General features: G+C 40.7%; 14 protein-coding genes, 2 long non-coding RNA genes and 1 pseudogene across 35 annotated transcripts; 9 read left to right on the forward strand and 8 right to left on the reverse strand.

The window, feature by feature from the left end:
* Positions 1 to 4,107: 4,107 nt before the first annotated feature.
* Positions 4,108 to 7,856, forward strand: LOC146508086 (N-formyl peptide receptor 2-like; annotated as a pseudogene). The gene is made up of 2 exons (XR_014876913.1): positions 4,108 to 5,990; positions 6,958 to 7,856. The product of XR_014876913.1 is annotated as an N-formyl peptide receptor 2-like (transcript).
* Positions 7,857 to 11,933: 4,077 nt separating this feature from the next.
* LOC146508087 (chemerin-like receptor 1) lies at positions 11,934 to 19,064 on the forward strand. Its single transcript, XM_085177876.1, has 2 exons — positions 11,934 to 12,648; positions 16,680 to 19,064. The coding sequence occupies exons 1-2, from the start codon at positions 12,639 to 12,641 to the stop codon at positions 17,759 to 17,761; spliced, it is 1,092 nt and encodes a 363-aa protein (XP_085034002.1). The 5' UTR covers positions 11,934 to 12,638; the 3' UTR covers positions 17,762 to 19,064.
* A 9,177-nt stretch (positions 19,065 to 28,241) lies between these two features.
* Positions 28,242 to 32,446, forward strand: LOC146508088 (uncharacterized). Of its 3 annotated transcripts, XR_014876915.1 has the most exons (7): positions 28,242 to 28,496; positions 29,024 to 29,067; positions 29,208 to 29,237; positions 29,428 to 29,538; positions 31,490 to 31,519; positions 31,876 to 31,944; positions 32,152 to 32,446. It is a non-coding gene; the product is annotated as an uncharacterized LOC146508088 (long non-coding RNA). The 3 variants fall into 3 exon arrangements; XR_014876916.1 differs by lacking the exon at positions 29,208 to 29,237 and having other exon boundaries at positions 28,245 to 28,496; XR_014876914.1 differs by having other exon boundaries at positions 28,385 to 28,496; positions 29,024 to 29,538.
* Positions 32,447 to 35,303: 2,857 nt separating this feature from the next.
* Positions 35,304 to 38,360, forward strand: LOC146508089 (chemerin-like receptor 1). The gene is made up of 2 exons (XM_085176138.1): positions 35,304 to 35,474; positions 35,575 to 38,360. The coding sequence occupies exons 1-2, from the start codon at positions 35,465 to 35,467 to the stop codon at positions 36,645 to 36,647; spliced, it is 1,083 nt and encodes a 360-aa protein (XP_085032264.1). The 5' UTR covers positions 35,304 to 35,464; the 3' UTR covers positions 36,648 to 38,360.
* Positions 38,361 to 56,106: 17,746 nt separating this feature from the next.
* On the forward strand, positions 56,107 to 58,823 carry LOC146508090 (C3a anaphylatoxin chemotactic receptor-like). The gene is made up of 2 exons (XM_085178238.1): positions 56,107 to 56,293; positions 56,386 to 58,823. The coding sequence occupies exons 1-2, from the start codon at positions 56,284 to 56,286 to the stop codon at positions 57,462 to 57,464; spliced, it is 1,089 nt and encodes a 362-aa protein (XP_085034364.1). The 5' UTR covers positions 56,107 to 56,283; the 3' UTR covers positions 57,465 to 58,823.
* Positions 58,824 to 62,441: 3,618 nt separating this feature from the next.
* On the reverse strand, positions 62,442 to 66,901 carry lin37 (lin-37 DREAM MuvB core complex component). Of its 2 annotated transcripts, none has more exons than XM_085178244.1 (9): positions 66,762 to 66,901; positions 66,475 to 66,550; positions 66,337 to 66,387; positions 66,163 to 66,192; positions 65,803 to 65,888; positions 65,513 to 65,673; positions 64,367 to 64,498; positions 64,166 to 64,236; positions 62,442 to 62,769 (listed from the first exon to the last, which is right to left on the reverse strand). In XM_085178244.1, exons 1-9 carry the CDS (start codon positions 66,793 to 66,795, stop codon positions 62,682 to 62,684), a joined length of 729 nt encoding a protein of 242 aa, XP_085034370.1. In that variant the 5' UTR covers positions 66,796 to 66,901; the 3' UTR covers positions 62,442 to 62,681. The 2 variants fall into 2 exon arrangements, with proteins under 2 accessions (XP_085034370.1, XP_085034369.1); XM_085178243.1 differs by having other exon boundaries at positions 66,337 to 66,390.
* A 348-nt stretch (positions 66,902 to 67,249) lies between these two features.
* Positions 67,250 to 75,693, forward strand: proser3 (proline and serine rich 3). Of its 2 annotated transcripts, XM_085178233.1 has the most exons (14): positions 67,250 to 67,369; positions 67,697 to 67,713; positions 67,790 to 67,898; positions 67,991 to 68,262; positions 68,433 to 68,581; positions 68,677 to 68,780; positions 69,288 to 69,373; positions 69,443 to 69,576; positions 69,674 to 69,903; positions 69,980 to 70,482; positions 70,581 to 70,725; positions 71,133 to 71,304; positions 71,562 to 71,643; positions 71,826 to 75,693. In XM_085178233.1, exons 1-14 carry the CDS (start codon positions 67,250 to 67,252, stop codon positions 71,875 to 71,877), a joined length of 2,175 nt encoding a protein of 724 aa, XP_085034359.1. In that variant the 3' UTR covers positions 71,878 to 75,693. The 2 variants fall into 2 exon arrangements, with proteins under 2 accessions (XP_085034359.1, XP_085034358.1); XM_085178232.1 differs by lacking the exon at positions 67,250 to 67,369 and having other exon boundaries at positions 67,377 to 67,713.
* Positions 71,895 to 75,110, reverse strand: hspb6 (heat shock protein family B (small) member 6). Of its 2 annotated transcripts, none has more exons than XM_085178246.1 (4): positions 73,714 to 75,110; positions 73,462 to 73,619; positions 72,583 to 72,705; positions 71,895 to 72,501 (listed from the first exon to the last, which is right to left on the reverse strand). In XM_085178246.1, exons 2-4 carry the CDS (start codon positions 73,615 to 73,617, stop codon positions 72,346 to 72,348), a joined length of 435 nt encoding a protein of 144 aa, XP_085034372.1. In that variant the 5' UTR covers positions 73,618 to 73,619; positions 73,714 to 75,110; the 3' UTR covers positions 71,895 to 72,345. The 2 variants fall into 2 exon arrangements, with proteins under 2 accessions (XP_085034372.1, XP_085034371.1); XM_085178245.1 differs by having other exon boundaries at positions 71,895 to 72,504.
* Positions 75,243 to 77,401, reverse strand: psenen (presenilin enhancer, gamma-secretase subunit). Of its 2 annotated transcripts, none has more exons than XM_085178247.1 (4): positions 77,268 to 77,401; positions 76,820 to 76,897; positions 76,515 to 76,619; positions 75,243 to 75,825 (listed from the first exon to the last, which is right to left on the reverse strand). In XM_085178247.1, the coding sequence occupies exons 2-4, from the start codon at positions 76,878 to 76,880 to the stop codon at positions 75,686 to 75,688; spliced, it is 306 nt and encodes a 101-aa protein (XP_085034373.1). In that variant the 5' UTR covers positions 76,881 to 76,897; positions 77,268 to 77,401; the 3' UTR covers positions 75,243 to 75,685. The 2 variants fall into 2 exon arrangements, with proteins under 2 accessions (XP_085034373.1, XP_085034374.1); XM_085178248.1 differs by having other exon boundaries at positions 76,820 to 76,943; positions 77,268 to 77,382.
* Positions 77,402 to 78,945: 1,544 nt separating this feature from the next.
* Positions 78,946 to 108,755, forward strand: kmt2bb (lysine (K)-specific methyltransferase 2Bb). Of its 2 annotated transcripts, none has more exons than XM_085178215.1 (36): positions 78,946 to 79,328; positions 80,711 to 80,789; positions 80,951 to 84,523; positions 84,627 to 84,808; positions 84,987 to 85,106; positions 85,296 to 85,482; positions 85,819 to 86,050; positions 86,146 to 86,213; positions 86,290 to 86,535; positions 86,696 to 86,802; positions 87,089 to 87,232; positions 87,768 to 87,881; positions 88,057 to 88,203; positions 88,281 to 88,373; positions 88,451 to 88,568; positions 88,656 to 88,769; positions 88,973 to 89,157; positions 90,144 to 90,245; positions 94,176 to 94,286; positions 94,406 to 94,482; positions 95,867 to 96,081; positions 96,168 to 96,271; positions 96,400 to 96,537; positions 96,682 to 96,840; positions 96,967 to 97,084; positions 97,191 to 97,269; positions 97,376 to 97,536; positions 97,644 to 97,802; positions 97,899 to 100,932; positions 101,726 to 101,826; positions 101,993 to 102,127; positions 102,231 to 102,483; positions 102,949 to 103,056; positions 103,287 to 103,370; positions 105,727 to 105,856; positions 105,975 to 108,755. In XM_085178215.1, the coding sequence occupies exons 1-36, from the start codon at positions 78,999 to 79,001 to the stop codon at positions 106,248 to 106,250; spliced, it is 11,583 nt and encodes a 3,860-aa protein (XP_085034341.1). In that variant the 5' UTR covers positions 78,946 to 78,998; the 3' UTR covers positions 106,251 to 108,755. The 2 variants fall into 2 exon arrangements, with proteins under 2 accessions (XP_085034341.1, XP_085034342.1); XM_085178216.1 differs by having other exon boundaries at positions 78,946 to 79,304.
* On the reverse strand, positions 106,497 to 111,567 carry igflr1 (IGF-like family receptor 1). 3 transcript variants are annotated; one of them, XM_085178240.1, is made up of 8 exons: positions 111,300 to 111,555; positions 110,956 to 111,160; positions 110,701 to 110,728; positions 110,587 to 110,622; positions 110,153 to 110,228; positions 109,981 to 110,061; positions 109,643 to 109,735; positions 106,497 to 109,467 (listed from the first exon to the last, which is right to left on the reverse strand). In XM_085178240.1, the coding sequence occupies exons 1-8, from the start codon at positions 111,400 to 111,402 to the stop codon at positions 109,142 to 109,144; spliced, it is 948 nt and encodes a 315-aa protein (XP_085034366.1). In that variant the 5' UTR covers positions 111,403 to 111,555; the 3' UTR covers positions 106,497 to 109,141. The 3 variants fall into 3 exon arrangements, with proteins under 3 accessions (XP_085034366.1, XP_085034365.1, XP_085034368.1); XM_085178239.1 differs by having other exon boundaries at positions 110,587 to 110,728; positions 111,300 to 111,567; XM_085178242.1 differs by lacking the exon at positions 110,587 to 110,622 and having other exon boundaries at positions 111,300 to 111,563.
* A 344-nt stretch (positions 111,568 to 111,911) lies between these two features.
* On the forward strand, positions 111,912 to 120,407 carry kcnj20 (potassium inwardly rectifying channel subfamily J member 20). Of its 3 annotated transcripts, none has more exons than XM_085178237.1 (3): positions 111,912 to 112,010; positions 115,799 to 117,023; positions 119,297 to 120,407. In XM_085178237.1, exons 1-3 carry the CDS (start codon positions 112,008 to 112,010, stop codon positions 119,659 to 119,661), a joined length of 1,593 nt encoding a protein of 530 aa, XP_085034363.1. In that variant the 5' UTR covers positions 111,912 to 112,007; the 3' UTR covers positions 119,662 to 120,407. The 3 variants fall into 3 exon arrangements, with proteins under 3 accessions (XP_085034363.1, XP_085034361.1, XP_085034360.1); XM_085178235.1 differs by lacking the exon at positions 111,912 to 112,010 and adding an exon at positions 114,112 to 114,965; XM_085178234.1 differs by lacking the exon at positions 111,912 to 112,010 and adding an exon at positions 114,115 to 114,992.
* Positions 120,408 to 120,540: 133 nt separating this feature from the next.
* LOC146508098 (uncharacterized) lies at positions 120,541 to 125,729 on the reverse strand. The gene is made up of 2 exons (XR_014876957.1): positions 124,252 to 125,729; positions 120,541 to 124,044 (listed from the first exon to the last, which is right to left on the reverse strand). It is a non-coding gene; the product is annotated as an uncharacterized LOC146508098 (long non-coding RNA).
* Positions 125,730 to 127,196: 1,467 nt separating this feature from the next.
* Positions 127,197 to 138,813, reverse strand: zbtb32 (zinc finger and BTB domain containing 32). 2 transcript variants are annotated; one of them, XM_085178065.1, is made up of 5 exons: positions 137,252 to 138,812; positions 133,623 to 134,674; positions 132,487 to 132,590; positions 130,723 to 130,887; positions 127,198 to 128,605 (listed from the first exon to the last, which is right to left on the reverse strand). In XM_085178065.1, exons 2-5 carry the CDS (start codon positions 134,642 to 134,644, stop codon positions 128,376 to 128,378), a joined length of 1,521 nt encoding a protein of 506 aa, XP_085034191.1. In that variant the 5' UTR covers positions 134,645 to 134,674; positions 137,252 to 138,812; the 3' UTR covers positions 127,198 to 128,375. The 2 variants fall into 2 exon arrangements, with proteins under 2 accessions (XP_085034192.1, XP_085034191.1); XM_085178066.1 differs by having other exon boundaries at positions 127,197 to 128,605; positions 133,623 to 138,813.
* A 5,895-nt stretch (positions 138,814 to 144,708) lies between these two features.
* On the reverse strand, positions 144,709 to 178,551 carry aplp1 (amyloid beta (A4) precursor-like protein 1). 3 transcript variants are annotated; one of them, XM_085178230.1, is made up of 17 exons: positions 178,265 to 178,551; positions 157,023 to 157,202; positions 155,822 to 155,951; positions 154,199 to 154,311; positions 153,540 to 153,733; positions 153,138 to 153,448; positions 151,646 to 151,773; positions 150,818 to 150,892; positions 150,571 to 150,729; positions 150,274 to 150,402; positions 149,600 to 149,699; positions 149,315 to 149,482; positions 149,198 to 149,218; positions 149,030 to 149,082; positions 148,851 to 148,913; positions 148,620 to 148,763; positions 144,709 to 147,615 (listed from the first exon to the last, which is right to left on the reverse strand). In XM_085178230.1, the coding sequence occupies exons 1-17, from the start codon at positions 178,328 to 178,330 to the stop codon at positions 147,514 to 147,516; spliced, it is 2,136 nt and encodes a 711-aa protein (XP_085034356.1). In that variant the 5' UTR covers positions 178,331 to 178,551; the 3' UTR covers positions 144,709 to 147,513. The 3 variants fall into 3 exon arrangements, with proteins under 3 accessions (XP_085034356.1, XP_085034354.1, XP_085034355.1); XM_085178228.1 differs by having other exon boundaries at positions 149,024 to 149,082; XM_085178229.1 differs by having other exon boundaries at positions 144,709 to 147,612; positions 149,024 to 149,082; positions 178,265 to 178,550.
* Positions 178,552 to 181,645: 3,094 nt separating this feature from the next.
* On the forward strand, positions 181,646 to 202,738 carry st14 (ST14 transmembrane serine protease matriptase). Of its 4 annotated transcripts, none has more exons than XM_085178223.1 (19): positions 181,646 to 181,962; positions 189,191 to 189,335; positions 189,964 to 190,124; positions 191,761 to 191,831; positions 192,205 to 192,374; positions 193,085 to 193,120; positions 193,565 to 193,793; positions 195,298 to 195,437; positions 195,551 to 195,651; positions 196,027 to 196,136; positions 197,616 to 197,746; positions 198,183 to 198,287; positions 198,430 to 198,537; positions 198,913 to 199,026; positions 199,517 to 199,636; positions 200,090 to 200,270; positions 200,932 to 201,200; positions 201,597 to 201,733; positions 201,849 to 202,738. In XM_085178223.1, the coding sequence occupies exons 1-19, from the start codon at positions 181,936 to 181,938 to the stop codon at positions 202,008 to 202,010; spliced, it is 2,517 nt and encodes an 838-aa protein (XP_085034349.1). In that variant the 5' UTR covers positions 181,646 to 181,935; the 3' UTR covers positions 202,011 to 202,738. The 4 variants fall into 4 exon arrangements, with proteins under 4 accessions (XP_085034349.1, XP_085034350.1, XP_085034348.1 ...); XM_085178224.1 differs by having other exon boundaries at positions 189,970 to 190,124; positions 201,594 to 201,733; XM_085178222.1 differs by having other exon boundaries at positions 181,648 to 181,962; positions 201,594 to 201,733.
* Positions 202,318 to 237,663, reverse strand: kirrel2 (kirre like nephrin family adhesion molecule 2). 2 transcript variants are annotated; one of them, XM_085178226.1, is made up of 15 exons: positions 236,955 to 237,663; positions 215,864 to 216,019; positions 215,086 to 215,235; positions 212,990 to 213,147; positions 211,366 to 211,516; positions 211,130 to 211,235; positions 210,737 to 210,885; positions 210,479 to 210,606; positions 209,149 to 209,275; positions 208,625 to 208,725; positions 207,716 to 207,914; positions 206,772 to 206,891; positions 206,470 to 206,579; positions 206,227 to 206,316; positions 202,318 to 206,110 (listed from the first exon to the last, which is right to left on the reverse strand). In XM_085178226.1, the coding sequence occupies exons 1-15, from the start codon at positions 236,992 to 236,994 to the stop codon at positions 205,619 to 205,621; spliced, it is 2,277 nt and encodes a 758-aa protein (XP_085034352.1). In that variant the 5' UTR covers positions 236,995 to 237,663; the 3' UTR covers positions 202,318 to 205,618. The 2 variants fall into 2 exon arrangements, with proteins under 2 accessions (XP_085034352.1, XP_085034353.1); XM_085178227.1 differs by having other exon boundaries at positions 206,784 to 206,891; positions 236,955 to 237,659.
* Positions 237,664 to 286,603: the final 48,940 nt, after the last annotated feature.

A 286,603-nucleotide genomic window follows, 5' to 3' on the forward strand; every position in this document is an offset into this window, starting at 1 on the left:
CTACTCTTTGGGAAACATTTAGCTTTCAAGCTCTAATCCTTGGCATTTTGTCATCGATAAATATATGGGAACAAATAATGCTTATGAAAAAAAGGTGCCAAAATTTATGAATTACAATTACAATAGTTTATTTGCTTTGCTTATGTGTAGACACCGAACTGGTCTGTCCATTAAGTTAGTTGCAGTTTTTTTTTTCTTTATTGATTCATAGATCAGTGTTAAATGTGTTACAAAAAACATTACTCTGAAAATGGTTAGAGACTGAATGAGTGAAAAAGCAGCTCATATCTAAAGAAAACTATTGCTCGAGACCCATTCAAAAATTACAGTAACGAATTCTGACACCTTGGAAACAAAATATAAAGAAATGTATAAAGAAAACATGCTAAATAGTCTGTTTTGTTACATTGACTATTCAGTATGTAAACAAAAAGATGCAACACTTACAGTTCAAGGAGTAGTGTGCTGAAGTTAGTATGAAAATGTCATTTATTTTCTTCTTTCTTTTTAAAAAAAATTGAATTATGACTTTAAGGTCTGAGATTGGAAAAGATGTACATCCTTGAGATTTAGCAACATTTAAAAGCCTTCATTTCAGTTACTCTGTATTCATTTTTTTAAATATGCAAATAACCTTTTTTGAGATTTTTTTTTAAATACGTCATTGGGGTGTGGAGTGCTGTCTTATTTTCTTTCTTTCTTTCATAACATACCATTTCCTGAGAGAACATGATTCATGAGATTCATGAGAATCATTGTGAACATGAGTCAGCTCAATAGTCCTACAAAGAATTAATGGTGCCTCTCCAGACAGTAATGCACCACCATACCATCAGAGATGCAGGCTTTTCAACTGAGTGCTGATAGCAAGCTGGATGGTCTCTCCCCTCTTTAACCCAGAGGATGCAAATGTTTGCATGTTTTCCAAACACAACTTCAAATTTCAATTCATCTGACCACAGAACAGTTTTCGACTGTGTCTCAGTTCATTTTAAATGAGCTTTGACCCAAAGAAGATGGAGCATTTCTAGATCATGTTAATATATGGCTTCTTGAGAGATGTGTGGAGATATTGGACTTTTGAAGAAACTTGCCCTATGGAATCAGGACCTTCAATAATGTTGAACTTCTGTTTGGATTGTTGTTTCACCTTCATACTGTAAATAAAGTCACTGAACCTTATCTGAGTGGTTCCTTGAAAACATTTGCAAATGACAGCATTCTGTCACATTTTTTCTCACATTTTGCACAACATTCCAACCTTTCAAGAATTGGGTTTGTAATTGCCCAAGAATGTAACACTGCCCATTATGATAGCTGAATATATGGTTTATATCCCTCATTCTAGCATTCCAGTTATATGCAGCTCTGTCTCCTCTGTAGCACCTCAGGGATAGTGGGTCTCCTTCTATTTATTACTAATGTATTCCGTGCCATCAGTTAGTCCTTTGTGTAGAAACATTATGTATAAGTACACATGCACTTGTTAGATATGTCATACATTTCTTTTGTATTTATGCATAGGAATTTGTATACTATGTAATATGATTCTGTAGTCAGTAACTTGCATTAAATTGCAGTAAATTGAATCTCCTCAAACTTAAGGTTCTATGCCCGCAGCTCATCACTGGGTTGTTTAGAAGACTTCGATTTAGATGAAATGCCATACACGGCCATATAAAGAATTCACAAACCCACCACTAAGTAATGATGCATTGCTTATGGTATACACAGTTAAATACATGACAACCAAGCAATATCAACAGTTTAACAAAACATTTTTTGTGTTCCCTAAAAAAACCAAAATAAAGTCATTTGTCTCATTTTAGGGTGGCCCACTCGCCTGTGGGATCAATGGTATTTGATACCCTGTTGATATTGTTTCCTGGGGCACCTCTAACTACCGTTGCAGTATATTGCTGTGGGTCCTTCCTTTACAATGGGATTGACAGATTACTATTTACAACAAATGTTGTAAACAATGGTCTAGTTAAAAACTGCAAAACACAGATTGAGTCAGTGCTTTTTGTGCTTTTCTTTGCTGCCTTTGTGGAAAAATCAAACAAAAAATTCAATTTACGGGCACAGTTGGCAAAAGGAAAATGTAGATAAGCAAAAACAATGGATATAAACAGTGAAATATACAACACAACCACAATAATAATAATAATAATAATAATAATAATAATAATAATAATAATAATAATAATAATTCTTTGAAAGTGCCTTTCAAGACTGCCAAGGACACTTAACAATATAATAAAATACATAACAGAACAATGGCAACAAAGAAAAATAAGAAAACAAAAGCACAAGATAAAATAAACAAACAATAGGTTAACAGTGAATATGCAGATTTGAATAGATGGGTTTTGAGTAGGGATTTAAACTGGGTGAGAGAATCAATGTTTCTTATATCTGGGGGTAGAGAGTTCCACAAGTTGGGAGCAGAGCAGCAGAAAGCTCTGCTTCCCATGGTGGTGAGGCGGAAAGAAGGCACAGCAAGCTGGATAGAAGAAGAGGATTGAAGTGAGCGGGCAGAAGAGATAGTGCTTAACAGGTCAGAAAGGTAGGAGGAGCGAGTTTGTACACTATCCAGAATTTCACACGGAGCCAGTGAAGTTCCTGGAGAACAGCGGTGATGTGCTGGCAGGAGGGGGTTCTGGTAATAATGCGGTCAGCAGAGTTTTGAACCAGCTTACTTAATAATTGGTAGCTTAAAAACATGTTTTTAAGTTGTTTACTCGTAAAAATTATGTTCCTCCATTACTTTTTCCACATTATTTAAAATGATTTTTAAGTGTTATATAATTAATTACAGCACTTACAAAAACATTTTTAGGTTAATCATTTAAAATATTAAGTTGCTGATTTTCTTCATTATTATCATCATTTTAGCTTTCGCTTATTTTTCTTACTGTAATAGATTTTAAGAAATGAATTCATTCAACATTTCTTTTAGAAGAAAACTTTTTTATTTTTTAACTGTAGGCAAATGTGTTTAAGGCAAGGCAAGTTTATTTGTATAGCACAATTCAACAACAAGGTGATTCAAAGTGCTTTACAGAGACATTAAAAACAAAAACAAATAAAAAGCATGATTTAAAATTGATTAAAACAAGCAAACTAACTAACTAACTACTTAACAAACAAACAAACAAACAAACAAAACAGTATATAAAATCAAAACAGATAAAATCAGAACAGTACATAAAATCAGTAGTTAAAATGTAAGTTTTTAAATTTAAGCTTAAGTGTGGATTTGGTGCTTTATTTAAATGCAGCTGAGAACAGGTGAGTCTTCAACCTGGATTTAAATAAACTGAGTGTTTCAGCTGATCTGAGGCTTTCTGTGAGTTTGTTCCAGATATAAGGAGCATAAAAGCTGAATGCAGCTTCTCCGTGTCTGGTTCTGATTCTGGGAACTGATAAAAGACCGGATCCAGATGACCTGAGAGATATGGAGGGTTCATACTGGGTCAGGAGGTCACTGATGTATTTTGGTCCTAAACCATTCAGAGCTTTATAGACCAGCATCAGAACTTTAAAGTCTATCCTCTGACGGACAGGCAGCCAGTGTAAAGACCTCAGAGCTGGACTGATGTGGTCCACTTTTTTGGTCTTAGTGAGGACTCGAGCAGCAGAGTTCTGAATGAGCTGTAGTTGTCTGACTGATTTTTTAGGTAGACCTGTAAAGATGGTGTTACAGTAGTCAAGCCTACTAAAGATGAATGCATGGACTAGTTTTTCCAGGTCCTGTTGAGACATCAGATCTTTTATCCTTGAAATATTCTTGAGGTGATGGTAAACTGATTTTGTTATTGTCTTAATGTGTTTTTCTAAGTTTAGGTCTGCGTCCATCACTACACCCAAATTGGTTAAAAAATCCACTTCCCTCTAAATAACTTTTTTATTTTATTTTGAGGTGACAGCCAATTTACACTGTTATACAAGCTGCACACTGACTACTTTACATTGTATCAAAGTGTCATATCTTCAATGTTGTTCCATGAAAAGATATATGTAAAATATTTACAAAAATGTGAGAGGTGTACTCACTTTTGTGAGATACTGTGTATATGTAACTGTCTAACCTAATCAAATCCTGTTTTTTATATGCATATTCTATATTATGTTGAATACTTTCCTTCTTGTTTTAGGTAACATCAGTTGCACAACAGATCAATCATCTGAACAGGATGCAGCTTCCACACACATACAAACAGCCTCCATTGTCATCTAATGTGTGATATTTATAGATGGAACTCTGGGCAATGGCCTGGTTATTTACGTGACAGGCTTCAAAATACAGAAAACAGTCGACTCGATATGGTTTCTCAACCTGGCCACAGCTGACTTCCTCTTCACAGCCTTCCTGATTTTTTCGATCATTTCTCTCTCTTAGAGTCAGCAATGGCCTTTTGGAGAATTCATGTGCAAGCTCAACACTTTTGTGAGTGTAGTCAACATGTTTGTCAGTATCTTCTTTCTGACAGCCTGGATGTCTGGATTGTTATTTGTCCATCTGGGTGGTGGTGTGGGCACACAACAAGAGGACAGTCTGCAAAGCTCAGCTAATGTCGTGGGCTTTGTGATCCCATTCCTGGTAATATTTGTCTCTTAAGTGGCCATAGGCATCCGTGCAATGCACATGTCAAGAACAAGTGTGGAAATATTAAGCAAGATAGATGTTGTTGCTCAAAGGTTAAAAGAGCCAGGCATTGAGGATATGAAATTATGTGTAGGCTAGTGGAAATGGATTTTATTATGACATATATACCTGTATACACAAGATATGTAATCATAATTACTCACATAAATTCTGTGCAATCATATATACTATGCACACTTACAATGAAGTGTCTTATATAGTGGAGCCAGCGTGCTTTAAAAGGTTGCATCACACGTGTTTTGGAGTCAATTGTGTTTATTTTTTACAGCTGAGTAACAAAAGCATCAGAGAAATCGAGAGAGGATCTTGACACAAGGAAACGGAATCATTTTCTCCATCATTTTTACATTCTTCATCTGCTGGTTGCCCTTCCATGTTTGCAATTTTATAGAATTGAAGGCTATGACTCACCCAGATCTTCATGGCATTGTTAAAATTGATGGTCCTCTAACTGTGAGTCACACTATGTAAATCATACTATGCACAAACCACAAAAGTATCTGTTAAAAATTAAAATTAAAAGCAAACAGGAAAAAATCATTCTTAAAAAAACATTGAGCACATTAATACATTAACATTAATTGTAGACCAATAAATGAGGAAATGCAGGAACCCTCAGCTGGGTCTAGGTATCTGCCTACACACATTTTGGGTACATGTCTTTCTCACCTCGGGACTGGTTGTTTCTACAATAAAATGAAATTATTTTGTTGCAGAAGTTGAAATGGTTATCCACTATTATTAGTAGTAGTAGTATCTGGGAGATGCTTTTCTGCCAGATAGATATGTTATATTATAGAGGGTGTCATGGCTATTGGATGGATTCACGCGCAGAGTTCTTTGCAAACAACAGTGCTATATATATGTACAGTGAGTTGAGTCCAGGGCTCAAGGGAGAGGGGGTAATCCACACACACTCACTCCTCTTCAGCCGCACTCGCTCCAAAACTCCACTCATGCTGCCACACACAGAAAGGGTCCATAATCTGCTCCAGGAGGGGGGTATGTACACACAGAATTCAACAATCAGTTCCATAGGCAAATATACACAGGGAGATCTTTAGATGAAGCCGAGAGCACGACCTCAGGAGATTCAATATTCCAGCAGTGAGCTGCTCTGTGCCACTGCCTTAAATAGCAGCTGGGGAGCTCAGCCAGATCAGCAGCAGGTGGTGACAATCACAGGTGCGTGGGCCAAGAGCAAGAACCTGTAACAAGCTCCGGCCAGGCAGAGAGAAGGAGAAAACCAACAAAACCTGTAGCCAGTGTGAACCAGCCAGAGAGACAGAGGGACCATGCCAGAGGGTACTAACACATGGTATGAAAGATTTCCCCTATCTATCCTTTAGCAAAGGGGCTTTAGTGTCTGTCTGTATCGCCAGTAAGAGGTGAGGGTGATGGTCAGGGTTATGCACATTGGATAACAATTTGTTCTCTTTGTGGTATTTTTATGAACTTTAAACAATGAACAATGAACAGAGTGTTATTCTGTTCCAAAAATGGTATTTTCCTCTTTTTGATACACAAAATGTATCAGAATCATCCTGGGAACTTTAACCGTTTATGTTAAAACAGAACATAAACAGTTCCCTCAGCTCCATGATATCTTCTTCACTCACACCATCAGATATTTGAGGCTGCTCAACTCCCCTCAAGCATTCTTCTCTGTCCATTTCAATAACTTTTTTTATGGTAATCACTGTAACAGGAAGTTGGTGGGGTCAAACTTTTAATTCAGACTGGAGCCTGTCCTTAAATTGCACACTGCAGTATGGAACTTCTCCCAAAGTCCATCATGGAAAAGAAGTACCGTATTTTTCGGACCATAAGGTGCACCGGATTATAAGGTGCACTGTTGATGAACGGGTTTTAAATGTTTCAATTTTTCAGAAATCTCTCAGTCAGAACATCATGTTTATATCATGTTTAGGTGGAAACTAGCAAGCTAACTTCCTAGTAACTTCTAACTCTGTTGAATTTAATCCATTCTGTTTTTGCCTGGATGTTAAACTTCATTGTTACACCTGGTAAAGCAGCAATGCTTATCATTTTATTAAAGATGAAAGAATTTTGACAGTTTTTAACTCTCAGTAATGCCGCAGCGTTCGTTTGACTTTGGGACCTGAAACAAAGTTTGGAGCCTCGGCTGGGCTCCTCACTACAATTTAAATTCTATTTCCTGGTTATTGGTTATTCTTGGTTTTGTTCGCTTGACGTTATTTTTTGTTCTGGTCTCTAATTTAAGTCACTGTCTTCTCTGTGTTTCATGTGTTACATACTTTCAGTCAATCTCTCAGCCATTAGCACGGCCTGCACCTCTGCACCTGTTTGTCATCAGTTCAGTCCAGCCTGCAGTTATCAGCTCAGGTCCACTGTCTATTTAGCCACCATCTCCACCCACTCATTCTAAGAAGGGAGATAGCCCTACTAAGACTTTTGTTGTTTCTCATGAGCTGGCCTATTTGGAGACTGTTACGCTCTTCAGGGCCTCCCCAGATGCTGAGTTTCGTCTCTCAGCTAAATCTGGACCCCTGGAGACGAAGAAGCCAGCGCAACCTGTTTTTCCTGGGAGCTCATCCGGGTTGTCTCAGCGATTGGTCCCTGCTGAGAGCTCAGGAGTTAACTCTGCTACCTCCATCCTCTGCTGGAAGCTCTAGTGAGCTCATTCGGCCAGCTAAGGACTGCATCCTGCTGTTGCTGACCAGAGCCACTGCCCTGTGCAGCAGATGGCAGCAGACGGCCTCCGGACCTTTTTCGCTGCTGCCGCTGCCTTCCCCGCGGTCGGCCTCCAGAACTGTTTCGTCTCTGTTGCTGGCCTCCAAGTCGGCCACCTGAACTGCTAAGACTTCTGTGCTGTCCTTAGTTCCTCTGTTCAGAGTTTTTGTTTTGTTTTTGTAAGTTTTATTTATGAGGAGATTTTTCCAGCAATAAAGCTGCGTTTTGAGTTAAACCTCTCGGTTTTGAGTCCTGCTCTTAGGTCCACCTTTCCGGCCTGCCTACCACACAGCCTATCATGACAAAAACCTGGTCACCTGTTTTCTGTTGGATGTAATCAGAGGACCTGCTGTTTGGGGGTAGCATTATCTTGTTTTCATATTTGGTCCAACGTCTCCTGACAGAAATAAGACCAACTCCCCTTCCGCAATTTTCAGTAGCATCTTTTCGACCTCACCCTTCATCGGACTGCAGAGGACACTAAACAAATGTTTTGTTTTGGAAGAGGTAAAGTTACTAAACATTACTGAAATCTTACCAAATCAAAGTTAAGGTTCTCAAACTGAAGCTCCAATTTGAGTTTTACCAGCATAATTATAATATCTAATAACTAATAATAAAATGTGGAAACTGTAAATCCTGCCATTTTGAAAATCTAATATGTGTGCTCTGCCCAGCCCCCACAAATGTGGCATCTAGTGATGGGTCAGTCGCAAACCAAACGACTCTTAGAGCCGGCTCTTTGAAGTGAACGATGGGAGCTGGCTCCTCATTGGGAGCAGTGTTTTTGTTTTTTGTTTTTCTTTCTCTCACCCTCTCTCTCACACCTTTTTTTTGCTTCACGCCGGACGTGATTGGTCAATATGTGTTTGTGCCTTGTGTTTTTGCTGATCACAGGAGGAAGGGGCGGTAGTTACTCGCAGTAGCACACGAACAGAGCAGGAGGGAGTGAGAGAAAGAGAGCCCGGGCAACAATAAGAGACAACATCGACACATTAGAAAGGTATAATAAAGAAAATTAATGACACCAAGAAAGAAGCAAAATCTGGAACCATTTCAATTTTATTGACAATACAAAGGCAGAGTGTCTGCAGAGAGTCTGCAAGAAAAGAGTATCATGCAGAGCCGGCTCTACAAACAACCTGCACAGGCACCTGAGAACTGTCCAACTGTCAGTGCAATGGGAAGATAAAACACAGTCAGTTGAGCGTGATATTATTGAACGTGCCAGTGTGTCTACTGCAAATGTTGTTGGTGCTGCTGCTGCTTCTTCTGCTGCAGTATCTACATAATCATGCAGTATACCACTACAACCACCTAAACCAACCCAGAGCTCTATGAGACAGTTTTTGCAAAGTTGAATTGTAAATAGTTGTTTTTTGTATTTTATATATGTCGCAGGATGAATGTTATTTCTCGGTTCAACCCATTTTCGGCCTGGCGCATTAGGGAATGCTAGTATAAATAGTGGCCATTTGAGCATTCCTGGATTGCTTACCTGTGATCTCCTTTTGGGTCACCTGATTTCCCTTGGTGTTGCATAGATCATTTGCGTTTTATACTCCCGAAGCCTCCATCGCGGCTGGTAGGTGTTTGCTCATTGTAGTGCGTACATTACCTTACTTGGTGGTAAACAGGTATTGTTTTTACGTCGTAGCTGTAGAAGCCTCCTATGAGCCACTCCATTCATGATTCATGACGCTGTTTACTCAGAAGTGTGGGCCTTCCTTAACTGAAGTGCTGCTGCTTTGCTTTTACCGTCTGTTCCTGTTACGAGGTTTCTTTTCCTGCTGCTGCCAGCCTTTAAACTGGACGTTGGCATGGACAACGGCCATGTGCATGCTACGCGAGTCGGCTGGCGTACATATTGATTGACTGGAAGATTAACTTGTAGTCGGGCAGACGGCAAGTTGGAGCAATACGGCGATTCCGTCTGCTCCATATTTTAAAGTTTTATTTAGGTTGTATGTTTGTTTTGTTTTTCTTCGTTGTTTTGATTTGTAGTTTGGGTTTTTGTTACGCCACTGGTGGGAGGCCCTTTTTCTAGCTGCGGATCACCAGTGTGTTCCTATGGTTGGGCTATCCCCAGAGTGTGAATATTAGTTTTGTTGTAATATATTAAAATTTTCTTTGTTTCTTTTATTCAGATGCGGAGTGCTGACGTGGAGGAGACTAGGGTGCCTTGGTGGTGGGGTCCTTTGAGTGTACACACCTGCCTTTCTTAGTTTGTTAGTGTGAGTGTGTGATTGTGTGCTGCACTTGTGTCTTGGTGAGTTTTTTTTTTTTTTTTTTTTTTTGAAGTTTGTGCATGGCATCCCTGCCCCTCCACTGGTAAGCCTTGGCTCTGAATACCTTTGAAGCATATTTGTACATTGATATTTATGATTGTGCTTTTATATGCTGTTTTAAATAATTAATAAATTGTCAACTGTTATATCATTGAACCTCGTCTCTGTACTGAGTATAACAACCCTAAGTGTGTGTGTGTGTGTGTGTGTGTGTGTGTGTTTATTTATTTATTTTTACATTTTATGTGGAGTGAATAAATAAAAGCATTGTGGCGGAGGTGTGGTCTCGGTTCTGCTGCAGAGGAGGGATAACGCAGTGAGCTCGGAGGGAAGACACAGAAGCGTGGTGGGAACAGGTGTGTCTGGACAGGCTGATTGATGATGAGTCTGTGTATTCTGTGCTAGTGTTGGCTGGGCAGAAGTGAGGTGGCAATGAACCAGGACTGTCTGTATCCAAAACCGCAGTTTGTGTTGCCATAAATAAAAGGGCTGCTGCCCAAACATAACGCCTGTGTGTGTGTGTGTGTGTGTGTGTGTGTGTGTGTGTGCGTGTGTGTGTGTGTGTTCCGGGGTCCTGTGTCACAAGCATATTTATATATTAAACATATATAAATAAAAAATCATTCATTTTGTGCATAATTTTATATTGTTGTTGATAATATATTAATTAAAGCAACAAAACAACCTGAAGAGCTGCTTGGGAGCCGAAAGAGCCGGTTCTTTTTAGTGAGCCAAGCTTAAAGTGGCGGTTTTCTAAAAAGAGCTGGAATTCCCATCACTAGTGGCATCAATAGATTTTAATTGATAGCTCAGGATGTCCTCTTACAGGATATTACAGTAGGACTTATATGAATTACAAGACTGGTGCTTTATGTAAAGGTCTCACACTCATGTCCCTGGCAAAAATTAATTCCTGCGTCTTTGAAGAATATGGGAACCCAGGGACTCATATTTGTCCACCACAACAATCCACCTCAACATCCTGTCCCTGAACAGACACAGGTCACGTAGCCATCCTTTCCCTTAAGAAGTCAATCACCATCTAAGGTGTTATTCAGTTTCAGTAGCAGTTATTGCACTGATGGTCTGATGTGTTGCTGTTTTTACTGACATTTCCTGTAGCTTCATGTTGCTGAGTCCTTTTAAAAGCACAGAAATCACAGAAGCTGATCCTCACAAGGCAGTTGTAAGCTCACTGCAGCATAGATGATCCAGTCCCAGAATTAGGCTGTATGCAAATTGCACAGAAGTCTCTCCAGTGCATTCGTCACATGTGATATGGGGGCAACTGGATTATAGTCATTCAGTTCTGATGGTGTTGGATTATTCAGTACAGAAACAAGACAGCATGTTTTCCATATTTTCTCCTGAATTTCTGTTTTTGTATTTTGGTTCTGTATTCCTTATTTAGTCTTCTGGTTATAAAATTATATTTATATTCCCAGGCTTAGGACGATGCTATGTTCTGTGCCTGTAGTTTCCTGATTGCTTTTTCTGTGGGGTTTATTTATCCCCTTTTGTATTCCCTTTCTATGCCTCCTGTCTTGCCTTGGTGCCATCCCTTCTGTGTGTCTGTCAAGCTCTGGTGTCTTTGTCCTTATAAAAGCCGCTGCAACACATGCAGGAAGGATTCGTTTAGAGCACAGCTAATGAATATTTTAACAAAGAAACCAAAACACCTTTACATGTTTCTCATCCCAGCATCAATGAGTAATTCCATATAGCATTGATATTTTACTGGATTGTAGGGCTGTGCGATATGACCAAAATCTCATATCCCGATATAAGAATTCTATCGTCCCGATAACAATATAAATCACAAAAATGTAACATTTTCTGTAAATTCTGTGAATCTCGACTTGCGGGAAGTGTTTCCAGCTGTGCGTCATGTAGCTGGAGTCGAGTGTTTTAACCGATGTATGAAATGATACATTTTTAGACATAAGTTGTAACAGCCGCCGTTTTTTTTGTGAGTATTTATTACACAGCATGCTGCTGGGAAAAGCCTGTTCTAACGATTGAGTCTAAAGTTTATTTTTTAGCACCTGGCAGCTCTTTTTTACTTCTCATCCGTAAATAACCTGCTCTGTCACGTGATTCAGTTTATTTTGAAAAGTCTCAACAGGATCTTGAGCTTTATTGTGAAAGGTTTATGTGGAACATAAACAAGCGGACACGCGATGGTGTTACCGTCCTTGTTGCTAACCACAATGCATAAAAATATAATATATTTATAATAATATAATAATATAAGTGTGGTTATATTAAATATAAGAGAAAGAGAGACTTTAAGAAATTAATATAGCCACTACAGTGACCATCAAAACGGTGAAAAAATATTGCCGTAAACAGTGTATTTTGCGACACCACGAAACAAACGATAGCGTAAAACGAAACGATAGACGTTTTTATATCGTCATCGTTATATGAACAACCCTACTGGATTGTACTACTTGTACTGACAATTAATAATAGTCTCTGCAAAACAGCTACTGCACTGCTGTTGGGTTAATCTGTGAAACATATACTCAGACAGCTAGTGAGTGTTTGATAGGTCAGAGAGTTGTAAAAGTGTATGAGGAAGTTTAAAATTTAGCACAGTGTAGCAGAAAAAAATACACTTAACCACAAGCAATGACTCTTATACAATGAAATATGCAAAATACAAATACAACACACTGCAATAAATACTAATCTAGTAAGACGTGTAACCTTTTAAAAGTAATCAAAAAATATTCATTTAGGTTCACCAAATGTCATGCACTCCTCTGTTGCTTCATCAGTGTATATTGAGGCATTTCTGTTATTTTGTCTTTTCATTTCTCTGTGTGAGTATTGCCTCATCTGCAGCAACTCAGAGGGAGGAGTAATCGAAGATAGAGAGTTTTCAGTTTTCAGAGAGCAAGTATAAGCAGCAACAGATAGAAATCAACTTAGAATAAAGTCTGTCAGCTAAAAGAAACATGAGTGGGGGTAAGATGATTTACTTTAAATGTATTAGCATTGAATGCTGATATGAATTCCTGCTAAAGTGATTTAGATGAGCATGCATGCCTGTTATCATTTCTGATTACAACATAAATTAAGTTAAATAAATTCAAAATTTCAGCTTGCATAAAGTACTTGACATAATCTAGTAGCATATTGGAAGTAAGGGTTGCAAAGTTGATGTGACACGTGTATGTATATATATATATATATATGCACGCACACACACACACACACACTCACTACCGATCAAAAGTTGTAGAACACCAGTTATTTATTGCGGTTCAGTTCAGATCAAGCTTGAAGTGGTACATAGCTAAATGGTTGACGGCCACAGGTTATAAAAAAAGTAAGGTTACCTAAAACTGAGAAGTAATGTATATTTTAAAATTATACAAAAAGACCTGTTTCAGCAAACACAAAATGAGTTAACAATTTAAAGCTGTTCTGCAGCAATGGAGGTTGTCATGCCTTGAAAGCTGGTACTACTAATTCCTACAGGTGTTCCAACTTTTTTTGGAGTACTTACAACCCCCTCTGTCTGCATAAAAGCAGTGTTGAAACACACTGTGGTACCATAACAAAAATTGTGGAAAAAAAGGCAATTAGCAACGGAAGAGTGACTGACCCTTGTAACACTTAAAAATGTAGGTCTTTCCTACAAAGAAATTGCAAAGAAAGTCAAGGTGTCAGTGAGTCCAGTTTCCTTCACCATCATCACTCAGAAACTGGGGAAACTCTGACAGGAAGAGGTTTGGCACACCCAAAACTACAACTGAATCAGAGGAAACGTTTCTTTGAGTTAACAGCTTGCATGATAGGCGTGATAGACAGCTCACACGGCAACAGCTTTAAGCACAGCTTAATATTAGTCTCAGTTTTAACTTTAAGGAGAATACTTCCAGCTGCAGATTTGACAGGATGAGTTGCAGCAAGAAAGCCATTGCTAAGATGTCAGAATAAGACAAAGAGGCTTGGCCATGAAACACTACCACTGGACTACTGAATACTGGAAGAAGGTATTATGGACTGATGAATCAAAATTCCAAATCTTTATTCATCACGCAGGATCTTTGTACGCCGTCGAGAAGGCGAAGTGGTGGTTCCACAGTGTGTGGAATTAATGTCAAACATGGAGGAGGAAGTGTGATGGTCTGGGGTTGTTTTGCTGGATTGAGGGTCAGTGACTTGTACAGAGTGAGAGGCAAAAATGGCTACCACAACATTCTCCATCACCATGCAATACCCTCTGATATGTGCCTAGTTGGTCAGGGGTTCATCCTACAGCAAGATAATGACTCAAAACATAAGTCCAAATTATACCAGAACTACCTCAGGAAAAAAGAACAGGATGGTAACCTTGGAAACATGGAGTCGCCAGCACAGTCTCCAGACCATCGAGCCGGTTTGGGATGAACTGGACAGAACAGTGAAAGCAAACTAACCTACAAGTGCCACATGTTTATGGGAAATTCTTTAACAGATATGGGAAGAATTTTCTGAAGAATATTTGATTTCTATTGTAGAAAGAATGCCACGGGTGTGTTCAGCTGTTATATTTTCCAAAGGTGGCTGCTTTGATGAGTCAAAGGTTTAGAAAACATTTTGGTCTATAAATTGATTCCATTATCTGTTTGTTTTTTAACTCCAGTTGCTTATTTGTACTATGCTTTCATTTCAGAATGCAATGAGAAATTAAACTGCATAATTTTTAATAAAAAACTGAAAAAATTAGAGTGTTCTAAAACTTTTGAAGGTATCTATATATCTATATATATGGATATATATATGGATATATATATATATATATATATATATATATATTAGGGGTGCAACGATACTCGTATCGATATTGAACCGTTCGATACAGTGCTTTCGGTTCAGTACGCATATGTATCGAACAATACAAAATTTTAAATTTGTTTGATCAACTTTTCTTCTGACGATGCTGTCTGTGTTGAGCGCTCAGTGGATCTGCGTTCGACTACTCCGCCTAGGCTGCACTGTCAAGCGCAGATCCACTGAGCGCAGTGCAAGCTAGCAAGACAGGAGCTAAGCTCGTTGCAACATGGCAAATTGAACCTCCCCCACCCTCATTCAGATCTGGCCTTTGGAACTATCTTGGTCTTCATGTGAAGTATGACCCTGAAGGTAAGCGCATCATGGACAAAAGTAAAACAGTATGTCGGATGTGCCAAGCAATGCTCAATTACATGGGTGGGAACTAGTGTGTTAGTGCAGTTAGCTCGTTAAAGTGTTGGCCGTCCAGCCCCATGCACGGGGCGATCTGCGGTAGCTCGTTAACGGAGATTTGCCGTGTTGTGGCGTTAACCTCATTTCAGATTAATGCTGACAGCACTAGTGGGAACAAAATGAATATGACTGCACATTTACACCGACATCATCCTAGTGCAAAGACAAGTGGAAGCAGACAAAAACAAGCACGCATGCTACAAACTTTACCCCAGTCATGTAGACAGCCGTTAGCACTAGGGATGGGTATCGTTTAGGTTTTATCTGATACCGGTGCCAAACCGGTACTTTTGAAACGGTGCCGGTGCTTAAACGGTGCTCGAACCGGTGCTTAAAGAATGGAGAACACAAAATTGGTCCAAAAACCTCTCATGTTCAGCTGTTTTTTTAGTAAAAAGATAACAATGTTAGCCTTTTCTGCAGCTATAGGGCATATATGGTATCACTCTTGGCTGGAAGCAGTGCTTTAACAATGGAAAAAACAAAAACTTTATCCAAAAACCTCTCATGTTTAACTGTTTCCCACTTTTTATTTGGTCATTTTTGCCTTTTTGGCCAGGGTGAAGGGAGTATCTGCCATCAAACAAGAAGACAGCCGCATGTAGCTATGATGGTGTTTGCTAGTTCACCTTACATACATTAATGTAATAACGTGGTTAGCCTACTCAACGTAAATTATACACGAACAACATTAAGCTACTCACGCAGAGAAGAACGGCTGCTGCTGCCATCATCATCCGTCATCATTTCTGCTACACTGGTAGGGCTAGGGGCCAGGACTCTACTCTTCGGGTTTTTCGGGGATGTTGCTAACTCCGGGTCCGATAACAGGCAACCCACCTGCATTAGATGCGCTCGGTGTGAGGTCTCGCAGCAAGCTATCAAATACGGCGCATTTTTCGGCTTTTAAAAAAAACGCTATGCGTCGCCAGGTGTTTCATCGGATTTCAGGTGTTACCTCCTTTCCACAGTATCACCTTAAAGCACTTGTTGCAGGCTGCTGAGTTTGCATCTTTTGCTGTGAAGTACAGCAAGACTTTTGACCGCTTCGCCTTGGGCATTTTTAATCTGTAGCTCTGCTCTAAAAGAACGTACGTACCTGGACCCGCCTACTATCCCCGGAAACGTAAAATGATTGGCTAGAATTCAAAGTGTATCACATCTCAGGAAAAAAAAGCACCGAAATAAAGCACTGAAATGTGCGCTGCTTTTCGGTCTGGTTACTACCGTTTATGTCAGAACCGGTGCCATCATGGCACCGGATACCGGTACCCATCCCTAGTTAGCACATGATTCTCCTTATGGGGACCTGATATGTTTAATATGCTGCTGAGAATATAGCCCAGAAGAAGCGTATAGTATAGCTTTTATTTTGGAAAGAGGCATTTCTCTGTAATAAACTCTCTTTTCCAAAGATGAGTGATTTCTCAATCAGATAGAATTATTATTTTATCCCCTTGTTGTTTCAGCAACATTAAATTTAAAAACTGTACGTTTGAGTTAAAATAGATATTTATAATTTTAATAAATGACAAATTAAAAAGGCATGAACATGTTTTTGTATCGAAAAAATATCGAACCGTGACACCAAAGTATCGAACTGAACCGAACCGTGAATTTTGTGTATCGTTGCACCCCTAATATATATATATAATGCACGTAATCAAATATTATTTTTTGTTCTTTTGCCCTTTTTTTCTGTGTATGCTGTATAATGTGTTAAATAATAATCTTTCTTAAAATACTTTCCTTCTTGTTTTCAGGTAACATCAGTTCCACAACAGATCAATCATCTGAACAAGATGCAGCTTCCACACACATACAAACAGCCTCCATTGTCATCTACTGTTTGATAATTATAGTTGGAACTCTGGGCAATGCTCTGGTTATCTACGTGACGGGCTTCAAAATGAAGAAAACAGTTGACTCAGTTTGGTTTCTCAACCTGGCCATAGCTGACTTCCTCTTCACAGCCTTCCTGATTTTCTCGATCATTTCTCTCTCTCAGAGTCACCAATGGCCTTTTGGACAATTCATGTGCAAGCTCAACACTTTTGTGAGTGTAGTCAACATGTTTGCCAGTGTCTTCATTTTAACAGCCATGAGTCTGGATCGTTGTTTGTCCATCTGGGTGGTGGTGTGGGCACACAACAAGCGCACAGTCTGCAAAGCTCGGCTCATATGTGTTGGCATCTGGGTGATTGCTGCGGTCTGCAGCACTCCTTATGCCACTTTTCGCACTGTTGTGGAATACAATGGGGCACATTACTGTGGTTATATGACACATGAACAGAAATGGAGTCTCCACATTTTTCGCTTTCTTATGGGCTTTGTGATCCCATTCCTGGTCATATTTGTGTCTTATGTGGCCATAGGCATACGTGCAATGCGCATGTCAAGAACAAGGAGACGGAGATCTCGCCGAATCATTTTCTCCATCATTTTTGCATTCTTCATCTGTTGGTTGCCCTTCCATATTTGCAATTTTATAGAATTAAAGCATATGACTAACCCTAAAACCTTGGCTATTGTTAAGATCATGGGTCCTCTGACTGTGAGTCTGGCTTTTCTGAACAGCTGCTTGAACCCCATCCTCTATGTTTTCATGTGTGAAGAATTCATAAAAAAGCTTCGGCAGTCCATATGTTTTGTACTTGAAAGTGCTCTGGCAGAGGACCATTTATCGTTTATGTCCACTCGCTCTGTGTCATCAACCTTTTCAAGGATTTCCCGAAAGTCAGATGCTGCTGCAACTTTGGAGAAGATCGACCCAGCTGCTTTTGAATCCTGCACAGAAAGCAAAGTAGTCATCACTGAGGAGACACCTGATTCAAACCCTGAATAAAAACTTACCGTTGGCAATGTAAATTTGAATTAATTTTTTAATGTAAAATTTAATCTCAGGATGATTCAGATTGTAAATTTGTGCAAAAAAATCTCAAATGTTTTGTTTTGTTTTTGTGACCCCTACTGTTTTCTTTAGATTTTTCTAACTATTTCAGGGGAAATCTCACTATGCTCCATGCAGTAGTAAGAAAACTAAACTAGCCATTATAATAGAAAACCTATGAAGCTTTGAATTGTGGTATTTAATTTGTTAAAAATTAATTATGTAATCCATACAGTCATATTAACATTTTTCATTTAAGAACAGCTTTATATTTGTGTATATGAGTTTCTAATGCTCTAGATTATTTCATGTTTTTTTAATATCAGCATCCACTGAACTGGGTATTAATTATGCACATAATTAACCAGAATAATTGTCTTGTTTCTTTAAAAATTCGTAATAAACCATACCTTACAGATTTTATATTGTTATCAATCTCAAAACCCACAGTAGCCATTTGTTGTCTTATCTCTGTGTTCTGTAGCAATTTAAAATTAAATGGTCCAAAGTCGTCTTCATCACAGTGTAGCAGAGGTGGGACCAAGTCATTGTTTTGCAAGTCTCAAGCAAGTCTCAACTCTTTATCCTCAAGTCACAAGTCAAGTCTCAAGTAATGTCAGGCAAGTCAGAGCCGAGTCTCAAGTCACTGGTGTAAAAGTCAGAGTAAAGTCACAAGTCTGAAACTTTGAATTTCAAGTCCTTTCAAGTCTTAAAAAAAAAAAAAAAAGAATGTTGCAGTTATATGTTAAATGTAAATATTAGACCATGTCATTTTTAAATCTGTGTTTTTCTCAACACACGACGAAATAGTGAACTGTACTGAAAATATACACAAATTGTGAAATTGCACCTCTATAAAATGCAGCTCAATTAAACTTAGCTCCAAGAATAATTTTCACCGACAGTTCTGAGATAAGCTGCATGTTATTCTTGGATGCGCTTGTAGGACCGGCTTTAAAATCGCATGACAAAAATATCATACACATTAAAAAAAACTGTATCACCAACGTAGCCTGGACAACATTTGCTAGTTAGATGAAGTCAGCTATCTCATCGTAGCAAAAGAGAAGGACCGCCTACTGTTCTTTATGCAACTTCAACTGTCGGAGAAAGTTGAAGTTGTTCCATCTCTGTCTGTGATTCTCTTCTTGTATGTTTTGCATTTTGCATTTCGGTTTTTTGTTGACTACTTCATAGTTTATGTACCTGAAAAAAAATAACTCCTTGCAGCATTTTTCAGGTTTTTTTTTTTCCTTTTCTTTTTTTAAAAAATCTGGTTCATTTGATTGGCTGTGCTACAGCTCACGCACACATACGTACGGAGTGTGAATGATGCACACTTTCTATATAATATGCGTGTTAAATTTTATATTTGGGGTGAAATATCAAGTCTTTTCAAGTAAACCGGTTCAAGTCCAATTCAAGTCCCAGGTCATTGGTGTAAAAGTCCAAGTCAAGTCACAGAACATTTTTTCAAGTAAATGGACTGGTTCTTATATAGCGCTTTTCTACTCTTTCTGAGCACTCAAAGCGCTGTACACAACTTGTACATTAACCCATTCACACCCATTCGCACAAGCACATCTTTCTAAGTGCTTTCTAAGTAACATTCACACTCCGATGGATGCATCGGAGAGCAATTTGGGGTTAGTATCTTGCCCAAGGATATTTGGCATGCAGACTGGGGAAGCCAGGGATCGAACCACCAACCTTCCGATCAGTAGATGACCTGCTCTACCACCTGAGCTACAGCCACCCGTAGTTAAGTCTAAAGTCATAAAATTAATGACTAGAGTCTGACTCGAGTCCAAGTCATGTGACTCGAGTCCACACCTCTGCAGTGTAGCATGGGGCATTTCTTTGTTGTAACATAAAAGCACCACTGATCCACTGCTCTGACAGGAAGTTGCCCAACAGAGATAAGTTTTCTGATATAACTTTGTCATAGATATTTTTAACAATTTGAGAATGTTCTTCTTCAGTTGCATATTTATACTGTGTTAAACCTCCATTATTATTGTCATTAATTATACTATAAATTTGTTTTGGACATTGATTCTGATTCTAATTTCTGTTAAGATATTTCCATTGCTCAAGGATGTCTCCAAAAAGGAGTTTGTAGTATATAGCTTTCCCTTTCAATTAGCCCCACAGGGCCTTGTTCTTGTTTGTTTTCCTGCTCACACAAGCACTACACACGTTTTTGATAAAAGAGATTTTCAATTCAAAGTTCAGGCACACCGTTCACCTTTTCATTACCTCACGATTTGTTCCCCATATCAGTTTAACGCATAATTTATTGAGAACCATGATGACTTTCTGTGGGAGTGGAAACACAGTGGCGAGAAATAGCAATCCTGATACATTGTGGGTTTTGACAGTGTCCACTTTCTGTCACAGCAGGCAGGAGTGAAGAACCCAAATGCAGACTTATACACGGAAGCGAAACTTAAACTCAAAAAGCAGCTTTATTGCTGGCACTAATAAACACAGAACTGAACTAAACAATACTACGAACAGAACACACAGGCATATATGACAGGACGGCGCAACACTGAGCAGACTAGACTAGACACCATATACAGAGGGTAACAGGGGAAAGAGGGAGCAGCTGGGAGACATGGCTGGGGTTAATTACACATGACGAAAGCTAAACTGAATATGATGCACATAGACTGAAGACTACCAAAGAAAAACAGGAAGCACACAGAGATGCAGACAGACCTAACAGAGGAGGAATCACAAAAGCAAACCAAGACTAGAAATGCAGAATCAAAACCCAAGACACTAACAATGACACATCATAACAAAATCGAGGATAAATAATAATACAAAACCGAAAACATTGGGTCACCGACCCAGGATCGTGACACTTTCCACTAATCCAAATTCCCAGGACTTTCATTTCATCTTTAACCTCCATCCATATTATGGGTATCTTTACTGAGTAAGATGCTCTAACCTGGACATAACCTAGCTAAATAACATAGGGTGCTATTCTCATTACAAATACAGTGGGGCAAAAAAGTATTTAGTCAGCCACCGATTGTGAAAGTTCCCCCACTTAAAATGATGACAGAGGTCAGTAATTTGCACCAGAGGTACACTTCAACTGTGAGAGACAAAATGTGAAAAAAAAATCCATGAATTCACATGGTAGGATTTGTAAAGAATTTATTCGTAAATCAGGGTGGAAAATGGCTGTTTAAAACGTTCCCCCTGTTCTGTCGGAGGTCCTCTGATTCCTCTCTATTCATCCTCATCCTCTGAACTGTACTCTTGCTTATGTTCCTGTTGTTTTTCTGTTTTTGCTTTCTCAGTTCTGCATGTCAGTTGAATTTTTCCACTGGCAAGAAGTCACACGACTGCAGGAGGTTCCTGTGGACAACCCTGATATCCCCCTTGACATTTTCTGGCTTGATTTCATATACTGGGCTATCCTTATGTTTCCTTTGTGTCACCCAAAACACCTAGCCCTCCCAGAATGATCTCAATTTCCCTGGTCCTCTATCTTCTCACTGAAATTTCAGACCAGTAATCTGCACTATGGGTATAGCTCCGTACCAAGCGTTTTGCTGCCATAGAAAATTTTCCCTGATCAACTCTCCTTATAGGCTGTTGCTGAGGCCAATTTGTAACCATTCTTCATGCAAGCCTTCCACTTCTCAGTATAGTCTTGATGGGAAGGGCTTTGGGCTTTAGCTGTGAGACCAAAAACCATGTGAATGGGGAGTCTGGTGTTTCGCCAAAACAAGAGGAAGTAAGCAGTAACTTGTAAGCACCAACAGTAAGCAACCTGGCCTCGCTGCGCATACAGTTATAAGCATGGACCGCCTTTACCACGGCTGCTTTCCAATCTGCTTTTGCTCCCACTGCAAGGTTGCAAAGCATGGCCAGCAGTATTCTACTAAATCTTTCTACCTGGCCATTTCCCCAGGGGTGGTATAGTGTGGTTCTGGATCCCTTAACTCAACTGTATTCTTCCAGCTTGGCAAAGAGTTTGTTTACAAACTCTCTTTCCTGGTCCTGATGGAGCCGTATTGGAAAACCAAACTTCAAGATGAAATCTCCAAATATTTTTTCAACAGCTGTTTTGGCACTTTTATTTCTGCAGGGGTTAGTCTGAGCAAATCACGTAAAGTGGTCCATTGCCACGAGGATATATTCATACCCTCCCTTACATTTCTCTAGATGCAATAAACAAATGGAGACCATCTCAAACACTGTACGTTGTAGTGATGTTGATCAGGGGAGTTCTGGTTGGCTTGTTGGGCCACTTGTTTTTTAAACAGCTACACACCTATGTTGTGTAGTGTTCCACGTCCTTCTGCATGTGAGGCCAATAAAAGCTCAAACACACTTGTGTTATGTAACATTAGGACAACAAAACACACCAGCAAGCCCATCTGTGAATGGTTAAAAAAAAGAAAATGAAGGTTTTCAAGTGGCCTCGTCAAAGTCTGGACTTAGATATGATCGAGATATTTTGGCTCAGTCAGTCATGCTCAGAAATACTTATAGTTCTTGGTGTCAAGGATTTCACAGCCAGTTATTACTTTTTTACACAGGACTGGGTTGGTTTATTTGGTTTATTTCCCCCTTAAAAATTAAAATCATAAAAAATTATTTCCTCACATTGTCTTTATGTAATATTAAAATTTGTTTAACGAGCTGAAATATGTGTGGCAAATGTGCAAATGTTAAGACATCAAAAATACTTTTTAACAGCACTGAAGATGATCAATCACAGATCCTATCTAAGGTGTGGGTGGGCAGTCATTCATTGCTGGAACGTTGATTTACATAGTTAGTGAAACCCTGGCTCTTAAAGTCAGTTGTCTTCTCAGGTGTCCTCCGAGTAATCTCCCAGTAATCTTAGTCTTCCGTGTGTGCAGGTTGCGGCTCCCCTCGTTGTCGCATCCTGGAGTGTAAGAGAGCGTGTAGGAGAGGAAGGTGCTGGGGAATAGAATTGTGATGTCATTGTTACACTTCTAGGAGATGCAGTAGGGATCAATGTTTGTCAATGTTGTCAGTTTATTGGAGATTATGTATCGGAATTTCAGAAGCAGGACCACGCCTCCAAACACGCTCCTTCCGGCTGTCATCTATATAGGTTCCCCCAGTTCTGCAAGCTGGTCATTCTCGTTTACGTGCCCCACCCTCCCTCCCTCCTTGTTCTCTATTCTTTAACTTCTTCGCTTCTATTTAGTACATGGGGATCTGCCAGGCCCGGGAGCCATCGCCAGTCCCCTTCGAGGCCTTCCCCAAACTGCAGCTCAATTCATGTCGAAGCCATTCACCTTTACCTACTAAAACGCTGTCAAACCTAAAATGAGGACGTGGGCCCAGCTAGTGAATTGTAGTTTCATAGTTAAGTGAAACATTTATTCTTTCAGGTTTAAAGTTGATAGTGAATTTGATGTTGTAAAGTACATTTCAAGTGTGCTGCAGAGGTTCACATGACGTTATGGACTTTGGTCACAAGGTGGCAGAATTCAGAAAGGTGATGGTTGATGGAAAGATTTTGATACATTACATTGCCAAAAGTATTCTCTGTAAACCCCTAACTCGAGTGACATCGCATTCTTCAAACTATAAGGTTTAATATGAAGCAGGTCCACCCTACAAATCTTCAGGGAAAGCTATCCACAAGGTTTATGTGTTTATGGGAAGTTTTGGCCATTCTTCCAGAAGCACATTTATTAGGATGAGAAATCCTGGCTCACACCAAACTTTACACTTGCTGCAATGCAATCAGACAAGTAGCATTTACCTGGGAACCACCAAACCAAGATTTGTCAGTGGAATTTCCAAATGGAGAGGTGTGATTGGTCACTCTGATGTCACTCTTATCCAGTGTTGGGTAAGTTACTTTAAAATAGTAACTTAGTTACATTACTAGTTACTTCTATCAAAAGTAACTCAGTTACTTCAAGTTACTCGTTACTTTCAAAGTAACTAGTTACTAGGGAAAGTAACTTTGGTTTTGCTCAGAATTCTCTTGTTAATGTGTTGCTTCCACAACTTTGCCAGTCTTCTAACTTGCTTACTTGCCACAAGTGCACTCTGCCACCTACCAATAGAAAGGAAAAGATAATGTGCATATTTCCACGAGAGAAATCCCACGCCTGGACCGTCATTGACTGCTGCCATGATTCTAGCCTACGTCACAGCGTCATGTGCGCCTTTTACATCCAACACAAAAACTGCAGTCGTGGTGCTTTCGATTGTACTCAGAACTCGGAAATTCTGCCTTCTGAATAGGAAGATGTAGGTAACACCAGACTGCAGATGAGCTGCATACAGGGCTGGACTGGGACAAAAAAATCGGCCTGGGCATTTTGACTAGAGACTGGCCCACCATTATAGGAAAGATCATAAAGCCTTTGAATGAAAACAAACGCTGTTGTGACAGTGATGTACACTGTTTTGATGGTATATATGCATCAATCTATCAATCCTTTGTTGTAAGATTCAGATAATTCTTTTTTAAAAGCTAGACATTTTAAATGAGAATAAGAAAGAAAAGTATTTCTTTGTGCCCCCCTCTCCCTGTTAATGCCCAACCTGGCCCCCCTGGCAAAACTTTGCTAGATCCGCACCTGCACAGTTACCAGCTGTCAGCTACCTAAAAAAGGATCCTGGGGTTATCTGTCTCTCAGAAACAGTTCATAACTTCCCTTCAACTCATTTATGTCACCTAAAAGGTAAACCTGTTTCTCCATCACCTGTTCAGCTCTGATGATTCAGTAAGGACATCTCCTGGTTTTCTTCATCTCCTCCTCATGTTTCCCTCTCACCAGATAACCAAACCGATATCATGACCAGCAGCTTTTTTGCAGCTGTGGCTCCAGCAAACATCAGCTGATACTAGAAATTAATATTAAATAAATTCTAACAACAGCTGATCAAGCTTAAACGTGCTGCTGTTGTTTAGCGCGACATTCGCTAGTTTCCTGTTTCTGGCGCAAAGTGGGCGATAAACAAGCAAGAGAGCCGATCAGCTGATCATTGATCAGTTTTCATGATTGAAGTAGAAACGGGAGAGGGAGGGGGAGAATGAAAGAAGAAGAGGCAGCTGTGCAGCAAAAACACAGAATAACTCCAGTTTTGTGTCTTTTTCATTGTAGCTGAAGTCCGGGACAAACTGTGTTCCTTTTCACCTCAATAAGAAACGCGTAATATTTTCTCTGAATACCAGACGGGACGGTTGGCAACTCTAATAACTTATGGACAAAATAAAGTTCAACATCATTAACTTCATAGCACCCACCCAGCTGTATAGAAACTCCGCCATGCTAGCTAGTACGCAGTACGGAAAAAGTCAGAATAACGAAAATAAACTCCACCTAAACTTGGTTTATATCTGACCCAGATAGACTGCAGGTCATAACTTCTTACCTGAAGTTCACACTTGGACCGGTGTTGTGCCAAAAAGTGATTGTCTGCCAAAAACTGATTTCCAATGTTTCTGTGTATTTTTTCTGTGTAATATCTTTACGTATGTACACTTCGGTGAATAGGGTTTACAGAGGGGTTATATAGAGAATTAAAAAATTATCCGTTTTTCAAGTATCTTTACAACTCTGTGTTATTGTACTTACATTATAACCAATCCGGTCCTTTATCCCCACTTAAAATATTTTTACAGAACTATTGTAATATTTGCTGCCATTTCTGCTGTCCTCTTGGCCAGCTCACTCTTACAAAAGACATTTTAATGTTAATGAGATTTTTTTTAACTGCATAAATAAAGGTTATATAAAAGTCGTTCACTTGACTTTGAAATTATCTGTCAGTGATACAGTAAACAAGATACAACAACTGCTATGTACACTTTAGTTTTTGACAATATATACAATATAGTACTTAAAGGAACACACTCCACTTTTTTTGGAAATAGGCTCATTCTCCATCTCCCTCAGAGTTAAAAATGCAGCATCTTCTTTCTAGATCCATACGTTAATAGGGCTCTGGTGCGTGATCTTACCGGATGGGGCGTAGCCAGGATTTTTGGTTGAGGCGCCATATTAGCAGGCCAAACAAATGCTTGCTGTGTGGTCGGTTGTAATGTTAGATTGCACTACTGGCAAAAGAATAAGCTTGAAAACGGGCTCTCTTTTCATTGTTTCCTCACCTGGAAGCATCATGAGGGAGCTTATGTGTTGGATGTTACCAAAAGAAGGCGTCTAGCCTGGATAGCAGCTGTGAGACGAGCTGATATTCAGTTCTCTACCAGCCACAGATATCTGTTGGTGTGCTCCAGTATTTTCATTCTGGTAAGTTCTAAATAAGTTCATATTACTCTTTTTATTTTCAATGCGCTCTGAGGTCATAGCAAATTAGAACAAACATGCAGAACTACCTTTATTTATAGAGTTGCTAATTATTTGGCATTATTGCAGCAAACCAGCCGATGAAATGAATGAAACAAATCCTGACTGGGTTCCAACACTACACATGGGGCACTACGAAATCTTTGTTTCAAACTACATGCTACATACCACCATGCCAATCAGATTACTTCTTCCATGTGAGGGTGAAAAGGTGACCCTCCTGGATAAGATGGCAAAGGTTTGCTGCGTTTTGGTGAACATGTGCCCCAGTGTGTTAGTAAAACCAGGGAAAATACTCTTGTTAAATACTGTTAAAAGTCTTGTGCTGTATATGTAGAGATACATTTTCAAAAGAGACAGTAAATTACAGAATGCTAGTAGTGGGTGATATTATATAAATGCTGTCATGATTTTGTCATTTGTAAACTATACATGACATTGATTCTACATTGTAACTGATGTGATGTTCTACAAAGTGCTTTTAATTAAAAATAGGCAAACATTTGTTTGTTTCTTTATTCAACTTTTGAACAGTGGTAATTAGTAAGTACATAACCAGTAAATGCAAATTATTTACATGCCCCCCTAAATTAAAACATTATGGGTTATTCAGAACAGAACTATGCTTGGAAAAATATTTTGATCCAACTCCTCCACAGTAGCAGGTGGAATTTTTCTGTTTTGAGGACGGCTTCTTTTCCCTGTCACTACAGATGGTCTGTTTATGTTTTGATTGAGAGCATTTTTTTGGGCAGCTGAAGAGGAGAACTCTATCTTATGGCCACCCTCTGACTGTATCTTGGTCATATTACCCAGCAAAACCCAGTATGCAGGTTCATCTGTAACAGTCCTTGTGCCACAGATCCTCACTGTTGCTTCTACTTTAAACAGAAGAGCAGGGACATGGCTGCAGGTCTCCACGACTCCGGCCATACAGCTGCAGTAGGCGGCTTCAACCTTCCCTGTGATGCTCACAATGACCCATGGCTTCAATGCTGGTTGATTCAGTCTTTGAGAGTGCAGGACCTGAAACACACACAGACAAAGTTCAAGACACAAACTTTAATAAGCCAAGGCCGACACAAATGTGTTGTATCTACGTTCAAATACATTAATCATAAATGTAACAAATAAAGTGTTTTTATCTATCTATCTATAGAAAGCTGCATGTTATATTTTAAATCTGCATGTTTCTTTTTAGAAACCTATCAGAAAAAAACTTAAGTATGTAATGCAAGGATGTAATCACTTTCAAGAGTGAGAAAGCATAAAGTTCGACTTTAAGTGTAATTAGGATTATTTATAATAAATATGAATTAATTAGTGCAATTTCTTTAACCATAGAGAATATTTAAATCCTTCAGGACAATGTCACATCAGTGCACTGAACTCACTATGTTATCCATCTAAAAGAGCCTCCACGTGTTCTCACTGTAATTTCCCCCTCATGAATGAATTTATGCTGCACTAATCTGAATGTTAGGAGGGAAATCAAACGCATTTTACTCGCAGTACTCAAGCTGACTTACCTTTGTTTGAATGACGGCGTACTCACAATTGTACCCAGATCCTTGGTGAATTGGATGTGAGCCTCCAGAGATTTATAATGGCGAAATTGGTGCGCCGTGTATGCGCTGACTTCACAGGCAAGGTACGAGAATATATCAGGCTACGTCAATAGCGGTTTGGTCTTCAAGGTTTCTACTCCACTGCCGGATTTCATACGGGTCCACATTTCCAATGCACAATATTTTTTTGCAAGTACCGTCTCTTTCCATCTGGACACAATCTGTCTCTATACCGTCCTTTTTCTTTTGAGCTAGTGTTCAGAATTGCTCCTTCCAACACAGAGAGTGTGTTTGTTTTGATTCGTGGCCTGCGCTCCCACAATGCATTGCAGCGTTACGTCAACTCCAAAGCCCATTGCGTGCAGGAGAGTATGCGCATGCGCATTGCCATGGTGAAGATAAAATGAAAAGTAATTAATAAAAAGTACATATTTAAATATTCCCACAAATGTGCAATGAACGTGCAAAAAATCTGTTTAGTAGTCGTTGCTGTTTCTTTCTTCTTTTTTCTTTCTTTTGAAAAATAACCGACGTCTCTGAGGCGCGAATTCCGACAGTGAGAGGAACGGCCGGATACAGGAGACGGGAAGAAACAAGCCGATTATGTTCGCGTTAATTAAGTGGTTGGAAGATATAAAATTCTCAATTCTGCCAACTGAACATATACGAGATTTTAATGAGGATGAATAATTAGCCGGCATGGAGGAAATGGACGTTTATTTCGTGGAGTGGCGACAAGGAGCCAAAAGGCGGGTGTCTACGAAGCCTCCATCATCAAGCTAGCAGGTGCCTTTTCTCAAATATAATATTACTTTATTCTCGCTATTTGGCGCGGAAGCGTAGAGCTGCCACCCAGACAAAAGAGAAATATAAGTATATCACGTTATAACGTGAAAAGTATATCGTGCTAACAATATACTATCATGTTTGTACAATATACTTTTCACGTTTGAACAATGTAATATCACGTTATTACAATATACATAATTTTCACGTTCGTAAAATATTGTGCGAACGTGATAATTATGTATATTATAATAACGTGATATTATATTATACAAACATGAAAAGCATAATGTTAGAACAATAAACTTTTCACGTTATAACGTGATATAGCTCTATTTTGCTTTTGCCTGGGTGGCAGCTCCACGCTTCCATAATTTGGTAATCAAAATATGTAACTTAATTAATTATATTGTGACGTACTTTTGCCTTTTCTTATTATTCTGCCTTCTCAGAAAGGGAAAAAAATTACAAATAAAACTTTTTACACTTGTTATATAGAATATTCACATTTAATTTGACTTTTACAGAAATCCCACCTCTCCTTCTGGCTACAGAGCACTTACTTACCAAGGTGAGAAACAAAGCACAGTTAAGCTTTATTAATATTCACTAATTACAATGTTCCACATTTCCTTGCTTTTTTTAGTCTTTTTAGGCTTTTTAGAGTTTTTATGGTTGTTTAGCAGTAATGTTTCTGCCTATTTATTTCAGCCCATGAAATCGAATGCAGATCTTCCTAATGTGAGATTTACATAAATCTAAGTAATTTTGTTTGTTGTTATCATTAATGTTGTTGCTGTTGTTGTTTTTGTGCAGTTTACAATCATATAAACCTAGCAAGCATCAGTCATCACAGTAACTAACCTAAACAGATTCTTGCTTTATTCACATATATTATATGTAATTATATATACTTGTACATTGTAACTAGGGTTGCAGCCACTTGGCCCCACCCCATTGTTGTGACAGCCCTGATTGTCCTACACTGCATCTGAGCAGGGAACAGTCTCAACCTCATGCTGCCCTCTCCCATCCTCCTAAAGTAAGTATTTGTTGTTGTAGTTTTTTATGCAGTGTCTGTGTCACAAATGCTAAGCATAATTATTGAAATAATAACTGTTTTCTAACAGATTTTCCCAAACACTAGCTATGTTTGTTGTCATTCAGACCAGTACTACTGTTTAGACATTGCTTAGTGGTCATACATGTTTGGCAAGCTTGTTATGATACCAAAACAGTAGGCCTGTCACAATAGTCGATATATCAACCAAACGCACAATATATGTACATGACCTCAATAATTGTTGATGATGCAATATATCTGCCATTATATTTACATAAAAAATTACAAAAATAAAATATAATAATAACAAAATAATAACAGTATTTTCTATTTGTTAAAAAATTTGCTGTTTATACAAGTTTTTAAGGTATCTAATATTTTGATACCTAATTTCCATGATCTAAATACTTTAAGAATTAGATGTTGGTTTGTCAATTGAAAGTGTGTAGATCTTGCATTATTATGGTGTTATATTATGATTAGGGCTGGGTATCGTCACTGATTTCTAGAATCGATTCAATTCCGATTCACAAGGTCCAGAATCGATTCGATCCACGATTCGATTTAATTCGATTCACTTCGATTTGAATCTGGGAAATTTTGACAGTCAGAAATATTATAATTCAGATTAGTACATTTACATATTTTTGTATCTATAAAAAGGAAGCTGACACACGCAAGACTTTATCAAAGGTGTGAGCGTCACAGCAGATGCCTTTGTGTTAAAGTAGCTGAAGATAAAACACAGAAAAACATGAAGGAGATTTTCCTGGCCTGGGATTTTATAAAAATATTCTGCAGTACATCAAAAACGAAAGAAAACCATTAATCATATGAACATTACCTCTGAAGTTACAGCGGTTTTATTAGAGACACGGCTAAGCATTTTGCATAATTTTAAAAAGTTTAAATTTGTTCAGTATTGAACGGCAGAAATTAGGTTTTCTTTTCGGAAGTATATAAAACGGAAAGAAAAAAAAAAAAGTCGGCCGATAGCGCTGTAAACAAAGGTAGACTTGTGCGTAACAAGCAAGCGAATAATGCAGAAAAACATACAGAGAGAGAGAGAGAGGGGGGAGAGAGAGAGCTGTGCATCATGGTAGAAGCAAAACAGTAAAAGTAAGAGTGAATACATGACGATGTTTATGTGAAGTGTAGTTTGGATCTTTTGCTGCTGGTTCGGTCAATATTGTTTGGAGAGACATCAAACTAACAGCTTTACAATCAGCGCATAAAGGGCGTGAACACAAAGCGCGGACCCGCCGACAGATCAGAATCAGCGGGCTGTCGGCTTTCAGCCCCGACTGTGAGAAATTCGACATCTGATTCTGATCCGCGGGCTGCGCTGTGTGTTTAAGTCTTTGTGCAGAATCCGTGTTCCTGCTCTCATTTACTGTTTTAGCTGTTTGGTGATTGTTGAAGTTTTGTGAGATTTCACCTGAGATTCTGGCATTTCGGGCAAAATAAATTTATATTAAAAAATCGATTCAGGATTTTAATGAATCGATTTTACGTAATCCAAGCCAGAATCGATTTTAATCGATACATCGATTATAAAAACCCACCCCTAATTATGATTATACATTCACTGGCATAAAATGGTCTTAAAATGACGATGACATAACTTGTCGCAATTCTTTATGGGGCAATATACAGACCAACAAAAGGTTGGTATCGTAACAGGCCTACAAAACAGATGGTTTCATGATTGATAAACTCAAAAAATAAATACATTTAATTTCTCTGAGATTCTCTGATATTCAGTTACAGTTCACAACACAGCTACCTGTACATGCAGTACTGTACTGTAAATTTAAATCTCTGCATTTAGCATCTGACTAGAAGAGTCACAGTTACTGCCTCGTTTTTGTTTTTTTGTTTTTCACAAATACCTGGACTATTACTAACACATTTACTGTTTTACTTTTAGCTTGTGGATACAAATACAGATGTCCTTAATGTAAGTTGTGCATTTTAATTACATCATGTTATTTTTATTATTATTTATTTATTTTGAATGCCTTTTTTGTTGGGCTTTTTTGACCATAACAAGACATTTTTGCAGGATATATATGGTGAATTTATATGCATAGATACAGTCGTAGTGCTTGACACATGCACAGAGCAGTAGATGGACCAGGAGGGAAATAATTACAATCATGATGTTGATTGCTGATGTCAGTATATATATTTTAGAGGAATGTTTTGTTTTTCACCCAAAATGAACTATATTGCTTCAGAAGAGATTTATTACCCTACCGGACTCTTATATATTGTTCTGTTTTTTGTTTGTTTGTTTGTTTTTGTTGTTTTTAGGTTCAGTGGTGCGTGTTCTTCTAATGGCCGCCTTCCCACTGGAGGTTTTGATCCACAGCAATTTAAAAGGTAAACAGCTTTGAAAGTCAGTTAAAATGGTTAGCTAATAGTATTCTAAAAAGCCTACTTCTCTGTCACCAGTTTCTTTACCAATATGTACCCATAAAAGTATCTCTCAATAGCATATCATTGTAGTTCAAATGTTTAGTTGTACAAATATCAGATTTTTGGAAATCTAAAACTAGTCAGATACTCAAATGTTCATGCTTTTTATAGGAGGACAGAGCAAAACGGACATCGGCGCAGAGTGAAGAACTGCCCTTGATAAGGAAAAAAAATGCCCGTGTTACGAAATCCGCTGGCTCTGATTACCTAAGCCTACAATGCCCACAATGCCTTCCGAATCATGTGACAACCCCTTGGCTTTTGTAATTGCTCTTCGCTTCACTTGAACGACATATTGTTGTTCTACTTAGCAATTAGCCTATAGCCTATCGTTCAGCATCACCTCACTCAACAGGCACGATGGGTGCTTCGACTTACGAAAGACCCTCAGGAACAAATTAATTTCGTAAGTCGGGGTTCCAATATATATATATGTGTGTGTGTGTGTTTCTTTTAGAATGTTTAAGTATGTAATGAGAATAAAATTGTAAAATTAATATTCCGGGTTAATGGTTAAATTTATATATTTTTGGATGATTTTAAATAAGTTTAAATTGTATTTTTAAATATATTTTTAAATATATTTCAAAATATAGAAAAATGGCCAAAAAAATATAAGCGTTAAAACACATTTCAAAATATATTATGAATATATTTTTAAATATATTTCAAAATATACAAAAAATGGCCAAAAAATATATGTGCTAAAATACATTTCAAAATATATAAATATATTTTGGCCAAATATATTTTAAAATATATTTTTAAATATATTTCAAAATATACAAAAAATGGCCAAAAAATATATGTGCTAAAATACATTTCAAAATATATAAATATATTTTGGCCAAATATATTTTTAAATATATTTCAAAATATACAAAAAATGGCCAAAAAATATATGTGCTAAAATACATTTCAAAATATATAAATATATTTTGGCCAAATATATTTTTAAATATATTTCAAAATATACAAAAAATGGCCAAAAAATATATGTGCTAAAATACATTTCAAAATATATAAATATATTTTAAAATGTATTTTAGCACATATATTTTTGTCAAATGCATCCCTAGGGATGCATTTGACATATGTTTCACATATTATAGCCCAACAAGTTACTTATAGCAGTTTAAATACAAGCAATCAGTTTTTGGCAAATACCGGAAATCAGTTTTTGGCAGACAATCACTTTTTGGCACAACACCGGCGGCTGCCTCGGGTCTCTTTTCCTTCTGCGTCCCCTTTCCCTCATCCACCTGCTGCCTCCACCACTTGCTAATGGTACAGAATCTGTGGAAGCTCCGCGATGCCGCCACACGAAGTAACGAGTAACGACCCTATCTAAATCCCAGTAACGACTAACGCGTTCCTGATTTTGGCATAATAACTAGTTACCGTGCTCGTTACTACAATAATAACGTAGTTATTGTAACGCGTTACTTAATAACGCGTTAGTCCCAACACTGCTCTTATCATGGTCCCTGTGCCTCGCTGGTCGACTCTCCATTAGGCAACATAGTTGTTTCTGTTTTTTACTCTCTCCCTCCTTCCTCTCCTCCTCTCGCTCTCTGTCTTTCACCGCAGCGATGCTCATTACGGGCTCCCGCTGCTGGCCCACACACCTGCTCTCATCACCACACCGGTCGCTGATCCCAGCTGATTGCTATTTAAGATGGCGGATCTGCGCTAGTCTTCGCTGAATCGTTGAGCTATCGGCGTCAGTCAAACCTGCGAATCAGCAAATCTGAACCAGTGTATCTGTGCGTGTTGTAACTATCCTGCTAACTGGACCTTTTGTGTGTTTAGATCTTTTCTGGAACCTGATTACGGACTACGAGAGGAGTGCAGTGGAGAAGGAGTTGGAGTTTTGTACAGAAAGTGTGGAGCACCTCTTCCCAACCCCTGTTTCCCCATGGACCCCTTTCCCCTGCACATTGTGGATATTCACTTGGTGTTGTGTTCACTGTAAATAAACGCACTATCTTTTGCCTAAGGAAAACCTGGCCTGTATCTGATTCCTTTTAAGAAACCTTATCACAAGTCTTCACTGCTTTAGAATCTAGTGCAAGCCTACTTTACTGCACTGCATCTAATGCTTTCCATTGTGCTTGGTGATCTAAGGCCTGGAAGCAGCTGCTCAGCCATGGAAATTCCATGAAGCTCTCTATGTGCTGTTTTTGAGCTCATCTGGAGCCCATGTGAAGTTTCAAGGTCTGCAGCAACTGATTCTGCAGAAAGTGACTTCTACACACCAATTGCCTCAGCATACACTGACCCCACTGTGATTTTCCTTTGTCGCTTAAACTTTATTATAATACCACAAACAGCTGACTCTGGAATGTTTAGTAATGAGGAAATTTCATGACTGAACTTGTTAGTAGTTTGTAGCATTCTAGTCTGGTACCACGCTGGAATTCCCTGAGCTCCTGAAAGCTACGCTTTCTTTCACAAATGTTTGCTGAAGCAGTCTGCATGGCTACCTGCTTGATTATATACACTGTTGCCATGAAAGAGATCGAAACACCTAAATTCAATGATTTGGATGGGTGAGTGAATACTTTTAGAGAAATAGCATTGATGCATCTTGTCTGTTTCACTTCCACCTTTCTATGAAGCTGTTTGCATTTATCTTGGGTGAAGCTTGAGATGCATAGAGAATAATGATGTCATAATGCTGTGTAAAGTTCTTGGTAAATGTGTATTTGCTTAGGTGAACACTTTTAAGGAGTCACCTGTCCATATTTAACAAGATGATCTATGTTGTGTATTTATTTATTTAATTATTGACCTGTTGGTGCTTTTGTCCTATACTTGCTTAGTGCCTATAGGCCACCATCCAAGGCAGGCAGATTCTTGGAGCCCAGTGCCAGACTTTGACATTTAACAATAGTTATCTTAGCTAGTACCTTAGTGTGTCTTGCTAGGCACACCAGACTCTGTTGTTACTGAGTCAGGTGCACCAAACTGGGGGTTAGAGTGGGAAAAGCAGTAGTTGACTGCACTGTCTTGACTTGTTAGTACACATGACTGTTTAAGTTGATCAGTCAGAGACTTCCCACGTTCACACCTCTAATTTCACACCTCTAATTTCACACCTCTAAAAGGTGTTTCCAGCAAAAGGAAAACATTAATAAAATATATGTAACTACAAATAATTTCTCAGTGAAATATGATAACACTCTTAGTGAAATAAATACTGCTCTTCTAAGACTTGTTCAACCTTTCAGTTTAATCATGGAAATATTAAATAATATCCAGCAAATGTATCACTCAGCCTTTCCTGCTGCATGAGCATATTCTGACGTGTTTCTGTTCTCTTTTGCATAAACTGAGAGGGAGGAGTAATGGCAGCAAATAAAAGCAGCAAAAGACAGAGATGAGTGTAGATTAAAGACAGACTCTCTCAGCTAAAAGGAACATGGGGTCTGGTGAGAAACTTTCGACATACATTAGCATTTCTTTTAAACTATGCCAGCTAAAAGATAATATGAGCTTTTGATAAACTGAATAAAGTGATTTTTGTTTTAGGTAACATCAGTTCGGCTGCAAATCCATCACATGGACTGGAATCAGCTTTGAGACACATACAAACAGCCTCTATTGTCATCTACTGTGTGATATTTATAGTTGGAACTCTGGGCAATGCTCTGGTTATCTATGTGACGGGCTTCAAAATGAAGAAAACAGTCGAGACAGTTTGGTTTCTCAACCTGGCCATAGCTGACTTCCTCTTCACAGCCTTCCTGATTTTCTCGATCATTTCTCTCTCTCAGAGTCACCAATGGCCTTTTGGACAATTCATGTGCAAGCTCAACACTTTTGTGATTGTAGTCAACATGTTTGCCAGCATCTTTACTCTGACAGCTATGAGTGCTGATCGTTGTTTGTCCATCTGGGTGGTGGTGTGGGCACACAACAAGCGCACAGTCTGCAAAGCTCGGCTCATATGTGTTGGTATCTGGGTGATTGCTGCGGTCTGCAGCACTCCTTATGCCACTTTTCGCACTGTTGTGGAATACAATGGGGCACATTACTGTGGTTATATGACACATGAACAGAAATGGAGTCTCCACATTTTTCGCTTTCTTATGGGCTTTGTGATCCCATTCCTGGTCATATTTGTGTCTTATGTGGCCATAGGCATACGTGCAATGCGCATGTCAAGAACAAGGAGACGGAGATCTCGCCGAATCATTTTCTCCATCATTTTTGCATTCTTCATCTGTTGGTTGCCCTTCCATATTTGCAATTTTATAGAATTAAAGCATATGACTAACCCTAAAACCTTGGCCATTGTTAAGATCATGGGTCCTCTGACTGTGAGTCTGGCTTTTCTGAACAGCTGCTTGAACCCCATCCTCTATGTTTTCATGTGTGACGAATTCATAAAAAAGCTTCGGCAGTCCATATGTTTTGTACTTGAGAGCGTCCTGGCAGAGGACCACATGTCGTTCTTGTCCACTCGCTCCATGTCAACCTTTTCAAATACTGCCCAAAAGTCAGAAGCTGCTGCAACTTCAAACAGGACTGACACGGCCGATTTGAAATCCTTCACAGAAAGCAAAGTGATCGTCACTGAGGAGACACCGAGCACTGAATAAGATTTCAACATCAGGCAATGTAAACTGAAGAAAAAAACTTTTTTAATTGTTCGTGTCAAATTGACTGACACAGTGCACTCATGCATAGATATTAAAAAGTGTGTGTTAAATTGTTACTTTGTTATAAATTGTTCTTACTGTTGCAGGGAGTATCTCGCTGTGCTCCAAAGTGTAAGAAAGAAATGTTACGACTTTTCTGATTAGTCAAAGTAACAGAAACCCTTTGTGGCTTTGCTTCAGCTTAAAGTTGTGATTATTGATTTACTGATTAAAACAACCAATGTTACATGAAATGTGTTTTTTAAGGGTTTTCAAGATTACATTTGGTAAGATTTCTATTTGTGTACATAACTTTTTCATCTTCGAGCTTGTTAAACCATGTTTATTAGTATCTGCATCTATTACACTGTCAGAGACTCAACATTTATTGGTCTCTATGTATTTTTAACCTGTGAATAAAAACATGCCGATTAAATGCTTTTGTCTGCCTTCATGACAAACCTGACATACACACTGCTTCACCGCTGATCTAACAGGATGTCACGGTGTTCTATATTTGACTTGGAACACACTATGTAAATAACTATGAAGTGCAGAAAATGAACCACAGATTCACTCAGCTAGTTCTAGGTATCTTGCTGCACGCATATACTGTTCAGGCCTTTCTCACTCTGGGACTCAATATCAGAGCAGTAGTAATTACACTATTCACTCTAAATGTTTTTACTAAAAAAGTTGCTAAAAGTTTGCCTTTCATGAGGATAGATATTGAACTGTAAAGGCCATAGTAAATATCAGTAATGTTTGGTTTTCACTAAGGATCTCCAGAGGTAAGCAAGGTTATTTGCCAAGTCAGCATCATCAAAACTTTCTATGATTTATATCCAGTAGATTCTGCAGAACTGTAAAATTATACAATATATTGATATATATTATACTGATATATTTATCACTTTGCCTACACTACACTGCACATAACATACATTTCTGAACTGGTCTTCATCATTTGTGTCCTTTCTTCTACTAGCTGCAATTCTAGCAGTATAAAAGGAAGTAAGAAGAAGGAGTGTAAAAACATTTTATACATGTTATAAATCACTCACATCAATCATACACACATTCCTGTGACAATGCAATGCACAGTTCTTCAGTGGTTTTAATGAGGTGTGGCTTTTGATGGATCTTTCAGTCCAGTCCTTGTGTAATTCAGCATTCCTCAGCTATTTTTCCCTGTTTCCCTACCTTAAAAGTGGCTTCTTGACAGCCACCTTTCCACAGAGACTGTTTCTGATGAGCCTTCATCATGAGCAATAGATGGATCAGCTGAAGGGCCAGATGCATGTCTAATGTTTTGTGTCAATTTTATGCTTGTTTTTTCTCCTAACTCTTAAGGACATGACTTTCAGATACTTTTTGTAGTACTGAAAAAGAGTACTATACTATTTGACTGCAAATAGTCTGTAGGCCTGCTACTTCTTCTTCTTTTCTACATTTGCCCGGTTCCTCATTTTTTAAGCACACAAAAATACAATTTTATGAATGTCAAACTGACAAACATCATTGACATTTTTTTCACAGAGCCAACAAAAGAAATAAAAACAAATTATGTTTTTGTGACAGTCTGCTAATAACAAATTGCAAACTGAAAGGAACAATTTAAAATGAGTAATTTAAAATGAGTCCGTTGCTAAGTTGTCTGTTATGTGTTGACACAACACTCATTCATTCCTTGAGCTACATGAATTTTTATATTTTTGTGATTCATATGTCAGTGTTAAATGGCTTTGAAAAATCCTCTGAAAATGATCAGCTACAAGGACTGAAATGAAAGTGTATGAAAAAGCAGCTGATGTCAAAAGAAAAACCTTCAGGAAGGCTGAAGAACTATTGCTCAAGATCCCTTGATCAACTGCAAAACATTACAAGAAAGTCAGATTCCTTGGAAGAAAAATACAAGAAGCACTTCAAGAACACACCCTTCCACCAACGCAGTTCACTCTCTGGGCAGCATTTACTTTTAAGGAAATAGTGCTGTAATTTTTAAATATTTGTTTTTGTTTTCTTTGTTCTTTTTAAACATAGCCTACTTTACAGAGTTTGTAGCGGAATAAAAGAAAAGAATAGAAGTTTGATCTTAACAAAAAAGTCCAGTAAAATGTGAGATTTAGTACCTTATCTCCATCTAAAACCAACAATTAGACTTTGTCCTCTGTCTGAGTCTGAGACCACTACACCAAGCACCAATTATCTAATCTTTACAAGTCCTGCTATGATCAAGGGGACATTCTGGGCTTTCTATTGGTACTATGGAGGCATGTGACACACGACACAGGAGCTCTAGTTTTACACTCCAACTTTATTCACCTCCAAACATGAACTGAGCATATTGTGCCCAAACACAGCAGAACCCTTCCTCCCAGCTTGGGTGTGAGTGGAACCCTCTAGTGGGTCGTCACACATGCCGGCGCCCCCCCCCCCCCCCCCCACCACCACCACCACCACCACCCCCACACCCCAACACCCAAACAACAGTCCACTAGTCCAGGACCCGGGGCTTAATTGTCCAGAATGGCTGAAACAGGAAGTCCAAGAACTGGCTGTGGGTTCACCAGGCCAGGAAAGACAGGCCAAACCCTCCACCGGCCACACAAGTGCCAGCGGGCACGGAGCGATCTAAGAAGGAGGGTCAGAGTCCAATGTTCCGGCAGCAGGTGGGCGGCCGCGGCGGGGGGCCCAGGCCGGCACCACAGGAGCATCCTGCAGAACGTATGCAGGCTGAACACTGAAACTACCTCCTGCCAGCCCCCAAAATCCAAAACAAAATAGTTGGGACCTGGTGCAATAACCCGAAACGGGCCGTCATAAAGCGGACGCAAGGGGGGTTGATGGGCGTCATGCCAAACAAAAACGAAAGGAGAAGATTCCAACAAAAACATGTGGTAGGCATTGGTGCACGAGACCAGGGACAGAAAGGGGGCTCCAGGGGGGCGGAGAGCCAGCACCGAGACATCAAAACACGGGTGGGGGCTCTCAGGCAAAAATTCCCCGGGGACGCAGAGGGGTTGTCCAAGGACCAGTTCAGCGGGAGAAACCCGAGGTCCTCCTTAACCGCGCTGCACAACCCCAACAAAACCCAAGGCAGACGGTCGACCCAGTTACCACTCGTTAAGGAAGCATGGAGTGCGACCTTGAGCGACCGGTGAAACCACTCGCACATCCCGTTAGCCTGCGGGTGGTATACCATGCCATGGACCTTGACCCCCGGGCCGTCAGCCATGGCGGACCAAAGTTCCAACATGAACTGAGGGCCTCTGTCCGAGGTAATGTCAGCGGGGGGACCAAAACAGGAAACCCACGTGGACACGAACGCCCTGGCCACCACCTCAGCTGTCGTGGAAGCCAGGGGAACTGCCTCCGGCCACCTGGTGGTGCGATCCACCACAGTCAAAAGGTGTGTGAAACCCTGCGACTATGGGAGCAGTCCGACCAAATCAGCGTGCACATGTTCGAAACGCCTACCAGGAATGCGGAAAGGTTTCAGGGGCGCCTGAGTGTGCCTGTGGACCTTCGAGCATTGGCACGGAATGCATGCAGCAGCTCAACTCTTTACTGCTTTCCGCAGGCCCGGCCAAACAAACTTGTCGCTGACCAGCTTGACCGAAGCCCGGACGCCCGGGTGAGAGAGAGCATGGATGGAGTTGAAAACATGACAGCGCCACGAAAGTGGAACAACGGGGCGCAGGCGACCTGTAGACACATCGCACAGCAAACACGGACCTCCATCCCACACTGGCATGTCTTCCAGCACGGGAACAGTCTGCGAGGACCGAAGGGCGAGGACGTCCCGGTCGGTGCTCTGCTCTGCAGCCATGGCGGCGTAATCGACACCGACATACACTGGCGAGATCAGCGCGCGGGACAGGCAATCAGCGACCTGGTTAAATTTATCAGCCACGTGCTGAGTGTCCATGGTAAACTCTGATATTGCCAAAAACTAGCGCTGCTGGCGCGCGCTCCAAGGATCAGAAACCTTGGACATGGCAAAAGTCAGAGGCTTATGGTCAACGTATGCGGTAAAATTGTGGCCCTCGAGGAAAAATCGAAAATGTCGCGTCGCGAGATGCAGAGCCAGCAACTCTCTGTCAAAAACACTGTACTTGCTACTGAAAAACGCAAGGGGCTGCCAGATGCCAGAGACGCGTTGTTCCAACACGGCGCCCACTGCTACATCCGAAGCATCGGTGGTCAATGCGATCTCCGCTGACAGGAATGGATGGGCCAGCAGAGCAGTGTCGGCCAATGCCGACTTTACCACGGAAAACACACGGAGGCAGTCAGGGGACCAGTCAATGGGGTACCTTTTAAAGCACCATAGAGCGGTTGTAACAGGTGAGCAGACCAGGGAAGGAAAAGATTATAAAAATTCACCATTCCCAGGAACTCCTGCAACGCTTTAACCGAGGCAAGATGCGGAAAAGCTGCGTCGGCCTGGACCCTGTCCGGCAACAGGACCACACCGTCAGCGGCAATACGGTGCCCCAGGAAATCCAGGACCAAACTGGCACTTTGATGGGTTGATGATCAGGCCGTGCTCTGCGAAACGCTGGAAAACCTGGCGCAGATGAGATTCATGCTTGCCCACCGAGCTGTTGGCCACCAATATGTCGTCCAGGTAGACGAAAAGTAGCCCACGCAAAACAGTCCATAAGTCGCTGAAAGGTCTGGGAGGCACTTTTCAACCCAAACAGCATGCACAGAAACTCAAAAAGACCAAAGGGGGTGATGGGGGAGGTATTTGGAACATCCTCAGCAAGCACCGGCACTTGGTGATATCCCCACACCAAATCGATTTTGGAAAAGATCGTGGTACCTGCGAGAAGGGCGGAAAAATCCTGGATGTGGGGAATCGGGTAACGGTCATTCTCTGTAATGTTATTTAAATGCCGAAAATGCCCACACGGTCGCCACCGCCCGTCTGGCTTTGGAACTATGTGAGGCCCAGGCGCTGTTCGAGCGCTGCACAATGCCCAGGCGCTCCATGGCTGCAAATTCCTCCCGAACGACGGACAGTTTCGCGGGGTCGAGGCAACGCGCATGGGCGAACACCGGGGGTCCAACCGTGGGGATATAATGCTCAACCCTGTTGTTTTGCTGCCGCACTGGAGAAATTAGGAGTTGACAGAGACGGAAACTCTAACAGCAAACGCTGAATCACATCTCCAGAGGCCACTAAATTAGCCTGGATGAGGGGGTCGGCGGCCTGGGAAAAACAGGGTAGTGAAAAGAACGACAGAGCATCAATCAAACACCTGTGGGCAACATCGACTAACAGCCCATGGGCACAAAGGAAATTGGCGCCTAAGATAGGCACAGAGCTGGTAGCAACAACAAAGTTCCACTGGAATTCCCTGCTGTGGAAACTAACAGTCACTAACCTTTCTCCATAAGTTGCAATAGGAGAACCGTTAGCCGCAATCAGCCGCGGGCTGTGGCCTGCCGTTAAATGGTCTGCGCCGGTGGGTGGGATGAGGCTCTTCTGGGAACCAGAGTCCACCAGAAAACAGCGCCCAGAGCGTGAGTCTTCAATGAAGAGCAGCCGTTCCATATCATCAGCGACTGCGGCCACCACAGCGCGGAAACCGTCGCACTGTCACAGTCTGACAGTGAGGGCCTGAATGCTCCGGTACCTCTTGTCAGAAGGCAGTAGGGTGAAGACTGTGTATGAACGGTGTGTGGGGTCCTCCACAATGCTGGTGGCATTACTGATGCAGGATGCTGTGATAGGTGTCTGTGATGGAGGGAAGAGAGACTCCAATGATCTTCTGAGCTGTTCTGACTATCCGTTGTTGGGTAATAGGAGTAAAGATTAACGGCACCCTTTCAGATAGATTGCCTAAGCCCTTCTCTTTTTGTTCTGTTCACTAGGCCTTTAGCACAAGAAGTCAGACAAAACAATGACCTTAAAGGAACTAGAATAGCACCACAAGAACATAAAACAAGATTATTCATTGATGATATCATCACATACATCCAAAATCTGGACTCAGCAGTTCCTAAATGTTTTACAGTCCTCGCTGAATTTGGTCAGAAGTCTGGCTGTATACTTAACATTACAACAACACAGGTACACGTCAATTACACTCCAAACAGATCACTTGAACATAAGTATAAACTACAGTGGGATATAGAAACTATAAAATATTTAGGAGTCATGATTGCAAAAGACTTGAACAACACTTGGCAAACTACTCCACTATTAACAGTAACTTAAATAGCGAGTTATCCAAGTAGTTGACAATAAATCTGGATTAGAGTTCAAGAATCATGCACCATATTAGGATAAAACCCAAGGGAGCCTAACAAGACACAGAAGGAGTGCATACAGGTTTGGTCAGAATTGCTTTATAATACACTGGGGACTGGCCTTCTCAGGTGTGCTGCATGGCTATTACAATGAATCTATTTTTCTCTCTACCAATCCGAATCCCAGACTCATAGTTCATGGGCTGGGGCAGGCAAATATCAAGATTCTTATGGGCAGGCAGGAGGCCAAGGGTCAAATTCAAATTACTGCAGTTAGAGAAGGAGGGGGGGAGAATTTTCTCTACCGAATTTAAAATAATATTTTTATCCTGCCCAAATGAGAAACACTGTGTGTTGGTGCTCTTCTGACAATGCTGCTAAATGGAAGGAGGTAGAGCTGACCCAGATCAGAGTCCCACCTCAAGCCAGATTGAGAGAGAAACAACTCAGAACCCAGGAAGAGGATAACATCACCGTAGCAGAAACACTAGCAGTATGCATAGAGATATTAAGGAGATGGAAATTGGAGGAAGACCGCCCTCTTCTGCTGTGGCCTTCAGGCACCAGCCTCTTCAGATCAGGATAAACTGACCAGACATTCACCAGGTGGACTGACAGACGCCTAACAGCAAGAAGCATTTTGACCAACAGAAATAATTTTGAGACATTTGAAAAAGTAAAAAGAAAAAAAAAGAATTTAAAATAGAAAATAAAGACGTATATTTTCAGTTAAGACACTTCACTGACACACAGGTAAAACCACAGTTATCAGCTGCCAGTAGTGTGGTAACTAGACAGATATCACCTAAAACTGTTCCTAAACTTTACTCTTTTCTACAAAAATGTAATGAGAACAATTCACACAGTATAAAATTCAAATGGGAAAGAAAAATGCAAAGGGAAATCCCAGAGAGTGGCATTAGATGTCCAAAACACAGTTCAAACAGTGGGGAAGAGGGTGTGTGGCCTCCCACTAGCTTAAGAAACTGGAGAGGATTTGGATGGAAAACTCTAATACGAAAATTTACTACACCTTATATTAAAAGAAAACAATTTAGAACACAACATCCTTGCTGGAAAGATTAATGTCAATCGTCTACATGTCTTGTCGCCATTTGTTAAAATACAATCATTCTGGTTAGAAGTTAATGGAATCATTGAAGTACTTCTGAAATACAAAGTTCCCACTAATCTACAAACACATACAGAATCTGCAGCACATGCATGCGAGAAGGATTATTATGCTTTACAGCCCAGCAAAGAGGTTCCTGACAATGAAACAAAAACACATGATTACATGTTTCCCATTTTTCCATTTATTAGTTCCTTCATGCAGAATCACAGCTGTGCCCCAAAACCTAGGCTGCATCCTTTGGAGGACATGGCCTTCACAGTCTACGTGCACCGGGTCCTTTGAAGACCAAGGAGGCTGGAACTGCGAGGCTGGAAAATGGGATGGTCTAGCCTTCAGATTTGCGTCACCAGCTGTATCAGTGGAGGTTAATAAACTGAGCTGTCTGCTCCTTGCTCGATAAAATATAACAGGACACTGGAGTAAAAGTTGCTGCATGAGCATATTCTGAGGTGTATCTGTTCTGTGTTGCATAAACGAAGACAGAGGAGTAATGACAAAATAATAATAATAATAATGTATACGTTATTGAGCCCCGTGGGGAAATTCCTCTCTGCATTTAACCCATTCACTCAGTGAAGCAAAATGACAAATAAAAACAGGAAAACACAGAGGCCAATGTAAGTTGAAGACAAACTCTCTCAGCTAAAAGGAACATGGGGCCTTTTGAGATACCTTAAAACATCAGGTTAAAGGTGATATTATTTCTTAAAAGACTAAATAAAGTCATTTTGTTTTTAGGTTAACATCACTTCACCTGCAAATCCATCACCTGGACTGGAAGCAGTTTTGAGACACATACAAACAGCCTCCATTGTCATCTGCTGTGTGATAGTAACAGACATAAGCAGTAACGTTACAGATTACAGTAACATGTAATCTGATTACTTTTTTCAAGTAATGAGTAAAGTAAGGGATTACTATTGCAAAAAAGGTAATTAGATTACTGTTACTTTCCCGTAACCACGCTGTGTTACTGTGTTACTAAAACCGTGACATCAAATTCACAACCAACTTTAAACCAAACATCATGAGAGAATCAATGTTTCACTTAACTGGGAAAGTACATTATAAAACAAAGTTGTGTTTTTGCCACATGGATTCATATGCATCTTCTTTAATACAGGATTGCAGTGGATTCCACTTCTGTGGACGTTTCCCAATTAACCAGTACAAGGTTGTCACTGCAGTGTGTCATAAGACACTTATAGTATGTTCTATAACAATACAAGAAATGTTCCATAAATCTTCTCTCGTTTGTTTTCTTCAGTCCATCATGCCTGTGAATTTATGTCCAAATTGTAAATTTGCATATAAATTGTTTAGTTTTGTTCACACCTCATCGTCGGTGTGATTTGTTTTAACCGTAACCCTATTTTATATGGTTTTATTTGTTTAAGATTAACAAACTATGAGCATTAACTTGGACATTACACTTCACTTTTTCTAATGTGCCATTAGACAACCCCTCACTACCTTCGACAGACTGTTCTGCCTCTATTCAGTCCTGATCCATGCATGTCAGGGTGTACTACCTGCAAAATGGGATTAACCAAATTATCACTTATAGCTAATCTACAAACACATGCAGAATATGCAGCACATTCATGAGTACTTCCATACAGAATCAGTATTTTACTGGATGTTACTATTTGTACGCACAGTTAATAGTGGCAGCCTCACAGAGTGCTGGGGTTTGGTGCTTTGATAAACTGAGTTTATATAATTAGCAAGTGCTGGGTTGTGGTTTTTCACGTCCATCTGATAAGTAAGCGAGTAGCAAAGTGTCTCTAAGGAGGTGTGAAGCCTGGGTACTTTCCAGCAGAAGAAAAATGTATTCAACAATAAATAATTGCTAAGGGAAATACATAACCTAAGTGGAACTACAATAAAGACTACTCCTCTAACACAGGAGATAATGGGACACATTACTGTGTATATTCACACATGAACAAAAATGGAGTCTCCACATTTTTCGCTTTCTTATGGGCTTTGTGATCCCATTCCTGGTCATATTTGTGTATTATGTGGCCATAGGCATACGTACAATGCGCATGTAAAAAACAAGAAAACAGGGATCTCACCGAATCATTTTCTCCATCATTTTTGCATTCTTCATCTGCTGGTTGCCCTTCCATTTTGCAGTTTTATAGAAATAAAACCCTTTATTGCTTTGCTTCAGCTTAAAGTTGTGATTATTGATTTACTGATTAAAACAACCAATGTTACATGAAATGTGTTCTTTAAGGGTTTTCAAGATTACATTTGGTAAGATTTCTATTTGTGTACATAACTTTTTCATCTTCGAGCTTGTTAAACCATGTTTATTAGTATCTGCATCTATTACACTGTCAGAGACTCAACATTTATTGATCTCTATGTATTTTTAACCTGTGAATAAAAACATGCCGATCAAATGCTTTTGCCTGTCTTCATGACAAACCTGACATACACACTGCTTCACCGCTGATCTAACAGGATGTCACAGTGTTCTATATTTGACTTGGAACACACTAAGTAAATTAGACTACACACAAACTACAAAACATCTCTTTTAAAAGCAAATAGGAAAATAGATAACGGAAAAATCTCCTCAGCACATTGAAATGCAGCAAATGAACCACAGAGTCCCTCAGCTAGTTCTAGCTATCTTGCTGCAAACATATACTGTGCATGCCTTTCTAACTCTGGGACTTGTTGTTGTTTCAGTATCAGCAGAGTACCTACTACACTATTCACCCTATAACTGAAAGCTAAAAAGATTTAAATATTTTTTGCTAAAAGCATTTGCCTTTCATGAGGATGATATTAAGGACAGACATAGACAGAAGGACTAACTGCCTCACATGTCTTGCTTTAGGAATCCGAGAACAGAAAGAAAGCATCTTCCTGCTGTCAGGGGATGATGTGGAGGAAGGACAGACATCAGAACATAATATTTTAGGCATTATAATATCTGGAAGGCAAATTATTCAGACAAATTTACACACAAAAACAGACACATACACACACACACACACACTCGTCTGGTTTTCGATCCTTGTGGGGATATCCCATTAAAATAATGCTTCCCCTAGCCGCTTACTCTAACCCTAACCATCAAAAATTAATGGCTAACCCTTACCCCAAACCTAACCAGAACCCAACTGTAACCCTGACACTAAAACCACATTTTGACTGTCAAAAATGCCTTCAACTTCATGAGGACATGGATTTTGGTCCCCACGAGGGCTCTTGGTCCCCACCAGTATAGTAAATTTCAGATTTTGGTCCCCATCAAGATAGTAAGAACCCGTACACACACACACACACACACACCAGCTTAGAGTTTGATTTCATGTCAGAGCTCAAGTCAAGGCTGCCCACAACAACCAAACAGGTAGTATTGATGGGAAAAGAGCCGGCTCTTTCCGCACCCAACCGGCTCTTCGGGTTGTTTTGTTGCTTTAATTAATTTATTATCAACAACAATATAAAATTATGCACAAAAGGAATTACTAATGTAAAAAAAATGTGGTTTTATTTATATATGTTTATATATAAATATATATGGTGGCCCCCAGAGACAAAGCACGTTCTAATGTGACATTGTTGTCCCCAGCTCTCATTCTTTGTCTTTCCCTCCCGCTCTCTTCCTGTGCTACTGCGAGTGTAACTACAGCCCCTCCTCCCTCTGCCCATCGCAAGCACAAGGCTCGCATGCAGAATGGAGCAGAAAAAAAGTGCGCGAGAGAGGGTGAGAGAAAGAAAAAACACGTCGTTCACGTCAAAGAGTCGGCTCTAACAGCCGTTTTGTTCGCAACCAACATATCACTAACGGGTAGTCCTCTGATTACATGCAACAGAAAACAGGTTACCCGGTTTTACAAAATAAAAAAAAAAATTTAAAAATCTGCATGACCCAGAGGGAGATGGTTATTTCTGAAGGTACCATTAAAACTGGTAACATTTTTCAATGAGAACTTTCCTAATCAGAATGTAACAAGGCTGCAAATCATTGATCTCTATGTCATTTTAGTAACTCTCCTGTCTTGACATGATCAGCCCTACAATTCAGAACCAATTCAGATCAGGGGCTGCTAGGCTTGATCTCTTTTCTTTTATGTTCTCAGCAAGCCCGCGCTACCTTCAACTTAATGCATTTTTGACACTTATATACACCACCAGTGTAATTTTTTTTAAAGACCATAAACATATATGTTTTTGTTTGCTTAAGCCATCTTAAGCCTTAAGTTAACCGTGAGCCTTAACTTGCACAAAATGGCAGATGTAACAATGTAACAATGATACAAATTACTAAGCTGGTTTTTATTATGGTCTTTGGGTCCAGTATTTTGAGTTTCGTCTGATTTCATAATTTCCTCGTTTGTTTCTTTATATTTATATTCCCAGATTTCGGTTTCCTATCCATCCTGTATTGTCCCTATGAATTCTTGTCTCCCTTATGTTCCCGTGTCTGGTCTGTTGCCATTTTTGTGTTGTATATAATATCCCCTTGTATCAAGTTAGTTGTAATTTCTCTGTGGTTATCCCTTTGTTTGATATCCTCATTGTTCACTCCATGTTTAGTGTTTATAAACTTAAAATAGTATTCCTAGTTTCAGTGATTCTGGGTTATGTACTAGTTTAAGTTGTTTGTATTCTGTGCCTTGTTTTAGTCATCGGGCTTTGCCTCTCTTCCCCAGGTGTTTCTTTTCCCCTCATTATCTTGTGACTATGTATTGTCTGAGTCTCCCTCAGGTGTATCTTGTCAGGTTTCATTTGTAGAATCTTTCGCCTTCTCAATGCAGTTGGGACCATCAGTTGTGAGAATAAAGAAAAGCAAGTAAATGAGAAGGTGTGTCTAAACTTTTGACTGGTAGTGTATAACATGTTTATTATTCCCAGCATCCATTTCACAGCCGAAGACTGAACATTTATTGATCTTTATGCATTTTTAAAGCTGTGAATAAAAACATGCCACATTTGTCCGTCTGCATTACACACCTGACTTACACCCTGTTGATCTAACAGAATATCACAACGCTATATACTATAGACTTGTTCCATTTGCACAATGGAACACACTATGTAAATCTGACTACATCACACATCACATCTCTTTGAAATTAAAAGCAAAAAGGAAAATAACTCCTTGAAAAATGTCCCTCACCACATTAACTCCTTAGCATTATTTGTAGGTTATTAAAGTATGGAGAGCAGGAAATGAACCACAGAGTCCCTCAGCTGGTTCTAGTTATCTTGCTTCTTGCTTCATATGCAGTAAGAAACATGGGTTTAAATAGCTCTAAATAACATTATCATCATATTTGCCTTCAGATCAATCTACTGATCTTAAGGTAGAGGTCAAGGATCAAATGTCATGTGATATATTGATAGATTTTCATTTCATCTCAGACAGTACTGTCACAAAGCTCCTTGCTTGTCAGTTATGTGCATGTAGCCTTTACATTACTGCCATCTTGTGGCTGACAGCTGTACTTTCAATCTGCAGCTCTATTTTTTTAAGGCCGTGCCACAATGGCTGGAGCTGGGTGAGCGGAGAGGACAGCAGCTTCTGGTAGTTTGTGCATGCACATTGTGGATAAACAGCTGACCCTTGATGGTAACTGACAAGCAAGCTGGCTCTGCTTTCACTGCTCTGAGACCAGCTGGAAATTGTGCTTCGTGTGGAAGCACAGTTAGCATTAATAAGTTAAAAAAAAAATGTAATTCATTTACCATTTAACAGATGAGTTTTCTCTAGCTAACCATGGTTGCCAACATCTCAGATGTAGAGAAGATGGAGCGTGAAAAAGCTTCTAAAACTTCTACTACATTAACAAGGAAAGGGGTGATGATGATGAAGAGGGGTCGACAGCTTGATGTCAATCACAATATAAAGTATTTTTTACTTTTGATATTTTATGCACATTTTTCCAGTAATACAGTTATTACTGCTTCTTGTTTTTTTTGTTTGTTTTTTTGTGGAGGGGGGGGGGTTTGAGGAATAGTTTGAAAAATGTATCCATCCCATTGTCAGTTTCAGCTAATACTAAATAATTTTTGGTAATATAGTTGATGTTTATTTAAGTATAGAAGTCATAATATTTTACAAGTATTCAGACAGAAATAAGTGCAGAATGGCGAAGAGGTCCATGTAGAGTGCAGGCAGGCAGCGTAAATGTTTTGTTTTTGCATATATAGACAATGTACACCACACTTGTAAGAGTCATAGTTTCTAAGTTATAGCACTTTTTTTGTCAGTTTTTAACCAATAAATCATTAAACTGACATTGAAGATCTTGGTGGCTGTAAGCCAATTTCAGTGGATTACATACTGACAGAATGATGGCATGCACGCAGCGCAGATTTGGCAGGTCCCGGTTCAGGTAGCCCAATTTAGTCTCACATTCAACGTGATGTTGCTAAAGACAAAAACTACAATAACTCCTGGACCTGGGATATAGAGTATGTTTGGGGAGTGTGATTGTGTGTACAGTGTCTGTTTCTGTCTGTCTCCACGTCGGGTGAGTGCTAAATGTTTGCTTATGTGTATATGGGGGTGGGAATGCACGTTTGTGCCTGCGTGCGCCTGTTTGTCTGTGTCTATATGTCAGGTCGGGTCTTAGACTCCACCTCTCTGGGAACATCTCCGGATCTCCGAGGGAGACCTATCTCCCTCACCACACTCTCTGCCGGTGGCTGATGCCCTCAGACGTCGGCGCATTGGTGGGTCTTGGTGTCTGGGGCTGGGAGCTCATGTATGTACTGGCTCACTCCTGGTGGCGACTTGGCGGGGTCTGGCGCCTGTGGCCTGGCTGGGCCCCTTCTGGGGGGTGGGGCACACTCAGGCCTCTGGCCTCTGGGCCTGGGGTTCAGTCCTCTCTGGCACAGCTGGCTGCCGGCAGAGCCCACGGACATGTCACTGCATCCCCCTCTGGCCTCTGCTCCGTGGCTGCTGGGTGACCCCTTGCCTGGGGCTTTCCTCAGCTCTTCCCAGGAGGGTGGCACAGTTGCCCCTTTGGTGGTCCTCCTTGGGTCCTCATACTCTGGGTCCTCTGGATGTCTGGGGTCTGGATCTCCTCCATACCTGCTTCATGCCCTGGGGGACGAGGCTATGGCTCCCCACACTCCCTAGCAGATCGTTACATGAAGAAACCTTTTGAATACAAGCGTGCTGATCCGCACAGGTGTGCACACAGGTGTGCACACAGGTGTACACAGACACAAACTACACCTTTCTTGGCAAAGCACATTGTGCGCTCTCTATCTTGCGTGCTGCACAATAACATTTAATATTTAGTATCTATTGTTAAAAACAGGGCATAATGACTGGATTTCTTGCAGTAGTGTCGAAACGGACACTAGTTTGTTTTACAATCACTTATATCATATTGATACACATGTGAGGACATGGCAGGCCTCTAGTACAAGTGTCAAATGCAGTGTATTAGCACCAGCAGCTCAAAAAAAAAAATCTTGATTAAATTATACACTTTTCAGGAAACTAGGATATCAGGAAACTATAGAATAGAATAGAATAGAATAAACCTTAATTATCCCATGAATGAGAAATTTGGGTGTTACACAGCTCTTATAGCAAGAGGAATATAGACATAAAGTGGTCCTATAAACATAAGCAACCGAAGTTCTTATGCCTAAATAAAAATGTACAGAGATATGTATAAAATTTATATTCATATTTACCAGTTACTTTACACAGCAATCTTACTTCATCACTATCTGCAGCTTTACCTAAAGCAAACACAAGCTCTTATACTTATAGCAAACATGAAGTTAAGATAGAGTGGTGTGCACATGTCAAAATCTTGGCAGAGTACCCACTCTCTTTTACAGTGCTGCCACCTTGTGAGCAAAGTCTAAAACTTCAGGTGAACTTCTACAGTACACTTGAAATGTACATTAAAACATCAAATTCAGTTCAGATCAAGTACATTTTCAGGGTAAACAACAATACAACACAAAGCTCTGTTTATCAGTAATGTCATTACCACAAATGATATACATTTATGTACCAGAGTACAGGACTGGTTTATGTGTGGTTTATCCTCAACTCCCATTCAGGCCATCTTTGATCCCTACTGCAACTCCCAGAAGTGTAACAGTGTCGTCATACTTCTAAAGCTGTCCTCCTCAGCACAGGTATACTGTGCTTCATCTGTTTGTCTACTCTTATCCAACAGCAGCATCCACTGAACCAAATGTGTGGTCACTGGCTGAAGCTGGACTGAACAAACCTGTGACTTTATTTCCAAAGTTAAATTTGCATAAATATTTGCACAGTTTTGCCTACACAAATGTAAAAACAACAACAACCCCAAAACCAAAAAAACCAACACTTCTACATAACCAGTATGTAAAACAAACTGATGCACCTCTGCTCAGTCCTGATCCATTATCAGTGTGTCCTACCTGCAACACTGGATTAACCACACTATTGCTTATAACGTGCAATGTGCAAACAAATACAAAATCTCCAACACATGCATGCAAGAAGGAATACTGTGCTTTATGGCACAGCTAAGGAGGAGCCTAACAAAAACGCGTGGTTACATATTTACTAGAGATGGCACGATACCACTTTTTTATGTCCGATACCGATATCATAAATTTGGATATCTGCCGATACCGATATGAATCCAATATAGTGTGTTTTTTAATCAATAAAACTGTTTTTTAATATCTTGCTGCTTTTTGTATAAGTTCATACTCAAGTTAAAAAACAACAACACTAAAGCTATTCTGTTATACCTGTATGTAAAAAAACAAAACAAAACACACTGCACCCAAAATATTTCATAGTTTAGCAACACTGATCAATCTAATAAACTTAAACCTACTCCATCCTCCCTACTCTGATATTTTAAAGAGTACTTAGCAGAAATATTAAGCAACCTAACTAATAGGGTTGCAAACTCCCAGCAAAAGAAAATAGGGAACCACCCTCTTCCTCATGATGCTTAATCAATGTAATCAACTTTAATTTGATGCAGGGTGAAAAAAAATCACAGAAAAAAATTATTTTTCAAGAATAATTAAATAGATTCAACATCTTTCTTCAACAGAATCGCAGAATTCACAGATGGTATTTTCCCAAAGGAAAAAGTACTACATACAGCTTACTAGGGTATATTAGACTTAACAGTTACTATATACAGTAATGGACTTCTATACATTTTACATCAGATTAAAACTTTGGGTGTAAGATTCAGATAATTATTAAATAATTAAAAGCAAGATATTTTAAATGAGAATAAGAAAGAAAAGTATGTCTTTGTGCCCCCTTTTCCCTGTTCATGCCCTATCGGCCCCCCTGGCTTAACTTTGCTAGATCCGCCCCTGCACAGTTACCAGCCGTCAGCTGTAGAAAAAGATCCTGGTCTAGAAAGTAATATTAAATAAATTCTAACAACAGCTTATCAAGCTTAATAGTGCTGCTGTTGTTCAGCCGCTGGTTTCCTCTTTCTGGTGCAAAGTGAGCCAAAAACAAAGAAGAGAGACGGACTCGCGACAGAAAAGCCGATCAGCTGATCATTAAGCAGTTTCACGATTGAAGTTGCAGCAGGAAGGTGAGGGAGAGAGAGAGAGGCAGTTGCTCTATATATCGGTTAAGCTTAACGTGGGAATGCTTTACAAACATTCAGAGATGAACTTACACACTTGCTTTACTTCTCTCTGAGATAACTTCCTCGGAGATGAAATGTTTGCTAGCAGGCTACAAATACACACAGCTGCTCTATCACGTGACCACACTGCTCCGACGTGCTACGGTTATGAGCCGAGTTACGCCGTGTCGCAAATTGTGTGAGGTGCTTTTTTGATATTTAATGGATCGGATTACATTTTTTATTTCTCTCCGATATCCGATCCAGTAATTTACGTCAGTATCGGACCGATACCGATACGTAATATCGGATCGGTCCATCTCTAATATTTACCATCTCTCAATGTATGTTATTTGTATGATAAACAGCACACTAAAACTAACAATCTATAAACAGCTGTCTTGGTTTGTTGTTTTTCATATCCAGTGTCTGTGAGGATTTTTGAAAGTGGGCAAAGTGTACCAGACTGTGCTGAAGCTTTGGGTTGCTGTAGTTTAAAGTTTGTCAGCCCTCAAGGACCTGTCAGTGGTCTGGTGCCCCAAGCATTTGCCTGCCTCGCCTGATGGTGAGCAGTGTGTCTGATGGCAGCCTCTAGCCCACACATCAAATATTGGCTATTAACATCAACAGCTCAAAGAGAAAAATAATCAAGACATGCATCATCTTGTAATAATATGGAATGGTAACTTTAAATTGTGTACATGAGCAAATTTCAGCAAATTACATACACATTTAGTAACTACTACAACAGCAACCATCCCCATTCTCCATGAATCTCTAGTTTGACACAAAGCAAACACAAACCCAACCTACAACAAAGGTAAAACTAAAACAATACCGGTCAACATCTTCGTGGAGTAATCACTGCCTTTTACAATTTTGCCACCTTCTGGTCAAAGTCCATAACTTCAGGTGAACCCTTACAGCACTCTGGAAATGTACCTCACAACAACCAATTCACTGCCAACCTTAACCTCTTAAGCCCCAAGCCTACCTGATCTCCTGCTTTTTGCCCCCGTATCAGGGGGCGTTGGGGCTTAAGAGGTTAAAGCAAACAAAATAAATATTTCACATTACTCAGAAATTAAACTATAAAATTATGTGTTTGCCATCTGGATGCATATGCATCTTCTTTATTGCAGGATGGCAGTGGATACAGACTGTCGTAAGTCAATTATAGTGTCCCATAACAATACACCTTCCTTGTTTTCTTCAGTCCACTGTGGGATCCTGGAAGAATATGATCACCCCTACAATGAAGAGTCAATTTAGATAAAGTATATTTTCAGGTTTAGCAACAACACCAGACCAATTAAAGCTTTCTTAAAATGCGAGCCCTTGACTGAATGTATACCCACCAGCTACCTGTCCACCTTCTTTATTGCAGAATGGGAGTATTTTATGTACGGTTTATTACCACATCTTTATTCAGGCCATGACTGTGTGTCACCTGTTTGCCTGCTGTCCTCTATCAGTATTTTCTCTGGAACCAAATATTTGATCAGTGGATGAGGCTAGACTAAACTGCAGGTACATTTACATGAACATTTGCACAGTTTTGTTTACACAAATGAAATGCTAAAAATAATCATAATAAAATAAATAAATGTAAAAAAAAAACATAATATGCCTTCAGACTCTTCCCACTGAATTCTTGGTCCTGAGATGGAATTTTCTGTTAATAAAGTCTGCAACGTGATCAGCTGTGGCCAAGCTTTTTGAAATACTGCATGCAGGAGAGCTGACACAAATCAAACATCACAGTTCTACAGTCATGAGACCTCTGTCTTTGGGACATTGCAGCTCATCTTTTATACCTTCACACACACACACACACACACACACACAACTTTCTTTCCCACCCGCATTGTTGCTGGGCAGAGAGCCACTCCCACTATCTTTCTCCAAGAAGCACCTGGCGCTGGCCTCCCTGGGAATTTTCATATAGTCAGCCGATAACATAGTTGAGCATGCTACACCATGTCATATTGACCTTCCAGTAAAGGCTATGCAAAACTCTACGGTGAATTTCAAACCACCTAAATCTGAATGTCAGAATAAACTAGAATTTTTTTTCATCACAGTCCCAGCAAGCCGATCCATGCTGATCCATCAGTGAGTCCTACCTGCAAAACTGGATAAACGAAACTATTGCTTATCACTAATATGCAAACACATGTAAAATCTGCAGCAAATGCATGCAGGAAGGATTACTGTACTTTAGACCACAGCTAATAGGGATCCTATAAAAGATGAAAACACATGATTACAAGTTTCCCACCTTCCACAAGCATTGACATTTCACCTGATGCTTCTATCTGTTTTGATATCTCGTGTTGAAATCCTCAAAGAGTTACTAAATGAAAATGTAACATAGACACAATGCACTGCAATAAATGCTACTCTTTTAAGGTTTGTCCAACCTTTTTAGTGTAATTAGAAAGGTGTAGGATAGAGGTGTGGTGGAGAAACATAAAGGTGTTTCTGTTCTCTGGTGCATAATCTGAGGGGGAGGAGTAACAAGAGCAAATAAAAGCAGCAAAAGATCGAGTTCAACATTGAATAAAGACAGACTCTCTCAGCTAAAAGGAACATGGGGAATGGTGAGATCGTTTAAACACATATTAGCATTTCTTTTAAATGTCATCAGGTGAAAGGTGATATGATTTCATGAACTTTTTTGTTTTGTTTTTAGGTAACATCACTTCAGCTGCAAATCAATCCTCTGGGCTGGAAGCAGCTTCCAGACACATACAAACAGCCTCTATTGTCATCTACTGTGTGATATTTTTAGTTGGAACTCTGGGCAATGGTTTGGTTATCTATGTGACGGGCTTCAAAATGCAGAAAACAGTTGAGACAGTTTGGTTTCTCAACCTGGCCATAGCTGACTTCCTCTTCACAGCCTTTCTGAGTTTCTCGATTATTTCTCTCTCTCAGAGTCAACGATGGCCTTTTGGACAATTCATGTGCAAGCTCAACACCTTTGTGAGTGTAGTCAACATGTTTGCCAGCATCTTTACTCTGACGGTGATGAGTTTGGATCGTTATTTGTCCATCTGGATGGTGGTGTGGGCACACAACAAGCGCACAGTCTGCAAAGCTCAGCTCATATGTGTTGGTATCTGGGTGATTGCTGCGGTCTGCAGCACTCCTTATGCCACTTTTCGCACTGTTTCAGAAAGCAATGGGAGTCATTACTGTCAATATAATTTGACAAGCAAGAAATCAACATGGAGTCTATATACTTTTCGCTTTCTTATGGGCTTTGTGATTCCATTCCTGGTAATACTTGTGACTTATGTAGCCATAGGCATCCGTGCAATGCGCATGCCGAGAACAAGGCGACAGAGATCTCGCAGAATCATTTTCTCCATCATTTTTGCATTCTTCATCTGCTGGTTACCGTTCCATGTTTTGAACTTTATAGAATTAAAGGCTATGAATAACCCAGACCTCTGGACCATTGTTAGAATCATGGGTCCTCTGACTGTGAGTCTGGCTTTTCTGAACAGCTGCCTGAACCCCATCCTCTATGTTTTCATGTGTGAAGAATTCATGAAGAAGCTTCAGCAGTCCATATGTTTTGTACTTGAGAGTGCTCTGGCAGAGGACCACGTGTCATTTATGTCCACTCACTCCATGTCATTAGCCTTGTTAAAGACTTTCCAAAAGTCAGACGCTGCTGCAACTTCAAACAGGACGGACACGGCCGATTTGAAATCCTTCACAGAAAGCAAAGTGATCACAGAGGAGACACCGAGCACTGAATAAGATTTCAACATCAGCCAATGTAAACTGAAATACATTATTTTTTTAAGCAAATCAAACATAGTGCACTCATGCACAGAACTGTGTTAATGTGTTAATACGTTACTTCATGTTAAAGCACAGATTTACTTTTAACTGCTCTTACTATTGCAGGGAGTGCTCTCACTGTACTCTCTTCAAGTGTAAGAAAGAAAAGTTACTACTTCTCTGATCAATCTTAGTACCAGAAAAACTATGTGGAAGTGCTGCAGCTTTGGGTTGTAATTATTAATTTATTGATTAAAAAACCAATGTAACTTTTATGTGAATTTTTTTTAGACTTTCAAGATTACATTTAATAAGTTTTCTATTTGTGTACATAACTTTTTCATGTTTGAGCTTATTAGGCCATGTTTATTAGTATCAGCATCCATTACCAGTGTTGGGAAGGTTACTTTTAAAAATTTATTAAACTATTGATTACAGAATACATGCCCCAGAATGTAATTTGTAACGTATTCTGTTAAGTTACTCAATGAGAGTATAACACATCCTGAATATTTTGGATTGCTTAATACATTATCATGCTTTTTACAACTACATGAATGTACTATTGCTGTGTGATTTATTAATATTACTGAAGGCTACTCATCATACCAATACCAACTAGATTTTTAAATAATATAATATAATATAATATGAGTAACATATTAATTTATATAATTAATTAATATAAAATGAGCAACAGTAGGGTGGGCGTAGAAAACTATTTCTGTATCAGATATGTTTTCTTTTTGTCTGCTTTCAGAACTGCACGTGATTATTTGCAGCTACCAGGTTGTTAAAGTTATCCATCAAGTCTAACAGTCTGCAGTCTATTATGAACTAACCTCAGCTAAAGCCAACTAATAATGTTAGCTCGGTGCCGAGTAGCCTTCAGTAATAGTAATAAATCACACAGCAATACTACATCAAAGATACTGAGGTGGCTCATAACCAGGTGGCTACCACAACTAAAACAAGGTAGTTGCAGTAGACTAATGTTAGTTTTGTTTTTGTTTTTTTAAAGAACTTGCTTCCAGATGTTTCTTTAAGTTGGAGTCTTTTGACCCTGAGAGCAGCTTGGTTGCTGGCAAACAGAGTTTGCATTGAACGGTCAGATTTCGCCCATCCCTTTCTTCTTTAAATGTGAAATTATGTCGTAATTTCCAAGTAGGGAATGTATTCCTGCCCGTGCACTGCTGGCTTTGTTGTGCTGGCTCCGGGTCCATTGTGCTATGGACTCCGGCAACATTAACAGGACGCTTACATTAGAGCATCTTATTGTGTGTTTGTTTGGGTTTCTAACAAAGCATGGAATTACCAAAATTAAAGAGGGGATAGGCTACAAATGAAACAAGAAAAGACCGCTGTGTAATCAATTTATTTCAACAAAGTAACTGTATTCTAATTATAATCTTTTTAAATGGTAACTGTAGCGGAATATAGTTACTCATATTTTTTTATTTAAATATGTAACACTGGTACATGTATTCTGTTACTTCCAAACACTTTCCATTAAACTGTAATAATAGATTTATTAACACTTATTGCACTTTTTTCACTTTTTTAACACTGTAAATAAAAAGGTACTCGTCAGTTTGATTACCACTCTAAGACTAAAAGATAAAAAACATTGAAATGTTTTAGCTAAAAAAGAGTTTTAAAGAGCATTTGCCTAACACGAGAATCAATACTGAACTGTAACACACAGAAGCAGGGTACACCGTTGGTATATGGCCAGTCTTTCACAGGGCTAACACAAACAGCCAACCATTTGCACTCACATTCACACCTATGGGCAATTTAGAGCCACCAATTAACATAACCCTACTAATTGCCTGTATTTTTACTTTGGGATGAACTTTTTTGGTCTGAGAACATAGATAGTTTTTTCCAATGTAAAAATATTCAAATTTGGAAGAATGGTGTACAACAGAGTTCTTTTGTCACTTAACCTGTTTTCAAATTAAATAAGTGTAAACTTTATTCATACTTTTGTATTTCCCTGTTTGTTTCTCACTTCCTGTTTTTATTTATAGTTATTAGTCTCCTGCATTCTGAATTTAGCTGTACTTCCCTCCTCTCTGTTTCCTTGATTGTCTACAGCTGTGACTTCTTACCCTTACTTTTCCACATCCCTAGGTGCACTCCAATTGTCCATTTTGTTTCGGAAGGTTCCTAACTGAGAGACATGACCCTAACTAAGAGACATGACCCAGAGGTATCTGTGTGGCGACTTCACTAAGAGCTGTTCCAAATACTCCAAATAGAAAGGAGCTTCATCGCTCTCTTGATTGCTTCCTTTAGCATGGCATACACTGGACCATCCTTTAAGAAAGGAGAAGAATGCGTACAATATAATCCACAAGATAAACTAAGCTTGACAAATGTGTGCAGTGATGTGTGTGTAATTTTTGAAGACTCACAAGCACATGATCCAGTCCACACACAAATATAAATAAATATATAATCCTTGTAGAACACCTGGTAGAACAGAACTTAGCATGGAAGAAGTAGTTGATAACGATGGAAAAAAAATTTAAAAGTGAAAAGGTATTAGTAAAAATGCAAACAAGAAAACAAAATTAAAAGTAGATGAAGAAAAATGTGTCCGATTATGCGAAGTTAGCTGTTCGGGATGCACCAACAACAGTAGTACTAGAAGCCCTCACTGTCTTTTCATCAATCTAATTGAAATTGGAAAATTTTAATCTATCAGAATCAGAGTACTTTATTGATCCCAGAGGAATCACTGGTCACAGTTGCTCCAAGTCAGTAAGAACAGTAACTAAAGTAAATTAAATAACATGCTAGTTACAAAATACAATCATGATGGGCTGCCTAGACCAAAAATGCCCCAGCCCTGAATAGACCAATGTGCACATTCTAACTACTGTATTTCACAATGCTGCCACCTTGTGACCAACGTCACAAGTGATCTCAAGAACCGACAATGCCCAGAGCCTTTAGCATTCCGAGAGGAATTTCAATCCAAACCTTGCACCTTGCCACTGGGGAGCTTCTCAGCAACCTCTGCCCTCTTCATAGAGGATATTTTGATTGTGAATTGGAGTTCCTCAAAGTTATCTTTCCACAGTCTTTGTCAGCAACTGTCCTTCCTGACCATACATGACCTGAATAAAGCCTTTTTTTCCCCTTGTGGTATTAACCCAACCGTTTGTCAGAATCTCCTTGAGGTGAGCTGAAAGTCCTCCTGACCTACTCACACAAGTTTTTGCTTGTGTTAATTCAGAAACCACAGCCCTTTTGGCCCTTCACTACCCATCTGCTGCTTCAGAAGATCCAAGGGTCAACCAGGCCTAGAAATCCTCCTTCTTTACCCTGACCAGTGTAAACCACTAGTACCTAGCAGTACATCTCATCCTTAGGTTGCCACCACAACAGGCACCAATAACTTTATAAATACAACCTCTGCTTGCTGGCTCTGCAATAGAGGTCTTAAACATGGAGTGAAAAACCCTATGGACTGGGGCATCTGCCAGACACTCCTAAATTTTCCCATTTAGGTTTTCCAGGTCTGCCCAGACAGCCTTCACCATCATGTAATCCAGTTCACCATTGCTAGTCACATTACCCAAGTATCCACAAGACAAAGCCTCGGATGACAGAATTATAAAGTCAATCATTGACCTTTGGCCTAAAGGGGCACTGACACCAAGCACACTTGCAACCTTGTGCTTGAACCTGGTTAACTGGTTAACCTGCTTAACACATAATAATAAAGCACCATACTGATTCAGAACAAACACGCTATTCTTCCCATTCACCCCTCTCAGGTGTCCCTGTAATTGTGCTTGTGAGTGCCAAAGTCTTGCAAAAGAACTGTAGCTGGCAAGATATTCTGAACTAAGATATTCTGAACTATAGATGTGATATTATTTGTCCTTAAAAGTAAAAATAAAAAATAATGAATTGGCAGGTGTAAATAGGCTATTTGCAGAAGATGTACAGTCATGTCTTTAAAAAACTGGTGGAAAACATCGAGCAAAGACCTGACACAGGACCTGAGAGATGTATTGGACCCTTCAGTTGATCCATCTACTGTTCACTGAAACTTCATCAGAAATGGTCTCAGTGTAAGGGTAGCTGTCAGAAGCCGTCCTTAAGGAAGGGAAGTAGGGATAAAAGGCAGAGGTATGCCAAATTAGACAAGAACTAGACTGAAAAGCAACAACAGTGACAACAGGTCTTACGAAGTAAAGAATCCAAATTTGAACATTTTTTGTTCAAATGGTCGTCAATATTCATGGAGGGGGCCTAGAGTCTCACAACAGTGTTTCTAGCCACTCAGCATAGAAAACACAGTGGAGGCCCCGCCATGGTTTGGTGCTGCATTACCACCAGTAGCCGTGACGATCTTGTCAAAACCGAAACATGAACGCAGAAATGTGCCATGAAAGTTTGATCCGCCTTGCAATATCACCTGGAAAGCAGGCAATTCCCATAGCTTTATTTTTTCAGCATGATTAAAGTAACAGTAAAAGTATACCTGGATAGAAAAAAAAAACTGTTGGCCTTGGAACTGGCCTCACCAGAACTCAGATCTCAGCAATATTGAAGCAATGTGGGATCATCTTGACAGAGAACAGATGAAAAAGACAGCTAACTTCCCAAGTGGAGCTTTGAATGTTCTTCAAAAAGCCTGGAGAACTACACCTGGAGACTACTTAAAGAAATGACAAGAAAGCTTGCCTAAGAGAGTCCAAAATATAAAGTTATGAAAAGTGGCTCAAGAATTTTGCACAGTTGTGTATTTTACTCTATACAAAATGACATGCAAATTTTAAGACATAAGCAGGTTTTGGTACTTCATCAATGACTATTAAAGTGTGACGTGAATACAAATGAAAGAATGAGTCATGATATATACCTCATTACCTGCAGGATGCTCGTTAACATATGCCAAGATTAAAGAAGTAAAACTAAAAGTGGAAGAGATTTATATTAAAGCACTTTAATACACATTTCATTAATCTTGAGATTTTACAAGTCATTGTGTCTGGAAAGTACTACTGATGAAACAGTTAGACGTATACACTAGATTTTTACAAATTAATAAAAAAAAAAAATGTACACGCTTTTCTATGAATCAGACTGTGTAGAAACAGGTGTATTCAAGCACTGACTGCTTCTTTCAAACAAAGTCCTCTCTGTACTGGAGAGCTACAGAGTAGCCAGTCAGTGATCATAGAGCTCCTTCATTTCCTTAAGGACCTTTATGCTCTCACTGTATCTTAATTGATTCTTGTTGGAGCACTCCTTCCATCTTTGGAAAAAAAGAAAAGAAAAAAGAAATATTTTAATTGTGCACCTTTTACCTTTTCATTGAAATAAACTGAAATTATATTATTTTCCTTCTTAAAAGATTCATAAAAACTTTCATACATGATGCTTGCTACATAACAAAATCTGATTTTAAACATTTCTAACTGAAAATTCATACACAGTTTTCATCCAGCAATAACAATATTAGAAGGAGGAGGAATGGTAGTTCAGAGGTGGGCTAAATGTTCAATTTTTATGAGCCAGCCTTTTGAAGTAATTTTCCCACAACTGCTCAACTGTGATCGCTCCTTTTGTCCAGCTGTTTCCAAATGAAACAGGCACATACTAAATTTTACTGTTTAGTCTCCCTTCTTAATTCAATAAAGTTATTAAACAGCAAGTCGCACTCATGGAGGATCAAAGTTTGCAAAGCTATATTTTGGGTCCCATGACAAAGATTACTTCATACCCACAAGACGACAGCTCGTCAATCACCAAAGACACTGAACAGAGTAAACACTGGCAGATGAACTTTAAGTCTGAGCATTATTGAAGGTCATATTTTTACATTTGAATATCCATGGCTCAGTTTATTGTAAAACCTGTGCCCTTGTTTTATCTTTTCTTTCTTTCTTTTGACTTTCTAGAGTCACTGAACACGCTGACTGGCTGGCTTTGCACAAGCTGTGAAATCAAACTGTGAAAGGTGCAATGACTAACTTCACAAATCCACCTGTTTGAGCCCAAATCTGATCAGATAACATATAGGTGTCTTTCAGGAATACTTAAAATTTATATTTAAATTTATATCCTTTATATTAAAAAAATGCATAGAATAACTACACCGTCTGTTATTGACAAATGTTGTTTTTGTGAGGCAGTTTTACTTCACAGGCACATTGGTTGTACCACAGTACCACACACAGCTCTGTGCTGAGCTCACACCTTGACATTACAAGGAAAAAATAGTTTTGTTTAAAAAAAATGCTATCTTTGTTTATGTTTAGACGATTAAATATTAATTTATTATTTTAAACATGTATTACATCATCTTATAATCTTATAATTTGGATTTCAACAGTTATTCAAAACAGCTCATTTATTCATTTCTTTGTTAGCTCTATTCAGCCTGTTGCTGTCCTCTTGTGGTAAATCACGCTGTAAAAACTTTTCATTATCCATTAAAAGATTTGACATTTGCTTTCACTCATTTGTACCTGGTCATTAGTGTTACACCCCTTTCTCCCTAAAGAGTTGGTGAAATTAATAACATCTGAATAAGTACGTCCAGAGGTGAAGCCTTGAACAAAGTTAGTTGTTTACAGTGTGTGACTAAATCATTTCAAACCAAGAACATATTATTTTTTGTCATAAATGACTTTTCAAGAAAAACATACTTTTGTCTTATTTTTTTCCAACGTTCCATGTGGTCACATATGAGAGAACCTGACACAGCAACATCTGTCAACTGTGAAAAGAGAGGTAGTTAAAATTTATGGGTTTGTCTTACTGAAGACCTTCATGTATGAACAGATCTGTAAAATTAAATAAATCACAATGCAATAATAACTTTGGTGAAAGGCATATTATACAAGAACCTTGGTAACAGTTGGTTTTTCAGTAGGTGGGATCCTGAGATTGATGGGTTCACCAGAGGAGTTGATTGGACAGGCGGTCGGAGGAGGAAGTCGGTAAACATTCTGACCTTTACCGTTGATTGTGTCTGTAACCTAGGGCAAAAAAAAAAAAGAATACTACTAAACGCTTATTTCCAATAACAATACTTATTAATGCCATAACATGCCATTTTGTTTTTGAGGAGGCATTGACTAAAACAAAAGTACGAGTACACAATCAGATTCAATCAGGTTTCAAATACATTTTATGCACCATTTCCTCTCACAAACAACCTCACTCAAAAATATTGTCACCGTAGGGATCATCCATTAAAAACAATTTCATTATGTCTTATTCAGATAACGTTGATTAAAACATGTGTAACAAGTCAGTTACATTTGCACTAAGGAAAACAAAAGGAGACAATAGTTTGGCACACAGCGTACTGCAGTTACTTTGAAAACAATTAATTTAATTACATTAGACCTTGTGAAATATTAATAATAATCAACTTATGAGACTGCAAAAGAGATAAGACCCTTTAATAGTAGATGTGGCATAACCTGTGCTAACCGCTAACTAGAGCAAAGGACCCCAAATTTGTGTTGCACTGGTTGCTGCGCCCTGATTGTGTGTCATCTTTTGTGGCCGCTCTACATATACTAGATGCGTCTGCTCCTTTTCATTTCAAAACATGTATGTCTCTGACTTCATATCGTCTGCAAGATGTTTAATTAAAATTTAAAAAAAATGTGTTGCTCATTCATAAAGAACAAAGCTTTGTAACTATCCTACTAGTGAAGAGCGTGTCGTTTCCTCAACACTGCTTTCCTCTTAGGCCCCCAGAGTCGTTGAAATGAATTACTTACTCAAAGGCTCTATAGATCCCTATATATGCACATAAACCTGTGCCAAAAAATTCACAGAACTCAGATACGCACAGAATGTTTCCCTTCATTATTTGGTTAAACTTAGAGCAGCTGTAGGCATCGTTTCTATTGGTCACGTGAAGGTAAGTCACAGCACGCATGCTTTGGTTGGCACAGTGTGTCCCTGTGTTTTTTTGTGCATTTGTTGGTTGTACATTTGAATAAAATCTCCAGCATCTTATCCATTTATGACCCCACCTCTTCCTCTACCATGCTCTGTGGGGAGCTGGGGGAAGCAGCTGGTTCTCGAACGGAAGGATTATTCCTCATCCATGCACGGCAGATAGGATACAGTGGGGTGGCGGTGTTGAACTGAGCCAGATCCACACTGCGGTCAAACAACTTAATAATGTAAGCATCTAGTAAAGGGAGAACAAGAGAAAAATTAATTAAAGGTAAGAAAATGGTCACAAGTGCAACAGACAAGATGGTTACACAGTAACCAAGGTACATCAAAGAAAAATTCCAATCATTTTTCATTCATTTACTTTGTTTATGCTGATTGCTTTCTGGAATGCTCTCATCCATCTCTTTTCGCTTCTTTCTCCGGTGCTGTGGAAATCGAGCCGACGGTCTGTAAAAAAAAATAAAAATTTTAAGTAATATATTTTTGGAGCTTAAAAGAGATTCAAACTAATTTCTCATAGAATTTATGTAAAATTATATTTTCATTTCCAGACAAACAGATAAAAAAAGTCTAAATATGCCCTGTTTTAAATGCCCTTGTATTTCTTTGTGAAGCACTTTGTGATCTTTGTTTTGGAAGGTGCTATATAAATAAAATTTTACTTACTAAATAGAAAAAAAGTTACTGACAAGTCAAGTTTAATTAAAACATAAATACTTGCCTTTTTCCAGCCGATGTTGGCGATAAATCCCTAGAGACAACAGGTGGAATATGCATAAATTGCAATTAAAAAATAAATGTTGAAATAAAATCATTGAATCAGCACACCCAATTGTAAAATATTATGTTAGTAGATCATTAAAAAATAAATAAAACCAAAATCACTGGTCCATACTTGTTCAAAGAGTCGGCTGACAATTTTCCTGGATCACCTTCATTTTGTTCCCTGCTGAAAACATCTTTATATTAGTTTTGTTATTAAGAATAAATCAATTCTGTAATAATTATATGCAAAACAAATAATTTTGCTAACCTTTCATTTTCACTCTTCTCTACCAGTCCCTTTAAGACAGCATCTAATTTGCTGCGTGCACCAGCCCCGTCTAAGTCTGCAAAAGTAATAATGAAATAATTAATGACAACAACAATACTCACTTTAGGTGACACTCGCCACCTGTTACTTAGCTTTTAAGAATCCTGTATAATCCGAACCACTCAAGCTTACAAGCGAATGTACTCCAAAACAATCACAAGAATTTATACCACACAAAATTTGGAAAATCTGAAACGTTTTCAGGAAATATTGAGAGCTGCTGGTACCTGGCCTTTCCGTCTTGATCTTGACATGTTGCATTTTGTCCGCCTTTCTATAAACACCCCGTGGGAACTGACGGACTTTTAAAACCACACTTTTGCTGTTTCGATTCTTTAGATTTACAATAAATTATGTTTGATTCCTTGCTAACGGCGCCGTTAGCCAAGCTAGCTGTGTAGTACCGTTTACAACCAGTTAGCTGCATTAGCCATAACCACTGGTTAACAGTTAAGCTATATAACGTTATTTACGTTTAGCTATTAAAACCATTAAGCAAATAACGGTTATCCCTATCGACTTCCATATAGTTAATAGAAAGATACAGCACAATAGTCGTTTATGATTTATACCAAGGTTTGTGGAGTGATGGCCAAACTACTGTTGCTAACTTAGCTTATTTTTGACAAACGCATAACCTTACTAGACTTTCCTCTTCCGCGCGCTGCCAATTTCCTATTAGCTGATTGGTGCATGTGCAAACAGGGCCGCCTATATGATTGGTCAAATGTTATATCAATCATTTTTAATTCGTTCCCTATTGGCTGTATGTCGTGTAGTAAATAACGTTCGGGATACACAACAAAAGCTCTCTTCCACTGTCATCGAGAATGTGGTGGGTTTGTAAAATAAACGCGAAGTTACTATGTTTTTAGTCAGAACGTTAAATTTGAATGATAAATAGATGTTCATAGAGCATAACGCAGAAGCGTAATTTATATTCTTAAAGGGAATTTCTGGCATTTGAAGTAACTTTGTGTGTAGACAAGTAAACTCGGAAGAGTTTAGTAATGGGGCCATCGTCTTTTTGTTAGCTAAGTAATCCACTCAGATTAACACGTCAGTCCAGATATGATTTGGGGTGCACGAGGTAAACCAAGCCCACGTTGAAACTGTGTGCGCTTTCTTGTGGTCGTTGATGTCTCATCGGTCACCTCCAAAGGTTGCTATGAATTCCAGGTGAGGATCTAATGACACATTTTGTAGCACCCTAAACAGAAGAAGTTATAGTTAGTAATATGTGTTCTTCTTACAGTGGACCTGTGCTCACAAAGCAGAATCCCTTCCCACCAGCACCGAAAGTGAGGACGGCACACTACCACCCATCCAGCAACCAACCCCTTTCAAAGAAAGAGAAAAAAACTGTATGTTTTATTTTAAAAAACACTTAATATACTGTAAGAAAAACAGATTCTCATTGTGATATATATATATATCCTTTTTGTTCTTCTTGCAGACACGAAGTCCTGTACGTTTAAACCAGCGATCCAGAACAAAGTTACATAATCTAAACCGAGAGAGCCAGCAGCTGTCTAAGAAGCATGACCGTTTTTCCTCCATTGATGGACAACCTGTTCTTAAAGAGTCCCAGGCCTCCACTGTCTTTGAATTCTGTCCTGATAGAAATACTGCCTCATCTGACATGGATGAACCCATACAATCTGGAAAAATGGGGAATTCCAGTGTTTCCCAAGTTCAAAGATGCCAGGAGGATTCTTTGCTGGCAAAGTATGTTTTAATGCCTTCTGTAATTTTCTTAAACAGAACTAAAAAATAGTTTCACAGTGACAACGGGACAATTTTTCATGATTAGATGACAATGTCATAGTGACCCAGATTATTTTTATTTCATTTTGCATGTGACTTCTTGTAACTAAATCTGACCTTTGCTTTGTCAGATATGTAGAGCGTTTTCGCCATGGTCGGCCACAGAGTCGAGAGGAGCGCCATCAGGTGGCTTCTGCAAGTGGAGAAGAGCAGGCACCTTTTTGGTGGATGTCACATTCATCTCTCAGCAGTTCAACACCAACTAAAACAGCAGACGAAGGTGCACTATATTTACGGTCATTGGTGTATTTTATTCCCCGTTACCAGCTGCTTAATTCTATCAAATCTTTCTGTGTACTGCATTTCTCTGAAAAGATGTTATCCAACTTCTGAAAGAGGACCAGGATGCTGCTCTTTATGATCCATCTGCACAGCGTGACCATAACAGATCCCCTTCTCCCTACAGAGGATCCAATAGTGTGAGTTGTATTTATAAGCTAAGAAGAAATAAGCCATAATTTATCAATTTTTGCAGCAAATCTGCTTCTGTTTCTTGAAAAAAAATAACACATCCATAAGATCGGGGGGAAAGGCACCACCAATTATTCAGTTTTTATTGTTTGTGTATGCCGTCACAGTGGATTATAGGGTTTACATTTACCCTTGATTTACACCACACATGTCCAAAGTGCCTGGGATTCTGATTGTCTGCAGAAGCAACACTTTATTCCAACTAAGTTTGCATATAAACATTTCCATTTCAGCACCACACTCCATTTGGAAGTCTATGTGTTTACTAAATGCCTGGGTAGTCGCCATTTATGCAACCAGATTTGACACGTTGTTCAGCCTGCTAAGAACAAATGCATCACCCATTTAATTAAAATCCTGCAAACATGTTTATTTATTTATGTATTTATTTGTGAGGATTTATTTACACTGTATTGCAAGTCTTTTTATGAAAAAACATGTTTTTTGTTTCCCAGCTTTTGTCCGACACATCCCAGGGTGAATTTGATGACAGGGAGATCCTGCACCTTCAAAAAAAGGCCAGCAGACTTCTTCTGAGGGGGTATGAAGAGTGTTGAGCAATATTAAAGCTAAATGGCTTCAGTTGTAGTAACTTTTTTTTTTCTAACAGTGAATGTTCTGTGAGTGATGGATCTGTCCCTGTCAGCTCAGAGGGGCTGGGATGCTCAGATTTCTCCTCTCCCATCAGTATAGATGAGCCAGTGAAGCAACCTTTGATTCCCAGTTTATTCAAAAATACTACTGGTAAGGGAAGAGTGTGGACTAGAATACCTTTTGTTATTTATAGACAGATTCTATTTTACGTGCTGCTGTGTTTTAAACTGTGTGTTAACATTTACAGCAAAGGCCAGCTCAGACTCAGCTCATGGTGTGTCCTTCCAAAAATCTGTCATGCCTTCTTTGGTGCCTCCTACCCGTCCAGAGGAAGACATATTGTTCCAGTGGCGTTTAAGGAGGAAAATGGAGCAAGCCAGAGAGAGGCCCCTGTCTGTGCAAGCCTCCAGTCCTCATGCATTTGGTTGGCAGTCCATGAGGTTAAGCTATTCCTCCATCAGTGAACAAGCTTACAAGGTTGGAATCAAACTGTTTGTTACATTATCCATATTCTTTGCACAAATTTACAGAATAACATTAATTTGCTCTTCAGGAACAGCAGGGTACCCAACCCCCTCAATTCTCACAAAGAGATACTCATTCACACATCACTGCTGCCCAGCCAGAAACCACTGAGGCCCAGAGGTTCTGTCCCCCAGCTCCAGGCCCTTCGCTATTCCCCACCATCAATGTTTCTGGTTCAGTCCCTCAGCCGCAGAGCATTGCCCATGTTCCTTCCCACATGCATTTTCTCTGTGACGTCTTGCCATGTCCCATCCAGTCATCTCATGCCAAAGTGCACCAGAGCATTTCACAAAGGTTAGACGAGTCACAAACCAAAGTTCTTCACAAAAAGACCCAAGTCCCTGAAAGCCTTGGAGAATTAACTCTTTGTGAACGCATGTCACTCACTCTACCTGCGCCATCTGAGAGAGAGTGGCCTAATCACCAAAAAATGTCTGAGAAGAACAAGAAAAAGAAAATGGGGATGAAGCAATCAGAGGTAAATGGGAAGGAGGAAGCAGCACTTGCTAGAAAGCAAAAGAAATCAGCAAGGTGAATTATTGAAACATGGGCACTGTTTAAAAGTCTTAGTGATAAAAATATGTGTTTGATACCGTTAACATTTTGTGGGATTTATTCTTCACAAACAGGAATTCATTACATCAAAAGCTTCCCAAAAAGGTCACATCATGTAAAGAGCAGCAGCAACCAGAGAGAAGACAGGAGCTTCCCAGTGAAAGCTGTGCTGGTGATCATGAACCACCACCATCTCCTATCCGCAATGCATTAGGACAGGTAAACATGCAAATGTGCAATTTTATTTCTTTATTTGAAGCCACAGAGGCTGTGTGCATATTTGGTCTTTTCCGTTTTTCTCTTCTCCCACATTTGTGACATCTCTGCAGTATATTTGATAAAGTGAAAGAAAGCTGTGTGTTTGTTCTCAGACTTTGGCAATTTATGATTGTTTACAAATCTTAATTAATCATTTGTAAAGGCCATTGACAGATCTGGTCTTTAGAAGACTGTATATGAAATATTTAAATAAAATACACACAAGTTTTTATTGAATATAATTACAGGTCTACCTTCACTATGCATGTCCGCACATCTTTTTTTAGATGCCACACTAGTCATAAGGTTCAATGTGATCAAGGTAATTAATATGCATTAACTGGGGTGTTTTCATTTGACCTTAACAGGTAGTTTCAGAGGTACTGTTTCCTACGGTGGATTCCTCTTCTCCAAAAAAGATTCCTGTTTCATCTGATTCTCCTTCCTGCACCGTCTCTGCACCTTCACCACCGCCAATTCCTCCAAGCAATGCGCTGAACTCTATGGAGGTCATTTCACAGCTGCTGCAAGAGGCCGAAGGTAAGCTTATGGTGGCAAAAGGCACCAGTCTTTAGCCCGTAAACAGCTGCGGTGATTACATAAATAGATGATTTTTCCCATATTTTAACCTTTTAGTTCAAAAACCCTACAACTGTTTTTTTTTTTTTTTGTTGGTGTATTTTTTGTGTCAAGGGAATTAACATAGAAAAAAAACTGTTATCTCAATCCTTTTTTAAGCATAAGCTTATAATAATGTAGTATCTGTCCTCTCACTCAGATTAAACCTTTTGTTTTAGATTCGGATGAAAAAGAGTTTGGAGATGATCCTTTGTTACAAGTTCTTCGCAAACAGAGAAAATGGGTGAAGGAGCAGATCAGGTAAAACTGAATTAGATTATCACCATTACTGTAATGATTAGAATCCTTTCCTGTTTATATTTCTAGCATTAATTTTTTCTTATAATCTATTGGAATCAATTGACAGTCATGTAAATAGAGTTGATTACCAGAAAAAGAATGATTTTTGTTGTTGTTGTTTTGTTTGTTTGTTTTTTTGTTAGTGAGGTGGACTCCATCTTAAATGAATTCGTGGAAGAGCAACAAGTTACTTGAAGAACATCAAGAGACAGTTTGTGTAGTCACATTTATTTATTTTTTTATTTTATAAAGAAATAAAGTTAATTTATATTTTTGAGGACATTTTTCTACAATAAAGGTTGGAGATGTGTCTCAGTGGATTATTATTCACAACACTGTGCATGTACAAAAGTTGCACACAAAAAGCAGGAGTTGGAAATGCTAACAGAGAATATTTACAAAGTAGAGTGGTTACTTGAAACATTATGTAACATTGAGTACTAGCAGAGCAGTATATACAAACCTTGGAGTGCAGGGAACATTAGAACCGTGCCAGGAACAGAGCAGATGTGTGTTTTGGCATATACCAAGTTCTGCTGGGAGTGCAGAAGCTTGAAGTTATTGCCGTTTTTGTCAGTGACCAGTGACCATAAAGGCTTCCGCTGATTTATTTTTGTGTATGGTAAGGATGGCAGAGGTTTTAGTGTCGCCTGTTAGTGCAATTTAAGTAAGAGGTGTGTAGCTCTGAGTGTGCAGCATAGGTGCAGATATGATAAGGATCCCATCTGGAGAGACCGCCGACTCCAAAGCCATGGTGTCCACTCCTTTTGGAATGCGGTAGCGACGGTTAAACTGCCGTGTTGTAAATCCAGGACCGTCCTTCTAACATAAAAGAGATGAAAAGTGAGACGTGTAACACAAAAATGGAGAAAAAATATCCATGTACCTCAGCATACCAACCTTTCTCTCTTCATGCTTTCCTTGCACTTCTACAAAGTCTCCTATGACTTTGACGATCAGGTCCTCTGGGTTGAAATGTTTCACATCAACTTGAACTGTAAATCCGCTGTCATCACAGGTCACCTAACAACAGGAGTCAACACTTCTGCATGATTAAACAAGACATAAAGTTCTTTACAGCAGCCTGCACTCAGTAGATATCCTTAACCATATTTCAGTGTGGGGAAACTGAAAACAGCTTTTCAATAAGATGTGGATCTGACTGAAAGCTCAGAAAAATGTAAAGGACTCCTTTTTTTTCTTTTACTTTAAGCCAGGGGTTGTCAAACATGTCCAGGGGCCAGAATTGGCCTGACAAAGACTCCAGTCTGATCCGCTGAACTTCTTTTGAAAATGTGGAGGGGATGCTTTTTTTGTGTACTTTTACCTGTCTTTTTGGTGGTTTAACAGCTTTTACTCCTGATAAATACCTCCCTCATGGCCATTATTTCTGCACTAAAGTATTAAAAATAAATAAATCTGTGAATAAGTGTTACTATTACAGGACAGTACGTAATAGGACTCTTTCTGTAATTTTACACATTAATTTTTTACAATTTAAGAGCCTTGATGACAGATGTCTTAAATTTACTACAGCAGGATTTCTTTATCAGATGTATTGTTTAAATTCTTTTTTTTTTCTTATACTAAGATAAATCAGGGATATCTTCCGGTTAAACCTCTTTACATTGACAGAAAGGGGAGTTTCAAAGGTTTTACAACACAGCCTGGCCTTAAGTGGGTATGTGGTTCACAGTGTAAAATTAGTTAAAATGAGAACCATGGACATTTTATACTAACATATGTTAGTATAGAATGTAAATAAATTAAGTGACCTACCTCTGCAGAGCTGGCATTGTCAGTCTCTGGAATGATTAATTTTGGGGACCAATTATATTGTCCATAAGTCCCGTAGAGCCGTGGAATAAGAGGTGGTAAAACCTTCTCCCAGGGGATACCACCAGCTGGCATAGTGGGTGGCAGGATGAAGTCCATTTCTAGTAGGCACAAAGTTTGAAAAATCAAGAGCTGACTAAACAGCAGTTAAGCCTACAGCACCTGAGGCTAGCACATAAAGCACTGAGCAGTTACCTTTGCTTAAATTCTCTGCGCAACGAGTGGAAAGAAGAGCTCTAGTTACAGCGCTTGTGTTCTCTGTGCTTCTCTCCTCTCTCGCCTCTTGGCTCCTGGATGAGACTGACTTGTTGCGTGCCGCGTGTTTTATAGTGGAGTTGCATAATAAGTTGGGAATTCATCCTTGGACACCTTGCTTCTGTTATGTTCTGGACTGCGTACCCTTGGGTGTTCTGGCATGGTCATAGATAAACGTGTAGGCCTATTATTTTGAGAGTGACACAGCTGTTGCAGGCTTATTGTTAATTAACGTTGTTATTGGCCATTATCAAAGTTACAGCATGCAGCCTTTTTACACGGTCAGTGGCACCAACGCGGATTATTCATGTGTAACTATCAAAGCTGTTAAGAGCTATATGCCTAAGGTTGGTTGTCAAGGAAGGTTTGTCCAAAAATAAATTCAAAAGACGACGTTAACCCTTGTTGGTTGACACCAGACGGACAGTGACAGCAGGGGCGTGCTAAACACATGCTAGAGCACGTGTACTGCCAGTAAACCACTGTCCTTCCCCATAGTTATGAGAGGTTTTTTAGACCTTTAGCAATGTAATGTAAACATCATAAAATACATTTAGATTGCATATTACTCGAGTTTTGGCTTATTTTTATTGAGTGCCAAAATTTTAGATTTCACTGTAAAATTTTCATTTTAACTTTTTTGCTCTACATAGTCAGTTCCCCGGTATATCTCTGACCTGTTGAAAGCTCGTTCTTCTTCCCAAACACTTAGGTCTTCAGGTCAGAGGTTGCTGTAGGTCACATGTACTAGTTTCAAAATTCGTGGTGATCGGGCTTTGCAGGCAGTGGCACAGAGGTTGTGGGATTCTCTTCCACCGTCTGTACAGACTCCACTGACTCTTTTAAAAAGCAGCTGAAGACATTTCTATACAGAAAATCTTTTAATGAACTTGTTGCTTTATGTTTTCATTTTGTTTTACATTATATTTTTTATTTCTGTTTTTTTAATGTGAAACAATTTTACCTGTGAAAAGTGCTGAATAAATACATTTTACCTACTTACTAGTTCTTTTCAACCACTTCAGTCCTAATACATCAGATTTCGTTTAGATGAGTCAGTTTTATAAATGGACTGCCTGCTTTACTTAGTGTACCCTCTGTGTTAATGCTTTTTGTTTTTAGTGCAGTTCAGTGAAGCCAACTGTTGTATATGGTTGCCACGTTTCCCCCTGTTAGCAGTGTCATTTAAGCTTGGACTGTGACTAAAATTGGCTCTCAATGTTATGACTCATAAAGGATGACAGGGAAGTGGAGACATTTGGAGGGATTAACTTATTGGATTTCACAACAGGCGCCAGTGGTCGTCTGGGCTTTGGGAGATTTGGCATATGTGACAATGAGAGGTATATACATTCTATAAGGAGACAAAACAGTTCACTGATCACATATGACAAAAAACAAAACACAACTATACAGGTTTGCGTATAACAATATTCTAACAACTTCCAAATTCAACTGAGTAAGATTGGAACTTGGCAGCATTGTGGACACTTTTTATTTATTCACACATAAGTAAAAATAGTGCACAATCATACCATACCACAATAAACAGTTCAAAGACAAAAAAACAAAAACATTAGTGAGTTGTTCATTATCTTATCATTACAAAATTTCCATGATCATAAACATTGCCTATTTCAAAAGATGAGTTACCCTTCTCTAAAGCCAAATAACTTACTCAAATGTCTTGGTGAGCACAGAAATGGTTTTGGGTCTTACATTGTTTATCTTGTGAAGATAGGTAACATTTATTCTTCCATTTAGTTGGATTTAGTTGACCAGAAACCAGGAAAACAACTGCCAAAAATCATTCACTGTTGTTCAGGGAGAAAATTCTTTTGGCCCATTACAGTGGATCATTAGTTTTACTGAAAAGACTAATCAGTTGAAATGAGGGGAAAAAAAAACAACCTCAAGGGATACCTAGGGGAATGGTAAAGGAGAGGTAATCTCCCACCTCCCCCCACTCTGCTCTGAAGTGCTGGTATATGGTGATCCACGTGGTGAGCACTGCTACCCATAACAGTAACCCTAGCGCCGAACGCTTCACATCTAGACGGACAGACAGAAAAACAAGCAATAAAATTAGTTACTGTCCAACAGTGGTCAAAACAACACAGTACAGTATCAAGTTGGCTGCTTAAAGCACTGCTTTAAAAACAAACAATACATACATGGTTATAGGGCAGTATTTATTTAAAAAAAAAAGTGGATAAAACCTTTCTCAAGTTCTTATAAGAAAATTAGAATTTAAGCCCAAATTATTCTATACAAGGCCACATTATCATAAGAACTATATTTGTATAAATATAGCAAAAGTACTTACTATATTATTAAAAACTAATTTATTTTTAAAATCCTTTTTTCCCCTTTTAGGTAAGAGATCATGTATATTGATGAATACAACTTCTGTAAAAAAAACAAACAAACAACCAGATCTAAAAAGTTACTTGGTCAACTATTTCTACAAAAACAAACTATTTCATTTTCTCAAGCATTATGAAAAGTGCAGTATTACCCAAAACTCTTTAAATAGGATGAAGACACACTTTGTAATGTGCAAGCATGTAAAATGAACATGGAATTCACACTGACAACCTTTGTCAATATCATATGTCATGACTGAATGTTTATTGAGGAAACAAATTGAATCCTACAAGAGTGACATCCAAAGAACAGCTACTGAGAAAAAACTACAAGACTGAATACTGAATACATTTTTAAAAGGTTCTGAAACTCACATGCTTTTATCTGTAGCTGTTCAGTGTAGGCTGGCTTTAAGAAGGCCTCCCGAAAAAACCAAACAACATTGACAAGCCACAGGAAGGGGAGAAACGCAAAGCCACCTGGAGAAATAAATAAAAATATTAAACAGAAATAATCATTTACTAACCACTGAAATATTTTTAGGCGCATTAGTTCAAAATTTTGCCTTAACTGAAAAAAAGACTCACAGCCTGTGGAACTAACCTAGAATAAACAAAACAGGAATAGGAGGTACAACTGTATAAAAAAGGAACATGAGGATAAATATTAATACTCTCACCTAGATAATATTTTCGGCAAAGGCTGAGCTTCTCCTCATTGGGCAGTCGCTCCAGGTTCATAGTGATATTGTACGTTCCTGCACACAGAAAGAAAACAAAACAGATTACAGTGCTGGACTAGCTCTGTCCAGCATCCAAAAAGAATGATTTTTTGACAAATAAAAGAACGCTTGTTATACAGACATTTAAAACACGCTCTTCCGCTGATTCTGAGACGATAATAAATCCGCTTTTTACTGCTTGACCGCTGAGCTAGTTCCTCAGATGACTGAAAAATTCACCTCAAGCTAAAGTTAGCAATCGTTAGCTTAGCAACGTAACATAAAGGCGTTACAAAATCGCTTGCTGTAAGTTTCCAGACTAACTCTCCAGATTGGGTAAATGTCGTTATATAGTGTTTCCAAAATTATGAATATCGTACATTAAGGTAATAATGTAATATCTTACCTTATCGTTTCACAACCAAAAGTTAAAGAAAAACAAAACAATCAACACTTCCTCCTCCTTCTTCTTCAGAAGCTAGCTTCTTCTTCTTCGAAGGCTAACGCCAAGACTGAGGTGTTTCAGCGCCACCTACTAGGCTGTTCATCAGATTGCAGATTCTGCAATCACAGAATTTGAGACTGCTCCCATCCCATAAAGAACCTGTAGACCGTAAAAAAACATTTTCTACGGTCACTGGTACCGATAGAAACACCTTCTATTATTATTATTATTATTATTATTATTATTATTATTATTATTATTATTATTATTATTATTTCTCTACATTTTATTTACTAGTCCCGTGCCCCTTAAAAAAATATCAACAACTTAGAGTACTGCAGTGCCACTATTAGTACCCCTTGCAGTAAACTGAGAAATGAACAGGCGCTCAATTCAAGAGTATCTGTTCCAGTGTATCCTTCTCTTGACATTTTCCAATTTGCCCTGCATTATGTTTTCTTTATTCTGAGCACTGTTGGTGCTTTTGCTCCCATTTTAAAAAGTGCCACCTCTACACCATCCTGTTTAAGTGACTAGTTTAGCCCCAGTGTCTGCCATTTCCGAAAATAACACTGACAATCATTTTCTTCAAAATATAAGTATAAAATTGAAATAGAAAAAGGGAGAAAGTATAAGATATTAAGAAGAGAAAATAGATACTCAAATACAAATTTATCATAGAAACAAAATTGGGCTGATGTCAAAATAAGTAAAAAATGATCAAATAATGCAATTCATTTTACAGCCTTCTTATCATTTGCAAGTTTTAACAACTTACTCAAGAGTTTAATTTCATTCAGCCCTCTGTTTGTGCATGGTTTGGATGTAAAATACCTACTTTTGGAAATAGTAATACAAAATAAAAAACAAAAAAATATAGCCCTGATAACGCAACTAACCAACCTTTAACCTTTTTTTTAAAAACTCTGATGTTACCTGAATATTTGCATAATATATATTATTATTATATTATATTCCTTAACCTGATCAACCAGGTCCTCTTATATATGGCATGATCTGCAACTCCGTTAATTAATTCCTAATTAACAATAAATAAACTAAGTGAATGAAGGTTTAAACACCTTCATCGTTAGCCTTTCATTATCGCAATAAGGATTCATACTGCCACCTAGTGTTTGACTATGTGTATAGTCAAGAATGCTGGTAGATGTAACGCATTTAATTATCAAAACATTCATTCAGTTATGCAGGCTTAACGCATTTCTCCTTCAATTAAATTTCATTTCAGTGCTACCTCTGTCAATACTGTTAAATGGAGCGATTAAAAAAGACGGCCACTGCTCTAATAAATGAGCACGAAACTCACAATATTGTGCTAAGTTGCCATCTCTGCTTTGAAGATGATCTTGAACGCTGTTAGGTTCCATTTAATTATCCCAATTGTCTTGAAACGCAAAATGACACAACATTTGACCATTTTTTGAGATTTAATTATTTTTTATGTTTTAATAGTATATACAGCTAAGCAACATTTAAATTTTAAACCACAGCCAGGAGTGTCACATAACAATTTGACGTACAACCGCACATGTACACGTCACTTTCCCCTCGCTTAGTGGGAAAATAAACTCAATTTCCCGTGCAGCACTGCGGCTCCCCCCTCCCATCTCGCGCCTTCCCTCTTGTCTCTCCTCGAGCTGCTAGCCGTCGGTGCGTGTTGTTGTTGAAGCAATGATGGCGGCAGCGGGATGCGGATCAGCAACCGCGGCTGCCGTAGGAGGCCAAGGTGGAACCGCTACGGCCAGAGGTCGTTTTCCCGGTCGGCCTTGGTCATCACGCAGTCGTTTGCGCTCTGAGAAGCGTTGGCAACTCGGGCGATCGGGCTTAGAAGCTGATGATGTGACTAACGGAGGGCCAAGGCCCGCAAACCTGGTTCTATCGTTAAACGAAGACCAGTCTCACTTGCGCTTGCTTGGAATACAGGAAAGCCACAAGATCCTTGGCCAGGCTGGATACAGCTCTAGTGGGAGTGAAGAGGTGAGGTCCCACACCCACCCAGGAGTTAGTATCTTTATTTCATCTTCTCACATTTTGTGTGATCGTTAATGCACCAGAAAGAGAGCAAGGCACAACAGTGTGACTGCTTAGTACCATGGAGAAATGTCAACATCCTCCAGGCTAGCGTTAACTTTAGCTTCAAGCTTGCTAAGCTAAAACTGTATGCTAAGTGTTAGCACAGTGGAGCTCTCCATTACATTTAATGAACAGTCGTAACACAAAATAAGCACTTCAGCCAAAGCAGCAAAGCTGTTCAAGTCACCGCAGCAGCACTGTTGCTTAATTTGCTCCCAGAATTTTTAAACATTTAAAGGGTCATAGCATGCATAACTGTAAGAGTTTTAATTGTTAAAAAACACATTATGCGGGAACGCGAGTTTGTAATCAGGAGTCTCAGTTATTTCATGTATGGCCCACTCGGGCCAGAGTAGCAGCTAGCTAGCTAATAGTGAACACAAAGAAGGGGAAGGATAGCGCCTCCGTACCCCGCACAGTGGCTAACTGCTAACATGCTGCATAGACTCGGGCAGAGTAGTCTGCTTAGCTAACGTTACTTTAAATAAGACCGCACATACGTCGGAGCTTATTTGTACCACATAGATAACTTTGACAAATTAGGTTGAATGCTTTATGGAGGGCTGGGTTTGCTAACCGCTAGCTAATGTCACCAAACACGTCAGGTTTAAATGGTGGTGCAGAAGTGTGCCAAAGTCAAATGCAACCTTGTTGGAATCGAAAGCGTTCAAACTCACCTCATAAAGTTTAAGTAAAATGCCAGCTAGTAAGAGTGGCGCTGTTTTATGAGTTAAGATCCCAGTTGTGGGTATGGGGATGTACAGTACTCAAAGAGAATAGTAATTATAGCAAGATTTACCAGCAGGTTTTTTTTCCGTAGCTGCTTATTTGACATTCATATCAAACCTGTTGACGTATCTTGTTGCATTAGGTAGTAAACGGTCTATATTATGTAATAACGTTATAGGAAGTTTTCCTACTCAGCCACATGTTTTTTTTCTTCTTTTTTTTGTTGCTGTTACTAATGCACAACGTATTTATGATATCTGTATAACAACCCATGATGAATGACGGTAGTTGGTTTCAACCTTTACTTAGAAAGAGCAAAACAGTCATGTGCTATTGATGAGTTTCATTTTAAAAAGTCAGACTTGTTTGCTATATTGTTAGAAAAGCCCTTGTTCAGATATGCTATGATCCACATATATTGATTTGTTAATGTGTTACGTGTTAAAAGCATGTGCATGCAAAGGATTTTTTTTTTCTGCACTGAGACCTACAACTTTAGTTATTGTTTATCCTGATGGTTTAACAGTTTCCAGCAAAGTGCAAAGTGGCTTCAAGTGTTAATTGCGGTTTTATTTTTCAAGGGGGATGATTTCAAAGGATTTGAAGCTGAGACAAAAGGTTCCAAGGGACCCATATTGTCTCAACAAAATTCTTCCAAAGGTAAAGAGCAAGCTGTTATTTAATCTCATGAAATATTTGGTGTTATTTGTAAATAACCCACATGTTAGGAAATGAATTAAGCACGAAATGCAATATAATATATGTTTTCTATATAGTTTTGTCAGACGATTTTGTGTTCATTTAATACCTTTGTTTTGCAGGTGATGCTGCCAACACAAAATCAAAACGTCAAAGTGAGAAGCTACCGCTTAAAACGCCAGCAGTGAAGGCAGCTGCACCACCTGACCCGATAAAAGATGTAAAGTCTTCGGAGCAAATGGACGACGTGTCCCTCGAAGCAAAACCAGCAAAAGATTGCAAGAAAGGTTCGAAAGGAAAAAGCACCCTGGGTCGACAGCCCGCCAAGAGCAGAGCTTCATCAGCAGCACCGAGGATTACTATAAAGTTGGTGGCCAAAAAGAAAATCAAAACTGTAAAGGAGCCTCAGAAAAAATCTGCAAAGAAGTTGAAGATGAAAGGAGATCAGGATGAGCCTAAAACCAAGGACATTGAGGGTGACCAGATTTTAAGTGCTCATGTCAAATTAAAAGCTGAACCACAAGAGGATGAGCATGGCACAGAAGATAAAGGAGGGGGGATGGTACCTGTGAGAAGGCGTGGGAGATCTGCTTTAAAAACAACAGAGCCTGTATGCCAGACTAGCGCCAAAGTTGTGGTTAGTGACCAAAAATCAAAGGAGAAAGAATCTGTTGATCAACCTGATTCTGTAAAAGAGAGCGGGACTGTAGAGCCAAAATCACATGCAAAGAAATTAAAGCATAAGGAAACTGCTGCTGGCCAGGGTCCTGAAGTTAATCAACTAGTGACTCGTAGGAGCAATAGAGTCACAAACCCACTCTCTAAAAAAGCCACGGTGAACGCACCTGCAGCAGAAAGTTTGAGTACAAGTGATGCTGTTTTAGCAGCGTCCAAGTCAGAAGCTTCGCGGACAGCAGAGGCCAAACCATTAGCGGGAAGTAACAGACGAAGGCAAAGCAGGAGGCTGAATAAAAATGATACAGTGCCAGAAAACCAAGGTCTGTCATTGTCAGAGACTGATAACTCAGCTGTGCAACCCAGTGACAGTTTGCCTTTGAAGAATGAGGACACGAGGGTCCCAAGCTTAAAGTTAATAAAGATCAGAAACCCTAAATACGATGCACAGTCTGCGGGGAAGAATACGTCTCGAAAGAAAAAACGAAGAAAATTTATCTGGACTTTGACGTTAGTAAAGGGAGGAAGTCAGACGCCACGCGCTGAAAACACTTTCACAGTAACACCTAATGCTGTAAGTGAGGTTGATCAGCCCACTCTTTGTGATACCAGTGTCAGTGAAAATTTAAAGGGAATTGATGATGAATCCAAACTTGATGACACAGTTCCACAGGAGAGCGAAAGCACTGAGAAAAATGAGAGTAATCAGAAGGATTCCCAAAACAACGCCGAGGAGCCGTTGGAGGAAAAGACCTCTTTACAAGTTGAAGTTGCAGTGGAACACACGGCTGAAGCATCTCCACAAGAAATCACTAAAACGGACTGTGGGAAAGTTGTCCCCCCTCTTCAAATTAAAAAGGTCTCCTCTCCTGGCAAACATAAAAGTTCAAAGCCTTCTTTTTTAATTCAGCAGGTCAGCCCTGTGGCTGAAAAGATGTTGGAAAGAGAGGAGAAAGAGGATGTTGTAATAGATCAGAATGAAACTAATGAGGATAAATCAGCATGTCTGGATGTTGATGTCACACCAACAAGGAGGCTAAGGAGGAGAACATCAAGCCTTGATTCGTCACCAACAAAGTCTGTCAGTCAGAAGCCGGTGAACACTCCAAAACGAAAGCTTAGAGCAAGTGTACAGGATGAAGATGCCCCGCAGGTTCATGTTGAAGATTCTTCTCAGGTTTCAACTGAAGATTCAAGTTCACAAGTTCTTCCCGAAAACCCTTGTCTCGATTTGACTGAGGAGCCATCGCAAACGACCTTTGTAAACTCCTCTGAAATTGTTGACAAGGATACCTCAAATATTGCTGAAGACCCCTCACAGTTGCCAGGTGAAGCTTTCCCGCCAAAGGTGGAGAATGAGGTAGAACCACAGATTAATGAGGCCGAACCACAGTTTAGTGAGGCCAAACCATTGCCTGTGCCTTCCAAGCCTAGAAGATGTAGGAATAACAAACTAGGTAAAAAGAAGTCTGTTCCTAGGAAGAAGGCTGTCGTTTCCACTGAAACTGCTGTCAACACAGAGCCTGTTACAGTTGACACTACTAACACAGAGCCTGTTCAAGAGGAAGACACTCAGCCTTTAGTAACAGAGGTAAGCCAGCTGGAAACAAAAGATTGCCCTCCGCCAGAGACCAAACAGGACCCTGTGTCTGTGGAGGAAGAGCAGATACAGCCATTAGTAAAGGAAGAAATGGACATTCAGTCAATTGAAAGTCAGCAATCTTTGTCACTGGAATGTCAAACGAGTGATCTAAATGCATCAATGGCATCTCAGAAAAAAGGAAAAAAGAAACGTAAAAACTTGATTGGTCAGCGCCAGAAACACAGACACAGGAGCAAAGATGGAAAATTTGCCCCACTCAAATTACCTGAAAGTGAACAAACTGAAGAGGGAGATGGTGAAATTTCTACCCCACTGGCAGCTAACGCACCATCCCCAAGCTCCAAACTTATTGGGGTACATAAAAAGTACAAAAAGAAGCAGTCAAGTCTTCAGTTTATTGGCTCTAAGAGACCAAAACCTAAAGTCATTTCCAAGCTGATAGATACAGGACTTGACAAAGATAGTTTGAAGCAGGAGGAAACAGACACATTAGTTGATGGGGGGCAGGCAGATGTTGCAGAGGCTCAGCGCAGTAAGTCAAAGTTCATAAAAAACATTAAGCACTTCATAATGCCTGTGGTAAGTGCCAGATCCTCTCGGGTGATCAAGACCCCGCAGAGGTTTATGGATGATGCAGGAATGTCTGTACTGCCTCGGAGAAACTCCCCAAAAAAGGGTTTACAACTGGGCTTGCAAATACGTCCAGGAAAGAGGCGAGATGACGGGGCAGACAGAGCAATATCTCCAATCCTGCCTATTGACGAGGAGGACATATTGAGTGAAGCTCAACTGGACGTCGATCTGTTTTCAGCTCAGGACCTCGATGAAAGTATTGATCTCGCCGATAGCCTGTTTTCTGAGAGAAAAAGTGTCAAAAATGATAAGAACAGGTCCCTTCTAAAGAACTCTAGTTTTAAATGGCATCCAGAAAAGTCAGGCAAGGAAGTGAATACACTGGACAAAACTCCAGAAAACAAAGGTGAGGATCTGTTTTCACTGACACCAGTTGATAAGCCTACAGAACTATCTATTGACCTCCTTGATGTTCAGAAAAAGAAAAGCTGCCCTAAGTTCACTAAGCAAACAACTCACCTCAAGATATATCAGAGGCTGAAGAAGCCACAACTTGGACTTAAAAGCAAAAACCCAACAGAGCCCGATGGTGCGAGCAAACCACTCCAGCCTCCTGTTGATTTAGCAGAAGGACTTGATGATGAAGCCATGAGCATTAGTCTTAGGCAACGGGATACAAGCTTAGAGAAAGACAAGTCCAAGCTTAAGATCGAAGACCTAGATACGCCTGGAGTAGTGAGAAAAGTTTCTGTCTGTGTTAGGACTACTAACCCAAAGTCACTCACATTGCAACATGGCCAAGTGGAAGATACAGCTGCAAAAGACACTGCCCAGCCTCACTCAGGTAACACCATACTAATGTTAAGCAACTTTTGATTCATCACTTACACAATCGTGCAAACAAGACTATACCATAGACCTGAAAATGGCTTGTATTGCTTCCACAGGAGAGTTGCAGTCAGTACAGAACTCAGGCAGATGTGGGGGCATTTCTCTTGGGTCTGTGGAGAAGGGAGTACCACAAAGAGCACGACTCACTGGTGCAAATAAAAGAATGTTCAATCTCCTCAGGAAAGCCAAGGTTCAGCTTATTAAAATTGACCAGCAGAAACAGCTTAAGTCGTCTGGGGTAAGGTCACCGTCACCACAAGCGTGTTTTCAATTCATTGTATACATTGACTGTTTGTTAGTAGCTTAACCTGGCTTAATAACATGTCATAGAGGAAGAACACATCATATAAAGACAGTTGTTTTGAGTGATACGTTATGGATCAGTGTTTTTTTTTCTTTTCAAATTAACCTTGCAGCTGTTATCTGGCCCGGCTGGAGCCAGGTCTCAAGATATGACCTCTAAAAGACAAAGGAGGAAGCAGAGGGTGCAGCTTCATTCTGACATTCCAGTCAAGACAGAACCGCCTCAAGTACAAGTAAGCGTGGAAATCAATAGGCTCGAGGGGAGCGAGCATTGATCTCACTAAAAATCTTGTTTCTGTCTGTGGTTGTACCAAGCGGATAAAAAAAACCCTTGTGTTGAGCTGAAATTGAACAATAATATAAACGGGGAAGCTCATCCTGTGTAAACTAAAGCCTCATGACATTTTTATTTCCTTCCTCAGCCGCAGGTCATCTCCCCACTGTGCCAGGAGTTCCGTAGAGCAGGAGGTCCACGTATCAAGCATGTGTGCCGTGCTGCATCCGTGGTCCTCGGGCAGCCACGTGCCATGGTACCAGATGATATTCCCAGACTTAGTGCCTTGCCACTGCATGAAAGATCTGGCATTTCCCCATCAGCGGTCACTAAAGGTAGATATGACCAATGACATTACACTGCTTGTCTGAACAGTTCCTATAAACAAATTTGTTTCCTAACTCAAACATAAGTAACGCTATCTAACTTCCAGCAATCAGTTGTACAACTGATTAGTTTTTATTTGATATTCACTGTAACCAGACTTTTCTTGATCATTTATATATTTAGTGTCTCATCATTGCATCTTTACTATTTTTATCTATACCGCTGCTGTTTGATGTGGCTGAGAATGCATTTGGGAAAGAGAACAAGAGCTGCTGTTCAGATAATCTCAAATCGTGCATGAAAGGCATTATTTTCCCATTCTTATTGCATTTTTGTTCTTGCAGATGTTGGTTCTCCATCTGAATCTGACAGTCCTGGGCTGTCAGATCCAAAGGTCACCAAGGTCAAGAAACCATCAAATTTTGTAAAGCGGAAAGGACTTGGACCGTTTGGGTACCGATCTAGAAGGTGTGGCGTATGCAAAGGCTGCAATCACGAAGATGATTGTGGCAAGTGCATTAACTGCCTGGACAAACCCAAGTTTGGTGGTCCCAATACCAAGCGGCAGTGTTGTGTGTAAGTTACATTTGGTAGTTTTTGTGGCGCGTAGGACAATGTGGTGAATTCTGATTTATTCTAAAAATTTGTATTTATTTTATTTTAATCACAAGGTATAAGAGATGTGACCAAATTGAGGAGAGGAAAGCACGCAGATTAAGTGGGAGAACGGCACCCAAAGGTAATTTTTCCCCTTCTGTGCACACTTCATGTTGCAGTAGTTCTTACATATCAGTGTCACCACTGTTTTCTTTTAGGTTCCTCTAAGCGAAGGCGATCCTCTCTCAGTGGGGGTCATTCAAGTAACGACGAAGGGAATGACTCACCGTCTGGTCTCCAGAGTGACGGCCACAGTCCATCATTGAGAAAGCAGCCGAAGCGTGTTGTTAAACCCCGTGTCTATTTTGACCTGGTGGATTACGACTCAGATCTAGATGATAAAACTCTTTCGAGCTCTGCCTCACCAGCAAGGAGAAGAGGTGTCGGACCCCGTTTCAGTCAAGGTAAATTAATACTCAGCAACTGCTTAACACAGTCTAGTTGCTTCTTTTGTTTTTTAAGAATAGCAAGTAGCTGTGTAGTCATTTAAGTTTGGATATTGTGTACTATTACGATTACAAAGCCTCTAATAAAGTAAATTGTTTTTTCCATGATGTTCTCAAGACTTTGTGTCGCTGGAAGGATTCTTGGGAGACATATCAGATGATGAGGTCAGGCATCGAAAGTCCAGTTCTCACCGTGTGCCGTCAGCTCGACGTAAACCTGAGAAGGTGGGTAATTCTGGATTTAATTGGTGCTTAAACTGTACTTAACTTGTATAATGGAAATTTGTGGCAATTGTATAGAAGTATATTTATGTTTGGCCAACAAGGACAAAAAATGTCCAGCTCTGGCACGCTGTGCTTAACATCACACTCGTTACTGTTACTGACCAAACAAACCAGACGTTTCTGCACAAACTGTCTCAGGATTTTCTTACATTCCCTTTCTTTTGCTAATTTAATGCAGTGAATTTTAACAATCAGCAATTTAATTAGCTATTATGCATGTCTGTAGGTTGCGGTGGTCTCTCAGGGTCTCCAGTCTCAGGGTCCTTTGGAGCAGACTCCTCCCAGTGTCCTGGCTGCATTGGCCCATGGATTTGAGCAGCGAACTGTTGAATCTTCTAAACCTACTCACAAAATCAGGGTTGATTTTAAGGTAGGGGTTTTTTGTTTGTTTTGTCTTTGTTTCATATATTCCTAAATTCCAGAGTTGTATTCCCTGTTGGAAAGTAATAACTAGAGTTATGTATTTGGAGACATACTTGGTTTCTTATTTGCCTTCCTCAAATATTATTTACTCCACAGAAGATGTACACACAGCTAACACCTGTAATAATTTAAAATGCATTTCATGTTTTCACGTTAGTATAATGTTTTGCGCAGCAGAGGTCAGTGTTAATCTAAATTCCCACATGTGAAGCGTTCCATACATCATTCATTAGAGTTTTGTTCCTTCTGATCTGTCGAATTATTTTTTTAATCTATGAATGAAAGTTTTACATGTGTGAAAATGCAAATTACAACTTGCATTAAATTTAATACACAAAGTTAATCCACAGTTCAATCAACAACATAGTGTAAATATCTATATGGGCATTGATTAATAGAAAGAGTAGGGTAATGGTAACTACTGTGAAAATCTTTAATTTTTTTTATTTATTTATCTTTTTAAATTTTTGTCTCATTTTCAGGAGGACTGTGCTTTGGAGAATGTCTGGAATATGGGTGGATTAAGTATACTGACCTCTGCGCCTCCCATGCCACCCTATGTCTGCTTCCTTTGTGCCAGTAAAGGGCAACACGAGGTAACTGATGATTTCTACTCAATTTTAATTTAAATATTCAGTCTCCTGCTTACCACCTTGTATTTTCAAAAAGTTTAGATAAACATTAAACACTACATGATTCAGATATCAAAGTGTCCTTTTTTGTTATTTACATGTTTGTTTGTTTTTTTTTCCTCTGACCCTCATTTTACAGATGCTGTATTGCCAAGTGTGCTGTGAACCTTTCCACAAGTTTTGCCTTGAGCCAGCGGAGCGCCCCTCAGAGGAGAACAAAGAAAACTGGTGCTGCAGACGCTGCAAGTTTTGCCATGTGTGCGGAAGGAAAAACAGGCTCTCAAAGGTTAAAACATTTTATTTGTCTTGTTTAGCTTTCTTATTGGTATGTACTTAATCTGTTTGCTTCCATGTCTTTCTCAGCCTTTATTAGAGTGTGAACGATGCCAGAACTGCTATCATGCCTCCTGTTTGGGACCAAACTACCCAAAACAAAACAAGAAGAGGAAAGCCTGGGTAGGTTACTCAAAAAAACACAATTGTAGGGATATTTACTACAACCTGCCGATTTCTCATAGTAATATTTTGTGCAGGTGTGTATGACATGCACTAGGTGCAAAAGTTGTGGCGTCACACCAGGAAAGAGTTGGGACACTGAGTGGAACCATGACAAAGGACTATGTCCAGATTGTTCAAAACTCTATGACCAGGGTGAGGCGACAGTTTAACCTTAACAATAATTTTATCATTTGGTGAATTTTCAGTTTCTTTAACTTGTCTGAATGTCTCTTTTTTTAGGTAACTACTGTCCAATCTGCTTCAAGTGTTATGAGGACAATGACTATGATAGTCAGATGATGCAGTGTGGCACCTGCAACCATTGGGTTCATGCCAAGTGTGAGGATCTAACAGGTGATTTTTATTATTGACTCTGTAAACATTGATGGTATACAGTTTTGAACTTCTTAATACTGGAACAGCATTATCAAACTTAAATGTTATCTGCTACTGGCAGCTGAGCATGAATATTTTTCTTAGATTGCATTTGTGAATTTTGATTATGAGTGGATTTCTTTGCCTCCATCCAAAATATCTCTCCTGTAAAATAATTTCAGATGAGCTGTATGAGATCCTGTCCAGCCTGCCAGAGAGTGTAGTGTATTCATGTCGACCATGTAGTGTGACCCAACCCAGTGCCTGGAGAGAGCTTCTCTACATTGAGCTCAGGGCTGGGGTGGAGAAGGTGCTAGCATGCTTGCTTTCGTCCACCCTCACCCAGCACCTTGTTACCTGCTCACAGGTAGGAGACTTTGCTTCTATTTTTATTAGTGATGCACTGATTGACTTGCCGGGGACTGGAATCGGATGATTTTCAGTGTTCTCAACACCAACCGGTGACCAGCCGTTCAGCCTGATATGAGCTGGTCCATTTCATGCATGCACAACATGCACAAGTACTCATGCACCCACTCACAGCCATATGTTAACATGTTGTGAGTGAAGTTTGCTAAAGTAACCTGCAAGGGAAAGCACTACGAAACCTTTTGCCGAAAACTTAATCAGATGCTTAACTCAAACTTATCCTGCTGAACATGGACATTTTTACAGAAGCTAACAAAAGAAAAGTGGTAAAGATAACCAAAACTTAAAGAAGCCTTGGCATGAGCAAAAGATCAAAGCAGTTACAGGAAAACATATGGAGACAAGTGAAAAAGAAAAAAGAATCAATGTCCTGTTATCTGTTGAAGTTCTACACATACTGGAAAATGATGCAAGTCCCTGACTCGTTTTTTTTGTTTTGTTTTTTTGTTATATGAATCTGCTGCACTTGCTTTTGTTTGCTAAAGGTAAGGTGAAATATGTCAGTTAAAGGTGGGTGCACAGAAACACGTTTTCATGTATGTGTTCTTCTTTACAGCAGTAGAGCACTTTATTTTCAGTTGTTAAAGTGAGAGAAGTTCCTGTAACTTACTGCATCTTGGGATAAATTGTGAAGTTTAATAAGTTTATTTTTTTATTATGAACATAAAATACATGATTCTTGTTTGCATATGCTGTCAATTGTAGTTCTTAGAAAAAAAAATCATAACCAGGAAAAATCGGTATAGGCTGGTCACACATTGCAGTTGGTTCATCTCTAATTTTTATGACTCAAATGTTGGTTTTTATGCTAGATATCATTTAATATAGCTAACAAAATGTTTCCGTTTACTGTATTATTATTATTTTATTTTAGTAAACTACTCAAATTGCATGATGTTTAATATTCTTCGACTTCTGTTGTAGTGTGAAAGATCGGTCGACCCTGACAGTGGCATAGAAGGAAAGCCAGCCTGTGACCTCCGAGCTGTAGGAAAGAAGTTTGACAAAGGCCTTTATACTACACTGGTGAGTACATGGCCCCTTATTTAATGTCACATAATCAGTTCAAGTAGATTAACTGGTATAAAACATTGTGCTTCCATTTAAACATTAGGTCTGTACCATCATAGTAAAAATGATGATCATGATCGTTCAGTTTTTATTGCAAATTGTAAACCGAACATTGCTTTCACATTTTCATATATGTACAAAAATATAAGTCAAAATAAAATCGGTCTTCCTTATTCTCCTTATGTTTTTCACTCCTTTCTTTATACCTGTATGATGTATGCAAATAAAACAGTGCAGGTTTTGCCACTTTTGATAAAGAATTGCTCGAGCTCGACCTGTGTTTGTCTAATATGTTGACCATTTTCATGAAGCCTTCGTTACTCCCCTCATCTGGTTTGAACATAACTTTTTCCAAATAGAATCCGATTGGCTGGTAATTTCAGTGCACCCCATTGAGCTACATGAACTGACTCCCTGTACAGGCTTATTTTTCTGGATGTGCGAGTTGATGCTACACGATTCACATTAGCAACCATTGCATTTTTTTAGCCTTCATGTATTCAAACAGCAGCTTGTGAGTTTGTGGTGTGGTTTCTTTACAGTGCAGCTGCACCGCACTCTGATTTCTTCATGGTTAACATAACTTGTGCTAAGTCTTTCCCTGCTGCTGTGCATAGTTCAGTATTTCGAGTCATTGTTATATCTGTCTTTGAGTGTAGTTTCACATGGTCAGACTAGCACAGGAAACTTCAAACTTGGTGGGGGAAACACCTGTGTTTGGCACATGGTCACGTGCTGATTTAAGAAACGCTTCATTTCTTAGGTGACGGTTTCCTCGTGGCTGTGTGCAGTGGGGCTAGAGGAGGGTCTGTGCTGACGGACGTGGGTTACTGACCTGGTAGCCTGGCTGCCCCTGGGTGGGTCCAGGATGGGCGTGGGGTTCTGGGGGTGCTCAGTCTCTGGGCTGGGCCCCTGGCTGGGCCTTGGGGGCTTGGATCCTGGTTGGTGTGTTGCCGGGGTTGTGGGTGTATGGGGGCCCAGCCCTGGCGCAGGGTGCCGCCAGTGCATCAAGCCACCTGGGGGGCTCTTCAACTGGTCAGGAAGGCTGTTACATCTTGCAGGAGGTCTCCTCTCTTCAGGAACTCACTCTGCAGGAGGGGGAGATACAGGAGAGGTGGAGGAAGATCTCAGCCTGGGTGCCTATTGTCTTGTGTAGTCTGGAAGATGAGTGGATGACGGGGTGGGTGCTGGTTTCTCTGTGGTGGGGTCGGGTGGGCTGTCCCGGGCTCTGTGGGGTCAGGCGGCGCTGCCGAACTGGGCCCCGGTCCGGATGGGCCTGGGCCCCCTTTCCCTGGCGGGTTGCAGAGTATGGGGGTGCCTACTGGGGTCAGCGGGGGAGCTGGCCCCAGGGAGGGGTCACTTGCCCCTCCCTTCCTTCCCTCCCCATCTCCAGCTGCCTCCCTCTTCCCGCTCCACCACAATCACCCACACATGCAGGGCCTTGGGGTAAAGATGTGTCACCAGGGTGCAGGGGAGGCATCCCCCCTCTGTCCCCTTCTGGCTGCCTGTGCCTCAATTTTATCCCACAACTTAGACATTCACATTACTCACACTCTCATAACACATACATATAGGACCTTGGGGGTGGGCACGCTACATGGAATCCAAAAGACCATCAGGGTGTACACCTCACCCCTGGCGTCGTTGCCCACCTCTCAATTTTAAATACACGTAGACATTGAGGGCTAGCAGGAGAGGCTATGCGCTTACCTGCTACTCTCTGGCAGGTAGCTCCCTGCCCTCCTGGGTTTTAAATGCACCTTAGAACACACATACATCAACACTACATATGAGCGGGCGGAGGGAGGTTTGGAGTCTTCTCACACCCCCGTTCTCTGCGGCCTGCTGGAGCGGGGGGGCTAGGAGGAGGAGTTGACCGTCCGATTGGGGGTCTGGAATGTGGGGCCTCCCTGCTGCTGCCGAGTCGGGGCAGTCTGCTTCTCTCCACCCCGGGGAAAAGGGTAACACTACCTGGGTCTGGGTGCAGTTTCCCCCTCCAGGGGCAAGGGTACCTAGACCTGGGGTATAGAGTACGCTTGGGGAGTGTGATTGTGTGTACAGTGTCTCTTTGTGTCTGTCTCCACGTTGGGTGAGTGTTGAGTAATTGCATATGAGAGCATGAGGGTGGGAATGGATGTATGTATCTGTGTGTGCCTGTATGTCTGTGTCTATATGTCAGGTTGGGTATCAGACGCCACCTCTCCGGGGACACCTCAGGCCCGCCAAGGTATGGAGGCCTATCTCCCCCACTACTTCCCCTGCCAGTGGCAGACGCTCTCAGACGTCGGTGCGTTGGTGGTTCTTTGTATCCGGGGGTGGGCGTCCAGGTACACACCGGCTCACTCCTTGGTGGCTGCTTGTCGGGGCCTGGAGCTTGGGGCTCGCTCGGGCCCCTTCGGGGGTGGGGTGCCCTGGGGCTCGGTCACTCTGGCACAGCTGGCTGCCGGGGGAGCTCACGGGCACGTCACCACAACCCCCCCTGGCTTCTGCTCCGCGGCTGCTGAGTGACCCCTCATCTGGGAATCTCCTCAGCTCTTTCTGGGACAGTGGCGCAGCTGCCCCTCTGTTGGTTTTCCCTGGTCTCTTGTGTTCTGGGGGCCTCTGGATGTCTGGAGTTTTGATCTCCTCCATACCTGATTCATGCCCTGGAGGACGGGGCTGTGGCTCCCCACACCGTCTAGCAGATCGTTACATGATTTAATACAAGCGCGCTCATGCTCACAGGTGTACACACGGGTGATCACACACAAAATACACCCTTTTTGGCTCCTACCTCAAAGCACGCTGTGCGCTGTCGATCCATATTCCCATAGATCATCGTGATGTTGTTTATTATGTTTCTTCTGCTTGTTTTCTTTTTTCTTTCTCAACAGGTGATCCAGGTGATTGATATATGTATTTTTTGTCTGCTTATTTTGTTGGTTTTTGTTTTTTGCCCTTTATCCCCATCCCTCTTCCCCGCTGTTTTTCTTTCCTTCTTTCTTTCTCCCCCTTTCTTTTCCCCAGTCAAATCTGTCCCGTATTTAGCAAGTAAAAATAAAATAAAATAAACAATAAAAGGTGAATCAAATAGACCATTACGGCAAGGCTGGGATGGCCCATTTGGTAAAGTAAATCCGTTGGCCATCTTTCTTCGCCTTTAGACAATAATTCTGATGGCAAAAGAGCCAAACGGGACAGGCAAAAAAAAAAAAAGAAACGCTTCATTTGCTTTTGCATTTTAATTAGCAAAACATGCATTTTAAATATTGCTCAATTTAATTGTGGAATGCCAAAATCGTCATCTAGATTCAAATTCAATTAACTGTACTGCCCTATTATGTGATATAGAATGGTACAGTGGTCCCTCACTATAACGCAGTTCACCTTTCGGTCTCGCTGTTTGGCAGATTTTTTTGGTGCAATTTTGCATGCTTTTTTTTTTTGTTTGTTTTTTACAGCGCATTGTGTTCTGCATTCTGATTGGCTGTAGACCATCAATATCGTGCCGTGTGTCATCCTGTAATGTCGATGAAACGTTTTGCACCATCAAAGGCAACCGCAGGTGCCTTTGGTTTTATTCTATAATACTGGACTTATTTTTCTACGAAGGATTGAACTTTGAGGGTGTTTAAACAAGAGAGATAAGTGTAAAATGTTCAAGCCTGTCAGTGTATAAAGTGTGTAGTCACGACGTTTAAAACCAAAAAACATCTATAATAATTGTAAAAAACAAAGTTTGTGGATTTCACATATCGGTTATGGTTATTTTTAGAACATAACTACCGCGATAAACGAGGGACCACTGTAGTTACGTTCTTTGTGTTGGAAATGCAGCTGCCCTATCAGCACAAGATTGAACATCTCAAGGACACCAAAATATTTTTTCTTCCTTTTTTTAAATAGAAAATGTTCCATGAGGATGTGGTCCAGGTGGTGCGAAAGAGGCTAGAGCAAGAGGAAGATCTTCCAGAGGAGCGGAGACCTACTGCCTTGGCACGATCCTACTACTTAAAGGTGCTATATGGCTGAAAACACATAAAGTCTCCTGAAGTTATGCAGAATTGGCTTTAAGCATGATTGTTTGTTTTCAGTTTTATAACATTTATAATTATTAAGTGATTTTTCTCTTTTAGCTGCTTGAGGAGGTATTTAATTGGTTCAACAGCCAAGACCCAAAGGTGTGGGACCCTTGTACCAAAGACTTGCCAGTGTGAGTATTACATTTTTAACATTTTATAAGTTTAAGAAATACTCCATTAAAGTTATGTACCTAGATAGTATTGAAGTACGCCGATTTCACTGATTATTTTAATGGTAGTGATCAGGCAGAGACTCTTACTTCCAAAATCAGACGTCTTTTTATTTGCGCTTTACAATAAAATACAGATGCATCTGGAGACCTAGCCTACTTCCGCTACGTCTAGCGAGTTCTGGCTCACAACTGGAAATCAACACAATCTTATGGGTTCGGTGTCCCGCCCATTGTACCGTCCCCTTCAGCTGTCCTGCCTCCGGTCTTCCCCACCTCAGCACTACAAACAAAATCCTAAATTTACACGTAGCTCTCTAATCTTCTCTACCTACAGTGAAAATAAAAACATGAGTCCATAATCACATTTCCCTCAAGCACCCCTTTTCACAATAGATACAACAGAAATGAGCACATCTGTGTAAAACATCACCTAACTATAAAATTAGCTAAAGTCATGTCTCCTTACAGTAAAATAAAAGATTTTAGATTTACTATATTAGAAGTACAGGCTTCATTGTAGATTAGATATTATTAATCAGTTTCCGGTAGCACTGCACCAACAGAAGTTGCAGAATATGAGCAGAAATATACCATATATACACATATATACATACAGAGACATATATAAATGCAGAGTATATAATAGGGATAAATAGGAATAGGAATACCAGGGAATTGCACATTTCAACCATTGTGAATAGGAATGTAAGAATATCCTACAACCACTGAGGGTTTTTTTTAAACCAAGACTGAAATCTTTGATTTATTTTTTAATCAATATGTCCACTTTTCTTTGATGGCATACTTAATCTTTATCAGGCTCTTCAATGCTAGTGTTGCACAGCAGAAAGACAATCTTTCTTTGGTCAGAAAATATGTCTCTTAGGTTCTCTTGGCTAGAGATGGTGCATTTTTCTTTCTTTCTTCATAAAATGATCCAAAGGTCTTCTATTAGATTCATGTCAAGTGATTGGATCATAGTCTTTCAGTTCTTTTACATGTATGTCCAACCCTGTGAAATGTCTGGTGTTCATTTAATAACTGTCTGGAAATCACAGGTCTGCTTAATTTTGTTTCAATGACAATAGGTTTTCTAACTTCATCGCCAGAGTATTTGCTTTAGTTTCTAATTTTGAGGCTTTATTATTAGTTTAAGCCTGCAGTTATTGAGATACAAGACATTATATAGAACTGTAAATATTTTAAGTGTTAAATATTTTTATCAAGTAGGTAAATTTATGTGGGTTTCGTCACTTCTGGTGTGTGCTGTATAATGAAAAGGGAAAGCACCATTCTGTTTTTGTGCTGCTTCAATTTTTGAACTTCTGAACTCTCTCTTCAGGGGGATGTTGTCCCAGGCTGTTCATCCTCCTACAACAGAGCATGTTTATGCTCAGTGGCAGGAGAGAGAGGATCTTTCATCTAGAACTCCACTGGGACTCCTGCAGGAAGACAATGGACAAAGCTTGGATATAAAGGAAGAAGAGGCTCTTTCTCCAATGTCTAGGGAATCATCAAGCCTGAACCATTTTAAAAGCAGCAGACTCAAATTCAAAGGTGACGTATTTAGTTTATGAGAAAATGTTCTTTTTTTCTCTGTTTTTTCTCTTCCACTAAATATTTACTTTTGTGTGTTTACTTAGGAAAAAGAGGTCGGCTTTCAAAAGCTGATCTAGACACTGGATGGTCTAAAGATGATGAGAGACAGTGCTCTTTGTGTCAAAAATATGGAGACCTCAAATCGAATGTAAATAATTCCCAAAACATTAAAATTGAGTGGTTCACAGAAGAATGCAAACCCAATTCACTTATTTTTGTAAATTCTCCATTCTCTTTGATTAATTTCATGTTGGATTGTGTTGTTTCCTTTCTCAGGAAGCAGGCAGGTTACTGTATTTGGGCCAGAATGAATGGGCTCATGTTAACTGCTGCCTGTGGTCTGCAGAAGTTTTTGAAGAGGACAATGGCTCTCTGCTGCATGTACACAGCGCTGTCACAAGGGGGCGTTTGATGGTTAGTTGTTATCACCCTGATAAACTGAAAATTGCTTAAAATCTGTAGAGTTGAACCAGATCAGTCTTTGTCTTTTTATTGTAATTACGTTAACCCAAACTTTATTCTTCACTCTTCACTGTCATTAACCCCAATCATCTTCAGCGATGTGAACGTTGCAATCAGTCGGGTGCCACTGTGGGCTGCTGTCTGACATCTTGTCAAAGCAACTACCACTTCATGTGCGCTCGCTCCCGTCAGTGTGTCTTCCAGGATGATAAAAAGGTCTACTGCTATAAACACCGACATCTCATCAGCGGCAGGGTAAATTCTCCTCTCCCACCTCGCCTCTTTCAGGATTTAAACAAGTTTGAAGTACATTTTAAAAAATAAAAAGAATATTTTTATGAATTTAAACCCTAGTTTTAGTTATGTACCTTTGTTTTACAGATGATAACTGGTCAGGAATTTGAAGTAAACCGCAGAGTGTATGTTGATTTTGAGGGGATCAGTCTCCGCAGAAAGTTCTTGACTGGGTTGGAGCCAGACCTTATCAACGTGATGATCGGTAAGCTGTTTTGTTTTAGTTGATTGCTTGTTTGGGCCCTTAAAGGCGTTCATTAGAATCGGCTTTTGTTAAACTCAGAATTGGTCTCCACATTGTTACGGCACAGGTTCCCTGCAGATTGAAAATCTAGGTGTGCTGACAGAACTTTCAGCGAACAAAGGAAAATTGTTTCCTGTTGGTTTTCAGTGAGTTGTATTTTCTGCTTTTAACATTAATTATACTTGATAACACTTGATTATATAAAGAAATTATATTTGCAACATTGAATGAATTTCCCTCTTCCATAATAAGGTGTTCTCGGTGGTATTGGAGTACGGTTAACCCATTGCGGCGGTGCAAATACACATGTACTGTCCGAGAGGTCCGGCCAATTGTCCCAGAGAAGCCAGTTGAGGAGATGCCGAACCAAGGAGATAATCACACCATTGCTCACAGCCCCCGTCCAATACCTGGTGTGTTGATTTGTTTGTTTGTTTTGAGGGTTTTCTTTACTTCTGAAAACTAGATTGCCTTAACAAGTGATTTGCTGTATTCATAAATCATTTCTATCACTCTTCAGTATCAAAAGCTCAAGACACTTATATATCAGAGTGCCACCCCACAATGGAGGAAACCTCGATTCCAGGTATCCACCCAAAGTCAGATCACGGTGCAAGGCCAAAGATTCCCCAACCCAGGAGACCAGCTGGAGGAATGTCAAGACCTCTGCCTTCCCCAGGTATGATAGAAATTGTAACCTGTTCTTATTTAGAAACATAATAAATAAGCCATCACAGAATGTAAATATAACTGATTATTTCTGTTTTCCTCTTAGGAGTAGCCCAGCCCCACCACATACTGACCATTAGTGATCTAGAAGAGACTCGAGGAGTTCGTCGCCACGGCCCACACTCACAGACAACAGGTCTGCGCAGTCACAGGTCCCCCCCTCCTCTGGGTCCTGTAACTGGACCAGTCACTCTCCGCACTGGAAAAAATTCCCTCCCTACTTCCCCCTTGTTCCCACTTGGTGCAACAGACAGCCTGATAAATTCTACGTCATCCCGCCCAGTTGGAAGTAGAGGTTCTTCCTCTGTACGATCCTCTGGGAATACAGCCCACTGTAACTCGTTACTCTTTCCCCAGTCTCCCTGGCAGGAAGGTGCTGGAAATTTTCCCTCTCAAAGTCTACCCTTCTCTTCACCTGTACAACATTTACCCAGAAGTCGACTGTCGTTTGATCTAAGCCAGTCGGACTCAGTCGAGGTGCCACACAACTTCTTAGCTTCACCAGAGCCAGAGGATGTCTCTCCAGCAAATGGTACATCACCTCAGGAGGACTTGGACCAACAGAAAGATGAAGAAGAGTTTCCCTACAGTTCATTCCACAAGGACCCCAACTTGAGTCTGGGCCAAGAGATGCGGACAGAACTTGAAATTGAAGAAACCCTCTTAAATGAGGGGGTGGCAATGAATTGTGGGGGGCAAATAGTGGTGGAAGGTGATGATCAAGAGGAATTTTGGGGAGCAGCCCAAGAAGTACAGAAGAAGAAGACCCTTGTTGCCAGTTTGCCACGGTCTGCAGCCTCAGCCAGGGATGACCTGGGCAACACATCCTCAGATGAAGATATGGAGCACTATTTTGACTTCTCTCGCACAATAGTCAGCTGCCCGGGATCAAAAGATCACTCAAAGTCTCCATCCTCGCCTTCCTCTCGACCTATGGCTCAACTGGATGGGGTAGATGACGGCACAGAGAGTGATGCAAGTATAGCAACCAGTGATGATGCTCAAAAAGTTAACAGTCAAACTCAGATACAAGCCAAAAAACTAAATGATAAAAATCTTCCTGACTTTGAAACCACTAGCAGCACACAACCTCCCAAAGTATCATCTGATGATAAGCGAACGGATTCTTCTCCAGTCACGATTTCAGAAGCCACGAAAGATCCCGCTGATGGTTCAACCCAAGATGCACCTAAATCTTTTGGTACCAGTCAAAGCTCCGAAACCCCTTTAGTAAACCAAGAGCCCATGCTTTCTTCTCCAGTTGATAACATTCTGCCTAACCTAACTACAAATGTGCCTGAAATCCCATATTCAGAGGGGTTATTGCCAGGTTCCAGTTCAGGGTTGTCCTCTGAAACACCTCTTCTTCTTGAGAGATGTGACACTAACCCACAGTTCACCGAAATGCTTCCTGTGCTGCAAGACACACCACTTGAGACCCCCGAACCTTGTAAAGCCCTGAACTCATCACCTGACTGCAGCAGGTTTATATCACCAGCTGAGGGGGCTAGTGTGTTGATGAACGACTTAACATCTACTGCAACAGAGGCCCCAGTAGCAGGTTCTGCTGATAACAGTCAATGCTCTCTGTTGGGTCTTCTTCAGCCTTCCCCTTTAATGTCAACAGATGTACCAAACCCCTCTCAAGGACTAGTAGACCCTCTCCAGATGTATTCTTTGTCTACTTTCAGTCAGCCTCCCTTAACAAGTATTACATTGCAACCAGTGACCGCTGTACAAGAGTCAACAACTTTACCGTCCCTGGAACCTGCTAAACTGACAACTCTTAGTCCCGTTGGAGATATGACACAGACACTACTAAATGTCGTTCCTCAGAATGATCCAAGCATATCAGCTACTGTTTCTCTACCGGTGTATGCCACACAAACACAGCCACTAGGCTCTACAGCTGTCAGCATTGTTTCCTCCTCTGCAGCAATATCGCCTCTGTCTGGACTGTCAACACACTGTTCAGCTGCTCCCACACAGGTACAAACCACCTCAGCTCAGATGATCCTAAATGGTTACAGTTCTTCTGTCCAGAAGGAAGCTACAGCTGGCCATACAATCTCCATCAATTTCGCTACACCCAGGCCAACTATCGAACCTCAGCAACCAGTGGTACCCCAGGCATTACCGGGTCATGCCATTCTTACTGTGAAGGAGGTGGGAGGTCCAAATGTCGACCCTACACCACATGTACTACTGGTGAACCGCCTTGGGCAGATCTTTGTGAAAAACCCTGAAAGCAACACTTTCCAGCTGCCTACTCCCAACTCCCCATCCTACAACTGTGTCACTCAGATTGCTAGCCTTTTGCAGAGCAACGCACTGTCAGCCACACTAGCTGCAGCTGGTAATATGACTGCACCACCATCTGTGGCCAATGTGACGACAGTACCTCCTCCACTAGTCACGCCTGCAGTTCAGAATCCATCTGCTGTCACACAGCTGCTCACACACAAAAACAATGACACAATGGTAATGTCCAATGTGAAGAAATCAAGAAAAACTTCAAAAACACCAAAAGACGAAACTGCTCCAGATTCAAGAAAACCAAAGAAGAAGAAGGATTCCAACGCGTCAAAGAAATCTAAGTCCTCCAAGGCCTCAGGGCAGCCTGCTCTGCCATCCGAGAATCCTCCCATGAGTCCTGCTGAAAGTGCCCAAGCAATTATTAATCAAGCAATGGCAAGTAACTACACCCCCAAGTGGAGTGGGCTTCGAACAATGAGCCCTTCCTCACTAGTTTTGCCACCCGGCCTGTTAATTGAACCAGATCCTCCAGTGTCACCCCGCTCTCCATCACCACAACCTAAACCAGTTCCCCCACCCCGCCCTCGCACCCATGTTCGCATGAAAAGAGTGTCTTCACTTTCAGACCGCATCGTCACAAAGAAATCTAAAGTTGACTTCCTGCAACCAGAGCCCGTCATCGAGGATGAGGAGCGTTGCAAACCAGCTTTTCCAAGCATCTCCAGCAGGGCCTCAGGAGTCCGAATCAAGACCCCCACAGTGAAAGGAGTACTGAACTTGGACGAGTTAAAAGAGGAGCATCTAAGTGATTCTGATAGCTCAGGGTAAGTTTTTACCTATCTGAAGTCATTTTTTTTAGCTGCCCTGCTGGTTATTGTGTCAGTGATCATTTAGGCTGACAAAAGAAAGAAAAATTCACGTAGTCAAGCAATTGGTGGCTATTGGCTATTGGTGGTATTTTGCTATGTTTCCATTACTCAACGAATTGATGTCTTTCGATTTTTAAATACAGTCCACTTCAAAGAAGTTGGAACGTTGTGTAAAATGTAAATAAAACATTTCAGTGACTTTAAATTATTTTAAATTAAATTATTTCAGTCCATTGCTTAACTGAAAAAAGTACAAAGGAGTCATGAAATGTTCATTGTTTTACACAGGCTCATTCTGAATTCTTTGCCATCAGCATGTTTGAAATATCTGGGACAGCAGTGAGTTTATCACTGTGCCGCGTCACCTGTTCTTTGAAGTAGCGTTTGGAAACTGAGACCACATTGCTGTAGTTTTGAAAGTGAAATGTTTTCACAATCTTGCTTGATACCGTATTTCAGCAGCCCAAAGACAAAACCTACAAATCCTGTATACATTATGCAGTATTTTATTCAGCTTTAAAGGGTGCCTTCGTAGATGTGCAATTTACCCACGCAGTTGGTACTAATGAGACCTTGTACTATCTCAAATTATGGCTTTCATGGAGTTTGTGGATAAAAGGTCCGATGATTGTTCTTCTCCTTCATAGGAAAACAATGATTTTGTGTCAGAGAGCTTGAGAAACAAATATTTACGTATATGAAGTCATTTTTTTTTTTTTAAATAATTGTTTCCACTTGCTTTTCCCAGATCAGAGCCTTGGAGTTTCATGTCTGTGAGTGAACAAGGCAAACAGCAGGCCTGGGAACCAGTGGGACACAGCACACTGACTGACTGGAAGAAATATTCTGGTATTCTTGAGTTAAAACTGTATAATTTCACGAGTTTAAAAAAACCAGCCACATTTAATATATCACTGATTAATGAATGGTACCTTTTCGCTTCTGCGTCCTTTAAATGTGTTGAATTGTTTAAGAACAATGTGAAAAAGGAGCTGTACGGATTGTGTTTTGTTAGGCGCTGCTTCTGCCTCAGATGACGAACCACCTCCATCTGATGATGAGGGATGTCCAACGAATAGAGACCAGCCACACTTACGATTCGAGATAACCAGCGATGACGGCTTTAGTGTAGAGGCAGACACCATTGAAGGTAAGGCCAGTGTTACATTTTAAAAAATTTGCATTGTAATGTTCTCGCTCTTTATACTCATTGCTTTGAGCTAATCCCATCTAATTGTCAACTCTTCCTTCAGTGGCTTGGAAAGCCGTCACAGATGGGGTGCAGGAGGCTCGAGCGATTGCAAGGTTGAGGCCACTGACGTTTCAGTGGCTCAGCGGTCCCCGTATGCTGGGTCTGGTCCATGACGCATTAGTGTTCTTGCTGGAGCAGCTTGAAGGAGCTCCCCGTTGCCAGCGCCATAGTTTCCGTTTCTTCAAACAGTTCAGCCAGGAGGATGATCTACCCGTCAACCCCAGTGGCTGTGCCCGTTCGGAGCTTTACCTTAGGTATGTTTGCCCTTTTGCTTGTGTCTTGAGGCAGTACAACTCGGCTTGACTCACTTTCCATTACAGTTGAGCAGCACCAATGTGCGTGGGGTTGTTATAGCAACACACCCGGCCCTCCTGTGGCGTCATTTGTATGCAACACAAACGCTACAACAAAGATGGACGTCAAGGCGATGTAATTCCTGCTGCTCAGCCTGTGGCTTTTAATTAGACCACCATGGTGTTGTTTCTGTGCCATTTCCCTCAACGCCGGGTTTCAAAAATGGCGGTTTTGATTTTTGGAAGAAGAATCCAAACTCAGGGTACCAGTACTATCAATCTCAATTGACAGTACTGGTACTGTCACCTTGTGTAAAGCCACCCAGTGTAGGTACTAATGGAAAAGGGCTGTTGGATTCCTCCTGGAGAGAGTGAGTCAGAAATTTAACTCTTCTAGAACTAACAGCAGTTTATTTGCTCCAACAGGAAGTCTACATTTGATATGTTCAACTTCCTGGCTTCTCAGCACAGACAGCTTCCTGACATTGGGCCTTACGATGATGAGGAAGACGAGGTTCTTTTGAAGTCCACGAGGTCAGGCTTTAGTTTATATTTCCTGGATTGTAATGCCATTTTAGGACTTTCAAACCGCTTGTTCTCTGAAATATGTTGTGCAGCTTCATATTGAAACTGCACACCATTTTTTTTTCAAAACTAAAATATACTTTTTCATAAATATATTGACTATTGTCATTTTTTTTTAGTATGTTGCAAAACAGTGGTGTTGAAGTTTTGGGTCAATTAATTTCTGCTCCCTTTATCAGACGAGCCACCAGTTTGGAGTTGCCCATGGCCATGCGCTTCAGACATCTGAAAAAGACATCCAAGGAGGCAGTAGGAGTGTACAGGCGAGTTACATTTGCAATTCATCATTGCTACATGAAATAATAAAATGCATTGCTATACGATGCTTAAAATACTCAGTTGACAACATCATAGTTTTAAGGCTTTTGAAGTTCATAGCCTTAGCTGCAAAAGCCACAAATATTAAAAAAAAAAACACCTCAGAATTGGTTTCACTTCTTAATCTTAATGCCAGCATGGCATTTAAGTTCCTGTTGCACGTAATGAACTCAGAGCTCTAACTGTGTCATCTTCCATCTCTTTAAAACCAACACAGGATATGACTTGTCTCTTCTTGGAATCTTTTATCATTTTCACACTTTGGTTTGATTCCAAAGAATTGCCTATTTATAAGATTAACAGAGAAAACCAAAGCATTCCCTGTCAAGAGCAGCGTGAGTAGGAAGATTCAAAACTGAAAAAAGCATCCTTCAGTGATGTTCAATGAATATTCAGCATTGAAGTCCAGTTTGCTTTATTTTGTTCCAGTATGGATGACTCTTTAAAAAATTTCTGTTCAGTTTACCTGTCTAAGTTTAATATGTATGACTATTTCTTTACAGTGTAGTATAGAATTGTATCTGTGATCATGTTAATGGAAAAGCAAGTTGGAGAAAATACTTTAGCCTTTACCTCTACCAGAGGTTTCTGTATGTTAAAAATTAGTTTTTCTTTCCCCCTGTCACCAAGTGGGATTTCCTCTCTATTATTGTAGGGTCTTTTCCTTACAATATAAAGCTCTTACCATCCTGTGGTGATGAGAACCACATGACTTAAATGGCATTAGCTTTCATAAAACAAGGGTGATACATAGATAGTCATTTGAATGCAAGTAACAGCTCTTTGGCAGTAATGTGTCATTATTGCTAGCCAGACAACAGAGTCACACCAAACTATTATTCCACACAAATGAATCATAGTTAGCATACATGCACAACAATTCTGCTTTTGCTAACAGCTGTTCAAACATCTGTTTCATGTTAATCCTAGTGAGGCTGAAGAAAAAGCAGCCGTTGGGAAATGAAACAGTGCCTTGGCCAGACATTATGGAGACAGCCTGTTCAACGAGAACTTTTTTAAAAAAAACTACAAAAACATTCCCACTTTTTGTTTATAATTCGGCTGCATTTAACACTTTTTGCAAGTACTTCTGCAAGACATTGGCTGCGCTGTGACCTCACTCAATTTCTAAGAAAGAAGGTCTTGTTAAACAGAAAACTTTTTTTTCACTGCACAATACAGCTTTGTCACTCTGTAATGTCACTGCTACCCAGGAAGCACAAAAGGAGAAGTGGTGGGGGTGGGGGCAATCCTGAGAAAAGTGTCAAAATCTAGTGACAAAGAGCATGTAGGGTAGAGCAGGGCGATATGACCAAAAATATTTATCACGATATACATTAGAAAATTTGCGATAACGATAACATATCCTCAGCATAACCATGTATAATATTCACAAAACTTAAAAAGAGGTTATACACACACAATACGGTAATATTATGTTAAAGCACAGTACGTATCACTCCACGAGGCTCCTGACTATGATAGCCGTAATGCTCCAACAATCCATCAAGCGATGCGGATTCGTAGCTTAGCAAAGTTGTACTAAAACATTTGACAGATTTTCGAGCGCCGTGTAGCACATAAAATCGTTTCGAGGTCAGCAAACACAACCAGAATTCATACATAAGGCACACGGGATTATAAGGGGCACTGTTGATTTTTAGAAAAATCAAAGGATTGATTTTAAATGTGCCGTATTTTCCAAAAATATGGGATTTTTTTTGGAATCAAACAAAGTGTGGAAATGATAAGATTCCAAAGAGAGACAAGTCATATCCTGTGTTGATTTTAAAGAGACACACGATGAAACAATTAGATGTCTGAGTTCATCACATGCAACAGGAACTTGCCTCCGGTGCATTCACTGGAGTTTGAATTTGTGTGAATGTTAGATAGAAAGTACTTAAGTAGACAAAGCATAGAGAAAAGTGCTTGTAAGAATGTATGTGAATTGGTGAATGAGGCATATAATGTGCTTTGAGTGCTTAAGTAGAGTAGCAAAAGCTATATATAAGAGCTGGTCCATTTACCATTCATATTAAAATAAGACAAAAAAAACCCAATAATATGAAAAAAGATCAAAGTGGCTGAATTTGGGTATATATTTTGGGTATAGCCCTAGCTCCTGTGTTTACCATGTTAGTGCTTGTGTGCCAACATTCATGCAAAGGTAAAAGATTGGACACATTAAAGTTTGGCCTGTATCAGCAATATAATATACAAATGTGTTATTGTATAGATTTTTTAAATATCTTCCTATTGCTTTACAATCAGTTTTCATCTTGATAACACTTCCTGTAGGTCTGCTATCCACGGCCGTGGTCTTTTCTGCAAGAGGAACATTGAAGCGGGAGAGATGGTTATCGAATATGCGGGCATCGTCATTCGCTCCGTGCTCACTGATAAAAGGGAGAAGTACTATGATGGGAAGGTTTGTGCATCTTCATCATTGTCATTCTAGTTTTGGTCAGGTATTTCATAGCAACTGGCGGCTCATGCTGAGAGATTTCATGAAAAACACCGACAGGTTTCATTTCTGCTCCCTGCAGGGTATCGGTTGTTACATGTTCCGCATCGATGACTTCGACGTGGTGGATGCGACTATGCATGGCAACGCGGCGAGGTTTATCAACCACTCATGTGAACCTAACTGCTACTCTCGAGTGATTAACGTGGAAGGTCGGAAGCACATCGTCATCTTCGCTCTTAGGAAAATCTACAGGGGGGAGGAGCTTACCTACGACTACAAGTTCCCCATCGAAGACGCCAGCAACAAACTCAACTGTAACTGTGGGGCCCGGAGATGTCGTCGTTTCCTCAACTAAGAAATCTCTTGGATACAAAAAGGGGGAGGATCCTGTTTACTAGTAAGCCTTAAATTGTGGTGACACTGGATTGGGGCTTGAGAAGGCTGCGGTCAGTCTGCCCAGCAGGGGGATTAAGCCACTATGAGACTGGCCAGAAACATGGCTAGTGAGAAGTGAGGACATTTTTTGTTTTTTTGGGTTTGTTTGTTTTTTGGGGGGGTTTTTTTTGGGTTTTTTTGTTTGTTTGTTTTTTTTGGGGGGGGGGGGGGGGGGGGGGAGTCAAGCGGAAGAGGATGAGAACCAGCACAAAAACAAACTTTGCAGAGTTTCTTGCCTCGCAGTGTACTAAAAGCTATGGCTCCCCGAATAATGTAATTGCAGCTGTAATTAAATCAGAGGAAGTAGTTTTGGGTGTTCGTGACAACTGGAGATTTGTGGTGTGGGGAGTTTCTGGATTTGAGCAGATAACCTCAGATCAAGCCTTATCTGTCACATTACATTACAGCTCCATCCCTGTAGTTGTGAAGTCAGTTCTCAAGCCATACATCACCCAGACCTTTATTTGTACGATTCAGTACTTCTTATGTTAACTCTTTTCCTTTTTTTTCTTTTTTCTGTCTTTTTTGTGAATAACAGAAAATCAAAACAAAAACATGGTGCTAAGCTTTTTAAAAGCTTTGTCTTTAGTTGGACTATGATGTCTTGCGAATCAGGAATTGTTTAGCTCTTTCTTTACCCTGCTGAGATCTTAAATTTATGCACTCTTATAAGTCCTCCTGTTGTTATCTGTAAAATCTCACATTCAAAACCTGCTATTCATCACCCACTTTCTTCCTGTCTTGAGTGTAAAATTAGTGTCTGGTTTCAGAGCAGAAAAACAGTGTCATAGAAACGTCCTCTTGGTATTGTTTTTTTCTTTCTTTCTTTGGTTGTTTTTTTCATGTAAAGTGTATGTAGCAAAACACTACCCAAGCCAAAATTGAAGATTTCCTTCCTTTTTCTTTCTTTCTTTTTTTAAAAAATATATATATTTTAATACTCTCATGGCAGATGCTCATCGTTACCTATTGCAATAAGACTTTGCTGCCCTGCAGTTGCACATAATTACCCATCAAACATCCAAATTATCTTCATCTTCGTGAAATCTTCTGCAGTTTCTCTTAATCAGGGAGGGCACTGGTGTAAGGCATTGCTACTGAGCATGTACATTGAGCTCCTGCACCGCGATGGTCGAGAAGACTGTGTAGGTGCGGGACTTTTCTAGCTATTGCTGCCTTTAAAATAATGATTGTTGTAAGTGGATGTTCAGTGGTGTCATTGGTGAGGCTAATTGAATTCACACACTGTTCAAATTGGTAGTTATATTTATTCATGTTTTGATTTCTATTTTAAATGGTTAAAGGTTGTGCTTTGTACAAATTGGTGGCGGTCTAGTGAACCCCCCCCTTTCCCTTTCCCTTTCCCATATGTATGCTTTGTTTACACATCATGTCCTTTGTTTCACTAACTTACTTGAATTTTTTTTCTCTCTTTGGGGCAGTTGTGGTGTGCGATTAAGCCTTTATGACAGATTGTTCTGAAGCAGGTATTTTTAAAGAATCTTTATTTTATTTTATTTTACTTTTATTTTTTTATGTAGATTACTGATGGTCTTAGAATCAGCCACAGGAGTAAAGTGAGCACTGTTTGCCTACTCAAGCCCATAATTATGTTTTCCAAAATTATGTCATGTTTTGTCTTTTATCACCCACCCCTCCCCCCACCTTGCATGTCCAATCACTGGGATGGAGCCCAGATTAACTTGTGTCAATCACCTAGCTGATAACAAGAGCAGAGTCACTCCCAACTCCTTGCAAGGATTCTACCTCAGCTGTTTAGACAGATGTTTGGGAATACTGATGCAAAAAGAGAGGATGATGATTTAAAAAATAGCTTGGTTTTAATATCCAGGTGTGTGTGTGTGCGTGTGTGTGTGTGTGTGTGTGTGTGTGTGTGTGTGTGTGTGTGTGTGTGTGTGTGTGTATGTATTTGGAAATGTTTGTCATTTGTATGTATGTGTGCGTGCGTGCGTGCGTGCGTGCCATGAAGGATGCAAGGCACTAGTCAAAACCTGAAGTTATCATGACCATCTCGCCCAGAATCTGTTAAGAAAGCTGTATGTTCTATATACACATATATATAAATATACATATAAATATATATATAGTAGGGTTATTTTAACGTAAGTGTAAAAGACATCAAAATGAGAAAATATGTGCTCTTTAAATTTACGTCTTTGTTACCATGTACAAATAAACCCTGAGTTTGTAAATATTTGTATACATATTTCTAAACCTGTTTAATTTTTCTATGCACTTTTTTTATTTATAATGTTATTTGCTTAATAAAGATGTTAAGATGTTTGATGAAATAACGGGTTTTATTTGTATAGGTCAATAGTATTATAAAGGCAACAACAATGGGAAACAGATTAACATAAAAAAAAAACATTACTCATTTGTTCTGTTTTGACAAGAATACTGTCGCGGTAAAATGTGATGGTGAGGAAAAACAGGAACTGTGGAATTTTGGTTGAGTTCACTGGAGGAAAAGGCATTTCGTTAGCTGGATGGGTAAAGATAAAGCCTGGCTAAAATTCTGATTCTGTGCTTTGTCCTTCGTGCACGTATTAAGCAGTTTATATGGGATACAGCAGTTGAGGTTAAATGTTTTCCAGGAGGTAGGTAATAATACATTAATTATTCAAACGTAATAACAAATGAAGCTGCAAATATGGAAGAAGCTATTTAATTTTTTATGGAATGCTTGACTTCCCCCGTCATCAACTTGGACGCATAATGCATGCCTTTTATCGCTCCCCTTCTCTCCGTGCTCGTAGCAGCTTTTTTGGGAGTCGGGCTAAACAGTCGCTACACTTCAGTCTTATTTGTTTTAAGTTTTGCGAGAGCAGCTATGGCGTCATTACGCTCCATGTGTTTGAGCAGTTTAGCCAGGTGCCCTACAGTCCAGTCGGGGTTTTTGCAGGTCACCCCCTCCAGCACAGCTTTTAGGGGGCTTTTGCTGTCCTTCATAGAATAGGTGTAAGTAATCCAGGTGGAGGGGAAGGCGCAGTGCGACGCCAGATGTTTTGTGCTCTTTCTTACGTGGCTCTCTGGATCCAGCAAAATCACCAGCTCTTCCAAAACATCCAAGTTGTCCAGCACGGTCTGTAGAGGTGCAGACAGGATGTCTGCACCTGAATTTTGAAAGGGGAAAAAGAGCATCAATGAATGATGTCAGTAGGTTAATGAAACAGACTTTCATTCGTCAACAGGAACACAAAATGGCAGTTTCCGCCCACTTTTATCCCTCACTAGACAGTGGTTTGGATAGGCGTTGTATATTTTGAGATAACATTAAGTTCGACTCACAAAGTATGTCCTCTACGTCACTGCCATTAGATGAACCGGTCAGGGGGGCGAATCCGTCATTTATATATGAGGGTTGCCTGCAAAAAGCCTTTGCTGTTTACATAAAGCAGAGGAGAGAGAGTATCAGAATCATATTCACCAGCTTGAAGCTAGAGGGTATTTTAAAGTTATTTTAAAATAACCCTACTATATTGGTTGTAAAATTACATTCTGTAACATTTTATGGCAATTTCTCTTTATAAACCCAGTGGTCAGCTTTTATGTCGTTTCTTAAGTTCCTAAGACCTTGATGTGTGCACACTTGTTTATCTTCGATCGTCTAGTTTCGGTATACATACCTCTTTTCCGTTTGAGACCAAACACATAAGCAGACAAGGCAGCGATCACAATGGAAATTAAAATGGCTAATGGTACTGCCCCTGCAGACACAGGAAAAAGTCAAGGTTACATTTAAATGTAACTGTCAAGAAAGGTGTCTCAGGTGTACAGTGAAGTGCACGCGTAACTTACAGGCTGCCCCTGACACATTGTGAGGACGTGATGGTGGTGGGGTTGGTGTCAAGTTAGGTCCTTGATATGCCAGAGTCTGGAATGAAAAGAGAGTGGATGTTTTGGCTGTTGCTGATGAGGAAGAAACTCCTTAGCTCTCAACAAATATCTTCTGTTGCTTCTTTCTGTTGTGTTTTATATTTTTAGTACCACTACTGCCACAGACAGGCAACCCCTATATATTTATTTATTACTGGTAAAATAAATAAATAAATAAATAAACCCAACTATTTTATAAGGATTAAAAAACATTTTAATCTGATTAATTCTTAGATTTGATAAAGTTTACGAGTCGGTTCATTTCTTTTTTTCTAAAAATAAAGAAGAATGAGAAGAAGAAGCGCACAGGCTTCATTTATAATCGATGAATTTATCATTCATTATTTATAGTTTACCGTTGATCCACTGCTGATAGCAGATGTTGGTGGTTTCTGTGAAGTGAAAAAGAAGTTGAGGTAGTAATGGCCATTTGAATACCCATTTACACTAAATGCAAAAAGCCTACTCACTGTGACAGGAAAATCTGTTGTCGGGATTCTGCAGAAAAACAGAAAAGGGGGTGGGGAGGAATGAAAGTCTGTAGATAAAACAGCGAGAATTTAAAGAGGAAAGCGCTCTTATTGTGGCTGCTTATTAAGCCGTAAAAGAGATAGTGAAACACACACACACACACACTTTGATGAAAATCCCCTGCGGTTAAGAGAGACCATCACATCCCCTCAGCTGTTTACCTGTTTCTCACGGTGATGTGCTTGTTGTCTTACCTTTGCGTAACAGGCACCTTGCCGCAAACGGTGTCAGCTGTTGTGTTGCAAGGTCTCTCAGTCTGAAACCCAAGCTGACACGTGCTACAGGGTTCGCAGTGGAAGCTGCTGCCATTGTTAAAAGTGTTTGTCTTGCACGGTTTTATTGTTGGCTCGTGTCGCCCTCCGTCATCATCACGCCCACAGTTGGGGGTAATTTCATGACCTACATGAATAATATAATATAATATAATATAATATAATATAATATAATATAATATAATATAATATAATATAATATAATATAATATAATATAATATAATATAATATAATATAATATAATATAATATAATATTTGACCTACCTGGCTTTATAGGGGTATTCGAACACGGGATGCATTTTCGTTGCGCCGGATCCCAGAAGGTTGTTAGATCGTGGCATCTTAGTGAGTGTGAAGTGTTACTCATCGTTACTGAACTGAGCTTTAGAGCAAAGATTCTGTCTCTATAACAGCCCCATAGCACCACCCCTTCTTCTACATAAGTGCGGTTAGAGTTCCGTAGTACATGTCATCGTTTCTTCTTTCTCGCTGACCCAAATGTTCTGATATGCTTTTGTTTGTTTGTTCTTTTAATGAAAGCTGGTCAAATGTTAGACCAGTTTAATATGCAAGCAAGGGACAAATCATACAAACTATTTCGGAGCGAAATCGAAATATTTAAACTCACTCCGTTATTGGGCTATAAAGTGACGGTGTAGAGTTTAAAATGCCCTTACCCTTTACTGAGGCAAAGTAAAGGTAGGGGAGTTGTTTTCTTAGGGGGTCGCCTGTCTGCGTGTTTGCTTTGGAACCGATATCACGGATGCGCCTCCCTTCCTTCCTTTCGTGAGACAAAGCAGGTGGTGCACTAATCTGACAGGAGTACTCTGGCCAGGGATGAGTCAGTGGGGAAAAAAAGACTGACTTTTCAAAAAAAAAAAAAAAAAAAAAAAAATTTTAAGGAATTTTTTATACAAGGTCAGATGACTTTCACAACTGCTGACAGCCAAATGACTACCTTTTTGTGTTGCAATGGTAAGTGACTTGTCAATGGTAACTCACTTGACGTGTAACTCACTTGTGTGAGTAAAGGCTGGAGTGTGAGAAAAAGTAGAATAGAAAGGATGTATAGAATTTGCACGTTTTTTGGTTATCCATTTTTAAAAGCTAAACTTCACTTATCACGTCAACATTTACCTATAGCAACCACCTACTAATGGGCTAACATGACATATTTATAGTGTTTATGCACCACTGATGCCCTTTAAAAAGCATCGTATCGTTTTAACTTCATTTCCAGTGTTGGGACTAACGCGTTATTAAGTAACGCGTTACAGTAACTACGTTATTATTGTGGTAACGAGCACGGTAACTAGTTATTATGCCAAAATCAGGAACGCGTTAGTCGTTACTGGGATTTAGATAGGGTCGTTACTCGTTACTTCGTGTGGTGGCTATCGCGGAGCTTCCACAGATTCTGTAACATTAGCAAGTGGTGGAGGCAGCAGGTGGAGGAGGGAAAGGGGACGCAGAAGGAAAAGAGACCCGAGGCGGCCGCCGGTCCAAGTGTGAACTGAACTTCAGGTAAGAAGTTATGACCTGCAGGCTATCCGAGTCAGATATAAACCAAGTATAGGTGAAGTTTATTTTCGTTATTCTGACTTTTTCCGTACTGCGTACTAGCTAGCATGACGGAGTTTCTATACAGCTGGGTGGGTGCTGATGTTGAAATTTATTTTGTTCATAAGTTATTAGAGTTGCCAACCGTCCCGTCTGGTATTCAGAGAAAATATTACGCGTTTCTTATTGAGGTGAAAAGGAACAGTTTGTCCCGTAATTCAGCTACAATGAAAAAGACACAAAGCTGGAGTTATTCTGTCTTTACGCTGCACAGCTGCCTCTTCTTCTTTCATTCTCCCCCCTCCCTCTCCCGTTTCTACTTCAATCATGAAAACTGATCAATGATCAGCTGATCGGCTCTCTTGTTTGTTTATCGCCCACTTTGCGCCAGAAAGAGAAAACCAGCCGATGTTGCGTTAAACAACAGCAGCACGTTTAAGCTTGATCAGCTGTTGTTAGTATTTAATATTACTTTCTAGTATCAGCTGATGTTTGCTGGAGCCACAGCTGCAAAAAAGCTGCTGGTCATGATATCGGTTTGGATATGTGGTGAGAGGGAAACATGAAGATGAAACCAGGAGATGTCCTTACTGAATCATCAGAGCTGAACAGGTGATGGAGAAACACGTTTACCTTTTAGGTGACATGAATGAGTTGAAGGGAAGTTATGAACTGTTTCTGAGAGACAAATAACACCAGGATCCTTTTTTTATGTAGCTGACAGCTGGTAACTGTGCAGGTGCGGATCTAGCAAAGTTTTGCCAGGGGGGCCAGGTAGGGCATTAACAGGGAGAGGTGGGCACAAGGAAATACTTTTCTTTCTTATTCTCATTTAAAATGTCTAGCTTTTAATAAATAATTATCTGAATCTTACAACAAACGATTGATAGATTGATACATATATACCATCAAGACAGTGAACATCACTGTCAGAACAGCGTTTGTTTTCATTCAAAGGCTTTATGATTTTTCCTATAATGGCGGGCCGGTCTCTAGTCAAAATGCCCGGGCCAATTTTTTGTCCCAGTCCAGCCCTGTATGCAGCTCATCTGCAGTCTGGTGTTAACTACATCTTCCTATTCAGAAGGCAGAATTTCTGAGTTCTGAGTACAATCAAAGCACCACGACTGCAGTTTTTGTGTTGGATGTAAAAAGCCCACATGACGCTGTGACGTAGGCTAGAATCATGGCAGCAGTCAATGATGGTCCAGGCGTGGGATTTCTCTCGTGGAAATATGCACATTATCTTTTCCTTTCTATTGGTAGGTGGCACAGTGCACTTGTGGCAAGTAAGCAAGCTAGAAGACTGGCAAAGTTACGGAAGCAACACATTAACAAGAGAATTCTGAGTAAAACCAAAGTTACTTTCCCTAGTAACTAGTTACTTTGAAAGTAACGAGTAACTTGAAGTAACTGAGTTACTTTTGGTAGAAGTAACTAGTAATGTAACTAAGTTACTAATTTAAAGTAACTTACCCAACACTGTTCATTTCACATACGGGATAAAAAAAAAGATCCTCTGTAAGGATTACGTAGATATTACCATCACTTTTTTCACCTGGTAACTTAATATATATATATTAAGTTATACATAAAGGAGGTCATATAGGCCTATATGACCTCGGCACATTTCCAAACTTTCTGTGGCGTTAGTCATTTTTAGATTTTTAGCCTTTTTAAGATTATTTGAACTATGCCTCGGGTCACATAACCTTAGTACTCTGTCCTTTCTATATAAGACAGTAGCTCAGTCCACTGTACCCTACTCTGCAGAAGGCTGAGACAGCATGATTAGGCTTAGTCCAGCTTACCTAGCTAATGCTTTCTGTTTGAGTGTGTTTTGCTCGTCAGTGTCCCTTTTTTTCTTCTTTAGAAACATTGCTTTAAAGGGAAATGCTTTGAATCTGGCCGCCACAGAGCGACCCAGAGAATAGCTCATTCTGGAAGTAAGCACTGGATTAATTTACTCTGTGAGTCATCCAGAAATACCTCGGAATTTTATTGCCAGTCACGATGGTGCTAGCAAGAATAATAGTGTTAACTCTATTATTGCATGTTTAAAAGTTCAAACCCTGTTGAAAATCTGGTCTTTTGTTCTAGTATTTACAATCAATGGGAATACTTTGCACTCGATCACAATTCTCTGCTGCAAGTGTTTTTTGCTTTTGGATTTCTTTGATGTGATCTACTGGAAGAAAAGACTATAATCTGAAGAGGACATGCTGTCCTGGCTCCAAGTTAACATAAATTAGTAGGGTAGCCATGGGACCTCCCACAACCACCCAGGATGAGACGAGGGGACGGCGAACATCTATGCCCTGTCAACCGAAATCTGTCATGGTTGTCCATTCCACACCTTCGGGGGATGAGGTTAGGTGCAAGAGTTATTCAATAAATGTAAGACAGTGAGTTTTGTTTTCCAAACTTTCCCCCCCCAAATGTCTTTGTAAAGTCAAACCTGAAAGTTTTGTGATAAAAAAGTCTTACAAGTTGGTCACGCACAGTCTTTTCCTGTCTGCCCTTGTGTGATAATATTATGAATGTGACATTTTTCAGAGCACTTTGATGAATTTTAGTATGACGATGTTTTCAGTTTATTTCTGAAGAACAAAATAGTCTTTGACCAATCAACCGTATTCTTATTTTGACTAAGTCCTGATGTGGCCTTTCCAGTGATGTCTCATGTGTTTGGGTGGTCTCTTTTAGCCCCAGTGAGGCAGGGAATCACAAAAGTTAGTCAAACTGAATGTTTTTTCTCAGTTCTCAGGAGACTATATTTACATTATCCCTGTACTTGTGGGCTGTATTACGAAGTACTGATTTTATAGGGTGATTCATATTTTGATTTCCAAAAAAAAGGACACTTGGCCCAGTCATGAAGAACTTTAATAATACTGTTTGCTTAAAGAAAACATTAACATATTTAAACAATGCCTTCTCTGTGCGGTTAATGAATGGTAAAATAAAAAATGTCATGTAAGCTTTTAGTCAACAAAAGTCACTAAAAGCTAAGTCAACAATTTCAAAAAAAAAGTTTGGTCCCCCAAGATTTACCATGTAGCTGCTTTTCCTCCTGCGTTTTTCCCACCATTCAGCCATGACCTAATTTAGCCTCAGTGAAGCTGGAGTCTATCCCAGTGAACTGAAATGACCTTCATGAATTTGCAAGCACACTAAAAATGCACTTTTCTTTCCCCTTCCAGCCAGATACAGACATGACGCTCCCTCTCCCAGACATCATGCCAGGGACTTTTTCTGACCTCACAACAGCAAGGCAACGCCACAAAAGCACAACAGACTTTCCTCACCAAGGCAACATTTCTTTGCTTCCCTCTTATACTCATTGTCTAATAGATAGAGAACAAGACCTCTTGCGTCGTTGCTCACTCAGGGAGACCAAGAGTCTTTCACGCTACCCTCGCCATGCCCTCAGCGTGCCTGAAATCGGCTGCATTAGTCCACTTCATGTCATTACCCACAGTCCGCTCCACAGCACGCCGCTCTCACCGGCAAAAAGCAACATATCCAACCCTGCTAGAGAGATGGAGAAGCTTGCAAAGGCCAGGAGTAAACTTCTAGAGAGTGAAACTAACCAAACCCCTACCATCGCTCCAGAAACAAGAGAACAACTTCGCTATGTCGCCAAAGATGGAAAGTGCCGAGTCAACCTTTGTCATTGCCATTTCCTGTCTGATATCTTTACTTCTTTTGTGGACCTCCAGTACAGATGGTTCTTATTTGTCTTCGTGATGTGCTACATTGTCACCTGGTTTTTCTTTGCTGTGCTCTACTTCTTGAATGCTTTCTTTAGAGGTGACCTAGAAAAGGAGAAGCCACTCACCACCCCTGAAGAAAACCTCATAGACCGCGCACCCTGCTATTTGGGTGTAGATGATTTTATCTCTGCTCTTCTTTTCTCAGTGGAGACACAGCGCACCATTGGTTATGGATCACGCACCGTGTCTCCCAGCTGCCATGAGGGTGTGGTGCTGGTCATGACGCAATGCATTGTTGGGTCCATGATAGATGCTCTCATGGTGGGCTGCATGTTTGTTAAAATATCCCGACCCAAGAAGCGAGCGGAGACACTTCTTTTCAGTCGCACGTGTGTCATTGCTAACCGGGATGACCAGCTCTGCTTGATGTTCCGCCTGGGAGACCTCAGAGAAAGTCACATGGTGGACGCAAAGGTTCGTGCAAAGTTAATCAAGTCCCGGCAAACAGCAGAGGGAGAGTTCTTGCCTCTCGAGCAGACAGAGATTAACCTTGGTTATGAAACTGGCTCAGACCGACTTTTCCTGGTGGAGCCTCAAGTCATTCAGCACAATATTGACTGCGACAGTCCGCTGTGGGAGCTGGGTCCAGAGCAACTCAGAAGACAGCAGTTTGAGATCATTGTTATTTTAGAAGGAATTGTTGAGGCCACAGGTGAGTAATTGACAATAGCAGCAGTCAAAAAGAAACACATCCAGTTTATTAATAAAAAACAACAACAAAAAAACTACTTGTACCTCCAAAAGTCTCATTTTAATATAAAACAACTGCAAAAAAATTTACTTTGACTTTTTTTTTTAGAATAAGATGGGGTTTTTTGCAAGAATGTCATAGGAGGTGAGAGAAAGCATGTTCAGTGAGCGGAAGCATGGGATTTCCACATAAAAGCTGTGCAAGTACAGAGAAATGATCAAAACTCCATCCAGAGCAACCCTCTCAATCTGAGGCTGCAGTGCTAACCATTTGCCCCTGCACTGCCAGTTAGTAGCCTCATTAATAATAGTTTTCAGGAATTAGGAAACTGGGATGCAGTATTCTCTCAGTCATTGATTTTTTTTCCCTTCACTGTAGGGCTACAGAAGAAGGATTTTTTTGTGGGCCAGACATTTAATGATTGCCAAAAAACCACACCTGAAAAAATCCCCCACCACTGTTTCTGCAAGAGGGCTTGGTAAAATTCTGTAATACTTTAACTCGACTATAACTAAGGTTTATGCTAATTATTTACAACTGTTGACTACACCCAACCCCATGGTTCTCATGCAGTCATTACAGTTCAGTTTTATACCCCTGCGATTCTGCAGACACAGCTTAGAATGTTGCTGCAGAAACTTCAGGGGACCGTGTGGGGGTTATTTGCGGTAGTGTTCGTTTCATCCTCCTCTGGAAGTTAAACACTTGCAGATGTTTCTTATTCTTTGTTTACTGTTTCTCCACAAAAATGTCCTTGGTGCTGGCTGCACAGTTGTTATTAAATGTGGATAATCAGGTCAAGTAGATAAATGTTGTAATGTTTAAAGAACTCTTCATTCGGGTCATGGTTTGCTGTGTATAAATAGTTAAGAGTTAGTAAGTATTAAGAAGGTTTATTTATAGGTTAAAAGGTTTTTAAAAAAGCAATTTCCAATGAAACAGCAACAACAAGCTTCCCGTTATTTAATTTTGTTGTTGTTTTTTTGAAACCCATTTTTTTCTTCTTAATTTTAGACTTTGTCCACCGTTGTGGAAAAAAAAGCAAAATAACAAACCAAAAACCCAAACTTCTGATACTGATTTTTTTTGACGTGGTTCCTAAAGATTCTAGATAGTTTTCTTGCAGCAAATTATGGCCTTGTGGTTTGTTTCATACATTCTTCAGCAACTGTGAAAAAGAAAGTGCATGCTCTTTTTACATGCTAGTCCATAATAAAAATCAATCAATTAAGACGAATAACAACAGACACATATCACATGGTATCATGTCATTGTTTATTTAATAAAAACTGAAGCAAAATCTAGAAGCAGTGTGTGAAAAATTGAAGCTAGGACTGCAGGTACGTGTTTAAACACAGCTCTTGCAGAGCTCAAGCACAACATTTCAAACATGTTAAGGTCCAGACAAAATAAGTTGTATAGTGAAGGGCCACTGCAATACTGTGGGGTTTTTTTTCTATTCTGTTTCAGATTTGGCTGCTGGGCTTAACATCCTGATCCTCTTGCATTACCTAATATGGGTGAAGCTTTAGCTGTCAGACAGCTGGTACTATATTTTTCACCCACTGCTTCTGCATTTTGGCTCATTTTTTGTCACATAAATAATGACACACTGCAATAAATCATCATATTTTCCTTTATTCTGGAAGGAATAGACCATTTTTTTTATTATAATGTGTCAAACCTTAGACTTGAAAGAAAGTGTGCTTTCTTTTTCACATGACTGTACAGTAGGTATTCAAACCTTTCAGTGATGCTATCTTTGCAAGATAGCATCAAGTTCAAATAGAAACTGTTCTTCCAGCTAAAGTGTTTCCAATCTCAGTTTAAAAGAAAATATAATTTCTTATGGTGAAACTCTTTAGGAACAACAAACAAGCTAAATAATTTGTACATAGATATTTCTAGTAAAATCAAAACCTTCCTTTCCCCCCCAATACTTTTGCTGTTGAAATTGTTAATGTCAATGTCAAAATAAAGCTCAAGAATAAAAAAAAAAAAAAAAAAATGATTGCAAAAAAAAAAATAAAAAATCAGTATCGCTCATCTAAATTTGGCCAGTTGATACTTTTAATGACAAGTTCCTACTTTCTTATTTTGGTAAGCCCGAATGTGTGTGGATTCAAACACACCAGAGACATCTTGTGGCAAATGATGCGTACTTCAGTTTAAGACGGTGATTTCACTTCACTTCAAAACTAACAGGCACTTCCATGTCATTATTTTAAACACAGGGATGATGTGCCAAGCCAAAACATCCTATATTGAAACAGAGATTGAGTGGGGCGCTCGCTTTGAACCATGCATGACGCTGGAGAAGGGCTCATTCAGAGTGGACCTGCGTCGGTTCTACACCACCTACAAGGTACCACTACCTAACTGCAGTGCCAGCCAGGCACACCAGCTAATGGCTCTGGCTGACTGCAAAGTCCAAAACCACAGAACCAGCCAAAACTGGGAAAGCTGGGCAGAGGGAATGACCGAAGAAGACAAAGACAAGCAACCATCTCATGGAGGATTCACTATTGCTAACATTCAGGAGGAGAGAGCATCAGAAGGCAATGAAAGTGAAGAGGGTACCGAAAAAAGCACGCCATAAGACATTTTAACCTTTTTAAAGCTGAATTGGTCATAAACAGTTTCTCAGTATGAAGCTTTTTTTGTGTGTGTGTGTTTTTTTTTTAAAATGATACCAGCATTTCACTGTAGAAGAAGGGCAGGTGTAAATATACATAATAAATATTTTGAATTGGCTATTTGCTAAACTTTGTCCCAAAGTATTGTTGGCACTCAGGTCCAGCTTTAAACTATAGCAATACACATATAATTTCACAGCATAAATGCTTGCAGATTTACTATTCTTAGTAAAGTTGAAGCAACAGTAGATTCTTGATTTTAGTTGTTACCGAAATGTCTTTTTTCCTCATCTATGGCATGTCCAAAACAAACCTGCGTTTAATCTCATGCTAAATTAAACTAAATAAACAGTAGCACTGTATTTCAGCATTGCAATGTTGTGTTAATCACTCCCTGTGGTTTTGGAGGAAAGGGCAAGAGCAGACCAATGTTCCCTCTAATTTTTCATGTGTCTGAGCGAACACACAAACTCCCTGAGTGGTCCCTTGGACCACTGTGAGCAAAATTAGACGTGTGCACTGCGGTCACGCCAGCATCGAATCCATCCAAGTTACATGGTTTATTAAAATTACAGCATTTACATTTATGTTAGACTACTTTTAATTAACTGCTTTAGCCCACTTACAATGAAAATTTAAAAAAAAAATCTTGTTCATAACCTGTGTAGTATGTTAACACTATTGTAAGTAAAAATAACTTGAACTCCAATTTTGAAAACACAACTTTCTTTTTTTTTATTTTTAATATAGCTCTGACTTGTATTATGAGTATGAGTCTGTGGTCTGGGAGAGAGTCCTATAACTCTGTCTGCAAAATACAGTATATAATGAGCAATGCTGGGCAATTAATTAATTGAGTAAGTCAAACAAAGTTTTTTGCAGCTGTTTACCTAAAAATGCAGCCAAGGCGTTTTTTTAAATAAACATTTCAAACTATTTACAGAACAATCAGCTGTTCTGCATCAAATCTGATGCCACACAAATTATTTGTGCCACTCCAAAAAATAATTTCTGTCCACTATGAGATAAAGGAGAACAACAGCCTGGTACCTGCAGGCCTGACAACAGGAGATGTATCACTCCTGTAACACCTGTAACATTTAGTCACCTCATTGTTCTGACGCACACAACAAAACTATTGACTACACTACACACTAACTACACAAGATTTGCGCTAAACGTCGCAAATCTCTCACATCTCAAAACACCGCCGTCACTCCTAAAACTTCCCCCTTCCTAAACAACTAAATGCCATGTTGCCATATCATTTTTGACTGGTCGACATGGTACATTTTTCCACCAATAGGAAAGGGTGGTGGGTTTTTTTTGGTTTGTTTTTGCTCACAGGCAGGGCTGGACGTGGACAAAAAAATCAGCCCGGGAATTTTGACTAGAGACCGGCCCACCAGGTATTATAGGAAAAACCATAAAGCCTTTGAATGAAAACAAACGTCGTTGTGACAGTGATGTACACTGTCTTGTTGGTACATATCATTGACTGTAGAAAACATGGACGACTCGATAGCTCCCTGGTGTCTGGCTGCAGTATAGGTCATAAACCCCGCCTCCTCCATGTTAGCAGATGGGACTGGGGTCAGACTAAAATAAATTAATTCTCCTTAGATAATTTTTTTCCAAAGATTCTTTATTTTGTTTTCAATAGTTCTCATCACGCTGATTGATGTTCAAGGGGTCTCCTTTCCCATAAGTTTGATTCTAATTCCTACCGCGGTGATGTTAAATTGGGGTGAAACGTCATCATAAGAGCTTTGACCATAAGCTCTTATAAGAGCTTTGGGGTGAAACGTCATCATAAGAGCTTTGACCATTGACTGTTTTCTACAGTCAATGGTACATATGTATCAATCTAATAAACTTAAACCTACACCATCCTCCCTATTCTGGTATTCTAAACAGTACTTAGCTGAAACCCAAAGAATGCTTGGTTGAGTTAACTTCCTGAACTATCTACAACATATGGTGGAAACCTGAAATTAAGACAGAGAAGGCTAGAGGTGAGACATGATCATTACTGAATATTAAAAATAATGAATGACAGATTTAGTGACATTTTCATAAACTATTTATTTACCACATCAATAAACAGCATGGCAGGGCAAAATATTTTTTCTAACATGGGAACCTTTAAAAAGTGAAAGGAGACAGAAAGACAGGTGAGAAAGAATAAAACTTAACTTACTTTTTGGCATTTTAAACAAAGTACTGGTACAGTATCTAGAAAATGTGGGAAAATACTGGCATCATATACAGTACTTACTTCTGAAGAAATTATGTTGGGACCCTGAATAAAATTACTATGTACAATAATGGATTTCTATACATTTGACATCAGATGAAAACTTTGGTTGTAAGATTCGGATAATTATTTGTTAAAAGCTAGAAATTTGGTGTTATTTGTCTCTCAGAAACAGTTCATAACTTTCCTTCAACCCATTCATGTCACCTAAAAGGTAAACCTGTTTCTCCATCACCTGTTCAGCTCTGATGATTCAGTAAGGACGTCTCCTGGTTTCATCTTCATGTTTCCCTCTCACCAGATAACCAAACCGATATCATGACCAGCAGCTTTACAGCTGTGGCTCCAACAAACATCAGCTGATACTAGAAAGTAATATTAAATAAATTCTAACAACAGCTTATCAAGTTTAAAGGCGCTTCTGCTGTTTAACGTGACCTCCGCTAGTTTCCTCCTTCTGGCGCAAAGTGGGAGATAAACAAGAGAGACTGGACTTGCGGCAGAAACGCCGATCAGCTGATCATTGATCAGTTTCGTGATTGAAGTAACAGCAGGAGAGGGAGGGAAGAGAATGAGAGAAAAAGAGGCAGCTGACAGCGTAAAGACGCAGAATAACTCCAGCTTTTTGTCTTTTTTTTTATTATTATTATAGCTGAAGTACAGGACAAATCGTGTTTATTTTCAGCTCAATACAAAATACGTAATTTTAACTCTGAACAGGGGCAATTCTAGGATCAGAGCTTTGGGGGTGCTGAGCACCCAGAGAGCAGCCCAGCCAGGCAAGGTAAACTTTACTCGTCATAATGAGACTTCTTCCCTGTCTCTGTCAGTCCCTGCATCCTTAAATGTCTCCAGTTGTCCCGAGTTCCCTCTGACTGTCTCCTTGGTGCATTTAAACCCCTGTACCTCCCTGTCCTCATCGTCTGTTGTCTTCATCTCCATTATCACTCATCATAATTGTACCCTCTCTGTGCAAGTCTGCAAATTTCTTTATTAAATCATGAGATTCTTAAATTCACCAAGTCTCTCTGTGCCTGGGTCCTTGTCACAAAACATGACATCACTGTTTTGTACATTTTAACACAATTGAATCCCCACATTTGTGAAAGAAAAGCAAAACACTTTTTTGAAAAGTCTGTAACAAAACCATCAAATCTGATCAAGGTTATTTAAATGCTGCTAAAGAAGAATGGATTGGAATTTTAAAAAATACATATCCTAACCTTAATTACTGCGGGAAAATAATGAATGATGCTCATAGTGAGTAAAAAGTAAACTGGGTGCATTTTTTGGACAGAGATTCACTTTTAATGTGTATGTATAATATCATACAGATACATAAAAATACACTCCAAAAATAGAAGAGTCCTTGAAATGTACAAAATATTATTACAAAATTAGAAAAATTGAGACAACTTGGCCTATGGTACAATGTATACAATGTATGAAAAGATCTTTACTGCAGATACTACTATGGCTCTGCAGATTTGCTCTTTTCTTTTAACCTATGTCGCCTCACCTTGAGGTTGGTAAATCTGTCTATCACATTTTGGTGGTCAAGTCTCTCAAGCATCTCTTTCTCAACTGACATCACAGCCAGGTGCTGGAGTCTGCTTTGACCCATGGTCCTTCTCAGCCAGGTATGGAGCTGACTCAAGAAACTAAAAGACCTTTCACAGCTACAGCTGCTAGCTGGGTTTGTTAGGGCAACCTGAATAACAGTTTTCAGTGTGGGGAAGATCTGATTATCCAGAAGATTGTACAATGTTAACATATCTGGAATGGCACCAGCCTCATTCTTGAGCTTCAAAAAGTTTTTGGTAACCGTGACGTCCTCTGACTGAAGCTCAATATGGTAATGCAGTGCCAGGGCTGACAACCCAGTTTGTTTTGCAGATTCTGTACAGCAGCTTTAATATAGGGAGAAAACAACTTCCAGATTGTATGAGTAAAATTAGTTGGGTTTTTTTCTTTGCCAGTTTAACAGTTTGTTTTGCCTGTTAGTACTCCCTGTCTGTTTTCTTACCTGGTTCATCCTGACCTTGTACTTTGTCCTCATGTTCTCCTCTTTCCTCTCTCCCTCTTTGGACTGACAATCATACACAAATAGATTGTATTGAATTAGATTAAAAAAAAAATACTATTAAGAGCACTAATAAAAAAGTCCTATCTCAGTGTACTTTCAACCAAAGGGCAAATAACCAAACCACATGTACATCTAATAAAGGATATAAATATTGAAACACTGATCCAACATTATCCTTTATTGATGGATCATTTGATCTTACACTTTTACCTGAATGTTGCTCCTTTTTTTGAAAAAAATTCCTTATATCCATTATGAACCTGGCTGTCTCTCTGTACACAAACACACACACACACACACACACAACAGGAGTTATAAGGTTAATGGGCATCCAGTCAGTTAGCTAGTTAGTACCTTGGGTTCAATATCAGCACATATGACAAAATAATCAGTTTCTCTCATTACATTTCAAACAGGACAGTGGTAACAACAGCAGGCTATGGATAATGTTAAGTTATATATTTTAAATAGGCTGTATACATTTCAATGGGAGCAACAGGACGGTCAAAAATCGCTGATTTTACTACAGAGCAGGACGGATTGTAGGGTAGCAAACATACTCGAGAAACACGTTTTCAACACAGCAGGTTACCTGGTGTAATGTTTTCAGCTAAAAAGAAACATGGCCTGACTCCTACCTAAATATATAAAGAGTACCTAAAGGTTAAACGCAGCTACTACGTCCTGTTTTAAACCAGGCACTTACACCTCCGCTCTGCTGCGTCTCAGCCAACAGCGCTCGGGCAGGAACAGCTCTAGAGTCAGAGCAGGGGAGAGGCGAGCTGGAACAAACCATTTTGGGAGGGGGGGGGGGGGGGTCTGTCCTGCTCACATCTCCAATGGTTGTACACGTTGTCATTAACGTGGCTTAACTCCACATCAGCCACGCCGCTTTGCTAGCTAACACCGGTGTAGGCACATAAGGACGTTGATTAGCTGCATATATACAAATGTGAATCGCATTATTGGCTGGATTGTGGGATAAGATGGGATCGTTCTATTTCCATAGGGGAGTCACTTACTGACTAACACTGCAAAACAGAATTGTTAAAGTTTTAATTTTAATTTCAATTCAGGTTAGATTTTTTTGTGCGCAACCCAGATTTTCTGTGCGCACAGACCGTGCCAGCAGTGCGCAATTGCGCATGTGCGCAGCTTAGAGGGAACATTACAGCAGACTGTGCTATGCAAGTGGTAAATGGAGCTTTTTAACATAGCAGATTAGAGCAGGGAGCCAATAAGGCCTTAGCCAGCCTTCCTAATAACTCTGCTCTTGTACTGTGCATAGTTAGCCAAGGTACTTTGCTAACATGACACATGCAACATATTTCTACTTTTGTGCTTTTACTGCTACAATTGGCCCATGATCACAGTTTCAGCCACTGGCTTCGACAGAGGCCCGAAAGAGTCGGGCTTGCAACATGTTTCAAATTCTTTTGTTGTAATTTGACACAAAAATCTGCAGCATATGAATACTCAGTAGTATGGTTCACGCATTTCACTTTAAAGAAAAAAAAAATTGTTTTGTAAAAGTGGTTGGGAAAAACGAGCTTGGTAAGAATATGATGCATAAATGTAAATGAGTACATCAAAATGTCAAATCTCTCAGCGGTTGTGTTATTTTGGTACGTTTTATTTACACAAACGAAATTCGACATGTCACTGATCTGTGACTGTACCTACGGACTTGGTTGCAGTGTTGCCAACTCCTCAGTAAGGAAAATCGCTATTGGTTGTCCTAAAAGTCACTAGAAGTCGCTAAATGACGTCATCACCTAATTTGCATAATTGGTCATGCTAATGTAATTGTAACCTACGCTGCTGGAGAGAGAAATAACATCGTGGACGAGACATAAAGTGAGCAAAAAACGTCCTAAATGCATTTAGAATTTATTTAGAACTACAAATTAAATTTCTTTTAGCAATTATTGTTTTTTGTAATGTCACAATTCCAACCCTGCTCCTTTACCCGGGCTTGGACCGGCAAAAGTGACCCGAAATAGGCACTCTGGTGGAGTTACTTTGTGTGTGTGTGTGTTTATAAGTAGTTTTAAACCTGATCCACAAAACAGCATAAGAGTAAAAGAAGAACTGACTGCGTTACAGCACCCGCTGCTTGTTGAGAGTAAAAGCGATATGCGCTTTCACGTCTTTTTTTTAGCGACTTTTTCTAAAAAAAGTCTAAAAAAAGTCGCTAAGGGGGTCTGAAAACTCGCTAAATATAGCGACAAAGTCGCTAAGTTGGCAACACTGCTTGGTTGTCGTAACCCCCCCTCCTCCCCACCGCCCTCCAATTGCCCGGGAATACCCACTTGCGACTGCGTCACTTTCCGGCTCCTACGCAGCAGTCGGAGCTGATAGCGCCCACTCACAAAAAAAAAAAAACAGACGCGCCGCAACGCGTTTCAGAAGAGTACTAGTGTATCTCCGCCCCGTATCGCTTAAAATAGTCCCCCCTCTCTTTTTTTTTAACGGAAGCAGCGTGAAGCTGCACCGAGCAGTGAAGGAAGTCAGACACAGGAGCGGCGCCGAGAATCCGACCACTTTTGTACGTGCAGACGTTTTCTATTACGCCCTCTGTGAACCCGTGCAAGGACGGAACTAAGCGGCTTTTAACAAACGTAATCATTTTTTTTTTTTTTTGCTGCGAGTTGCTGCACCGCTGTTTTGGATGAATTACAGCCTTTGTGAGATGCACCGTACATGTACTAAATATAAGTGGACACGAACACACCGCCACACAATATGTGACTTATAAGGCCATTACATTGACTTTAACCAATACCAAACATCACATTGATCACAATTGGACGCATCCTGTGTGAGGTTCTAATGGCTAACTGAACATTGAGATATATTATATCTAAATTATACTATAATATAATCACATTATATCATAAAATAATATGATATATTATCATATTATTTATATATATATATATATATATATATATATATATATATATATATATATATATATACACATATATATATATATGTATATATATATATATATATATACATATATATATATATATATATGGATGTGTATATATGTGTGTGTGTGTATATACACACACACATATATATATATAATGCACTTTGCCTTTTTTCTTCATATCTATGTGTATTTACGTCAACGTATGTATTTATGTATTTTTAAAAAATAAGGTGAAAAATAAGGGTACTTGCTATGTGTAATTAATGTAAAGATTTTGCACTTTGCATTTTATGTTTATATCTACGTGTATTTACATCAACATCTGTATCTATGTATGAAAAAAAATTTGAGTGAAAGATGAATAATGTTTATTTATTTATTTCACAGCTAATACACATTTAGGATAATGCTGTACAAATCAACAAATACATTTTGACCCAAGAGACCCAAGAGCTTCACTGAAAGCTAATTCCAGGAAGCAGTGTGCAAACATACATAATATGTATGTAATAATTTCAATCCTGAAACTTGTATGGAGCTTTTATGGAGGTATTTAAGTTGGCAGGCCTACCTCTGAGTGACTTTTACTACAGCACGTCCAATAAAGAAAAGAAAGCGCTCAACTATTCTCACTATCAAGCTTGGTATAGATGCAAAAGCTCTGTGATAATACTGATAATATAAGCTAACTAGTCACTATTAATGAGAGGACAGGTGTCATCTTTGCTAAATTTTAGCCTCCTTTAAACTGTTTTTTTTTTTATATTAACATTTTTGCTGCCAGTTCTCTCACCAGTACTGCTACAAACTCATCTTGACTGTTTCTGGAGAAATCGCCTTTCTTTCTGTCCAGAATAAGATAGATGTGGACACTATGTTGCATATTTCAGTTGAAATTTGTCATAATGTTACTGTGGTTCTCCTCAAGAGGGTGCTGTAAACCTAAGTCAGACACAAAGATTATACAACAGTCAAGTGATAATGAAAGTCGGAGAGAAGATGCCTGCGTCATTCGATGAGGATAAGCTGTTGATGTGGCTTTAATGCATGGTAAACACTTTCAATATCTTTTTCTGACATGTCACTGGAAATTAGTGCTGTATTGATCTGATCTGTAGTTTTGACGGCGAATACAGAACAGTTGCAGTTTGTATACAAGTTATTGCTACACTCCAGTTTGAGATCTTGCATTTCACTTAGGGGTAAGTGTTTAATGGCCCTCCAGATTTCTCAAACATTACCATACATACTTTTTAAAAATTTTACCTTCAGAAATATAATTGATGCTTAGCTGTGTGTAGGCTATGTAATGATTATAGCTGAGAGGTGCACATTACAGCTACACTCTTGAGAACTTTGCGTCGATGGAGGCAGTTGGATTGTGAGGCATGGCTCAGATGTGGGAGATGTACAGGTAGGTGCTGTTGATGCTCCAGTCAGGGGGGAAGTCTTGCACTGCGTGGCTCTTGATGTGTCTTTGCATGGCGACCAGGCTGCTGCAGAACTCCAGGCACACTGTGCACTGGTACGGCGCGGCCCCGCCGTGAGTCCGCAGGTGCTTGATCATGGCCGAGTAGTCCCGTGAACGTTGACCACAGAGGCGACACTCGAATGGTTTCTCGCCTTGAAGCAGAGAGAAGAAAGAGCAGGGTAGGGGGCACAGGAAGGAAGAGAAAGGAGGTGGAAGAGAGGAGTGCTCACTTGAGAAAGGGTGTTTAAAACATATTTATTTTCAGCGTTTTACAATCTATTTAGCACGGGCCTCTGTGCCAGTAGATGTAGTATGTGGGGTTATGTTTTTTTGGGTTGTCTGTATTTATGTAGGCTACATACGACCTTGAAAGCCTCAAGGGATTTTTTTTCCTTCTTCATAATTTGCACAAATATTCACTTGTTATCAAGAACGCACTGATGAATTTGATTGTCAAAGTCAGTTTCACACAGTGAACTCTCAAAGTACCTTTTTTAGCCCTACTTCAAGAATTCATCAGATAAATAAAAGATTTTGTACAAATGTCTTTTAGGGTAAAATTACATTTCATATCTGTAAGGTCAAAGGTCAATTTTACTGTGCAATTATCATTTTCTGTAAAAACAGTTTTTCCCCCCTGATTACTATTAAATGCCATGACCAAGAGACTGTACTATAGATCGTGAGAACACATCTCCCAATTTGAATACTGAATTGGTTCTAATCTGGTTGCAGATATAAATTTACTGATTGGCATAAATTCTGGTGTACATGCAATGTTTAATATTTAGTTAAATCCTAAAACTGTTTATTGGGTCAATTTTTCTTTCGCTCTCAACAGATACACTTCTTAAATGAGTAAACATGAGTAGAGTAAACTGGGGCACTTTTATGCAAATCATCCAGCTTTGCACCACTTGCATCTGTTTTCCACTAAGTCGGTTTTTCTATTTGATTGTAGGTCAAAGCAACACAAAATGAAATAGATAAATATCAGCTTAGTAATTCTGAGAAAAAACCTTACATTTTCATATTAATAAAATGTGCTGACAAAATCTGTGCTTATAAAAAAAAGTCTACTGGTTTAACAGGTAGTGTTAAAACTCTAAAACAAAATCCTTTCCAAAGAGCTTTTAAACATCTAAGTGTGTGAACGCCTGAAAAAGAAGTGACTTATTTATGAAGTAATATACCTGGGAATTTCTTTTTAGTGTCTTCTTTCACTCTTTCAGATACTCGTTGATATGTGAGACATCAAAATTGCTCTTAAAAGATGTTATTATGAAGCAGATCTATCCTAGAACACACTGGCCTATCTGAAAGACCGACTAATGTTCATTACCATTTCTGTAGCTAAACAGACCTCAACTTAAACAAATTAGCTCATGTCCTTTCCATCAGTGCAATTCATTTTTAAATTCTCTTCTTTTGCTTTAAGCTTCTGAATCATACACTCCCAAAAATCCAATATGCAGAGCAAATGCTAGACATTCATCATGGTGAATATTTCTAATGTCAGTGTCTCCAAAGTAATCTTAATAATAAAGCTTTAAGGAGTGTTTTGGAAATGTATTTGCTTTACTATTTAGTATTTTCTCAATGTATAGTATTGCTTTGCAGTTAAATACAGACATGATGCCCTTTGTTGACTAGATTCTCTGTTGCGTGCAAGTTTCAAGTCTGCAAGTTTCATATTCTGCAAGGTTAGCTTCATAGTATTAGAATGAGTGGAAAACTCTCTACTTCCGAAGATGTTCTGCAGTAATGCACATGGGCCCGGTTGTACATTTAAAAACACTTCTCTCTGAAAAACACAAAAACATCTTAGTTATTATAATGAGGATACTTAAAAAATGGTATAACTGTGACAGTTATTCATAAATTCTTTAATTTGGCTGTAGCCTGCCATGCCATGTCTCTGATATGATTTTCCAAGTCCCACTGACTTAAACAACGTCAGACCTTTATTGCTGTTGTTATTTTTAAACATGCTTTTCAAAGTCAGAGTTGGTAAATACATACTGGGCAGATTTATCGGACGTCATTTTGTAACTAGGTTAACACTTTTGACCTATGTTTATAGATTTTATTTAATTTCTTTTTTTTTTTCTAAATTATTAGTCATTGCTGTGGGTAATCATTTTCCATCAGTGTCAAGCCAGAGGATTCTTTGCTGCACTATAAGTCGAAAATTCTCACAGCTATCTTTGCTCCGGTATGAAAAAAAAGTAAATAATCTGATACGCTGATGTTGAAGAGATGCGCTTACCAGTGTGTACTCGGTGGTGTGTGTCCAGCTGATGTTTCAGACTAAACTTCTTAGGGCAATGTTGGCACTGATAGGGTTTTTCTCCTCTGTGGTCTCCTCTGGTCTCTGATTCATGCGGTGTAACGTCTCCTCGTCCGCAGAACCGACATCCTGTGCAGGTTTTGCCTTTGAAAACAATCAGATTTTAATATAAAAAACAGATCTTGGTGCAAATATTGTGGTGACCTTTTCTGTTGTAAGTTGTATGTTGTCAGACAGAAGCTGCTTGCATTGCTTGCTGGAATGGAACTACACAACAATAAGATATTGCATAAATGTGGCTGAATCTATAGTTGAGCTGCGACGCTGAACAATCAGGTAGTAGATCACCAGGAAATGTATCTGAAAATAATTTTGAAAATAATTTGATTAATGCTGGCATTTTTGTATCTTGCAAAAAAGAGAAGATCTAACGAATTCACAGCTGGCTCTGCAAAATTGTGTGTTAATCGATTTCTTGATAAATAACTGTCAGATAACTGTTAGTGATAATCCCGCCTTAGCTGATATTAGTAGTCATGCTCGCAGAGTCTCTTGCTCTGACTTGCTAACTCAACCAGCTGTTTCAAAATAAATAACCACAGTTTTTGCCAGACCTTTAAAAACCGATTTTAGTCACACAGCATTAGACATACAGCATTTCACTTGCATTTCTAAGGCACGTCTATTTTTGTTAAGCATCCTGTTGCGAGACAATAAATTCAGTTGGTACAAGCTTACCTTCCTGTCACTATGCACGCATATCACGTCTAAAAATTATAAAGGTGTGATTTTTGAGGTTAAGGTAGCACCACTGAAGCTTTATACTACCTTATATTTTTTAGGGTCTATCAAGTAAAAACATGGGCCTCATAGTTTTAGACAGGATGCTGAAAGGAGAAGGGGGTGTACTGTAGTAGGGGAAATTGAAAGAATAAACCACAACAATCGAACACTTACCACTCTAAACACAAGCTACTGAGACCTGTTGTCATTAGTGCATTTCCTGTCCAATATATCACTTCTTGCTAAATACCTAACCTCATATAAGGTTTGAACACGTCTCTCTCTGTTTTGTAAAGATCTAGAAATAATATGTGTGTTTCTCGGTTGATTTTTACAAAATAATAATACTAATAAAGATCGTTTTACTGTTATCCTTACTCTATGCAGCAGCAAGAAAACTCTGAATTTTATTTAAGATGCAGCTGCTGATAAGACACAGTTTTACCATTGCCTAATCTGTTTAAGCATGATCATAATGTTCCATTGAGCAAAGATATTCAACATCTGATAAAATATTTATCAGGCTGATTGTACACTTTCGTGTGCACACACTCACCCACACAAACATGCACACGCACAGATGGTGTAACTCATTTTTGCGTGGATGAAATTAATATTAGAACGACATAATAAATCAATATGTTTGACTTTTTTGGCATGGGACAAACCACTGTTGCGATGCAGTACATACTGTACTGCATGTATCTAGCTGTATCTAGTAACCACACTACTGCTCCTGCTGCACCCTGCTTTCAAAAACCACAACTCTTTTTATCACTTTCCATTGCGTTGCTACACAGCTGGAGTCTGCAGAGGTTAGGGGTCATGAAAAGAACTTTTTACTTTTATCTTGTTAAAATGATCATTTCTACACAGGGATGATCACTTTTACAATAATAATGTAGCTTCAGCGTGTTTTGATTATTGAAAGTGTGTGTTTTGTGTTTCTCATATCATTACCTAACTGTGTGGAGACTGACTCCCGCAGCACCGGATCATTGCGTAGACTGCAATGTTGGCAGTCTTGACCTCTGTCTTTGCTGGCTTTGGACACTTCGGGGTAACTGAGGACACACAAATTAACAGTTGCAAAAAAACAAGTGTACTAATTATACCTTTAATTTAAAATGTAAACCTTCATTTGTCTCCCAAAGTCACAAACCGCATATGTATATAAAAAAAAGGTTTCTGTGTGCCGACTTCTAAGGCACACCTTCAAAATGGCACATGGAAAAAAGTCAGTCTGCATACGTTTTACTGCTTTACGTGTTATCACAAATTACGTCCCTTAGACACTTAAAACTTCCTTCCTCTCAAATTTCAACCACAATATACTTATATGTTTAGTACATGCTCAATGTTAAAGAAAAGACTGAAAAGAGGTAGACCAGACTAAACAGTAAAGGAAGATTTCAGTGTGTGGAAACTCTCGAATTTTGCAAAGGAGGGGAGAAATTTAGGGGGTTCCCCATTATGTTCTATTTGGTTTTGCTGTGAGGAACACTGCACAATGTGTATACGCTAAATTATCACATAAAAACAAGGTGAAGTGGGTTATTACTTTGATGATAAACGAAACTTACTATATATATATAGATATATAGTAAGACATATATATATATATATATATATATATATATATATATATATATATATATATATATATATATATAGATATATATATATATATATATATATATATATAGATATATGTAGTATAATATAGTACATATTTATGTATATATATATATATATATATATATATATATATATATATATATATATATATATATATATATATATATATATATATAATGATATATATATAATAATATGATAACTTCTCAAAAAAGAATTTCACAGACCTGGACTGGCAAGGAAGGGTTAAAAGGTGAAACTGATGTAGCTGGAAAATGCAGGAGGCTTGTTAACACATATCTACCCAAAAAGCAGTGAGTCAGGTGTGGTAGCTGTCATAAAGGAAAAATTGAGCAAATCGGGGGATTCTAAATTATTCTATTAGAGGAAAATTTGGAGATAATGACTAGAAAAAAAAAACAACAAGTTTCCAAAATCATGTCCGAACTGTGTCTTACCTTGGTTCACCAGGTTGAACAGTCCCAGGAAATGCTTTCTGGCTAGATCTTTTTCTTTTTAAAAGGCTCTGTTTGATTATGTTTCCCATTCGAGTTGGACCAGTGTAAATGTTTTGTGCATAGCGGGGGTGGAAGCCTGAGTAGCCCATTATGGGGTTCTGACCTGGGGTTTGAAAATGAGAACTTAGTAGGGGGAACATTTGGGGACTGGAGAGAGAGTATGGGTAGGGTATAGAGGACTGGTTGGGTGACTGAAGAGGGTGAGCTGCAAGTAAGCTTGGATAGTTTTCTGCTATTCGCCGCAAGGTGCTCACAGAGTCCCACATGTTTGTAGAGAAAGTCCATGGATAAGAGAAAGAGGAATTGCTACTAGCAGGCTTGGCAACAGCACTGTTTCTGCTGTGAATTGGTTCTGAAATAGGGGACAGTTTGGCTTTCTTTCTTGGGGGTGATGGACTGCTGTGAATCTTAGTAGGAGTAGAGGGTGAAAGGTTTTCCAAGGCAGTGCTTGCCTCATTCCCAGGGAAGGACTTCTTAAGCAGTTTATCCTCATGAAATGGACTTGCGTTTGGATGTTGATCTTGTCCCTCTGGAGTCTCCTTTTCTACTTTGACATCAGTGGTTTTGTCTCTTTTTTCCTGCTTTTCTGCTCTGCAGTCAAGAGTGTCCAGCTGCTTCCTGCACTGATCCTCCAGTGGCTGCATCTCCAGCAGTTGTGCAGCTTTCAACAGTAGTTGCAGATCATCCACAGAGACCTCAAGAGCTTGCGTGTAGGTGAAATCCAGAACTTGCTGGAAGGTGTGAGGTGAAAAATACTCTAGAGTGCAGCATACAGGGCTGTCTATGTCTCCGTGGGCTAGCTGCTGTGCTAAAGTTCTGCTAGCACAGGCTAATACTAGACGATGAGCCCTGAAAGTTTGACTCTTTACCGAAATTATAGCATCACAGAGTGACCCTGAGCGGCGTAAGGCATCTGCCTGCTCCAGGAAGTGGAAGTATTGGGTGTTGTTGATTCTGATCATGTCTGAAGGTGTAGATGTATAATCAAAAGTCTGAGAAGAGAAAACCAAAACCAAAAGAGATATCCCATCAGATTATGCCCACTCTATCTGAAAGTTTGTTCCATCTATTTGCCACATTGCTATGTGACATTTCCAGAAATGCTAAATTGTATGTTGGAAAATCAGGTTGAAAAACAGCAGCACAGATTGGCTTGTGATTAACAGATATACTTCTCTGTGGTTTGCACTGTTTTTTCCACCCTTTCCAAAGAGCATTACCTATAGTGAAAGCTGAGGGGGCAGAATGTACCCAACATGATTATTACAAAGATATTTATTATTTGTGTAATTACAAAGAACCGGTGTAACTCAATTTCATTTTCAGGGACTTTTCAAAACTGTTTTTTAAAAGTATTCTTTAAAAAAATCCTGTATCTTTTTGTAGAGTCATATTTGCAAGAAAACTTTCCTCAATCACTACTGTGTCTGTTATCATGTTTGAATGCCTGGCTGCTGTGTGGAAATGTACTCTTATGTGAAAGCTTTGATATTCAGAGTTCACATACACACTCTAAAGCCACAAAGCCCTAACAGTATATGAAACCATGACTAATGACTGTACACGCGTAAACATGAGTAAAAAGTTTGAACATCAACAACAATAAGACCATATTTGAGTACAATAAACATCAGATGCAAGATATTGCAGGGGTGGAATATGTAAATATGTAAGTATTTTTTTGGAATTTAACATTAATATTGAGAATACATGGATGAAGAGGCTGTGGCTGTATGCTAAAACTACCGGATGCCTGAGAGTTTGTCATCTTCACACCGTCTGAAGTCTATAATGAACCTTTATGATTATACAGTGTGCGGTCGGTTTCTGAAGCAGAGGTCACAAGTACTGTGAGCTATTTCAGAAGGTTTTTTTGTTGTCTTTTTTTGCACAATTGCAAACCCATACCCGTACCTCGATGGTGACTGTAAATGAAAAGTAAATGTGAAACAAAATGACATTTAGTTGTCTCATTACTGGAATTAAAAAAAAAAAAAGTGCATAAATGATGCACCAATCAAAATCTTATGTCTTGCGTATAAATTCACGAAAATATTTTACATAAGTGATTTAATCCCTTAAAGCCTTTTAAAAGTGTTTTAGCGTGCTTTAATTAATTTCAAATTATTTTTAGCTTTTATGTTTGTCAATTATTTGGCTGTGTCTCATATGTAGGAGTAAGTGGTACAGCATGGAGCAGTGAGAGTGAAAGTGACAGTGGCGCAAGGCCATTATCGAAAGTACAAAGTTACTTAGTGCTTCTGTGTACTTGGGCTTGAAGACAAGCTTGAGGTTTCATTTGAGCATGCATTTATTGGTGTTGGTTTTTTTTTTAAAAGTCAAGACAATTATTAAATGTTTAATTCTAAATAAACAGTGTCGAAAGCACGTAGGGAATTCAGTGTGCAAATCAAGCTTATGTCAGTTTAGTGACGCGTATCGTCCGCATAGATGAATATAAAGCGCGTTGACCCGTATTTCCCAGTATGGCATTTACGGCTTCAAATATAAAGATATATTAAGTATACGCGCATATAGTGCTTTGATTTTGCAAAGCTACATAACTTTCTTTTCAGAACAATTAAAATTTCTGGAGTACAATTTTCATCATTTTCCACATAGTCATTTTAAGTGACCTGCATTTACGTTAAAACAGCGCCAATAATGATAATAAAATACCAATGTTATTATTAAAACATTATCGTATTAGTTGTCACAGTCGTGACGACAATATAATTAAGCATGTGGATACACACTAACATTACATAATGTATTTATAATAATTAATTTTTTTTTTAAATTAACAACATTATTTTAAATCCAAGGAGATTTTGGTGAGATGTGAAAAGAAATGTGTCATAAACAAATCTTTGATCTGTATATTGATGCTCTTGTCTTACTTGCAAAGGCCTTTCAGGATTATTGATGTCTTTCAGAGTGCATTATGTGCCAATTCATACACTTTCATTTTAACTGTGATTAGAATGTGTTTTCAAATACTGTGCTGACTTTCTGGTGACATTTATATAATTCCAATAGTACTGTATAATTTATGATTGTTCACTGTAGTGCATATAGAGGTGCTCTCCTGGAAGCTGCTGGCCTATAAATGTTATTTTATGCTGTGCCCAAAGTTCACGCTTACCTGGTTTAAATCTATTTGTCTTAATCTAACTGTTTATTTGTCATAAACTGCCTGGTATAATATATTGTTCCCACTGCAGCTGCTCGGATCAATGTAGACCTGAGTTGTGCCATAGTTAGCAGGTGTTTGATCTCCTTTTAGTAAAAGTATAATCAATGTCAATGTAAAGCCTTACACATTTGACAAGAGAAGCAGTTAAAGTAAACCCTTCCAGAGCTCACACGTAAAGCACTAGAGTTGAAACCCAATTTATAAAACCCTCAACGGGCAACATATCAGTAGCACAGTGCTAAGTTGTGTTTACAGTAGATCAAAGATTAGACAGTTAAAAAGAGCAAAGAGGAGAAATGTTGAGGTGCATCTTCTTGTGGTTTCAAGTGTTGGAAACCTAAGAAGCAACAAGCTGCATGAATGAGGCACTTACCAGATGTTTAGTGAATATTCTCCAAGGCGAACGATGAGCTACCTCGCATCATGATTGTGAAGCGACTTCTAAAGTGACATGTCTGTCAGGGCACAGGTTATACTGTGGGGCAGGGTGGTTTCCTCTTTTGTCTCTTCAGTCCCTCCTCTTCATGTTAACTCTCTCTGATTGGTGCTCTGATTACAGTGCTAAAAGGCTTGACTTTTGTGATTAAAGATGGGGACTTTCTGTTAACTAAACCAGTACTTTGTTAAATTTTGCTTTGCTCAAACCACGGAGGAAGTTTTGATAAGGAATAATTTCTACTTCTTGTATAAGTGTCATACAGCTATTGTTGTCGAATACAAAACACAAACCAAACCAAATTAACAATGAAAACATTTTTGAAAACGAGAGAGAAAAATGAGGACAGTGGTTGAATGGTAATGTTGCACACCTGTACATGTTGTACATGATTTCCTCTCCTCCTACTTCATTTGCTGGTCACTACATTAATAGACTGTTCTCTGCTGAGACAAAAACCACTTCAAAGACAGTCATCTGTGACAGGAAACATACAGACCAAAGCCCAGTGGTACTGATATGTAGGGCCGAGCTTTACTAAAAGCTGCGCTCTGAAAATAGAAATATCTGCTTTGGCCTTTCGATATGTCAGATGTTGGCGTGACAACCTGTAAAAATAGGCCAACCGTAGCGAGCTGGTCAGTTTGTCAGCCCGTGATGGTGGAGTATACTCTGTGCCTTTGCTTGCATTTAACGGTTTGTTTTGCCATATTCCTAAATTAGCTTTAATTTTTAAGCTAGTTATTTTTTCTGCTACATTTTTAAAACTTAAAGGTTGTTTCTTTACATTTTTTTGTTCAACTCAGGGGGAGACATCATGTGATAGGAAAAACATGCAGATGTGCCATATTTTTAAAGAATTCTTGTTATACAGTATAATTTGGGCTCTTCATACAAGTGTAAAGAAAATCGGCAGTTTGTCAACAGCATTTTCCACCTAAAAATGATTAGAGACCACTGAGTGAACCACACTCGTCATTAGAAATATTTGCATTTACAAATTTAATTGCAGTTACAAATGCCCGACAGATTATTGAGAAAGTGGGTGTGTGTCTGTCTGTGAATGTGGGCGGACCACATTTTGCCATTATTACACAAACAAAGATACGCGCACACAGAGGCAAGGCTCACAAAGTGAAAACAGTAACTGCCGAGCTGTTAGGAGGGCAGAACGATCAAAAATGACATTAAAGCTTATTCTCGAATATTTGTATTAGAGTGAAATCAAAGAGCTGTGACCCACTCAGGTATGATGTGCATTCTGGATGCTCATTTGGTCAAAATCTGGGGAGATTCAAGGCTGATTCAAGATCTTTGGCTCTTTTTGTAACTTCCTTAAACTGTTCAACTGAAGGAAGGTGTGATGTTTAGACAGGCAGATGCTTTTCAGGAGTGCAGTTGTCATGAGGGGGTTACCTTGGTCTGCCGCAATATTTACTTAGGTGGTTGGTATTACCATTATATCCACATAAATTTAATGATCCTTGGTTTACCAATATAGTATGCCAGTGTAATATGATGACCAGTGTTATTTACTTCACAAAGTGGTTTTACCACCTTCAAGATAGTTCCGGCTATAATGGAACCTTTCTTTGTGTACACGCAGGTGTGGACACACACACACACACACACACACACACCAGGTACACACACAGTGACAGTGACAAGGTGACAAAACAACATGAGTTATGCTGTCATGTTTGGCACAGAAGAAAGACAGTAGACTATTTAGCACAATTGAACATGCTGCAAGTGTAAAAACCAAACAATCATGGTTACAAATTGAAACAAAACATATGTACAAGACAGAGCTAGGACTTTATGTAGTGTTCATTTCAGCAGCACGGTAGCACATAAACTACAACTGGAAAGCAAGTATCAATATTTCTGAGGCTGTCAATAGTATTACTTGTAAGCCAGTGTTGTCTAAACTTATTTATTGTAGAAGCTCTATAAAGTAGCTTTTAGTTTGAGTCAACATGCAAAAACTGTTAAAAGAGAACATGGTAAAATACTATTGTGTGTGGTCAAAAGCCTGAAAACACCTTTTTGCATGAATGATATTAATTTTAGCTTTGTCTAGTGAAATTATTTCTTTGCTTTTACTGATGACTGCCATGTTCACTTTTACTGAAACTACAAGCACAGTGAAATGTAATGTTAATAACATATCTAACACTCCATTGCACACAGAATAATAATTCTCTTTAGCTAACTTGCTAGCTAGCATTACATAGACTCGGTTCCAGTAACAAGCCATTTGTGGTGACTAAAGTTTTAAACAGTTTCATGTAAGTATTTCAGTTCTTAATTGAGTAATGCTTACTAAAATGTAGTGTATATACTTGATGTTTACAAAGTGCAAGAACATTTGCAAAGACATTTTTAAAGCATTATACAGTCATGAAAAAAGAAAGTAGTACAACTTTCATTGCTACAGTTTTACATTTCAGAATGCAATATAAAATCATCTGTTCCTTACCAGATTCTAAAATAATTTAAATAGAAGCTCATTTTTACAACAGCACAGTTAATACAGAAGCCAAAATACAGAAACTATGTGGAAAGTTCATACTAAACTCGTGCTACATCCATAGAAATTAAGAGGGAAAGTAGCAACCAGTTGGTGCTAATCAAATGCAGCCAGTTAGCTGATCATCAGTGAGTTAGAGCATCTCTACAAAAACAAGACTTTTAGCAGTTATGGAGCATTCAGATGCACATTAACACAATGCCAAAGATCAGGAAAGATCAGGTATGTTCTAACACAAGCAACTGTTGTTGTCTGTCAGTCTGGGAAGATTTATGAGACAGTTTCCAAACAATGCTTAAGTCCATTATTCTACAGTAAGAATGATTATTCATAAGTGGAAAACATTCAAGACATGATATGTGGACGCCCGGCAAATTCACTCAAAAATCAGAGCGTCTATTTCTCAGAAAAACTGCAAAAACCCAAGAGCTACATCTGAGACTCTACTTGCCTCAATTAGCATGTTGAATTTTAAAGTTATTAACAGGAACTGGTAAAAAATCTTCTCTCTAAAAGAACATGGCAGCATAGCCTAAGCTCTGCAAACCGCCATCTGTGCTCCTCTGTATACCAATATATTCTAGAGACAAATGAGGTTGTATGTCCATAAGCTAAAACTTGGCTGAAATGGGGTCATGCAACAGGACAAAGATCCCAAGCACAGCAGCAAAACTAAAACAGGATGCCAGAAAAAGAAAAGAATCAAGGTGTTGCAATAGCCCAGTTAAAAACCCGGCCTCAACCCAACTGAAATGCTGCGGTGGGACCTTAAGGTAGTTGTGCACAAACAATTTCCCCCAAACCACAATAAATTGAAGCAAAGTTGTAAAAAAGAGTGGTCAGAATTTCTCCACTATGATGCAAGAGATAAAATCATAGAAAAAACAGTTACTTCAGGTTATACTATCTAAAGATGGTTCTGCATGCTAGTGAATCACAAAGTGTTCTCAGTTTTTGATTCACTGATTCTGATTTTTTTTTTAAATAAATGATGGCACAGTGCTTTATTTCATGAGTTCTTGTTTTTTAATTATGTCCTTGCATGTAAAACTATAGAACTTAGGCACTCTAACTTTCTTTTTCAAATCAAATTGTTAATGCTCTGTTTACTAGAAAACAGATTTAGCACATTTCTGCATATGTCAGTATGTTTTTACCACCTGTTTTTCAGTGAAATATTAGAAAAGGCATCGGTGGGAACTTGTAAGGCCTCACTGGCCTTTATGTACTAATACACACACCCAAGACAGGCAAGGGAAGTGCCCATTTGTTGAAAAACAGCTCCATAGCACCACTTGAGGTAAAAACCTCAGCAGGAAACTTTTTTTTCTGCATTTTCTTTACATTCAGGAAGTTGCTCTTGGAAATGCAGAAAAAAACAACAACACTTTGTTCGACCTACTGTTTAAAGTAAATCTAGCACGTTATATTACACAGTAAAAATGCCATTACTTTTATTTGACTCTCAGCTTATTTAACTACATGCATTTTCGTATTTACATCAACACCTTCAGAACCAATCTTTGATTAAATGCTGACTGGATTACTGACCTTGTCAATTACATTTATTTAGAAAACACATGGATCAGATTTTTTCCCATTTGCACTGTAGTTTTTAAAACCTGCCAAAGAATCCTAATTGTCTCATATGAGCTGTATACATCAAGCTGTTTTGATATTGATTTTTTAACTCAAGTCTCGTAGAGGAATCATAGTGCGATTGCTATCATTTGCTATTTCTGTTGTATTAATACATTGCAAATCGTACATTTACCCTTGTTGTGCATGGCTTTTAAGTTACTATAAAGAACACTGTTCCTGCCCTTATTGTTCTTGCAATGTCCAGTTGTCATGAGGGATATAAATTGACATGATTACTTCTTCTTATATATTACAATAAACACCACCTAATGTGTTGCATCGTATGCTATATTTTGGTTTGTGGTGAGTAGTTTGTTTTTAAGCGAGATAAGATCTTGCTCAAGAATTTTTTCTCTGCAGGTTTCTGTTTGCATATTAAGACAAAAAAGAAATGAATAGCATATTAAAAAAAAAACCCTTGACTCTGTTCAGAGTGGTAGAATTAAAAAGGCGACACATAAAAAGTGATTTTGTTTCTCCACATGCACGATCATGCATTACCTTAGAGAATTTTAAATTAACTTGGGGGGGGGGGGGGGGGGGGGGGGGGGGGGGTGGGAGGGGTTCATCCATTTTGACTTTGGCAGCATGTTTTGGATATGTGAATTTCCTATGTGGTGAATACAGTGTGCAAACTGCTTTCCCCAATAATTTTCAAGAGTTCATCATTTACATAGAACTTCATTCCAAATATAAAGCACTTAAGATTAAGTAGTATTCGTCATAAATGCTTCTCACCTATATGATAAAGGGACATGCATAAAGTGTGAACCACAAGGTGGTTTCCTGTAATGGCTGTGATCACAGGTTTGACAGGTTGTTGCATTAAGAAGGGAAAAAACTAGAAACTGTCATTTTGTGTGGGTTTGTTTTTTTTTCAGCTTACCTTTTTTTTTATTTAACAGGTTTTCTCAGTTATTAGTGCATTACTGCCATACGTTACAATTCCGCGATGTAATATACGATATCTGACCATTCATGATAACTTTATCACGTATAGGTATCGTGCTGTGTGCATGCTTACAAGAAAGGCGGTGACATTTGGGGGCTATTCTTCATACCCTTGTTTGTGCAGTTATTGTCAAATGTTGCTCAAACCACTGGACAGTCTGATCTCATCGATTCCTCTCAGTGAAATTAGCAATATACCAATGCTTAAATGTCACCTTGCACTATATAGGATGAAAAAGCCAGAACTGATGCAAAGGGCTTCACCTACCAGTAATCTCAAGACTCTCAGGCCCCCCTAACACCCCACTCCTCAACACCTGCTGTCCCACCCGCCGTCAGTTGACAATCACCATCAGACACTTTACCCATCATCAGTGCTGACTCACCGAGGTGTCTAACCGTGTGGGGTACTTGCGCTCATCTGCACATTCCACATTAGTGCGTCCACCGCCCACGTGTCATATGATAAAAATGACATTGTCTTTTATTTGGTCAAATGCGCATTTCATGCAGTAACATCTTTGATCCACCTACGGAGGCTTTTAATCTCTGCATTTTAAGGAGTTTCATGTTGTTGTTTTGTTGAATGAATCAAAGCGTTACTGAACTAAACAAAAAGCACACTCAGAATGCAACTTGATTAAAGTCTGGTTTAATATGAGTTGTCGTACATTACCACAGTAGCGGTATGTGAGCAGTTGACTTCAGAGGAACCACTACCAAGATGAGTTATGTGTGTTGGAAGCATCAATGGCAAACTGTCACTGTACAGCCACACAGAGTTTTCACAGTAATCTGGGTAAGCAGGACTACCCGTCAGTGTTGTGGTTTGGAAGAAGTGAACCTGTGTAAAGACAGGGGCTGGGGCTTGACACTTCTTTGTAATTTGTGGGTGAAGGAAATGTGAGACCTGCCCACGCTGGTGACTCTCAGGTGAATAGCTACTTGAGAACTGTGTCAAGGCAACTTTAAAATTATTATTTTTTTAAAAAGCAGGCATAAAAAAAAAGAAAAAAACACACAGCGCATTTACAGTATAGCATTACTCATTGCATGACATTCATTTCAAAGGAAAATACCAGTAAGCTACTAACGTACTAAATACCCATTAGAATGAATGGGTAATTAGAAACTGTAATGTACTGTATATGTCTAGAACTGCAATGCAAGGTAAAAGTTTTCCACTCTGACACCCATACAGAAGTCATCTAAAGCTGAGCTCAAGTGTATTGTTGAAACAGTGTTGTTTTTAGAGGTTAAAGAAATGATGGTATCATCGTAGCTTTTCCTGACAAAGGAAAGTGAACTGCAATTTGGCTTCACAGAAGTGACAGTGTGGCTTTAGGAGTCACTGAAACTCCATACTGAAAGCTGAGAGAAAACCTTATCTTAACCTTGGTTAAGATTTTTATCATGCAGAAAGTCTTACTACCAAATATTACATCAATGCGTGGCACACAAGTGAGCAGGACTTTTTGCACCTTTAAGTTAAGAAAAACAGGCAATTCACTAATGAAACTAACATACTGTTAATTAGCAAAAGAAACAGTGTAAACCGATTTTACGTTAGGTTCTCTTTCCCAAGAAAAATGAGCCTGTAGTAGAAAAAAAAGAAAAGAAGAATAATTTTCCAGTGTGAGTAAGCCAGATTTCCCCCCTTTGACTGTGGCTTTTACATCATAGGTTGTATTGCCACAAGTTACAAGGTGATCAAAATTCCAATTCATTTTGCCTTCGTGAGGAGCATGACAGTGAATTTCCTTTCATGCGATTGTGGTAAAGAGGAGTGGTGTCTATGTCTAACTCACTACTGTTGTGCTTTTGTGCTGGACCAGCACAAGCACTGCATATAAGTGCTGTGCTTGTGCTGGTATATATATATATATATATATTATATATATATATATATATATGTACTCTCTCTTTTAGTGTGAGTAACATCTTTTCAGATAAAAGATGATGAAGACCCAGATTACAAAGAAATGTTAATGTAGTTAACCAAAGAAATGCATCATCACTGATCTTAGCTCAGTGTGGTAGGCTATGCGATAAGTAATGTCTTTGGACAGCTCTCATGGTGTGATTTGTCATTAAAGTCATGCTTTACAATGCTTCCTGGTTCAAAACAAAATGAAAAATCCACCATTTTTTCTTACATTTTCACCGTTTTCAGAGCCATCAACCCTGTAGGCCATCTGTTTGACACCCCTGGTACATTGTATAGACAGAGAAACACGCATGTAAGTACATTTAAAAAGCAGAGACAATATTTTATGGGTCACTCATTTTTATTAGACTGTTAATTAGCTTCACCAGTTTCAGTTTGTCAGATTGCTTGCAGTACAGTTACACAGGAAAACATTTTGCCAAATTTGATGATCTGTCTCATTATTTATGGATCATGTCTTTGGTTAAAACTCTTAATGAAAATGAAGACCAACATTACTATCAACACCCCTAAAATCCTGCAGTATAATTGAAACCAGACAGACGGGATCGGCGTCTAACATTTAGCAATCTGTACACAATTGGATCAATTTGGCTCATCTTGTGCTTAGTGCCACCCCTTGTCAATTAGGCAGAGGCAATGTGTCTGTCTGTAGTTCACATTTACTTGTCAGTGTTTCTTGTCCGAGCTTCTAAAATTACACGTGAAAAGCATGACCCTTGATCCAAATGATTATTACATACAAATAAAAAATACAGAATCATTACATCCAAAACACAGCATTGTAAAAGGCAATAATGCAGCAATTAAAATTTCAATACCATTGTTTATAGTTCATTGGGAAGTAAGGGGGACAGACCAACAAAGAAGTCTAGAATTCGACAGAGGACATAAGTACAAATGTGATTTGAGTAACTACAGTATACACCGTTCTAAGTCTGCTAAATGCTGGTAGGAAACCTTCAGTGGTTTGGGAAACACAGGCAAGCTTATTCTCATCTATGGTTTCAGTAGTATCATTACAAGATCAACTGACTTAAACTGCGAACGTACAATGTTTTCATTCACTAACGTAGCTGTACAAATTATACAGGAGCTATGACTTCTCTTTACCTGTCATAACACGACCGCAACCTGCAATGAACGCACCTAACAAGAAGGAACAGAAGACTGGATAGTCCAATAGTCAAAATCTCTCGCTTATTTCAAAACAAGCTTCACACAAAAACAAATCTAACGTTCGTTACAGTGAACAAAAGCTGCTTTTCTTTCTTGCTGTCTTTGTTTTTTGTTTTTACAGTAAATGTCACCCAGAAATAAACAAATAAACTATAACCTGATTTTGGTACTGATTATCTGTACTATGTCGCATATAGTTAAAGACTGATGAATCAAAAGCAACATCCCACAACGTGACCTTTTTAACCTAGACGATCTGACACGATGTTGCTAAATGAAATCAAATCGATACACTAAGCACTTAATTAATCAGAAAAAAAAAGGGGGGGGGGGCAGTCCCTTTTTGTAGTACCTATATGGTGTACTATGTTGTTCATAAATATGACAAACTACCATGAATCATTTAGTGAAAAAGCTTCTTGATGATGATAGGAACTTTAGTACAGCGTCTATACTAGATTACTAATGCTCAAATGTTGTAGTGTTCAAAGGTGTTAAACAGTACGACTATCACGCCAGAGTGTGGTCAGTTTTTTGGGAGTCACTGCACACGCTGACACTTCACATTACTATAGCTGTGCCCTCTTTCCACTCACTGCTCTGTGCGGTACGATACGTCTAACTGTTAAGCCGCTCCGCTCGAATTCAAACCTGCCCAAAGATGTGACGATGAACAGGCTGCTACACAAGGTGATGAGAAAGGGCAACAGGCATGTAGTCTGTTGGAGGTGCTGAAGTTAACTACTCCTAGTAAGGTTTTCTAAGGGAATGATGCAGTACCGAAAAGAAGATGGAGCCTCAACATCTACCTTAAATACATTCAGAAAGTAGTTGCTGTGTCGTTGTCTTGTGCTGGTTTTTACAACAGTCCGTTTTCAATCAGCCATGTTAGGAAAGTGTTTCTCCTTCTCATAACAGCACAATGTACTATTTTTATGTATTATTCCATTACATCAATGCAAATTAATCATAGAAATGTCTACATCTAGCAGTATGTACTTCTTACGTTATTTACAGTGTCCATTTTGAACTGTGACATTTCCGACTTTTCAAAAGCAATGACAGGAACAACACAAATAAATACTGCAGCATCATACACCAAGTTGTCATGCTTTCATCAAAATAACGGACTTCTGATTATTCTGTTTTACAGTTCTTTAGATAGCAGAACAAATAAAACAAACTCATTCACTGACTAAATAAGCTAAATTAAATATTTGTTGTTTTTTTTGTTGTTTTTTTAAAAAAAAACATTTTTCTTTTGTACCACCAGCACATAGCTCTGTATCGATTAGTGTGGCCTATTTCTGTGTTTCAAATCAAAGCCTAATGTCTCACACATTCAAAGTTAACACCTCTCCATTCTTGCCTAATGTAGTCGTACTTTGCACTGTGCGATGAAACAGTAGCTCATGGAGGTAAGTTTAGTTTGAGAATACGCTGGATATTTTTTTGTTTTTATCACTAACTCTTACTTAAATCGGGATTTATGCCATGTTTAAACTCAGCTGTCACTCACACTCATCTACACAGATACATCACATCTAACTGTGGTACAATCTGAACAGAGACACTACTACTGAAAATAAATACTATAAAGCATTATGCACCGTTCAAATTCAGCTTCTCACGAGGAGCAGTAGGTCAAGTCATGCCACTGGGAGGAGGTGAATGGTTTTAGGATTATGAAATGTTGTGACACTGCTAATGCAAAGAAACATCCTCAGACTCTAAGCCAAAGGAGTATTATAGGTGATGAATCGGATGATTGGTTGTTGTCGGGTCATTTACAATGGGTTTGGGATGTAACCCCGTACTTATTCAGTTACTTTACATTTGCGACATATCATAAATCCAACATAGGGAGTGTAGCTGGGACATCACTGTTGGGAAGAGTCAAGGGACACAACGTGTGGTCAGGCATGACTTGCTGGCTGCCCCGATGCTTCAGTTCATCTGTTCAAAGAATTTGTAGGTGGGGTTTTCGTAGCCATGGTTTTGCATTTTGTTGAGCTGTCGTTCTTCTGGCGTGAGCATCGGGTCAACCTGCTGAGAGGCACACAAGACCCTGAGTCATAACACACTAAAGACAAAGTCGGAAGCAATGATCGCACGATGACCTGAGATATAACTAAACTGTGGGCTAGATGGGACAGAATGACAGAATGAGAGGATGAGGTGGCCTATATAATTTAATGTTTTTATGATGGATTCAACACAGTTTTTATACTTGGAAACTCACAAGAGCTACTTGGATAATACTGATGATACAGCACGGTCTTTAAGAAAAGTTGGTAAACCTGGGATGCTTTGAACAGCATGATTCTATGATAACATGATAGATGGCATCTTAGATTGCAGTTATAGTCAGCAAAAAAATAGTTTGGAACTTTTCACATTGTTTGCAGCTTAAATTTGCAAATGAATCAGCAATGCTGAGGTTACATGCTTTAGAAACATTGAATACACAGGCAAGAAGGACAGGAAGACATTTAGTGACGCACTGTACGACAGGAAGGATACTGTTTGAGGTCTAGCCCAGATTCTGAACTTCTAAAAAACATTTCAAAACTTGATAATAATCATTATATGGATATTAAAGTAACAGTACTGTTATTGATCTTAGTGCGAGCTCAATAGAAAGACTTGTTGTACATGTAGCTGGAGCTAGCTGCCCATCACCAGTTAGAATCTCTAATTCTCAGTGTGCTTAATCTATGCAGTGTTGTTACATTGTGCAATGTGCTGAATATACATTTTATGTTAACAAGAACCTTTTAATATGAATAACAATAGCAACGGCTTGCATATTTTAGCACACAGGAAGTTAGCATACTTTACATTTTGGCAAGAATAATGCTTTCCTGAAATGTTTGGATTGACATCTATCCTTCCAGTGAGTTGCTATGATCTTCACAGTTAAATATCAGAATGTAAAATTTAAAAAGAGTTTAAACACCTTTAATATGTATAAGTAAAGTGTTTTAAGGTCAAGTATGAATTGCATGTTCATAGGAACTTCACTTAAATGAATGGTCTAGCTGGGGTCGTACCTCAACAATGCCATGGCTGATAGTGCCGTATGGCTTCCTGCGCACGAGCAGCAGGCTTATAACCATCACCATGGCGATAGCCACAGCTACGACCAGCAGGCCCACCATGGCACCACGGTTGAATGTCTCCAAAGCATCAGGCTGCTGTGGAAAGACAGAAATATGTGCCATTAAACAAGGCAAGAAATAGTTTTTTTGGCTTAAAGGAAATTATAATGCATATACTCTTACCAGTTCATCTCTAGCGATCTCATTAGGTCTGATCGCCTGCTTGAGCTCTGCAGAGGTGTTGATCTAAGAGCAGCAAGGGTAAGCAAAATTTTGGGTCACAGAAAACAGAACCTTTACACACACATAAGTCTATCAAAGATATGAAAAGCCTTTTAGACTGGCTACAATCTTACCTTTACCTCATATTCATAAGTAGGCCCTCTCTCAGATGTAGTGTAATCATATTCATCATCTGCAGACAAAAGTGCAGCAACATGTTTAGCTATGAGAAGTGTAACTCAAAACATACTACAATTCATACAAAAGGGGAAAATTTAGTATTAAAACAATAGGAAACCCTAGCTTACCGTCCTTGTTAGGCTGCAGCTCTATGGAGAAAATCAGGGGGAAGAAAGCATCATTAACGAGAGCAACCTGGATGTCAAATTTTGCTTAAGTGCATATGATTAACAGGGACTGTGTACCAATGCGAGGGGGATAGGGCCTGTTCTGGAAGGCTCTCTCCTCTTCTTCGTCATCATCCTTCTCCTCCTCGCTCTCAGCAGGCAGAAGCTCCTCAGTCGTGCGGGTCTCAGAGAAGGAGGTGGTCATCAGCTCACTGATGTCACCTCGCTCTGCTCTGACCAGCTCCTCTGTGAATGAGACGCAAAGTCATCAACACAGATTTAAAAAGCATTAAAACAACAACAACAACAACACAGAACAGAAGCCATAGATGCGAAAATCTTTGTCAGGGCAGTATAACTTACGAATGTCACTGTGCAGTTCCTCAGCCAGTGTAGGATCCTTGTAAAGCAGGGCAAGACTCTGGTTCATTCTCTCCTCAATCACATGAAGGTGTGTGTACACCTGCAGGAAATACAAATTGATTCTGCTCATGCTTCTGACCAAAAGAGCTTAAACTGTGAGTTACAAAGGGGCGATATTAGCTTATTACCTGATTAATGTCATAATATTACATTTGTAATCCAAATTATTACTGATATCGTCCCTGTTTTTGTGTATTTTAGCAGGTTACTGTATAGCCTCCAAAATATTAATATGCTACTGGTGTCTTTAGTGTATTTTCTCTTTATTAGGATATGTTTCTGATCCCTTAGCACCCTATAGCAAAAATATGAGTCTTAGCTTTAACCAAATACACCCACGCTTAACAGTGTGTAATAACATAATTATTACCTGTTCATTTTTAAATGTTATTACTAAATTAAAATGAAAAGTGTTGCCAGATTGTAAATCTTTTGGTGTCAGAAAAGACTGGCTTTGCTTTTAGTTGAATGAAAAGAGGATTTGTAGCTGCCTCACATTGTTGAGTTCTCTGTTTTCTGTGTGTTTCAGGGTCAGCAGACAAGAGTCTCACATGTGCAGAGCACAGGTGTGTGCTCACCTCATCCAAATACCTCACACGCTCTCACTCACACACCTGGAATTTCATCTGCTCGGCCTTCTGGGGGTCAACCGCCACAATATGCTGGTAATGTCTCAATGTGTGTCTGCGGTCCTTCTGCTCTGCAGCCATGTAGCGCTTCAGCGCCTGCAGCACACGCTCTGGCTGGAAAACACAGTTCAGCAGCAGATAAGAGTGAGAAGTAAAATACCAGAAAATGAGACAAAGGCTCCTCTAATTTGCTGCCGGGTATAAACATAGACAGATTGACAAGATATCTGCAATTGCTTATCTCTGTCTTCTCTCCTCCTCTGTACTCCAGGGTAGTTTTACCTGAGGGGGATCAGACTGTACAGCTGTCAGATAGTTCTCCAGGGCCAGGCGGCGGTTGTTGTTGAGAATGGCCTCAACCCGGGCAAGATGAGTCTCCACAAGTCTCTGTCTCTCTCCAGCAACTTGCTCCTCCAGCGTCTGCAGCACAGACTGGAAATGCTGGTAGAGAAAAGACCATAATTATTCATTTTATCTGTGATACTGCAACTGTAAGTCAGTAAAGCGGGTTTGATAAATGCCTGCTTACCTCATTCAGGTCCTGTCTCTCTGACCTTGGCAGATTTTTTGACTGGTTGTCTGCCTCTGCCCATTCCTTCATGATCTGAGGGATTCAAACACACAGAATGTGTCCAGAGTGTGTGACGGAGACAGTCTTCTCATGAAACTCGGAGCACAAAAGACACCATCTTTTGTCACTTCAAAACTGATAGGACTTGTAGATACAGCTATCGTATTTGCTAACTAGGTTTTCTTTTTGGGGTTTAGGCATCAGTTCAACAACATGGTCTGACTGCAACAAAGAAAACGCTGCAGTGGTGCTATGCAATACCACAAAGAAAACCCAAATCAAAAAAACAATCTTGAAGTTGTATGACAGCTTTCTTGTGATCATGACCAAAGATGCCGGTCAAATATCCCCGCAGTTATTTTCTTCTTTAATCTATGTTTTGTGAAGAAATGTCAGAAAACAACTTGAAAATCTTGTTGTCACAGGATTGTCAGAGTAACATCTTCTAATTTTGTCATTATGTGCCCAACAGTACAAAGATGTTCACTTTACTTTGTAGTATATACTAATGAAATGAAAGGGGGTTTCCACATCGCACGATAAAATCTTAAACCCAGCCCTAATCGACATTCTTTTGGGAGCTATTTAAGAAATGTTTTTCAGTATCAGCTCCCCTGAATGCAGGTGGAACATGGACAGGCCTACTGTACTGTCATTTTCAGAATTAGATTAGAGGACAAGAGCAACGGATGAGCAAATCTCATTCCAGATTAATGAATCACCTGCCAAAAGTGTGACCTGCCAGCCAAGATGCCATTAGCCTGCTCTTAGCCCTGTGAAATTTACCTCATTGATGCGCTTCATTCTGCGTTCCTCCAGGTCTGTTTTGGCACGAAGGAAGTTGGCATGCTCGGTGTCGTCTACTGGCTTCTCAAAATAAACATCGACACCATCTGTGGGCCTAGCTGTAGTCACTAGATGGGAAAGACAGGAAACAGGTTGTTACTGTCACGTAGGCTGCAAGAGCCAAAGTGAAATTATCTTGCAATTAAAAAGGACAGTACAGGTCACAGAGCAACAACATCAAGAAAGAAGCAATGTTTAACAAACTTGGAATAAATATGTTTGAGTTCAAGCTATTTCATAATTTGTTTGTGATAACATTGTTTTTTTAAGCTCGGAGGCCCAGATTGAGTATTTGACCTCAGCTTGGTTGGACTGGAAGTTACACCACGTCTTTTAATGAAATTAATATATATTCAGTATATCTAACACAATATTAGGATTAATACTTCTAGTGGTAACAGGTAATACTAAGCCACTGGATTTAACTTCATTTTTTTTCTCATGTTTTTTTATAGCTTCCTTTACTTGAAATGAGCAGAAAGTAAAAGAAAAAACTGTAAAAAAAATGTAAACAGTTTAATCCCTAACCACATAATTATGCTAGTTTGTTGTACCTGACAAGTTTTTTTTCTTATTTAAAACCTATTTGTCAAAATTAATTAATTTGATTTAAATACAATAAAATAATAATTACAATTCATTTACATTTTTTTAATCATATATATTTTCTTTTTGTGCTGTAATTTATTTCTTTTAATTTTTTAAATCTTGTATAAAACTTGCCTTCGCAGTTTACATTTTAACGTTTCCTGCAGTTGTTTACTCCCAGAGACCACAGTTTGTAGTATTCATAGTCCAGTATAAGATAAACATACTGATGGGGTGAAGGTTAAAAATATTTTGAGTAAAAATAAACCACTGACAACACCATAACATCACCCAACAAAAATATGACTAAAAATGATCAACCAGTTTTGGTTTTTCATTGTTTACTGTGTTTCCCACACATAATGAGTACTATCAATATTTACTGCTCTGAAATCTAAAGTGAAGTGGTCAATTGCTCCATTTATTGCACGCCCCATAGTGAACCCTGCTGAGGCCTTGCTGTGCTATGCACCAGACTGATGTGACACACACACACGCACGCTCGCACTCCGCACACACACGCACACACACACGCACACACACACACACACACACACACACACACACACACACACGCACGCACACACACAGACATACACTCATTTCATGAACTGAGCTGAGCTACAGAAAAGTAGAGCATGAAACCGACATATGTGCATGTCTGTGGTGTAGATTTCCTACATCCAAGCATGAGGCGCACTGGTGAGTCCGTATGTGTCTGGAAATGGCAGAGAACCTAGTTGACATTTTTGGTAACAACAGTTACTAAACCATGAGCGGGGCATGATGTTTTTTCTCTCTCTCAGCAATAGAAAGATGAACAGAAACAGTGAGGCACACTTACAGCTGTCTCCCTTCATCAGAGGAGAAGAGGTGGTGGGTTTTTGGCTTTTCTCATAGTAGAAGGTGTCCAAGTAGTCCGATGTTTGGTAGGGACCTGAGTCGATAGGGTATTCATACTCTGTATCCTTCGTGGCCATTTCTTCTTCTTCCTCCTCTCCTTCTGCCTCATCCTCATCAACTTCTTCCTCCTCCTCTTCCTCCTGCTCCTCGTCCTCGTCTTCGTCTTCTACCACTTCATTATCTTCAAATTCCAAATCATCATCAAGATCTATTTCAGGAAAGGGGCTCGGAGTGGGTGCTGTCACTTTGGTTCTGTGTGGAAAAATGGGTGACTATAAATATTTCACACAAACCACAGCCTCATCCTACAACATGTCTGCATGGTCAAGCTGAATCATCTTACACAGAGCTGAGTTTTCCACTCGTCTGGAATGCAAGTGTCTTAGGACCAGCAGGGACGTCTCTTTCTTCTGCCTCTCCTTTATCACCAGAACTTCCGCGCCCCGGGCAGCACACGTATTCAACACCCCGGTAATGGTCCCCACATGGCAACAGCAACCCGTAGCTGTGGAGCTCCAGATTGTCTGAAGTGCACTCCTAACACAGTCAAATTTCGAGTGTATTCAGAAGCAAATACATAGTGTCACAGTGTTTCAACATAGTGTCAAAAATGCGTCGTTCATGATAGAAATTGCATTAAAAGTAGACGATTCTAGAAATAAAAACAAAACGATTCATTTCTATTCTGAAAGCAAAACTTTAACATGAGGTGTTATGAAGGAGTGTGGCACCTCTCTCTGCCAGAAAATCATCTCTAGTGGGAGTTCTGACGAAGTTTGACATCAAGAACAATACACCACAAAGACCACTAATAGCCAGCTAGCTCTGACTGTTATTACAGTCAGAGCTAGCTGGCTGTATTAGTGTTTTTAATTGTGCGCTGGCTGAATGATTACAGAGTGTGTCAGTCACATAAAGATTTCTCATTTTCTTTAAAATGATTGACCTCTCATGTCTTCATTGTGCAATTTTTAAATTGGTCTACAGTAGTCTGTTCCACACCTCCTTAGCAATGTTGTGCCAGTACACGAAACTCTCGCAGACATCCATCTGCTCCTTGTGGAGAAAACGGCATCGGTCAGGCACGAGCAAGGCTTCGCTTACGTACTCACCCTCTGCAGCAGGAGAGAAAAAAAGGTATGTCAAGCAGTAGGACTATGATAACAGTTGAGATTTTTATTTGAATAGATTTATCAATACATATCAAACACGGACAGGCTATAGCAGACACTAAATGCAAGAGTGTACACAAAGTTTAGGGACTCCACCTAGTAAAAGTTTTTTATTAAAAAAACCCAAAACATAATTTACATAAGTATGAGCAGTTACTCATACTTATGTACGCCATCACTGTTGATGAGAGCATGGTTTTGGTGTACGAGCAAGAGATGAAACAACAGTTTTCAGTTGAAAAGTCTCTAAGTTTCTAAGCCCAAAGGTGGTGCATTATGTCAGAAGCTCAAAAGCCCAATCAGGACCATCGTCTCACACCATTTTTTTTCATGGTGGGGTGTACAAATCTACAGAACAAGGAGTTGCGTGTAGTGGTCCAGAGGTGCAAGAGTAGATGACCACAAGGCTATGATCAGCTATATTTAAATCAGGTATTTTCTTTTCTTTTGTATCAAGTCCGATGAACCTTATCATGATGCCTTGTGTGCATGAACACCAGATGTGCGTTGCATAGATTACACAGATCAGAGGAAGGACAGTGAATTGGAAGTCTTAAATGAAGACCGGTGCACCAGTAACAACCGAAAGAGCATAATGTATAATGAGCGAGCACTTTAGACAGATAAAATGCAGTTACAGTAGCAAATCAAGGACACAGAAAAAAATGTACTTTGCTTAAAATGAATGTAAAATATTTATTTCAGAGATCATAAATACAGAGCATTAACTGCCTTTCTTAATAAACCGAGCAGAAATGAACAGTTTACACAGTCTACACCCCTGTTTCCTTTTAATCTCTTACTGTTATCATTACTCTTCATTTAGGCTCATGCATGAGGAAAAACCCATATGAAAGGCTCTGCCATATAAATCAAACAAGCTATAGCAGGTTTCACAGTAAGATGCATGAACATGTAAGTTTTTAATGAATCCAGACTGACTTACTGTTCATTACCCTTTCATTTAGTCACTCATCCATTGTTAGCCTATTTGGCCACCTAGTGGCCAATAGCATGCTTGACCTGTTTGTCTGCAAGTCTTTTCTGTCTCACAGTCCAGTTTTTAAGTGCTGCCTAACTACACTTCTAATAGTAATGTATTTACAAATGTGAAGTGATGGGAGACATGAAAATGCTGGTATTTGAACTATAAATTAAACATGCTGTGTTTTTCTTGTTGTCTTGTGTATTAGTTACATATGTGTGAACACATTCACTTATTTTTTTTACCCAGAATAAAACAAAACAAAACTAATCAGGATCACAGCCTTCACTGTTTCATTTAGACAATTAGCTTTTAAATTGCACATTAAAAGCTAATTAGAAAAAAAACAACACAACCAAACATGAAGCACAATCATCATAGGAATATGTGAAATATACTCTATTGTTTTAAAAATATATAAATTGGTTGTTTTTGTTATTGTGTTAGAGTGATTTGTGTTGTTCTTACCCAGGCAGCGGTAGGGCAGGACTATGAACAGGTGTGTCTGGCAGTGCCCCCAACCTTTCTTACACCAGGCAGGGATGGTGACTGGTCTTTTGGACTCCTCTATATGGGAGATTGAGAGCCCTGGGTACATCTGAGTGTATAGGTACATGCAGAGATAACGGAGACACAGAAACAAATAGGTAGATGGACAAAACAGAGGGAATTAAGACAAAAGGAAGAGCAGATAGGGGTAAAATTGGTAAATTTGGGGCAGAGCAGAAGCAGCAGGATCAGGGAAGAAGTGGAGGAAGAGCAGTATCAGTGGGGAGAAGACTAACAAGGGAGAGCCATGCAATATATATATATATATATATATATATATATATATATATATATATATATATATATATATATATTTTTTTTTTTTTTTTTTTACTTCATGGAGCCATGTAGGGGCATTAGTCTAAAGCCACATTAGATATAATAATTTCAATGGCCATTCTTGTCTTTCAGTATTTCTAATTTGACACTGGACTATTTCCATTTTCAATTTAGGCCAATCATTTGAAGCACAAGCACATAATGAGATTTAATAAGCGAAAGAAATATAGCTGTAGCCTGCAGTCTGAATACACACTAAAGTGCTTTCCTCACAAATATCAAGGAAAACGAGGGCTTTGTGTAAAAGCCATTTCAAATGCATAATATGTCAGCTAATCGGATTACTGTCCATTCAAGCTCATGGCTGCTGCTGTCTGTAGCTGCTGCGTCTGCTTTGGCCTCCAGATGGTGCCTGGCTGCCTTTTCTATCATAATGTCAGCCTAAGGAGTGTGTGTACCACTAATAACTTTACAGCAGATGCTAAAGAGTACGCATACAATAGCAGGTAACAAGAGGACAGAAAGGTAGATGGTAAGCCAGGTGAAATATTGTAATATTCCAACAGACCGCCATCACTCCACTATATATTTGTGAATATATAGGTTTGATAGGACATGTGTTAGACAAATCAAATTAGAGAAAAAGAATGTGAAATTTTACTTGACTCCCTTTGTTTTATACAGTTTGTTTTTTATTTATTTATTCATTTTTGCTGAGATCATGAAATAGTATTCCTAAACCAGCAATTTCATAATGCTGTTGTTCTAGTCTGGTCTTCAACAGAGCTGTTTAGTTTCCATTCGCTGAATTTCAATCCCCCTGCAAAGTTTTGCTTCCTACCTCCTGACAGTAGGACTGGATTTGGCTGGGCTCTTTGAAGCAGCTCTGGCGGCCCTGAGGATCCGGTTCCCACTGGCCGGTCTGTGTGTTCATATGCAGGAGCTGACGGCCACAGAACATGGCAATCTGCGGCTCGGCCACCTGGGGGACTGGCCCGTTCACCTCAGCCATGGCCAAAGCCTAGAAAGCAAAAGGGGAGGGGCGGGGGCAAGACAGATGAGGAGGAGTTAACATAAACACAGAAGCTGAGAATATTCTGTCTGAAGCCGATCCATGGTGGAGAGACCACAGATAATTCCTAAATGCACTCTAGCACTCTCCGACATTATAGACCAAGAGTGTAAGCCTGAGTGCAAGACAGAGTGAGCGAGAGATCGAAAGAGAAAGGGGAAAATGTGGAGGAAGAGAGAAGAGACTAATGTAGAAGTCTGCACACCGCTCGCTTTACGAGAAAACCTAAAATTCAGAAAAGATAGAACCATAGAACCGTCACTCTTGAAATGCCCCAAAATAAATGAAGGAACAAATTAAATGCCCAACTGTGAACTGGTGGGCCTGTGCTCCCTGTCTGCTGACAGCACTGACATCTGAGGAAACAACGAACGGCTGGTAGAAGAAGGTGGGGGGTCTGTTGCAAAAAAAAAGAAAAAAAACCCCCATACAAGAGCACGTAAAAGACTGCTTCCCCTCTCTCTTCTCCTTCCCCTCATCCGTGGCCTTCTAGGATGTTGCTATTGATTGTGGGATATGTTGCCTCTGCCTGTGGGGAGGGCCCATGGGACCCCAGTAGAGGAACAAACAGCAGCTAGGGCTGGGAGTCAGGTGTTAATACAAGCTCATTGACCGATGCACCACTTCACTACATTAACACACAGGACAGACACAGAGAGAGTCCAGGGAGGAATAAAGAAGAGGAGGGTTTAGGGAGAGAGGAAAAGGGTCTAAAAAATGAACAAACACAGACTTCTTTTTAAGAAAACACAAGTGAAGGGAGCCCTAAAGTAAAAGTGAAGAAATACAGTGTATGCTTCATGTTCAGCTGGATCCCTAAGTCGTGTCTGCTGGAGAAAACGACACATTTACAGAACATATTCAAAGACTCCTGCAGGCCATGTAAAGTAAAAGGATGCAGGTTTCTTAGTAACAATTGAACATTCACAGAGACAACATGCAATGTTATTTATTGTCTAACCACGAAACTCCACAAAAAAGGGATCCCACACCCCAGAGTCTGTATACAGCTCATATGCTTTCATCTGTGCTGACAGAGAGAGAGACAGGCCCACTGACGACAGACAAGATGAGCGACGTTGAGCCAATTAGAAGGAAGTTGCCCAAAGGGAAGAAATAGAGGAGAAAAAATATGGGAGAGTGACGCCTGATCAAAGGAAAGCCCTGCTTTGGCCAAATGGAGCTAAAGTGTTTGAAGTCCTAATTAAAATTCATACTGGGTAAAATAAATATATAAACCTCTCTGAGTAAATGTACAATAAATATAATAAGCCCTGAGCAGTCTGTGCATTATAATTATGCTGGGCAGGGTTTGTGTTTCTGCATGTCTTAGCAGATTTCTAACAAATTACGCATCTACTTTTCATTACCGTTCCCCATTTCCCAGAGCAGTTTTTTTTAAGATTTGTGAATGACTTTATAGACCTCTTTAGAAATTGATTTATGTTTATTCATTTACATTATATGAATATCTCTTAGAGAGATATGCCTGAGATGACACAATGAGCACAAGTATCTCTTTCTAAAATCTAAACTACTTCCAGGGTCATAGGCTGTTAACATAATGCTCATAAGTGGTAGTTGTGATTTAAAGTCTGTAATTTTCTATAGTAATTTCATAAAAGTATTCTCCCTGATAAGCTTTTTTTTCAATGCTGCAAAACTGACTCTCTGAAAGAATGACGTTCTAGCGTTTTTAGCTGTCAGCACTTGCTGACATATTCATTGGGATAATTTACCCATCAAACAAGTACTTGCAAGTCACAACGAGTTAATAACGGTAGCGAAGATAAACAAATGGAAGCAATGGCTGCTTAAAAGGCAGGGGTTCCAAATTTCGAAATGTCTTGATTTACACAACTTCATTTCCCAAAAGCGATGTGATGCTGTGGAAAACTGTCATTTAACGACTGTCTTAAACTGCACTGGAAACGGAGATGATTTTCTGGTGAAAGTCACTGCGTAACACAAAGGATTGTGTCAAAACAAAAAACTCCAGAGCACAGTTTTTGTGCTGATATTAATGCAAGAGGTGGTTTGTTTAACTCTGCAGTTATTGAGCCAGCAGAGTATTGATGAGTGTGATGACCATATAGTGTATGTTGCTTGATGGCAACACAACAACACTAAACTAGTCGACCTGCCGGAAGTCCAGAGCTGCTATCAACCAAAAACTATGAAACAAATAATAAACTAAAGAAGGCCTTGAATTGTTTAGCATATTAAATTCAATGTCACACAAGAGAAAAGAGAAAACTCCTCTTTTCTCTTGTGTGAAAACTCCTCTTAAAAGAAGAGATGATTCAATGCAGGAGCTTTTTGGAATTTAAAATATGTGCAAAATTTAAAAAGAAAGGCAACACGATTCCACACAGTTTAAACACATGAGAACTGGTACTATCTGCATCCAAATATGGGTTTAAACCATCAACTAACAGCAACAGGGCTCTGTGTTTACATCTGATGGTCAGCTAGGACTAAGCATGAAAGTCATGAGTGGTTTGTCTCTGGGTGATTTACTCCCACATGTCAAAGACTTTCTTGTTAGGGTAACTGATTATTCTAAATTTGCTGTAATTGTGGATGGGAATGGTCTGTCCCACCAATGTATGAGACCTGCGATGGACTGACAGCCTTTCTGGAGTCTATCAAAGCTCTCCCCTGATAGCAGCTTGGATAGGCTCCAACCCCCTGCAATTCTAACTGGATATGTGAACAGAATTATATTCAGTAGTATAACATGTTTAGGTTAAAAAAAATATTAAATATTATACCTGCTTAAAAACCAACTGTTGCTTGTTACTGACAGAGCTGAATTGGATCATTTAATTGGTTAAGTGTACTGTAAGATAAGCAGAGGGGAAGACTGCTGAAGTTGCTGAAACTATCTGTCTAGAGGAGCTGCTGAGCTAATGTCTAAATAGATATATCTCTTTGAGTCAGGGAAGGTCAGTGCCACAACGAAAAAGAAAGAAAGAAAAAAAAACTTCCGGATATTTGAGAAGATAACCTGGCAGCTCCCTCTGGTCCAGCTCTCTCATTCTGTCTGCTCTCCACTACTGCACTTGCAGAAAATCAATGCTCAGCGACTGCAACTGTATCGCCACGTTCCCCCAATCAATAGCAGTCCATCAGGAGCCTGAGGCCCTGACCTCGAGCCTCACAAGTCTACACTTCCAATCTCTAGTCAGATGCAGGACTAGATTAGGCATTCCCTTATAACCAATACAACTGTACGATCTACAGTGTGTACACTTCTGGTCTGCTGCTCCACAAAGAAGCAGAAGCCTTAATTGTTGAACGCGACAAGTAGAAGCATTCTTCTTCTCCACATTCTTTTCACCACTATAATCATCAACAACATCACATAAACATCAATCAGCGGCTGAAATCACATAAGCTACGAGACCCATTTTACCCTACTGCGTGAATACCACGTAATGTCTTTCTTTCACTGTTTTTGTGCCATTGTATTATTACAGCAATAACAGGAACTGTCATCAACATGCATCACATCTATTTATTCTTACCAAAATGGTAAAAATGCTTTTAAGAACCATTAGTTGGGGGGCATAAATATATTTTATGGTATTCCACTTTTTTTTTTTAAAGAAATGGAAATGGAAAATCACTTAATTCAATACTTAACAATCTCAGAAATACATTTGCCGAGGCTGTCTATGAATCTGATCGTGGCAGCTCTTATGTGTCATACCCCAGTTCAACACAGTCTTTAACTGCAGTGAATATTGCTGCTGAGTGTCCATATTTGGAAAACATGGGACGTTCATTTGCTTTATTTATGTGCTCATAATGCAACTTTATTGCTATGGCAGAAACGAATCCTAACATTTATACTTGAGCGCACATGTTGTTCACTTCAGTAAATAGCATTCTGACTCGAGACTAGAATGGGCAGTTCATAGAGAAACTGACTGCTGAAAGCTGATGTGGCTTGCTTGAACCTGTTGAAGCTTGCAGCAGCCTGTAGTTTCACCTGCCGAGTGTCAGGCGTCGCTGTATGGATGTGAGGAAGAGAGGACCCAAATGCAACACTCACGGGTTGGTTAAGGCTGGTGTTTATTGTGATGAACAGATGAACACAACATGAGAAGTATAGCTGATTGACCGGAAAGACTGGTTGAATTACTGAACTGGAACACACATGCGGGATCGACAATGACAACACAATGAAGTGGAGGAAACTAAGGGTTTAAATACACAGGCTAATGAACGGTCAGTACACAGCTGAACATAATCTGACTAATAAGACATAGGAGGTAGAACTAGACGTGAAAGCTGGCATGGTAAAACAGGAAACATAGACATGTGGAAAATAAACAGAACAAGAAGAAATTGAAAACACTGGGTCAAAGGCCCAGGAACCATGACACCAAGCATGTGAGATATGGAAGTAAGTTTATATTTGAGCGTGAGAACAGCTGCAGTGGCTGGCCATTTGATAGTGAAAGGTTTTGAATTTGTTTGGAACTTCATTGTGGGCCAAATTCAGTAAGCTGTAAAGTTTTAAAGGAAATTATTTTTATGCCATCAACATCCATCCATGGCACATTCATCCATCCATCAACCACATATTTATACTTGGCCTAATTATGCTTAATATTTAAGAACAGAACTATGTTTCTAGTGTTTAATATGTAGTATTCTTACTATAGGGTCACCTGGTGGAAAAATTGAGTGAAATTCAGCAGCACTTGAAGCACTTTGAATTGATTTGACCTCACCAAAAAATGAAATTGGTAACTTAAGCAAGTGCAAAATCTGCCTTGTGAATTTCAGTTGCACAACACTTTCTTGACAGGTTGCAGAAAAAGATACATACTAACATTCATCCATTTTGTTAGCCACGTAAACCAATCCAGGGTCATGGGCATACCAACGCACACGCAACAGAGCTTCTGCTGAGAGCACCATTCTCTAGATGAAAGAGGCTTTGATGATCACGTGACTCTTATTCTGCTGACATGTTCGGGCTAAAAGTTAAACATGTCCAGAACTCACACATACCCATTATCAAAATTGTGAGTAGAGTTTACCACTAAGCACTGCTGTGTTTCTGTAGAGGCTTACAGAGCTGGTAGACTTCAGCCATGTCTTAATATTAAAAGGCATTATTTTTAAAAATTCAAATTAGCTTTAAAGAGTTTTTAACTGTAATTTAACTGAAGTAGGTAAGTAATGTTTTCAAATATTCAAACACTAAGTGTTTTCACCAAAATGCTGTACTCACTGGCTATATCACTTAAATAGACAATGTGAAGGATCGGGCTTTCATTCAGTTAAAAATAGCTTTCGCTACAATTAATTAATCACACTCTTGTGCTTTGATTAAGCATTTCCATCAATGTTTTATGCCTACAAATTATGGCTATAATTCCCAACATGTAGTACAAGATTTTTTAGTGCGTTCCTGGTATGTTATTCCCCTTTTAAAGCCAATTAGACTTCAGAGTGCTACCCCTGTTGTATTGTGACCACGAACACTCTGAACGCAGTGATCCAGCTGGCTTCCCAATAATGCATCACAATCTGTCAACAGTGACACTTCTCCAGTAACAGACAGGTTGCAGAGCCGCCCGCCATGTCTCGGGGAGAAAATGCCGTGGTGTACTGAAGCATCTCCGTACAGTACAGTCTGCAAGCATGCGGGGGAGAGTGAGGGGTTCACAAGTTGTCGAGGAAGTGCTGTTCAAACATCCTGAGCTCCACATATCATGTCCTTGTGCTGATGAGGCTGAACAGGCCGACAGCCCAGAAACCTGACAGCTCCCCACTGCAGGGGATGCTGCATCATTAATAACAACCTGGTGATATAAAGCCAGGAAATGTCGATTGGCTTTCTGCCTTTTCCCTGTATTCTTTGCCTATGTTAGCTCTCTTGGTATTTTATTATTATTCCTCTGCTCTCCTTCTCCATATGCACTGCATACTGACTGTGCCACTTTGTAATCACGGGTGTACCTCCACAGCAAAAAAAAGCATCACAAGAAAAACTAAAAGCTCCCAGAGAGACGAGTGCACAGTCCACTTGGACCAGACGCAGTGGAAATTTTTGCTCGGATATAATAATGTGTGATTACACTTTAGCAGATGCCTTTCCAGTAGAGGAAATTATGTTATGAGCACAAAATAACAGATATGATCTGGTGTATGCTGAACATAAACATAAACTGAGTTGTCTGTCGGGGCGAGTTTGGGCAGTATATTTACATGTTCCACCAGCATCTCCCATCCTTCTCTAGTTAAATTTTCAGCACCTGTTCCACCCTTATGTTGCAGGATGACTTCATCCTCTGTAATGATGCAATTCCCTGGCCTTTGCAGGCAAGCCAGAGCAGAAGAGACAGAGGGGAGAAGCCCACCCATCATTTATCACTTTCTACAAGCCGCTGTTAGACTGTAGTTTGAAGAACCAACCCAACTGGTCGTAGTAATTCGAATGCTGAAGAGCTGGGAAGAACTTTGCTTTGATATCAAAACTCACTTTTAGATTTATCATTGCTTTCATGTCACCATGTTTTGTGTGACTGTAGTTTATTTATTCAATAACTCCTATCAGTTATTAGAGGTACACAATGTGCATGTACATGTGTGGTTATCATGCGTTGTTGTGTATGTATAAATCAACTCTCTTTGGGATATACTGAGAGTTTAGTTAACTACTGATAATTAACTACAGACATCAGAGCCCTGAGGAGCTCGTCCTTACTAATTCTCTTCTACTATGCAGCAATCTCTATTATAGTATCTTGTGATGATACCTTGATAATGACATCAGTGGGATATTGGACAATCTATTTAAACGTCACAAATGACAAAATGTAAATAATAAAAAGAAACATGTAACACTTAATAAAAAAAGTAAGCGCTAAATATGTGCCATAAAAATGATTTAACAGGCAGTCAGTAAATGATTATGGAGCTATATTAGCAGCTCTGGCATCATCTTACCTTTTGTAAAAGTTCCAGGCAGCAAAACCTGCACAATACATATTTGCTGTCAATACAACTTTAAGTCATTGAAGATTTGATTATGTCAGGATACATAAAAGGTATCAAACTTTAGGCAAACTATGTGAAAAGCCTGATTAGCTAGGATCGCTCTTGATTAGTGTAACACCATCCAACAACCAATAACTCGTATGGAAGACTCGCCCACACCCCGTGTGAATAAGCCTTACATGAGTAACCCATACATTTATGAAATACACACACACACATGCACATGCACAGGCCCTCGTCTTTGTGCTTTTCTGCAGCACAGATGGCTTAATAGTGGGTGTCTTCCTGCTTCTGAGCCCCTCCTTCACTCACTCTTTCTCCATTTTCCTTTTTTTCCCCTCTCTTCCTCTGCCTCCTCTACAGGCTGATCCACCTCCCTCTTTCTGATGTCCCTCTTGTCTCCCCTCTCCCTCCCTAACAGCTTTCACACAATGCGTGACACTCCGCTGTTTGGCCTCCCTCCCTAGACTAGTGCTAAATGGCCAGATAGATTTAGGGGCATTCATCATTGTAATCATGTTGCTTAATTATTCATAGGCTCCATCAGGCCTCTTCCTGGTGTTGCATGTAGTTATAAGAGGGTAAGCCAGACTCTCATGATGCAAAAGGGACAATGGGGGATAAAGCAGGTTAGCTCTGCATATTGACTCATTATTATACATCTCTAGCTAATGGCTAATTGAAGCCATTAATTTTCAATTCAGAGGAGACTGATGGGCAGAGCGGAACATATTGCATTGTGTTTTTTTCCTTTAGCTTCCTACTGTAAACCACACATTGCTGCAATGTTACTTATGGGGTAATAAACTGAATGCTTTATTTCGATATAAGAAAAAAAAATATGAGAGAGGCTTTTGGTTTTAGAGATGTGCAAACATCACAGGCTACATCAGTTCAGATTACAGTGGTCCAGCCTCCAGCTGGGCACACTGGGAGCAGATGGCCCTATAATCACCAGGGTTCATCTAGGTCTGGAACAGCAGCCAAAGTCAGCTCCCAATATTTGATTTAATTTCAAGTATAGCTTAAAAATACAGGACACGTCAGCTGGCATCACTGCAAGAGACTCCACAGAGCTCGAGGCTGGCAGCGCATGTCATTTTATGACTGAGGTTATTTAGAAACAAAGATGTTTACTAAAAGACGATAGCCTATATCCAACCAGCACTCAAGGATCTTCCCTGCCATTGTTAGTTTCCAAAGCGTATGTGTTTCACGGAGTGCCTTGCACAAAATTAATTAGGTTACCAGCAGAGGCAGTCCATAGGATTATGCACATACATAAAAACTGAACTGATGCCCTGTAAATATTATCTAAGCCTATATACATAAGCCATGCGAATGCATAAGAGCATCCTTTTTTCATATACCAAGAGTCCATGTTACATAACAGGCTACACCAATGCCAGCTAGAAATTCTTAGCATCCATCCAATTTTACTTCTCAGATTAATATTGCTTTAATTGTTCAACTGGCGTGGATTTCAACATCTTTTTAATATTAAATCTCAAGCATGTTAGTCAGTGAAATAAATTGAATATTGCTTGTAAGTACAATACATATTGCAAGCTTTAGCTCATAAACATGGCACAAATCGAAGTCAGAAACAACATAAAATAAAGTGTTGGTAAGTTAAAATTTCCTTCATAAAATTCCAACCACCAACCCCTGACCCAGACATCACCTGAGCCCTCTGAAAAGCCCCGGGAAAACCCCACATTCTGCAGACTTCTGCAACTGGGCCATAGGAAAGATTTTGAATTTTGTCTTCTGTAAAAAGCCACATTGTCATCCTTTATGCCCACATATTTAACTGGATACAGACCTCCCACATATACAATAGCAGCACGAGACCCAGCCAGAAAAACAAGGACTTACTTTACTTTTTCAAGATGAATATCCCATCTAAATGTCCTACAATATCCTTAACCTCCTTAAAGCGGCACCTTTATTGTCCTTCCATTATGCATTTACGCATAATCTCGCAGCTATATTTTCAGCAAGCGTTTTGCTTGTTTTCCTACATAGCCTTCTTATCGGCTTCTGTAAAACTTGGTGAAAAGAAATGTCGACTATATAACACAAAACGAAACTCCCGCAGAAGTAAAAAAAAATTGGGGTGGTGTCCCCACTTCAATGGAAAGGCAGTATTTAGCTATATTCAGACTGAGACGAGTGATTGCGATACTTGCATTGCATAGAGCAGCTATACAAATGTGCCTCTCAGTTCCACCCACGTTTCAACAAATGCCTTATCTGAGTCATGCACCATAATGACGCCACACTGTGCATGTTTTTTTTTCTTCAGAAAAGAAAAAAAAAACAACACAAAAAACACAAAGCATCGCTGGTCATTTTCACAAGCCTTTCTATGCAACCACCTCCTGCAGATATGTGGGAGGGAAACAACTGCGTAATAACGTTTCACAAATCCAGCCAAAAACAAGAGAGAGTCCGGAAACATTATGTGCCTGCAAGATTCTGTTCCTCTAGCACAGCCAAGCTGAAATGGTTTTGTCTTAGCGGTGATGAATTTCTGATGTTATGTAACACAGCTGAACCTCCTTCACAGTCAAGCAAAAACAACAGGGGAATGCCAGGATTTTAATGGCAAACACTGTGCGCCTGCAGATGCAATTTCAAGCTGAAGAAGTACCTCGGGGGATTGAAGGAATCAGCAGCTTAGTAGAGATTTGAGCGCTGCAGGTCTGTCTGAATCATCCTAATGTCAACACAATTGACATTGAATAGTGGATTTTCCTTAGGCAGATTGAGATTGACACAATGCAACGCAGCTTTCCAAATCTGTATTTATGCTGTAAACACATTCAAAAGGCTTGAGTAATGTCTGGGACTCAGTGATTCAAATTCCTATTAGTAAACACTTTCGTGCCTTAAAGAATATTGTTTATTGGCACTGCTAAAATGTGTTGTACACCAGACTTATTAAGACAACTGTTTTCTATTACAACAAGCTATTGTTACATCTTTTTCCAATGTAGTTAAATACTGCATTTTAGTTCTAATAGCACATAAGCAAGACTGATAAGCTGGGATCAAAACACAGCGATGAAACTGTCTTTCTAAAACTGGCAATCCACCCTGAAACCAAATTGTCAATTGAGCATATTATTATGAGATATTATGGGTAGGACGGTTTTCAGTTTAAGACACATGACATACATGTAGACGATAGATGAGTTTTACAGCCGAGTGAGATATCAGATAAGAGTGTATTTGTGCAGGCGAGACAAGGCTGGAAGTCTTAAAGCAACATCATCGTGCCCTTGAGCATCTTTTAAGTAGATTAGGGCAATCTCAAAGCCTAAATGAGGGCATGTTTAGGTTAAAAGACTGCAATAATTGATCCACTTAAGGACAGGCTGTCTTTCCATAGTGCCATCCAAAGCAGCAGGCAGCTGGGATCAGTAAGATCTGAGTCTTCCTCTTGCCTGCCTCTTATCTTTTACTTGCACTTTTTGCTTATTCCTCTGTGTCTTTCACTCTGTTGTCTTTGCAGCAGATCTTTTCTTTCTTCCTCTGCATTCTCCATTGGATCTGCATGTCATCTGTCCTTGTTGTGAGTGCTGCACATAACTGTTTTTTACTTATTGCAAAGAATTTGGGTAAACAGATTTTCTGATGCTTGCATGGCAAAAAAATGAATAAAACTGCATGAAAAGCATTAAACAGTGGCAGAAAACACAATTCGTGTTTCAAGATGAATGTTTTTAGAAGCCATTAGGAAATTGTGAATTGAAGCAGTTCGCCTATATGTAGTGTGCTGAGTGTAGCTGTATAATGGTAAAGCAATAATAATATCCTGCACTGAGAGATAGGCGGCATAAAGGAGAAGGGGAAAGAGGGGCAGGGGTAGAAAATGAGAGGTTAAAACATTCATACATCTTTTTTGCTTCTGTCTCTTTATTTATGCACATGCACAATTCTCATCACTGCTCCAGCTCCCCCGAGAGCCTGTCTAGCAGATGCACCTCATGCAAATGAGGCTTTGAGGTTATGTGCTATAGGTTACGCGAGCCCAAAGTGTGGAAGAGTAGTATGTGCTGCATGTATATATCAATATCATTATTATTACTATATATGTATATATAGTATATATGTATATTAAGTTAGAGATGTGACCAATGACGGAAAGCAGAAGTGTATATTTTTTTAGCAGTGGACACCCCAACACAAAAGATAATATACTGTATGCCACAATAATTGTAACAGTATGTATAAAACAGCCTACTTCACACCATGTTGATTCTGTGCTTTCATTCAGAGACATGTGGTATCACCACAGTGAGGACAAACTGGTCTTTTAACTCCCAGTAAGAGGTCCGAATGCTCACGAGTGCCGATAAAAGAGCCCAGCACGGCTAGCGTGATCCCCGCAGCTGCAAAAGCATATTGAGGGAATAGCCTCCTCTTCCCAGGTCTCTCATACAGCACGGTTGGCCTGCTGTTCAAAGTATTCAGGTGCTCTGTTAATGAACAGCAGGACAAGCAGCTAAGGCTGGGTCAGCTCGTGCTGACTTGTCAGGCCGCTTACACAAAGAAAGCAAACCAGGGGAAGTTGATGAAAGCCTGCAGCAGCGTGGAAGGTGTCGCTCTCCCACATTTTACATCAGCTTCCGCTCACTTGACATCCCCTTCATCTGTCTCATCAAACACGTAAACACTTTTTTTTTAGGCTTCTTCTCCACATTCTCTCTCTCAGCATCACTTGGCTACTGAGGGTGGTTGTCATGGTAACACCACCTACAGGAGCCAGTTACCTTCCCTGTTACCGTAGCAACTGGTTCCCTACTGAATTTCAAGCATCTCTAGCACGTTCTCTCTCTCTCTTCTCTTCATTAAGAATCTGCCTCTATCTCACGTTCCTTCTCACATAAAAGAGTCAGCATATGTTAGCTTCAACTTTCTGTCTTCCTCAGGTCGATGATTGTTGGCTTAATCGCTAGTTAGCTTTCTCTCGTCACTGCCTGTTGATTGATTCCACAACACACTGCAGCAATAAACTGAAGGTCTCCCTTGTATTGTACTTTTTTTGCTACCCAAATGAAACATGTGAAAAGAGTATATAATAATTACTGGTTAATGACTATCAATTATTATAAATACAGACAACACAATAATAGAATAAACAATAAAACATGTTAACTGTTAACTGTGTGGACTAGTATTCTTTCGCTGTTTTCACCTTTTTTATGATCCTTCACTGTTGGTGAATCAGTAGCTGAATATGTAATTTTCTCTTCTTCTGGGTCACGCCTGATGAGCTTTCCATTTTACTTTAATCAAGATCAGCAGCTGTCTGTCTTTACATGACTTCCTTTAGTTGTACTCACCCGGAGTATTTCAAAGGAAATGATGAGTTATGAATCTGACTCATCCGATTGTCATACCGTCACCTGTAGGCTGGTTTAATTAGTTCAGGATTGCTACTATGCACAGTTTCATAAATCAAATGACAAATGATAAGTGAGATCTTGTCCGGCTGGCATGTCCTGTCTTGCTTTGACTCTGGTGTTTTTAAACTGGCCCACTCTGGTAAGATAATGTGTGCTGGCTGTGTAGTCTGCAGTAGATTAAATATGAGTGTTATCTCATTTCCTATGGATATAAAGTCTCCACAACCTCCCCAATTGAAGAGAAAATGATTTAATCATTGAGACAATCTGTACAAATAGATCCCTCACATTATGTTTTTTTTTCCCCCAAGCCAGAATCAGACGCGTGTGAAGTATCCAATTTGACAGCCTGAACTTGTAAAAGTATTGGCTGTTAACTGGCACAGCTTGGCCATGGCAACTGAATGACCCTGAGCTCAGAAAAGAATGACATAATGTGGCTGAATCTTACAATTAACTGCAGCCAAAGAAGCGCCTGATTTTCTTTATCCTCTTTAGCTGTCTGAAAAACCAGCACAACCCATCTGTGTACACGGTGTAAAACAGGCACAGGAAAATGCAGTGGGAACATTATGAGCTAGATTTACTTACTAGATTTAAAAGAAAAAAGAAGTATTTACAAAAAGAGCACAGAGACAAGAGGAGATTTTTGTGACTCACTGCACACAATATGTATTTCTGGGACTTTCTTGCTTAGGCATAAAAAATAGGGGTGGGGTTGGGTACTATTTAAATCAAGCACGCAAACTGATTACTGGTATTCGCGCTAATATTTAATGCATCTCATCTCCACTTACTTTGATGTGGACATGAACTGACTGCGAAAACAGCCAGAAAACTAACCGCACCTATAGATGCTACTTGGGGATCATGCTCACATAGATTGTAGATGCTTCCAGTTTCCTGAAATTGTATCCTCACATTTACATCCTATGAATCACAACATGAATTTAAGGTAAACAAAGGCCTGCTGATCGTCATTTTGGGGGCTAAGTATCTATTTTGAGTCTCTCTTTTCATCATCAGTGTAACATTTTCACACAAACTAGCCCTTGAAATGTTCCAGGTATCTTACTGCTAAGTGTAAGTACAATAGACACTCATGATGAAAAAAGAGACTCAAAATACTCTCTTAGCCTCCAGACTTGTTTATATTATATCAGAGATGAACCCAGTGTGAAATATTGGGCATATATCAATGTTTAAAATAACAGTTTGGCTGACAGGCTGTTTGTGTTGTAATTTATTCCTCTTTTAGTGTCATGGAAACATTATTAAAACATAGCTGAGCTGTTTTAATCTTTCAGCTCTGCATGCCACTCTCTTTGATCATTTAGCCTGTGCAAAATGTATTAAAATCTGATGTAAAAAGTGAAGTAAAGGGGGTAAAAGATGTCAATGCAAATTCATGAAGAAGACAAATAACCCTTTGTGTCTTGCTGCAATTCTAAAGCTCCAAAACATTTGACACTAAAGGCGTTAGAAGAACCAGACTTTGATGGTATCAATTTCAAAGCATGAAACCAAATCATTGTGTAGATCCCCTACCCCCAGCCGGTCTTGGCATATGGCTCCACCTGTGCTGGAGGTTTCTTCCTGTTAAAAGGGAGTTTTTCCTTCCCACTCTCACAAAGTTCTTGCTCATAGGGGGTTATCTGATTGTTGGGATTTTTTTAAGGGTCTTTACCTTATAATATAAAGCATGTTGGGGCAGCTGTTGTGTTTTGTTGTTATAAATTAAACTGATTTAAATTGAAGCGATTTTGAGTATTGCAACTACCATTTGCAGTTGGTCTGTTAATGTACCACAGACGGCAGTGAAAGCAGCAAATCTCTCCATGTACTTTCAACCCTTACACCTTTTGTTTGGAGATATCAGATAAAAGAGACTTCTGCTGGGCAGACCAATTACTATACTGTGCATCTGTATTCAGTGAAGAGCTGCTGACATCACGCCACATGGGACACAAGTAATCATTTTTGATTGGCTATTCGCCATCTATTGACAACGGTTGAAATTTGACCTCACTTTTAAAGGGGATGAATTCTGACATTATAAGTTATATGTGTCCACCGGGAATGGAAGTCACATTGCCTCAGTAGTTTTTAATTTAGTTCTCAGTGTTGACAGATGAGGCGTTCAGTGGGAAAAGGAATGCAGCATCAGATCTTGGAAAAAATTCTCAGAAATCATGGAGGGGCAGGAGAAAATAAAGCTAGGGGTGAGGAGCAGCATGAATTATTCAGGAACAATCAAAATACACACATGAAAAGTGAAAAGATGTCACTGGCTACTGAGAGCTGCCGAGGCAGATGGAGAGGCAGTGTCTGAGTAGGGGAGGGGTAAGGAGTGCCCTTGGGATGTGGCAGCGAAGAACAGAGGAGGCAGGGACAGAGAGAGAGAAAGGAAGGACGAGGGGGGCAGAGCCAAAGAGGAGACAGGGGTGGGGATTTTCCTTTGTATTATGTAGAGGTGGATGGGGAGTGGAGCTGGATGGAGCGGAAGTAGCAGGGTACACAAAAACCAGGTAGCATGAAGAGAGAGGGGGTGGGGTCTGCCTTCTGACTGCTAAGAGGCAGCGTGACAACTGCCAAAGCCCTGTCGACAAGCGAGAGCCCAGACCTTTTCATGGCCTTCAATAATTGATGCAGCTTGTGCAGTGTGCCATCTTTAGTGTGTACGTCCACGTTTGTGCCTCTCAGCATCCCGTCAGTACAACTGTGTGACCTATTTGTTAGCAAGTGATTTCTACCCATCTTTGTTCAACTTGGAGGAAAGTGTCTGAAATTAGCTTTTTGTCCTTCTAAGAGAGATGACAGAGCAACAAAAGTGCATCGAATGTCCTCCAGAACTGTTTCTGTTCCTCTTTTTTTAAAAACTATTATTACTGTTTCGATTGGTCATAGTGGACCCAACAACTCTGCACACTCACACCGCGCATCCAGCCTCGTTATTAAATTAGACTTTGCATTCATGTTTTCATACAACTTATAGCTTCACTCCTGACATAGTTTTTTTCTACCAGCTGCTGAGGCTGAGCAGGAACAAGGATTGTTTCCTCCACAGCACAGCATGCACTCCACCCTGCAACCCACACAACACTCTACATGCTCCACATCACTTCCACTCTCTCTCTTCCTCTGTTTCACAAATCATCCGCCATGCCAGGGCAATCCCCTGTCTCTCTCTCACTCTCTTTCTCTTACTTCACCAGCCCTCAGTCTCTTTCACTGTGCCCTCTCTCTCTCTCTCTCTCTGTCTTTCCTCCCGAACATGGAGGACAAGTGTTATCTCTACACTGCAGATGTTTTTCAGGGGGGCTCCGCCGAAGCCTCCCACTGGCTGCGGCAAGGCTAAACGGCACGCTTTGCCCCGGCGTTAAACTTTTCCACAGAAATACAACCCCATTAGGCTTACTGAGGCAGTTATGAAGGATGTGAAAACCTCGGGCAGCAGCGATATCTCTGCCCTGCAAGACTCCAGAGAGGAGGCAGAGCTGGATGTCATCATCTAGTCTCTCAATCCCTGTAGGTGACACTGGACAAACTTATGATGTGCAAACACAAATCTTCCACTGCACACATCAAAAATGCACAGTCCCATCTGGGCTTCAGCTGGTACAGACACAGGTGCAGAAAGTCATAAGTGAAGTGCTTCAAGCTTGAAATTGCCCCATGAATCTCTCTCACACATGCTCTCTCCCTCTCTCTCTCTCTATATATATACATGTATATGTGTGTGTGTGTTTTATGTGGCAGTCAGTAGGTGGATGATGAAAAGTAAAGTAATCTTCAGGAAACTGGGAGCAGCTTTAATCTACATTCTTTTTAAATCTTATCCTTTGATTACACATAGCCTAAAAAAGGGGCTGCACAGTCTGGGAATCCAGAGAAATTAACTCATCAAATGCAGCACATCATGACAGGCTATAAGGGATGGCACTAAATGACAAGCCTCCTGAGCAAATTATTAATAAACTTTAATTTGGGAATGACTCAATTTTCTAACCGAGACCTATAAGTTGAACGTTTTCAGAGAGGCCAGAAAACAAGATGAATCATCTTGAGTGGGATTTGGCAGAGGTTCCCCAAACCTACTGGGGAGGGTGCTTTGCAAATGTGCAATTAATGTGAATTTATTTTCTGCACAAAATCTGGATGAACTCTACGCCCCGGGCATACACAAATGTACACTTTTTTAATTTCTACCCAGGCACTCAAAACAACTGGCAGCAAGAACGAGAATGAAACCTCCCAACAGTACTTAACATACGGCACCGTTCCGATGAGATGGGTTGCAACAATTGCCCAAAGGGTGCATTAATGTCATGCATTCGTTTATCAACTCTGGTAAGGACTCTACTGCTGAGGCACTTTTACAGCGGTCCCTTTTTCCCGGTACAGTACAGCTTTTGTTTCGCAATGACTCTGCAAGATCTAATCCTGGAACTGTGTGTGTATGTGTGTGTGTGCGTGTCTGTGTGTGTGTGCGCGCAAGTGTGTGTGGTGCACCTCAAAAACTTGGAAAGGAAGCGAGATACGGAGAACAGGGAAAAAACATGTGATACAACAAAATGGTACGTTTTAATGCCCACTGGCACACGGATATAGCAGAGAAAAGCAAGCACACAGGAATCCATTAGTGAAATACGATTATCTCTTGGCTCTAAAATTAATTAAGTGAGTGTAGGGCAGTGTCTGTGTGTGTGTGTGTGTGTGTGTGGATGAGAGAGAGAGAAAGAGAGAGAGAGAGAGATCTGGCTGTCCTTATCTTTCTTTTTCTGTTTGTTTTTTTAAACAAATCCTCTTGTGTTACTACACTGAAAGGCAGATGGGAGTGGGAGGTCGTTGCATCTGTATGGCCTGAAACTGCTATTCCTGATGTGGTGGTGGTGGCAGCGTGGAGTGGGCAGGTTACACAGCAACTTTTTGAATTACTTTGACTGAATTAATTTGAAATTCAGGCTTACTAAAATGTATTTTTTTAATCTTCCTGCCTTTTATCTTCTCCACATAATTTCCTGTCACGGTCCTGGGTCGGTGACCGAGCGGTTTCAGTCTCTCTGTTTTTTGTCATTTTGTGTAATGTTAAGTCTTCCTTGTTATTTCTAAGCAGTATCCTGTAAGTGCCTGGGTTGTTCTGTTTAGTTTTGTTAGTTTTGTTTGTTGAATCTCCCCTCGTGTCTTTGCCCTCTGTGTCTCCTTTACTGCATCTGTGTTTGTGTTTATGTGTGTTCTTGTGTCTTCTTTCCCCTTCTTGTGGTTTATTCCATGTTTATCCATGTTTCCCCAGCCCATCACTTCTGCTCTCTCTCGTGTTCCCTCACTCCCTCTCGTCAGCCTCTCCTCCACTCCCGCATCATGTTTCCTGTTTTATTGTGAAGGTCCAGTGTTTTCATGTTCATTCTGTTCAGTCTTGCTTGCCCTGTCTCATTATGGTTATTCGTGCCAGCTGTGTTTCTCATGTGTCCTCACTTCCCTTGTTATCCCTTTTGTATTTAGCGTCTGTTTCTTCCTGTGCTTGTTGTGGCGATCTCCCTCATTCATGGCTGCATTTCCCTGTGTGCCTCTCTGTATGTTTAGTTATGATTTCAAGTGTAGTTCTTTGTAACATTTTCCCTTCCAGCAATAAAGCTGTTTTTTGACTTTGAATTTTCGCCTCTGTGAGGTCTGCTTTTGGGTCCTTTTCCTGCCTGCACGCAGCTGCATCATGATATTTCCCTACTCTCTCCTTGTTTTCCCGCTTTATGCTTAAAGCTTTCCTACACAATCTTTCCAAACAGCGCATTTGTTTCTGGGTCTGTCCTCGAGACTCTCTGTGCTGGAGAGCTCAGGCAGAGGTTTGCACTGCAGTTATTTATCTAAAACTGAGCATACCTGTAGATCCTACAGTGGTCTTTAGAAAAGAAATATGGCTACAGAAGAGCACAATCACTGTATGAGCGCTTTGTGTAACAACAAACTGCAAATGGATAGAAATTTGTCGACTGTGCAGGTTTTGTGCAGCCATTTCTACAGGGCAGTTGTTTCATTAACATCTCTGGTCCTCTTAAAGCATTATGGGTAATGCTGCAAATCATCAAACAAAATCTTCTTGTTTTTTAATTGACATGATTAGATTATGGAAATTAATGCAGTAACCAAGAATTGTTCTCAATGGGAAATTTTAGCCATGAAATGTTTCTATTCTCAGGAATAAAAAATCACCCATCCATCCTCTTCCACCTATCCAATTAAGAGCCGTAGGTGGGCTGGAGCGTATCCCACCCCTATCCTAGTTATCGTCAAATCCAAAGAAAAAATATTGTGTAATCTGAAGATGTATCAGTTCCAGCTTTTCATATAAGTATGTTTTTGGTTCTCTCACACTTGTATTCATGTAGAATACCTTCAGGTGTTGAAGTGCTGGTTTGGACAGGATAAGCAGTCTGAACATGAAATCACAATCCGCTTCTTTCTTCCTGATATATTTTGAAGGCCAAATAAATAGTCCATTAAGAAAGCATCCATTTAAAATAATGGAGAATAAAAGGAATGTTAGAAAAAGTATAATAAAATAACTGGAAAATGATGTGAGAAATTAATAAAAGATCTACATATTTGTGCAAAATCTCACTCAAATTCAATATCAGTGCCAAGCAGAAATCACTACTGTTCTAATGACATTTGAGCAAAAGTGATGTAAGTTATCTACATTTCCCATTCTTATTAAAATGGGAAATGCTCCTAACAAACAAAAAAATCTTCTGCATTTCATTAAGGTCAGACAGCACTGCACAAGTTCACAGGGTGCAACAAAGGGGTTGTTTCTCTGACCTTTTGCGTCACGGGGAAAACTGCTTTGTATGTCAATTTGCTAATGTTTTCAGTGCTTCTACAGGTGAGTGCTATTAAAGCTGAGAGAGCAGGGAGGCTCTTATTGGACATACAATACATGTGACTGTCTGGCATAAAAATGTCTGTGCACTCACAGCAAGAACACAGGATAATGCTGAATATGTGTTTGAGTTCCAGTTAAAGGCCTTATGAATACAGAGTAGAGTCTGAAATTTCCATTTTCAAGTTAACATGCTCTGTTTAAATGGCATGCAATAACAGAGAGATCAAAACAATTTTGCACTATTCATGTTTGAACTGTATTCATGTTAAGTGAATTAAGGGAGGCTGACAGTTTTATTAGGACTAATACCACAGTGTAATCCAGCCAGTCAACCCTCTCAATGTGTAATCTTCCCTGTAAACCTTCACGAGCAGGTCTCCTTGTATGAAGCTAAAGCCTGTTCCTCGGTATAGCAGTAATCCCACTAAGGCTCTTACAGAAGTGAAATCATTTCAGAATGAAAGGAGAGGCTTTATGACTGCTACTGATTCACTGAGGATGATGATTAATGAATAAACATTTCACAAACTACCTCAAGATCTGTCTCAACCTGCATTCAGGGTCCTCCATGTATCACCTCAGATGTTAGAGGTGAATGCAATCACTCTTTATTAGAAGAGGAGTGTTTCACCTAAACCACAGCTCGAGCTGGGATGTCATGACTCATCCATCCCCCTTTCTCCTCCCCCCTCTTCCTCCTCATATCCCTCCCATACTCACACACCTCCAACAATAACCTAGAGCACATCCTCCAACATGAATTCATGCCTCGTGATGGGTGGCTGAGGAGTTATTGAGAAATAAAGGTCAAGTCCATTAAGCTGAGGGTCGGCTGTAAGTCACGATCAGCCGGAGAGGGGGTTGGAGTACCCAGTGGCCCATTGATCTTTCACTCTGTACAAGAGACTTTCAGTGTTCACCCCCTAACTATGGGCAGGTACATATGCCAATAGAATGACCCCATATATGTCATTAAGATGGATTTCTCAGTATCACACTCCCAAGGACCATATGAAACCAGAGGTATCCGCACAAAGACGCCTCAGTGCAAATCTGACAGCAAATCTAATTCCTGACTCTTCAGCAGGGAGTTTTTAATCAATTCAGTGTTCTTCCATGAAGACCAAATGTACAACAGAACACCAATTGAATATGCATGATGGCTCCATCCTGCTCAAGAGCTGCACCACTTCTCTAAAGGACGGATGCGAGCTGATTTGCTTCTCTGACAGCGCCAGATGGGGTGAAATGAGATGGGATTTAATCTCCATCCTTCCACAGAAGCAAAAAAACAGGAAAAAGAAAAAAGGGCCTGTAACATTCATCATGTCAGTGCAGGCCCAGGCTTGACGCAGCGAGCCAAATATACTGTAAACCATGTTCACGGAGACTCTCCTGAGTGTGGGCTTTCATTTACATCACATATATGTATGTGCATCTCAAACGTTTTCACTATCACTGCATTTTCGTGGGCGATGCGTGTCATTACTCTTGTTGACACAGGACGGTGCATTTACAAATTAAACCTGCCCCAGATGATTATGAGCAATCCCGGAGAGAACAGCAGCTGAATGAGAGAGCGAATAATAATAATAAAAATGCATTTTGTCCTCTTCGCCATTCAGTGAACGAAACAAACAAACAAAAATTCAGCTGGCAGAGATAAAAGACTCAGACTGTTTTGCTCTTACCTCGACGTTTTTCCGCACGCATAATGACAATACAGCCATCAATATAGGTATTGCAGTATGTCCCATTTTCTCGCCTTCCTCTGCCTCTTTTTTTATGACGAAGTTGCTGCTATATAATAACTGAGTCCAGCATAAGCTGTCTGGTTACATCGGCTGAAGTGATGAACACTGCCTTTCCTATATATCTCCTGCGTCTTCCTCCTGTTCGCTCGTCTTGCCAACGGGTTCTCCAATGGCAGCCTGGGCTTTTATGTGGATGAAGTCTGACAGAACCAAGCCCTGTTTCTGCGGGTATTTATCATACAGGCTACTCCTGGCGTCCTCGCTGTGGCTTAGTGCAGAGAGACATCTGGTGGGGATGAGCTGAAAATGCAACCGCTCACTTTCTGTGTCACATTTAAAGTGTGTGTGAGTGAGAGAGTTGGGGGGGGGGGGGGGGGGGGGGGGGTTCACGTAGTTCATGTCTCAACCTGTGGTCCTACTACTGTTTCAGTTGAAGACAAAGCAAGCTGACTTGTCATGTAGAGAATAATCTTGCAGGTGATTCACTGAATAACTCTTAAGGCGCCTGGTTAACTGATTCAACTGCATGCAAATTTATTTACAATGATTTCTAAAGAAATTATTTATTAGTTATTGCATTCATATGTTACCAGTAATTTACAAGCAAATATACATTCACTGATCTTGAGCTAACTGTCTCTTTTCTTTAAATCACATTCCTTCAACAGAAACCTACTTTTGGAGGACATTTAAGTGGATATGAGCACTCTTGATAATACATTTGCAGCTATTGTTCCACTGCTATAAGTCTGCCTCAGCAACACATTGTTGCTAAGCAGTGTTGGGGAGTAACGGAATACATGTACCGCCGTTACGTATTTAAAATACAAAATATGAGTAACTGTATTCCGTTACAGTTACCGTTTAAAAAGGTGGTATTCAGAATACAGTTACTTTGTTGAAATAAATGGATTACACGGCGGTACTTCCCTGTTTCATATTGTGGCGGGTCAGGACTGTTTGGGTTTTGTTTGACAGCTACGTTCTGTTGTTCCAGGGCGTTATGGTTGCATGGTTACAGGGTAACGCTCTCTCTCTGCGTGTTTCCTGGGTGAGAGAGCGTCTGTTGTTGTTGTTGTGCTAAGCTAATAGGCAGAATGCTACAGGTATAGCTCTAAAGAATGTAGCATCATAGGCAGTGTAGTCCGTGCTGCAGGGAGAATGGACTGCCATACCCGTTATGTGTCTGTGAGCGAGGGAGGGAGAAAAAGGAAAAGTACGAGCTGTCATCGAGCAAAAACGGGAGCTGGAAGCATGTAAATATAATAGTAACCACTGCAGCCATGAAGAGTGCCTGACGAGCCCAGTTGTAAGTAAGCTATTAAGACTCGACTGTACGCTTTGTTCGTGTTTTCCTCCAAAAACAATAAGTTCTGTTGGAGCAGCCTTTCAACGCCTCTCTTTATCTCTCGCAAGCAAAGTTGACCCAGACAACAAAGTAAAGCTAGTTTTCTGCTATGAGCCCGACAGGAACCCACCATATTAGCCAGAGGTCCCTTTACTACGGTTCGGAGCCGCGGACCTTCAGTAACAGTAATAAATCACAGCAATAGTACATTCACGTAGTTGTAAACAGCATGATAATATATTAAGTAATCCAAAGTATTCAGAATACGTTACTCTCATTGAGTAACGTAACGGAATACGTTACAGAATACATTTTGGGGCATGTATTATGTATTCTGTAATGGAATACATTTTAAAAGTAACCTTCCCAACACTGTTGCTAAGTAGCACTGTGACAGTGGGAAATGTCAATTTCAGAAGTCATATTGTTAGCCTGAGTAAAGAAGGTCTTTCTCACCATCACACAATGACAGGAAGCATCCATCCACCCCTCCATCCATCCCTCCCTCCCACCATCCATCCATCCATCCAGACAACCACTGACACTCACATTCACATCTAGGGCCACTTTACAATCACCACTTAATCTAATGTGTATGTCTTAAGAGAAAACTGGAGTACCTTGAGAAAATCCAGGCCGGCACATACAAAGCCCACACAGAAAGGCCCCAGCTGGTGGATTCAAACCCAGGACTTTCTTGCTGCAATACCCTTAAGGGTGTAAACACCCTGGTTTGTGAAAAGCAAACAGTAGTATCCAAAGGTTGACCAAGAGTGAGAGCACCATCAGAAGATCAGTCCACTGAGAAACAAAGAAGCAACCTCACGCTCAAGAGTTAAAGCAGCAAACGTCTTATCAAAAGATCATCACCTAATACGTATTTGTATTTTCTTCCTCAGGAAGGAAGTACAAATCTAAAAACCACGTGTATGTACCAGCAATTAACAACACGATATTATTAGCAGGCCAGTGAGAAAAAAAGTTGTTTTGGGTTTTTTTAAGATGGCTGGATTACAATAAATTGTCTGAGACAAATTAATTTGTCAAATAACGCCAAATTTATTTGCCAAATAATGATGTGGCACACCAAAAGGTGGTGGTGGAATTTTATTATTATAAAATCTGGTAGGGGTTTACACGCTCTCCTCCATTCAGAGAAATGCCTCGTGCAGGATAGTGAGCTCAAGCTACCTTAAGACCAAAGAAGAGTAAGCAGTGCTGGCTCCCGTGGTCTTTCCTAATCATTTACCTGACCTGAACCTCACTGATCATTTATGTAAGCAAAGCATTCCTGACAACACTAAAGGATCTTTGGAGGATTGCCAGACCTATTCAGTCAATGCCATTCATGTCCATGTTGTTACTGCAAAGGTCGTAGTAAAGGTCTTGAATTTTTGTACTTGCTATTATCATTATTATTATTATTATTATTATTGTTGTTGTTGTTGTTGTTGCTGTTGTTGTTGTTGCTGCTGCTGCTGCTGCTGCTGTTTTTGTTGCAACAGGAGTGGCTAAGTACTAAAATAATTTAATCAGTAAACAAATAGAGTTATTAAACATCAAAGTATTGCTGTCAAAATGATAAAATATCACAAAAATAAAAACCTCAGTTCATTCATTCTAAATGAAAGCCTGTATGCTGAGTGTAGTTCAAAAACTAACATACTATATTTTGAAATAATGCAACACAGAGTTTATACTCTGTAAACAGTCCACATGAATGCATAATGGTAAAAGATTTTTATGAAAAATCTTTAGATTTTTTAAATACTTGGCAGCAACCTCCCTAAATGGTCAGCAGGGGGAACACATGTCTTGAAAATAAAGAAATAAAAGCTTCCTCTTACAGTAAGTCCCCAAACAGAAAAGCAGCTGGTTTAACAAAATGTTAGTATGCACTCCCGGACAGGATATAGGGGCAGTTATAAGTTAAATTGCTATACATCAGGTGGGCTTTCTTTTTTGGGTGGGGACAGGACCTACAGGTGTTTGGGGGCGTGGCTTGTGTTATAGGCGTGTGAGGAAAAAAAAGTCGGTTTCAGGTGTTTCAGCATTCCCAGCCCTCGACGACTCAGGAAGTGAGTGCTGAAGCTTTGATTCGTCGTCAAAAAGCTACAAGATTTACTTATTTACTGAACACTACAGCTTCAAGGTCCGAACCTCTGCTGAATTTTTGTGAACGAGAACAAACTAACAAGCTACAGAAAACAAAAAGGGTTGTCTCGATCCCGTGGGACTTCTCTTGGGTCCTTCTTTGAAGATGCATTCCGCCAGATATGACAAAGATGTAAGTTTTGTACAACTTGATATGCGAGTCTTTATTTATTTATTAAGTCTTGGGTATCAGCATTACCTCGGTGTTTCCTGTTTGGACAGTCTCACAGTCGCACAGATCTTCTGAAATTAGACCTGCTGCTGACAGGCTCTTTGTGGGCCGTGTCCACGACAAGAAGAGGCACTAATACATCTCTGCAAAATGTAACCCTTGATCCTCGTATATTTAGCACCTGACAGCGTTTCTGCTAAATTTAATCTTAAATGACTCTTGTTTCTAGGCCTCGCCCACCTTGCGACGTGATGTCCCCTCATCATAATGAATGGATAAACTGAGACTTCTTTAGTAGAAAAATGGGTCCTTCTCCGTTTTTCATTTTGGACAAAGTGTCCAAAAATTTGTGTTTGACATGTTATTAAGACAAAGAAACAGCTTTTCAGCTTTTTACAAATCAAAGTTGCATCTTTTAGGCAGGTTTAGTGTAATATCAGATCAACTATTAATGATTAATTGTTAAGCCTGTGAGCTATTTCTGGTTACCACCTGAGAAGAGTTGTTTTCTGTTCCTGCAGTAAGAGGAGGTGAAACTGAGACAGTCTCAGTCAGTCTGTTACTAGAAATTAGAATTATCTTCAAGTTTGACTGAATGTCGTTTACATCTTTGAATTAAAAAAAATCTAAACTGTAGATTGCCCCAATGCAGAAAACTGGGTAGCCTGTGCTGGCAGAGAGGCCATGCGATTTTCTCTTAGAAGCACACACATTTCTAAGAAACTATTCTAATATCCAGAGCAGCGTCACATTTCCAGTGATTTCCCAGCAAAAAGGTGTGGTGTGGCTTTTGGAGAATGGAGGCTGGTGGATGAGCAGGACCTCAGTTTTGACAATAAAGTTATTATTGTTGGCATTAAAAGCTTTTTACTGAACAATATTTACTCAGGCTTGCATGTTCAGTGCTAATAGGATGAGAAAACTGCCGAGAGCGTTCTTTGCCCAACCTACAGGTCAAATTTTCCAGGAACATGCATACATTATTTAAATGTCTATACCATTATACTTATTTCATACGGTAATTCAGTCTTGTTTAAGACTCTGTGCATTAGCAGTACATCATGTGGGTGGAAAGAAAAGTAACAGACAGCCAAAGGTGAATTTCTCTTAGCAAAGGGATTCATTAATGGTTTCAAGGCTTTGTTCAGTGCTGCTTAATACTACTAGCACTTCAACTTCTCAGCTTAGTGAGAAACGTTCAAACTTCCGGGCAAGTTCACTGTGTGGTGTAGTGTGAATAAATAACAGGAACTATATATTGAAAGACATTAAGAAAGAGCTAATTAATAATGTGTTGAAATATCTCCAGTACCATTGTGTAGGTTGAGGATGCTCTCAATACATAGCACTTGACCCAAGTAAGTGGAAGAGTGTTTTCTGACTCAATCTCTGACTTCTACTAAGACACAGAAAAATACTACCTTTTATATGAATTCTGAAATGTTACGCATATCTACAAGACTCAAAATCAAATGCTATAGCACAAGAAGTTGTTGTAGATAGTAAACCTGCGCACATCTGTATGTTCAGTAGTTGTCCAGCCTTGATCATAAAGATGGTAAAAAATGCATCCAGTCCTTTAGGGTTTCTTAAAGTTGTGGCAAAATTTGAAATCTACAAAAGCTTTTAATGTTTCTAAATTTAAAAGTGTGCATATTGAAATGTGATAAAACAAAATCAGTTATTGTAAACGTGTGCTTGTTGTTCATTTGCAACTGCAGAATTACTACAATGTCACATGTAGGCCTCTTATCGTTACTATATTTACCACCACCTCACTGCCTGACCTATCTCCTTTTGCGATGTGGTGTAAAAACATACTCAAGTAACTCAGAACCTCTCTGACATGTATACATGCTCAAGGACAGAGTTGGGGATGGATGGATGGATGGATGCATTAAACCCAAGAAGAAATCTTTTAAATGCAGAGCCACAGAGCTCACATGCCACACCTTACCTTTTTAATCTTAAAGCTATGACAGACTGTTGCTTGAACGAAACTGTGGTTGCATAGTTTCCCCAAGTTCTCTTTTCTTTTTTTTTTAAGATTTGATTACTCACAATGAAGTCAATCTTAGATACTGGATCAAATGGGAATACTGTGATTAATGCACTCTGGCCGCTGTTTGTGTGGTGACTCAGCAGAGTTGGTAAATAATTCTTCAAGCAAGGCCGTGCTGCCTTTTCCTCTCTGTTTCAGCCTACATTTCAAATCAGCCATGTTAAAACTTAGCAACAAAAGTGACGGGAACACGGTGATGATGTCAAATCTTATGTTGACTTCACCGAGTGGTACATCCCTGTTAACGCTGACAAAACTGGAGACAGCTTAAATCTTACACCGTCTTAAATGCGGTCAGTAATGTTCAGCCTGACAGACTTTATTGCATAATTCAGCTTTAGCCAGCGTCTGCATCTTTGGGTACAGAATGTGCCAGTGGGCACGACCTGATGTATTGTTCTTCCTTCAGTACTGGGTAAGATGCAGTAAGGGATGATTTGTTGAATTATCTGTTCCCAACCTTCTGCCTGGTTCAACATTTTTCCCACTGTATGCTTGGAGCTATTGTCAGGTGAGAAATGTGTGTAGGCGTCTGCTCACTAAAACTTAATGATATCGCTGCAGTCTGTATTGTGCTGATTGGCTCTAGTGGTTGCCGTACCAAAGGCATATAAGGTAAAGCCATCATTTTTAGACAGAAGCGTGTTTATGGATTTTAAGGTTAACTACTGCATATGTTTAACAAGCTGCATAAAGCCTGCTGTGGCTCCAGAGGGAGCTTGGTAAAAATCTGCATTAATTGATGTCACTTAGGTCACCATCTAGTGAGACTGTACACTAGTTTTACAGAGAAAAGTCTGGGTGTCTGGAGTTAAAAACAAGTGGCCAGCCTGTCCTCGTCTCTGCCCGAGGCGATCAGCTAGAGGCTGTATTAGCTGCTGCTATCATAACGCAATGGATCTGCATTGTGCGTGTAATGTAGCCTCTAGGGCTGCGCAAGGGAAAAATACAGAAGAAAAATTTTTGGATTTTAGTCTATTGATTTTGATATATAAATTGTCCCTCAGTATTCTAACAATGGTATGGCAGTACAATACTTAATGCTTGGCCTCTTGCGAGCTTTGTATCACTGTGGAGCTGTGACTCTGCAGCCCCCAGAAAACTTCAGAAAGTCCACGTCTAAGAAATGCACACGGCTACACTTGAGTTAAAAGAACAGAACAAAGTCGTCGCTGTCCTTGTTTATTTTGTTTTTTTAAAAATATCTGATAGGATTGCACAGAATACCAGGTGGCACCTATGTGAGCAAACACTGGTGTAGAAACATGGCAGCTTGCATGTTGCTCAAATTTTGTTCACACCCGAGTCTTAACGCGTAGTAACTTAAAAAATGTTTTTAATGTCAGACATTTGGATTTGTTATGGTATCACAAGTTTTATATATATATATATATATATATATATATATATATATATATATATATATATATATTTATGGCTTTGCATGTCATCATTTAAACGACACTTACCATCTGTAACCACGTAGCAGTTCCCTTTGGCTGTGGCTTAAATGTCAACTGTGTCAGTTCTGTGTGTTCCTTCTTCACTAGTGGTGGTTGACTACCGCAAATTGCGTAACATTTGTCTTTGCCTTTCTTAGCAATTTATTATTATAGTCATTAGATAAATGATTATGTCAAAAATGAAGATGTATAGAGTCCTTTAAAAAACAATCAAGTGAAATGGTAGTATCTCAAATTATAAGAAACTGCTTTTGAATATACTAAAAAAAAACACAGTAAAAGCTCACAAGTAAGCTTTGAAGCCACACCTCATGGTTGAACTTTCCTGCTTGTAAGACTGGTTAGACGACAAAGACGCGCTCAGTGGCGACTGCGGATTTACAGCTCACATTTTATGTTTAACACCCATGTGGTGAACCAGATTGTTTTCTTGTTAACCATTAACGACTTTTTAAGTTTGAAGCCAGTGGTGTAATGGAGTTTGGTGTAGGTGTAGACAACCTGTCCTTGAGCAACACACCATATGCAGCTCCAAAGTCATGAAACTTGAAACACTGGGGGCAATGGTTTAGATCTTCATTAGATGACTGCACTGCTTTAAAGTTAATTTGGGGCTAAAGAAAAAAAAAAAGACTCTGCGCTTTGCTAAAAGGTGTTTGCTTCTTCAATTGTTTGGCAAGTGCTCCTTTTGAACTGCGACAAGATGATGCATCTGTCTGATAACCCCTCCTCTTCTTCTTATTCATACTGTAGTGGTTTGTGTGTGTGTGTGTGTGTTTTGCGCTCCTCCTTCTTTGGTTGTAAAGAAGAGGCAATTGGTACATACCACTCAAATCTCCTCCTAAATCTCTCCTTTTATTTTTTTTTACTGATGATGAATAGATCATAATCATAAACACATATTGTTGTTCTGTTTAGGTTATACATATTTAACCAATAATTGAAACACGTCAACCGATACCAGATTATCTAAATACAAACCATCAAGAAATAAAATGCCCATTACTAGATGGGCAGCTCTTTAATTAGTTCTGTTTGTGAGTTTGTTTTTATAAGGGTTTTGCCTTGTGATATAATCAAATACCTATATTGTCATTGCATATAGCACATACAATGAAATTTATTGTCTCTTTTTAATAAAATAAAGTTGTTTTCTTGTTAACCGTTAACAGCTTTTTAAGTTTGAAGCCAGTAGTGTAATGGAGTTTGTCCAATAAATAAAAACTTCTATGTAATGATATAAAAAAGCCAATGTATAAAGATTTCAATGTGCTTGAGAGGTAAAAATCGTGCAAGAGTTTAAAGTACTTTAAAACCATACATGCCACAAAAACCCACTTAAATGCCTTAAAAATGAAAAATAAAACATTGTAGAGGGGCTGTTACTGTGCCTTGGAGCAGCTGGAATGATGCTAGAAAATTGAGAATTGACTTTAGTTATGGCTGCTGGATTAAAAGTAGTGCTTCCCGTACTTCCAGTTTGTAAAACTGGAAGTACGGGTCTCTAAAGCCCTGTTACACGTTCCAGATGGCAACATTTGAGAACCATTGAGCTAAGCTAGCTAGCTAAAGATCCATTTCGTTACTATGAGTCATCTCCTGTTGCTGTGGAAACAGGTAACTTCCTTCAATACTTCTACACTTGCGTCTGTCCTATTTTGTTTGTGTGTTTTTTTTCTTTTCTGTTTATATCCACAGCCTTGAGGTGTTGCCGTAGTTGGTTACCACCAGATGCCAACAATAACGAGCCCTGTAACGGTTGCGCTCTCACTCTTGTGTGGTATGCTCACACAGAAGCTTCAGTGCTTGTGTCTTTGAAGGTTGAAGTTCTATTGCAAGGCTGTGTTGTTAAGTATGCTTGTGCATTTTTAAGCAGCCATATTTAAATGCCAGAGCTTTCTTAGCAGGTATACGCTGTAAACCTGCACATCAACTAGGCTACATTAGTTTCTGCCAACATCTTCATAGTTCAGTGTTGACTGATGGCCTACAGTCATTTAGGGTGGCATAGCTCACTGAGTTGGTATTAAAAAAAAAAAAATGCTGCATATTCAGAATGAGAGAGTATTTCCTTCTTCTAGCATAGAATAGAATATGGTGAAAAGTATGTAATAGTTTTATTAGGCTATGATCAGGGTGACTAATAAAGAGAGACCCTGGAGCACTTGCTGACCCCATATCTAATGATTCCCCTCATTTTAGCCCATGATTGCTGTTCCAGATTCCAATTAGAAAGCATGTGTGGAAGCCCTAGCTGGGCAAGAATAGGCCTTAATTGCCATGAGTTATCATCTAGACTCATGTAATTGAGCCCCCATCTTAAGGGGCAGCACATCTGACAAATTGATTTAATACCAAAGTGATTCTCCATCCCTAATGGCACTCTGGCTTCTTCACTCAGGGGCTACTGGCACTGAATTCATTGTGTGTTGATTACTAACAGGCCTAAAACCTTTCTCTCTGTCCACCCACTTGAGCGAGATTGGTAACAGACTTTCATACAGTATCGGCACACACACACCCTGAAGCACATGCCCATATTATGATGTTTTATCTTGCTTATCATGCTGAATCTCTGAATGTAAGCGTGTGTGCTGCTGCGTGAATAAAAAAGGCACAGTTACTAAACTGGTTGGTCAGTCTTGTGTAAAAACAAGTCACCTGTCTGAACTTGTCACTCCTGGAAAGTAGTCCAAAGTGTTTCACAATACATGTAACTGTTGCATTGCAGCAACATATTACTTGGAATAAAACAGTTTTTTCTACCTTGTATACAGGGAGCTCATTTCTTCATGACAGCCAATGAAACATATGAAGTTTAATATGTAATTAAAAGTATAAAAATCACTTTGAATCTACATTTCAAAATTTCATAGAAATGGTAGGTTTGAACCATAGATGGAGAAGATAATAGCGAGAGGCAAAAATAATTTATACCCATAACAAACCCACAGCAGACCTGGGTGCACCTTCATGCTTTGCAGCATCGTTTATTTGCTGTGTACACACAGTTGGCTGCAGCTCTCCCTCGCTGCCAGCCGCATACACGGACGACAACAACAATACTGCAGGACCCAGTTCCGTGCAGGTGCGTCCGCCTTCCCTGCACGGCACTGCAGGCCATGCCCCACCACAATACCACTCAATGCAAAAGTCAAAAACATGTATTGATCATGGTAGTCTGTACATTACATACAGAGATTTGACTTGTGCAGACAAAAATCTACCATTAAACACTACACGCAGTGCCACACCCTAAATGACATCATCCTCTAAATGGCACCATTATTTATAATGTCAACAAGTAGTTTTTATGAAACTAACTAACAATAAAGACCATAAGCTAATTAGGAAAACCTTTATTAAAGTATCAATCAAATGAGCAGTACACTAATTCTCTAATAGACTTCTAAACTGCTGACCAGAGAGAACTAGCTGGCCATTAGGATACATTGGCTTCATTTTTCAGACCCAGAGGCTATGCCCATCTTCTCTACAGTCTGTTTTAAAGACCCACTTCTTACCGGTGAATTTTGGTCACTATTTTAAGGTTTAGGAAAAACTAAATATTTCTCTGTAGCTCGCGGTGTAAATGTTGTCTGCACTGACAATGTGGCTTCCTTTCTGTTTGCTCACTGTGTTTTTTGTTCTCTTTCTGCATCAGGGTCACAGCAAACATGAGCGGATCGACTTTTTAACCCAAAAAGAGAAGGCCCCACCAAAGAGCAAGACTGGCATCGTGATTGGTGTTGTTGTGGCACTTCTCATCCTTTCAGCCGTCGCAGCTTTCCTCATTTGGTTTTTTGTCTGTGAGTATTAAAAGCTTTCTTTGAATATGCTGTCCAGGGTGGGTGCTTGGCGTGCGTGCTTTGAAATGCTTGATAAATGCAAGATGAAGACAATTGCTGGACATTGTGCGCAGACAATCTGTCCGAAAATCAGAGTTGTCTTTGACAGAATGTAAATGGATAGTTGCGTTGTTAACATTGCTTACTGCCAAACCTTTTAGAGCATGATAAACAGAGAAGTAGATCATTTACACTTGCTGTGAAAGCACAGCTCTTTGAATGTGAGTGCAAGAGTGGCTTGTTTGGGTTTTGTAATTTCCCATTAGTGTTAGCCTGTTTGACAGCTCTGACGTTCTTTTTAATAACGCAAAGGAGAAAAATGTCACAGAGACCATGGCGCAGCTTTCTTGTCATTTACACATACGGAGCCTGATAAAAAGGCTTCTGAAGTCTTGATAAACACCGTCTTGATTTAACTGACTGTTTTAATTGCCCTGAGAAGCAAACTGTCGCCACAGCATAAGATTGCACTGTACAGTCTCAGCTAGTGCTTGAAGGCCTGTTGAAAACTTTCCCCTTTCATCAGAAGCAACCATCTCATCCCATTTTGTTGATCAAACACTTAACTCTCATCTGCTTCTCTTCCAAGTTAAAGATGCTGATTCAGATGCCGCCCTCAGTAAGCAGCTCCGTCAATCAGTACCGGTTTTTAGCGGGCGTATGACGCTGGTTAATCAACCTTATGACCAAAACCTGGAGGACACCAACAGCCCAGAATTCCAGGCTCTGGCAGAAAAATTGGAGACAGTTGTAAGTCTGACACCCTGTTTTGTTCCCTTTCTGTCATGTGCATTGTTATTGTTAACTATTTAGAGCAGAGTTTTGAGTGCTCTTGTTAAGGATTAGCACTGAATGTTGTTTGCCATTGAGGAAATGCTTTTTAAAATATGTCCATCCCAGTGCACAGAAAGCGCTAAAGGGCACATTTGTGTGGGTGGAATAAAACTCCGTGCATTCCCTGAGTAATTCCCTCAACAGCATCTCCTATTATTGGAGGCAGTGGAGATGTTTGTAGCACCACTTAGGAGAATGTTGATAACAAAAAGCCCTCCCTCAAACCTATCAAGCGCACACTTTCTCACTGAAAGCTACATAAGTGAGGGTGTTAGATGAGAATTAGAGTGGAAGTGCTGGACAAGAATATTAGATGACTATACAATTGGATGAAAGCTTTGCGATGCGCAATCCTGCTTTCAAAAAAAGTTGGAAAGGATGCCGAGTAAAATCTAGACAATATATAATGCACTCATTTCCATATCACTGAACCCTTATATTTAATCTAAAATAGAACAAGGACAGCATTGCATGCTGTAAGTAAGAATATTTAAGAAAATCTACACACATTTTGAATTTGATGCAAGCAACATGTTTTTTTTGTTTGTTTTTTAAAGATATCCAATCATATTTACCCCTGTATTGCATCATCTTTTTACCAGCACACCGAGTGTCCTGAGGATGCTGTAGTTTAGAAAGCAAGTGTTTGCTAATTCTTGCTTGATATTGGATTCCAGCTGTTCAGAGCCTCCCTTTGTTTTAGTTTCAGTCTACTGAAAAATATTACATGATGTGGTGTACAGGTACTTCAAGAAAAATTCCCCAATTTTGATTTGTCTGTGCAATCCCACTTCCCTTCAGTCCATCTTAAATGAGCTCTGACTTGGAGAATGCAGCGTTTTTCTGACCCAAGTCATTTTCGCTACTTAATCAAGTCTGGGTTTTTGGTTTTGTTGAACTAATTTTTCTCCCCATTCTTGCTTCTAAAAGACTCCAGTCTGCTTTTAAAATAGATAAATAAATAATGATTAAGCTCTAATAGATGTGAAATCCTCCACTAGACATTTTTTCAGCCTAACTTTCTAGCATGTTTTTTTTTTTCAGTTTCCAATTCAAAACGGTAAATGGACCTATACTTATATAGCACTTTTCTACTCTACCTGAGCACTCAAAGTGCTTTATACAACTTGCCTCATTCAGCCATTCACACCAATTCATACAAGCACTTTTTTCTATGCTTTTTCCTGAGTAAGTGCTTTCTGTCTAAGATCACATACATTCATACGCCGATGGGTGGATTGGAGAGAAACTTGGGAAAAGTATCTCACCCTAGGTTATTTGGCACACAGACTGGGAGCAGCCAGATTGAACCAAAAACCTTCTGATTAGTTTTTAAAAAATGACTATGTAGTTTTCAGAAAGACCAAAATATTTCTGGTCTGTCTTTGTGCTGTTTTCAGTCACATATAATTTATAAAAAGAAAGCAAATTAACCTTTTGTTTCAGTTCTTATCACTAACTATTATACTAACTACTATGCTATTTATATGTTGAGTATGAACACATGCAGAGATCTTATGAATATTAAGTGGAATATATTGTCTCTCCACAGCTGGGGAACTATTTAAAGAGAGATCCAATCCTTGAAAAATACTACACCAAATCTGTAGTCACTGCATTCAGGTACTGTTGTGATCCTGAGTTCTTCTATTTGTTTTTAGTAGTAGTGAACAGTCCGCTACAGTGCTTGTTTAGATTTGATGTCCAAAAAAGAAAAAAAGGTGCACTAAATCTTGAAGGAAGAAAATGATTGTTTTGCACAGAGGTTTTTGTTTTTGCCAGCATTACAGGATTCAATGTGGTCTAATTGGTTAATACTGCCTGGAGCTATGCTTGTAGTATTCCACAGTAGTAATATATGAATCAGTGGCTAGTAGCAGTAACTAATAATATTAGCTATTTTAGCTTTTGGTATTTAGCTGTTTAGGTTTTTGTGACCTCTTGAAGGCTCAAGTCTGTTTCTTTGATTCCATTTCCATGTGTCTGCTTACACCAGTGAGGGCGTGAAAGCCTACTACTGGTCTCAGTTCAACATTCCAAACAGCGACCTGGAGATGATACCGGAAGTTTCAGAGGAGCGGATCTTGGATGCACTGGAGAGTGGCATTAGGCAAAGCCGCTCGGCAAGTGCCCCTGATGTCAAGATCAGTCAAGTCACCGCCTCACGTATGTAACACCAGGGTCTGGTGGGGTGTGTGTGTGGAGGGGGGGGGGGGGTCACAAGACATTTTGCCCTAGTTGGTTTTAGTATTTGATTTTTAAAAATCAAGAAAGATAAAGCTTTGTGAATACAGATCAGAATAGCGTTATTGTTGTATGCTTTCCAAATTGGTATTCTGTTTGCTTTGTATTTATATTACAGGGGCTTGCTTTGAGTTGTGCTGATAAGATGATAACTGATAAGCCAGACCTCTCAGCTTGTGCTGCATCTGAGATTGCACATTTTATGCTGTTTGGATCCTCTAATGATATTAGCTGGGGCCTGGCCTCACTCGAGACAGCCATTTTTCTTCCTTCTGTCTTCTCAGCATTCACGTTGCATTTGTCCACATCCTGGCCACCAGCCAAGTGTTGGCCCTGTGACTCAGTGGTTTCGGTCCTCCTTTTAAAATGATTTCTGTGGGTATGATTTGATGTTGCTGTCCCAGATAGTTAGACAGAGATGTATGAGTTGCTGCTGTAGGGCAAGGTGAGATGGAGCAGAAAGAGCTACACACCATCACCGGTTCCCTTAACCGCAGGGAAATGGAACAGAAAATGTGCAACCCAAATATTTTAGGCTCATGCATCAAATTCTATCAGCCTCCCAACTTTAGTGACCCATTCTTACCTTTCCTTCTGTTTCTCTGTCACCCACCCCCTCTCTCTATCTCTAGTCACGGATTCTCGTATGGCCAGGGACCCAAGAGCCAGTGAGTACTGCATGTCCCATTTCAATCACTCGCAGTTGTAATTTTCCAGCTGGCTTGATGCTCACGCTCCTGCCAGTCTGTAACGAATGACTGGTCTATCCTGTACTATACATGTGTTGCTGCTCTACTCAGAGATTGAGAACTGAGTATCAGGCAAGAGTGAGCCACTTTTCTGTGACTCCGTCTGATGGGTTCTAACCTTCAGATGTATTATTTTGCATTACCGTAATTGCCGTCCTCACGTTAACATCAAGTGACGGTATAGAACTAACTACAGATGAGTTATTTCTTCAGGCAAAAGTCTATTCATTTATTTACAATATTTGTGTAAATGTGTTTTACAAAGTCACTACACGCCATGATGATGATTATGTTTTCTTTTGGCTGTTCCCTAGTGCCACATGTCCCTGCACACTCTGATTTAAACAGTATTCTCATTCACAGATCATTGTTTCTACCGTCTGGAAGCTGACACAAATCCCCAGAATTTTTCATCTCCAGGGTACCCCACGGGCTACCCCCACCAGTCACGGTGTCAGTGGCAAATCCGAGCCTCGGAGGAAAACGTTATAGTTGTGAATTTCCTTTATTTCTACATTGAGGATGACTGCTCAGACGACTTTGTCTACATCTATGACTCTTTGAGTCCAGACGATTCTCAGGCCATTACAAAGTAAGTAGTGGTGTAAATATCCAGAAGGTTTGTGGTAGGAGTATGAATAATGATTCTTTATTAAAGGAAATTAAAGGATAATACCACTATACCATTTACTAGCTAAATGTCTTTTTGTTGTTACTGCCGTATTCCCTGTGAAAGAAATTCCAGTATTTAAAAAAAGACAAAAATTGTGATCAAATATCAAGTATGATATCAAATAAGCCATAACACCTATCAACATGTTGGCTTTTCAGCCCATTAGTATAAATGGTGGTCAATTGTGCACTTTGCTGATGTGCATTTTTCCACAGACACACCTGTGTATTTCTCTGCTAAACTACCAAAAACGGTGTTTGTAGTAGTTCCCACTATGCTGTGTATCTTCAGGACCACATTATGTCATGACTAATACATATAAGGTGACAAAAAGTAAACCAGTTAATTGAGCTTTTGTTTCTACAGTACACCAGGTAAACTGTATTGCCGTAAACCTTGGTAGGGGGATTTCTACCAACATTTGTCTTTTTAGTCCCAATGATCAAAGAGATTCACAGAAGAGAACTTGTTACTTTATGTTTGACTTAAAGGTTGCAGAAGGATATCTGAACAAATATTTTCTTGATGTAGGTGGAACATGTTCCACTCCAATCCTTTCACTGGATTTTTGATTACATTTTTTGGGGGCTCTGAAAGCCTTTAGTGCTATATGTCCCGTTTATTGTCAACTTCTGAGACCTTGGTGAGATTGAGTTGGCTCAAAAGGGACCTCTCCTTTCAAACGTGTGAAAGGTGCCACCCTGAATCCTGCTACAGCACTGTCTGTAATTGCACTTTGTGATCAGTGGGATGGATGTGATTCTGAAACTACAAGCTCCTGAATGCAACATCAGTTGTAGCTGCAGGCAATTTCAAACCCAGAAACCACTGCCAAACAAATGCGTGTTACCAAGTGATGCATACAATTTTTATAATACTATTGAGTGATCAGCTTTATCCAAGGTGACATGGGGTTTATGAGAGCCATAATATAATACTCTGTAATGACATTATTCTACTGAGGGTAGATGTATTGCTGCTCTTGCAGTGTCATTCACACCTCCGTGGCTCTGCTGCCAGCAGAGCCATGCTAAAACTTTTTTGCTAATGTTCCCATTGTTTGACTTTGAAAGTCGGCCTAAGCAATTTCTGTCCATCTCTCTGCTTCATTTTCTCTTTCTCCACTTCCCTCTGCTTATCTATTGATTTCTTCTCAAATTATTATTATTATTATTATTATTATTTTCTCTGAAGCATTTTAAATCTGTTTGCTGTATCGGTGTTTTAGTGCTTCTGGCTAAAAATGCATACAGTTACGTTTGCCCTCTCTTAGTTGGAGCACGCAATCTCCAGTCAGTAAATGCATCAGACACATGACTTGGCTTCATGGTTTTCTTTCCTGTTTTCAGACTGGTTTTTGGATTCCATAATCATAATCAATTTTGTTTACCTTGCTGCTTTACCACTTCTCCTTGGTTCACAGGAAGTGTGGTCAGAGGCCTCCTTCTAACCCTCTGGAGGTTGTGTCATCTAACAACATCATGCTGATTAACTTTATAGCTGAGACTGATGCTCAGAAGCCTGGCTTCCAAGCCGTGTACAGTGTGATCCCCAAGGCTGATGGTAAAAAAGCAGACATGCATCTAGATGTGCCAAGATGTTACCGTTACATGTAAATCCATGACAAACTCTAGTATGTTCTGTAAGAATCTAAATGTATGACATGTTCATTTCAGTTACGTGTGGTGGCAGCCTTTCTCAAAAACAGGGAAACTTCACTTCCCCACTTTACCCAAGCTTTTATCCTCCTGCTAAAGACTGCAAGTGGACCATCACGGTATGTACCGCTCTGCCTTTCCCCAGCCCCTCCTCTGCTTGAACCTTTACCCCCACACACCCCCTGCTCCTCCTCCTCCTTCACCATGCTTAGCCTGCCATGAGAGAGATGCTGAGGCAGCACTACTGCTCAGTACCTCTTCTATCTTCATCTGTCAGACTGCTGTTTCTACTGCAGTTCTAGCTGGGCTGCAGTGTTTTGTGTGTTCGGTTGTGTGTGTGTGTGTGTGTGTGTGTGTGTGTGTGTGTGTGTGTGCGCGTGCGCGTGCGTGTGTGTGCGTGCTCAGTTCCACGATAGCTGTGGCTTGGTGTGTATCTTAGTTCTGTGTGTGAAGGAAGAAAAAAAAAGACAATCAGCTATTCTTTTGTATTACAGGTCGCTCCTGGGAGCAAAGTACGGCTGAGGTTCACCATGTTTCGCATGAAAGAGCCTGGAGTGGACACGCGTTTATGTCACAAAGACTATGTGGAAATTATGGGAAACAAGTAAGAGATTCAGTTCCTCATATTGATGTCCAAAATAACACAAAGTTGATTCTGATACCTTTTTTGTTTCTTTCTTTTCTTCATTCTGCCAAGGCCACAGTGAAATATAGAATGTGAAAACTAAAATGTGGCATTAACAGGTGCACAGTTGGTGTGTATCCTATCAACCTGTGACATCATGATGCACCAATAGCATAATTACCTCTGACCAGGTAGAATCATGTGGTTTTTATAGCTTTATCACGTGAGAGATAAGAACCTAATAAAGATGAGGATGTTATGGAGGATGGAATCCAACATGCGACTTTCATCCACAAGAGTTTTGTTTTACGTCCCATATGAAATGTGGTATTTTTCGTTTTTAGTTGCAGGAGTTGTAATTATTGGCAGTATTTTCATCTAAAAATATCAGATAAATATGTTTTTCAAAAAAGCCTTTCTGGGATTCCTTTATGGCATATAGAAGGTGAATTTGTCCATGTGCTGTTTTGTTCCTATAATTTCAAACCTATGAGATTTTGTGATCAGTGAGTAACAGTGATGGTCGTGGAGAAGTAATTTTATTTGCTAATAGGCCAATACCAGTCAGGTTAATACTAATGTTGGCTGATATATGTACTATATCTACGCATATATATATATATATAGATATATAGATATATAGATATATAGATAGATATAGAGATATATAGATATATATATATATATATATATATATATATATATATATATATATTATATATATATATATATATAGATATATATATATAGATAGATAGATATATAGATATATATAGATATATATAGATATATATAGATATATATATAGATATATATATATAGATATATATATATATATAGATATATATATATAGATATATAGATATATATATATATAGAGAGAGAGATAGAGAGATAGATATATATATATATAGATAGATAGAGATATAGATAGATAGATAGATAGAGATATAGATAGATAGAGATATAGATAGATAGATAGAGATATAGAGAGATAGATAGATAGATAGAGATATATATATATAGAGAGATAGAGATATATATATAGAGAGATAGAGATATATATATAGAGAGATAGAGATATATATATAGAGAGATAGATAGATAGATAGAGATATATATATATAGATAGATAGATATATAGATATATATATATATATATATATAGATAGATATATAGATAGAGATATATATATATATATAGATAGATAGATATATAGATATATAGATATATAGATATATATATATAGATATATATCTGTTAACAAAACTCTGTTTCCTTACTTCCTGGTCTGCTTTGACTGCCTTGTGTATTTTCCTTGTTTATTTACAGTAAACTGGTTTGTTTACAACTTTTCTGTCTTGTGCTGCCTCTTCAGAATCTGAGCAATTACTTTTTCACCAAAGCTACCATAACCGTATCCGAAACTTAAACTGAATTTTGCTTTTGTGTTCCAGGTATTGTGGAGAAGTCGCATCGCTGTCTTTTACCTCTGACACCAACGTTCTAGTGGTTAATTTCCACTCTGATAGGTCTCACACTGACAAAGGCTTCAGTGCAGAGTACAGTTCCTATGATCCTTCAAACCGTAAGTCTTGTCTCTCAACTAAATTTACACAACATGTTGTGTTATGAGTGAAATGTCTGTCACAATGTGACTGTGACGGCTGTGAGACTGCACAGTAACCATGTTGTTAGATGGTAACTGACTGGTAGTCAAACGGAGCTGTTCATTGTTGATGCTTTCTCATCTGTGGCAGGGAAACTCAAGAGCGAGTCTAATCACTGAAGAGCTTATTTACTGACTCCCTTTTATTTGTCACTGTCAGTCAGGAGCACGTCACTTTCAATACTCTCCACTCTTTGTTGTCTTCAAGTTTGACTAAAATGAATTTATAATTGCTCTGATCAACAGGGGCAAGCATTGGCAGCATGACTCGTCTTGTGAACATGCATAACTCTGTTTTGCTCAATTTGTCACTATACCCCCACCCACCCATGTTTTCTGTGTGTTATGGGATAAGCTTGCCCTGACCGGTTTGCCTGCACCAATGGCCTGTGCATCGACCAGAAATTGAAGTGTGATGGCTGGAACGACTGTGGTGACATGAGCGATGAGAGCCGGTGCAGTAAGTTTGCCTTTATCCCTGCCCCGCTTTTCCTACCTTTATTCCTCAGAACTACTTCTTTTGACATCCTTATTTGTGAATTTCCCAGTCATTCATATATACATCTTCTTAAGATGAATTGTTGAAATTTCTGTTGTTTCAGGTTGCGATAAGGACCAGTTCGCTTGCAGTAATGGTATGTGTAAACCGAAGCTCTGGGTGTGTGATCATGTCAACGACTGTGGGGATGAAAGTGATGAGAAAATGTGCGGTAAGTATTCCCACCTCTTAGAGGACTCTTCAGGAAATGCAAAAACCCTATTTAGCCTATTTGCTGTGCTAATTGTGTTAACATTAAAAGTCCATCACCACTACTACTACGGCCAGTGACGACTTGGCTGTGTACGCTCATTATTCTATCTAGAATGGAGTTTGTTTGAAGCCTTGCCCAGTCTGCTCAGCGTCCTGTCAGATGCTTAATCATACACAATACATGCAAGAACTCTGGAGGCAGATTTTAATGGCTCCTGTGGCTGCACCACTAATGTCCTTCTAGAACTCATTGGATTGTCTTTTGTTCAAGATTTTATTTATTTATTTTAAAATTTTATTGCAATTTCTTCATCTTGTGTTCTATTGCCTCAAGGTTGTGCCCTAAATGAGTTCCAGTGTGGGAACGGGGTTTGTCTGCCACAGAGTGTTAAGTGTGATGATAAGCAAGACTGCAAAGATGGGAGCGATGAGGTTGGTTGTAAAACTGGTGAGTGTCTTCTGTTATTCCCTTCCCTTAAAAATCCCGCCAACATTAATGATTTATTTGGGTTGTTTGTTTTTAAGCATCTTACACAAACCATTAAATAATGAACCTTCATCCACAGCTCAGCAGTTATAGCAGTTTAACAAAGACGTTTCTCTGAAGACCTGATTCTTAACCCGAAACATTTTATGTTAGCTTTGTGTTTCTTTTTGTTTCATTCCCTCCTACTCTGTACTTCGCTCTTTATCAGCTTCCCTTTCGCTCACTCAGACACACACAGGGGGCACCCTTGCGTTTCCTTTTGATTTTCACTTCTGTGAATAAAGAGGGATATTAGACCTGAACCCCAATCAATATGTCCAATCAATGCAATCAGCTCCTCAATCACTCTGCATTGTGTATTCAAGCGTCACTTTGAAGCCTCTCTGATTGCATACTGTTTTACGGGTTAAAGCGTGTTTTCATTTTGGGACGTGTCTCCACCCCACTACAGATACGCGTATATGCACTGACTATAGCTTCAAGTGTAAGAGCGGAGTTTGTATCAACAAGGTGAATGCCGAATGTGACCGCGTCCAGGACTGCTCTGATAACTCGGATGAGACCATTTGTGGTAAGATGTGCTTTAATTGCTTCACCCCTTGCGAGATTTGGGTTTTTAAAAATTGCTGCAAGTGGTCCTAATCTCTTCACTGCCATTCAGATTAGATTGGAGAGGCTGGGCTGAGCTGCATGTTGGCTGTCTGTTAGAAAAGAGCCCCAGGCCTCAACTGCTTTTATTTCATTCTTCTTTGAAAGCAGCTCTTGTTATCTCTGAACTTTTTTGGTTTTTTTTACCTACATTTCAGCCTCAGGCTTTGTCTGTATTTATTAATTTAATTTCTTTTCTTTTTTGTTTTGTTTTTTGGATCGGCTAATACGCATGTATGCCTTATTAAGATTCCAAAGAGTCATTATTACATTTGAAGCCAGGTTTGGCATCATGATGGCTTTAACTTAATCTCAGTTTCTGATTTTTCTCTCTTGCTTCCTCTCTGCCTCTGTTATATTTTCTGTCAAATTACAGATTGTGGCACCAGGCCTTACAAGCTGAATCGCATCGTAGGAGGGCAGAATGCTGTGCTAGGGGAGTGGCCTTGGCAGGTTAGCCTTCACTTCTCAACCAACGGGCCGACTTGTGGTGCCTCAATCATCTCTAACACGTGGCTTCTTTCGGCCGCTCACTGTTTTGTCACCAGCACCCCAGAGTAAGTCACAGATCCGTAGCACTCATACACAACTGTAGTTCTCTCTGTGTAACATACGAACTGTGCAGAAAAAAAAACAGAGTTTGGCAAAAAATTGCAGAAGGAATCTTGGTGGTGGTATCCTGGGAATGTTTTCATCAGTGCCCGTTCATATAGTGCCCTATAGGTGGTGCACTAAGCATACTGTTCAGACTGAGACAATTGAATTATGACTGAGCTTGAGATGGGTTTATTTTCACATATTTGCCATACAAAGCATTTAGTATTCCTAACAGTTCTACACATTTTATTTTTTGAATAATTTCTTAATCCAATCTAAAAGTTAAATGCAAAACTAATCATGAGTGTAGCAGGAGCTGCATTTGTGAAGTTTTAAATAAAAAGTTTTTGTTTAGCATGTAAGAGAGGTCTGGTCATTTTTGTGTGACACCAAAAAATGTGAGATGTTTTTTGCTTTCAGTTCAAAATGATTTTTTTTTTATTTATTTATTTTGGTCGAGCTGACGGAACCAACAGCAGTGATTAAAGTCTTAAATGTTGTTGCAGGGCTGTTGTAATGGATTACATTAGATTATGCCATGCTTACTCATATTTCTTCCCTATTTTATACCTAAATATATAAAAATGTCAAACTTTCCTCCATGATACTGTACTACCGCAGGAACAAAGATCCATCCAAATGGCAGTCCTACAGTGGCATGCAGAACCAATTCAGCCATGACAACGTGCAGTCCCGCAAATTGAAGAGAATCATCCCCCACCCGCTTTACAATCAAATGACATCTGACTATGACATTGCTCTGCTGGAGCTCAGTGAACCGCTGCAATTTGCCAATACCATACAACCCATCTGCCTACCTGATTCCTCCCATGTTTTCCCAGCAGGCATGTCCTGCTGGGTCACAGGCTGGGGCGCTCTCCGAGAAGGAGGTATTATAAGTGTAATGGTGATTCTCTGAACAACTGTAGTCATTTTAAATTTAATTTTTAAAAAAAAATCATTTATGTATTTATTTTTTGGTGACCCACTCTGTTCTTTACATTACATTCACTGTCCATACCGTTTCCTAATCTCTCCAATCACGACATACTCCTCTTGCACTTCTTCCTGTATCCCTTTCTCTAATCTACTTTATTCCCTATACATATATTAACACAGACATCGGCTCTCCTGTGTCACCTCTTAAACCTTCATGAGCTAACATTAATCTACCCCGTTAACCAGTGACTGTAGAAAACAGTCATTGGTTAATACCTTTTTTTATGACAGCACTGGAAGGCGAGGTCATGTGGCACAGTACTGATCCCTTTGTCGTACTCTAGCAGGTCAAGCTGCACAGATTTTACAGAAAGCATTAGTGAAAATCATCAATGACTCCGTGTGTGACGTGGTCACAGAAGGCCAAGTCACCTCCAGGATGCTCTGCAGTGGATACTTGTCTGGAGGAGTTGACGCATGCCAGGTGAGATTGTGTGCACATTTCCTAAAGGCATGGAAAAAAAACCCAATTTGTTGACGTGGGCAGATCGCATCCAAATGCAGTCTAACAACCATTCTCCTCCAACCGTGATCACCAGGGTGACTCTGGAGGCCCCCTGGTGTGCTTCGAAGAGAGCGGGAAGTGGTTCCAGGCGGGCATTGTGAGCTGGGGAGAGGGCTGCGCTCGTCGGAACAAGCCTGGTGTCTACACGCGCGTCACCAAGCTCAGAGAATGGATTAAACAGGAGACAAATATTTGATGTTTGTGTGGGGAACAGGCTGGGTTGCAGAGTTAACCCATCCTGTTGCTCAAGGTCATCAGTGCTTTAAAAAAAACCAACATCAGACTGAACATGTTATTCTGATCAGAACAAAGCTACTCGCATCAGCTACTTGACTTCAGGCATGGTATTTTATGTAATTTTTAAAGACGATTTTTAGCACAATGAGCATAGTTACCCCCATCAATTCATGACCTCTTTAAGCGGTAATTATTTTTTTCACTTTTTTTGTCCAGTGTGACTGTTTTAAGGGATTCAGAGTGTTTCTGAGTACAGTATCATACTCTGGAAAGTGGTTGTATTTTAAAGTTTTTAATGTGATTTTTTTTTTTTTTCTCTTTTGTGAGATGCTTTCATCCTCTTGCTGCAGTAAATATTGCCAGTAGGCTCATGCGGTAAATGGCTATAAATTTATGGTTTTATGTAATGACAGAAGTTTCTTTAAAAACAAAAAACAAAAAAACAATAGCTACAATAAAAACAAATAACGCAAGAACAAAAATCCAGGTAGGGAAATTTTCATATCCTACTAAAATGAATGAAAAACAAAAACTGCCTTGAAGGTAGAAAATGCAGTAATCAATCTAAAAGCCCACAGTTTGCTTTGGAAAATGGCCAGCAATAAAGTACACCGGTTTGTAGTCAGCAGTCTGAAAATAGGAAAAACACCACCATGAGCATTGAAGAGTTAGACTGGAGTGATTCATTCAAGTTGTAGCAACCCAGATCAGTTTATTTGTTATTTATAGAGGGCCCTGCCGGTGAATGATTAGGCAAAATTTCATACTCAGGAGAAGGGCAGAGGGTGGTGTTTAGGTCTTGCTGGCTTTTGCACATGTCTGCAGTTAAGCTCGGGGCGACTCGGGTCTTCAATCACACAGCCTGAGTGTAAATCAGTGCGGTTTTCACTAGTTGCAAGAGCAATGCAATCCATTCTTCACCGTGAGAGCTTCCTCTGTTTGATCACGACCCAACTTCACCTTAAGCAACATATCTGACCCGATGGTTTATTCTAACACACCTGCAACTGTTACACTCAGGATAAGAACTAGAATTTTTCCAAGGATTATTTATTGGAGAGGAGGAAATATTAGAATAAACAATTGGCAGGGTTATATACATATGTAAATGTGTATTATTTTTTCAAAATATGTATGTAGAAAGTTGGGAGAGGCTACAAATTTTAGAAGATATTTTCATAAGCATTGTATACAAACTGTGACTTGAATTATGGACCTTTTATTCTGTGTGTGCGTTTGTATCTATTTTTATATGAGTCATGATAATAAACATCTTTTATCTGATTCCTCTGCACCTAATTACATTACCTGTATCATTTGTCTTTGATGGGGCCTTGTTTTGTATTATGTTGTGCATAATGAATGCAGGCCTTGTGAGACTTTGTCCCTTCTCACAGTAGAATTGTAATGAGCATGTTCTTCTCCTCCCTGTCGTGAGCAGCGGGCCTACCTGGGGAACAAAGGTGACAGGGCGAACTCGTATTGTCAAATAATACCTACCTTTGTCGCAGCTCTATCCTGTTACCCTTCGAGATAGGCGCGTTGGCTTCAGGAGGTGGATACACATACAGTGGGGGTTCTACTATCTCATCTGTCTTCATTAAAAGCAGCACACCACTGGGGGAATAGGAAAATCAACATAGACAGTGCTGCTAATTTATGTATTCATCATTTTTGCTACATGGGAGGCTTTGTTTTTCACTGTTCCCCATGCCCAATGAAGCAGCTCACCAGGCTGATTAACTCTGAGGATTCACACGAGCCGTGTTCTTTATCGGAAATGGTTTTATTTAAATATAAATATGTGTACAAAGGTACAAGCAACAATAGCTCATTTTTTTAGCAAATAAAATTCTTAATACAATATTAAAAGAATGAACAAACAAAATGGCAATTAGTTGTGTTCCAAAGCATGGTAACTGCATTCAGAGGAATGATGAACAACTCAGACAAGAAAATGTGTGAATACCAAATAAAATAAACTGAGATAGATACATATGTATATAAAGATACTTTACAGTAGAGCAGCTTACACGCTGTACTTTAAGGCGTATACAAAATAGAAAAATAAAGACAAGCGATGATGTTTGCCTCCTCACTTTAAGTGACATTTGTTCTCTCATTAGGCTGCCTGGGAACGTTTCATTTCTTTCTTTATATTTTTAGACAAATGGCAGTACAAGCGTCCACACCAAAAACGCCCAGGAAGTGGAATGCGGCCGGGTCAGGTGCAGTAACCGATGTCTCGAACATGAAATGGACATGAATATAAACGCTGAAGAGTTTCACTAGACACATCATTTGCATGCAACAGAGAGAAAGTATGGACTTAGCCATTTGTACAGATACTCAGTTTCAGGGTAGTACTGTTTCTTGTAAACATAGCGAGACGATTTGATTGAGTTGAGTTGTAAAACTTGAGAGCGGGTGGTCCCCCGTCAGGACCGCCTTCCACATCTTACCCCACCTAAGCCTGCCGAAGTTGACGCTGCGTTCAAGTTTATTTCAAGTTCAAGATTGCCACCATTTTCCAAAAAAAAAAAAAAGACCACTTTTGATTGTTCTGGTAAGTTCCTACTCTTGATTTTACAATCAGAAAGTACAGCAGGAAACGATGCAGGGGTAGATCAACAGTTTTCAACATCAGCCCCTATTTTTATTACCTATACAATTTGTTACCATCTTTGGGTTTTTCACTGCCTTAACTCGTCCGTGTCAGTACAACATAGAGTCCTCCATTAAAACGAAGGCAATATGCACATTCTTCTCTCCCCACTGACAGACAACACTTTGTGTCCAACGTGTTAAGGTTATCACGAGAGGCTCCAGAAACACAGTTCAGTCCAGATGTATTCCACTTACAATAGAGTGCCTGTAGCACTTGTTGGTTAGTGCAGCTAGCCTGTTGTGCAGAATAGTTCATGTCTGTCTCTGTGGATAGCTCAGTCATTTGTAGATGATAGAGACACAAATGTGCTTACAATTCCTTTCGCATGCCAACGAAAACATCAAAATGACAGACAACACAGGTTCTTCACACCTTTTTACCCCCCCTCCCCCTCAAATACTGTACGTGTTAGCTCGTACTATCTTCTTTCAAAGTATTTACGAGGTCATGTTTACAATTAGGGTTGACACAAAGTAAACTCTGGAATGCAGGTAAACAGCTACCCCAGTCGTTTTGGCCACCCAAATTTAAGGGATGCATTTGATTTATTTTCTGGTTGGCCCACGAACTCGCAGAACATCTCCACAAGTTTGGGTGGTCATCATGTAGAGACAACCTAGTGAGGTATCGCACTGTAATGTTCATCATATGCTTGACTTGAACATCACAATCTGCTTAATTTTCTAGCTCTACAAGTTCACGTTATTGTAGATGCTGCCGTCCATCGCAGGTTGGTTATTCATAACCGAAATCATGCCTCCCTTCATATACTGTTCTAACAAATCCTTGCAGGACTGTCCGAGTAAAGAAAGTTCATGTTAGTCCGCCCACACATGTGGTGACAAATAGTTATCTACTCACTGCTTCTTTACTCTTTTTTCCCCCTTTTTTTGGCCCTATCAGACATGAGTCTGCATACGTTGCGAGGGCCGGCCATAGTCGGACTGCTGGGAGGACACTTGTGACGAGGCGTAAGAGAAGCGAGACGAGCTCGAGACCTTGCTGGCCTGATCTGATTGGTCGTACGCATCCACCTTCTCATAGGAAGCAGGTTTAACATAACTGGTGAAGGCGTGGCCATAAGTAGCAGGTAGGTAAGCAGTGCCACTGTAGAGGGGGTCAGTGGGATAAACTGCCCCTTGCTGGGCAGGCTGCTGCTGGGCAGCTTGCTGCTGCTCGTATGAGGTTCTGCTCACTGTGGTGGTTGCGTATCGGTGGGAGAAGTCATAGGCACGGGGTTGGGTGCCGTGCTGACCGTACACGGGGCTGGGGGAGGGCAGCTGCGATGGAGTGTAGACCGGCCGAGAATTAGGCACGTATTCAGAAAATCCGCTGCTGCGAATATGACGGTCGTCGTGGCCACGAACATTGTAGTAACCATTGGTAGGATCCTTTGAAAAAAACAGAGAGAAAAAAACATCAATTTGACTTTAGTTCAGTATCATGTGGAAAAAAAGCATGCTTGCTATTTTGAGAGTTTCTTCAAGGAAGTGTTTTTCAGTTTTACCTTGATGTCCGATCTTTCGTCCTCCTCCTCTTCCAGGAGGTCGCTGTGTTCTGTGCGCGATGTCCCGGGAGACTCGCTGCTGTTTGGAGCCTGAGGGAAGACCAAGAATTATTAGGATGAACAAGACCTTACTAGAATAAGAACAAAAGAAAGCCTGAACATTATGTTATAATAGTACTGATTTCTCTCTCACAGTCCACAGAGATGTTTGACATACAGAGAAGCTGAACAAAATAGACCTACCATGGGTTCTTTGACATCTTCCTCGTCGTCGTTGCCGCGTGTAGCATTGTGATCGCTGTGAACAATCTGAACTCTGATGTCACTCTTGGAAAGACGAGTGCATCTTTTGCCTATGGGAAATGAGAACAGATTCACTCAACATTGCCGGGAAGATTTGTAAATCCAATTTACACGAAGCTTTCTATTCAAACTCAAGGTGAAACGGCACAAAATTTAACATAATCTTTTCAATTTTCAGCTCGCAGGCACTTTATTATGTTCGATTTGAAGAATTGGCTGTTGACCCTCCCGCCCATACTAACCGTTGAGCTCACCTTTGCCTGTGTGCCTGCAGCAGAGGGAGACCAGAGTGATGACACAGATGAGCAGGACACAGCCGCCACCTACTGCCCCACCTACAATTATCAACATCGGCAGTGCTTCTGCAAGAACAATGGTAACAGAAGAAATGCGTGGCAAAGAGGGCGAGGGTCGATGGTTTGTCAAGAGATGGGGAAGGGATGAAATGAGAAACAGCAGAACATAAGTGTCTAAGAAAGTGCATATTGGAGCAAATGAAAGAAACAGAAGAGTTTCTGTTCTCTTTTTTTTTTTTCTTGCCTAGCTAATCTGAAAAACGCTCTAGTGCCCATAAATTGATCTGCAGTAAGCCCTGATCTTCTCACAGTGACTGTAACATATGCTCATGTGGGCAATCCAGCATCTCACAGCCTGGCTATTGTCTCTAATCTCTCTGAAAGAAGGGTAACAAGGCCTGACATGCAATGAAGCAATAGACAGTAATCTAATTAGAGATTCCAGGAGATAGCGCTGCCCATTTCTCTGGAGTCCCTGCTCTGCTACGTTGATGTAAATTACTGGCGAGGACCTCATTTTTGGTGTCTACTGCAACAAAGGTTTCCCCTAGCATCAGTGGAGTCGTACCACCGCTGTTTAATTTTAAAACCACTTAAGGGGCCTGCAGCCTGAGATGCTGAGCTTGGCTATAAGACAGTGATAGAGACTATGATCCCAGCTGCAAACACATGTGGCTTCCTCTAATTGACTTTTGTCCCTAATCAATATCTATGTTATGGGGCAAACATATTCATTAAAGAAGCCATCTGCTGATTAAATCATATCGATTAGAAGAGCATAATTAAGATAAGCACGAGACGGGGGCACTACTTTTACCCAATCTTCACAGCAAGAACCGAGACTATCCCTATAACTCCTGTGCAGGAGTATTACTCTTGCCCGTGTGTACCTTGCTCCTTCAGCGTGACCAGGGCAGTGCCTGTGCCGAAGCGGTTCCAAGCAGTGCAGTTGTAGCGCAGCTGGAAATCTTGTGAAAGAGTCTCAGATAGCACCAGAGATGACACGACTCCGTGGTCACTGGTTACTGTCTGCACTGAGTAACGACCGGAGGAGCCGGAGGACAGGCTCATGTCCCCAAAGGTCCACACCTGTGGAGAAGAGTGAGAGAATAGACAACAGGGGGTAAGTCATTGTTCTGTAAAGAATCCTTCACCTGTGAGCAAAGCAGAAGCCGGCACGGCTGTTTATCCTTAGATCCCTGCCTGCTGCTGTGTGAACGCCGGCTCTCTCTCTCTCTCTCTCTTGTGCTTTTTCCCTGCTGACCTCTGAGGTGCTTGGTGTCTGACACAACTCACGGACTCATGTTTAAGCTGCCTCCCACGTTTGCCCTGCAGGTGAAGCCTAAGGAGGGTTAGGTAGCTACACTGGGAAATAAGGCTACTTTTTGCCATGTCTAGCACAGGGCCAGCAGGGCACCTGTCTCTCACTTCTCCTCGCACCCTAATTATCCTCTCTCAGCCCAGCGTACATTCAGCAGTTCAACAGGGTCAGACGACTGATGCCTCTTGGGCCGCTAATTGAATGTGGTCTGGCTGAAACCTGCAGGAAGCCATTCTTTCAGCAGCTCCGACAACTCCACAATCATTCCGGTCAGTGTCTGTGTATATGTTTTGTTTTAGCAAGCGAGGTGGAGATGTGCTGGTGCAAAGGTGTAGAGGTGAGGTTAGGGGTAAAGCTTGTGTTAGTGATGCTGCTTATGTGGGCGGGGTAAGGAATGAGGAGTATGTACAAACTGAGTGTGTAAGCTAATAAGCATTAGTGAACGACAACATACAACACAAATAAGAGGATCACTTACAATCTTATCAGGTGGGGGGCTGCTTCCCACCCGGCACTCCAGCTTGCCCTTGGAGTGTTTGACAGCGTGCTGTGTGGCCTCTGCTGTGATGATAGGAGGACCTGAGGGCAGATGAAAGAAAGTGAAGGAAATAAAGAGAGTTTTAAAAAAGACGTACAACTGCAAGCATACAAAAAAACTAGACAGTAAAGTGATGTTAGAAATAGAAATATATATCTATAGATGAATAACTAAGTAACCATTTCCTATATCAGGCCCATCCAATGGCACAAAGGAGAAATCTGGTATGTATTAATCTCATGACTTTTCTGTAATCTTTGCTCTTTTTGTGAAATGTTTCATGAAATGTTTGAAACTACTGAAAATTTAAAAAAAAATGTTTTAACTATACAAGTAACTAGACACAGCAGTTGTCAACTGAATGAGTAAAAAGAAAACAAATATATAATAGGAGTAAATTTAACATAAAAAACATATACTTAAGCGATTTATTATTTTCTTTTGTTCTTTAAGAAACTTCTTACCATTTACAGTTAGAGTGACATCTCTTTCTGCAACTCCAATACGGGGTACAATGGCCTTGCAGGTGTATGTGCCAGCATCCTCCTGAGTAACAGCCTTCAGCTGCAAGGTGTTACCATTACTGAGCACCTAGTGAGAAATCCAGGGAGACAAGTGAGAAGTATGTTAGAGACAGAAAGAGACAGAAAGAACAAGGTGGTGAGCAGAAGAGGCAGGCGAAAGCAAAGTGGGACCTTTATCAGTGGCCCACTCACTGTGCAGGCAGCACAGAGGTGGGCTGACCATTGTAACAAATGCTGGTGGTTTGAGTTTAATTTCATTGTGAAGAGCTTTAATCACAGCATTAAGCACTCCAGCCACCGCTGAGTGACCGTGCTGCTGTGGAGATTGTTGCAATTAAACAGTGGGGACAGAACGAAGCATGTGTGAGTGGGCCCTAGCCTTTGGAGCTGCTACACTCACTCACTCCTTAGCTCATTGATCCTGTCATTCCATCAAGCTGTGATTAATCCATTTACCCCCGCTCCATCCTCCTCCCTCCTCCCTCCCTCCATCTTCACATCTCCCGCTCTACATTTTTTTTTTAATTTCACCACGCTTATGGAGTAACCCAATTAATCTATTACTCATGGCTGTGTGAGGGACAGTGGCAGTGGGTGGATTAGAAAAAATGTCTGCACCATTCCCTGAGTGTGGCTGAAAGCATTCTCTCTTTAAGATGACAGCATTGCTTATGCCATCCCACAGCATTCTTGACCGGGGGTGCTTTTTCCAGCATAGCTTCAGAAATTACATTAGTTGCCAAGAGAGATCTCCTATGGGATGCCCCCACTAATGGTGTGCACGCTAGAACACTTTTACCAGCATGATGTAACGTGAAGGTGGAAGTGTCCCATTTGTTCCACCTGCAGAATTGACTTTAAGGAGATAGATACGCAAGCGTAGCTGGGCCTTTGTGCTGTCGAGAGGCGGAAGATGCTGCTCTAAAAGTTACAAGTAGTGATTCTCCCCTTGAATGAGTGATTGATTGACCGATTGATTAAGTCGAGATTGTGACAACGTGTCGTGTGCTCTGATGGTGCTCTATGAATCTGTCATAGGACAGGCAGTTTTCTGCCAGAGGCTTTAGCCCTCAGGGAGAGTGGTGAGAGAAGGTGTTGAAGTATCTGCCTGAAAAAAGGAAGTGTGGGAAAAAGTGTGAGGGATTCATGCCTCAAGGCCATGTGTGAATGTTTCTCTCCGGAGGAATGGTGCTGAGGTGTGGTGCTGAAGCTTTAGCATCAAGAAAATATGCTGGTGACTGGCTTTTTTTTTTTGTTGTTGTTGCCTTACCACACTGGAGCCTTGCTTGGTCCAAGCCAGGGTCAGAGGAGGGTTTCCAGTCCACGCACAAGTGAAGGCTGCATCCATGCCTGTATCCACTGTCATGGGCTTCGGCTCCGACAGCAGTCTGGGGCCAACTAGAAGGGAAGCAATGCAGGCGGCCAGTTAGAATCAGTAAGAGACTTTTTTTAAAAAGCTGCTCTACCTTCAATATCTGAAAACACAAAAACCACACTGCGTACAGTGTTTGCCTTCAGTTAAACTTACACTGGACATCAACCAGAGTGCTGACATTGGTGCTGCCCACAGAGTTGGACACCTCACAGGAGACGGGGTCTGTGAAGTAGGAGTAATCCACTGTCACCTCAAGGCTATCCCCATTTGCTTCGGAGATGGGGACTCCTCCTTTCGACCACCTGGAACAAATGAATGATCACAGCTCCATTAGTTCTGGTAAGGAACGGTGCGATGCGTATCAAAGTGGCTGTTAGCCGATTTGTGGCTTGTGCCAATCAAACAGCCCATTTAATCCACGGAGTCTACTTGGCATCTTTTTGTCTCAGTTTATAACATTTTTGCAGCTTATAAAATTCATTTTATTAGGCTTTTATGTCTCAGTGCAACGCAGACGTTTAGAGTGGACACAGAAAAGACAGATACCTGTATCCAGTGATTTCAGGATTGGCTGAGGCAGAGCAGATGAAGAGAACCTTGGCTCCCTCTGTTACAGTCTGAGGCTGGACTGACAGAGTCACTGAAGGGGGGTCTGTGAGAAGCAGAAACATTCATGTCACTGACATGCATGATTTTGCAAAAGCATTCATTCGTCTCCACAGAACACTGGTGACTGCATGCTGCACGTTGAGTGTTTGTAGGCAGGTGGATGCTGGACTCACGCTGAACATTGATGGTGACTGATGTCTGTCGTCCAGCAGGGGCAGCTGGGTTAAGAACCCTGCAGGTGTAGGTGCGTCCGGAGTCACTGTCCTCTGGAATGATTGGAAGCATACTGACAGCTGTTTCCCTCTTCCCATCCTCCATTAGGGACTATGAGGAAGGACAAAAATGAAGAGGTGAGTAAAAATCCGCTCAGCGTCACACAACAAAGTTGCATGTCATTAGTGACTTCACTATTTACACACTGCCAGTCTTTTTTTTTTTTTCTTTTTTTTTTCATGCGTGAAGCATTAAAAATCGCCATCCTGTTCCTTGGCATGGCACTTAAATCATATATTTTATGATGCAGCAGAGGATATTGTGCTGTTCCCACATTTCTGAGAGTGTTCCCAGTCAGCGCTCCTTGTTTGTCATCATCTTTTAAATCTATTTACTGCTCACAGAAATCAATACGCCTAAGTGAGGAAAGGTGTAGATTCTGAGGGTATGGCTCACTGCTCTCTCACTTTCTTCCTCTCTTCCTCAAAAAAAAGAAAAAACAACAAAAAAAAAGAAAGTGAAAGCTGAGCTGCCTGCGTGTCCTTTTTTTTTTTTTTGGTTGGTGACAGCGAGGGAGGGGTGTCACACATCATTGGAAAAGAGCAGGGGCGAGCTGAACCTTTTCCCTGGACAGCCAGATCAATGGAACAGGTCTTCCATTTTCTAAGCCAGACACACAAAAAGCATTTTTATGCTAGATCAAATCACATCCTTCCCTGTCGCCAGCCCTCACTTGGACAGAGCACTGCCTACCCCCAGTTTCACTCCTAAACGTTGGAAATTCTCTTGTTCTTTCTTTTTTTTATTTGCACAAAGCTATTAACAACACTTTGCTCTGTCTTCACTCCCCCCCACCCCCACCCCTTTCTATTCCTCTCCTCCACATTCCTCACATCTCATCTCATCTCCTCTCTCTCCCCCTGTAGCCCGCTTCCTTCCCTCCTCACTGTGGGCTCTCGCCTCCTTAAATGTGGCGTTTAGCATCGTTTAGCGTGGTCAGAGAGCATGAAAAATGTGACACTTTCCCAGCCACGGCTGGCTTACGCTCTGGCGCATCCCCATTGTGTTTTTACAATTGTTGTGGGTGATTTCTTCTTTGCAGAAACTCTACTGTATGAAACACTCATGCCTGTCTGAGCTTTGGCATGCTCCAGTTGTGCTGTAGTGTGGCTGCATTAGTGAGCAAAAAATGGGAGGGAGTAGAGAGTGAAGAGGGCTGAGGTGGTGTGGGGTGAGGTGGTGTGGGGAGGGGAGGGAGAGAAGCTAGGGTGGAAGGGGTGGGGTGGGTAGGGGGGGTCAGGAATGAGTGGATGCGGAAGGGGGACTGCAGAGTAAGCGAACAAATCTTGTGAGGAAAGGGTGGCGATGGAGAAAGAAAGTGTGAGATACCGTGAAAGATAGATGGAGAAAAAAAGCATCCAAACAGAAATGAGGAAAAAGATAGGAGTATTATACCCCGAGAGAAAATATTTCTGTTTTTGAATAGCTTTGCATTTATTTCTGCCCGCTGTTACAGTTTGTAATATTGTGTAGGTGTGTGGTGATTGAATGATAATGCAAAATGCGGATCTGTTCTCACTGTACCTTGGAATAAATTGCAGTTTCCATTACTTCTCCATCTCTGTACCAGGTGATTTCAGCAGCAGGTTTGGCTCCCGAGGCTCTGCAGGTGAGGTTGTGCTGTGTGTGGGCCTTGAGACGTACAACGGGGCCGCCTTCTACCACAGGGTCAGAGGGAGGAACTGTAATGCAGAAACAAACATACAGCTCAAAACAAAAAGACTCATTGCAGCTCCGGGCGAGCGCAGAACCGCAAAGACGCATTACTGATATTGAGCTTGCTGTTGCTCTTAGCCCATTGTCAATATATAACAATACCTTCTTATTGCCAAGTGTCTATTTAACACGGTGTAGTTTCAGACAGGAGAAAAGGCTGAGAGCTGTTGTCATTTGGTGAAGGAAAAAAAAAAAAGCACACACACACTCAAACTTATTTATTTCCTTTCTTGGGGCTAGCATTATTGCTCTATTTGCTCTTACCGTTGCAGAGTGATGTTTCAACTGAATTGCTTATTTGTTCATTTATTTGCATGGTTTCGCACGCACCACTGTCAAGCCAAGCGTGCCACCCCTGATGAAGGCGTCTATCTCCCCAACCAATAAGGGAAGGCGTAAACATGGGGTTTGTGCTGGCCTTTCTTGCACCCTCTACCGAACCAATTTCACTGTGTGTATCTGAATTGTCAGAGGTCCTTCCGCTGCCGCGGCACGGACACTAATGGAATCCGAGTGCTAGGTGATTTTAATTTCCATGCCGATTCCCCTGACTGCACTCCCACCGTTGACTCCTTTGACTGTGCAGGATTGCTTTGGTCTCATCTGGCCACATTGATTTACGCACACACAGACACACACATACACTCACAAGTTAGGCGCACGCTCCCTCCTCATGTCCACACAAAAACACGAGCAATGCATCTGATTTCATTTATGTGTTTATGAAATGCACATAATGTTCATGAAGCACCAGCCTCGGTGTCAGCCCTGGTCTTTCGAGAGTGCATTTAATGTTGAAGAGGCAGTTTTATCAAGTTTTCATGACTGCCTCCACACACACTCTCTGGTTGTGTGTGGGCATGTGGCGACCGCACTGCTTCGTGCTACGCTGCGCAGCTTTTGACGGTGACACGAGACAGATAAAGGTGGGCAGATGAGGTGAGTCCTTAGATTCTGTTCATTTAGCTGAAATGTTTCTACCTACCACTCAATTTGCCCTCCCATTGTTGTGCTATCTGCACCACTTGTCACTCTGCCTCAGTGACTTTGAACAGACACCTCCACGCAACGGATGGATTCAGTGACAGCAGGGTCTTTGTGGAGAAATGTTCACATAAGCTGCAGCAACAGATCTCTATAATTGTTCCCTTTGAGTTTTCCTTTCTTGATGAAAAATGCTTGCCTTGCAGGTCCATTTATGGGCAATTGACAGGGCTAATTTATAGAGTGATATTCCTTTTCATGCCACCAGATGCCAGCAGTACTATGTCAACTCCAATTCCCAAAAGATCCGGCCCCCCTCCTCCTCCTCCCTGTACTCCCCCATCCCTACCCCACTCCGCTCCACCTAACCCCACCTCTGAAGGTCTGTGTGAAGAAGTAGATCACTCACATCACGTTAATGTAAAAACCGCCGTGCGGTTGACAAATGTTGTGGCTCACTGTAAAATGTGCTAACTATGCAGACTTTCAAGCGACTATGCAAGTCATTTGTGACTGCAGCAATCACATTACCCTAGATGTCGAGAGTCTTGATTATTGCGACTAAGAGTGCTGGTGTTTCTTTTTTTTTCTTCTTCTTCTTCTTATGATTGAGTCTTATTTGGTTTGAATTATGCTTTCAAGGCATGTTTTCCACTTGGAAACTGTACAGATAACGTTATCTATAAGCGCTGATTGAAGAAGAAAAAAAACCCAAACAAACTATGAAGTTTAAGACATTTAATGTTGTGTTTTGAAAGTGATTCATTTCAGGGGATGAACATGTATTATTAGGGTAGTTGTCTGCAAGCTTTTATGCTCTGCGATGAAGACACTCCCCTGATTTTTCCCATGCACTGCCAGCCTGCAGGCCTTGGCAAAAGGGCCGACTGTGAGGATCATGCGTGAGCTGTGTATCTTACCTAGTACAGTGAGCTTGGCACGGTGGGAGCGAAGCGCTGCCTGTGTAGCCTGACACTCATACACCGCGTCATCCGCCAACTCTGCCGAATCGATCTGCAAGCTGTGCTCGCCTGATAGCGGGTCGCCCATTAAGGAATAGCGTGTCCAGCCTGCATGAAGCCAGCACAGAGAATAGAGTCAGAGACAAACAAACCAACCAACAACAAACACATAATGAAAGGACTATAAAATAAACAGACTTGTGTCCCGAACAAAGCCAAAAGAAACGTGGCAAGGCTCTTTAAGACACAAATGAAAGCAAGTAGCACCTCACAGGGCCAGGCATTGAGCCATTGTGTTAGCAGAGCAGCGTGAGCCTAGAGATGCAACACGTGAGAAGGCTGCTGCATGGGAAGACTGTCCTTTAAATACAGGCACAATGAAGATGGGGTGGCTAAGGTCAAGAGGAAGCTTCTTCGCCTTTATGCTAGTCAGCCACACATTTAAATGTCAATGTGTGGCAAAAGCCAATTGATTATCCACCTTCTTACAAGAGTTAAAATGCTAAACAACAAATTAAAGTTTGGTGTGTGCAGCAGTAGCTGACCTGTCTGCAGTACATTGTTCACTCACCATTCATTTGTGTAAAACCCCAAAGGTTGACAGAGAGAGACTTGATTTCTAATGAGGCCTGGCATTAATTGCAGCAGGACAGACAGAGACAGAGAGAGCACTAAACACAGAGAGGGCAGGAGAAGAAAAAGGAGGAGGCTGGAGAGAAGAAGTCAGTGATAATACCTGGTAGATCTCTCTCTCCTCCCAGTGCCAGGCCATCTTTCGTCCACTGTACCATGCCACGGTAACCCACGATGACACAAGGCAAGGTCACCGACTGACCGGATACAACCACCTGGTCCTGGGGCTGCTGGGAGAAGTAGGCTGCTTGGGTGGCTGCTGGAAGAAAAAATAAAAAGGAGACAACGTGAACAACTAAAATCTTTAAATTGACCTTTTCCTTGATGGCAAACTGCAAATTCATACCGAGAGTCACAATATGGCTATAAAATCTCGATGTATTAAATTCAGAAAATGTAATCACAGTAGATTTCTGCAGTGCCAGCAGAGACGCATGATGAGGAAAGTGAAACTTTCTCTGTAAGGGCTTTGACGAAAGCCCTTACAGAGAAATAATGCAACTATTTTAAAAAAGCAGACTGACACGAACTGCTCAGCTTACTCTCCTGTTACCACAGCACTTGGTGGGAGAAATGGACATGCGTGAAAATATTATTTGTTCCCCCACTACAAATGTGTCTTCTAAGAGGAAGAGTCAGCTGTTACTCATAACTTATTTAACTCTTTCCCAAGACCATATGGTTACATGCTCACTGACATGAAGCAAACACGCTTGTGGAGAGAAAACACCGCCACTCCTTCAATGTGCTTTTTGTAAAAATGGATGTTAAACAATCAAAACTCCATTAAAGTTCCCTGGGGACCTGTTCATTTGAGCTTGCTGAAAGTCAGCAGAGACAACTGCCGCCACCGCTGTCGCCGTTTCGCTGCTGTGTTTAAGTCAAAGTCTCCCCGGATTGGCTGGCTTGCCTTCACACGCATGCAGAAACACAGCGTGAATACGGATTCGCAGCTCCTACAGTTTGTGCCACTATGCTTAAGATTGTGTATTACAAACCCCACTGGCAGGGGGGAAGTCGGCAGCACTCCAGAGGGAACTAATTCGTAAGGGAAGGCAGGAGGTGAGAGGGAGAAAGGCAGTTGGTTGGTTATCTAAGTAGGATGTCTGTGTGAGCTGGGAAGAGGACTTAAAAAACCTTCCCTCATTCTCCTCTCTTTGTTGCTCGGTGGAGAATGGAAGGGAAGGGGGACAGTGGAAGATAAAGAGGGTTCTATTCAGGCAGTGCTAAGCCCCCACTCCCCCCACCCCGAACTGCTTCTCTTGGTGGGAACGCTTAAACAGACAGGATCCCCCCTCCCTCCCAACATGAAGAAAGCCACTGAAAGGAGGGCAACATACGGCGGCCAGAGACACGCTATTGTCCTCTTGTCCCTTTCTTTTAATAGGCCTCTTCATTTCTAATCAATCCTGCTAAATGCAAGTTTAATAGCTTTTCAATAGCAGCTTTTCCCCCCAGAGGGTAGCTGGGATTTTCTCTTACCCCCCCCCCCCCTTCCCCCGTTATCCTCCCCTTCTTTTACCCTCCATACTTTCTAGTTTTTCTTTTCTGAAGGGGTGGTGTGTTGAGGGGCTTCCGTGGTTGTTGGCACTGTTTATCCTGCACTCAATTAACCACTTCATCTCAGGACTGCACCCTACCCTTCGCCTCCCTCACCCCTTTGCGCCCTCCTGCCTCTGTCATCCAACAGCACGATTAAAGCCGCCAAACAGTGAGCTCATCAGGAACATGAGCGCTCAACACTTTAGACCGTTGTGGCTCTCGACAACTGCCTCGAAACCCATTTTCACATGCTCCCATTGTCTGTTACTCTCCATCTGGGCCAAACGAGGTGTTAATAGATCGAGTCGAGATGTAAAAAAAGAAGAAAAAAGAAAGATCAGAGAACAATGCATGTCGGCTCTCCAGTATTGTCTCCCTGTACATCATTTTTATGAAAGAGCTTTAAAAGCCGATTGAGCTGTGGGTGCAAACAGGTAGACTGCTGTATGTGTGTCACGCACTGGGGATCAAAAGAGGCCAATTTGAGAGCGTCAATAAGAAGTGAAACGTCTTCGAGTGAAGGCCATTAGGCATTTACCGAAGGCTGGCATTTTCCAGTCATACCTTCAAAAAAATGCTGTTTTAACAGTCTGCCTGCCTGTCCCTTACATTCTGCCGTTATGAGCTATTGAGCGTTTTCATTTTCCTCCCATTGCAAAGCGAGTTGGGGGATTTTCCTCTTTGTACTTGCAACAGTACAAACATTGATTGTAATTAAGTATCTTGCCCAGAGTATCTAAATGTTTACAATGGGTAATAGTTCACTGCATTGGTTGATTGTTTAGATGGATTACATGCATTGAATTGCTTCTCTTTACCTCGCCCACGTACAATTTCTCATGCTCACAAATGGCAATTAACACCATACGCACACACACTCACGCATATGCAGCCGTACAAATATAGAGTACGGAGCATGTGCTGTAGAGAATGTCTTCACGCCATATGAGTGATTCATTGCTCTCCAGATCCCTTATTGAAAATGCTCAACAGAACATCTCGACTGGCTAATGACTCATGCCAGATTCCTTTAATTCCTCCTTGCTGAATTAGACAATTCTTTGACGGTGTATTAGCAGCTTAATTACATGAATACATTTCTGACGGGGAGAGAGGGAGGAACGGAACCAGACAAAGAAGTAGTGGAGGAGAAGCAGTCAGAAGAAGTAGGGAGCTGTGGGTGTGAGGAGGCTTGTTCTTGGTGTGCTGCAGTGTCACGTACACACATGCGTGTACACAAACGAAAACACACAAATAGTTTTCGGTGATTTTCAGCAGACTAAAAATGGGGAGCTCGTCTATTGGCTGCAGTTGAATCGCATTCGCAAAGAAAGACTTGAATCCCCTTGAAATTCCAACATTTCTGCAGAGGATGTGAGTTTATTTATCGTGTTGTCTCGATTGCTACGCAGGTAAATATGTGCAGAGTAGATTAGTTATACAACACGTTGCGTGCTTAAATGTTACACTGACACCAAAAATGCAATATTCGCTCTTTCTCACCTTGCTGTGCGTATATGTATGCGCGTGACTGCTTTTCCATCCCCTAGTAACAAGGTCAAAAACACATTTGGCCAGATACATTTTAATCCGGATTTCTCAAAATGGAATATCATTTCACACCGCTGGATGCACATGGGGCTAAGTTTATGTGTGTCTGTGTGTGCGTGCATTTTCGCCTGACACTGAGTGTGTGTTTGCCTATCTGAAAATGGGCTATGTATGTTTATGTCTGCCGTTTCATCTCAGTGTGTGAATGAGTGTGGAGGTTGGGGCAGCGTTAATAGGGTAAGCATCTTGTCAGGCACTGGAGGGCACATTTAGCAGTTACTTTGACACAGTGACTTTGCTGTTTCTGTCACATGGTTGGTGTTAAGTGCAAAACAGCCTCCCCGACTTGGGCGAAACCTATTAAAGAGCTTGTGTTTGACCCTGGAACTGCTTGCTCTCGTCTCCTTCATCTGAACTGATAGGGGATGCGCTCGCATCAGGAAGGGATCAGGAAGGGATGGACAGATGTCGGCAATGATCCGTCCTCCACTGGACATCTGCCTTGATAGAAAATAGATTGAAGCAGTCATTCTGCGTGTGCGAGCGCGCGTGCGTATGTACGTGAGTGTGTCTCGTGTGCATTTATCCCGGTGGGGACTTTAACCTGACTGCACACAAACCTGTGGGAACAAATATCAAGGTCCCCAGAGGTATGGACTGCTTTTTGAGGCTTAATACTTGGTTTTAGGGTCAGGGATAGCATTAGTTAAGGTTACGTGGATAACTGCGAATACCCAGGGACGAGTAGTCGTTCAATGTCATGGTCCGAAAGTGTTGTTGTTGCTGCTGTACTGTAGTTTCTGTGTGGACACGCTGCGGTCACAACAAACTCAAGGACGCTCGGACACCCCCTGTGGAGTCTTGCGTTCAGCCCTCATGACAGAATTTGCACCAGTAGGACCCAAGCTAACTCTCACGTACTTGGTAAAGTGGAAAGTATAATGCTGCCATTAGGATTAGGCATTCATTTATTGTGATGAATAAGGTGAAGGCAAGGGGATAAGAAATGCATTATCAATGAGGGAGTCCCTCTGGGCTACAGAAACAAGATTTAAAAAAAAAAAAAAACTTTAATAATAAATAAATGATCTGAGCATCTGAGGGCACAAAAGTCAATTTAAGTGCATAAGTCGGAACCTTCAAATGAAAAAATAAAATAACATCAGCTACTCCACTCTGTTCATTTTCCCATGTTTTACGATGACACTCAGCTGCTGATGGCAGTGTTTGCAAAGAGTTCCTATTTTAGTTCCGATTTATGCCATGTCCTCATTCCCATCCAGTACGAAGAGTGCAACATCCAGTCCTGTGGGGTCTATAAATGTAAGTGCTCTCAACTTGACTGGACAATTTGCTCTGTGCAGTAATAATTCAAAATGCTAAAAAAAAAAAGAAATAGCACCGATATCTACTTGCATTTCAGCCCTATGCTAACGGCAAAGACTCCCGAGCCCAGCTGATGTGAGTTTTCCCACAATAAGAGCCGGAGATGAGAAAATGAGGAGGCAAAGCAGACAAAAAACATTACAAAACAAGGCAATTGGCAAAAAAGTGTCAAGCTTGGAATAAACAACCACTTTCTCCAAATGCCATCCATTGTGCCTTGTCTAGATAAGGCTTCTAAATCGGGCTGGAAAATGGGAGCTCCATTTCTCTCTGTATGGAATTATTATCCCTTTGTTTTGAGTCAGCCTCTTTTGTCTTCCTTTTCCTGTGTGTGTGTGTGTGTGTGTGTGTGTGTGTATGTGTGCTTGTGTGTGCATATAAAGAGAGAGTAATGCTGAGTAGTAGCTGAACCAAACAGTATGTCCCAAAGGGGACACGGCACCCATCTTATGTTTGATCTGGCTACTAAGCTCATTTCCGTGACTCTCACAGAACTTCTAAGGGGCTTAAAACACGCTAACAACAGATACCACCCACCAGCCCATGGCAGTATGGCCACCCGCCCCATCACACACACTATATGGGTGAGCACCTCTGTATTTTTCTTTAACTGTTGCAAACAGCTTCACCCTGTGCCTCTGCAGATGTCTGCATCTAGCGTACCTTAATGCAACCGAGCATCTCTTCCATCTTTTCTTTCCCACATTGCATTTCATCTGCACTCTCAACCGCCCACTCTCACTATCTTCTCTCCCATTTTGCTTTTTTGTGCCCAAATTGCAGCCTGACAGCTTTTTAAGAGCTGTTTTGCTGGAGTTTAATCCTCCTAGCCTCCCCTTTCAGCCTTTATTCCATTGTGAAAATCTTGGCTCAGACCTAGGCCCCTTTTTAGAGAGTGGACCCGCTCATCCACCCAACCCCCTCCTGGTGTTCTGCCGAAACCCCAACCACGGGCATTCCCTCCCATTCCTGCATCCATTCACAATCCAGCCCAATCCCCTCATTCCTCTGCTCATCACCTTTACGACCACACTCAGTGAACCGTGATACCTGAAATCAATACTTACCAGCCCCCCAACCTTGCGAGTTCTATAAGGTGCTACTAATTGTTGATTTGCTCTCTCCGTCGCTCTTCCTGCCATCACTCTGCTTTTCAAGACTCTGTGTCAGCTGTCATGTCTTACCAGACTCTCCCTTGCACTTTCCCTCCCCATCTCTTCCTCTACTCTATCCTGTATCCCCTTCCCCTGTCCCTTTTCTCTCACTCTCTGCATCCCTGGTGTGAAAATCACAGGGGTTTGTGTCAGCTTGTCAACACAACACTCAAGAAAGCAGAGTGGGGGGGGGAACAAGAGCAAAAAAAAAAGAGGTACTATATTTTAGAAAGATCAGAAAAAACTGAGGTAAGGTAAAAATGGAAAAAGTGGGCTCCTGTCAGCTTCCAATTGCAAAGGAGGGAGCCTGAGAGGGGATTGATGGAATGCTGTAATCAGTCTGTCTCCGAGGCTGTCACCATGAGGTTTTTTCCCCTGCTGGAATAGGGCACTGAACACATCAGGACAGCAGTGAGGCTGATCGCATGGGTGAGCAGCAGCCGAGGTTCTCCCTGGGTAGCTGCTAACAGATGCAGTGGATAGTGTAATAGAGTGGTATGCATACGGGGAGAGGAAGGAGTGAGGGAAGAAAAGGGGAGGCTGGGTAAGAACCCAAGAGTGCTGATGTGACATAGTCAGCGTGTGAATGCACGTGAATGGTTCGCACAGTCAGTGTGCTGCAGTGCCCGACAATGTGGCATAAATACACTCATTCTTATACTGTCTTCTCACACTTGCCACTCACATGAGCACATTGATGCACACTCAGTGTCAGAGGCCCATATCTTTAGGGTTTCTAGTGGGCAAAAGCATCTCTCTGAGTATAATTCCAACACGGCTTTTTTAAACAGCTCCCCTACACTGAAGCCGAGAGCTAGGGGAGCTGAGAGCTGACTCCATGCAGACAGATAGTAAGTGACTGGCTGGCTGGCAGGAGGACAGGAAATAAAAAAGCCATATAAAAAGGAGAGAAAAAGGGGAGGGAGTCAGTGGCAGTGGTATGGAATTGTCTGTACACATCAGCCAGCAATGTTGACAAGATGTTGATTGAGCTAGTCTTGTCATTGCGCTCCTGCTTACCCCCTGGTGTTTCCAACACAAGACAGCTGCTGGCGGGATCTGTGTCACAGTTCCAGCCCTCTTCTGCACCCCCCCCCCCCCCTCCACGTCACCAACTCCCTCTTTGGTCTTTGCTCTTTCTCTCTCTCTTTCTTTCTGTCTCTATATCCCAATTTCTCTCTCTGGCTACCCCCCCCCCCCTCCTAATTTTCGCCAGTGTTTGGATGGAAGGGCTTTCAATATAATTCACTGTGCTTTTACATCATTAACTTCTTGCGCTGCTTGCAAAAGCCGCGGTTTAGTGTGTGCATAACAGCTGACATGGTGGATAAAATAGCAGTGGTTCACAACATGTGGCAGTGAGGCAGCTCAAAGATGAGACAGGAGTGGGGGGAGGGTAGAAAAAAAATTGCAAATCTTTTCAATCTCAGCTGCCGCCATAAAACAAGTACACAAAACAAATATATCAATAAATGACACATTCAAATCCATAAAACAATGAAGAGATAATGTGAAAATTGCCACGATATCTTGCTTTAAAAAAATGCAGTGGAAATGAAAACAAAGGGATTCTCTGCACAGATTCGGTACTGGGACTCTGGCTCTAATGCTCTGGGGTATCAATTAATTTAGTCAAGGGATTTGCGGCCTGCTCTTCCTAATTGAGCCCAGTGGAAACCCCCTCGGCTCTTCGCGATAGGAAGTAGTGCGTTTCATAATTAATACTTTTTTTCCCCTTTATTATTATTATTTTTTAATGAGGGTGGTAATGTTGTAAATGTATGCATCTTATTATGGTAAAGGGGCCATCTACGCTATTGTTCACTTACGCAGTGTTTGCTGCTGGTGAGATAAATAAAAAAGACAACCTCATTGAGAAGCTGCAATGGCACACTGCAAGTCAAAGCCGCGCTTTTGTGTGTGTTTGAATATAAAACACAGGCAGCTCAATGAGAGTCTCATTAGTGTTGCTTAATATGTGTGCTTTTTAAAGCTTAGAGGTTAATGCCCGACTTGCCTCCATTTCAGTGGAGCTCTCTTTAATTTGATGCATAATTCTTTTTTGTCAGCAGCTGACAAGAGCCTCTTCAGAGAAAGCAGCTGAGCTCTGTAGTGAACTCTGCATCCAACAGGAACACAAAGGCACACAAACACTCCTAATTAAACCTGTTCACAATATTTCTCTGCGCTCTCCCTCTCGCGCTCACGCCACGTTGCGGAGCATATTTCTGAACGATCCTATCTTCCCATCTCTCTGTCCGGAGAACATAACTCTTAGCGATTAAACAAATTACCTCCTCTCCCGGGAGACCCGTGGATCCGGTGAAGAGAATAAGTGTGTGATTCACAATGCTGCCACCTCTCTGTTCTTACAAACAGCCTTCAAATTGCCGCGTATTAATCACTGTCTCAGGATAGTCCGCGACCAGAATTCCTACTCTTTTTTTTTTTTCTTCCTCATCCAGAGGAGATGAAAGTGCGAGTTTTAATTTAACATCAATTTTATATTCTGTTCATCAGATTGCCTGTTACTTGAAACATTCCTTTAAAATTCCTGATGACTAAGAGCTTCCAGAACACGAGAAAGTGAGAGGGTGGCGCGGGGGAAGGGGGGGGGTGTTACCTGCCGACCTCAATACATTCTGCTTTGTGCTGAGAAAAAGAAGGGAAGGGGAAAACTAATTTCCTGAAACTCCATTTCTTAAGCGTTGATTAGTAAAAGGAGCATAATTAGAGTGAAATGTGAAGTCAGGGTTTTTTTTTTCAGATTGCACCACTTCCTCTAGAAAAATCAGGCCATGATTAATGAATAAATGATTAATGAGCGAACTAATTAATCAATTAATTATTAAGCAAGCACTCGGAACAAGAAATGGGTAGGATGACAGTGAACAGTGGATAAGAGATTTTGAGGCTGTGTGTTAGAGAGAGAGAGAAAAAGGATTTGGGATAATCTGCCTGTTTGTTCTGTCAGTTTGTTTTGTCTTCTGATAAAGAGGATGATGATGAGGATGGAAGTGGAAGGGAGGAAATGCAAAGTTTAGAGCTTCATTTGAGCTTCCCGAGTCAGACAGCAATGCCTCTCATAGGAGCAGTGACCCCCTCCCCTCCTTCCTCCAAACTGCTACCTCTGCAAGTTTCCCCCGTGGTCAGGTCTCTGGGTTACGGCGGTAAAGCCCTACACGAGTCAGATGCAGTGATGATGTTTGCACTGGGCATTGCCATGCGAGCCCTCCAATCATCACCTCTGAAAAAGATCACGGTATAGTTCCTGCCACTAACCAGTCATCTCTCCTCCCCTATCTTTAACTAGGACACCCCATCAATCTTTGATAATCTGCAGCGTGGGTCTCCCCAGTGTGACCAGGCTGATGAGACATCACAGCAGGGATTGATGTATGAAATGCCGCCTCCAAATGTAACTGTGATATACTGGACCGTTTCAAGTCGGGTTTGACCTTTTTTTCCTAGATATTAATCGCTGCGGTGAAAGAATATATGTGAGATATATCTCTCCCCCAGGAGCTCTGCACTCTTTATTCTTTGGCATGAGGTTTTCTCCTAGGTGGGTTTTTCATGTCTGCCCCCCCCCCCCCCCCCTCCCCGCCCCAAAAAAAAGCTGTGAGCTGTTGCTACACACAACAGGATATGGGACACAAAATAATATTTTATAAGCAGTTTATTGTTTCTATTAAAATGCAGCATTACTCTAAAGCTGCATTTCTCCACCTTCCCCTGACACCCGGAAACACATCCTCAAAGTGAGAACATGAGAGAAGGATCTTTCATCCCTGCATATTTTTCTTGCCGTTTACTGCTGGCCTTATTAAGAGAGTTGTGAGTGACGAAGGCAGAGTGTGCCGGGGAGAGTCTCAGGGGGCTTTGATGGAGGCAAGCGATGGAGCTGTAGCAGGCTGAGGGCAAGATCATACTTATGTTTATCCGCTCAAAGTACTTTTTAAAGTTCTTTGTCTAGGTACCCCTTCTTCCCTAACAGTCCTTTTATTTCTGCGTTTGTTCTAGTCTATTGTTTTTGTCTAACGGCCGAGGTCTGCGCCAGTGCTGCATTCTGTCCTAATCATACCATGGCATTGCAGATTTCCTTAGAGTCAACTGGGTGTGAATGGGCCTTTGTCACAGTGGGTGGGTTGGCTCATTGACTGTGAAACCCGGACATATGGTGGCTGTGTGTTGGGATGTATCACAGCAGAGAATGCCATGGGTTGGGCTCTCGACCCTAGCCTGGCCTTTAACACCTTACCGGCTGCACCGAAGTCTGTGGTTTGATGAAGTTAAACACTTCATTGTGTGTTTTGTCTTGGGGTGTGTTTTCTTAGCGGCTTTTACTCGCCCTTAAGAATGCGCAGTTTGCAGTTGAGGCAGATGCGCTGTTATGTGACTGTTTTACCAAACATGTAACGCATGCCTGCTCTTGGGCTGCAGTGACACGCACCGCTCCTCAGCATAACACTTTGTAACACGCTGTTTGCATGGTAAAAGTAAAGCAAAGCTGGTATCTCTGGTGGCCAGGCTTCTGGAGAGAAATCTCCTTTTGTCACGGCGTGATGTGACTGTTAAGTGCCCGGCCTTTTCACGCATCCAACTGCACCTCAGAACTTTTCTAGACACTGATGATGACGCTGCATCCGAGGGACGCAATTGTCCCGTGAAGTTGAAACATTACACGGTCCCGCCAGATCGATGGTGTAAAGTCTGTTTGATGGCCAGTTGAGCTGATGTGAGTATAGTGCGGTTAACAGTCAGAAGAACGCACAGCAGGCAAGCGGGTGTCTCGTCTCCTGCCTCCTGCAGGCTGCACCCAGTAAGCTAATCTGGAGTATCTCTTATGTTTGCAAGGTGCACCACTAATACCCAAATGTAATGCAAAGAAAAATCAGTTTAGCTTCTAACCATATCTGATTATGCTACAAATAAAACGTTTTAGCTTTAAAAAACATGCCCCCCTGAGTTCTCTCCTCCCTTTCATGCATTGTATCTATGGAAAACATTCTAGTTCGGGGTTCTGATAAACAAGTGAGGCGTTACAGGCTCTTAAGGCCATCGTGTGAGATGATCGATCATTGGACAGAGTGTGGAGATAACTCTCTCGGCTTGCCTGCTGGTTACCACTGATCCCATATCACCCTCACAGGATATGGTATGAATCACAGGAAGTTAAGATCAATCTATATAGATTGTGCCGTGTGATTACAAAAAAAAAATCCAATTTGGCTTATCCATCCAAATGCCTCAGTGTCTGCCTGTTTTTGCATTAATGTATGGGCGTGTCCCACGTGTTAAATAATAGCTTTTTCACATTCTCCTTTTACTGATTTCTGATATTTGCTGAGACATCTCTACAATCTGTCCTACCTTTGCTTATTTACTTTGCTTAGTCCATCCTGCTCTTAAATCTCCCTTCTTGAGGGAGTCGTCTTTTAAATCTTAATTAAAACAGACTCCAAAGCCCCCCACCCTCCCAGGGGCTGAAAGCAGCTTAGAACAATCAAGAGGACGGATTAGAAGTGAGAAGAAAAGAAGAAGAGAGGAGATGCAAGAGAGAGAGATGGGGGGGAGGCTGGATGGGGTTTCAACAGAAATGGAACGTCAGAGAACAATATTGAGGGGAACGAGAATAATGACCTCTTCCTTTCACTCCCCCTAATTCTCACTCCTTCCCCTCCTTTTAGCTTCATCTCTCCCTCTCTCGCAGGGCTCTGGAGTCTTGGCCTCACCTATTGACATTCAGCTTCTCGGCAGATTAAGCAGCGAATGGAGCCTCTGGAAAGGGTAAACACAGTGGAGGAACAATGACCAACAGGCGGCAACCTTATTGGATTCTAATTAACTGCCAGGAGAGATGGCCAGGGGCATGTTAAGTGCTGTGGGACACAAGTTAGGGACCCAAACCTCAAGTTCCACAACTCACATCACCTACTCTCCACTAAATTCTTGTAGATTGTTTCTGTCTTTCCCTTTATTGTTCCCGGTATCGCTGTCTCCTTTTTAGTATTCTCCTATCTTTGAATCTATTTGCCCACTCTTTCACATATGGCCCATGAGAATGGCAAACAGAGGCATTTAAAAGCACTCCTTGGAGAGCTATTTGCCATCGTTCTTTTCCTGGGCTACCTCTTCCTCTCTGCTCCCCATCCTCACACCTTCCCCCCCTTTTTTTAACACAGTGGAACGAGGCCCCGCTCCCTGAGGTAGCTGTTTGAGCGATAAGGTTAAAACGTGAAAAAAAAGGTGAAAAATTGTGAGAGATTATTTGATATTAAACAGATTGAATTATCTGGAGTGAAAAAGAGGGATGAAGAGATGAAGGAGAGCTAAATCATATTTCTGCATCGCCCTCGGGAGGAGCACTACCAGAGGGAGAGAGGGCGCTAAATGGGAATGAGCAAATAGCCTATCCTCAATGGTCAGAAATCTGAAAATATAACCTTTTTTTTTTTTTTTTATACTCTCCTACCCCAGTGAACCAGCGCGTTAATTTGAGTGTGAGTCCAGGCAGGTCTCTCTATATGTGTGAACTTTCTCACTGGTGCAGTGGGTCCTCGGTCTTTTGAGTGGTCTCCTGATTAGGCCAGCTCACAATGGTGATGTGTCCTCCAGGGGCCCCCTGTCTGGAGCCACAGGCACTAATTAGACCAGTATCATTAATGAGTTAGTGTGAAAGAAGGTTTATCCCACCTTGAGTTAACACTGAAGTGGGCAAAAAAAAAAATCCAGCGCCCCACAGGAGACAGGCTATCGTCACTTCAGCGAACATATAAAGCAATTTGTTAATTGGTGTGAAAATCCGCACACAAACTTTGAAGCCATACATGTGCAAACGCATGCACACACTCTCACACCTTAATGTGAATACACATACTGATGTTAAGGGTACTCCATGAAGGCATTGCTTGTTAACATGCTACCTGGGATCAAAGAGGCAACAGCTGGAAGGAGAGAAGTTTGGAAGAGCCATTATTTGTTGAGGAAAAAAATTGCAGCCCAGTGTTGTGTTTGTCCTTCGGCAAACCTGGCAGAAAAAGAGGTTTCCACCATTTCACAAAAACGAAGGGGTATTTCTTTTTCCTTCTCACCATCATGTGAGGGACTCTTTGAAATACTCAGGGTACTTTTTTTTTTTTAAATCAAAGCTGGGAGGAAATGAATCACAGCTTCACTTGTGATCTAAGCCCGGAGATATAAAAGGGATCCACATGACTACTGTCCATTTCCACACCATTACAGCAACAGTCATGGCTGTAATAGGTTGAATTGGGCCATTGATTTCTCTCATGCACCCTCTCTTTCACCCACAAAACTAGTCTCTGCCAGTTCCGAGATACACCCATTTATTTTTTAACTAAACATCACATGCTCAAAGACGGCTCACACACACACACACACACACACACATACACACAGACACACAAAAAACAGAAAAACACCACCAAATCTAAGCCACAAAAGGGCACAGACACACTCAGTCGCACACAAACACACACGGCCAATACAATATGTCCCAGCTTGAGTTCCTGGGGAGTTAAACAAAGAACTGAGTTTAAATTGGCTTTTAAAGAACTCCCCCAGAACAATCATGGAGTTGACTTGAGCCACTATAGAGTGTCAGAGGACTGCTTTAGAGAAAGAAGGGTAGTTAGGCTGAGGTCTATAGTGGAGTGAGTGTCTAATCTATAGTGTGACGACGCAAGAGCTTCTCTTGACCGGCTTCAATAGCCCTCCAATCAGGCCTGACTGCCCCTCAATCTTCACTTAGCTTTTTTAACTTGCCTGTGATTCTGCAGCTTCATTAACGGCCTATTTATCTTTCCCTGTACTACAGTCCTAAAAGGCTACGTGACATGTTCAGCACACCCATGCACCGCCTACACAAGGACCTGGCAGATGCACAACTCCATTAGCACACAAAGAGAATCTAACATAGCGAAATCTGCTGGAATCACGGTCAAGTCAGCTGAAAACATTGCTACTTTTATTTTTCTTCCTAAACTGTGATAGTTTTAACAAATTTTTAACTTCTCTGTCCTCTGAAGCAGGCAGCCTCCATCTGCTAATCAGCGTTCCTCCTGCTTGATCGCTTTGTAAAAAAAAAAAAAAAACAGAAAAAAGTCTCTTAAAAACAATCATTCAGGTAATGAAGTAGCCTGCAAGTCGCTCAGTGTGTGGCTGTGCTGCAGCGTAATGCCGCCTGAACAAAATAGCAGACCAGGTGAACCCATGACCCCACAGAGACAGAGACCCTCCCAAACAAGCCACAACAAACAGCCTTCTGTAGCCACTCTCTGCCTTTGATCTGAAGAATCTGAGATGAGATCTGTTTCCTCTTCCCTCTCTTCTCTTGTGCCCTTTTTCTCTTTTCCTTTACAACATCTTTATACTTTTCCCTCCCCTCCCCGCTGAGCAGGTGTATTAAATGAGGTGACTATTCCGGCGACACTGGGCCGCACCTCAAAGTGCAGTCTGTGAAGAGGGCTTTTCTCTCCCTCCCTCCCTCTTATCTTTCATCCCTTCTATATGCCCATCTCCTTTACTCTCCCTTTTCCTTTCCCTTTATCCCTCTCCATCCCCTTTACTGCGTTTAACATGTTCTCTCGTACTCTTGAATTTGAAATGGAGAGGGCCAGGCCTCTCATCTATTCAGATCTATCTACACCTCCCTGTCTATCTCCGTCTGCGAATATCTCGGCCTATTGTCTGTTTAGCTATATGTCTAATTATGCTGTCTCACTTATGCAATTAGTGCAAAAATAAATGGCTGCCATAGCTTTGTGTCTCCCCTTCACCCCTCCCATTGCAGGCTCTGAGAAAACAAATTATAGAGAACAATAGGTACAAATGGCTTCTGCACCAAACCACATGATGGATGCAGCCTGGGTTCCCTGCATCTCATCCCTTCCTTTTTTCCTCTTCCTCAATCACTCCCTTTACTCTCCCTCCCTCCTCCATTATCTTCGGCTCTATATGTCTCTGTTTGGATACAGGGGAGGACTTGAGCACTCTTTCGCCCAACTACCCGATCACTGTATGGCTGTATCATCCGTCTTCCCTTCTTGGCAATGACACTATATTCACACTGACATCATATTAAGCAGGCTCCCTTTTTTCCCCTTATACCTTTCTTTCTCTCCCTCTTGCCTTGTCTCTTTCCCTTCCCCTGCTGTTGTCTCCGCAAGAACTCTCTTCTCCTCTATCCCCAAGAGCATTCTGTACACCATGACTGCAAAGCAAACGCTTGGGACTCTAAAGCAAACAGCAAGCATCCTGTGCCATAGCCCCATCTGTGGATAGTCTGAGCAGGGAACAATCAGTCCCTCTCCTCCTCCTCCTCTGCTTCGTTCTCTTTCCAGCCCCCTGGGATCTGCACAGCACTAGGATGCCTCAGTCAGACGGGTGCAATGTGCTGGAACAATGGTTGGGCTGCTTCCTCCAGGAGGGGTGTTAGGTTTACCTCAGCCAGCTTGGGAAGCACTTAGCCATGTGTTCTTGCCCTCCTCGCTGATGCTGCTTCGCAGAAATGTGGCAGAAAAGCTTCTTTCCAGCATACGCCTCCCTTACTTCTCTCTCGCACACCTGCTTCCCCCCACCCAGCCCACCTCCAGCTCTCTCTCTCACACACACACACACAAACACAGGTATGCACACAATCACTTTCTTTGCATTCAAGTGTACACTTGAGATCTAATGTTTAGCCTGAGGTGCTATTAATCCCCCTCGGACTTGCAGTCAGTTACAACTTTTCTTTTTTTGTTTTTTCACCTCTGCCATGCTCAAAGAAAAACAGCAGGTTTGGTTTCCACTGAAACAAGCATATCCATTACCTGAAATTCTAGGCTCCTGGCAGTAAATCCCTTTGACCCCCTCTGCCGCCCTCCTCTCCCTTTCTCTTCCTCCCCCTATTCTCATGCTGAGCCCATTGTTGTTTTTGCATCAGCTTTCTTACACCGAAAGCAGACTTCAGGAGAGAGAAAGGGAGAGACACACCCCTCAACCAGTTAACTGCCACCCACCTCTACCAAACACCCACACCCACACACACACACACACACACACACACACACACACTTCGCTGCTACTCACGTCTCAACACAGCTCGATAACATTAACATGTTTTGCCATTGAGGGAGCTGCAGTTAAAGGCTTGATCAATACACTTTGACTGACATCCCTCAGTTGATAGCAAATTGGTTGCCTTCTCTCGCAGACCTCCCAGCGAGAGTTTCTCAGCCCTGTCTGAAATTCTCTGCAGAAGAAATGTAAATAAAAGACATGGCTACACGTTCTCCAATCCTTCACACAGTCTCTTCCAACAATAGGAAGAACAACAGCAGCAGCAGCACAGGACAATCTTTCATTGTGCAGAGGAAGACAAGGGCAAGCCACAACCAACCCACTATTTTGGTTAATGGTTGAGTCACCGACACAATATTAGCCACGGCGTTCCAGGCAGTTTCAACTGACAGGGTGGAGAGATGAAAAGGAGAATAAGGAGTGAGCGTGGACTTCTTCAAGGAACAAGTAGTTGGAATGTTTATTCCCACAAGGGTACACACTCTTTCCATATCTAATAAAATGAGCAGCAGGCAGACAGTTTCTTGTTTCCTTGAATGTGTTTTTCACCCGTAGCTGGTTAAGGAGGTGACATGTCCTGAGAGCTGGAGCATCATTAATTAGACAGTTGGACTTTGACTAATCGCTCCAGAAAGAGCACACAGCCCTGAAGATGCCAAACACTCATCTCGGCTCATCATCCACAGCCCCAGCGTGCGCCCTTGACCTCTGTGGGTGCGCGAGTGTGTTCAGGGTGTTGCTTCCGTGAGCTCCTTGTGATTCATTTCTGGATGATGTGCACACGCCATATAAGCCCTAGTGCACTCTGCTGAATATTTCACATCTTCTTCTAATCAAGTGCCACTGCCAATCATAGTTTATGCAAAGAGAGTAAAAATAGAAGTAAAATAAATCTGCATCTAGTGCTAAATAAATGTTGTCTGATGGGATTCCCAACTGAACTTTTTTCTTTTTCCTGAAACTCTTCCCAGCTGCCAGAATTCTACTCCAATAAAGCTATCTTTAATACAAGGTTAAGGAAGGCGGCTGGTGAAGATAACACAGGAACAGATATTGCTGCAACGCAGAAGATAAATTTCAATTTGCTGTTGGTTTCTGCGTCTCGGCAGGAGATATGAAATTCTTGTCTTGCAGGGCAAGAATTGATTGGAAAATAAAAATGAATGTGTGGTCTAGTGCATCTGTTGTATGTTGGTTACTGGGCTTAAGGTCTTGAAATGGCGATATATCTCTGCAAAAGGAAGTGACACTTGCATTTTAGGGAGGAGATAAATGCAATACAAGTCTTTCTTAAAATAGCTGCTACTGTATAAATTCAACTCTTTCCCTTGGGGGCCTGTTCTAATGACATGCACGGAATTAATCCCACTTTCTTCCTCTCTCTATTCTTTCCATTACTGTGTTTGTACAGAAGAATGAAAGAGCCAACAAATTTGTGCCGTCCCCCGCCCGTGTGTATGCTCACAACACAGCCCCGAAGAGTCACAACTGGGGAAGAAGACTCTAGGAAAATGGCAGGAAGCTCCCATTGTCCTGTTCCCTATCATATCCTTTCCGGCTCCTCAAACCACCTCAGAGGAAGACATGCTGAGGATGTGCAGAGACAGACACAAGGAGAGAGTGAAGACAAAAGGAGGATGGGTGGGACGAGGTAAAAATAATAACAAAGAAGCCAAATGTCATCAACAGTTTGCTACCTGGCTACTTGGGCTTCCTGTGTTGAGCCATACCAGTGCGCACATCCACTTAAGTTGCTAACAGCTGATAACAAAGCCTCGGGACACACTGCCAAGTTCTTTATCTGTGTTTACCCACATGGCAAAGCTGATTAGAGATGAGCAACATTATGAAGCCCCATTGTTTCCTTTCTCATTCCAGTTTCTCCTTCCGTAAAAATGCTGCAAGTGCGTGTGCAGGAAGGGGGGCGCAGAGGATATGAAGAAGAGCAGAAAGACAATGCCTCGTGTGCATAACGGGTCTTCAGGATGAAAGGAAATAACAGGTCTTTCTTGCAGATTTTGGACATTCATTACTGCCGGCTTGGGTGTGCCTGTGCGTGTGTGTGTTTGCATGACCACATCATTTGTAAAAAAGAAAAACTTGATGGCTTGCTCTAAAAATATTCATCCAGTCCAGTCACCTACAGTAATCTTGACAAAACTCTTAAAATGCACATGTTGGGATAAAGTTTAAAATATAAAAAAGGCATATGTGAATCTTTTGTTTTGTGTTTAGTTTCTAGAAATTTCAGATACAGCGTTAAAAACGAGCAACACGGACTGAACATCGAGTTGACCACATGTTATCTATCTTTGCCCTGACTTTGTCTCCTAAATTTTGCAAGGCACTTCTGTTCAAGAGTCAGCTGCATTCAGATTCTGCTGTGTCTGCACTTGGTGAACCTCATATCTTACACTCCTCCCTGGCTGGCTACAGTTCTTACTCCCAAACTTTCTGGCACTTAGTCTCTCTTACTTTATCTCCGATCTTTTTTCTGAGGAAAAGAAAAGAAAGGCGCATGATACAAGGAGAGGAGGTAAAACGGAGACAGAAAGAGAGCGCATTGGTTTGTTTGTGTGTGTGTTTGTGCGACAGAGACAAGACTAACAAGACAGGGAAAAGGTTAACAATGCTCAGCGGTCTTCTTCTGTGTTTACCCGCTGCTTGTTCGCTTAATCATCAAGACACTGGTGACACATCCAAGTCTTACCCCTCCTTTAAGACTCTCCTTCCATCTTCCACCCCCAACTTTGTCTTCAGTCTGACTCCCCTCCGAAAGAATTCAAAGAGCAGCAAAACAGCAGTTCATAAAATATGCGCAGCTCCCTAAAACAAAACCTCCCAGGCCATGTTGTCACTGCATCCTCAAGCATCGTTGTACTCTATATTTTAAAGACAAATCTGGTAATGGGAAAACCCAGGGTGGTAATGCGGGGAGGAGGGAGCTGGGGCTGCATTTATCACTTTCTCTGCTCGAGTTTATTTCTATGTTTGTGTCTGTATGAGGCATAAATGCGAACAGGCTTTCAACCGTCGGTGAAAGTCTCCCATCTGCCTGCGGCCCATTAAGCAGATACGCTCTCCTGTCCCCGTGTTCCACACTCACACATTCTGCGACCGGGCAAAAAGTAAAAAATTAAAAAAAAAAATGCTGTGAGAAGAAGCAAGGTGGAAAATTTCCACACTGCCACACTATAGTGAAACATGAGTGGCGACACAACTTAAGAGGAATGGAGAGAAACTTGTAATCTCAGCTCACAGCCTTTGAACTTGGCCCGATGAGACGCAAGCGACCCAAAGCAAAAGGTTCCAAAGAAGAGCTCACTGAAGATTACTCGGAATACTGATTCAGTGTGGAATCCAATTCCTGTGGGAGCCCAGGGGACTATCCGGGAAAGTAAATTATCTGTGTTGTAGTACAGACTACATACTTACAAAATGTATGCAATATGCCATATAAATTTCAAAGTGAGGCCATGTGTTGGAGCCAAATTTGGATACCACAAAATACATTTATGAGTGCAAAGAATTTTGAGCATCTGTGACTCTTTATAAGACTGACACAATAAATGAGGTCTAGGGTCTCTTAGGTTCTAATTAGGGCAGCTGTTACCATTTTCATTATTTGTGTGCTTGAGTGTGAAAGGGGGGAGAGTGAGTGTGTGCGTGTTGGGGTCCAGAAAATATGCCACTGTCTGGCTACTGCTCCTTCTCATCCAGCTGTTGCTAGTCTATCAGGGAGTGGAGGTTTACTCGTTTCACATTCCTCCCCGGAGCCTTGAATGATGACAAAACCACGCTGAAGGTAAAGATGTACGCATAACACATGGTCATTGGGCATGCTTGGGCTTTTGGTGAAAGTCTGTCTAAGGTGAAAATACAATAAAGCCTAAAGGATTTCAATTTCATTATGCTATCTTTCCTGCCTCCCCACGCTCCTCTTCCTCCACTCACCCCGGAGAACATCTGTGTTTAGTGCGAGGTTGTTGTCTATTCTCTTGCATTCAAATTTAATTATTATTTTTCCTCATCCCAAAGTGTTAATACCGCGTTCTAGTTTATCGACGCTGAAAAATGCTGATAAGTCAACAGTTGCTCAGTGTTAATTGCCGAAAGCGTCTTTTCTGCAACAAGAGCAGCACAAAACGAGTCAAATAAATTGTAGCAGCTGTTCAGAAAGCCTGCTTGCTTATTTTTTGTTTGTTTTTGTTTCGTAATAATTGCATTTAAGCCTAAAAACACATCTGTTTTCGGCATCGTTCTGTTAATTCTATTACAGGATAACTAATAATAAGTTACAACGTTGAAGTGTGGAGGGAAAACAAAAGCTGTCAAGTCGCATTTTCAAAACAAGACGTGCATCAAAAACATTCTTTCTCCTCACAATTCCTTCAAAATTAAAGCATTTTGAAATCTCGATACTGGAAGGTCTGGGGCAGAATGAGCAGACTTTGTTATAATCACTCATAAACTCTGTTCTGCCAATAAAAAAGCAACAGGGGGTGGTGGTGGTGTTTGTGTAGGAGAGAGAGGGTGGGGGGAAACAGGTGCATTATGTCTGCCCGTCTCAAGAAAAACAAATGCTCTCCCTCTCTAGTTTGTGTCTCCCTCATTCTCTGCCCCTTTGCTTTCTCGCTGCCTCCCCCTCTTCCCCGCTCTCACTCTTACCATCTCAAATGCGTGTCCTCGGGAGACCGTGCAGTCCCCGTTGGAAGATACACCGTGTCCGTTTTTGCCCGTTTACGCACCACATGAAAGGAAAAGAAACTTTAGACGCAATCCTGTCCGCTCAGCAGAAACTCCCTCTGGCTTTTGTGTTTTTCCCCTTCTTCTTTTTGTTTAAGGGAGTGCAGCGTGTGCAACACCGGCCAACTTCAGGGCAAAAAAAAAAAAGATGCAGGGAGCTGCAATGAGCTGTCTCATACCCAGCTTTAATTGTTCTGTTATCAACTGTTTAAATGCGCATTCTCGACGAGCCTCGTTAAAAAAACAACAACAACAAAGCATTTTATTTAAAAGACACTCGCGTGTGGAGAAACACTGCGGTCAGGCGCAACCGGTCCCCAGATTTAAGAAATCAAATAAGTGAAACTTTCCGTCTGTGCACCCTCGTACCATGATTCGGAGCCTTTCCATTAAAAACAAGAAAGCTCACTTCGCTCTGGCTTCCGATGTTTGAATAAGATCAAGGGGGGCAAAAATCACTGCAAATCTCACTTACGCAGTGCCATTTCTCATCAAGGACTGCTCGCAGACAGAGAAACCTCCGGATGTAATCACTCTTTCAGAACTAATTAAACATTTACCGGCAATTAACAGCAGTGAAATGTAGCATTGCAGCAGATCAGATGCTCACACTACTACAGCAGCGCACTGAATGGCTTGACGCAGCGCGCCAGCATGGAGCGCGGTCCATCTTTCCCCGTTAATAAGGACCCGGGTGGTTAAATGATAGCAAACAAAAGAGTGTCTTACCTGTGACCATCACGCAAAAGATGAGGTATAACGAAGACATTTTAGTTGCTCTTGCCGCTGATTGTATTCTATGGAAAGAGTCTCGCTCCGTCTATGCGACTGAGCTGGTTATGGTCCACCGCGGCACCGGGCTCGGGATCACCGGAGATTCGTCTACAATAGCATCCAGTTTAAAGAAACGACTCAGAATGGTCCGAGCAGTCAGTAAACTCGTAGTTAGCAATACATCTCCACAGTTGGTAACTTTCCCCTCTGCATCAGCTTCTTTCCCAGTCTCCGTTCCTTGCCACTGTGGCACAGCTCTCGCCTCACTGTGCTCTCCAGCAGTCCATTAGAGAATCGGGCGTTTCAATCAGAAGGTTCATCCAGAGTCCACTTTGTAACCTGCTTCAGCATGCTGCGCGAAAAAAAGCGATCACTCCTCCTCGACAGTGCGCAGTGATAACCTCGGTGAAGTTACCTCTCGCCCCTCCGCTGGAGTCTCTCACTCTGTTCCCTCTATAACACACTCACTCCCGATTCTCTCTCTCTCTCTCACACACACACTCTTCCCCGATCGGTCTCCTCGGTTTACTCTCCCTCCTGCCAATTGGAAATGCGCACTGACAGTCATCTGGTGGTGGTACTGGGTAGCCAAATCTGGCAGAAGCTGAGCCTGAGGAGCCCCTTCTTCCTCAGATGCTTGCCGGGGGGGTGGACCCCCGCCCCTAGGGGACTGGGATTGGCTGAGCAGGCATCACGAGGAGGGCATTTAAAAAACTTATTCACAGTTAAATGACTGCTCTAACAGCTTTGGGTGGAAAAACGCTTGAATAATATGAATCCACAGAATAGGATGCTGGAAAAGCAATGTGCTCCCTGTCCTGTAGGGGAAAATGCAGAATCTTGCTGTGGCCATTAGTTTCTTTTTCCAAATCATACACAGCACAAAAGCATTTGCCCCTTCCTCATTTCAAAGTTTTTTTTGTGTTTTTGTGTTTTTTTTTTTGTATATTTGTCACGTTTGAATGTTTCAGATCGTTAAAGAAATTTTGATATTAGACAAAGCGAATCTTAGCAAATTCAAACTGCAGTTTTAACATGATGCTTACATGACATTTATTAAGCAAAAGAAATATTAAAAACCCACCTGGCTCTGTGTGAAAATGTAATTGCCCCCTAAGCCTAATAACTGGTGTTGCCACACTTGGCAACAAGAACCTCAATCAAGTGTTCGTGTAAGCTGGCAATGAGTCTTTCACACCGCTGTGGAGGAATTTTGGCCCACTCTTCTTTGCAGAATTGTTTTTAATTCAGCCCGTTGGAGGATTTTCAAGCATGAACAGCCTGTTTAAGGTCATGCCAAATCATTTCCATTGGATGCAAGTCTGGACTTTGACTAGGCCACCCCAAAACCTTCATTTGTTTTGTTTGAGTCGTTCAAAGGTGAGCTTGCTGGTGTGTTTTGGACCATTGTCCTACTCCATAACTCAAGCCTTAGGGTACAAACTGGCCAGACATTCTGCTTCAGGGTTTCTGGTTTAGAGCAGAATTCGTGGTTTCATCAGTTATAACAAGTTGTTCAGCAGTCTCTGACCATCACACTACCACCACCATGTTTGACTGTTGGTATGAAATTTATGAAATGCTGTCTTAATTTTATGCCAGATGTAACGGGACTCAAACCTTTCAAAAAGTTCAGTTTTTGTCTCGTCAGTCCACACAATATTTCCCCAAAGGCCTTGTGGATGATCAAGATGTTGTTTGGCAAATGCGAGATGAGTCTTTATGCTCTTTTTGGTCAGCAGTGATTTTCTCCTTGGACTCTCCCATGGATGCCATTTTTGCTCAGTCTCTTTCTTATTGGTGAATCATGAACTCTGACCTGAGGCAGATGAGGCCTGCAGTTCTGTATATGTTGTTCTAGATTCTGTTGTGGCCTTCTTTGAGTAATTTGTGTAGGTTCGTCACTCCTGGGAAGATCCACCACCATTCCAGGTTTTCTCCATTTATGGATAATGACTCTCACCATCATTCACTGGCCATCATGTGTTGCTTTCTGACATCTTTTGGCCACTTCACCTCACCAGACAGGATCTATTTATGGGTTTTCTTAATTCAGCAGGTCTAGCAGTAATTGAACCTGGCTAGTGAAAGTAAACTCAACTTTCCAAAAAATGTGGTTAATTACAGTAAATGAATTTAAACTCAAATTTATGTCATTTTTCTTCAAACAATAACTGTATCTTCGTCATTTATTCATTAGCTATGGTAATGCTTTATATGCCACAGACAACATTTCAATGTGAGAAGGAAAATCCCAAGACTGGCTTCATTTTAAATATGCACAAAATCTTCCTTCCTCTCAGTGAAGTTACACAGCAACTCTCCTATTTTGGTCAGACAAGGGCCAAATTTAGCACCCAAATCAATCCCTGCCTTCCATTATGAAACATATTTAGAAGTTAATGAGAATGGGTATGAAGTACAGAATCGGTTAGAGATGTTTGGACAATCTGTATAATGATCACTTGACACATAAACCCCAACACAGATGAAATAATAGCGGAAACCATCAGCTGCTGTTTCAGAAAAGTAAACTAGTTTAGTTGATGAGCCTTTTGTCTTTTATGTACTCACTTTCTCCCACACAACTGATGACTTTTACCCCAGGAATGTGTCACTATTATGTCAGTTAAAATGATAACTGGATTTTTAGTTAGTCAGGTAGCATAAGTTCATGGAAGTTTTTTCAGTTAGTTATTGTTCAGCGTCATGTAGTGGGCACCAAAGAGAACAGAATCATTATCATATTTCAACAAAAGCTAAGGCTTCTATGAAGAGATGAAAACACTGCAGTCTATCACTTGCCTGTGGCTGTTTGTAGGCTTGCTCTTTGATGTCGTTCATTAGTTATTCAAGGATCTATTGATTAACCAAAATAATAGGCCTCGGAGTCATCTGGTTAATCAGTCTTTCACACATGCAAAGAATGAATTTAATGTTAACACATCCACCCTTTAGAGACACACACATGTGTGAGTGTGCACACACACACACACACACACACACACACACACACACACACACACACACACACACACACACACACACACAAATACATGTGCCCTGTTAGCACATCCAGGTGGTTGAAGCACCATAACACTGTGAAAAATTCATCAAAGTGTGTAGACTTGGACACAGAGGACTTCAGCATGTGTTGATGTGTTCCTAAATAAGTAAACAAATAAAATAAATAATAAAATAAAAAAGCACCAACAGCAAAAATAAGAATCTCTCTTTTTGACATTTAGCATTGCATTTAATTAAACAGTGAACCACGCGGTGATTAGGGCTCACGCCTCATGAGGGTGCCCCCCTCCCCAAACAGTAGTTTTAAAACCCTGGGGCTGGCCTTCCTGTTTATTGCCTCCCTGTAATGCAAACATAAGGGTCCCCTGCCAGTAAACACATGTTGATGGAAAAAACAGCTTGCACAGCTGGGAAGCCAACCCAGGTTAGAGTGACTGAGCACATGGGTAAATGAGCGTGTGTGTGTGTGCGAGACACACACACACACACACACACACACACACACACACACACACACACACACACACACACACATAGACAGATACTTGCTTATTGTACTTGTGTCAGTGTGCAAATCAGGTTGAGTATAGGAAGGATAATCAAAGGAAATCATTCATCAATCACACACACACACAACACATAGTGTGTGTTTGCCGGGCCATAGTGAGCATGTGTTAAACCGTCAAGGAGTGACTGAAGGCAGGGTTAGGGTGAGCTGTAAAACAGCAGGGTGTCTCCACCAGTTGTGCTGTGATAATAAAATCAACATCCATTGTGCAAAGTCTGTCACCAGGCATGCTGCTGTGATTGAAATGTATGATTTCCTATGGCTCGCACAGATGGACAGATAGATGAGGGCAAAACAGATGATACTTGCACCAGCATCAGTTCGAGCCAATAGTCTTAATTATATTGGCCTCCGTGGCATCAAATGGAGGGCGCCCTTGCTCCCCGAGCTTTTGAGCCTGTGAATAATTTATAAATAAAAAGGGGGTTTTCAGCTGTGGGTTTATTAATAATAAATATGGTTTGATATTTACTAAACTGTTCAGAGGGAGAAAGGGGTGACAGTTAAGACATCGTTTGCATGGTAATTGTAGGGAGGTAATAAATAAGGCATGAAGTGGAGATATATGGAAATGTGATTCACAGGGAAATGAGAATAATTTAACAAAATATTATCCCAGTCCCTATTTGACCTGGGGTCAATTAAAAAAAAGAGAGAGAGAGAGATGTCAGTCATGGCGAATGGAGTTGCGCTTTAAAATTACAATCCCTTGCGTTCTCTTTTGTCTGGCTGCAGAGTGGCTAACGCTCAAGTGGGGGAAAATGCATTCATACTGACACAAAACATTTGTTTATCTCGAATGAATATTAAGGAGAATAAAAATCATCCTCATCATTGCTACCAGAGGAAAAGAAGACATTTCCCTATCAAAACTGAACTCTGAGCGGCTCGAGCTGAAAGCCGAGGAATGCAAGTTGTGTTTTGCTTCAAAATCTTCTGTTCTTCTGGAAAAACTCTGCGTGGTTTTCAATGAAAACACATATTGTGGTGGCGCTATAAAAACATTTTCTATAAAAATATGAAAAGTTCAAACACAAACTAATCATTTCCCCCTACCTGAGTCATGAAATACAGAGTGATTAACATCTTGCTCTATATACTGTGGTGTATGTCCATATTGCAGTGATTCAGTTCCTGGTCTAAGGTTTATGCTACTATCCATATGAGAAACATTACACCAGCTCTTACTGTAATTGTGATATTGAATGTTGAGCTGATCTGTGTCAACCATAACTCTAAATGCCGCTACAAGCTCATAATTCATAAGGACATTTACCTTTACTAGGAAGTGGTATCCATCTGCACGGCTCACAAGCAATTCAAAACCTGTCTCCTCTCTCCCATTCCGCTAGGATGATGTCAGGCTACTGCATCGGTCTGAAATCTGCAATTAAGCATTTTCCTTCTGCGTGATTGATGAGCAGGAGGAGGTCCATTAAAGCTCAACATGTAACCCGGGGCTCACTCTGAAGTCTACAGGACTATTTCCAGGCTCATATCAAATCCATGTCCTCTGCCCTAATATCAGAATATGACTCTGGCCACCCATGGATTCTGTTTTTGTCTGTAATGAAAGTCTCTCCGGGGATCAGGTTGAGGGATTCTTTTCCTCAGGGGTCAAGGAGAGGTTGAGGCTTCTGGCCCATGCTGTGCTTAGAAAAGGGTGTGGATTACAGGAATGTGGATGTTGACCTCAGTGTCTACACATATATTAAAAAGATCTACGGTCTGACATTAGACTAGATAAATAAGCAGCAAAGCTTTGACAAAATCGCCATTGAAGATGAAGAGGACTTTGTTTCCATCTCATGCGTGCTTGCACAATTTCTTCGTCAGCCAGCACTTCGTCAACCTATCGCGCATTTTTCCCCCACTTCTTCACTAAAGTCGTTGCAGCATCGCCCAAATTTAAGATCAGACCGGCTGGGTCCTTGCCCGGCATGAGTGTGTTTTCGCTGATAAGTACAGCAGTAAGCTGTCTAAAATATTCATAGACTGATGCAGAGTTGTTGTCCCTTGATGGGCCTCACCATGTGCAACATCTGTTCCTGATGTCATGGCGCGTTCTTGTGTGCCAGAAAAGCCCTGATGGTGTCCGTGGCAATCTCTCCTCATTTCTACTGTCGTAAGCCAAGTCCAGGCACACTCCTCTCCGCTCAGCTCCAATAAATAGCTGAGACAACGATAGTGACTCAGTCGCCTGGACAGAACTATTGAACACGTCTGCTAATCCATACACATAGATTTAGTCACTCCGGTCTCACACTGACATCAGCAATTCTGCCATTCACTGATAAATGTGTCAGTTGATTGTTGGCCCTATCAACGCCCCGCGATGATTTGGAGACCATTCCACAATGAGTTGCTGCGCAGTGGGTCGGAGGAGTAAATACATGGTAAGCTGTCAAAGCATTAATGCACTTAGCTCAATAAAAATCTAACATATACGTTTATGTTCTAATGCTGCATTTAACATTGCGTTATGCATTTAAAATGTCAAGTTTAACGTAAGCAGCCGGATTGTTTTGAGCAGCCTACTGTTGACACTGACTCCACGTATCTATGACAACGTGAGATATGGAAACAGAGTCGGCATTAATCAAGGTGAATCCCATCCTAGACGCACCGTCCATACGAGGCCACGGCTGCAGTCACAGTTCCCTCACCACTGGGCTTGCCTCGCTGTCTGCTGACAATCACATCAATAGGCCACGACTGGCTGCTTGTTTTGTGCCATGATCCCTTGCTGCTCATGCTGCTGAAAAAAAAATAAATAACCAAGCTCTGCACTGCTATAAATAATGGATGACTCGTCCACTGTCACTTTTCATAGCATGTCAAGCCACGGCCTGGCCATTATTAGGGTCTGTCCTCTCCCCCTTTCTGCCTCTGACTCCAGTTTTGTTATTGTTCTGGTCGACTTGCCTGCACACCTCGGCGGGTCGGCTGTCAGTCTTTCTCTCAGTTGTTGCAGTTGATGGTAGCCACAGAGAAGAAAAACATTCTTCGGGGGCCTTATACAAAAACGGGTGATATGGCAAGCCTCCGCTGGTCTGGCAGTGGGAAATCTGCCTTGAACAGGTAGCAAAGCACTTTCAGCTTAAGGTCTGCCAGGGCTTGAGATTGACCTCATCGTCTTGACACAGACTGTCTGTCACTCTCAGACCCCATGAAAAGCTAAGAATGTTGCTTTAAAGTCAAAAAACAAGCACACACACTGGGTACAAAAAGAAGAGACTGCTTACTTAACCAGACACACAATACGCCCCAGTCCACTCGTCCAACAGGAGAAATCATGGATTATTTACACATGCAGCTGCATCTGAGAAAAATGAATGAGGAACATCTGGCTGAAAGGGGAATATGAGAGAAAGATAAGAGAAAGATTTAGTCATTTGGCCTATGGAACACAAACACGAGGGTGTGTTGTAGAATCAGAGGAGGTTGTTATTTTAGGGGGACTTAAAAACTGTTTTACTCTTCATATCAGTTTCAGCTCTGTTTGTTCAAAATGTGCTTCGGTGCCACCAGGCCAAGCCCGAGGCAAGCGGTGTCCACCAGCAGCTCTCGGCTCCCGCAGACCGAGCCAGCCTCTCCATCTGCAGAGTAATAGCATCAAATCAAGGCCTGCAGCAAACAAACCCTGACAGATCCTCTCATTTGGGATTCACTTTGGGACAGCTGTGGTGCCATCCAAAAAGGGGGGACAGAGAGGGGGAAGCCAGCAGTCAGTAATGTATGCAGAGTGCCTGCACATCCTGGATGACAGCAACATGAGCGCTTGTCACAGGAGACATCAGTTCTACTTAGTCACAGCGCTGCGGGGCAATCCATATGACTGCAGTGCTGTGCGAACTCTATTAATAGTTATCTACCTTTCAGGAGTTATTATGCTGAGTAGGGGATGACAAAGGAATATAATGGAATAAGTCCCAAATGAGGAAAGGAAACAGGGTCTGCAGAGCATCCTTTTTGCCACTGAGGTTGTTACAACTTAAGAATCTTCCTCCAATCTCCTCTCTCTCACCCCGTTCCTAGCAGCCTCATGCCAGACCCACATTTTATGTGAGAGGCATTTTAAGGATTAGTTATGGGGCAGGGGCAGGGGGAGGGGACGGGGTGGGGGTAATGATACTGGAGGAAAAGATGAGCAAAAGCGGGGTGCAAAGGAAGAGCTGAGACAAGGCGAAATAGATTGATGGCAGAGAATAGAGCTCGCTAGAGGTCCCGTTGCCACTGAGGAACTCGATGCAGTGCTTGAGTCAGACGGGATCCAAAATGTCTTAAGCCAGGTAGTGACTCATTTTTTTGCAGCATGCCAGGGCTTTAAGTATCAATACTTCCTGAAGCCATGTGATATGCACCTTAGTGTGTATCTTCCATTTAAAACAGCATTCTATTTGATTTCATTGATTGAATTAATTAATAACAGATGACACTGCAGCTTGTCACTCTGTTTAGATCAAGTGCGTTGCAGTTAGGGCTGATTCATCCTCGGTTTACTCAGAGGGATTCTCCATAAGTCCAATACAGATCAGGCCCAGAATGTCTGACTGGTGAAGGTCTTGTGAAGAGGGAGGAAAAGGTAATGCAGGAAAGACAGGTGGACTTGTTTAAAAATCAAGGTCTTGAGTTGGCCACGGTAAATTTTTCATCATACTCCTAAATTAAAAATGTGGATGGTCATCACTTATTTGTCAAATTGTATTCGCTCAAAAAAGATGAACGTCACATCAGGTTTGCAAAAAGGTCAGGGGAGCCAACAGCTAGGGAGGAGGAAGAGCGGATCAAAGACTGCTGATCCCACCAAATGCTCTGCAAAACCGCCTTGTTTAAGGGGGTTTTTACTCTAAATGGAGTCCCTGAAATTTTACACTAAGTAGAGATGACAGGATTTCAAATACAACATCTGGAATGGTTTGGCATACTTGTTCAACGTACTTTCATGGTCCGGTATAAATATGGGGCAGATATAAACAAAGTATACCACGGCATCCATACATCCTCCACTTAAGCCTAAAAAGCCTTTAAGTTAATGCCCACATGCTCTAAATCAATACCAAATTCTGCTCACTGTAAGCAAAAATATGTATCTTAGTTTCCCTGGATTGTAAAAACCACTCACATCCGCTGTAGATATAATGTAAAGTGAATCCATTGGATTTCAGCATATTATTTGATTAACTCTCACTGTCCATCATTGCTTGACTGTTTCTATTCATCTATTTCTTTTTCCTTGTTCTTGGAAAGGAGAAGCAGTGTGTCAGAAGTAAAAACACAGTAAAGTAATTAACTTCCCCCCCATTTATGCTCACCGTTCCAACATTTCTAGAATTAAGGGTAAGAAAAAAAGGAAGAAGAGAGAGAAAATGATGGGTGTTGCTTCTACTTCTTCAAAATTGCAAATGTGTAGATCTATGGATGAGTGCTTAGCCCACAGCTGCCAGCGAAAGGAGAGAGAAACACAAAGGTCCCTTGTGTTCAGGCCTAAAGACTGGCCAAGAAAGGGAGCTAAAGATCTACCAGTGCACCTCAGCTGCCTTGAGGGTCGATAGATCTTTTCCATCCGACTAAAGGAGCCTACCACCCCCACTGTTTTCAACAGACAGGTCAGTACTTGCAAATCAACTTGATGAAATATGGCATGTAAATAAACACATTTCAGCTACATCTCCGTGAGATTGTCTACTGCAACGTTAACTATATAGCTGCACATCAAATTTGCTTGTTTCCTGATTGAATAAGAGACTGGATCGCTCAGAAAAGACTACATAAGAAGAGAACCAGACCCCTGCCATTACAAACACGGCCCTTGTTTTGATTTGACACATCTGGGAGAACTGGTTTCTTTCACCTGATCCCCTCGTTTCTTCTCGATAGGCTAAGAATAAGCATCTGTTACTGGGGACAGCTTGGGAGATAGAGCAGCCTAGCAGATTGTTTTTGAGAATGAAGAAAAGGTTGTTTTGATACAAAAAAAAGGAGGTTTGATTTACCACAAAGCCTTCCTGTTAGTCCCCTGATCTCGCCTAGCGCAGGAAATAACAAATGATGATTTTCAGTGGAGGCTGCATTGGAAGATGCTGGGGTTAGAAAACAGCAAAATGCTAAATGTATTTGCGCACATTGAAATCACACAACTTTAATGTGTTTGATCATTTTACAATATAAAACTGAATTAGCTGTTATTTGAATCGTCTAATCTTGTTGTAAGCTACATATTTAAAAGCAGGGGTGGGGGTGGTGGCAGTGGTGGTGTCGGCCCCTAAGATGTATGAAATATTGGTTATATTTCATTGCATCTGCATTTTCAGCTCATGGGGATTGCCAGAGTCGTGCAAATCATTAACTCATTTTCCTGCAAGACCATATTTAAAGGAGTTAGTCTGCATACTGTTTGGGTTACACTGCTCTCTTATCAGCTCTATTATTAGCTGGCCACTTGCTCTCTGCAGTTGCCTTCCTTCCAGTATTTCCTGATTGCATTTTTCATCCTTGTCTTAAACACATCCTCTTGTGTGCTCTGTACTTTCACTGTTAGTCTGTGCGTAAGGCCACATCCTCACCATAATTAGAGCTGTTTTTAGAAAATAAGGGCCTTAGAGGAAGTTTATCATGCCCTTGCCACCCAGGCCTTAGTCAAGACACACCCCAATTACCAATGTGACTTAATTACACTATACTTTACAATGGTGGGTGGGTGGCAGGGGGTTACAGGCAAAGGTTGTACTCTACTGTCTGTCAAAAGCTAAAGAATAGTGTGAGGAATTGTCAATCACATATTGTTACACGTGGCGGGAAATAAAAGAATTAGCAGCAATTGAGACCTTATGTAAATATTAGTGTTATTATTTCATGGCTTGGCAGAGGCTTTCATCCCAAGTGACTCACAAATTCTGGAACCCATTTGCAAAGCGCAGCTTTGAACCAGTGAAATGCAGGTAAAGTACATTGCTCAAGGGTACAACTGTTCCACATAATATGTGTTGTATTAAAAAAAGGTCGTGCTCAAATTAAGTGGATCCATGAATTGAAATGAAAAAGGGCCCCTTTTGAGAGGAAAATAGATTAGTTTTGCTGATAGATGATCACTTGAAAGCTCTGTGATGTGAATAAGGAAATTTTGACCAGTTGCAGTAAAGCTGATTTATATCAGTTAAACGTTGTCCTGAGGGCCACTGCAGGGGGGCGGGGGATATGGCAAATTATCCATGAATACATCAAAGCCTTCTAAAGTGGCTTATTGCTACATATATTCTTTTTCATTGTTTACATTGAATAATCTAATTTAGGCTGTCAGGAGGAATTCCTAAACAGTGATTTAGCTTTGTATTCCTGGAAATCTTAGCAAGATAGCGATTGTATTTGCCAATGTACAGTATGCAAGTCTGGTGCAGTACTGCCTTATTAATAAGAGTATATTAAACAGAGATCCCCATGGTACCATTCATTATTGTTGTAACACTAACTCGAGCACTTTAGTGGAAAGCAGAAATTGTGGTTCCCCTCAACCAAAACCTGCTCATTATTGTCCATATGAACAGCTTGTCTGATTCATTAAGCGTTTCCCGCACTATGTGCTCAAGAGACACAGACAAAGCAAAGAGGAAATGCAGAGGAGAGGGAAGATGATGGTAGGTTGTGGTTTAGCCCAAGCGTGCCTGGAGTGAAATATGACTGATTACTGCATTCTTCAGTTGACATGCCCTCACTACACCTGAAACCTGTTAACTCAATGTGCATGGAACGGCCCGAATGAAGAGTCAAACCTGTTTTGACTGCCACATGGCAAATATTATGTTTGGCTGACCAGGTCACAGCTCAAGTAGGCTAGGCAAGATATAAGCAAACATCCTGCTCTGAGAATCAGGGTGTGTGCAACACTCCACTACCATATTTGTCTGAATATGCAAACATGTGGCTGTTTGCATTTTTATGGATCCAGGCATGCCGTGATGGATTGTGTTTTCTGTGGCTGATGTGCAGCATGATGTGTCAGATGCCACAACTTTTAAACAACATAGATGTCTAGCACAAAGTCAGACAGCGCTGTATCTTTTGGATACCTTGAAGGCAAAGAAACAATGACAGTACATGGTGACATAAAAACTTTTGTTAGCTTGAGTCATCTTTGTTGGATCACTGACAAATAAGCTCTGTTTTTTCAGTCACGTTAACGGGAACTCAGTAAATTATCAGAAGTCAGATTACATTTATTCTTAATAAAGAAAGAGCAGAGTATGGGGAAATACTCCTACCTCAAATTATGACTACATCTGACTGGATTTAAGTCCAGATGAGAAATCTGGTCACTTTCAGGATCATCTTATGAAGTAGTGATAGTTGCTTATCACTTTCAAGACTGCGCAAGTATTCAGTTGCAACTCACCAAAGTCAGCTTGTTTTGGAGAATGCCCTAAACAGCAATAAGAATTTCTCCTGGAACACACTCAAGTTTGTCTGCATTATAATTTGTGCGCTCGACAGGGCCAATCTCATAACGCAAACGTTGCTTTTTCCAAACCAACTCAATGAAGATGAGAGGAACATTAAATACTAACTAACCTATGAAATGAATGAATAAAATAACAGCATTATTTAAACAGACTTATGAAGCCACATATCCTGTGTTTGTAAAAGGATTAAGAAGTGACATAAACCAGGTGTGAGCTTTTCTTTTCCTCTGATTCAGACACAGGTCAATTATATTAATGTTAGTCCAGGCTTCCCACAACAGAGACATTAAATGTCCAATTTCAGCCGTACGTGCAAAATTTTTGCTGCATTTATGTCTGCACCAGCTCCAGTGCATTGCAACAATTTTGAAAATTTAGTTTGCTGTGCCATTGCCACTAAGGGCAGTGTCTGTAGGTGTTTGTATATGTCACTGTGTTTGTAGCACTCGGTAGCAGCTCAAACGGAGAGCTCTGTCTCCTGGATTAGTAACAGCAAAAATACAGTATTAACAAAATACGTCAGACAAAAATGGTCAAAGTAACACTTTATAATATGGCCTGCAACTAAAGACTTAATTTCCCTGGAATTAAATATAACTTCTATTTCAATGTGAAAATGCAACTACATCATTTCAAATTGCATTGTGATTATATTTTTCCTCCAAATATTTCAAGGTAGTACACTCTGTTAATGTGCATGATTGATTTTCTGTTATTCAACTGCAGTTGTTTACTTACACTATACTTAAAATTACTTACAGTATTGTGCATTTCTCCTTGGAGATGGATAGGCCACTCCAGCCTGCTTGTGCCCTGAAAAGTACAATGTACTTACAATCTAAGATTGGGAAATATTTTTTGTTTTTCTGTTAAATTACTGAGAAATTATGCACAACTTACTTACAGAAGTACTTAGGTATTTCTTAAATTTACTTACAGTATAATTATTTCCTTGCTTCCTATAAAAACCCAACTTTTTACCCCCTTATTCTAGTACCTTTAAGTATCTGTATTATGCCCTTAGTTGCAGGCTGTATTGTAAAGTGTTAACAGTTAAACAGATGACGTGTGCCATGCCAGTCTCGTGCAGTCAGTTTAGACTTCCATCGTGTTGAAAGTTTTATGCAAAAGTTACCAAGGCCGACCTACTAAGAGCACCATCGCAACTTTTGCAGAAAAAAAGTCACCGTGGTGCTCAGAGAGCCAGCACACTGAGATGCCATCGGATTAACAGAAACGAGTACAGGTCTGAAAGGGGCTTCTGTCAGCCGCCATTAGCGGTCGCATCAAAGACTCAATGAAATTAGACTCTTGCTGAGAGCTGTCATTATAGGGCTGTTTGAGACTCTGCAGGGCCAAGTTCCAAACCTTCCCTCGACCCCGCAGTGCTTGGTGGAAACCGATGCCTCTGCATCAGCAGCAAACGACACTCGCTATTCATTCCACTGGACAAAGTTCACACCTGCTTCTGCTGCTAATTAATGAACAATAAAGTGAAACCGGGAGGTGTTTTAAATTCACGAGGGTATGAAAATCACTGTTCTACATGCGTCTTCATGTCCCAAAAATGGAACTGCTTTCAGCACTTTTATGTCCTTTCCTCTGTGGTTGATAATGATTTTCTCTCACATAAGACAAGTGAAATCTACGTTTCCAATAAATCTGCTAGTTGTTCGTTTACTTACACAGAAGACACGTGGGGAAAATGCGTGAGGCTCTATAGTGTAGCGATTTGCACATTTGCTTGGCAAGTTGAAAGGTCAGCTGTTAAAGCAGGACCCAAATCCCTTTGCGGCTGCATCTCGAAGTGCAAACATGTAGAGTAACAGAAGTAGCTTTTACTGACATAGAATACACCAGGTGAAATATCTCTCTGTCTTTGTACTATTAACCAATTCAGCATTTGTTACTTTCTTACTTCACAAATGCATGCTTGCATAATTTACCACAGGACAGCCAGGTGAGCTTCACGCAGCTCTATGTGTTGATCTCAGGTCACATTTATGTTATACCATCAGAGACAGAGATATTTGAGTCAGACTGCCAAACATCTGTGTTTGGTGACTTTATGGGTGGCCTTTGCAGTCCGGACAATCATTGTAATCTTGACCATGGAAGGGGAAATAGTAGCTCACCAGGAGTTCAGTGTGGCTGTCACAGGAATCCATGCTTGACAGGCTTGCACTTGAAAAGTCCCTGTACTGTGAGTGACTGTCCTCTCCCTCCTGTCTACTGCTTATCTGGTCCCCTCAGCCCCTGCCACACACACAAGCGCACACGTGCACGCAAACACACTACGTTTATTCACCCATCACACAATAGTGTGCTGACAAACTGTCTCCCTCGGCCACCTCTGTTCCCTGCCCACTCGGGGAAGATGACATGTGTTTGATGGCCAAAATCATTGCACTGTCTACTTTCTCCTCAGCGCCAAGCACACCACGACCTGAGAGTGGGGGGTGGGAGGTTGAGCGAGTGGCATGTTTGTACTGCTCAGCGCCTTCAGAAGAGATTTAATGTAGCTGATATGTTGTTTTGTTTGTTGCTTTGTGCGTCGCTCTTAATTAGCTCCACGGACAAACAGTGAGACTGTACCCCCTCAAAGCCACTACAACTAATCAGGAATGCCGAGGAGCCAGAGATGAAGAGAGGAATGACGCTGACCTCAAAATGTCAGCTGGTGTTGCATTTCTTATTGTTTACTCTCACTTTTCCACGCAATGGTGTGCATGATCATGCTCAAGGCTATTTACATATTTGAACTCTGCTTTTTGTCTATATTTCTTATGGAAGGAATTAAAAAGCGCAGGAAAAAAAAAGGCTTGTGGCTTATTGTTGAAAGGACGGAAGCTCATTATAGGGAAACAGGCTGAACCTTGGCCACCCACGCCATTCATTTGGGCAGCCATGGGGCTCATTATCCTTTTGGAGAGACTACGGGTCAGGGCGCCACAACCTGCCCTCTACAACTGCCACAAAAACACGTCCCACAGAACTCAAAGGTGACGTTAGATGGCACATTACTTTTTTTTCTCCCAGTTATCTTATTTGCTAGTCAGCCGACAAGCAAGGAGGAGATGACAAGAATGAGATGAGAATAGGTGACATCTGACAGTCACTGTGAGCGTGGGTGATTGATGGTGGTAATGAAGTCATCCGCACCTTCGCTCTTACTGTTTTTAAAGATTTTGCCCTTGGTCCTGATTTGGTTCAATGTCCCGGTTACAGGGACTAGCACAGGAAACTTATTCCACTGCAATTTGACATTAATTAAATTTATTTGTGTGTGTCTGTAATTATAAATACTCAGCAATACTCCAAAGTTTAAGGTGGCTGGGTGGGCCTCAGCCTGAGACAGGTACAACTGAGCTGATAAAAGGCAATATTTAGTCATTTTATTTGAAAGAGCCCACAGTGGAACCTGCTATCATTGTTTGTTTACTTATTTCCTTTTCATTGTATCACAGATTTGTTATTGTTATTGACTTCAAAATCCTTTGTAACAACAGTGAAATTAATGCGAAGGAAAACAAAAGCCAGGATTTTTGCTCCTCATATTTTTAACGTGGATGACAGTCCAAAGAATGCCTGAAATACCATTAGAAATTGCTTCAGAAAGTCACACTATTTTTCATCCTCCAAGGTGAGCTGGATGTACGTGATGATTTGTCTGTTTGTTTGCTGGTTTCATCTGCTTGTCAGCAAGATTAAGCAAAAGCTTTCAGAAACTTAGCGGCTGGGCGGAGCATGGGCAATAACCTAAGCTCATATAACCGAGGCTCTTGGTATGTAGGAAAGAACCCAAACAAATATCTTACAAGAGGCACATAAAAGGACCCAAACCAAGACTAACAGGACCCAGCTTACTTCACAGTTCTTGCTCATTTGGAGATCTTCTGTGTGTGTTTATTACTGTAATAGGTGTGAGAGGCCTGATTGTGCTCCAGAGGGTGTTGCATTGGAGAATATAATATTATTCTCATACAGATGATGAAAAAGGATGCAATGAAGAGGCTGCAAAAACTATAATATACATGCCAAAGCACTTTCCAGGTCTGGCTTTCACAATCAGCCCAGGCGAGCACAGCACCTCCTCTACTGGAGAAACCCCCTGCTGCTCCTTCATCCTGGGCACCCTGCACTCTTTGTTCACGTGCCTCCTGTGCAATGCAGTCAGAGTTCATTCTCTCCGCTGGAAACACTGCATACTATGTGTCATGATGAGAAAACTCATGCCCAGCATCTCTGAGTAAACTAATTACGACTGTTGCTAACTTTACCTGTAACTTGGACTTTACCTGCCCAATCAACTCCTTGATTCTTATACTTTAAATAATACAACCATGAGCAGGATTTTTTAAAGCTTCATGAGACACAGGATTTTTTTTTCTAACACAAGCTCAAATTTGCTACATTATTACACCAAAGCATAAAAAAATGCATCTTTAGTGTTGAAAATTTTACATATTTCCGGTTACTCTGGCAACACAACTTTTTGGTATTTCACCTGTCTCCTGTCCTGAGGTTAAACAAATCAGCAGCAGAACTTTTCCATGGGCACCAGCTGTTTTATCTGCTTGTTGCTATTGGAAATGACAGCACTTAGACTCAAGGGCCCTTCCTTAGCCTTGATAGACCTAGGTATCTATTCTGAGCCTCTTGGCTCTTTCTATACCCCTGCTAACAGTATGGCCACAATCTGTCCTTATCACTATCCCCACCATGGCCCCATCTCTGAGTCTGGCTCAAGGATAAGGGAGGGGAGGGAAAATGGAAAACGGTGGTTTGGATGATGTTTATGATTCCCACTCTTGCTGCCCTTTCCTTCTTTACAGCCGTCATTCTCAGAATCCCATGCCTGACTGATAATGGAACAAAGCTGCTCTCCACTCATCTGTGTGTGTCACATGTCCCGCTCGAAGCCCCCCCGCAGTTATGGTGAATAATCTGCGACGGAGCAACTGGAGCACATGGCCACTGTGCCCCCTGGCTCTGCCTTCCTAGTGCCAGTGCAGAATCCATGGCCTGCCCAGGGAGAGCAAAGAGAAGGCAAAAGACTTTCGCTGAGATCTCCCTTCCCTTTCCCCTGAAGCTCATAGAGATCCAGCCTATATGGGTGGCCCTGTCTGAGGCTGTTTACTCTTAATTGAGTTGCTCACTCAGCCACTGGCCCTGGGGGACACCTCTGTGTCACTTCCTATGATTAACCTACATTTCAACTATCGTCCAGGACTGCTGCCAGATCTGGTAAGGCCATGAAGTATGCGCTGAGACATCAACAATAAATGAGCAAGGAGAGGAAAAGAAAAGGGGTGAGGAGGAGGCTAAGGTAAGATGTGACGATTACGCCGAAATAAATCCACCCATTAATGCTCGCGTCTATAGATAAAACAGAGAGGGGAGAATGGAGATAATTAGGATACCTGGTAAAAGGCCCAACTTTACTGTCTCAGCAAAAGCTATACTGCATTGATGTCACAGAGCCCGTATTGAGCTGGTCAAGTGGATTTAAAAATGGCCTCTCATCAGACTAGGTTCCATTAAACAACGTTGGTGCGGACCAATTTGGGCTTTTTAGCTCTGGCCTAGCTCCAGGGGATAGGATGGTAATGTATGTAGCTTTCTGAGAGTTCGTCTTAGGCAAGGTTCCCCATTTCCCCAGTAAGTAGCAGAAGATCAAAGGCTGTGAGTGAAGAGCTATTCTGTCCAGTTCTACACTGAGCCAATCAGACCTTTCATTTATTGGCACTCCAAGAAGCGGTATAAATCACGTCAACCAGCATCGACCAGAGTCTTAGTCATGAACAGTAGCTCACAACAACACATGGATTTGCTGCTATCTTTGATCAATGTGAAGTTATTTAACGGCTTTGATGGGCAACCCCTGGCAAGTACCATTGTTTTCCTTCCTGGTTTTCACAGCTTTTTCTTGCGTTCGCTCTCACTCGCTTACTTTTTCATGCCTATTTTGTTATCCAAACACTTGTGTGCGTCGGCAACCCTCTCCCTGCCAAGGCACTCATGGAGAAGTGATAGGCATGGGGAGTCTGTGGGCCAGCAACCATGAAATAAATATGGATGGTCATGAGTGAGATGAGCGAGGATCATCTGTTTTGCCATCTGCTTGTGCGAGAGTGTGGATGTAATGACTGTAGTCCTGCCTAGCCCAGCGAGCCCTCCGTCGCCGGGAAAAAATGCTTGACAGAAATGCACACATACTGGAGTCCACAAAGTCAGGCAAACACACACACAAACACACACACAGAGCCCATGCACATCCATGCATGCACACACGCACACACAAAAGAAACAAAGAAACACGACTTGTACTGTACACACTTAGTTGTTTCTCCTAAAGAGTAGAGTACACACCAGTGCCTCCACACTGAGCCACATAGACACAACAGTAACAGGCTCAGGTACAAAGCTCGGGCTGCTGCGTGTGTTTGACTGCCTTGCCTCGTCTACGAGCACCTGGCCCACTGTGGCCATTAGAAAGACAGGCTGACAATTGCCAGGCAGGATTGGTGTTGGTGAGTGTTCAGCTGGCAGTGTCCTACCATGTGACAGTCTGTTAGTGTCTCTGCACGAAGAACAACATGGGACTTGTGTTAGCAGCATCTCTGGGCATTGAGGGGAATAAAAAGCAGCACCAATCCACCAGCAACTCCTCCGCCACCCCTCCGCTCTGTCCCCCAAGCAGACAATCCTCTTTTTTCCTTGGATGGCTTCGTCGCTGAGGATTGGTAATAGTATGAGTGTATGTTTATAAAAAAAGAAAAAAAAACAGAAGGGGAAAAAAAACAGGCTGTTGAATTATACATATTCCTTATGGAGGGTGACACAGTAGGAACTCTAAGAATCAATCTTGACGCTTGGATGGAATCATAGAGCGCAGAGAAAATGGCAAACATTGCTGTGGCTCAATGGCCTGATGCTCTCATAAATATGTTTTTATGGTCCTGAATGAGTGGGGGCACAGAGATGTTTGGGGCTCATAAAGGTGTGTGTGTGTGTGTGTGTGTTTGTTAGACCTTACAGTATGAAGCTTTAAACCTGAGGTTATAAAACACTGCTAATTTAATTAGTTTATACAACGTAAAAATAAGCATTATGTCAATCATGTTCAGCATGCTATACACCATAAATCAGGAGCTCAGTGTAAGAAAAGGCGTTGATTGCTGATAATATATCATTCCTCAGTTTGTTTTCCATAGGATGGCAATACTATACACTGAACTGACCATTTATACAACAAAGTTACAAATGGCTCCGATGCGAGACAACACTCTCAAATCAAACCTTGTCTCATTTACCGGATCCTCTGTGGAGAAATTGGACATTCTGCTGCCTCTGATTTTTCATCCATCCTTTGGGTTAAGTGTTGTCTTGGGAACTCGGAGAAAAGCAGGCGGCTGGGGGTGGAGTGGGGTGAGGGAGACTGTTAAGAGGCTCTTGAACTATAGTCTACTGTCAGTGAACAGCATTGAATGAGAAAACTGTCCAAAAGAGAAGAAAAGAGAAGCACGAGAAGCAACAGATTCATGGCTAGGATGATTTGTTTTGCTTGTCTATACCGCCCGAAGCCACAAGCCTCCACTATCAATGAAATGCACTTGAACAAAACCAATCATAGCTCCTTGCCATGCACAGAGTCATGAGATTGGAGTGCTGAAGCTGCTTTATGCAGCTTTTATGCTCTCTGTTTTTTGTGCTCTGTTCCTAAGTTGTCTGTTTCTTTTTTTCTGATTAGGAATTTTACAATGTTCTCTTTGGTAGGAAAAAAAACTGTACAGAGAAACAACGAAGCAGCCATTGAGCTGTGATGTTTTTCTCCCTCATTCAGTTTGAAGCTTCACCAACTGGCACACTGTACTGCCTTTTTTTCATGTTGCCCTGGCATTTAAGCTGCAGTGAAAGCACACTTTGAAATCTGTGGCTTAAAAAAAAAGTTATATCCATCCCTGCTGATATGTGGTGGCCACAAGACACACCGCTATGTTTTGAACCTGTGTAATTTGGTGATTAATGTTGACCCTTTCTGCCCTTTGCCTTATTTATCTCCTGTTTTATTGAACCATAGGGAATCGCAAGGACTGCAGAAACTCTGACTCTGGATGCCAATACTGTGCGAGTATGATGCAAAGGGAGTCCCATACCTCTTGCCGGCCCGTTCTCTTATGCCCTTTAGCTCTCTGATGATTCATCTGCCAATAATCAAACGTGGCTCACTTTCATGTCTTGTATGCTTCAATAAGGCTTAAGAACAAGTTGTGGATCTAAATAGCACAGGCCCAACTCTGGCACCGTCTCTATCCCTCGTTCCGCACGGGGCTAGAAATAGCCGCGATCTGGCCCAAAACGTCACAGGGAAATTTGGATTAAGTTCAGCTTGATGTCGCCTGTCTCTCCTCTGCCCAGCTTTCCACAAGCACTTTCCCAGCAGCACACTCGCATCTTTGTGGGTCACATCACAGAATTCCTGTCATCAAGGGCGGCGGGTTTTAACGTCAGGGACTGTGATATCTCCTCCCCAAGCCCTTCCCTCTCCCTCTTCCCTTCCACCGATAACAGCTAATCCTTGCCTCACATTAAACTGTGACCAAGATCAATTAAAACCCTGCCTCACCCCGATAGCAATCTCCTTCTGCAGCCTATGGTGAGGGGAGTTTGTGCGTGTCTATGTGTATGTGTGTACAATAATGTGTACACATGCGGATGCGCCTGACTGTGTGTGTATGTGTGTGTGTGTGCGCGCATTTTGTGAGTGTGGGTTAAAGAAGGGAGCTATAACAGAGAGTCATCTCTATCCTCTACAGTGGGTTGTAGATGGTTGCCAAGCCGCAGGGAGAGCCTGCCATTGATTTTCATCGCCTCTTAAGCGAGATGAAAGACAATAAAAAACAACAACAGTCATGATCACAGCACTGCTGGCCATGTATGCATATAATGATTATCCATATCTTCATTAGTATTCCTTCCTTTGTTGTAATTATTTTTATGTGGCACTGGCCTTATCATTGTAATGAAAATGAATAATGCTTAAAGTGTGTTATATGTGTGTGTGTTGTGTGCAGAGGTGCTAAAGCAACACTACACACTGAATGTGGGTCTGCACCAGCGTGGCTCCTCATTCTCTCTTTTCTCATTTTGGGATCTGTCCAATCGTGATATCTCACACATACACACACACACACACACACAGGCTTCTGCCCGCCTATCGTTTTTATTTAGAAAGTTTAGTGTTAGTGGGCAGCATTTCCTGTTGCATATGGTGTGCTATTTTCATGGTGCACGGTCGCTTCCAAAATCATTGGCATAACAGCGAGACTGGTTGGCAGAAATGGGAGGCTTGGTTATGGGGTGCCAAATGTGCGTTGGCATGTGAGATGGAGGGTTGGGAAGTGGGAAGTGGGGGACGCCATGAAGATGGGGAGCGGATGGCAGTGTGCGCGGCAGGACAGGGCGGGAATAAAGGCGGAGTACAGTCTCCAGCGTGCGGACTGGCTGCCAAGCTGACTGTCATGTTAGCCACTGGGACTGGTTGCTGTGGGCCTCAGGTTGTTTTGGTGCGCACATCAAAAGGACAGGCTGTGAACATGAAAACATAACTCATTCTCCCCTTATCTATCCCATCTTCTGCATCTCCTACACTCAGTTTTTCCTCTTGCTCTTAGGGCCTCTTTTAGTCTGCTCTCCCACAGGATGGCACATCCTAGGTGCTGCAGAATCTTTGAGCTCAGGAGGGGAGACAACATGCCTGCAGGGTTGCCACGACAAAGTGCAGAAAAGACCCGGGAGAGGAGAAGGAAAGGATAGACGTGGAGAAGAGAGGTGGTCAGCAGTCTGAGAGGCTCTAGCCTAACTATTGCGTTATCAGAGATGAGAGGGGAACTAGTTAGGCTGTATTTCCAGCTCAGAGGATTACCTAAACTAAACACAAGCTTCTCACTGCATCACAAGCCACAGGAAAAGTGTCGTCTGCCATTTTCACCCTCCCTCCGTTGTGCCTGTTTTTCATCTTTTGCACTGCTGTCAGCACTGTTTCAATTACATTCTGCAGCTTATGTCTATAGTGGATTACACCAGCTCGGTGTTCACGTGTAAGGCTCTGGGTTGGCTTGTGCTTGTAGGCTGTGCTGGGCTTTCTTCTTTCTTTATTGTCTAGTCCAAAGACAATTGTGTTGGCCTGCGAGCAGCTTCCGCCTCTCTGTAGCGTAGTGGAAAAAAGAAAAAAAAATTTGAATGAGCCAAATTCAGAACAAAGAGATCCAATTTTGATTTCTTAATGTTGTTGTTGTTTTTTTTCTTTCCTCTTTGTACCATGCTGTTTATTTTTAGTTGATGGGGCTTTTTCTTCTCCTAGATTGGCTGTGCTTAGTTGTGACCTAGTTTATAAAAAAAAAAAAAAGGGGGGGGGGTAGTTTGGCCAAGCCATGGGAATCAGGGGCAGATTAACTTTCTGTTAGTTCTCCCTAGTAAAGCTCCATATGTCAGGGCTGCTGCTGTGAAAAAGAAACCAAAGTCACTAAAACAGCAAAATAACTTGTGGGGTTAACATGCCCACTTCTACTGAGCAGCTGCCTCCCCAGCATGAACAAACTAAAGGCTAGTTATGCAGTGCTGTTGTAATAGCCACAGTGTAAATATCCAAGCTATACGTATGCATTCAGAGGCATAGAGTTATGAATGTGCCATTACAACATTGTTGATATGTTGTGCATTATCTGTCTGCTTTTGCGCTTCTTATGCACCTGAACTAATTGTGTTTACTGTCACTCACTCACTCCATCGAGTGAGTGAGTGACAAATGCAGCACAAAGAAGGTTAGAGCTCGAAATAGCTTAGCTAAATAAGAAAATAGGAATCTGTCTAGCGTTACAGCAAAGGAGAAAATTACTTACCCTTCCTTCACCTGCTTTGTGTTGTCCAACCTATCAACTAATACTAGCAGCACTGCAAACCTGTAAAGGAAAAGTGTTCACGAAGGTCAGTCACAATTCTTTCGGCCCCACAAACATATTCCTCTCGCCCTGATGTGTGCTATAATTGCATTTCTGAGGAAGTGCACACAACAGGATGTAGGTACCCCAACACCTCAATGCTAAAACATCCTTCAGCCTTAAAAGCTTGTGTTTGCAGCTTAGAGGTGAGCGGACAGCAGAAGGAAGCAGTGCTGCGTGTTGCTTTATTACAACTGAATTTCCAGCTCGCAGGGAATAAGCAGTCATCTCCAGTTTCTAATCACAGCAACCCCAAAACACAGGCTGTATTTTCCAACAAACATAACCTCCCATCAGTACTGAGGTTATTACTTCACTGTTGTATAGAATCATTTGCATTCGTGGTCAAGAAAGGGTTTTGTGCAAAGTTCTCTTCATTTATTAGATCCGCTAAAAACGTGTGAGGGATCTCTCATCAATTCGTGCTCTGTAACTTCCTTCTTCCTCTATCCTTTTCTGTTTTTTCATCTGCCAATTTCATGTAAACACCTACATGTTAGCCACAACTGTTACTGTAATTAAGCATATTCTGAAGTGATAACCTCATTGAATTTCAAAGCATTTACGGGGTTATCCAGCTGAAGTCGGCTTACAGAAGAAATCAGGGATCAGGCGTAAATGACAAGAGGATAAAGGGATAGGAGATTGGGGAGTAATGGGGAAGGGTGTTGTCTTCTTGTCTTGCTTTACTGCAGGCAGTGCAGGGACTAGTTGGATGTTTTGATGGCAAAGAGCCTTGAAAGATCTTGAGGGCGTAGATTTTAGAATACTTATTTTCTCTGAGTGAAACCCTGAGCTTCGCGCACAGGAATGCATGAAACCGCTAGTATAAACACTGGACCGAGGATAGGGGCAGAATCACCAGTATGAAGTGTAGCAGTTGGGTGAGCTCCGAACATTTAAAGCAATCAGAGTTGACCCCTGGTGTCAAACCTTTCTCAGGGTTTAGCAACACATTTCAAGCTCATTAATCTGCCATCAAAGCAGCATTAGGAAAACAACATAGTACAAAACATGGCAAACAGCTACAATAACAAGAAGAAAGACTTGTACCCCACCTCCTCATTCTATGACAGTTGGGAAAACAACCACTCCCACAAAACCACCTACCCCAACCCAGCAACCCTGAATTAGACCTAAGTGGTTAAGAAAATGGACGAATGGATGTTTAAAGGAATAAATATGCAAACCCTACTTCAAATGACATTGTAAATGGTGGAGAGAGGCTTGATTCAAAGAAGATCCAAAGCAGTTTCCTGGATATGCAAACGTGTACACATTTGCATGGTCACACAGGATGCACAAGTGGTCACATCCTGTGTGGGAGACACTTGACATGGACAAAGTGTTTCTAAATGGACACAGGATAGGGACATTCTGAGAAAATGCGATGAATGTGATGTGGAATGAGAGCTTTTATTAACTGCGGAAACAAATACCTCACTCAGTTCCCTCGTCTCTCTCTGCTTTTCATTACCTGGCCTGCTTCATCTGAGGACAGTTGGATAGAGCCGCGGCCTCTGCAGAGCATCGCTGCAGGGTCCCCTCACGGTGGTCCCTCCTCCCCGCCACTGAAAAACTACCCATGGCTACTTTTAAACTTGTAGCGGATGATTAGACTTGGGTTGCATCCCAGAACACCGCTCAGCCCCAGCAGGGATTCAGCAGGGAGCATCGCAGCCAATGCATAATTTCTCAAGATGGGGGGACTCACACTGAGCAAGTGAATCCCAACCCTGCAATGGCAGACATGTGAGAAGCTTATTGAAGAGCTAAATAAGACAATATTGAGCAGATGAGAAGAAGAAAAAAAAATTGACCTTTTTCCTCTTACACTCAGATGGAACACGTTTTTAAGTTATTGTGTATTATTGGATAAAGAGCTGGGGCTTTTCTATCCCTTATTTGTTGTACATCCTTCTCCCCTCACCATCACCCTCATTTTACATAAAGGGATTCACATGAATGCACTCTCTTCTCAAACATATTAAAGGTTTTATGGGTTTTCCAAGTTTCTTTTCATTGTTTCCCTTCAGTTTTTCAGTCTAAATGCTGCAACGGCGGGCAATTTTCAAAATCTTAAGAAAAAGAAAAGCAGCATTCTTTGGAACAACAACAGCAACAGAATAATGTTATGGAGATATTTGTGGGCCTCTCTGTCTACCAAATGAGGAGATTGCAGTCTCTTTCATCCAGTTCTAATCAACGCTGAACATGTGGGAAACTAATGGTGTTTTTCTGTTTGCAAAACAGTGCTCGCTTCACCTCTGAGTGGGACAGTATACCGGATTGAACAGATTATAGGCTGTGCTGTACATAACAGCAGGTCAAATGTACAAAATGTGCATCTTTTATTTTTAATGGCTTATGAATATTTAACTGCCAGGGTCACTTAGCAAAAATCCACAGTGGAAATCAATAAATTAGTTTTTTAAATGGAAACCTGGCTAAAGCATTTATTTTCACCAAAAATACTATAAATTACCCTGAGCTTAATCTCTTGAGCACTCTGCCAGAGTGAAAAAAATAGCAATTTCTGCCAGCACTGAGTGTGTGTGAGAGACTTTTCTTTTTATGCATGGTTGAATGTGTGTATTCTTGATTTTTGTAGTTGTTGTTGTTGTGAGCAAGTTGGTGTGCATTTTGCAGCACTGATTGGACTTTTTGGGCTGCCTGTGTTTACAGTGCATGACTTGTTCTGAGTAGGATTTATGTATACAGTACGTGTTTACGCGACTATAAAGGCATCTTTCATTCTGTCATGCTCATAAATTTAATTTCTAAGTCAAGAAACATGAAAAAGGAATTAAAAAAACAGACTTCCACTGTGACTGGATGTGAGCCAGCATACTTTCAGCCAATTTTCTTCTCCTCAGCTTTTTTTTTGTCTTTTTCTTTATCCAACAGTGAAACATTTTAACTGGGAGTGATTGTGCAGACCTATCTGCCAAGGGTTCTGGGGAGAGCAATGGTGTTACCATGGTACTCGCACCCCTCTCTGTGTTGTAAACAGGAGCCAGTGATTCCCCATTGGGATGATTTTGCATGCAGGTTGGAGAGAGAAAGCTGCTGGCCCCCCAAATGCATTCCATCACCATCACCCTAAGGGTTCACTGTTGGAGCCTTATTTCGACACATAGAGAAGAGAAGGTACGGAGAGGTTTGAGGACATACAAAGGGATGGTGATATTAGGGGGAAAAAATTAGGTTTTCAGGGGGATGTGTTAGGTGAATGAGAAGCAGAGTATTAAAAAGATAAAGAAGTCAGATATAGAGCTTGGCGAGGATGATAAATAGAGACCCGAGAGAACGGAAACAGTAAGAATAAAAATCAGCTGTGATTAAATGCTTTGAAGGTAAAGCTGTCTAAATTTACATACATCAAAAGTTACCCGGGATGATTGCTCTGCTGTAGCCTTGGGTGGAAAACTCATCAGCACGAGATGCCAGAAATCAGCCCAAGACAACTATAAGCAGCACAATCTAACATCAGTAGTTTCTTCAGGGGAACGTTATCTGAGCTATCCCCGGAGGTCTTAGTGAGGCCCCATACACAGCCCGAGGTTAGTGATAGGCACTATACTGATGAGCAGTCACAAAGCAGCGTGAGTCTGGAACTGGCTGCTATAGCTTAGAAGCCGGAGTCTTATCTCAGGTTTGAATTTTTTTTATTTACTTTTTGCAGTCCAATCCTTTTTTATCTGTGTGATCTAACCTGCAATGACGAGATAAAGCTGTGCTGACTTTTCCATAAATGCACTTATCAGAGCTGTACAAGCTCTCCAATGCCAATGAGATGGGCAGCATAATCACTTAGCATTCAGTATGCATGCCTTCACCCTCACTGCCCCTGTGTTTCACACACTCTTGCCCAAAGACACACAAAGGCACAAACAAATGCAAGCATACACTTACAGTACAGTCAAGTCAGACACACACACACACACACACACACACACACACACACACAAAGCACAGAGGTGCGTACACAAACACACTTTTCCACTTGTGTTGCAGTGTCTACAGGCTATTCACGGTAATAGCTTGGGCTTTCAGCTTTAAGTGTGTATTTTTTTCCCTGCTCCAATCATACAATAGTGCCTGCTGAGCTGGCAAGTCAGAATATCAAACAGCAAATGAAATTCCTGAGAGCCATCTGCACCAACACCAACTTGTAACATGAATTTTTCATCATTTGGTGTGGTAATATTACCTCATTAGAGTACTCAGGCAGCCATTCAATAAGCACGGTCATTCTCCCTGCCAAGACTGGATCAGCAGTATCAAAATGGCTCAGTTCATTCACCACCACCCCACACACGTACATATCTTACGCTTAATGTACGTGCATTACACCAACGTGTAGTGAAGATTGTGCGTGACATGGATCAGAAAGCAAATGGGACCATGTGCCCGATCAAATAGAGATATTCACAGTGCCTAGCTGCACATAAACACTCTCAATTTTTTCTCCATCTCTCTCATACACAGTCTTTCTATCTTTTTTCCATCTACTTGTCTGTCTCACCCTGTCAGTTTCACTCATTTTTCCACTACTGCGATCAAAAGGTATCAGGCACAGTGAGGAGTGTGTGTATGAACGTGTGTGTTTGTGTGTGTATATATGTAGGTTGTGATATACATACAAATATCCCAAGCAACTCTGAGAAAGTACAAGTCACTCCGATGTGCTATATTCATTACATCCCCGGCTCTCCACCCTTATGCTCACTTGTAACCGGCAGCTGCGAGCTCTTTTGGTACGTTGAAGTCTCCTGATGGAGTCGGGAGAAATCACTATTTTCAACCTGGCTGCTATTTATTTGTGGGATGAAAACATCACAGATTGGGACACTGCAGCATCTAGCAGGTGTTCAGCACACTTGGTAAGGAAGGACTAGCTAGTTATTTATTAATTTCTCTAGCTAGGAAAACATTTACATGTCTTTGCTGCTTCTGTTTTCTTGTGTGTTGCAGCAGGAGTATGTTGCTGTCTGGATTTTTTTTCTCTACTTGTCATTCAAGGTAGATTTTCTTTACTATTGCTATTTTTACAGCAGGTAGCCATAACAGTGGTAGAAGTGATAATATGATAATACCAGCAAGAACACAGGTTTCAAAAATCACGTGTTGCAAGACTTTATTTTAGGGAGCGTGAGCGGCGTCCCTTGATAAGACTTATTAAGGCGTAATGGATTAGATGCATCTTTTTTTGGTGTAAGTGTGGTAACCTAAAGGAGGAGGGGGGAGCGGGGTGATTTCCTAATGCTGTCCATTAAAGTAGGACAGTGGGTGATGCAGGCTGCACAGAGCAGAGATTAAGTATCATTGTAGATGTTTGTGTGCGGGTGTGTGCGTCTGTGTGTGTGCGCAGACACATTTTGCATACCTTCATGCTGTGTTGGGAAGGTCACTTTTGAAATGTAAAAGATTGCAGATTAACTAAACAAAGAGGCACCTTCTGTAAAGCACTATCACTTGATGGCATTGCACCAATATTTGTCCTAATAGCTTTGCTGACCTGTGTACTCCAGAAATATGGCAAAAGAAGACATACATGCATGGGAAAAGATGCAAAACAAAGGCATGGATGCTATATTGTAATATAAACTTTTTCTTATACTGAAACAAAGCATTAGTTTGGATATTGCTCCTTTGTAGACACAGAAGTTTTGATTTGTCACACTTTAATAAGTAAACATTTTTTCAGTAATTAGGCCTCTGGTCTAAAGGTTGGCTGGTCGAGCAAATTCTCATTGGCTGAACAATCTGCAGTGTTTGTTTCATTAGGAGAAAAGTGCAAGTCATAAATAGTTTTTCAGGATGAATCCATTAGTTTTGTCACTGAGGAGACAGCATACCTGCTTAAAAGGGGAGTATATCGTTACAGCTTTGATGTTGCACAACCCCGTGGAGAGTGCTAAATCTAACTTGCTAACATTTACATGTGCACTGCGTTAACTCTGACTCAGCTCCAAACTAATTAACACCACATCCTAAGAAGCTGTCAGTGTGGCTTTGTTAAAACGAATTGCCTAAAAGTAAACTTTGCAAACAGCAATTATCACTGTAGGCCAACTTGGTTGCATTTAGATGTTTCTGCCAACTTTTATGTTTAAAGCTCAAAGATTTCGGAGTAAACATAACCGGACTGGCGTTGGGACTGTCCAACGCTCAAAAGGGTGAAATGCACGGTACCCCTCCGGACAGGTTTCCAGTCCATTATAGACCTAATGGTATCTTATTAATATTTAATTCATATTTAATTAAGTGCACCCAGAGACAGCTTTGATGCTTCACAATCTGAAAATAGCAGCAACTAAATGTGAAGCTTTCACTCTAAAAAGAAAGAAAAAAAATTTTCAAATTTTTTTTTCAAAAAAGAAAATACTATATTCATATATCACATGAATTATGAAATGTATTGCTCAGGATATGAGGTCTCTAAGCTTTATTCCTTAACAGTTCTTATGCTGGGATCACCAGTGAAAACATTTCTATTATAATAAATCATACTGAAACAGGTAGGTGCTTGCTGGTTCACTTTGAGTCTGCTTCATTACAAAATATATCACCATATCATCATACAATATGGCGCAGGTACTAGCTTTTGTGTTTATTCCTAACCATTTTATGCTAATAAAGCTAGCAGTCAGACTGCACTCACTCCTTTAAATCACTGTGTTCGCCTCTCTTTTACTAAGTTAATCCAGCGTTTTGAATCATTAATACTTTATACTTAATTAATACATTATACTTTTGATATGTAAAAATTGTATATGTATCTTTGTATATGTAAGTATTTATCTCTATAAATGTTTAAATGTGCCATTTGTGGTTAGTATAACTGTGAAAATCTTGCAAAAAATATTTTGGAATGTTTGTTAACTGATAATAATATTAATAAAGAAGGTATGTGTTGGCTATCAGTGTCACCAGTCAAAGTTACTTTGTATACATTTTTTAGTACTATGAAAGCGCCTTAATCTTTCACCAGCCATAGTGCCCTAAACACCCACAGATGTCAAAAGGAATAGATAAGAGTATGTCAAACTGATATCACCCGTATCAGTAAAGCCATTTTTTTTCCAGGGCAACCAAGTTAAGGATTTGGCAAAGAAGTCCACCTCAATCTGTTCCAGTGATATACGTGTATATATGTTTCAACAGGTCTTAATCCACATTACACGGATTTAACATGAGATAAACAGGGATTTGAGAAGATCAGCGTCTGCTCAGAAGAAAAAAAAATATCTCTTTTCCTCTTTTTGTCATCTTTATATCAAGTGCAGCTCAGTTCGGTATGCGTGTGTTTAGGGGATGAGGGTGTGTGTGTGTGTGTGAAGCAGCAGACTTCTTTTCATAATCTTTTTTGCATGTTCATGTCAAATTTATTGTGGTAACAAGTCCCACATCTTTCTTCTCCCATAAGCCCTAAATCCTTTATCACTGTTGTTGTCATGTATGCTTAGCGCAGTGATGTTTCTTGCCCACCTCCCCACCCCCCGCCCACATTATGTTTGCTGTTGTAATCATCTTATTTACAGGTTATGGTCCCATAAAAACCGCCTCTCATGATCTCAGTCACGAGAATTCACTATGATGAGGCATGATGTTCATGATGCAATCAGGAAAAACTCCCTGACTAACCTGTTTTTGGAACAGCTCCTCTGGCTGCCTTTGTGTCTGGTGGAGCCTGGTGCATGCTGCCATGTCTGACTTCTCCCAACCTTCATCATACGCAACCCTACAGCACACTGCACAGCTTCTGCTTGCCTCATGCTAAGAATCAAATCTGGCACAAGGCCGCTTAGTAACAAGAGGCTTCTGCTCGGTATGGCTTTATGTTAAGAAAGGAAATTAGGCTACGATCTGAGCATACAGCGACCCAATAAAACTACCCCCTTTTATCTTCACCACATCAGATTCAACCTGATGAGAGCAGCTCTCGGAAAAAATGTTTTTTTTTCTAGCAGCAACCTTTGCAGAGTTTTATTTTCCCGGGATATTATGTTTTGAGTTTCAGCGAGGAAGACAGAAAAATGACGGGTTGTATAATGAAGCCTTCCTAAAAATCCACTAATACTAAATATTTGACAGGGAATAATATTTGATACAGTACACGTTTCGTGCCTATGAAGAGTGACGGTTTTCGGCCCGAGAACGTAAACATCACAGTAACTCCACAAACAAAAGGAAAATCTACAGTAAATCACAAAAAGAAAATGGGAAGATTTGTTTGAGGGTAGAAATGTGCTCAGGAACCATGCCTGCCTGCATCTTGGCCTCTGTCAACCTTATTGCTTTGGTGCTGTTTCCCAGCCCCTCTCCCTGCTCCAATATGATAAGATTTACTGGCATGTCCAAATGAGTAATCTTGTTTATTCACTGTAGCTGTTTGGATCCCAACATCACCAGGAGAATTAAAGCCTCTGAATCTCAGCAGGAGGTCAAGCATTAAAAAAAAGAAAAAAGAAAAAAAGGGAAATGTACTTTTGTGTCTCTGTCCTAACTCTGTGTTGGTGTTCATTAGTACTGTAACAGCTGATATTATTTTCACTGGAGCTTACTCTCTTCACTGTTGTTTGCCTCACTCTGTATGTCTTTCTCTCGCTTGAGCCCTTCAGCTCTGCATGCACCTGTGTACGTGGATGCATATAAGCATGGGTGTGTTTGGAAGAGTGAGACATCTGGGTTCAAATGCAAAAAGAGCTCACAAAGGATCTAGCAAGCAAAGTTTTTTAATGATCTGCTAGAAAAGTCCAATTCTATTTGGGCCAATGGTGCTCAGAGGCAGTGGAGCCGATAACCCCGTGGGTTAAGCAGGGGGGTGTGGCCTGTCACGTGAGCATGCTCTCTCTCTGGAAGAGATCTTCAGTTATAAGAGGCTTGCAATCCGTTTGCATTCCCCCCAAACAACCCTTCACCTTACTCAGATAAGCCCACGCCCTTACCACTTGGTTTTATGAGTGGAATGCGCGCAGAGAGTTGATCTCTTGCTATTTTTTGCCCGTACAAATCCTCTATGCAGATCTTTCTTTTAATCTGTGTTACTTTACGGATACTGCCCTGCTTTCACCCTTTAGGAGGTTAAGATCAGCCCATAACTCAGCCCATCACTGACAAAATGTTGTGAAATGTGTCGGGCTTAAATCTATGATACAATTTCACCATCCGTCCACGAGGGCAGCGCGAAAACAATCCCGAGCGAGCAGATGTAATCTTGGGATTCAGATAGGAGCAGTACGCAGTAACTGCAACACGAGCACAACCACAGCCCTGACATGGCAACGTGCACATCACGGTGCGCTTCGGTCCTCCTGGGTCCGACAATCTCACCATCAGCGAAGCGGTTTGCTCACCAAATCAATTCAGCAGCAAGGAAGAAACGAAGCACATGGACAAGACATCTTGGGTGACAGAGAGCTTTTATTTGCTCTGTTTCTCACTTTCACTTCCTAATAGATAGGACATCAAGATACCCGCAGGGAATTTTTTCAAAGTGTCTGTGTGAGTGGGGGCTGATGGGTGGGCACGGGGATGCAGCTTGTAAGGGATTGCATCAGCCACAGTGCTGAATGTGGATTCCTGGATTTCACTCACGTATTGTGGGGCCATTGAAAGGAAACAGGTGGCAGAGTACAGCAGGGGCGAGGGACGGGATTGGGGTGGGGGGTGGGGGGGCTATTGTAATTAATACTGCAGATGCTGCTCTCTGCATTGCATCTGGGCAGCACTCTCATTTTCAGAAATCTCCAATTCTCTCCAAACCCCTACAGTCCTTCAGAATCCTATAAAATCTCCCTGCCATTCCTCTACTTCCCCTCCCTTCTGGACCATTACACATCACTCCTGCACCATGTGGCTTGTCCCAAACCATTATTTCTTCTCCATTTGACACATCACTTTATCTCCTCCTCTTGTTTATGCTTCTTTTTTTTTTTTTTTGGGGGGGGGGGGGGGGGGGGGGGGGGGGGGGAATATGTTTAACCCACCTCCTCACCTCCGGTAAGGTCTATCAATTCTTCAGCTCTCACCCTCTCACCCCCAACCCTCACCATCTTTGCAGAGTTCAGCAGACCAGTGGCACGTGTTTTCGCGGCCACAGTGGTAGGAAGCCCAGTCTCCTCTGATTACAGTGTGCTCAGGATTAGAGGGAATGTGCTCTGACATATTCAGTCTGGTATTATGGTAATATCCCTTGACGCTACTTCACAGGAACACCACAGCCAGGCCAGGACACAGCTTCATTCCGAACAGCATGCAGAGCACCAGGTGGAATATGGCATCAAAACTGGCTAAATAGGACTACAAGGACTTTAGTTCTGAGGCAGAGGAAGGGAGAAAAATGCACTAAGTTCCTATGGATTAAAGTGAAAGTGTTAGAAGCTTTTAAATAAAACATAGGGCAATTTAGAGGGCCAGGGAAATAACCAAAATGATATACTGTATGCAATATCATCATCTGCTCTATTCCACTCCACTGTCATTTTGTGGAACTGCAACATGCAATACATTCTGGAGAGAAAAGCAGACATATTTTGATTTGCATTCATTCACACATCAAGGGCACATTAAAATAAGGGCAAAGAATTCAACAATCTTCTACTTTTTTCTCCCCTCTTATCTCACTCAGCTTGGCAAGCACTGTGCCAATGGAGCACTGGGAGAGAAAAAAGCATCTTTGCATAAAATAGCAAGCAGGCGAAATCTAAAACAGTTGGTGAGGAACTCTAAATAATCACGCTGCTTTTGGAGATGAATGCATTAGCATAACTTAGTCCCAGTGAAGTAATCACTCGTCTCAGGGTGAGAAGATCCCCTCCAGGCTCATCTCACTCCTGCTGCTTCTATCCCCCTGAGTTCAGCCTCCGCAGAATGACTGACCCCCTGAGACTGAGGAGTAGATAGGACACGTGGCAGAGAGGAACAAGTTCAAGAACCCTTCTGGGTTTGCAACAAAGTGCCTTCAGCAAGTGATAATATTATATGCAAAAAAAGGGATAACTCCATTACAAAGCATCATTTGGTCTGTCTTTATCCCCATATCTCTGTAGGAGTGACCACATGCACTGATCACACATTGAGTACACAAATGAAGCTTTGACTATGTCAGCAGGTAACAGAGAATCAAGAGAAAAACAAAGCAGCATCAAACTAGGAGCCCTAGAAATCCTTCACATCGAAGCTAAACGCATGCTTCTTTTTGTGATTGTACATGAGGACCTGACAGTAACAGCAATCTTTTTTATGTGATGAAGTGTAGTTAAAAACACATATGCAACATATACAGTGACCTATTCCAATGTTATTAATATTATTTTTGTAATTTTCTAAGACAAAACCGTTTCTCAAAACAGGGAGGAAGACGGGACAAAATCAGAGATTTGCAATTTGTGTCTTTGAGGTTAAGTAAAAGACTGCACTAATCCCATGATTACTCAAATTCAAATTCATCTGATTCTGATTTTCAATTGTCATTCTCCCCAAGAAGATTTTTCTGCCCAACAATAATGATAACATTACGTTTTCAAAATCTATCCGTAGAAACCATTTTCAATATTCAACCGGGAGTGCATGTTGTGCAGCAGTGTTTATCTGGGCAGTACGTAGCAAAATAACATCCCCATAAATGCCTGGACCCAGAGTTTCCCAGCAGATCACTGGCTTTAAATGTGATCATAAAAGTTACACAGTTCACTTTTGAATTATTCACAGTGTATATAGATGCCAGCTAAAGATTGTTACTTTAGCTTGCGGCTCAATTTAAAACAAAATAAGATTGAAAGGGTTAATGTTAGCAAACACCACCTGCACAGGCTCACTCACAAATTACACACTAGTGTCAATAGGTGAGTGACCAAATGATTTGAAGCACTTGAGGCTCTGGCGCACAAACTGCTCTTCCCCTGCTGATTGGTGGTATGCATAGCAGCTGCAACACCTAACAGCACCTAACACGAAGTGGTAATCTCCATACAATTAGCAAGACAGCAAGAAATTAATTACACAAATTAGCAAAGGGAAGGCAGAGGGTCAGCAGCAGCAAGCAGACATTAAATCAAGATACGTGATGTTTGGTGAAGTTCCCTTTCCTTTCAAGTATAGATTATCCAGATTAGTTTGTCATGACACTGCTTTTGTTTCCTGTTTGGACATTTTGTTGCTGGTACTCACCATTAGCTCCTGTCTGCTTCTGCTAGCAAAAGACTCATACACTAAAATCCACTTGCAGCATCATTAGCAAACCAAGGTACAGAAGCGAACTCTCATCTTGTTTCATTTAAACAACGCTGCCAATTTCCATTTCAATGGGGGATGACAGTGACTGCAAATATTTCCGTACTAGTTAAGCCTCTTATTAAAAAATGTCATTTTCACTTTCATGGACCTCAGTGAGGATGCTAATGGATTTTGACTGACCAGAGGGGGCGTTGTTTTCATTTCTTTGAATGGCTGAAGAAGAATACACGACCACCACAAGGGAATACTAAGCTGTTTGATGTCTGAAAGGAAAACCTTGAAATATTTTTTATTAAAAACCACAGTCAGTGCTATTTTGGATAGTGAGGAGACCTGGCTTGTTTTGGAGTTTATTAGACGCCTCTGCCTCAAAGTTTGTTTGCACCTGGAGAAACTCATTGCAGTAAGAAAGGAATGAATGCTATTAAGTTGGGATAGTATGTATGCAATGATAATCTATATATGCTTCACCCAATAGAGGCTCATTGTTCTGTAAAACATGAGTTCACAGAAAAATCTGTTTGTATTATGTATAATGGTAAGTACACTGAAAAAAATATGTTGTTGGATTTACTTAATTCAATAGTGGGCATTTGTTGCACACAGATATTTTGCTTTGGCAGCAACTTAAACAATTGAGTTAAATTAACACAATTTATTCATGTTCAATAAACCTGTGGAATTTGTGTTGATAAAATATGACTTAAACATGTTTTGATGAGGTAATTTGAGCTCTTGGAATATTTTAATATTTTAAATCCTTCACAACACCATTCAATAACTTTTACCCAATACTACTTGGTCACTTAAATACTACATGTTATCTTCAAATTATATTTTGCTATTATATTCTAGTATCAAATACACAATTTTCAAATGGAGGCCTTATAACAGATTGTATTGTTCTCTTCCAAGATGGTTGCTGGCATCCACCAGTAACGTTTCAAAACAAAATGTCTAATTTCACTGCACTGACAGTAGGTAAAGAATTAAGCTGACATTACTCCTCTACTGTATCTATATAAATCAACAGTTAAATAATGTCAGTTCTTCCGTGTTCTCTGGAATCAATCACAGCAAAGAAATTAGTTTCTTTTGAAAAATGTTACAGGTAACCATCTTGGGAAAGAACAACAAAAAACATTCTATTTAAGGCCTCTGATGTCAAGATTCAGTTAAGCAACAATTATAACTAAACAATTTGAGGTAATGTTAGTTTCCATTAACATTAAATTAGGTTACTGAATTGGCAAACACCTTCCTATTAACACTACCCATTTTACCCCAGTAAATAAAGAAATTAGCACTTGTAGGTCAAAACCTTTATTCAAGAGATGCGAAAATAACATTGATACAGTGAGTGTCAAAAATTCCAGCACTGATCATACTGTGACATCTTGGTTCAAAACAGCACACTTAGAAATATTCAACGTTCTTTACTTCAACTGAATGAAACTGAAAATACCATTTCACACGACCCATATGGGATATTTAGACTGTATAACTGTTCACGCTACATCTCTTCACTAGTAAAAGAAAGAAAAAATACAAACAGAAATTGAAAAATGCTGCCAAACAGACAAACAGAGAACTTGTACGGATGATCTGATATCGTCGTGTTGGTGTTGTTCCCAGATCATCATGAAAATGTTGTTCCAGGTTCAACATTGCAAGTGACCAATCACATTATTGTGACGTTATTCTTTTGCGCACCAACCCATTCGTGCATTTATGAAATTCCAATGTTGCAAGGACAATATCAATTCTGCTTAGCGTTTATTAAAGGGTTAGGGTTAGGGTCAGGGTTAGGGTCCGTTGATCGGCGGACAAAGGCGGTTTCTCGCAGCTTAAGTACAGTTTTTTGTTTTATGCCGGTTTTTCCCGAAGTCGCAAAAGTATGACATCACAACATTCTGATTCGTCACTTGCAATGTTGATCCTGGAACAACCTTAAGTATGATGATCTGGGAACAACACCAACACGAGGATATCAGATCGTGCAAACTTGTACAGAGCAAAAAGAAAAACAAACAACAACAAAAAAAACGGCCCTGTCCTCATGGCAGTTGCAGAGTATATAAAAATGAACCCTGCGATCTGTTCCTGAAATTGAGCTTCCAAAATGCAGCAGAACAAGTGTGAGATTTAAATGTCCTCTCACCTAGAGCTGATCACCTCACATGCATAACAGTGAGCTTTCCTTGCAGGAGCAGTTTTGTCTTAGTTGTGAGCTTTTCTTGAGAGCTGAGTTGCATCCAACTCCATTACCACCCTTTGCTACATTTTTGAGGTGATTCAGAGTTGTGATGGGTAACTCATATTGAAGGAATAAAAAAGGTCCAAACAGCATGGCTACGGCAAAGGTCACATTATCCAGATCTTGAAGAACTACTATACCCTCGATGATGATGTCAACATCAGAAAAGTCATTGCCTGGCGCATCCTCTGGAGACAGATGTTCATTGTGGTTTTCTCAATCTGTGCAGTGGCATCAGTCAAGTCCTGGTTAAACACAAAACATTTCTTTAAGATTCATCTCATCTCTTTTGAATCTACACTGAAAAAAAGGCCATGTTGGATTTACTTGATTCAATAGTGGACATTTGTTGCACACAAATGTTTTGCTTTGGCAGAAACTTAAACAACTGAGTTAAATCAAGACAACTTTTTCATATTCAATAAACCTGTGCATTTTGTGTTTCTAAAACGCGATTGAAACATGTTCAGATAAAGTAAGTTGAGCTCTTGGAATATTTTAATCCTTCACAATTTTGTCATTTTATTTCAACACTATTCAATAACTTTTACCCCAATACTACTTGATCACTTAAATACTACATGTTGTCTTCATATTACATAATGTTCAACAAAGTCTAGATCCTGGTTACCATAAAAATTGAATGGATTTACAATGACTACTATCCTCTGGGTTGCAGGAGAGCTGGGATATAACCCTGAAGTGATAGGTTACGAGGCAGGGTACACCCTGGACAAGTCACCAGTCTATCACATAGAAACAAACAACCATTTACACTTACATTCACAGATAATTTAGAATCATCAATTAACCTAGCTCTAATAGCTGCATGACTTTTAACTGTGGGAGGAAACCAGAATACCCAGAGAGAAACCACTGCAAACTAGCCAGACTGTGGATTTGAACCCAGGACCTTATTACTGTGAAGCAACAGCACTAACCACCATGCCAACAATCTAGGAAACACAGGAAAGCTATGATTTCCTGTGTTTGATGCAGAATTTTTTTGTTTTTATCCTTGACAGGTTAATCCACAATAAATAGCAATAGCATGCACGTGGTGTGTGTGTAGTTCTCTGCCTCTTATAACTCCACTGATTTTCCTGCAGTTTGAAATCTTGTGCGATCTTGTGAATTTCATGAGTTCAGCAACTAACCACTCTTACTAGATTGTATCATGTCATCTCAACAAGAACAAATGAAGTTTTTGAATTCCATGCAAATCCTACATGATTTAATTACGTTCATAGAAACATGAAATTATTGTGTTCAAATTACAAGGTAGACGTTTTTAATGTAACAACCACCCAATTTACTTTTTTTGGTATACCAAAAAAAGTAGAGGTGGCTGCTCGACTTGACTGAGATGGATGCCTTCCTGAAACCACAATCTAAAGAGTGCGAGACTGAAATCCCGTGCAGTGTCGCGGGATTTAACATTGCTATATTATTGACTTACTTCACTTGAACATGATATGAACAATTTAATCTACCCTCTCTGCATATCATGTAGTTTCTACACTATATAGTTACACCTAACTTTAAAGCATGAGGCAATTGTGTTAAATACACGCAAGATGCTTACGTAAATCCAAGAGCTGGCCAATCCCTTTTTTTCAGTGTACCAGTTCTAATGTTACAGTAATTTAAACCAATGCAAGCAACTTAGTAAATAGCTATAGCCAAAGAGTGGCCTGCCATGCTGCCATTCATGGTCTAATTAATGTGAGTCCAGTAATCACCTTTCTGACAATACATACAGGTATAAGTTAAACCTATGGCAGATTTTGGATTTCTCAGTTGTATTAATAGGGTGGTCTGTTTGATTATGCATGCACCTAATAATTAAAAAAAAATCTATTACAATTAAGTTACAGAAACCTTAAGCGAAAACAGAATATACTTTCTCACCATAACACCTTGAACCCACAATCCATCAGCTGACTCCTGGTGAAATGCAGAATAGAGATCATCTCTCAATGTGCAGCAAAAAAAACCAACCCCCCTCCCCCCCCCCCCCCAAAAAAAAAAAAAAAAAAAAATGACAGCAGGTGAGGGCAGGAGGGGTAGGGATGTAAGCTAGCATAATGCCGCTGATGATATTAGCTAAAGCTGTTCAATGTCCAAAATCTCACTAACACCAAGGTGCAGTAAATACACAATGTAACTGAAGAGTCAGTTGGCAAATCTATTCACACAGAAAACCAAATTATGTTATGAGTAGGGTTGCCAACTCCCTGAGAAATAAATAAGGGACACCTCGTGGCCAGGGCCGGGCGACCCAGTTGTCTTCACCCTTCCCAGTGTGGTGAATTTTTTAGCTCTTTTTTTGTGTGTGAAATTATTTTTTTTAACCATTTGACTTGAATTTGATTTAAGTAGATGCGTATTCTTTGTGATATCAACACATGGGAAACAAAAATCATTTAGCCATTTATTTTTAGCTCAAAATGACAACATTAACACAATAAAACAGGTCTCTTTCTTAAACAGAAGCCTGTCATGCTTAACTTTTGATAATAAAAGTAAATCTTTCTTTAAAAGAACTCTGTCCTGCTTAACTTAAAATTATATAAATTAATAGAAAACAATAGAAAGAAAAATATTCTTGTAACAGTGCACATTTAGTGCATTTAGTGCAATTGGCTTCAGCAGAGGCATTATTTCAGCTTTTGCTCCCGTTTGTAAACCCACTTGTTCCCATGATTACGCGTCATAACTCATCATCATTATTCATCTATGTATTACTTTTATGTATTACTCATCTATTTGTTGTAATCATCTATCCTTGCAGTTGTTTATTACACAAAATAAATTATATTATCACACTTCTGGCCACATAGCGCTGATATTCACTGCACATGCCCATTTTAACCTTAACCAGAGGGTTTAAAAACAAACAAACCAGTGTTTACCATATCTGGTTCTGCCGTGGCCTGGTAGACAAAAATTGGTTAAGGGTTCCCCGAGCTTTCACGCCCCTCATGTTCTTCATGTGCCCACCATTAGAAGCACGCCTATGGAAAAAGTGCGCCGGCACACAGTGCAGTGCGCTTTATAGATGTTATCGTGCACTTTTCCAGCCAGGTGTTTTCCTTTTCCCATTCTTCCCTGCACTTTTGCAGCCTTTTTTTCTTTCTCTGAGAGGAACAAACATTGCTGGTCTAATGCCTGGCTCACACTGTGCGATTTTTGGCCCATTTTGAGCCGATTTTTGAGTCGTGCGACCAATTTGGTGATCGGCCCGATTTTGGCCTTCATCGTGCATCGTGTAGTATGCGTGGGGTAACGAGAAGCGATTAACACCTCACGACCAGCTCCCGATCATCAATCGCTTGTGAGGGTGTCACCGCAGCCGCTCACACTGCTCACGCGCAAACACGTAAACGTCGGTGAAAAAGACGGAGCAGCACGGCTGTGCAGCGTGTGATCTGGACTCAAGCGATGGAGGCACAACTTGTAGAACTTTGGAAAGCTCATCCGAGCCTTTTCGATGTGGCATCACCAAATTATCACGACCACAACAACCGTGAAAATAGTTGGATTTACATTGCTGCTCAATCACAGCTGCCTGATCATGTTTGTCATTAGTAATTTAGCAAAGTTGATGGTGGTGTGTGTCTGTGTGAGTGAAAGACAAAGAGGGAGAGCGAGCGACAGATTTTCTGTTATAACCTTCATTTTATGGAGGCACAGTGTGACTCAGGTCGCATCAGAGCATCGGGCGGTATAGTGTGAGACCTGCATCGTGACCTACGAACTTATAACCCATGCGAGCCAATCGTGCAGTTTGAAAATCGCAGTGTTTGCCCAGCTTCAGGTGTACTGTCGTCTGAGACTTGCACCGCAGTGTCGGCGTTTGTTTCCCTGTTGGCCATGCTTTTTGTTGTGGTCATCTGTTGTCTTCCGGTATTTTCTCCGCAAGCGACCTTTCCTCAACCAATGAGATGAGCGGTAATCTGAATTGTCATACTCGAATTGTCATAAGTGTGCTGTCAGCTCATTGGTCACAAAGCAGGGGCGGGGCTGGGAATTATGTTTTCAAACAAAGCGTTAATTACATTAAAACTTATAGACTACTTTTGATTCTCACTGTATTACGGGACAAAGTGCGTCCCTTATTAGCTCAATACGGGACGTGTACTTTTGTTTCTAAATACGGGACGATTCCGTTTTTTAAGGGACGGTTGGCAACCCTAGTTATGAGTGCCTCGTAATTAGGTTTAATGTGATATTACGGCTCTTGTGCCGTTGTGACAAATTCAGGTGAAAAAGCGCCAATTCTTTGACAACAGATAAAACAGCAAATAAGCTAACGGCTCTTTTTTAGCATGTTACATGGCGACTAGGGTTGCCAACCGTCCCTTAATAAACGGAATTGTCCCGTATTTAGAAACAAAAGTACACGTCCCGTATTGAGCTGAAAAGGGACGCACTTTGTCCCGTAATACAGTGAGAATCAAAAGTAGTCTATAAGTTTTAATTTAATTAACGCTTTGTTTGAAAACATAATTCCCAGCCCTGCTCCTGCTTTGTGACCAATGAGCTGACAGCACACTTATGACAATTCGAGTATGACAATTGAGATTACCGCTCATCTCATTGGTTGAGGAAAGGTCGCTTGCGGAGAAAATACCGGAAGACAACAGATGAGCACAACAAAAAGCATGGCCAAGAGGGAAACAAACGCCGACACTGCAGTGCAAGTCTCAGACAACAGTACACCTGAAGCTGGGCAAACACTGTGCGATTTTCAAATTGCACGATTGGCTCGCATGGGTTATAAGTTCGTAGGTCACGATGCAGGGTCTCACACTATACCGCCCGATGCTCTGATGCGACCTGAGTGCTCACACTGTGCGTCCATAAAATGAAGGTTATAACAGAAATTCTGTCGCTCGCTCTCCCTCTCTGTCTTTCACTCACACAGACACACACCACCATCAACTTTGCTAAATCGCTAATGAAAAACACTGATCAGGCAGCTGCGATTGAGCAGCAATGTAAATCCAACTATTTTCACGGTTGTTGTGGTCGTGATAATTTGGTGATGCCACATCGAAAAGGCTCGGATGAGCTTTCCAAAGTTCTACAAGTTGTGCCTCCATCGCTTGTGTCCAGATCACACGCTGCACAGCCGTGCTGCGCCGTCTTTTTCACCGACGTTTACGTGTTTGCGCGTGAGCAGTGTGAGCGGCTGCGGTGACACCCTCACGAGCGATTGATGATCGGGAGCTGGTCGTGAGGTGTTAATCGCTTCTCGTTACCCCACGTATACTACACGATGCACGACGAAGGCCAAAATCGGGCCGATCACCAAATTGGTCGCACGACTCAAAAATCGGCTCAAAATGGGCCACAAATCGCACAGTGTAATCCCAGCATTAGACCAGCAATGTTTGTTCCTCTCACAGAGAGAAAAAAAGGCTTCAAAAGTACAGGAAAGAATGGGAAAAGGAAAACACCTGGCTGGAAAAGTGCACGATTACACCTATAAAGCGCACTGCGCTGTGTGCCGGCGCACTTTTTCCATAGGCATGCTTCTAATGGTGGGCACATGAAGAACATGAGGGGCGTGAAAGCTCGGGGAACCCTTAACCAATTTTTGTCCACCAGGCCACGGCAGAAGCAGATATGGTATGTAAACACTGGTTTGTTTGTTTTTAAACCCTCTGGTTAAGGTTAAAATGGGCATGTGCAGTGAATATCAGCGCTACGTGGCCAGAAGTGTGATGATATAATTTCTTTTGTGTAATAAACAACTGCAAGGATAGATGAAATAGATGAGTAATACATAAAAGTAATACATAGATGAATAATGATGATGAGTTATGATGCGTAATCATGGGAACAAGTGGGTTTACAAACGGGAGCAAAAGCTGAAATAATGCCTCTACTGAAGCCAATTGCACTAAATGCACTAAATGTGCACTGTTACAAGAATATTTTTCTTTCTATTGTTTTCTATTAATTTATATAATTTTAAGTTAAGCAGGACAGAGTTCTTTTAAAGAAAGATTTACTTTTATTCTCAAAAGTTAAGCATGACAGGCTTCTGTTTAAGAAAGAGACCTGTTTTATTGTGTTAATGTTGTCATTTTGAGCTAAAAATAAATGGCTAAATGATTTTTGTTTCCCATGTGTTCATATCACAAAGAATACGCATCTACTTAAATCAAATTCAAGTCAAATGGTTAAAAAAAATAATTTCACACACAAAAAAAAAGAGCTAAAAAATTACCACACTGGGAAGGGTGAAGACAACTGGGTCGCCCGGCCCTGGCCACGAGGTGTCCCTTATTTATTTCTCAGGGAGTTGGCAACCCTAATGGCGACACTCTAGACGTTTAACTACATTTGGCTGAAATATGGTAAATATTAATTCAAAAAATCAAGACATACCAAAAAACGTAGAGTTGGCTGCTGAGATGGATGCCTTTTTTAAACCACGATCCAAAGCCTGCGAGGTGAAATCACGCGTGGTTTCACGAGATTTAACGTTGCTATCTTATTGACTTACTTCACCTGAACATGATATGAACAATTTAATACACCCTTTCTGCATATCATGTAGTTTTTACACTATATAGTTACATTTAACTTTAAAACATGAGGCAATTGTGTTAAATACATGCAAGATGCTTACATAAATCCAAGAGATGGCCAGTCCCTTTTGAACTCTTCATGCAAGATAGCCTCACTTTGGCTTTTATTGAAGTTAACCATTTGTTCTCTTTGTGCCTTAGAAAATGATAATGTTTACTGCTTTAAGTAGCATTAATCATTTTATATATATATATATGATATCTCTGTCTTGTTCACTGATCACCACATCTGCATAATCTAAACTCAGGCAGATTAAGTATTTTTCTTGCCACATGCAAAAACTAATAATCATCGCTGTCCTGCATTAAATAGACAGTGTGTGTAAGGTCTGAATTTAATTAATTGGGAGTCACTGCTGAGTGTGTTTTTAAACCTTCTTTCATTTTCTAGGGGTCAAAAAAATCACCAAAACAGCTTTGAATAACAGATCCAGATACATAAGTGGGACTTCCACCTACAAAATAGGCTTTTATGGGTATTTTATGTATATATTTTTTAATGAACTCTCGGCATGTGTCTTTTTGAATATAGTGACACAGTTCGTCTTTTTTAAAATATCCCACAGATGATGTTTTTGACATTTCTGCCATCTGTAGTGAGATAAACAGTTGGCAGAAAGTAGTTTTCAAACTGTTCACAATGACATCTCTAAAAACGTGGCTTTTTCTTTTTCTCAAAGGAAAAGCTGCTGTTGAGTTTTTCAAATTTCCTTCATGCTTTCAGTACTCTAAACCCACAACTAGCTCTGAGGACACTACACTGGCACGATCTGTGCAAATATGGGACGAGACAAGGTTATGAGAACTGTGTCTGTATGCCTCCATGTTTATGTGGGTAATGGTAACAAAGGGTATTCCCACAGAAGTTGCCTTTAATTAGATTCCAATGATTCAGACTGAGGCTAAAAGTGAATATTTCCATCAGAGCGCTGGTCGTAGGGAATACAAAGCTCATTCACTAGCGAACACTGGGAGCCTTTTGTATTTCAGTGCACATTAGCATAGTGTTCTTGAAGTTTTATGCAGTGGAACATATACGTATTTCATACAATGCTGACACTTACATCATCAAGTTGCATGACTTACATTGGCATATTGTGATCTAAAGACTCTTCTTTCTTTCTATTTTGTGAGCTGTAAATACTAAATAATCCATAGGGGAAAAAATACTGCATCTTTACAATACATCTGAAAGTACGTTGCTTTCATGCTTATCTCCCCCCCCCCCCCCCCCCCCCCCCCCCCCCCACACACACACATAACACCATTCATTGCTTACTTCTATTTCCTTTCTTTTATTTGCTGATAGGCCTGCCTGTTGACACCCCTCATACAGAATCAGATTGTGTTTGAACAGCTTTTGAACAAAAACAGAAAAGTGGTTTTGACTTTCTGACGGTTTTCAATTTTCACAGGGTTTATCAGGGTGGAGATCTCTTACGCTGACTGATTGGTGAATCCAAGGTCCAGAGCAACCCTTAAAGCCGCACATGTGTGCAGTAACATGGATGCACAAGGACTTGCGCATACCTTAAGATAAGCGATTTAAAAGAATCTGCTCAAAAGATATGTTGCTGGGCAATTATTATTTTTTTGGTGCTGAAATGGAAAACAAAAGCCGTGCACAATCCCTGGCCATGTTTTTCAGTTTTCACTGCTAAGCTCGTTGGCACTGTCACTAGTCTGTCTCTTGATGGTTTGGCCATCAAGAGACAGACAAATATACGTATGTGTTTGTGTGTGTATTTTTCTGATCTGAAGTCTTGCTTGTTATCATGTCCATGCATTGATGGCTTGCATGAATTCAATGGCAAATATGGTTTGGATGGGAACGTGTTGGCTTACTGACTTCCTGGCAAAATCGAAATGAGATGGAAAATGCAGCCAAGGATGGAAGTTGGGGATGAATGGACAATGAGAAGATGATAAAGGGTTTACTTAAAAGCAGCCAATTCTGTAAACCGTCAGATTTTTGCAGGTGTCATTGTTTAATCCAATCACTTTATGCGACTGCCATTCACTAACATATCACTGCGTCCTCTCACTCTGTGTGTTTATGCCTGTGTGGTTCTCTGCTCCATCGTCTCTGTTTCCTCCAGCCTGAGTAAATGTCAGAGCAATCTGCTGCTCTTCCCAGACCACGCTGTGGGAGACAGACCAACCTCATCGCCGTGGCAACCCTCTGTTCTGGCTCAAAGAAAGAGGCTAGGGTGGAAGAAGAAAGGAACTTTTATGCCTCTGAACCCCCACTAGTTTCCTCATCCCCCCTTGTCCTTGTGCATTGTAGCCTAGGCCTGAACCATGTGGCCAAGCTCCCAGGCTTCACTGTGCGACAAGAGAGGAGGAAGAGAGGCTGCAATTACTAAGCAGGTGATCAAAAAAGTTAAATATTATCAAAACATTGGTAGGGAGTCATCGCTATAGGTGCTTCATACATTTATTGAAGAAACTGAAAAAATATGTTCTGTAATAAATGTAAAGAACAGAAAGGACCAAATCCTGGCAAAGACATGTAACAAATAAAGTAAAGAAAACTTCACTAGAATTACTAGCAAGGCAAAGAAATGGCACTATTAGATTTCCCAAAATGCCTACTTAGCTTGGAGCCATTGTATTTGGTTTCAATTTATACCAGCGGGAGGCTGCCGGATACCTTTCGTCTCTGGTGATGGCTTTTTTCCCCCCCAAACCAACTTGTCAACTCTAACAAGAAGTGCACCTTAAGGGATTTCAGTGGTCATAAGAAGTAGTGCTAGGAGCCTGGCCAAAGACTGTCACTCATATCCAGAATAAAGACTATTTTTTTGTGACAGCACAGTTGGTTGTGGCACAAAGTTGAGTTGCTGAAATGACAGCGTTTAGCTATTACCTACCCCGAGAGAGATGGAGGAGACTTTTGGAGAAATTAAAGCTGAGAGAGGGATAAGGGGTGTGGCAGAGGCATCCGATGTGAGGGAGCATCTGGTTGCAGGTGAAGGACCATATTTAACACTGTTTAAATTGTGTTTCCAGTGGATCCACATCTCTGGCTGTAAATTTGCCCTTTTCCTTGTGTAAATCTGTTCATTCTGTCCCTACAGTGTAAATCTCTTTCCATCTTTTACCCACTATTTTTTTTAACTTCTTGGGCTACCAACAGGCAAACAAACACACACACACCTATGTCACTGTCTTATCAGTACCTCCCTCTCTTATTCTTGTATCAAAAGCAACTGGAAAGAATGCCTTTGATAAATAGACAAACTCGCTTTTGTGCCTTCACAAAACCCATTTCATTTCACCTACACCGACAAGAGTGCGGTCTGTTACATCATATTTAGACAGTGTATATAGAGAAGAAAGGCAGCCATCGCTCTATTTCACCCTTGCAACCTTTAGAGCTAAACTGGATCACATATTTTTTCAGTGCATGTGTGCTTATATAGCTTATAAACTACCACAAGGCTACAGGCAGTAATATGGGCATAAAGGACCACACAAATGTAAAAATTCATGTCTGTTTCGTCAGTAAGGGGCGGTTATGCCAGTAGTTATACATATGTGATTGCGTTTCCCCTTATTAGAACTAATATGCTGTGTGCATGTGCGTGGTGGAGAGGGGAGGGGAGAGAATTTACATGCGAGGTACCCTACCTTTCGTGATCTTGATCATGAGAAAGTTTTTGAAGGTGTGTGTGCATGCATGCATTTTTGGAAGCACATGTGAGCCGCGTCTGTGTGGGTTCTGCGTATGCATAATAGTGTTTTCTGCTCGGCTGGCCATGCCAGTGTGCTCCTCTGTTCAGGTTGCACATGACCCTGACTCCATTGGGAGGCCTGTCTTTCATGTCCCCTGTTCAGTTCTGCCTCAAAATCTGGGTCAAAGGATAAAAGAATAACCCTTACTCGCTATGACACTAACACACACTGACACCCACAGCCCTTTATGAAAAATGACTTCCTGAAGATTCAAGTGGTAACAAGGTGCCATTGTGGAGGACACTGAAGTGGGCAACTTTTTAAATACAGCTTATGTAGCAGCAAACACATTGTCCTAAATCTAGATCCTGTCACCTTTCCCTGTTATCAACGGTTATTCACTGCACCATTTACTCATCCAGTCCCTCCCCGTGTAGCGTCTCCCTTGGTTTATTTCAGTGCATCTCAAAGCTGACCTTGCATGGACAATATGAGAAGTTGGCAGAAAGTCGATTAAGAATGTTGTGCCTCAGTATGTCCTGGCATCTCTTTGTCTGGCCATTTCTCTCTTACAGTCTTTCTTCCTCTGCCTCTTGTAGACTTTTACTCTCTCCCTCACTAAGCCTCTCCAACAATGCTGATCCTCTGGACCGGCTTCAACCCACAGAGGAGGATGGAGCCATGCTGGGGCATTTGTGCGTGTCAATGTGTGTGCAGGCCTTCATGTGTGGTTGTATATATGTGTGTGCGTGTGTGTGTGGCAGTTTCGGAAGATGGTCCTTGCCAAAAGAACATAGTAAGCATCTGAAGTCCCATGTGTTTCCAAGCCGTTGCTGTCATTGAGGTCTTTTCTTTCTCCGGGAAAAAAAAAGACAGAGGGGAAGCAGGGAGTTGTTCTTGCACTGAGACCTCTGGTCTCTCTCTAACTTCATTCCTGTGGGTCTCAGGCTTGGAACAGGACAGTGTGTGTGTGTGTGTGTGTGTGGATGATGTTAAGACCTACTGCCTGTCATAGATAAAGGCTGAAGACCTCCTAGTAGCACTGGGAGACAACCATCTGGGAGGACCACTTGCAGTGCATTATATCCATGCAACCCCCTACCGTGCACCCCTGTACTCACACAAAAACAGCATCCTTAGAAATCCACGCTGAGTAAAGGAGAGCCCTGTCAGATTGATGGAGAAGTCCATTTGGCACACTTTTTTGTCTCCAACCACTATTTAAAAAATTGCTGAGCACAGACACCTCCCCACCCGACTCCTTCACTTCCAGCAGCCTGTGCATTCTTTCTACATCACCTCCTTGTCTTTATATCCTGCACAGCTCCCTGCTAATAGAAAAGGGGGGTGTAACTTATGTGTCATTGTGTGAACAGTCATCAGTGCCTGGCAGGGGTCTGTAATGACAAAAAGGTGTTTTTCTCTGCCAGCCAGCATGTTACAGTAGACAGGAGAAATTGAAGGCCACTTTGTGTCCTGGTTAATGTGCTAGTACATGTGTATCAGTGTGAGCATCCAAATTGCTCTATTTCAGCTTCAACACCTTTCGAATTTTTAACATCCCGGTCCACAGTTGTTCCAGCAGTATGCAGCTCCTTGGCTTGCTTTTCTGTGCAACCGGTAGCTCTACTGAAAAAAACAAGGTTTTATTCTTCTTTGTGCACCACCATGTGCTGTTCTTTTTATTTATAATGACCCGGACTGTGCAGATATGTAAATTCCAAGAAAAAGACTCTCTGTAGTGCACTCAAGCTTGATTATTTAAAC

The sequence above is a fragment of the Neolamprologus multifasciatus genome, chromosome 11 (genome assembly GCF_963576455.1).
Source record: "Neolamprologus multifasciatus chromosome 11, fNeoMul1.2, whole genome shotgun sequence".
Classification (NCBI taxonomy): Eukaryota; Metazoa; Chordata; class Actinopteri; order Cichliformes; family Cichlidae; genus Neolamprologus; species Neolamprologus multifasciatus.

Bases quoted from the DNA above. Each gene is read 5' to 3' on its own strand.
- lin37 (XM_085178243.1), bottom strand. From the start codon at position 66,795: ATGCAACATGTCAAGATCAAGACGGAAAGGCCAG. The intron at 64,499-65,512 runs GTGGGGTCATAA...TTTTTGCCCTAG, and splicing joins AGAGCATGGTAGAGGAAGAG to GTTACAGACACAATCAACGG. The intron at 64,237-64,366 runs GTTCTTGTATAA...CTCTTTTCACAG, and splicing joins AAAAACCAACTGTTACCAAG to TTGACAGATGTTGCTGTGTC.
- proser3 (XM_085178233.1), top strand. From the start codon at position 67,250: ATGATTGGTCAAATGTTATATCAATCATTTTTAATTCGTTCCCTATTG. The intron at 71,305-71,561 runs GTAAGCTTATGG...CTTTTGTTTTAG, and splicing joins GCTGCTGCAAGAGGCCGAAG to ATTCGGATGAAAAAGAGTTT. The intron at 71,644-71,825 runs GTAAAACTGAAT...TTTTTTTGTTAG, and splicing joins TGGGTGAAGGAGCAGATCAG to TGAGGTGGACTCCATCTTAA.
- hspb6 (XM_085178245.1), bottom strand. From the start codon at position 73,617: ATGGACTTCATCCTGCCACCCACTATGCCAGCTGGTGGTATCCCCTGG. The intron at 72,706-73,461 runs GTAGGTCACTTA...TCCTGTTGTTAG, and splicing joins ACAATGCCAGCTCTGCAGAG to GTGACCTGTGATGACAGCGG. The intron at 72,505-72,582 runs GTTGGTATGCTG...CTTTTATGTTAG, and splicing joins GAAAGCATGAAGAGAGAAAG to AAGGACGGTCCTGGATTTAC.
- psenen (XM_085178247.1), bottom strand. From the start codon at position 76,880: ATGAACCTGGAGCGACTGCCCAATGAGGAGAAGCTCAGCCTTTGCCGA. The intron at 76,620-76,819 runs GTGAGAGTATTA...TTATTTCTCCAG, and splicing joins TTGCCGAAAATATTATCTAG to GTGGCTTTGCGTTTCTCCCC. The intron at 75,826-76,514 runs GTGAGTTTCAGA...CTGTCCGTCTAG, and splicing joins ACAGCTACAGATAAAAGCAT to ATGTGAAGCGTTCGGCGCTA.
- kmt2bb (XM_085178215.1), top strand. From the start codon at position 78,999: ATGATGGCGGCAGCGGGATGCGGATCAGCAACCGCGGCTGCCGTAGGA. The intron at 86,803-87,088 runs GTGGGTAATTCT...GCATGTCTGTAG, and splicing joins CTCGACGTAAACCTGAGAAG to GTTGCGGTGGTCTCTCAGGG. The intron at 96,082-96,167 runs GTGACGTATTTA...GTGTTTACTTAG, and splicing joins CAGCAGACTCAAATTCAAAG to GAAAAAGAGGTCGGCTTTCA.
- igflr1 (XM_085178239.1), bottom strand. From the start codon at position 111,402: ATGAGTAACACTTCACACTCACTAAGATGCCACGATCTAACAACCTTC. The intron at 110,062-110,152 runs GTAAGTTACGCG...CTGTGTCTGCAG, and splicing joins CAATGTGTCAGGGGCAGCCT to GGGCAGTACCATTAGCCATT. The intron at 109,736-109,980 runs GTATGTATACCG...TTATGTAAACAG, and splicing joins TGGTCTCAAACGGAAAAGAG to CAAAGGCTTTTTGCAGGCAA.
- kcnj20 (XM_085178234.1), top strand. From the start codon at position 114,858: ATGGGACCTCCCACAACCACCCAGGATGAGACGAGGGGACGGCGAACA. The intron at 114,993-115,798 runs GTAAGACAGTGA...TTCCCCTTCCAG, and splicing joins GCAAGAGTTATTCAATAAAT to CCAGATACAGACATGACGCT. The intron at 117,024-119,296 runs GTGAGTAATTGA...TTTTAAACACAG, and splicing joins AGGAATTGTTGAGGCCACAG to GGATGATGTGCCAAGCCAAA.
- zbtb32 (XM_085178066.1), bottom strand. From the start codon at position 134,644: ATGATCAGAATCAACAACACCCAATACTTCCACTTCCTGGAGCAGGCA. The intron at 132,591-133,622 runs GTAAGACACAGT...GTGTGTCCTCAG, and splicing joins GTTCAACCTGGTGAACCAAG to TTACCCCGAAGTGTCCAAAG. The intron at 130,888-132,486 runs GTAATGATATGA...TTGTTTTCAAAG, and splicing joins GTCAGTCTCCACACAGTTAG to GCAAAACCTGCACAGGATGT.
- aplp1 (XM_085178228.1), bottom strand. From the start codon at position 178,330: ATGGGACATACTGCAATACCTATATTGATGGCTGTATTGTCATTATGC. The intron at 148,764-148,850 runs GTAAGAGTATAT...GTCTTTCCACAG, and splicing joins AGATCGCTAGAGATGAACTG to CAGCCTGATGCTTTGGAGAC. The intron at 147,616-148,619 runs GTACGACCCCAG...TGTGCCTCTCAG, and splicing joins TCAGCCATGGCATTGTTGAG to CAGGTTGACCCGATGCTCAC.
- st14 (XM_085178225.1), top strand. From the start codon at position 187,710: ATGATTCCCCTCATTTTAGCCCATGATTGCTGTTCCAGATTCCAATTA. The intron at 195,438-195,550 runs GTAAAAAAGCAG...TGTTCATTTCAG, and splicing joins TGTGATCCCCAAGGCTGATG to TTACGTGTGGTGGCAGCCTT. The intron at 196,137-197,615 runs GTAAGAGATTCA...TTTGTGTTCCAG, and splicing joins GTGGAAATTATGGGAAACAA to GTATTGTGGAGAAGTCGCAT.
- kirrel2 (XM_085178226.1), bottom strand. From the start codon at position 236,994: ATGTCTTCGTTATACCTCATCTTTTGCGTGATGGTCACAG. The intron at 216,020-236,954 runs GTAAGACACTCT...TTTTTCTTCCAG, and splicing joins CTTTTGCGTGATGGTCACAG to CAGCCACCCAAGCAGCCTAC. The intron at 210,886-211,129 runs GTATCTGTCTTT...CATTTGTTCCAG, and splicing joins CCTGAAATCACTGGATACAG to GTGGTCGAAAGGAGGAGTCC.